This window comes from Equus quagga, chromosome 1 (assembly GCF_021613505.1).
Source record: "Equus quagga isolate Etosha38 chromosome 1, UCLA_HA_Equagga_1.0, whole genome shotgun sequence".
NCBI classification, from domain to species: Eukaryota; Metazoa; Chordata; class Mammalia; order Perissodactyla; family Equidae; genus Equus; species Equus quagga.
In genome coordinates, this window is record NC_060267.1 from 37,482,457 (window position 1) to 37,726,613 (window position 244,157).

At 37.9% G+C, this 244,157-nt stretch overlaps 2 protein-coding genes and 1 long non-coding RNA gene across 16 annotated transcripts; all 3 read left to right on the forward strand.

The window, feature by feature from the left end:
• Positions 1–31,989: 31,989 nt before the first annotated feature.
• ABCC9 (ATP binding cassette subfamily C member 9) lies at positions 31,990–155,578 on the forward strand. 12 transcript variants are annotated; one of them, XM_046679543.1, is made up of 42 exons: positions 31,990–32,161; positions 33,784–33,898; positions 36,502–36,562; positions 37,900–38,061; positions 40,627–40,768; positions 45,408–45,529; positions 52,603–52,769; positions 53,806–54,048; positions 55,950–56,144; positions 58,073–58,225; positions 59,000–59,155; positions 61,092–61,226; positions 63,023–63,185; positions 67,232–67,272; positions 68,197–68,339; positions 75,860–75,968; positions 80,238–80,345; positions 87,839–87,911; positions 88,814–88,919; positions 98,682–98,720; positions 100,135–100,236; positions 101,900–101,984; positions 103,251–103,331; positions 110,764–110,901; positions 111,049–111,174; positions 114,720–114,816; positions 117,439–117,668; positions 118,623–118,771; positions 118,982–119,051; positions 121,074–121,231; positions 124,605–124,697; positions 129,135–129,237; positions 137,695–137,796; positions 138,380–138,500; positions 139,763–139,893; positions 140,637–140,715; positions 142,622–142,730; positions 144,072–144,175; positions 146,394–146,527; positions 148,124–148,186; positions 148,898–149,071; positions 152,889–153,025. In XM_046679543.1, the coding sequence occupies exons 4-41, from the start codon at positions 37,920–37,922 to the stop codon at positions 149,033–149,035; spliced, it is 4,650 nt and encodes a 1,549-aa protein (XP_046535499.1). In that variant the 5' UTR covers positions 31,990–32,161; positions 33,784–33,898; positions 36,502–36,562; positions 37,900–37,919; the 3' UTR covers positions 149,036–149,071; positions 152,889–153,025. The 12 variants fall into 12 exon arrangements, with proteins under 12 accessions (XP_046535499.1, XP_046535492.1, XP_046535482.1 ...); XM_046679536.1 differs by lacking the exon at positions 31,990–32,161 and adding an exon at positions 32,193–32,647; XM_046679526.1 differs by lacking the exon at positions 31,990–32,161 and adding an exon at positions 32,696–33,433.
• Positions 155,579–168,681: 13,103 nt separating this feature from the next.
• Positions 168,682–176,000, forward strand: KCNJ8 (potassium inwardly rectifying channel subfamily J member 8). 3 transcript variants are annotated; one of them, XM_046644621.1, is made up of 4 exons: positions 168,682–168,698; positions 169,014–169,152; positions 169,995–170,439; positions 174,317–176,000. In XM_046644621.1, exons 3-4 carry the CDS (start codon positions 170,066–170,068, stop codon positions 175,215–175,217), a joined length of 1,275 nt encoding a protein of 424 aa, XP_046500577.1. In that variant the 5' UTR covers positions 168,682–168,698; positions 169,014–169,152; positions 169,995–170,065; the 3' UTR covers positions 175,218–176,000. The 3 variants fall into 3 exon arrangements, with proteins under 3 accessions (XP_046500577.1, XP_046500501.1, XP_046500422.1); XM_046644545.1 differs by lacking the exon at positions 168,682–168,698 and adding an exon at positions 168,790–168,812; XM_046644466.1 differs by lacking the exon at positions 168,682–168,698 and having other exon boundaries at positions 168,822–169,152.
• Positions 176,001–210,188: 34,188 nt separating this feature from the next.
• On the forward strand, positions 210,189–222,808 carry LOC124227027 (uncharacterized). The gene is made up of 3 exons (XR_006885426.1): positions 210,189–210,321; positions 210,481–210,681; positions 221,880–222,808. It is a non-coding gene; the product is annotated as an uncharacterized LOC124227027 (long non-coding RNA).
• Positions 222,809–244,157: the final 21,349 nt, after the last annotated feature.

Below are 244,157 nucleotides of genomic sequence, written 5' to 3' on the forward strand. Positions count from 1 at the left end.
ACTCGGCCATGGAGCTGGCCCCAGTTGATAACATTCTCTATGCTACATTCTCCGACTAATCCTGACTGTGAGTTATAGATAGATAGCATATATAGCTCCATTGTCAAAGTCCACCAGACTTTGGTGGACTTTGGGTCGTGATGTGTAAATGGCATTTTGGAATTAGCAATCCCTTTTCTCCTAGAAAGTCTGGCTCTCAAATCAAGACTCTACAGAGTAAAAAAATAAAAAATCTAATTTGGCAATCAAAGCTGACTATGGTGTATGGTTCTTCTGATGCTCCAAAACCTATTGTTTCAAAGGATGGAGAGTCGCAAAGAATTACAGTTCAAACAAAATGAACATAGCTGTACTTGAAGTTTTCCAAACAGTATAGTTGCTATGATAGTAGTGTTTCAAACTTTGCAAATATATTGACATAATAAATTTACATTTTAAAAATTATTTGCATCCTATCTCTGTTATTGTACTAATTGCCATCCTCCATTCAAGAGGTAGAAAAGCACTGCCCTCAAGCCTGAGACGAGACACACTGTATGACAAATAAGCCAATTAAAATGCTTAACAGGATTTGTAAATCTATAGCAGAAGCAAATAATCTTGAAAACAAAGTTTTCATGTGCAACAGCAAGGCTGTTGAGAGAAAAAAGGATAAGTGAATTCTGACTTGTCTGAGCCAGTATAACTTGAAGCAGATTCAAAGAATACAGGATTATGAACCAAAATATAAGATATTACGCCCAGGAAAAGAAATGAGAGCTTGATGACATGAAAGAAAGAAATGGAAATGAAGTAGTAATTAATTGGTTTCTAAGAAAAAATGTTTCCTTACCCACTGTTTGAGTAGGAGAATTGAAATTTCAGACGTGTTTGAAAGTACTGGAGAACATGTGCTAACCGTTTTCTGGATTCTTGAGAGTGGCCGAGGAGGCCACAAGCTTCATAGAGAAGTTCCATGTGTACCAGTGAGCCTTACAGGGAGCTCAGCAATGACCAAGAGGAGGGACCAGGCTGATGGGCCTGAGGGTGGCCTTACAGAGTTACAGTCAGCTCAAGGGATAGACATTACCAATTCTATCCAATACTCAGTTCTCTTCCCCCTGACGTGAAAGAAACGTTTCCCAGTTCTCTTGCAATTAGGTGAAACCAGGTTCCTAATTTGGTCAGTCACATGAGATTGAAAGTGATGTATCAGTTTGGGGCTGAGGTAATTAAAAACTCCAAGGTGATTCTCCAGTCTCTCTCTTCCCTTATCATAGTGACCAAGAAGGCCACTTGGTCTAGATGATACAGCTGTAAGAAGATCAGTGGAACCTCTTCGGCAAGGTCCCTGATGGAGCAGAGCCCTCCAGGAAACCTTGTCGGACCTGCAGCATGTGTTAGAAATAAACTTTTGTATGTTTAATACGGAGATTTGGGGATCGTCTTCCTTCCTTCCTCCCTCCCTCCTTTCCATCCTTCCTTCCCTCGTTCCTTCTTTCTCACTCGCTCTTTCTTTTTTTATTTTTTTATTGTGGCATAGCCTCTCCTGTCCCAACAATGAGTAAGTAGATGAGAATTCTCAACCTCCCAAATGACAGGAAGCTGGAGGACCTCAAGAAGCCTGAGGCTGGGAATGAGGAAGATTTGAGAATGTGGATTTCAGCAATAATTACTGGCTTCATGACGGCAATAAAAAGCCTAGATGTGATCAGAAATACTATAGCAAAGGCCAGGGACCCTCTTCTGACTGCAGAATCATATGTAAGTTCTCTGGAAATTTAAGTTTACTCTAAGGAAAGGGAAGAAAAAGAATGGTAAGAGGGAAAATCTTTTTTTGGAAGATTAGCCCTGAGCTAACATCTGCCGCTAATCCTCCTCTTTTTTGCTGAAGAAGACTAGTTGCTAACATCCATGCCCATCTTCCTCTATTTTATGTGGGATGCTTGCCACAGCATAGCTTGACAAGTGGTGGGTAGGTCCGCACCCAGGATCTGAACTGGCAAACCCTGGGCTGCCGAAATGGAACATGAGAAATTAACTGTACGCCACTGGGCTGGCCCCAAGAAGGAGAATCTTGAGCAACTAAATTTAACTACTGAATCAATCACTTTAAAATCAGAAATAATGACATTACCTTAAATTGGAAAATTCATTTTTTCCTGTCCTCCATAAAATGAGGAGCTCATAATCTAAGTTGAGTAGCCTAAGCAGAATAAAAAATAGTACCACAAACTAACAGAAAGCAGAATTCACTTTGTCGAAAATTGAGCCAATGAGGAGACTTTTTAAAAAACCTGAGAATAAATGTCATAATAATTAGAAAGGAGAGACAACATTGTTTTTATATCTAGATGATAGGATGACTAACTTAAACAAGTCCAAGAATTCAGCAACAAAACTACTAGAACAACACAAAAATCTCAGTAAGTTCTCCAGTTTCCATACAAATAAACAAAACCATTAATTTCCCCAATTTAAAAATCAGAAGTTATAAAATACAACTTTAAGATGTTCTGTTCATATCAGTATATCAGTTACGTATTGCATTTTGTTGCTAACAGAAGTTTGTAAGATGTCTAATTTTTAAATAATAAATGAAATAATTTTCCTATATAAAAATCACAAGCTATAAAATGCAACTTTAAAATATTCCATTTACAGTAGTGTGTCACTTAGGAAATGCATTTTGTTGCTAGTAACAGACTGAAAATAAACATTGCATAAACAAGATAGAGGGGCCGGCCCGGGGGCATAGCGGTTAAGTTCACGTGCTCTGCTCTGGTTGCCTGGGATTCACCAGTTCAGATCCTGGGCATGGACCTACATACCACTTATCAAGCCATGCTGTGGCTGGCATCCCACATATAAAGTAGAAGAAGATGGGCACAGATGTTTGCTCAGGCCCAATCTTCCTCAGCAAAAAGAAGAGGCTTGGTGGTAGATGTTAGCTCAGGGCTAATCTTCCTCCAAAAAAAAAGGGCAAAAAACCACACAACAAGATAGAATTCTCTGTATCTTTCACTAAAAAGAAGTCTAGAGATAGACAGTCCATGGCTGGTATGGTTCTACGACTATCATGCTTCTTATCTCTTTTGGCTTTGTCATCCTTAGAGAATGACTTCTCTATCATCAAGTTTGCCCCATGTTTATAATGGCTGCTGGAGCTCCAGCCACCATATCCGTAGTCCCAACAGCAGGAAGGTGAAGGTCAAACGGTGCATGTACCCTAGTTAAATGTCGCCACTTTAATAAACCTTTCTAGGAGTGTCATCTAACAACTTTCACGTGTGTCTCATTGACCAGAAATTAGCCACAGGCCACACCTAGCTGCAAGGGAAACCAGGAAATGTGGCCCTTTAACTGAGCGCTTTGCCACCTTGAATCAAGCCAATATTCTTTCATTAGAGGAGAAAGTGGAATGGATATTAGTGTGGATAACTAGGAATCTCTGCCATAAATTGTGTTTAAAGCTACATACAAGTTAGAAGTATTGAGGATCTGTTCTTGAGCATATAAAATAAGATTTGAATAACTTAAATTATAGTGAAGTAAAAAAATATCTTTGAATGTAGTTAGAAGGACAATGGTGACCCTGGTTGGGAGAAAGCTAAAGACGGAATGGACTGTTGCCAATGTTCTAGCTTTTGTTTTGGGTGGTAGGTTTGCAAGTGCTTATTTCATTATTAAAAATTACTAGCTAGCTTAGTAAATAGAAGCAGACCATGCATGAGCAAAGAATAGAGTATGTCATCAGCTAAGATTTATTAATCCATCACAAAAAAGAAAGTCCAATTCTGAAATCCTAATTTTTTATATTCAAAAACAACCCTAGGGACCGGCTCAGTGGCACAGAGGTTATGTTTGCACATTCTGCTTTGGTGGCCTGGGGTTCACTGGTTTGGATCCCAAGTGTGGACCTACGCACTGCTTGTCAAGCCACGCCGTGGCAGGCGTCCCACATATAAAGTAGAGGAAGATGGGCACAGATGTTAGCTCAGGGCCAGTCTTCCTCAGCAAAAAGAGGAGGATTGGCAGCAGATGTTAGCTCAGGGCTCATCTTCTGCAAAGAATAAAAAAAGAAAAATGACTCTAAAATGTATATGGAAGAATAAACGGGTGGAAAGCCAAGAAAAAATGGGAAAAGGAGAGTAAAGAAAAAAATGAGCACTGTCGGATTTTTAAAACTCCTAACACATCATTTAACTAAACACTGCTTCTTGGAAGGAAGAACCAGATCCTAGTCATCAACCCATGCTGTCACAGATTCACGAGGGACACTCTGCATATTTTATTGGAATTAAAGCAAAGGGAGTCACTGTTCACCTTTCTACACTAAAGAAAGGTGATTATTGCTGCTCATGACTCTTCCAGGGATTTCAAGTTGCATCTTTATGCTGTGTCATTATCACCTTCTGCTGCAGAGGCTGTTGACTACCTAGCTCAAGATCTAGTCTCTTTCTGCCTTGATCTTATTCAGAATGACTAATGATGTAAATGGGAAGTGTGTAAGTTCTGGGAAATTTTCTTAAAAGACAGCTGGAGTACATCCTTTGGCCTTTCTGCCACTTCCTCCTTCCTGCTGCCTAAAATGCAGAGGTAATGCATTTGTGGGCACAGTGGGTGGGAGAGCTTGGTGTGTCTCTGGGGTCCTTATGACTCCATGGAGCCACTGTATCAGGCCTGGGCTGCGCTCTCTGATCTTCATCAAACACCAGAGCATAAGCTCATACATTTCAGCTTCCATAGTGGGGTCTCTGTTATATGCAACTGAACCCAATCCTAACCGACCCACTTTCCTTTTCTTCGTTATATGCCAACAATTTTAAGAATCCAAAGCCACAGGAAACTAGCAACAGAATGCTAGGCAGAATCCACATTCTGAAGCAGAATCTTGAAATAGTGGTGGAGAAGATTGTTTCTCCTATGCACTGGAAAAGATGAATTCTCTAGGATACACATTCATTATATTTTACTATTATATTCTTGCGAATAGCAAAATCATCTCTTCCAAATCAGTCTCTTCCGTCCTGAAAAAGTGTAAGAGCTCCTTACACTAGCATTCCATAGAGAAAATTTTGTATCTAAAAATATAAAATGGGGCATTAGTAAACCAAAATTCTCCAGGGTTAGATCAATATGATGGCTAAACTTGCAGTCCAGAAGGCGTGTTTGATGAAGAGTATACTGTCTATATAATATCCAGGCACAGAGAAGTATGCCATTTCTAAATGTTTGCACCTCAGCAATATTTTTGAAATTTTGTGTAATTTAATGCAAGAAATAATCTTCTCTGATTCTTTTAGATAGACTGCTAGACTGGAAGATAGAAACCCTCATTACACTGCCTATACATCTTGCCTTATCTTTTTGTATACACTGTCACTAACCTGATGATAAGATTTCCTAACTCTAAACCAGTTACCCATGCAAGCCAGCTGTTCCTGCCAGTGCCAAGCCTTGCTCTCAGGGAGTCTTTGTAAATAGTGAAGGGAAAGCTAAGAATCAGCTATTGCTTCCATAATTTAGAGAGGCATCGAGAGTGTCTTTAAACCTTATCTAAACACTCAGAGAATGACTAGAAAAGAAATTACCAGAGGATTTTGTTCCCTCAGTCGTGTAGGAGACTAAAATGCTTCTTTCTATTTTTTCTTCTCCAACCCCAATATACATGCATTAACGTGATGGGTTAAAACGTTTTAACACACGTGTTCTTAACTTCTCCTTTACCTTCGTCCACTTAAGAGGAACTAACTCTATCTGCTGACTTTCCTCTCCTCTGCATCCTCTAAAGAGCATTCTACCTTTCCTAGATGGTTTTTTCTGAGCTTTTCCTGAGGAATCCGGAAGAAAGTGACAGGAGCAGGACAAATACTATGAAAGATCATGGAATGGAAGAAATGAAGATGGAAGAAAAGAGAAGGGCCATGTATAAACTTCGTGGTGTTTGTGAAGAAAAAGTAAAGGCACTGAGTTATTTTGAGATTACTATTTTGTAGCTGTATTGAGTAATTTTGATCAATAACTCTGAGACTTTAATAAGGGCATAGACTAACCTCTCATAACTCTTAAGAGAAGGTCTCTGTGATTAGACCGATATTTCTCAACTGTTAAAAAACCCATGCTCTTTTTTTTTTTAAAGATTTTATTTTTCCTTTCTCTCTCCAAATCCCCCCAGTACATAGTTGTATATTTTAGTTGTGGGTCCTTCTAGTTGTAGCATGTGGGACACCACCTCAGCATGGCTTGATGAGCAGTGCCATGTCCGCGTCCAGGATCTGAACTGGGGAAACCCTGGGCCACCGAAGCAGAGGCGCAAACTTAATCATTTGGCCACGGTGCTGGGCTCCACCTCAGGCTCTTTCTTGATAAACATAAAAGTCACATGACCACCGTACTTCCAGGGATTCTGGTGTGGTCCCCTAGGGCATAGTTGAAAGCCACTGGGTTATCTACATTTTCCCACCAGCCAAAGCAATCTTGTCAAGCTTTACTCTCTGTAGATTGAATTATATAAGAAATAGAATGCTTTTTCAAGTATTTATCTTATAATATATTGAGAAGTATATGACCCTCCATGCCAAAAAGATGGGTATGTCCCTTACTGTTACTGTTACTTCAAACGGAAAGTCTTGCTCCGAATCTGAAGTGAGAGTTGTATAGATCCTAGCCAACAACCTGAATGTGAAAGAATGAAGTGTGATAAACTTGAGAATGGAGTTGTACAGATTTAGGAGAGCTGGGGAGGAGAGATGAAAAGTACAGAAAAGACTGGAAGCAAATGGCTGATTGTTAGGAAGAGAGTGCAGGAGAACTCTCTTGGGTCTCCTTGGGTAAAGTCAGCTTTGCTGGAAGCCATCACCAACCCTAAAGGATTGTGGGATTCATGGCTGCTCAGTAGCCTTAGCCTGTGACATGCAGACGAATTCTTCCAAAGTCTATGGGCACAACTACTCAACTGTCAGTCATTGCTGACTTGGAAACTGCTAAGTTGCTTCTTTCCAAGTGTATTTGAATCGTGTACCTCATTCTTTGAAAAATGTAAAAATAATTAAAGAATGAATTATTCCATTTTTTCATAGCTGTTAAATAATTCTGTCTTACAATGAAGTGTTTCTAAAAATTTAGGTGCCACTCTAAAAGGCACATCTTCAATTAAAAGATTTAAGGTAGAGACAATCAATAATTTTTCCTATTCTGTGTATTCTTTCAGCAGTTTGGCTCAGAGGGTATTTGTTAGGAGTCAAAACTGCACGCGCTGCAGGAGAGAGGTGATGAATAGGACCCCATCTCTGACTTACGGAAGTACTTTAACGTGTGAACGCTATAGTAATTCTTTCTGCAGTTACCTTTTCTATTGGTTATACTAGCAAAATCCTCACGTTGTCTCAGGAATATTGTCTCCTAACTCAGCACTAGGGGGAGCAGCACCGCAGTAGAAAAGTTCTGAAAATTTGAGCTTCACAATCATTACAGGAATATTGAAAATCAGAAAATTTCAGAAAGAAATGGCTGGGAAGTGGCAGGATGTCTAACAGTCTAGGATGCTGAGCAACTTCTAGAACCCAGACAGGAAATCACCTTCTAGGTGAGGTTAGCAGTGGAAGCTGCTTTGGCTAGCTGAAATCTTTTTGAGGGAAGTTTTTCCGAGATCAGGACTTTTCAAGTCCATACATTAAACAGTATCCAGGAGACCAGGACATATCGCTCTTGAGGACTTTCCTGCCAAATTTTGCTAGTTAGCAAGGATAAGGCAAGAATAAGTGGCTAGAAGAGTTTTTGGCCAAGGGCAATACAATTGTGACCTAGTCTTAATAAGCAGACTCCTGAAAACAAAAGACTTTTAGAATGAATGGTAACTATATAATGCAGAGAACAGCCGTGTTATTTCCTAGTAAGAATGTTTTAAAAGAAATTCAAGAAATTTTGAGTCAAAGGCAAAGAATTATGGGAAAAAATATTGCAATACTGAGAAGAGAAAAATAACTAAAATGTATTAAGTGCCTGTCCTTCTCCTTTGCCTCTGTGTCAGCCATGCTTCATTATGATCCTACTGAGGGAGGTAGCACTGACCACATTTTTCATATCGGAAAACAGACTCAATATAAGCCAAGTATGATACTCATACTCAATTGTTTGATCATCAGACTATAATATCTATATAATAAATATGATCAGAATCAATACAAAATATGGTTAACTTTATTTTAAAATTTAATACAAACACTGAAAGTGTATATTATCTAAGAAAAGCTTGCAATTTTTGGCATGTAACATTAAGTAGGAAAATTAATCCTTCGAAAGTAAGCTATCTTATTACCAAGAGAGAAAGCTCAGTTCACATTGTTCTTGGCTTTTAAAAGTAGCGGTTTTAATGTTAACTCATTTGAGCTGAGTGTATAAATAGGCTGGGTTTATTATCAGAAATCGCTAATACCGTATAAAGTCCCTTTAATTTCTCATGCCAGTTCAGGTGGTGTTGAGGTCACTCTTTTGTTGGTTTCGTAACATGAATGTGTTGATGTTGACATGAGGATGCGATGGACCAACTCAGATCCTTTCCAGTAATCCTATGGCATTACTGACTGATATGTAGGACTTACTCAACTCATAGCTGAGAACAAAAGACACTATGAATTCACCTTTTAAGCACAAAGAATGTCCTCTGTCCCCTACTGCTAAATTATGAGATGCCCCACCAGAAACTTGAGAGGAAAGAGAAAAGTGATCATCTTCTTGAGAGTATAGTTCCTAAAGCAGTTAACTAATTCTCAATCCCTGAATTGTAGGAGGCACTAGACTTGCATATTCTGAAATTTGGGGGGCTCCAAAAATAGGACAATGCCATTGACTTTTCATCTGGAGATTTCTGAAGGCTGGGAGCCCACTGATGAGGAAGTTCACTCAAGTAGGAGACCCGCAGGGCTTGAGAGCATCATAGTGCGCCTGTGAAGGGAGGAGTGAGGGCCAGCCACATCCCTGTTCCTAGAAGGCAGGGAAGCTGGTGATAAGATTCCACCTGAGAGAGCCCAAAGTTGAACAGAGGGACAGGAGCCACTTAGCTTGTTGTCCAGCAGAATGTACACCCAGAAGGGTGTGTGCACCACTGATGAGGGTTTGGGGGAGATGCACACCGGCCAAGAAAACCCCATATCCTACCTACATGGAGACCCTGCATCAGTAGAGACAACGCACATCAGACTGAATCTGATTGAGGACAGAGATGCCCCTTGCATCCCTCTGAAAGCACCTGACTGTGACTTTGTCTTTGGCCAGAAGCTCCAATTCCAGGGGCCAGACCAGAGGATGATAGCAGTGGCAGAAGCTCGCAAGGAGGAACAGGACTGGAGGCAGGCAGAGAAAATCAGAGAAGTAGAGGAGGACATCATGAGCAGGTGACTTAAGACTGCACAGTGCACATTTTCATAAAAAGTTTAGGGACCAAAACTCTGAGGAGGATTGAATTTATGAGGAAGGACTGAATCGGTGTGGAGTAGCGCTTCACAGGCTTGGAGCCATGTTTGAATCCTCGCTACTCTATTTACTGGCTATGTGACCTACAGCAATTAATTGTCCCTGCACCAAGGTTTTTTGAGAAAATTAGATGGGTTAGCACGGTGTCTTAAACATAAGAAACACTCAATACCTGTTAGATATAATGATGAAGATGATGATGACAAATTTACCATCCAGACACAAGTGGGTTCATAAACTTGATCCCAGTTAGGGGAAAATACAGCGTAAGTTTGTACATAACTGAGTTCCAATGCTCGATATACACCTATTTCAGTGTTTATGTTTATATAAAGCATGATATAAAGTTTTTTGTTAATAAAACGAGCCAGCCCTGGTGGCTTAGTGGTTAACATTTGGCACTCTCACCACCATGGACAGGTTTGTTTCTTGGTCAGGGACCGCACACCACCCGTTTGTCATTTGTTGGTTGTCGTATGGTAGTGGCTGCATGTTGCCGTGATGCTGAAAGCTATACCACCAGGATTTCATATACCAGCAGGGTCGCCCATGGTGGACAGGTTTCAGTGGCTTCCAGACTAAGACTAGGAAGAAGGACCTGGCCACCTACTTCTGGAAAGACTGGCCATGAAAACCCTATGAAGAGCGGCAGAGCACTCTCTGATATAGGCTGGAGGGGGAGAGGTTGGCGCCAGAAGACCAGGGAGGGTTCCGCTGTGCTGTTCGTACAGTCACTAGGAGTTGGAATCTTCTCAATGGCACTAACAACAAAAATTAATAAAATGTTCTTTTACCAATTATATAGCTTATGCAGCCATAAAATATTACATGTTAGTTAAAATAAAGTTTGTAAAAATAAATAACTATAACCAAAGAGGTATTATTCAAACAAAAGAGAAACATTCTTTACTTTTTAAACCAAACCTCAAAACATGGATTTAAAATTACCATGCTTTGAAACAAATCACCATCATACACATTATTTTTTGTAAGACGAAATGTTCATTCCTTTGCGTGGCACACAGACTTTAGATCAGGTCCCCACTTGCCTGTCTAACCTCTTATTTTTCTATCATAATATTCATTCTCTTGCCTTTACATGGGGTCTTTTTCCCATTTGAGTTACACACACACGCACACACCCCTTTGCTGTAGGCAAATTATTCTGTTTTGTTTTCCTCAAATATAATTCTCACCCTTTTCTCCTCTGAGACACCTTCCATGAACTCATTCTTCCAGCATTCATTTTTGATTCATTTTAACATTCATTCTTTCAACAAATATTTCCTGAGCACGTAATTGTTTCGGGCATGATTCCATGCCGGCGGAGGACAGTGATGAACAAGACACACAAGGTCCCTCCTCTGAAGAAGTGGCACATTAGTGGGAAGAGACAGAATAAATAGGAAGAGAAAAAGTGAATAGCACTGACATTGAGATCCGTGGTCAGGAAAGACTCCTGAATGATAAAGAGGCCAGCTGCTAGGACATGGACTCCATAGTAGCAGAGACTTCCATCTCTCCTGCTCACTGCTGTATCCCCAGTGCCTAGGACAGTGCCAGGAACATAACTGATCCTCAATAAACACTTTTTTTGGATGTAAACATGAATGCAATAGATACTTTTAGAATGCAAGGGCAGAGTGTTCCAGGCAGAGGAAAGAGCAAGTGCAAAGGTCTTACGGGAGGAAGGAGCTTGGCATGTTTGGGGAACACAAAGAAGGCCAGGGAGCCAGAGGAAGAGCAGTAGGAAGTGGGGTCAGACAAGGAGACAGGACCTTGTGGATCCTGGACTGGAGTGCAATAGGAAGCCATTGAAGGCAGATGGAAACTTGCAAGGACTTTCATCATAAATGGTCATGATGTTTTATAATTTCTTGATCCATCCTATTGGGCTTGTTTTTTTCACTTTGCCATTGTTTTCTGCTCCTATCTTTATTATTTCTTTCACTCTACTTTATTTGGGTTTATTCTTTTATTTCACTTCTTGATTTTGATGCATAGTTTACTCTTTTTTTTTTTTTAAATTTTACTTGTTTTACTAATATACGAACATAGCACTATAAAATTCGTCTAAGTGTTGCTTTAACTTTACCCCATAAATTTTGGTATGCAGTGTTTCCATAACACAGAAACTGTTTCTATCTCAATTCAGATGTCTTCTTTGACAATTTAATTATTAAGGAGTATGTTTTTAAGTCCCAAGTATATGGGCTGTTGGTTATCTCGTTTTTAATTTTGTTATGGTAAGAAAATATGGGTTTGTATGATATAAATTCCATGGCATTTGTTGAGACTTGATTTGTAGCCTAATAAGAGGCAAATTTTGTAAATGTTCCGTATGTGCTTCAAAATAATGTTTTTTTCTAGTTATTAGACGCAAATCTCTATATATGTATATTGCATCAAGTATTTTAACTGTGTTGTTCAAATCACCTATATCTTTAGTAATTTTCTGTTTGTTCTATCACTTATTGAAAAAGCAGTTCAAATGATTATAATCATGAGTGCAGACTTGCCATCTTCTTGTAATTATGTCAGTTTTTGTTTTTATATTATCATAATTCATATATATTATTAGGTGCGTGTACAAAGTCAGAACTGATATATCTCCTTAATGAATTGCTCCTTTTATAAAAATAAAAGTTTCTTCCTCCCACTGAAGTGTCTACTTTATCTGATACCATATTAGCAGGCACCATCATATCACTCTGGTCTTCCACTTCCTATATTTCACTTTATGTCCTTTGTTCTCTCTTTCTTTTGGACAAATCATGTCTTTCCCAAATTTCCTTTACTTCTTCTTTTATTATTGTATGGCAAGAATGTATTCACTTTCTATTCTTTAAGTAGATAAGTCCACAGTGTTCATTTACAACATAGAAAGTGTAAAGATAACCAGTATCTTTACTCTCCTCTCAGACAACATCAAATTGGGACAACGCATCAACTGACCTCCTACGCACTCCACTCATACATCATTCTGAAAATTCGCCTTGCTTTTAAGCCCCCACCTCTCCAAAGTAAGCATTTTTGTTGTGGGGAGGGGAATTTTTAGAGTCAATGCTAGTTTAGGTGGGACCACATATGTTTACCCATTTTCTTTTTTTGTTCCACACTGTTTATTGCATCTCAGACCTTCCTCCTGAGGTCAATTTCTTTCTTTAGTGAAAATCTATTTGTTATATTATAAAATCTCACAGTCACTGTCTGAAAATGTCTTTATTTCCTCTTCCTTCTTCAGTGATATTTTAGTTTAGTTTATGTTGACAGTTATTTTCTACTTTGAAAACATTATATTGCTGTCATCTGGCCTCTGCTGCTATTGATTACACGCTCCTTGTAGTCTCATTATTGTTTCTTTATAGATAATCTGTCTTCCCTGTCTGTTACTTTTAAGATGTTCTCTCTGCTTTTGTGTTGTACAATGTCTCTTTCAGATCACTTACTTTTTAGTTATCCTATATGAGAATTGTGTTGTTTCCTCTCTTTCCTGACTTCTGTAAAATGCTCAGATGTTATTTCTTCAGATCTTGCCTCCACCATTCTCTCTATCCTCTTCTCGGGAAGACCTATGGCAACCTTCTCCTTGTTTCCTTGTATCTCTTAAACTCTCTGTCATACTTTCCATTTTCAGTTCTCTCCGTCTGTGTCCTGGATAATTTATATGTTCTGTCAAGTTGTTTTTCTATTATATGAAGTCTTTAGTAGCACGAATACATCTGTTATTGTTCCTGCAGACTCTGTCTCAGATGGATTTTTTTCCCCTTGTATGTTTTGTAATTTTTTTCCAGAGAGTTTGTCTTTAGAGGTGCTTGTTTATCTTCCTGAGAGAATCCCGTGGGAGTGTGTTGGGTCGCGTCCCTTAGAGCCAGATACTTGAGATGAGGATTCAGTGGTGACGCTTGGTAAGGAAGTGTTCCAGGGAAACTGGCAAGGGAGTGGGGGAAGACAGGACAGAGGAGAGGAGGAATCTGAACAAGGGTGTGACCTAGGGCAAAGTCCCCCAGAGAATGATCTCAGGCTGATCCTGTAGGGGACTCTGGAGTTTAAGTTATGCCACAGAGTTGTTGCAACTGAGACTATGGAACGAAGAAAAGTGTGGGGTGGGAGGATGTGTCCTGGAGGGCAATGTTCTGAAAAAGGAGGCCCAGGAGGTGCTGGATAAGAAAGCACAGCAAAGAGGGATCCCACTCTCCATCCCCCAAAATAGTAAAAATAAATCCAGGGGATCGAGGCAAAGCACAGACACTGACATTATCTACCATGATGTCTTCACAGGGCGATTTTGCATTCGATTCTGCAAGGCACTTAAGAGTATAACTGGCTGAGAACCAATATTTATATTTGCATCTCAGTTTGGGGACTCTCTGATAGTGGTATGTTTCTATTCTGAGAAATGCAGGCCAAAGGAACTGATTTCTTATTTAAGAATTGTTTTCACCCAAAGCAAAAGCCAAGATGAGCTGGTGGGTCAGTTCCCTGGGCTGCTGGGCCATTTATTCCTTCCTAGTTCCTCTTTCCATTAAGAGCACAGCTCCTCCAGGAAAGGCCTTTAAGCAAGGTTTGAGTTTTGAACCCTCATCTCCTGTCCTCTGCAAGGAATAAAATCCAATCCAGGTATTAGCTGATCTAATTATCCCTCCGCATCCCTCCCAAGCCACCTCCTAGGACTGCATACATGTTTGCGTACTAGTCTGGTTAGAGAGTTTAGGCTGCATCTATGAAAGGGCTTTTCTTACTCCTATTTCGGTTTTCTGCTTACTTGATCCTTCAATTTCGGATCTTCTGTCTCTTCTCTCTTGCGGATGGGTTTTATGTGGGAAGAACTTCAAATTCTAACTGAAAGTAAGATTCTTGCCTTCCAGTCTTGGTTTGGACTCCAGTACTCTTGAGTAGACCTTAAACGATCCTTAATTGTTAAGATCGGTGATGGAGGGCTGGCCCCGTGGCCGAGTGGTTAAGTTCGCGCGCTCCGCTGCAGGCGGCCCAGTGTTTCGTCGGTTCGAATCCTGGGCGCGGACATGGCACTGCTCGTCAGACCACGCTGAGGCAGCGTCCCACATGCCACAACTAGAGGAACCCACAACGAAGAATACACAACTATGTACCTGGGGGGCTTTGGGGAGAAAAAGGAAAAAATAAAATCTTTAAAAAAAAAAAAAAAAAAAAGATCGGTGATGGAGAAAAGTTGGAGAGGGGGTATAGAGAATGCTGTGAGAACAAAGGCTTCCAAGGAATTAAAGTGTGGGAAACTTGATATCTTCAAGAAGGATAAACAGGAAGAGCACGTCACCACTATAACCAGAAGAGGAGGTGAATGTATTTGTGTGCCCTCCGGCCTACAGGCGTATTTTATTTCTGTAGCATGAGAAGAAATGGTCAGAAGTTCTCTCTTTTATATTCTTTTTCCTAGAAAATCATATGAGGTTTCTGAGACGGCTGGAGAAACAACTGAAATGCAACTTTCCTCGGTTTTCCTTTTATCCCAAAGAAACTTAAAAATCTCCATATGCTGGATGTATGATAAGAAATGAGACTAAAGTCTGGAATTCTGATTTTTTTCTTTAGTACTTTCCTAGAAGTACTGACACAATACTGCCCCTCCTAACATTGTCTTATAAGGTAACAGCCCAAATAAAGCTGTACAAGAAGAATTTAGGCTTCCAGCAAGGAAAACTTTAAACAAATGATTCACTTTCAAACTGTATGACTGATACTGAGCCCCTCAAACTATAGTTCTAAAGTAGTTGGCATTACTTTGACTTTCTCAAATGCAAGTGGCTGGACTGAAAACATTCTGGGTTGGTGTTAGGGTAACACATAGAAAAATCAAACAGAAGATGCAAGACTGTTTTTGAAGAGTGTTGTATGACGATTCTGCCCAGTTTGGCCAATAGATTTGTAACAATCATGGTCATGTGGGGCCTGTCCTTCTGTCAAGAAGCGTTCTTTAACTCTTTATAAAGACAGAAAAAGGATTTGTTGAGAATAACTATTCACCCTGTAGATGATAGAGGTATTCTGTTTCTTACAGAGATGATGCTATAGAAATGATCAGCTATTCAGTTCCTTTCTGACACTAGTTTCCTGTTCCTTAGGAACTGGAGAAAGCTCTTAAGCAAATGTGGCAGGCATCTCAGCTTGCACGCTAGGATATAAGAACGCCTACATAGGTCTGGAAGACTGGGAGTGGGCTGCGAGACAAGATCTGTTTTACTACCAAGAGAGAACTCTTCCTAAGGTAAGAGAAGTAGAAGCACGGAAGTTTGGTGAAGTCCAATATGTTATTGTTAGAAGGGAGTATGTTCATTTGCATTTGTCATTTAGATTATCAATCAGCCCAGCCATCCTCAGCCTGAGAGCAAGGGAGCTGCAAAATCTCAAAAAGCTGTTGTTCTTACAACCTCCATGAGATATTGAGCTCTCCTGGAAGTAAGGGCATTGGTGACACTGGGATAGAATGTTAGCAATGTTGACAACAGCTGCATTGGCAATATGGGTAATGATCAAATGCTGGTTTCAGGGCCTTCTATCCCCGAATATAAGACATCAGAATCCCTGACTAGCAGTCAGAACCCATGGTCTTGGGCAACTTGGCATCATCAGTGGTGCTTCCAGTAGGGCCATGTCTGGGCAATGATACTATCAATGAGTAACAATGACATAGATGTCACTCTTAAGTGCAGTTAGGCACATTATCTCAGTGCCCTGGACCAGAAGATAAGAAAAATGGTAGGTTCCCCCAGGGCAGTCAACCAAACATTATTAGAAGTTGCGTGAGACACTGGATATGCTTAAGTTTACTTGGGAAGATCTGGGGGTTATCTTTCTTGAGGAGTAAGTAGGATTACAGATAGCTTTTCTTTTTTTTAAGATTTTATTTTTTTCCTTTTTCTCCTCAAATCCCCCCAGTACATAGTTGTATATTCTTCGTTGTGGGTCCTTCTAGTTGTGGCATGTGGGATGCTGCCTCAGCATGGTTTGATGAGCAGTGCCATGTCTGCGCCCAGGATTCGAACCAACGAAACACTGGGCTGCCTGCAGCGGAGCGCGCGAACTTAACCACTCGGCCACGGGGCCAGTCCCCCAGATAGCTTTTTTTTTAATGGCTGTTTTTGCAATTTTGTTCTTAAATCCAAACTACTGTAACTCAGGCAATGTAGGTGACATATGTATAGTCAGAGGAATGATCTCTGTCCTGCTTCCTCTTCCTCGAGTCATCCAAGTTCTGCTGCGCTCCTGTGTATCTGTGACAGACGCTGGATTGTGCTGCTCAAATCCCCCTTCAAAGGGCCCACTGCCCAGCCACGAGGAGTGCATGAGCTCACAGTCTCCAGCAACTGATTCCCTTAGGATCTGCTCCAGCTTTTGAACAGAGGTCAAGTTCTCAGAGTGCCCATCAGCCAATGACTGAGCAAAGTGGTGCCACAAGGTAGTACAAGGGCTTCGCTTTGGACAGTCTTTGCTCCAACAGTCCCCACTGGGCTGGCAGAGTTTTTCTCAGGTCAGTGTCATGGTCTGACAGCTCCCCTTGCCCAATCCTACTTCCTCCTCTTTCCTTTCAAGGTGGTATACTAGTCAATAAACCATTTGTACTCCTAACTCATCTCGGAATCTGCTTTCTAGAGAGGCCAACAGGAAGGGTATCCCACACTCTCTTCATTCAACACAGTTCAGTGTTATGATATTCTCTGCAACACAGTATCCTTCTGCTTCAGGGCCTTCATTCTTAGTTATTTCTTATGCAGACAGTTAAGTTGGTAGGGTTAAAAGAGACCTGATGTTGAATTCAGATTTGCTCTGGGTTTGAATCTCCACTCTGCCTTATACTTAGCAATACGAACTTGATCAAGCTGCTAATTTCTATGAGTTCCTATTTCCTCGTCCTTCTGGTTTGGGCCTGAGCTAGAAACAAATGCCCCACTGGATGAAAACACGGGTGCATACAATTGCTGTGCAAAACAATTAAACATCCTCCTAACAGTTCCAAGGACAGAGGTCCCAGTTCACGCTCACTGTGGACCGCATGGATTTCATTATATTGATTCTCAGCTTTTATTTTCCGTTACCACTAACGTGTAAAATGAATGAAACATCATTTTGTTTCTTCCTATTAAAAAGAAATTCCATGCACTGTAAAATTTGCTGGCACATTTTTTCCCTTTACCCTTGGAATTCCTATTTTTAATCATTTCTCATCTTCTGCCTTTCTTGAAGGAAATCTTTTCTTCCTTAAAGTTTTGTATATTTTCTGATCCTTTGACTATGTTTTGTTGTTGTTATTGTTTTTGTTTCCCAAGGAGGAGAGGTATTAGCTCTTGGTCTTTATAATTAATAGGTCAGTGTTTGGATGTGAATTATGTCCATTGTGTTATTTACTGTATTTCGAAAGAGAGGTTTCACGCCATGTAACTTCCTCTTTGTCTTTTAAAATAACTACTTGAAATATTTTCCCTGGTATTTTTCCATAGAAACAAAAAATTGGGAAAGAGACAGAAAGAGAAGAAGAATTATGGAAAATGTTTTAAACGAAGTTAGTTTTTTTTAAATGCTTTTCACTTTCCTTGCCAAGTTTAAACCCATGAAGTCTTGACTGAATACTAAGTATAGGAAAGCCCCAAACAAATTAAACCTGCTTTAAGCATGGTTTCATATCCCCATATTATATTTTGAGAAGGGATCTTTCCTTACAATCTTACAATTTTATGGTGTTTTACAGTTTACCGAGGGCTTTCCCTTTATCTTATTTTAATCTTGTGTAAAAACACCCAAAGGACTTTTCACAGTCTTCTTTATACAACACTAAGAAGACTGAAACAATGTGTAATAGAATGTTAAATGGAAGTCTTGCTCAAGACCTTAAGACAACGGAGCCCAGAGATTCCAGAAACGGGGTGACAGTGCTCCCCAACTCTCTAGGGAGGTGAGACACTTGAACACATCACAAAACGCAGCTGAACAAACACAAGCGACGGGAGCGCAGTTCTAGTGCTTCTCACGATCACCTCCTGCTCTAGCCTCTCATCGTTTAGAATGAGCAGGCATGATGCAATACTTGTTCACTTGGTCCCTCAAACGGCAGGAGACACAGATTAAGCTCACCAACTGGTCCCCTTAGATCTCTTCACTCAAGACTTGGGGTTGGGAGGGAGCTTCTCACACTCTTCCCTTTGAGGGGACTCTATGTAGAGACTCTTCTCCAAAAGTCCCTCTCAAAAAATCATCTTCTATTCACTAACTCCTGACTCCTGTGGGCAAGGAGGCTTTAAGAATTATCAAACCGGAGGCCAGCCTCACGGTCTAGTGGTTAGGTTCAGTGAGCTCTGATTTGGTGGCCTTGGTTCACGGGGTTGGATCTCAGGAAGGGACCTACACCACTGATCAGCCAGGCTGTGGCAGTCACCCACATACAAAATAGAAGAAGATTGGCACAGATGTTAGCTCAGGGCTAATTTTCTTTGGGAAGAAAAAAAGAAAGAATTATCAAACTGGTTTTGGCCAGCTAGTTTTTGCAAGTTCTACAGGATATTCTCCCTCATTTTGATATCTGGTATCTGTTGGTCTCAGCCAAAACTTCTCTTTTGAGAGCCTATTACAAATTATTTTTTGAAAAGCAGTGGTATCTGCCTACTGCTTGCATAGAGAAATATACGCCACAAGAGCTGGTATTCTATCAAAATCGATCACCCTGGGACCTCCCCGTGGCTAAGTGGTTAAGTTTGCACGCTCCACCTTGGTGGCCCAGGGTTTTGTCGGTTCAGATCCTGGGTGTGAACATGGCACTGCTCATCAGGCCATGCTGAGATGGTGCCCCACACAGCAGAACTGGAAGGAGCAACAAGTAGAATATACAACTATGTACTGGGGGGCTTTGGGGAGAAGGAAAAAAAAAGAGAAGATTGGCAACAGATGTTAGCTCAGGTGCCAATCTTTAAAAAAAAAAAAAAAAAAGCCAATCACCCTGACTCTGAAATTCATCCCTGATATTAAATAAATGGCTTTACATGTCATGAGATCATCACTCAACATTTTTGAGTATCTGCTTAAATATCAATCATTACCATAAAATTCAGCAAACGTTCACTTATGATTTTCTAGATGCCAAACTAGAAAAAATCAAAAATATTGGAAGTAATTTCAAATATGCAGGGGAGAAAAAGAAAAATCACATTCAATAGGAATAACAAAATGGGACTTCATGCAACAGCAGCCCCTGAGGTTTTTTATGCCTTCTGTGACAAAGATCATTGACTGTGCCTTTTTCTTCTTGGGCACACAGCTAGATTGTTTTTCCCATTTCTGCTCACAGATATGCACGACTGGGTGCCGAGTTTTAACACATAAAGGAAGATGTGTCACTTCTGACACGAGGCTTTTAGGGAGCATGTGTGCCTTTTCCACACTCTCTTTTCCCATCACTAGCTGGATGTCTTGCTCCCACTCTCAGACATTCTGATTTAATTTATATAGGGTGCAACCTCAGCGACAGGATTTTTAAAAGCTCTCAGGTGCAACAAAGCTTGGGAACCTCTATCCTAGGGGTTGGCAGAGCCAGCTGAGGTCGTGAGTCACCACATGGAGGAAAGCCATCTATTCTTCAGGAGCACAAGCTTTGAACGATAATATAAATAAGGAATAAGCTTTTGGGGTCTCTTCAACGTAGCAGCTAGCACTGCCTTAGCTAATATACTTAATAAATTTGAAAAATGTGCAAGGAAAAATCATGATGCTGAGGGTTACAGTGGTAGTAATTTGTTCATATGTATTGCTTTTGCAAAGCAATATATATATACTATTATATGTATTAATAGTATGAGAAATGAAGATATTTCTATCACTTAAATCAGTAAATCTATTCTCAGTAATATGTTAAAAGTAATTCAACACAAGAAAGTAGATGAGTACAAAAGATCTATATATAGGCATATACATATTTACATGTACAAAAGAAGAAACAACCTAAATGTTTACCTACTGGCTGGTTTCCTATTGATATTAGATTACATTTTAAGATCTTTATTATGACCTTCCAAGGCCTTGCCTGTTCTGTCTCATCTTACCTCATCCCTCTCACTATACTTCAGACAGTAGCCTTCTACTGGTGCCTCAAAGACATGCAGCTCCTTCTACTGCAGGGCCTTTGCACAGGTTCTGTTGACTTAAAACATGATTATCTTCCCTAACATCTCTTACCTCTCACCTGGCTTACTCCTTCTCATCCTCTAAGTTGCAGCTTAAATGTCATATCCATAGGAAAACTTCCCTCATGAGGTCTGGTCTGGCAATAATACGCTCTCATCACACTCTGTACTTTCCCCTTGTAGAACTTAGCACAATTTAATTTTAAACAGTGTTTCTTATTATGTATTTACTGGTTTTCTTTTTGCTAGACTTAAAGTTTTAGAAAGACAGGGGTGTGTCTACTTTGTTTGAAGCTATTTTCTTCTACCACATATGAGACACATAATAGACAGTCAATAAGTACTTGTTGAAAGAATAAATTAATCCAAATCTTAATACTCTTTGTTTCAAGAAAAAAATGCTCTGTGAGGCTGGTGGAATCAGGAACGTCAATCTGTTGATTTTCAGACTTCATTTTCATCAAGATTTCATGAATGGTACTTTCTCTGGCTTAGGGCAGATAACTTTTTTCCCAAATGAATCATCGAAAAAGGAAATGCACTCTTTAAATGGTTCACATTTGCAAAAGAATAAAAAATTTGTTATTACGTGACTGAGCCAGTGTAATCTTTAGTGCTTATCTGAGTTTATTAAATGTCCTCAGGATCTGTTTCCCAGATTAGCCTCTGTGATCTGCTGTTCCAGGAACAACATCATGGGGTTTTTTTTTTACTCTAACCTTATGTCCTTTTATAGTATTTCCTAAGGAAGTTCATCTGTATTCACATCCTCAATAGGCGCTGTTGAATATTCAGTATGAAATGCGTGTGTATGAGTCTGTATTTCCAGATTTATAAGATGCATAGAAATGGAGATATAGACCTTACTTAGGCTTTTTCTTTTGTGTGAACATTATGAGAATCCTTCATTCCTACAAATCATCTTTGGGGAAACTGCTCTCTGATTTCTATTGCTCGACTCACCTGTCTATAGCATGATTCAGAACAAAGCTCATTCCTTTAAAAACAATATACTTGACTCAAAATGCTATTGGACTCACACCTACAAGCGTCCTCACTGATATGTCTCCAAGAACACAGCTCATTGCTCTTAACCTCTGCGGTTCTCTCCACATGAATCTCTGTAACATCTGTTGCCAATCTTCCTCTCTTTGTTTTTTTCTCCCCAAAGCCCCACTACATAGTTGTATATCTCAGTTGTAAGTCATTCTGGTTCTTCCATGTGGGATGCTGCCACAGCATGGCTTGGTGAGTGGTGTGTAGGTCCATGCCCAGGATACGAACCCGGGATATGAACCTGGGCTGCCAAAGCCAAGTGTGCAAACTTAACCACTCAGCCATGGGGCCAGCCCCTCTGCTCTCATTTTAAAAACACTTAAGGCAGAAGCATATCAAGTTTTCCAAGTTTTCCAAGTTTGCTCTGGGCTAGTGGGAGCAAAGGCATGATTTAAGAGATAGACGACTACTTGTTTGACTAGAGTCCACAGGCCTATTCCTCATTTGTCCTCAGGGTAATCGATGCTTTGTACTTGAAGGGAGAAGAGAAGGAGTAGCCGCCACTAAGCCTACTGCCTTCTAAGCTATCTTGATTTGGGGAGGAGTGTGCTGGCTGGAGCTGGGCACTATGGGGGGGAAATAATGCAAAAGCCACATTGAAGGGGCTGCTATGACTGCAATTACAGAAAGAAAGGGCTGGAGCCATCAATTTCATATCTACTATGTGGCAGACACTATGCTAGATCCACAGTTGGGTGATGCAGAAAAGGAGGTGTTTAGGAGGAGTGTTGAAACAGGGCAGGATTCAGAGAGGAGAAAAATATAAAGTAGATCGTTTGAGTAGCTGGATGAGCAAAAACAAGGAAGTTGAGGTGGTTAGAACAGGGGGTATACTGGAGCTGTAAGTAGTGGAGTTTGGCTGGAATATAAAGGGTCAGTGAGGACGAGGCAAGCTTTGTGAGGACCTGAAATGACAGAGCAAGCCAAGAAAGATGTTCGAGTGTGGTAGTGCTATGATTGGAGCTGCATTTCAGGAAGATTCATATAATATGGATGTGTAAAATGGTTTAGGCAGCAGGAGACCAATTAAGAGGTTGATGCAATAACTAATGGGGCTCTAAGAGAGAAGGGAGGCAGAGGGAAAGGAAAGAGACAGAGGGAAGTCATTGCCAAGCATAACATAAATGATTTAATAACTACATGAGGGTGGGAGGTGAAAAGAGGAGGTGAGCAATGAGTTCAAGCGCACTCCAGGGCTTGAAGTCTGACTTACCAATGCAATTAAAGAGAGAATGGTGAGGTGGGGCTAGTGTCGGAGTGGGGAAAGAGAAGGAATATACTATAGATAGTTAAAATTTTTATTATGCCTGCAGGGCACTCTAATAATAAATATTTTATCTCAGAAGAAAAGTTTGGACTTTACTGAAGTCTTAAAGATATGGAGAAATTTTTCCTGATCAATATCGATATTCTAGGTCTTCCCTATTGCCCTCCAAAATTAGCTCTTATCGTAACCGTGAAGCAAAGACATTGCAGTTGCTTGTTGACTTACCTCTACTCTGCAGTGCTCTCTACAGTCCTCCAGGGCCATAGGGAAAATCCTGATTGTATTCCCAGTACCACTGGGTTGGCAAGAAATGTAATTCTCTTTTAATTAGTTTCTTCACCAACACAAAAGGGATTATTAAATGCTTAGTGGATAGAATAGTAGTGAGGTTGAGTAAGACGCTTCGACTCGTGGCTGGCACATTATAACCGTTCAAATTGCCTGTCATTATTGTTGCTCTTCATGAATAGAGAAGTGAATCCTTGTGCCTTCCAGGCAGGCTTATAACAATAAGGTTTTTCTATTCTCTCCTTCTGGCTTCTTCTCCAGTCAAATTACCTAGATAATCGTGTTATTTCCAAATACTTTCAGTTATTACCTAAGTTATGATGATTGTCTCGGCTTTCTACTTCGCAGAGTCTGGACAAAGAAAGAGCTGAAACCGTCTTCAGAAAGAAGAGAGGCATGAACCAGCTGAGCAATAGAAAGTTGGGATTTGACTGTTTAAATAGTGATTTCATTAGCCATAGCTAACTGAATAAGAAAATAAAGATCAAAATGAAATTAGAATTACTTTAGCCCAAGAGCTATATTTGGCATCATGACTCAGCATCATTACCTATATTTGAAAGCATTTCCAGAGGTTATCCTGGTAAACAATTAGTTGTGAGGCCATTCTACCACCATGTTTCTTAAACCGGGATGCATGCCTTGGACACTTGATACAACAGAGTAATCACAGAACACATTCCTGGCGCAGTGATTTTACTTGAAGATATAGGAAGATATACATTTTTCCATTGAAGACAGCTTGGATATATTATTTAGTCACTCAATAAATATTTATTGCCTTCAGGTAGAATGTCAGATGCCAGGCAATACTAATTTAGAAAATGGATACGGCTTGTTAGTAGTGGTGATGGTAGGGATATAAGGTAATGTGCAAAATTGGTATGAATTGTTAAGTTGAAACATAAGACGATAAGAAATTTTGATCTTCAGGCAGACCTCTTTGGGTTAAATTGCCAGGGCCATGAAGGTATACATTCGCTCCCCTCAAATGCTGGGGGTAACTGAGAAAAAGCTTGGGAGGTAGGCATGGAAAGCTGTAGAAGCATAAGAGAAACATGCCCTGATGTGTTTTACTGAGCAAAAACGCAGTCTAAGGTTCCTACTCTGCCATAACTGTGAGAGGTTGGCAGTCTTTAGTAAATAGATATTGTCTTCATTGAAACTAGTGATCAGTTCCTCCTTGTTTGTGGTCTCTGAACACTGGCAGACCAAGAATGACTTTCTCTTTGTTTTGAGTTGAAGAAGAAAGTTGGAAGTGAGAAATATCCTTTTACCCTTCTGCACCTCCTATACGCTGAAAAAGTTGCCATGTTAGATATACAGAGGAATACGAAGAGCTTTAAAACATCCTTTATTTGATTTTGTAAACTCCATGCGACATTTATGGCGTAGATAAGCATATACACACACAAAATACACATCTGGAGTTTTATATGAATCCAGAAAAGTGTTAAAATTAGGCGTAGTTAAATATTCTCTCTAAGATTCAGGCAAATCAGACATACTATACAACATCAGTGAGATATTACTGCTAGGATTCTTCCTATTAAATTCTTGAAAATTTAACATATTTTAAAACAGACTGATTTTTAATAAAAATAACTAATTATAGAATTCACAAAGGGAAAGCAATGACATGACCTTTAATTAATGTTAATTAATTTAGTATAAGATCTCCAGATGTCTGTGTCGAGGATTACATAGGAAATACTTACAGCTAGCGTATCAAATATTAATAGGTTTCCTTTAAAATATGTAAAGCAGTTTACTTTTTTGAGTCATGTAATTAATACCCTTGAAATGTTTACAATATTAGTCTCATGGGCTATTGTCAGAAATACTCCAAATGTAAATAATGTAATCAATATTATTGCAATACCCAAATTAGCAAGATCTAAATTCATTTATTTTTATTATATATTAGAAGCGAAAGCAGTTTTACTACTTTAAGCTTGAACAAATAAAAATGTATAGTTTCCTTAAGTGTTTCGTTTGACTAATGACAAAAGTATGAATCACCAATTGTGGAGATACTTAGATTTGCCAACAATCACGTCTTTACTAAATTTGAAGAACGTTAGAGCCAGCCCAGTCCCCTTTATTTTACAAATAAAGACTTGAGGTCCCTGTCCCATTCTCTATATGACTTTTAATACTTGATATCATTTACACCATTTTCTTTCCTTCTTTTTTTCTGTTTTACCAAGTCAATATAGAATTTGCACCAAGAAATAAACAGTGTATCTAAATTTACTTGGCCCAATTAAAAGAAGCCAATGCTTATGAAGTAAATATCACTGAGATTTACTGCCAAACCAATGAAAAGTCAGTGTCATAGATATGCTTTAGATAAGAATCCTACTGGACAAGTGGATGCTACTGCTTCCTGATGGCTCTCTGATTGTTCATAGGCATGCACCTGAACTGTGGTGGTCACTACGGCCCGCCTGGAATGGGGAACCCCCAGTCTGAAAGAGCCTTGGACTCCATGGCTTACATGCCATTAGGCCCAGGGAAGGCTACCTAGAGCCATGCAAGGCAGTTCCTTTGTACCAGAGGAGTGTACTTTGACATTCTATTCCTTTCTGCGTCGCTTGGCCTGTAGTAATACCATAGCAAAATAAAGAGTAAAAGACAACTAACTGAAAAACTCAGATTTCATTCAACATATATTCTTTGATTGTCTATCGTTTACCAGATAATGCAATAGATATTGAAGCTACAGAATTGAAGAAGACATAGTCCTAGCTTTCAAAAATTTCAAAACCTCATGGGAAGAGAGATACATAGATAAGCAGAATACAAATGTAGCTTAATAAAATATATAATCACCAGCGATCATGGAGCATAGAGAATATAGTTAAGAAGGCACGTTCAATAGCTGGACGAGGAAGAGAAGAGCATTTAAGACGAGTGGAGCAAAACCATGGGCAAACACCTGGAAGACTCAAAAAAAAAAAAGATTTATTTACGGATAATGGGTGTGCCATGTGCTTAGAGTATAAGGTATCTGGATGATATTAAAAACTATGACTAGGAAAATTACAGAGCAAATGAAAGCATTGAGTTTTTATTGAGTAGGTCATTCTCAAAATTTAATAGTGTTAATAATCACCTAAGATGCTTGTAAAATATATTGATTGCTTGTTGGAGGGCCCCTTCTCCTGATTCAGTAGGTCTGGGCAGAGTTGGGCCCAGGAATCTGCACTTTTCACAAACATGTGAGCAGATTCTGGTGAGGTCATTGGCAGACCGCACTTTGAAGGACTGAGAAGAGGTGACATGACTAGATCTGTGTTTTCAAAGATAAGTGTGGAAATGATGGAAGAAAAGTAGAAGTGGACAGTTCAGCCACAGAAACATGAGTTTGGAGGCGTCAAAATAATCTCAGCAAGAGACAACAAAAGGATGAATTACGGCAGTAGCAGTGGGATGGGGAAGGCAAAGAGAGAAGTCACAGGTGACTTAGGAGGTAAATCTGATAGGCATTCATGATCAATTGAGTGTGTATGTTGGAGAGCTGATTCAGAGGTATCATTGTTTGAGCATAGGGCGAGCGGCAGCATGAACAGAGAGAGGAAATCAGAGGAGCGTGGGGCGGCAGGAACAGTAAGTTCAGTTATAGACACAGTGAGTTGGAGGTGTACTATTGGGACTTCTTTCTCCCATCACAGACAGCAGAGTCACTTTCTGGTTAGCTTAAGCAAAATGAGGAATTCACAGAGATCCTGGGACAATTTAAGGGATTCTAGAAGAGGTATGCCCTTGGCTTAGATTAAGGGACCCAAATACCATCCAGACCCTCTCCCGTGTCTAGTCTTTGTTCTTTTCCCTTCTTTCTTTATTTCTATCAGAGTCAGTCACCTAGGAAGAGACTGAGCTCTCTTTTCTCTCTCTCTTTTCTTTTCAGTTCCAATTTCAAAATATTTGGGAAAGATCCTGACTGGTCTAGCTTTGACTATATAGTCATTACACGTCCAATAAGCTGTGGTTAGGAGTCTGGGATCACAAACTAACATTGCAGCTCCTACAGTAACCAGGTAAATCAATGGAGGCCAGACTTCCTAGGACAAAGATGCTGGGCAGATAATGTAGAATTCACTAAAGGTGCCTGTAGAGCCTTCTCCTTTTAGAGAAGTCAAACTTGAAAGAATAACTAAGGGAATTGTTATTGGCTGAGTGCCTCCTGCATGGTAAACAATTTGCTTGGTATATCTCATTAAGTCATCCCAACAATCCTCAGTGGTAGGCACCACACGACCGTGCCCATTTTCAGCTGAAGAAATTGAGGTCCAGAGAAGTAAGAAAACTTTTCCTGAGGTCATACAGCAGGTAGTGACAAAACTTTTAGGCAAGTCTATACTTTTTAACCATTGCAACCATATTAGTTAAAGCCATGAGGGTGAATAAAACCTCTCCCAGAGGGTGTATAAGGTGATAAAGGAAGAGAGTGTAGAGTGGAACCCACATTTAGGGAGTAAGCAGTGAAAGAGGAGTCATTGAAGGGGACTGAGGAAGGGCAAATTATTAGAGAAGAAAAAGAGTTTGATGTGTTAAAACTAAAGGAAGCAAGCTTTCCAAAAGGAAGACTTGATCAAGAGTTTCAAGGTGGCAGAGAGAAGCCAACAGGAATAAGTCTGCAGCATTTGGCAATTAAGGAACTGCCTGGTGCACTTCCGCTTCCGAAAGAATCTTCTGTTCCCTGTCCCCTTGTGACTGTGATAGCATAGGCCCCCAGCATCTCTCACCTGGACTTTTGTAAGAGGGTCCTGTTTTGCATCCCTGTCTTTATTCTCATCCTCACCAGTCTGTCTTTCATACGACGTATAGACAGATCTTTTACAAGCAAGAAACACAGCATCTCATGCTTGCTTAGAAAATCTGTGAAAAAGCTCCATATTGTTTAGCTTGAAATATATCCCCATCACAAACCAGTCTCTAGCAATCCTTCCAGCTCACTATATTTTTATTTATGCCAAATTAAGCTACTTAAAGTTCAAGTGTGTGAGGTCTTATCGGCTTCTGTGCTTCTGCACATGCTGTTCCTACTGCTTGGGAGACTTTTTAAGGCTTCTTCTTTCCCAACTTTGGCTGGTGATGGAAAGATTCTGTATCATGGCTTCAACTTTAAACTCTATCAAAAATTTGAGGAAGAAATTAATAATCTTATAAAATTCTTTCAGAAAACAGAGGAGGAGGGAATACTTCCAAATTCATTTTATGAGGCCAGCGAAATCCTGATATCAAAACTGAATGAAGACATTGCCAAAACAAACAAACAAAACTCCCCAAACCCTGCCCCATCAGAAAACCCAAAAAGCAAAGAAAGGAAAAGAAAACTATAGACTAATGTATAAGATAGATGCAAAAATTCAAAATAAGATATTAGTAAATTGAATCAAGGAATATATACAAAGGAGATGATATCACAAGGGGAAATTTATCCCTTTTCATTTAATACTCAAAAATCCAACAATTCATTTGGCCTATTAACAGAATAAAGGAGAAAAAGCATATGATCAGCACCATAAATGCGGAAAAAAAATTTGACAAAGTTCAACATCCATTCATGGTAAACTCTTTCAACAAACTGAATAGTGGGAAACGTCTGTGATCTGATAAAAAGGATCTATAAAACACTTATAGACAACATTATAATTAAATGAAGAAAAATTGAATCCTTTTACCACTGAGATTAAGAAAAAACCAATGATACCCACTCTCATTATTTCAACTCAACATCATACAAGATTTGCTAGCCAGTGCAATAAGGCAAGAAAAAAGAAACAGGATACAGATAGGGAAGAAGGAAGTAAAACTTTATTTGTAGATGACATGATCATGAAGGTAGAAAATATTAAGGAATCTGCAAAAACACTACAACTCATAAGTGAATTTAGCAATACCGTAGGATACAAAGTGATTTTGTGTATTCTAGTAATGAAAAATTGGAAAATGATATTGAAAAAATACCATTTATAGTAGCATTGAAATCATAAAATATTTTGGGATAGATTCAATGAACTAGGTACAAGGCATATACACTGAAAAGTTGAACACATATCTGAAAGATAAAAGAAGACCTAGATAAATAGAGAGATGTATCATGTTCATGGCTTGGAAGACACAATATTGTTAAGATGAAAATTTTCCCCAAATTGATTCATAGATTCAATACAACCAAAATCAAAACCTCAGCAGAATTTTGTAGAAATTGTTAAGCTAACTTTAAAATGTATACTGAAATGAAAAGTGCATTGAACAGCTCAAATAATCCTGAAGTTTACCAGGCAGTAAGCTTCTTGACATTGGTCTTGGCAATGATTTTTTGGATTTGACACCAAAAGCAAAAGCAACAAAAACAAAAATAAACAAGTGAGACTACATCAAACTAAAAAGCTTCTGTACAGTAAAGGAAACCATCAACAAAATGAAAAGGCAACCTACCTAAAGGGGATAAAATGTTTGCAAATCATATATCTGATAAGGGGTTAATAGCCAAATTATACAAAGAACTCATACAACTCAATATCCAAAAAAACAAACAATCTGGTTAAAAACTGGGCAGAGGAACTGAATAGACATTTTTCTAAAGAAGACATGCAGATGAACACCAGGTACATGAAAAGGTGCTCAACATCACCAGTTATCAGGAAAACTCAAATAAAAAACACAATGAGATATCACCTCACACCTGTTAGAATTGATATTCTCAAAAAAGACAACAAATAAGTGTTGGTGAGGATGTGAAGAAAGGGGAACCCTCATGCACTGTTTGTGGAAGGTAAATTAGTGCAACCACCATGGAAAACAGGACAGAATTTCCTCCAAAAATTAAAAATAGAACTACATACAATCCAGCAATACCACTTCTGGTATTTATCCAAAGAAAATGAAAACACTAATTCAGAAAGATATATGCAGTCCTATATTCACTGCAGCATTATCTACAACAGCCAAGATATGGAAGCAACCTAAGTGTCCACTGGTAGATGAATGGATAAAGAAGACATAGTATATATACACAATGGAATATTACTCAGCCAGAAGAAAGATTGAGATCCTCCCATTTGCTACAACATGGAGGGATCTAGAGGGTATGATGCTAAGGCAAATAAGGCAGACAGAGAAAGAAGAATACCATGATTTCATCTTATATGTGGAATCTAAAAGAAACAAAACAATGAATAGACAAAACAAAACAGAAGCAGACTCATAGATACAGAGAACAAATTGGTGATGGCCAGAGCCGGGGGGATGCGAGGGGCGGGGAGTGGCGGGAGGGTGAAATAGGTGAAGGGGATAAGAAATACAAATTTGTAGTCATAAAATAAGTCAGTCATGAGGATGTAATATACAGCACAGGGAACGTAGTCAATAATATTGTAATAACTTTGTATGGTGACAGATGGTAACTAGTGTTAAGGTGATCATTTTGTAATGTAAATAAATGTCCAATTACTATGTTTTAGGTCTGCAACTAATACAATATTGTATGTCTTCTATACTTCAATAAAAAAGTAGATAAATAAATAAGGATGGGGGTCTCATGAAGGGAGAGACTCTGGAGGGCTGGCCCATCACCGACCTCTGTGCCAGGCAGGACATGGGGCGTGCTCTAATAAATCTCTGTAGAATGTATGAAAACAATTGCTTTTATTTTCTGTGAAGGCAGCACCACTAACATTTCTTTAAATGACAAATTGAGAAAAAGACTTGTTATATATATGAAACAGGATTAATATCCCTCTCTTATTAAAAGTTCATGCAAATTATAAAAAAATGATGACCCGTAAGATGGACAAGTACGTGATCAAGCTATTCACAAAAGTGGGAATACAAAGATTAATGAACATTAGAAAAAATGCTGAATATTAATAACAAAGAATTGCATGTATCTGTCAAATTACAAGATTAAAAAAAATAAGAATATTCAGTGTTGCTCTGCGTCTCATACAGTTTGGGAGGAGTTAATACAAACTCTCCAGGAAATAATTTGGCATTCTATATCCACAGCCTTAAAAATATTTACTACTTTTGACCCTGTAATTACTTTTCAGAGACTATATCTTAAAAAAGTTATCCGCTACAAAGAAAACTTCATAACAATGTTCATCATAGGGTTAAATATGGTAGTAAAAATTTGGCAACTACATGTGCAGCAATAGGAAAATAGATTTAAAATTATGGTATAGCCACACAACAGAATATTATGCCACCATTTAAATCATTTCTCTAAAGATTTTAAAATACCATTGGAAAATAATTGTTTTAAAAGATACAGCGAGGACACGAATTATCTTGTGATTGCCAACAATGTAAAATACAGATAGAAAAAATAATAACGATAGCATATGCATTAACTTGTATTATCTCATTTACCCTCACATCAAACCTCAGAAGCATATATTTTCTTACTGGTTCCATTGGACCGGTGAGGAAACGAATATACAGATGGATAGAGCTACTGTCTGATCTAATGGGTGGGCTAGCAGGATTTGAAAGTAGGTTGGCTCCCACCTCCATGCTTTTAATCAGTGCTCTATACCGTTTACTTTCGTTAAAATATAACGAAATGTTTTCAGTAGGGTTAGAGGTTTGGGGGCTCAGTGGCCTCTCTTACACTTTTCCATAGCTTCCAATAGTTTCTACAATAAACATGACTTTTAATCATTATAAATGATCTTAATAACAGTAATATTAAAAAAAAAATCCCAAAGTCAACTTGATTTTGTCTAGTCACGGTCAGAGTCTATAACAGGGGATTATCTACACTCCCAACCCCGCCCCCTATTTCCAGTTCTCTCTCCCCAGATGCCCTGGGGAGGCTCTGGTCTCCCTTCCGGCTTGTTCACGGGGTTTCCCCAGGTTCCACCCACAGGACCCGGATCCCCATTCTGGAAGCACGCTCTTTTCTCCCTGCGCCTGCGTCGCAGCAAACAGCTCTAAGGTGCAGTTGCCAAGCTTTCAAAGGCCGCAGGACCTTCCCGGGTGCCTCCCCTCGAGGCCCCGCAGACCCCTAGCTGCTGGGGGTTCAAGCTCCAGTCGCTGGCCGAGGCCGGGCACCCACCCGGGAACGCAGCGACCTTCCCGGGGGAGCGGCGCCCGCGGGACCTCCCCCAGGGCTTGCAGGGCGGGGTGGCCTCTGCCCACAACGTCCATCCGAGAGGCCAGAGGCCGCTGAGCTTTAGGGTTCAAGTGCGAGGACCAGCTCCGGCTGCCAGCGGTCCTGGAGCGGTGCCCCTCGGGGGTCGCGCACGGAGCCTGGGAGGCACCAGCCCGCCTGGCTGACCATCCATTTTCAGATTAGGACCGTTGCTGAAAACAATGGTTATTTCAAGCTGAGAACTAGTCCCTGAGAAAATCGAGTGTTATTTAAAGAGAGATGTCTGGGACAAAATTTACAGCTTGAGTCCTGGGGGAAGTTATTTGTGGGGTGAGTGTTTTTTGAACACTATCTCCTTGTGAATTAATTCTCTCTCTGGTCGCGAGCAAGAGTCGGGGGAACTGTTTGTGTAGCCTTGGGAGCCACAGTGACCCTTTCGGGGGGCTAGGGTAAGGGTCGCCCTTTGGGAGCGCGGCGACTGGTCCAGAGGAGTAACCAAGCTTTCCGGGTCGCTGGGGCAAGCGTTTCACTTGAGCCGGCCTTGCTCATGGGAGACATTCACACGGGGTCCCACAGCCTGGCTGCGGGGTCCTCTGCCTGGAAGGAGCCCTTCATTTCCCAGGTCCGCTCAGGGGGAAAAGGGTGAAATCCCCAAATCCGCTTCCTTTTGTGGTTAATAAAAGGGCGCAGACAGCCTGGGAAAAAAAAATTACAAGTGCAAGCGAGTAGCTTGCGAGTTTCAAAGTTTGCAAACCCGACTCCGGTGAAATCATTGAATCATATGTTGCAAGTTTCAGCGTCTAGTGAAGTTTGGGGGACGCATATTCCTTGTGTTGGTAAAATGTTTGCATCGCGCGCCCCAAGTCTGCTGCTCCAACGCGGAAAGCGGGGCCCAGCGCGGGTGGGGAGGGTCTCCAGTCCGCGACGCCGTGCTCGCTCGGGGCTTCTGCCCAGTTTCCTGCCTCGGAGTCGCCGTGTCCGCCCCAGCCCAGAGCAGTTTGTGCAATTTAGAAACTCGATAGGAGGCAGCAGCTGATCTCCCACCACCCTAAAAATAATCTGCTCCGGCGCCCTGCGTGCTTCGGCCAGGGGAGGAAAACTCTGCCTTCCGAGTAAGTGAGTCCGTGTCTTTTACATAAATATCATTTAAAAAATTTAAGAGTAAGGCTAAGCTGTTGTTTTTGATCTTAACATTTCGGCAACCAAAAGGCGCCCGCGCACTCTCGAAGCGCTTTGCTTTTCCGGTCGCTATTTCTAGGATCCAGGCACCGGGCCCCTGGCCGGAGGAGAGAGGGCGGGGGGATCAGGTTTCCAGCTTTACTTACAAAACTCTGCCGGCTCCCGCTTAAACCATCTGGAGAAAGTGCAAGGAGTTATTACAGGACTTTTTTTCTCTTCGACATTTCCTGTCTTGTTCGTGAAGGAGCTTTCTATCTGCTTAATTTTTGTTACTCTCTACTTTTTAGGAGTTCTGCGTCCCGGTTTGAAATGTACACTTAAGACAGTGTAGGAAGCCGGTGTTTTGAAGGTAGCGCAAGCGCACCAGTAGGGGTGTGAAGCAGCGTCAAACGATTGCCCAAGGTATTTATTTGTTGCTTTATTTGTTCAGTTTGGGATTTTTAAAAAAAACCCATTGAGGGGTCTGTCTAAGGAATCTTATCTGCTGAGTAGTCCCAACATTCCCCTTGGTGTGCGATAGAGCTTCGGCGGGTGAATTCAGATCAGTATTAGATCAGAAGTCTGTGGGCGTTTTTGCTAGGGATTTTTCTACTTGGATCTGTCATATTCATAGATAAATGGGTAGACAGACATCTTTTAGTACATATTTTATGACCCATCGGCTGAATAACTTCAAAAAGTTATTACGTTTGTTTTAATAAGTGATCTGATCCTGAAAATGCCCTAGATAATGATAAAGCCCTAAATAAGTTCTTGAAAATGTCGTGTTTCTGTCTCACCACGTAATTTGGTTGATCTCTGAATAACTGAAGAACGAGTTATTTTGTATGTAGGAATGAGAGCTTTTATATTGCCTTTAGCATGTTTGCTTCAGGTGTTTCCAGCATGTTAAATTCTCTGGGGTTTGTACTCCTTTAGAACTGACACTTTCTGCTGGGTGAACAGGAAAGAGTGTTACTTTTCACTTGCTTTATTGTATATTCATCAACTAAATCCAAATTTTCTAACTCCTGACGGTGTGAAACTTCATGCAATGCATTTCAAAGAATAAGAATGCTGAGGGTAGTATTCCTGCCTTGAAATCATAAGTTTGGTCATCAAGGAGTATTTTCTTTTTATGTTTTCTGCTCTACAGACCATCTCTGTAATCAAAGTTTCACTTTTGATGTTTGTCTTCAAAATCCATACAGTCAAGATCTCCAACCTTATCTGCTGTCATAAACGCTTGAACATCTTTCCGTGGGGTCATGCTTGTGGGGAGAAAAATGTCACGTCTTCCTGTCTGGCCTCTCTTCCCTCTCCCCCATCCTTGATGCTTGGGCCTGTCAGTGCTCAGCTGAACCAAACAGCTCCAGAAAGGGCGGGGCTGAAGGCTGTCACGTGACAGAGTTTAGCCAGCAAGAGCAGCAATTTATACTCTTCCCAAAGTGTTCCTAACTTAACCTGGGTTCTGGGAGGGAAACCCTGAATGACAACTGGAGATTTAAGAGTTAGTTAAAAATCCTGATTGAAGAAAATGCCTTTAGTAAACAATAATTATCAACATATCTACAGGTTTACTCCTTCGCTGTTTTAGTCCATGTAAATTTGTAATATGGGATGGCTGTTAGAAATGTGCACATGCACATGGCATATTGGAAAGGGGGCCTAAGGGACAAGGGGAAAAAGATGGAGGAGGAGGCAGGAAAAAAAAAACAAAAGGAGGGATGTGGTGAGAGGTAGTGAGCAGGTTAGGAACTGGCGGAAATGTGAGGGTAGAGATTACGGTAGAAGGAAGAAATCATTCTAAAGCTTTTACTTTACTAATCAGAAGTATACACTTAGTATGATTATGTCATTGTATGTTTCCCTGTCTGGTAGATCACAACCTTTACATTATACCAATAACTATTGGGATTAGTGTGTATATCAGGAGTGTAGTATGATTTATATAGTCTAAGACCACAGTGACTATTTCTGTCATGTGCACTATTGGATTCCTAGTGTGTAGCACATGGTCAGCATCAATAAGTATTTTTACAGTTAATTACTCAATGGCCTAGAATCCCAGCCATCAGGTACATGGCTGCAAATGTTCTTTGACTTCTTCAGGTTGTTGTTCTTCTGTGATATTTTCTTTCCACAATTACACACATTTATCCAAAGATTACTTAATTGGTAGGTTTCAGGATTCAGACAGGCAATGCTTATAGCTAATGAAGTCTATGTTTTGCAACTTCAGATTATACTTTAGCATCTGGCTCAATGATGATGATTAAATATCAAGGTTTATAAATGTGGCCAATTGGAATATTATAATTTGGATAAAATTATAAAACTAGCTAAAGTAAAAATTATTTTCTGGTTTGTTCTAGGAAAGTTTATACATGTCTTTCAAGTAACAGTCGGCTTTAAGTTTCCTTTTATCATTTCTTCTAAATAAAGGAAACAGTCTTAGAAATTCCACTACTACCTGTTGTTTTTTAGTTTCTGTTCTTTCCAGTTTTACTGAGAAATAATTGCCATACATCACTGTTTAAATTTAAGGTGTACATCATTATGGTTTGACTTACATGTATTGTGAAGTAATTACCACAATAGGTTTAGCTAACATCCATCATCTCATACAGATACAATAGATCATACAAAGTTTCCATTTTACTGTTATTTAAAAAAATCTCAAGTCCTTTTAGTCTTTTTATCCAACTTCAAACCTTAATAGTTGGTAAGGATTTGCCAAGTACGTAACCTCATTTTGAATTTTTTTTAAATGTAACTTTTTTTAAAGATGAGAAAAAGTCTTGAGTAGAAAGCATATCAATGATTTGTCAGAAAAAGGGCTTACCAGAAATAATATGTGGGAGGAATTCTGGATAAGCATTTACAGCCTGTAAACTCCTCGGCTTTCTAAATAGTTGTTCGACTCATGTAATGCTTTACAAAACTTTTGCTTGAAATTTGGTTTCTCCGATAGTTTACCTATTGTTGTCAATCTTTTCTGTGTAACACTCTTTGTTTTTTTCTAGGAAAAAATATTGTTTGTGACCCTTGCTAAATCAATTATCAATGAAAGGGAAGAGAGAAAAGGTACAACTTTAGTTATTCAAACCTTTGCCAACCTTTAATAATCTAACTCAGAATCCAGTGTGGCATAAATATGGAAAAGAAATAACGTCCAGTGAGGTTAAAATCTTAAACTGTTACTTATTTTAGTAAGAACGAATAAGATCTTTTCTTTAAAAAAATAGCTTGGAAGCTACATGATACAGTGGGAAGAACAGAGTTTATAGTCAGACATGTGGGTGTGGATCACCACTGCCCCACTGGTTGGCAAATTACTGAACCTAGTTGAACCTCAGCATCCTACTCTGTAAAATACGAATAACTTCACTAATATTGCATGGTTGTTCTGAAGACTTAAGATAGTGTATGCACAGTGTCCAAATTTAGTAGATATTAAATAAATAGTAGGCGTTACAAAAGAAATTTTCAGAACGCTAAAACTCTTGCTCGGATTTCACAGTAGTACTTTGATGGAGTAGACCCATGCTCCTATACCATCTGTTTCAGCACAGCAATGAAAGGAATTCATTTAAAATGTAAGTCAGAGTGTGTTACTCCTCTGATCAAGACCCCCTGGTGGCTCCATTTCACTCAGAGTAGAAGCCAAAGTCCCAAGAATGGCCAAGAAAGCCAAGGGTGATCTTGTCCTCTGTTTCCTCTCTAAACTCTACTTCTACCCTAATGGAATGCAGATTTCCAATTAAAAGGCGTCCTTTGTTTCAAAGCTCAGTTAGGGTGCATTTCATGTCAGAATATGCTCTGACTACGGGACCTACCTGAGTAGTTTCATTAAATTGTCACATGAGTTATACTTAATTTGTCTTAGTATTCTTCAAAGAAAGGCCAGTTGCTGTTTGCAACCACATTGGTCTCTGTTTATTGGCATTTCCTGCAATTAATGAAATGTTGCAGTAAATTGTGCCCTGCTGAAGTTGTTTGTTAATGCATTTTCAATGAATGAACGTGGGAAAAGATTTGATGTTGCACCATTTTGTCTTTTCAGTCAGTAGTTTCATTTTTTCTCCTCGTTTTTCTTGATATATCACCACTTTTGTTCTGTGAAACCATTTTAGTCCAACAAACACTCCTTTGGGGTACCACTGTTGGTAGATATTAATTTTATATATTTTCCAAATTAAAATGAAATATCTTTCTCTGAAAAAAAAAGATTGAAGGGAAAAACTGGCAATGTTTAAAGCCATTATGAGAAACTCTCAAATGGCTTTGGCATGAAATTTCCTATTTTCTCAACTACAAAAATAAAGGAGATTAATTTTATGATATGATCCCCTCTTTAAGGCTATAATTTATGAAGGGGGATTTAGTAATAAGAGGTTCTGTCTCTTTTATCTCTCTTTTAGAGTAAACCATATAAGAAGAAATGAGCCTTTCATTCTGTGGTAACAACATTTCTTCATATAATATCTATGATGGCGTGTTACAAAACCCCTGCTTTGTGGATGCCCTCAACCTGGTCCCTCATGTCTTTCTGTTGTTTATCACTTTTCCAATATTGTTTATTGGTAAGTAATCTACTGTCCAATATTATATCACCCCATGTTTTATAAAAAATCTTATTAATGGCTGAGATTTGGTATAATGTTGACTTAATTTCTTCAACGTGAAAATTGATATGTAAGTCTGTGAGAAAACAACAAGCAAGTATTTTGTGTTTTCCAATGATTTGTATTCTTGGCATATGATATTCCATAGGTAAAAATAGAATGCCTTCTAGAAATGGCCTTCAAGAAGCAGCAGCGGTTTTTTAAAAAGAGAGAATTATATGAGATGGATCTAAAACATTTGTTTGGCACTTGCTTTGTGCTAGGTGAAGAGAAAGGAAAATGGGTAAAAACACAGTACTTGCCTGGACTATTCACTAGAATTGTCTAGTGAAACAGATTTTTCAAAGTCAAGAGAAATGACTATACCACATTATAAACCCATTTAGAGATACAGGAACAAATTATCGTGGGCATGAATCTGCTAGAACAACTAATTCTTCTTGGGGCTGATGGGGAAGATTGCATAGAGAGTGACATGTCTGGGGACTTGAGGATGTAGAGTGTGCAAATTAAAGTAAGAGTGATGAGTGTGTGTTTCAAGTAGAAAGAGGACATGTGCAAACCATTTGCAAAGGAATTAAAAATATAGTTTTCGCTAGTATTTTACAGTTTACACATACACAAAATCCTATTATTGAGAGCAATTGTGTATAATCTGTATAATTCCCCCAAACAACCAAAATAGATCTTTTAACTTTGGTTAAATTATAAAATACTTTTCATATATAAAAATGACAGAGACTAATATAATAAACACCTGTTGAACTTACCACCACCCATTGTAAGAAATTTAACAGTAAGAATATAAGTGAATCCCTCTGGGTACCATTTCCTGATCTTGTTACTCTTCCCACATCCTACATTCTTATCCATTCAAAACAGATAATTGCTGTTTTCAATTTGATGTTTAATATTCCCATGCATAATTTTGCTCATAAAAGTAAATGAAAAAGCTATCTGACTGATTTTCTTAAGAAAGTTAGCATAATTTAATGATCTGCTTTAAAAGAAGGCTTAAACATAATTTGTATGTTTTATTTCTTCATTTAACAAATATTAATTGAGAGACTACTGTGTGCCTGGCATTCTAACAGTGATCAAAGATTTTCTGTTATATGAGATAGCATATCATGCAAAGGCCAATATAACTTTTGGTACATAGTTATTCATATTAAACAAATGTATAGATATTAAATATATTGGGACCAGAGTGGCCATATATAGAAACACTCGTTGTTTATGTGTTATTATTTATAGGACATTAAGAATGTCTTTTGGCCAAAAGTAGAACGTCTATTTTTTTATGGCAATTCTACAATTAATAATTCATTTTTGACATCTAATTGACTTCTTGAGAGCGATTACTGTGACAGTCCTGTTTGCATCTCTCGCCTCGACAGGCTGACAAAAGGGTATTTGAATCAAATGGAATTGGAGTGAAGGTTGTCAGAGGAAAATGGTGGATAAAAACGCAGAGTGTTCATCTATAACATTGGCTATTTGAGTTAGGGAGAGATCATAAATAGTAAATCTCAAAGAATATCAGGTATAGGGAGAATTATGTTGCAAAAAAGACAGAGCTTGTCTGCAAGAGTTTGCAGCATAAATGCTAGTAGAATATGTTAAACATAACTAATCTTCCAATAGTGAAGTTCATATTGGAACAACTAAGACGTGAATTTTGTTTTCAAATAATGCTTCAGGAATCCCTTTTGTCCGTACAGAAATTCCTTCCTGCAATATTTTAAGCACAAACTCCCATTCATTCTTGAAGTATGTGGGGCTTCTCTATGATCAAAAAAGTAAGAAAAAAAGGTGACAAAAGGACACAAAGTGGGGTCCTTTCCTGGCACACTGTATATGAGTTGGCATTATTCTATCTAGAGTTTTGAGGGGAAACCATCAAAATTTACTGAAATGTAATCTTGAAGTTTTTCTTTAGGGATGAGCTAAAGTTATAATATTCTTGATCCTTCTTAAAAGTTCATCAATGAACAAGACTGTAGCTTTCTTTGAGAAAATATCACCACTGTTGAACAATGCTAATCCAGTCATAAGTTATCATTTTTCTCACATGATATGTATATGATTGAGTTGATTCAACTAAGGAGTCCTATATTTCATCACTAAATACAGCTTTTTTTGTTAGTCTCCCCACAGAGCCCATGTTTTGAAAGATTTTAGACACCAAATTGCTTTTATTAATATCATCCTTAATTTGGTTTCCTTTTGAATGTATCAGAGACCTGTCATTAAGAGCTTTGATTAGCATGAAATAACCACCCCGAGTTGGCGTTATTTTTGAGCAATGAAACAAATATCAATGTGTTAACCTAGGCAGTCTTGCAAAAATTAATTGAAATTGTGATTTTTTTGACATAATGAAAACAGACCAGGATTTCCTTGCTACCCTAGAGAGCACCAAGGTTTTATGAACCCCCCAAAGCATATCACAATGGAAATTATTTCTGTGGTTATGATTGATCCTTTTGTTTATCTCTTTACTTTTTTCTCTTCTTTCAGGGTGGGGGAGTCAAAGCTCAAAAGTGCAAATTCATCACAACACATGGCTTCATTTTCCTGGACATAACCTGAGATGGATTCTCACATTTGCGCTCCTATTTGTGCATGTTTGTGAAATAGCAGAAGGCATTGTTTCAGATTCGTAAGTTATTACGCTACACTGGTGAATATACTGATATGGGTAGTAGTTAAGAGCGTAGTGGGTCAGGCTTAATTTTTTGGTTTTAACTCATTAGAAACAACAGCTATCACCCATTTTATGTGATAATCATGAGTTTTGTCCATATTTTTGTGTTGCTGCATAATTTCTCTGATAACGTAAGTTCAGATTTCTGTGACTTGTGCTCATTCATTTACTTTCTGTTTCTTTGCTCCTTTCATTTATGTAGCCCTTCCAGAAAGTTCTCTCCTTTTAGACACTTCCATGTTTACCTTATCTTTCAAAACAGTTAGAAAGATTGTCTATATTGACATATAGCTCTAACAACTATATATTTACATATAAATATATAATCAATTCTCACATGTTTCAATTTATTTTATAAGAAGCAAAGATAGATGAGGCAGGCATGAAAGAAGTCTGAGAACCAGTGAGGATATAGCTATAAGTGGAGGCAAAGCACAAAATTATTTTAAAATCAGGATTTGTCATCAAACTCCTATTTCAGAAAGAATTTTGTCATTCTTATAAAAGAACTAGTTTATATTAGACAGTTAGGATATAATGAATTCTGTTTATAAACGTGAACATAAAATGGAAAAATATTTTTATCACATAGTAACAGAAAATAAACTCAAGTAATAGTAAAATTTTGATTATGAAATTATGCTAAATATTACACCTTTCGTTGAAGAATTGATATGAAAGGTCTTTAAAGTTTTTAAAAAGAAAGCTCCAAAAATCATTGTCTTCTCATCTCTTAAGAACCTCCCTTGACATCTGTTTATGGTTTTCTGTTGCAATTAACAAGGAATGAAACTTCTAAGCTTTTGTCATGGAGCCAGCTATTCTGTAATGTTTTATGACAGTTCTTTGCATATATTTTCACATCTTAGTTTTTTATAAAGAGAAAAATCATAGACTCTAAGATATGCTACACCTCCACGCATTTAGAAGCCTAATTGGCTATTATTGATAATTGTTTAAAACTCTTTGACATATTTGCATTACGTTGTATTCGCATAGCCAATTCTCGTCTTCATTTTTTCTTCCCTTAACATATAGATTGACCCTACATGTTACTGTGTGTATGTGTAAGGTGGGAGATAGATCGGTTCAATATTTCCTAAAAACTTGATTTCATGAAGGCAAGGATGACTCCTCCTTTCTAGCCTCATGGTTGATGTGTAGATTCAGAGACTTAGAACAGAGGCTGAACTAATAATGATAACATATGCTAATAACATATGGCAGCAACTTGTTTTATAGTGGTCGTGATGCAAGAGGCTCATCCTAAAAACGAGCAGAAAGACACTCTTGACCTTGTGCTACCCCCCCCCATTCTTTAGCTACAGACTTCTTCTCCTTACCTTTTTCTCCAGGCCTCTCAAAAAGTCATCTTTCAGTTACTTTTGATTCCACAGATTTAGTTTGCTTTCTCTCTTGCCTTGTCCTATTCTGGAAACTGCTTCTACAAGAATCCCAAAGAACATTAATGACACCTTAATGGATGCCTTTTCCTCCTTAACATACTTATTACATTAGACACTTCTCTATTCATTCCTTTCTTCCTTCTTTCTTTTTTAACAAAATCTTTATGAACTGTTCTTTACTTAAAATATCACAAATGCTCCTTAGAGTTAGGGAAACAATGCAAAGACTTTCCTGACTGAATGTTTTATTTTTTTAGTAATATAAATATTAAAGCTATTAATTTTTCTTTTGAAACATCCTTATCTGTTTTACACAGGTTTTTGTAAGTGCTCTCTTTTTTATTTCTGTCTAAATAATTTGTGGTTCTGGTTTGGACTCTCTCCTAGATCTAGAAATCATTTTCATTTTGCTCTTTAGTTTAATTGGATTGGTTTATTATTAGAGCCTGTAATTTGTTAAATGAATACTTTTTGGTATTTATTAACATTTTCTTTATAGTCAAATATTTGATTATTGTATAAGTATTTAATGAGTATTAGAAAATAATATATATTCTTTGTAGGAGACAAAATTTTATTGAGTTTATGGATTGGATTACCAAAGGCCTGTGTGGTGATTATTTTTATGCTATTTTATCCATCAAATTCTAAAAGCGCGTATTAAAATCTTCATTATTATTGTGTTTTCATTTAGGTTTTTATTTCTACCATTTTCTCTTTCTTTAAAATTATCCTTTTGTCCTCCATGCTGTATGCTTTTTGATTTTCTTCCTAACTTTCTGACTAAAGATTTTCTGCTATATTGGGGTGTATGTGCTTCTACCAGAACACTGAGGTCTGCGAATCATACTCTAAAAATAATAGAGATTAAAGGAAAAGGTAGGGTTGGGACACCACTTGAAACCTATACAACTCTATAAGTGGAGCACTGACAAAATCATAGCAGTCTTAATAAAAACACTAGTATGGTTAAAAGACACCTTAAATCTCTAATGAAGAAATGTCGCCGTCAATATAAAACCTTACTATTGCTGCTGTCTTTATTAATCTTTTATTATTACCTCCCTTACTGATGTCCTGTCATTCTTTTTCTAACATCTTGAATTAACTACTTGATTTATTTGTTATAACTATTTCTTATTGAATATGTTTAAGGTTATAAACTTTCTTCTGGGTATGGTTTTGACCACCTTTTATAGGCCTTGATCGATAGTGTGCTTATTTTTAAATTTCCTAAATAACAAGAAAGTGATTTTTTTTTTATTCTTTCTTTGGTTCAATAAGAAGAGAGTATTAGAAGCATTTCCTAATTTCTATACTGATGAAATATTTATTTCCTGCTTTTTTTCTCTTTGACCATTTTGTACTTTTTCGGGGAGGTAGGGGGTGGTTTTTAAGCCAGCTCTTATGCTGTTGTAGTACTTTCACATTTTCGTTAGCGTGTCTGTATGAATGACCCCCAATACATCACTGATCGTGTTCTGAATCTCTGCATACAGTTGCATATGAGACAACTCCCTTTGCGCGTTTATTAGACACCTTCAGAATCCACATGGCCCCACTGAAACTTACTAGCTTCCTCTCTCCAATCTGCTCATCCTCTTAAAATCTTCTTTGGTCACCTCATCCGCCCAGGCACTCTGGGAATTATTCTCTACATCCATCACCATCACCCTCCTACCCTAACGCTATTAGAGTCCTGTCCATTTTGACAATTGTTATTTTCCAAATGTATTATTTCCTCCATGTTACTGTTTCCAAAGCTTAGTTCAGATTTTCATCATCTCTCACCTGGCCTATACCCACAGTTTGTGAACTGCTTTCCTACCTTCCATGTCTGTCTTCTCACCTCAAATGCACACACTACCTATGAACTCCATCATCCACCTTGTTACCAGATTGATCTGTCTAAAACCCAAATCTAACTGGACCACTTACCTGTATTCAATTTTCCATAAGATTAGATACCAGCTCCTTACCATGGTATACAAAGCTTTTCATGATACATCTTATTTCAAACTTTCTGTTTAAGAAACATTAAACTAGTTGGAATTTTGAACATGTTACACTGTTTCATGCTTCTATGTATTTGCACACTCTGTTCCCTCTTTTTAAAGTGCTCTTCCACCTCTTTCCTGAGTACCAGATTCCTTTTTTTACATTTCAGTTCCCATTGTCAACCACACCTCTTCTGAAATAATTTCCCCAAAAGTTCCTGTTTCTCCCACTCTCGAACTAGTCACTCAGTTCTCTATACCAACTATTTATGTACCAACATATTTAAGTAATTTGAGAAAAGTTAAATGTTTAACTATGTGGCATTACTAATGCAAATAGAGTTGAGGACTGTCTACCATGCGAATCTGGTCCAGTCATATTTCTGATCCACCTAAAGCGCTCTGTTGCTCTCAGAATGAAGTCTAGTCTCCTTGCAGTCATACTGAATCGCTTGCAATACCCTTAAGCATATCTAGATTCTCTGCCTGGAGCAGTCTTCCTCTCTTCTTCCTCTGGGTGGTAGTTCCTCATTCTTCAGGGCTCAGTTTAGCAGTCCATTCCTTCACAAAGCTTTCTCTATCTCAGACACTGGCCCTATGTGTGCTCTCAGTGCCTTCACCCGTGTTGTAATATCGTATTTTCTATTGCTGTCCTCAACAGACTATAGATTTTGTGATCATGGACACTAAATCTTGTCTTGTTCACTGTTCACTTGTTCCCTGTTGCATCCCAGAATCACATGTCTGGACCAGTAAACATGTGTTCAATGAATTAATGAAAATAGAGAAATCACTGAGAAGCTTAGGAAAGCTATCAAAAGAATAAACATACTTTTCACGTACATTAGAGTACATATTCAGTTGATTATTTTTACTTGCTTTAGGTGTTAAGTTATTTCAGCAGTTCTGCCCTTCAGTATAGGAGTAGTCATGTATTTGTTTTTGTTGTAAGCATTTTGAGGTCTTGTTAGCTGTGTTTACTCAACCCTCCATGTTAGGGTAAATCCTTCCAGTGGAATTATGTCTTCCAATATAGTCTTTCTTTATATATTCTTTTAACATCTACTACTGCATTCTGTATTTTAAACATTTTATTGCTGAGAGAGAGTTTTAATGAAAAAATTGGAAACAAAATGAGAAACGATCTGGAACCATCAGCTTTAGACTCTGATACTCTACCGCTCTCCGTAGACGGCGGGAGTCGCGGCATCTCCACCTGTTCATGCCAGCTGTGATGGGATTTGTGGCCACTACAACATCAATAGTATATTATCATAATATTGAAACATCAAATTTTCCTAAGTTACTTTTAGGTAAGTATGATCAAGTGGTTTTTTTTACCCCCCAAAGAGTGATTTGTTTTTCTTTTTTCTCATAGTATGTGCTATCCCTGTGGGTTGGGAGCGGGAAGCATGGGAAAACCACAATAATTAATTCTTCAGTACTCTCCCAGCAAATGTGGAGAGGAAAATAAGCTAAGTTGCTCTGGGCTGTGAAAACTTCGTTTCCCCAGGACTTTGTTTCTCCAATAAGTGCCCCTCATGGTGTACTGGTGTGTGGGAGGAAGAAAGTGGCAGGGATGTGCTGGCCTTCTGGCTCTCAGAAGCTGTACTCTAAGAATCAGAGCTCTGCAAGGAGCTGCTGCATGGTACTGCCCCACGAACAAGTCATCTCATCTAGTTCCATGTGTTTCTGCCTCTGGCTTAGAGTCTTGAGGCATTTTTCCCAAGGTTCCACCCTTTCATTGATGCCGTGGGAATGTCGCACTCTTCTTAGAATTGCTCCCGAGCTTCAGGGGGCTCCCTGGAGCAGTGTATGCTTCCCAGCATGCTGAAAACCATGTTGTCCTGAGAAGCAGCTGCCCCCAAAGCACAGCCCTTCACATCTGCATCATGCTTAGCATTGTCTTTTCAGCCTCTCTCGCCTCCTTGTCTTGTGGAAATCAGAGGATGTCTAAAATGTCCCTAATTTTATTTTTTCCTTAGGCTGAAATAATATAACTCATCCCAATTAGTTAGATTTAGTGCTTTGTCCCATCCCATCCTTGCATTCCTTGGTGTACACCTTCATAAAGAGAGCTGAGGTGAAGGTATAGAACAGGGATCATGAGAAGCTTCAGGGTCCTGTGAGTCTCTGAAAATTGTAGGTCCAGTTGTGCGTGCTCGTGTGAGTGAATGCGTCCAATTTTCTAAGCTTCATAGATTTTCATGTGATTGTTATATGATGAAACAACATTGACTACTGACACAGAAATTAGGAAAAGTGATAATTAAACCACACAACTATTATTTTATTCGCTTGTCTAGAAGACATTAAAATTTAAAATGGATAGTGGAAAATACTGATTATTTCATGCTATGTTGTGTCACATTATGTGACTGGGCAAAGGCAATCTAACAAAAACAAGTAGACAGGGTTAAAGATTAATTGAAAAGGCTTGTCCAAGTCTAAATTATCTTAATAGAAAACTGTTCAGTACAAAATGGTAGGCAGTTGTTATCACAGAAATCTCTTTGTGAAGATGCCAAAAAAAAGAGTGAAATTTCCAACAGGCAGCAGCAAAAAAAAAAAAAAAAAAAGGCATTGGGAATTTGATACATTAGACATTAGGTTTCTGAAAAACTGGTGATATGTTATAATATGTAATTAAAAAGAAAATATGCATTTTAATAATATTTTGAAAGAAATGATCAAAATCTGGCTGTCATTTTTATGTAGATACAAGGAAGAGGGTACAATTTGATCATATTGCTGGAAGGACTTAGAGAGATGAAAGTCTAACTTTCTCCATATTTTAGGAGAAAAAAACTTGGACCTAGAAGAGTTATGGCTATTTTAAGACCAGAAACTAGGAGTTTTGTCCCAACGTTATACTATGAACATCACCAAACATACAGAAAGTTGAAAGAGTTATGTGAGCACTCATATACCTACCACCTAGATTTGATTGAACTTACGTTTTATTCTGTTTTATCACGTCTACATCGTTCCATCTCTCTATCCATCCGTCAATCTCTCTTATTTTTTGATGGATTTTAGAGTAAGTTGCAGACATTAACGTGCTTCACTCCCTGATTGTTTCAGGGTGTGTATCATTAACTAGAGTTAAATATTTGTTTACGGTTCTTTTTGTGAGATAAAATTTACATTCATGAAGCACAGAAAACGTACTTAGCCAAATGCATACACCTGTATAACCCTATCGTGATAGAGAACATTGCCATCATCCATGCTCGTTTTCCTATGCCCCTCCCAGTCACTCCTCATTTTCATCTCTACAGAGGCAACATCTAGTCTGATTTTTTTCCCACCATAGATTCGATTTGCCTATTCTAGAACTTCACAGAAATTGGATCATACAGGATAAACTCTTCTGTGTTTTAAGACTCAGCATGATTTTTGAGGCTTATCCATAATATAGTATCAATCATTGTTTTGTTCTTGTAGTTCTTGGGTAGTATTCCATTGTGTACATATACCACAGTTGTTCCATTCTCTTGTCAATAGACATCTGGACTGTTTCTAAGTTTTGGCTGTCATGAAAAAAAAAGCTGCTATAGAAAAAAACAGAAACAAAATCAAACAAAAACCTGCTATAAACATTCATGTGCAAGTCTTTTTGTGGATCTGCTTTTATTTCTCTTGGGTAAATGCCTAGGAGTGGAATCGCTGGGTCATAGAGTAGGTAGGTTATTGTTTATATTTGTAAGAAACCACCAGATCTTTTCCCAAAGTGGTTTGTTTTACATACCCACTAACAATGTGTGGGAGTTCCAGTTGTTTCACAGGCTTACAACATTTGATGATCTTGATCTTTCTAATTTAGCATGCTGGTGGGTATGTAGTGATAACACATTGTGGTTTTAATTTGCATTTCCCTGATGACTAATGATGTTGAACACTTTTTGATGAGTTTATTGGCCATTTGTTATCTTTGTGAAGTGATTATTCATATCTTTTGTCCATTTTTTATTGAGTTGCATTTTTATCGTTGTGCTGTAGCAGTACTTTATATATACTAGATACTAGGATGTCATCAGATAGATGTTTTGAGTATATTTTCCTCTCAGACTGTGTCACATATATTCATTTACTCAGCGAGGTCTTTTGATGAGCAGATTTTAATTTTTATGTAGCATAATTTATCATTTTTTCATATATAGTTACTGCTTTCCGTGTTTTGAGAAATCTTTGCCTTCTCTCAAAATATGTTTCCCTCCTATTCTCCTGTTTTCTTTTAGAAGCTTTACAGTTTCAGTTTTTATTTTTAGGACTATGATCCCTTTAAAATTAATTGTGTATATTGTATAAGGTTGGTGTTAAGGTTATTTTTTTTCCCAAATGGATATGGATATGTTCCAGCACATTTGTGGAATAGACTTTCGGTTTCTCATTGGATTGCTTTGGAACCTTTGTAAAAAAATTAAATCAAAAGACTGTTTAAGTGTGATCTATTTCTTGGCTCTATATTTTCTGTTTCTTTGATCTATTTGTGGATTTTTATACCGTTGCCATTCTGTCTCGATTACTGTAGCTTTGGTGCTATTGAAATCATGTATTATAGTCGTACATTTCCTTTGTTTTTCTCCCAAGATTGCTTTGGATATTCTAGTTCTTTGGATTGCCGTATTTAGTTTAGAATCAGGTGATCAATTTCTCCCCCCCCCCCAAAAAAAAATCCTGTGGGATTGTGATAGGGATTGCACTGAAGATATAGAATGCTTTATAGGAGGATTGACAACAGCACTGAATTTCACAATCCAGTCTTCATTGATTTGGGTCTTCTTTCATTTCCCTTGGAAATGTTTACACTTTCCAGTCTATAAGTCTTCCGTATCTTGCTAAATTTGTTACTAGCTTTTTGTTTCACTGCTGCTGTTATAAATGGAATTGCGTTTTAAATTTCATTTTCTAATTGTTTCTGCCATTGTGTAAAATACAATTGATTTTGTACATTGACCTTGTATCTTGCAATCTTGGAAATTCACTTATTACTTCTAATTTTTGCTTTGTAGGTTTCTTAGGATTTCCTGTGTAAGCAAACATACCATCTGAAAGTAGAGACAGTTATACATATATTTATCTTCAGACTTTGTGCTTTCTTTGTCTTGTCATGTTGCATTAGTTAGGACCTCCAGGAAAATACAGAATAGACATACTGAGAGTGAAATCCTTGTCTAGTTCCTGATTTTAGAGAAAACAGTCTTTCACAACTAGTTATAAAGCTAATTATAGGCTTTTCATATAAGACCTTTATCAGGTGAGTAAGTTTTCTTCCATTCAAAGCTTTCTCAGAGTTTTTTTTTTCTTAGCATGAATAGATGTTGAATTTTATTAAAGTTTTTTTTTTTCATCCATTGGGAAAATTTTATTTCTATTGGTGTGCTAAATTACATTGATTTTTTCATATGATAAAGTAACCATGCATTCCTGGGCTAAACCACACATGGTCATGATGTATTATTCATGCTATATATTGCTATATTTTATTTAAGATGTTTTACATCTATGTTGTGAGAGAGATTAGTGTTATTTTTTGGTAATATCTTTGTCAGGTTTTCGTATGCTGGGTTATACTGGCTTCTTAAAATGAATTGGAAAGTATTCTCTATTTTCTGAAAGACTTTGTGTAAGATTAATTTTACTTTACCTTAAATGTTGAATAAAATTCACCAGTGAAGTCATCTGGGCCTGGAGTTTTAATAAGGAAGGATTTTTAATTATAAATTTGTTTCTTTATTGGATATAGACTCTCCAGATTCTCTATTTCTTCTTATGTCAGTTTTGGTAAGTTATGGTTTTTGAGCAACTTTCCACTTCATCTAAATTTTTGATTTATTGTCATAGAGTTGTTTATGCTATTCCCCGATTAGCCTTTTGTAGATATGTAGGATATGTAGGGACCACTCCTCTTTCATTCCTAATAATAGTAGCTTGTGTTCTCCTTCTTTTCTTGAACAGTCTAACTTGGGACTTAGCAGTTTTCTTGACCTCAAAAAATCAATCTTGTTGGCTTTGCTCATTTTCTCAATTATTTGCTTTTTATTTTATTGCCTTTTACTCTTATCTCTCTTGTTTTCATCCTTTTATTTATATTTTTCATTGTCCTTCTTCCCCTAGCTTTTAAGGTAGAAATTTAAGTCATTGATTTTGGACTGTCTTTTTTCCTAAAATAAATATCTAAAGCCGTAATCTTTCCTCTAAGTACTGTTTTAGTTGCAATCCTTAAATTTTTAATGTGTGGTATTCTCATTATAATTTAGTTAAAATATTTTCTAATTTCCCTAGTGATTTCCTCTTTTTTCTTTTTTTTTTTGAGGAAGATTAGCCCTGAGCTAACTGCTACCAATCCTCCTCTTTTTGCTGAGGAAGGCTGGCCCTGAGCTAAGATCCGTGCCCATCTTCCGCTACTTTATATGTGGGATGCCTACCACAGCATGGCTTGTAAAGCGGTGCCATGTCTGCACCCAGGATCCAATCCGGCAAACCCTGGGCCACTGAAGCAGAACATGCGCACTTAACTGCTGTGCCACCGGGCCCCCCCCCCCAGTGATTTCCTCTTTAACAGCGGATCATTAGAAACGTGTTTTTTTCCAAATATATGGAGACTTCTAGATATCTTATTAGGTAGAAAGACCTCCCTTATCTCTGTGCCTGGTGTTCACACCCTGTATAATCCTCTCCCCTTGGGTGTGAGTGGGACCTATGACTTGCTTCTCGCCGATAGAATATGGCAAAGGTGAAGATACCAAATCAACTGAGCCTCTGTTGAGACTGCAGCCCTAGTCAACACCTAAACTGCGGCCTTGGGAGACCCCGAAGCAGAGAAGCCAGTTGACTCATGCCCAGACTCTTGACCCATGGAAACCAGGAGATAATAAATGTGCATTGTTTTAAGCTGTTAAACTTGTCATAATTTGCTAAGCAGCAATAGAAAATCAATACACTTATTTCTCTTGAGTTTTCATTGTGATCAGAGACCATACTCTGTATGATTTCTGTTATTTTAAGTTTATTGCTCCTTGTTTACTGAATGAGTATATATAGTCTGTCCCAGAACCATGTACACTTAACAAGAATGCAGATTCTGAAGATGTTCGGGTGTGTTTTTATAATGTTAGATATTGAGTAGTCTTATAAATATCAAATAGTTCAAAGTGGTTGATAGTGTTTAGATCTTTTAAGTCTTTATTAGGCGCATGTGTATTTTTATTATGTTTTTCTGAAAAAATTGACATTTTATCATTATTAAAGGGTTTTTGAATTTCTAATGATAGTCTTTGTCTTGAAGCCTACCTTATCTGGTACTAATATAGCCACTCCAGGTTTCTTATGCTGTTTTCATTGTATATCTTTTTCCTTCCACTTATTTTCAATCTGATGTTTCTTTATATTTGAGGTGAATCTCTTTAGATAGTATATAATTTTGTCTGGGTTTTTTCCTAAATCCATTCCCACAGTCTCTGTACTTTAAGTTAAAAAGTATATATATGATAAGCTTATATGGCAATGTTCAGTTCTTTTTCACTAAGGAAGTTTTGATCACCCTTAAACTTTCTGGCTTTGATAAGTGTTATCCAAAGTGGATTGTCTTATGCATGTTTTAGATTTCTTCTTTCTCATCCCATATTCATTTGTACCGACCTTTATTCAAAGTTTGAAGTATACTGAGTCCTCGACAACAGATTTCTGGGAAAGTCTCTGCTTCCATTTCATATTTCCCGCAAAATGTTGGCTGTAGTTATGAGATGGTGTTGCTCCCCACCTTTCTGACTTCACCACTTGCAGCCTGGGGTTGCTCTGTAGGATCATTGCTTTTCTCTGTACTCTGTGGACGCACGTGGTGTTTTAAACTGTTTGGGTGAGAAGAGTCACTTACTACTTGAATGCCGATCTGCAAAGCAGAAAACCATGGCTACATGGATTCCAGGGTACAATCATTAGACAGATCCCTGGGAGTTCCAATCCACTTTTCTATTGGGTAGTTTACACAGATACCAACTTGTGAATTCTTCATATAATCAGGGCTTCTTAAGAAACAAGACGAGAAGATAAAGTCGATTTTAAAGTCTACAGAATTACACGTAAGTTCTGAAGAGTGTAGGCTCTTCTTATTTACACATCTCCTTACGTCTGCCCATCTATCACATATGATCAGAGTAGAGGACAGTCATTTTAAAGTCATTACCACAACATCAATTCAAAACTCCAGAAGTGCACTAAAGCATATATGTTTGTTTTCTTAACAAATAAAATTATCTAGAAATAGAATATTTAAAATTGTTTGTTATTAAAAAGCATTATATTTTTATTGAAATTTCAGTGAAGTTTTAAAAAGTATCAGGGAAAGATTGCATCATTTTCTCTTTACTTTTTATTTTTCCAGCTCTATTCCTGTATTGGGTAATGGCCTTTATTACAAAAACCATAAAATTGGTCAAGTACTGGCAGTCCGGTTGGGGAGTATCAGACCTGCGTTTCTGCATCACAGGCATAATGGTCATCTTGAATGGACTCCTGATGGCTGTGGAGATCAATGTCATTCGGGTCAGAGTAAGTGACTAATGATTTTTGTTTAGTTACTGGAACTCAAGACCCCAGTATTAAAGATCACAGTCAGCTAGAAATTATTAGTATGTAAGAGGATGAACAAATGTATATTATCTTTGTATGTATATATCAGGTTGAGTTAATCACTCAATTTCAGAGCATTAATGTTCTAGAAAACTCAGTATGACCCTAGAATCTATTTATTCATTTCCAAATATTGATTGAACGCCTGTTATGTGCCAAACATTTTGCTTACTTCATGTTATAGATAAAATTGTTTTCATCAGGAAGTTCCATCTTCCATGATTGGTGCAAAGCAAACCTGAGTTAATCAAACTATGTATTCTCAGAAATTTTGAACTAAAAAGGAAATAATCTCATCCAGCTTGCTCATTTCACTGGTAAGAAACTTCTGTAGAGGTCACTGTAGCCGTATATCCAAAGTTACATGGTCAAGAGTTGTACTTCGTATTTGATAACAAATGTATTGTACTTTTTCGCCACATGATGCTGTCAGTTATATTGTGTGACATACTAGTGACTGATTTTTCACTGTTCATTTTCTATCAGAGCACTTTGAATTTGCTCTGAAGGGCAAAGATACATGCTACAATGAGTAGTGGAGAACAGTCACTTAACATCAGCCCGACAACACATTAACAGAAAGTGACTCAACAATGGTGTTGATAACAAGTTTTAAAAATCTAAGTAATATAAAAATCTTCATTTAGTTGACTCTATCACAGGATATCACAAAAGATTGATTTTTAGTAAGTAACTTTTAAAGGGATAACTCATTTTTCGGAATTGGCCCCAAGTGGATTAAATGTGAAATTCTGGAATTTAACTAGTTAATCTAGTTAATTAGTTAATCTGGTCACAACAAAAGGGGAAATATTTCAAAGAGGAATGGAAAGAGGTATGAAAATGTAAATTTTGGGTTCCTGAAATGAAAGGTAGAGAAATTTAACATTTCGTTTTTAATATCTGGAAAAAGAATTAGGTTAATTTCTATTCTGTGGAATGTTTCTTTCCATAGAGGTATGTATTCTTCATGAATCCTCAGAAAGTAAAGCCTCCTGAAGACCTCCAGGACCTGGGTGTGAGATTTCTTCAACCGTTTGTGAATTTACTGTCAAAAGCAACGTACTGGTGGATGAACACGCTTATCATATCCGCTCATAAAAAGCCTATTGATCTGAAGGCAATTGGAAAATTACCAATAGCAATGAGGGCAGTAACAAACTATGTGTGCCTGAAAGAGGCATATGAAGAACAAAAGGTAATTTAGTATCTGTTTTTCGTATCCATCATTGTAGTGAATGGGCCTGTTAAGTATAGAGACACTAAGCTTAAATAATGTCTATGGTTAAGGAAGAGCAGATTTTCTCTATCTGTCTTTCCCAATAGTTTTGAGTCATGTTAATTGGGCTGCTGAGGAAACAGAAGAGCCAATGAAATATAGTTTTGTTGTGTTAGTTGCACAGTCAATACACGAAGAGGGCTAGAGAGAACACTGCCTTTTCTCTGGGACCAAGGAGAAAGTAAGAATTCAGTTCAGTGATTATGTGTGTCTAATCTTTGTTTCCATGTATAGCTTTGTTACCATGTAATAGAATATTAATAATTCATGGAAATTTTTATTAAATCTTTTTTAAGTATCTTGCCAATAACTTTATTTAAGGGAAAATATATCATATCCATCAATAACTACCTTTAAGCAACTAAAATCCTTAAATTAATTATTAACTAAAATTTGGACTCTATTTCAAGCTTAGGAAACTAAATTAAATAAAAGGGGGTCATCTACCTACTGAATGTATCATCTTATATATCTACCAAAATTGATTTCTCCTGGTACTTCCTTTGAGTATTTATAATTGCTTTAAAATTTTTAAATATGAGAATCTTTAGATATTTTCAGTTTGTCTTGTTATCATTGTGAATGGTCATGTATGCTATCCACATTAGTAGGTGTATTTTATAAGCAATCATCTACAAATATTCTTGTCATTAAAAATACACGTATTTATAACAACATTGGAAGAGAGCAGGGTATGGTGAATCAGTTAAAGAGTTTTTGGCTGTTCTGAATTGAGATCAACAAAGCATTTATGGTAAATGATGAAAATGACCTCTGTTTTGTGTCAAAAAAAGAGTGTTATGAAATTAATATTGCAGGAAATGGTTACTACAAATGAACCTGAGTCATCTCTCTGGTTTCACCTCTGGGAAAAGTATTGCATAATATTTTTTAAGCTTCTCTGCTGAAGTAGAGATTAACAGTATAGCCTAAGCACAGCTTAAGTTTTCTGAGTGCTCTTTGTAACACAAATTAGCTTGAACTTGGTGTGTTAATATCTTTTATCAATAGACTTTGAAAAATAATCCAGTTATTCATCTAACAGGGAGTTGAATATGAATCACAATTGAACTCGATTGCATTGGACTGGCTTCTTTGCCACAATGAAAGAACTTTCTCCACTTCCTCTCCAAGACCTAATCGTGATGATTGTTCAGACCTTAAAATCTTTTCAACAGATGACTGTAGATGTGTGAAACCATGAATTGGCTTAAGCATATATGCCGCTTTTCATTCTGCGTTCCCTTGAGGAATAATTAGGAAACACAAATCTAACATAGGTTTAAAAACTATTAACTACCGTTCATGGCGATGGGAAATACCTGGAGGAGAAACAATTTGAAGTTGTGATGACCTGTTTTGTTTCACTTGTAGTAATTTGATAGATGACTCTCTTATGATCTAATAACTCCAGAAATCTTGACTAATCTGTCAATAACCTTGATCCTTGTACCTTACTATCGCCTTTTCCTTACAATATTTGGTGATATTTGTAACAGATTTATACTTTCTAAATCAAAAGGGATTAAAATGAATTCGGTCTTAAGAATTTTGGGTCATCCTTTGACAAGTAAAAATAATATGAAGTCTTTGAAACACTGGCCTGGTTACTTTTCATTCTCTCTAGTTCATTAAAATGCTTTCAGTAGCTACTGTTTGCATAGAATGCAAGGATACAGAATTATACATCCTATACTGAAAGGGACTCATTAACATTTATTTATAAACTTTTAAAATAGCAGAAGGAATTTCCATAGTTGCTGAGATTAATTGCTGCTCTAGTCATTTTATTTTGGTTCGTCTGTTCTTTTTCCTTTCAGAAAAAAGTAGCAGATTATCCAAATCGGACTCCATCTATATGGCTAGCAATGTACAGAGCTTTTGGGCGACCAATTCTCCTTAGTAGCACATTTCGTTACCTTGCTGACTTACTGGGTTTTGCTGGACCTCTCTGCATTTCTGGAATAGTTCAGCGTGTGAATGAAACCCAGAATGGGACAAATAACACAACAGGAGTAAGTTTGTGGTGTTTTTGAAGAGAAACATATTATTGGCAGATTTCATTGTAGTTACTTTTTATTAACTCAGTTTTATGAGTAGTTCAAACAGGCTTATTTACAGAGAATTGAGTGTTTTTTTAAAAAAAGAAAACAGTTTTCCTTGTAGAGAAAATTACGTGTTTATGTATTCATTGAATGGATGTGGCCAATAGCATTATTTCTCAGATTCAGAGCCTATGAACATTAATAAACATCTACTGTGTGCCGGAAACTATGCTTGGAAATTTCACATTGATTATTTTATTTGGTCTTTATAGCAATCCTTTAAAGAGTTTCAAGCATGAGTACATGAGAGGTGGCTGAGTCATCTTTTTAGAGGCCTGTGACCGATGATGTTATCACATGATTTTTAATCTATATACGTCTCCTTTTTTATATGATAAACGCTATCACCGTGTTTCCCAGTGAGCAGGGAAAGTCACATTCTGATATTTTTATTAGATATTATGGTACTATTTGGCAGCTACATAGTATAAGATATTTGCTATTATAAATTTTTAATCATATGTTTTCTGCTCTTAAGAAAGTCTGCATCATGAACATCCTAGTTTCTTCCTAAGAGTTGATTTCCCTAGTTTCGTGGGTAGAAACCCTAGTCTAGTTGCATCAGTTTTCCTTTTCTGTGCTCTCAATCCGATTTCCTGTCCTCTTTTCTTTACCTTTTAATTTTAGGTCTTATTTGCCTCAGTGAAGGTTTTTCTGGTTGTCCTAGTTGAAATTTGACTCTCCTTGGCACTCCCCTACCACGCTGTTTACTTCACGTTGGCACCTCCTATGAATGCTATTTATAATGAAGTGTGTTATTCATGGATATGCTTATCTTTCTAAGCTGTGAGCTCCTTCAACAGAATAGCTGTGGACAGTTCATATTTGTTGGCACAGTGCTTAGTCCGGTCCCTTTCCTATGTTAGTGCTCTATTATTATTGGGGTGAAGCAGATATTTTCACCATTAAATGTACTTTTGTGATGTTTTGTCCCCAGTTGCCTAATTACACACAGATATCTAAATTCTACATAGAATTCTGTCATCCTTCTGCCTTACTCATGTTAACCATGTTTTTCTGAGAAGGAACAGAACTCATGCATTTGTATGTATCCCCGTGAAACTAGAGGTAGAGACCAGAAGTAGAATTCAGTGGATCTAAGTCATAAAAAATGAGTGGCCAAATTGACATGATTTGCTTATTCAAGTGGTACCTTTCCCTCGCTTCTAGCAATCAAGTTACCATATGCTATTGTTACAAACAAAAAGCGATCAATTTTGTGTATCCTATGATGACTGCAGTCGTTTTCCTACTAAAACAGTTTTTCATTAGTTGTATTTGTCACTGAAAGTATCATGTGGGCAAAATCAATAGCCAAATTAGGTATTTTATAATTTATAATTTGTTTCATTAATATAAATTAAGATCTGAAACTCAGAAAAAGTCAACTGTGTAGAATTATTTTAAATGAATAAGGCTACAGAAATTGTGTTTTTTCCCGTTGGTCTTGCTGACTGACAATCAGTCAGTTTTGTAGGTTCTGCTTCTAAACTATAGTTGAAACCAACTTCTATCTTCATTTGCTACTTTGCGTTTAGGTAAAGTAGAATAATCTTTGCGGAAAATCTACTCAAATCTTTTCTTAAATTAAATTGTACCCTTTCTACAGTCAGGCATTTCCAGCAATCTTAATGATCAATTTGGGATTTTATGCACTGTATCTGTGGACATTATGAGGAAAAGCCAAAATTGCCTTGCTGTGGCTCACTGCACTACTGTGTTATCAAGACATTGAGTTTTTATATTTAAAAATCATGTAATGCTTAATAAATGCAAACTGTACACCCAATATATGAAAAGTCTGGTCTTAACATATGTCTTTTTTCTTTTGGGACAAGACTTCAGAAACCCTCTCATCAAAGGAATTTCTTGAAAATTCTTATGTTCTAGCAGTTCTTCTCTTCTTGGCTCTCATTCTGCAAAGGACATTTTTACAGGCTTCTTACTATGTAACCATAGAGACTGGCATTAACCTCCGTGGAGCTCTCCTGGTACGTCCAAGCTTTGAACGATCTTTGTTTCTTTTCTTTTTTTTTCTTTTTTGAGGAAGATTAGCCCTGAGCTAGCATCCACTGCCAATCCTCCTCTTTTTGCTGAGGAAGACTGGCTCTGAGCTAAATCTGTGCCCATCTTCCTCTACTTTATGTGTGGGATGCCTGCCACAACATGGCTTGCCAAGCGGGCCATGTCCACATCCAGGATCCGAACCAGTAAACCCTGCTCTGGGCCGCTGGAGTGAACCGTGCACACTTAACCACTGGGCCACTGGGCCAGCCCCTGATCTTTGTTTCTTGAAAATGCCATATACCATCCAGTGACAGGAATGGTAGTGGCTTCAGTCTGGTTTTTCATTCGGTTTTCACTTTGATGTTCTGACATCAACACTTCTAGGATCTACTTAATAAAAGAAACTCAGAGCTAATTAGTAAACCCATTGAATTAAAAATAACTGTTATAATAATGTAGTAAGAAAAATATTTTGAAATCTTGCATTTACTTATCTCTGTTTCCATTTGTTCTAGAGCTTATATTTAAATTTGAATATATCTTTTGATTCTATTGCCAGAAAAAATAAGTTTGTATTTAGCTGACGATTGAAAATAACTATGCTAGAATGAAAATAGTGGTTGACTTAAGAAGATAGCATTCTAGGGTTTCTTTTTCAGAAATGTTTAAAATGCTGTTTTTCCAATAAACACAAATAAGCATAGTGTGAATTATTAAGTTTAGAGCTTTAAGTTCTGTTTTTTTTTTTTTTTTTGCAGGCCATGATATACAATAAAATCCTTAGGCTCTCTACGTCTAATCTATCCATGGGTGAGATGACCCTGGGACAGATCAATAACTTGGTTGCTATTGAGACCAATCAACTTATGTGGTTCTTGTTCCTGTGTCCCAACCTATGGGCTATGCCTGTTCAGGTAGGTCAATATGAGTAAGATTCTCTTTTGCAGAGGAAATAAAACAAAGGAACGGAAGAGATTTAGCTTAGTAAAGGGTAAACTTTCTGAATGTGTGAATGTTATTATACCCTTTGTGTAGACAAGAGACTCAAAAATGCTATGATCTAGGTTAAGAAAGTGGGGTTTGGAATGATACTGCTTGGGTTCACGTCTCTGCTCTACTCCTTGTTTGCACAAGTGCTTAATCCTTCAAAACATTAGTTTCCTTAACTTTAAAATGAAAATGATAATAGTGTCTGCCTCGTAGTTGTTGGAATTGTCAAGATTAAATACATTAATATGTGTAAAGCGTTTAGCACAGTGCCTAGCATTTTGTGGGCACTCAGTAATTGCTAGTTGTTATTATTATTGCGCAAATTCATAAAGTCAAAGAGCCAAGGTTTGACTCCTTTTGTTTTGACAAGCTCTCTCATAACATTTCCAAACTAGAGCAATTGCTTTAATCCATTCCATAGTTTCAATAGCTGGTGTACTATAAAATGTCAAACCTTATAAGATGGTAGGAATGCTGACAAGCTGGAAGAGTAGCTATTTTCTAAGGAAAATAACATTTTAGGAAAGACGGGTTTTTTTTCCCCTCATTGGGTAAAAATGGCGAAAGAAATGTCTCCAGATTTTTCCTCTATGTAATGCTGAATATTTTAAATTATCTTGAGTTTTGCACCCTGTAGATGGAGCTTAAACTGTAGATCTCATCTTGTTCGATGCAGTCTGTCACCTGTGTGCCTGTGTAGCACGTTTATTAAAGTGCATATAATAATAAAGAAGATATGGTCATTTTAAAACTTACTGTTCGCCTTTTCATTTTTTAATGGAAATTCAGTGAAATAAAAGTGTTTATCAAGTGCTTGGCACAAAGTAAAATTTAAAATTTACTTTGTCTTGTTTTATCAAAATGTATGTATACACAGGTGAACTAAGTTGCTTGCCTACAGGGTATAATTTAAAGTGCACCGAAAATTCCAGACTGCTTCTGAATGACTGCATCATGGGCAACCTTAAGGAAATTTTCATTCTGATTGGAATTCCCAAAGAGCCTAATTGGTTAGGCAGTGAGCATGCATCTTCGCTTCCAGAAGGCCACTATTAAGCTGTTGTCATTGGCATATAGGCATGGGTTCAGTGCTTTCACTGCATGGATACAGTTTATTAGTTGACGTTTTGAACCATGATGAGCTGACCTACTGGAGAAAAATTTTTCAGGGAGAGAAGATAGCAGGGTTAAAGCCTGAGTTTTCAAAAGAAGAGAAGAAAGGGTAGAGAAGCGTGGGGAGGCGTAAGTGGTTCAGCCTTGGGTTTGAGAAATAGATTTAACAAGGAAAGTGAAATGAGATGGAGAACCAACTTTGGCTTCTTCACAGTTTTAGTTAAGCCTAGGCTTCTTGTCATTAAGTGACTTCTGGGGTCATTGAGGAGGTGAGGAGCTCAGATCATTCTTTAAGACCACAAACAACCATCCTGTACTCATCATATTATGGTGCTACCCTCTACTTTCCATCGTCCTTGCCTTGAAGTGCTAGTATAATTCCAAGAAAATATGGAATGTCAGATTTATGGTGGGTGAGAAGCTTTTTCAAGAAAAATTTCATGTCCTTTTAAAAATTTGAAGACTACTTTGGAAGGTGAAAAGCATCATAGGGCCACTCTGCAACTTCATGCAATAAATTGGTTTGACACCAGTTGTACAGATCATCGTACTCAAAATAAATTCCTACTACATAGGCTTCTCCAAATAAATCATGGTAAAACCCAACTGTCACAGTTGAGTTGACTTCCAAATAAACTTAATATAATAATTAAGAAATACTACATTTTCACTAAAAAATATTTCCTTTCATTCAGTGGTCCCCACACCCCCATTCATTTTCCCTTTTCCATGTGTTTTCCTTCCTAGATCATAATGGGAGTGATTCTACTCTATAATTTACTTGGATCGAGTGCATTGGTTGGTGCAGCTGTCATTGTGCTCCTGGCGCCAATTCAGTACTTCATCGCTACGAAGTTGGCAGAGGCTCAGAAGAGTACTCTTGTAAGTAACATCTTTTGGAAACCTTATTAGGAAAATCTAGTAATGCTGTTTTCTTTAAAGTATGGGAAATGAATACATACCATTCAGGACTATTTGGAAATCATTATATTTCATTTCATGTCTTAGGTAGCGAAATGTGTACTTTCTGTGTTGCAAAACAAGTTTTAAAAAAGGATCTGAAATCTGAGACTCGATGAGCTTAGACCCACAATGCCAGAACACAGTTCCTGATGTTTTTAATTGCCATGAGGTGATGGGGCTTGCATCTTCTCCTAGATCACTTGCCTAGAGAATACACTTACTTGTCCTTTCAGGCCATTGGGTGTTGATTATTGACATGGGAGAAAGAGATCAAGGAACAAATAAAGAGTCAGGTTTGGTGCTTCTGAAATTGAGTTTCCCTAGGTTTGAATCAAACCATGTGATGATCTATGGAGTTACACTGAAATGTTTCTGTGGCAACTGCCCTGGCTAAACATGTTCATGGTCAACTTGGCAAGCAAGAAAAAGCCCAATTATTGACCCTTTCTGGCTTTAATTTGCCATGAAATCATTTTATTTGAGCAAGAATTGGCTTCTTTTACAGAAATGTTTGCAAATAATAAAACTGTTGACAGCATGTTTAAAAATAAAGTTTGATTAAATATGAGCAAAGCTGTTTGTAAATCAGCCGTGAAATGTAGAGATGCTGCCACTGATGGAATTGTTTCCCAAGTTGGTGTTTCTGCTGGGACAAGCAAGTTGCATGTCACGCACATGGTTTTTATCACTTGTTTTTCTGCTGCTTCTGGTAAGGTTACTCATTATTTCTGTCTGAGCCATCTACCCTCTTTACTCCAGGACGTAACTACGGAAAGGTGTGGAAGAGGGGAACGAATGGAGAGCCGACTATCCTCAAGCATCTGTCTTTCACTTAGCCATTCATACTGTGTTCGTCCACTCACTTAACAATCATTTGATAGGCCTCTAAGACCCTGAAGAAGCAAAAAGATGAATAAAACACAGGCCTTTTGCTATTTTTGCTTCCTCCCAGCTGCCTTTTGCCACTCTACTGCTCCTTTTGATAGTTCACAGGTCATATTGTACCTTACTAGTAATTCTAGTGTAATTGTTGGTTGAGGAAGCTGAAACAGTTGACTAAATTGAGGCTTTTGAATCAGCTACAAATTTCTCTGCAGTTAATTCAAGTTGTTAATAATCTGTGAATCTAATTTACACCTTAACCAAGAGCTTACAAAGAAGTATGTAGCAATCCCTTGAAGTTAAAGATAATGGACTTGGTTTCAATAAGTGTGTTATGAAGATGCGATATGAACACACACAACATTGTACCCTCACAATCCCAAATACGAAGCAAGCTAACTTTTCTTAAGTTCATTGTTTCTCTTCTCTGTGTGATAGTGCTGAGGGGAGAATAAAAAATGATTTAAATAATAGAAGGAGCCATTGGAAGTCTCTTTATCATGTCCCTAAATTTACATCTGTATTATTTGCAGATGTTATTCAAGGAGATCATGTGAAACTTAAGAAACTGCTTTTATTTAAACCAAAGCAACAGAGATATAAAAGTTTTTAGGTGGAAAGAAATTTGAGGCCATCTCATTCAACTCTCTATTTTAAAGTTGGAGGCAGAAGCACAGAGAGTTTAACTGCTTCTCCTGGGACTCTCACAGCCATAGTTAGTGGCAGAGCCAGGCAGCAATCAAGATCTCCTCAACCCCTGTCTATTACATGGTCCCGCCACTCTGATTCACTTGGATGCAACTTCCCTTGTTTTTCATTCCTTTTTCTAATAGGATTATTCCACTGAGAGACTGAAGAAAACAAATGAAATATTGAAAGGCATCAAACTTCTAAAGTTGTATGCTTGGGAGCACATTTTCTGCAAAAGTGTGGAAGAAACAAGAATGAAAGAATTATCCAGCCTCAAAACCTTTGCACTTTATACATCACTCTCCAGTAAGTTGCTATTGCTTGAAGGCCCACCAAAAAAATATATGGTCTATTCAGTTTAGCTTGTGATCATTGAGACATTCTAGTCAACAGAAAAAGCCCACTTATTTTCTACATATGTACTGTATGTACCTATACCCACTAGCCACATGTAGCTATTTAAATTTAAATTAAAGAGCAGAGTTAAGCATAGGCTAAGAGTCGAGTAGACCTGAATTTGATTCTTTACAAGTTGTATGCCTTGCCATGTTACTTTACGTCTGAAATCCTTGGTTTCTTCATCTGTAAAATGGGGTTGGTGATGATAGTAGTAGCTGTCTTTGAAACCCTCTTACCAGTTATGATTGGGATGGATACTGGGTCTTCAGTAAAAATTTGTTTATTTAAATTGATTGGACTGTATTACTGTTGACCTTCTTATCTCCAAAGATCCTTAAAAATTATCTGCAGTTGATTACCTGTCTCTTTGGGAGCTTATGATATTTTATTTTCTTGAAGACTGTGCTTGAAATGCCATTTTTGATAATTAAGGAGCAGAAATGTCAATGTTTCCAAGTGAAAGAAGCCAAACTACATTCACATTAAACTCTCTTGTCTATTATGTTTTCAAGAACTTTTAAATACAGAGCACTTTTATCCTCAACTGTGTTTGTGTGTGTGTGTGTGTGTGTGGTGAGGAAGACAGGCCCTGAGCTAACATCTGTTGCCAATCTTCCTCCTTTTGCTTGAGGAAGACTGTTGCTGAGCTAACATCTGTGCCAATCTTCCTCTATTTTGTATGTAGGATGCGACCACAGCATGGCTGATGAGCAGTGTGTAGGTCCATGCTTGACAGCCAAACCCACGAACCCTGGGCCGCCATAGGAGAGCATGCCAACTTAACCACTACACCACTGGGCCAGCCCCCTCAACTCTAATTTTTAAAAAACAATTGTTACAAGAATATTTTTTTCACAAAGAGTGACACTGAGTACTCTCAAGAATAGTGAGTTTATGTTAGTAAAATTCTTACAAACTTAGCCAAACTACTCCCACTAATATTTGACTGGTTTATGTGTCAGTTTTGCTCATCTCTATTGTTCCCAGGGCTTTTTATAATTTCAAGTTTTGGAGATTTGTGTATTGTTTCCTCTTGAATTCTAAACTACTTTAGTTCTTAGAGATTATAAAGACTTCTTTTGTGAAATAGATTTAGAGAAAATATTTGGTCTTATAACTCATTTATTCTAGCCCTAATGCTTGATGCATTAGAAATGAAATGGGAAGGAGACTTATCTGCCAGCTGAGCGCCCCTACTAATATGGTGTCTAAATGCTAGAAGACGGAATGATGGATAACCACTTGCTTATACAATAATACTCTAAACTGGTGGCCCCTACAATGTATTCCTTTTTGCAGTGCACTGAAATTCTCATGGGGAAGATGGCTGCAGCCAGAAATAATGATGATGATAATAATAATAACAAAAATATATTGAGATACTCAGCCATTTATTGCCATAAGTGGCTTTACATCTATCATCTAATGAGATAATCTTCACAACAGCCCAATGATTTAGATTCTGTTATTAACTTCATTTTGGAAATTATGATGGAGATAGAGAGAGCTTAAGTAACTTGAACTTGCCCCCAGTCATCCAGCTGCTAAATGGCAGATGTGGGTTGTTAACCTAGTCTGTCTGTCTCCAGACATGAGATTTGGGTTGGTTTTTGAAAGTCAGATACAAGAGGAGAGAGGACAAAAGAGGCCATACTAGGGGAGAGAAACAAGAAGTCGTGAAGGTAAAAATGCATAATCATATATTTATGATAGGCAGCAGGAATTCTTGAATCAATGGTGTAAAGTTCCAGTTAGCCCACTTCCAAGTTTTATGATTTGGTTAAGTACAGTGTTCTTGGTGGTTAAGAGCTTGAACTATGCGAGTTGAATAGACCTGACTATAAATCTCAACTTTGCCACTTCATAGTGGCATGACCTTGACCAAGTTATTTGTGTTCTCCAAACCTCAACTTCTTCATCTGTAACATGGGATAGTAATAATATCTACCATGTAAGATTGTAGTAATGACTAAAATAGATAATGAATTCTACAGATGTTGATTGAGTTGTTGCTTGACTCTATCCCGGGCACTGTGTTAAGTGCTTCATACTCATTATCTCATATAAAGCACGTGGCTAAGGGTCTAGTATTCAATAACCTCCCTCTCTCAGTTTCCTCATCAGGAAGCTGGCATGTATTAAGAGTACCTTGGGGAGGCAAATAAGATAATGTATGTATAGTGTTTTGAAAAGCACCTGAAACATAAAAGTGCTCCATCAATGGTATCTGAAAATATTGAAAAGCAAAAACAGGACAAATCCTAGTAGAATTGAAGAGCCATCTCTCCTTTTATGAATCAGTCTTCTTGGCACTTGAGATAATATCTGGGGGGGAAAGAAATTCTGTTAAATAATTGCCAATGGTCCTGTGCTGTCTGTGGATTTAATTCATTGGTAAAAGGCAAAAAGATACTATTTTATTTTTGTCTCTTCACTTTGATAGTTTCATATGGAGAAGTGGTAAGAACAGGAAGCTTTTGACAGAAGTCTCTGGGTTTTAATCCAAGCTCTGTCACTTCCTAGTGTGGAATCTTGCATGCTACTCATCCTTTCTAAGCTATTTCCTCATTATTGGGTGAGGTAGTTGGAGTCATTAAATATGAGAGTGTATGTAAAAGTACTCCCATCATACCACAATAATTGTGAGTTGTTGAGTAGTAGAGAGCAAAGTGGTGTTGAGCACTGTCTGAGGAGCTAGACTGCGTGGGTCTGAATCCCAGCCGTGTGACTTGAGCTTGTCATTTTCATCTCTATAATGGGGTAGGAGGAGTACCTGCTGCCTGTACCTGGTGCAGAGTGCCATACAAAAGGTTTTTAATGAAAGAGCAGTTGTTCTCACTCTTCCTCATCAGAAGGAGATTACTTATTTAAAGACGCAGAATATAAAAATGAATTATAAATAATGATGCGAGGGAAAAGAAAGAAATACACTTAGAAAAAAGGGTGATAATAGCCAGAGAAAGAAGATGAAGACAGAAACGTGGCTCCTCATCTGTGCTGTTATGAAGCTCGGAGCTGTGTTTGGATTCTTGGTACTGTTCAAGAGTTCAGATTTGATAACTAAGCCATGTCAGATCCTGCAAAAACATAAGCTGATGCTGGGTACAGTGGGAAGGATAGTTCATGGGAGCAAGTCATGAGCACTGATGACGATTCTTGGATGGACTGTCTCCTGCGTGTCAAGATAACTAGGTTCTCTCACTCTGCCATTGCCTGGCTCCGTTACCAACCATTCGCTTAATCTTTTAGTCCTCAGTCCCTAAAATTCTATGGTTTATGAAAAATATAGCTACAAGTCATCAACTTGGCTTTTTTAAAACTGTGACTTCCAAATGCTAGTATTTTAGCCTAAAATATGAGTTTTTCTTGTTCCACTTATGCATATCATGCTTATCAAATGATAATGCAATATATTCCTGGAGACACATTTAAACAAGCAGAGGATCCAGGATATGAAGTTATTTTATTAAGCAAAAGGTCTGTAAGTTATTAATATTAATGTCACTGTTGGAAAGAGAACTTGAAGTGATGTCAAATTCTTGTTTTTAGTCTGTAATAACCCAGTTTTCATATATTTAACTTAGTTTAGTGGACAAAACAAAATATAGATTGTAAAAACTCGAAAGAATGCAAAAAAGAATTTAAAAAATTCTAATAATTTGCATCATTAAAGGATTATTTTATCTGAGTTTTGCTGTTTGTAACATTTCACAAAAACAGTAATCTTGCAGTAAAGAGAAACATTTTCTGCTTAAGACTAATGTGTGGGAGCTCATACAACTGCGATAAGGAAATACCAACTGGGAAATGTTTGTGGACTCCAGACAAAATGTTATTTAATGCACTTGGTCCTTTTCTTCAAGGAAAGTTAAAGTAATAATAGATGATTAATTAAAGTTACTGAAAATGTTTCACAGTTCAATGTAACTAATGTATTTGATTTCTTTCCACAGTCTTCATGAACGCAGCAATTCCCATAGCAGCTGTTCTTGCTGTAAGACATTTTTTCTTGCTTTTAGAAATGGAACTAAGACAGTGTTTAGAAATGATCTATGAAAGCAATGTGCGGGTGGTAATATATGTTACCTCACCTCTGCCAGTTTTTCTCTTTGCAGACCCCACTGCAATAGTTCTAATCTGGGTTTTCTTAACTATGGCGCTATGAGCATTTTGGCTCAGTGATTCTTTGTTATAAGAGCCTGTCCCCTGCATTAGGATGTTTAGCAGCATTCCCTGGCTTATTAGATGCCATTAGCACCTCCAGTCATGACAATCAAAAATATCTCCAGACTTGCCAAATGTGCCGTGGGGAGCAAAATTAACAGTAGTCGGGAACTAACTGTTCTAATCTCCGTGACCGGGGTTCCTGGACATTCTTACGGCAAGATGATGCTACATCAACAACCAGAAAATGTTATATAATTGCATTACATTTCAAACTCAAATGACAAACCCCAGAACTAGTATTATATTTAAAATGTAATTAAGTCTCCCTTGGACACTTGTGTTGGCAATTGTAGTAAAAATCCCCAATAGGGACCCTAAAACAATGGAACGTTCTCTTTTTATCTTAGAAAATTTAGTATTTGTTGGAAAGAGCCTGACTGATTGTTAAGAACTCAGAGTTCTCCTCATAGTTATTCCCTCTACTCAGTAATTTGACAGAAGTCAGTTTCCTAATCTGTGAATAGAATCTATTCTGTCCTCACAAGTTTATGCTAGGACGATATGTAAACCATGAAGTACTCTACCAAGACCAAGTATGATTTTTCTTAAGGGGTAATTTGGATGAAGTAATTGTTTTCATAGTTGCGATGGACATATTGGCATAGCAGAATATGTTAGGTTTGTAAAATTGAGTGTAAGCATTTGTGAAACTTTCTCCAGCTTTCTCTAAAGAAATCCTTTCTTTGCACAGACATTTGTGACCCATGCGTATGCTAGCGGGAACAATCTAAAACCTGCAGAGGCCTTTGCTTCACTGTCTCTCTTTCATATCCTCGTCACTCCACTGTTCCTGCTCTCCACGGTGGTCAGATTTGCGGTCAAAGCCATCATAAGGTAGGCACTGGAATGCCTGAAATTCTTTCTTTGATTTTAGAAATAGTATATACTCATGGTAGTAAATTAGAAAAGGTGTAAACAAGAACATTAAAATCACTGCCCAGAGAGAACCATTGTTAAAATTTTGGTATGCTACCTTTAAGTCTTTTATAATTATTCTAAAATGAAAATAATAATTATTATTCTAAAATAAAATTTTTGAATGTATGTAGCTTTTGTCTCCTATTTTGTGTATTGTTTTTATTATTTTCCCCTCATTAAGATCATAATACATAATGTTAATTGGCTGTGTGATAGTCCATTCTTTGGAAGTACTCTGTTATTTAATGATTACATCTTTATTGGACATTTAATGTTTGTACTTTCTACCTCACATAAATAATATAAATAACATTGAGATAAACATCTTTATCTTTAAATTGTCCTCTGATTATTTTCTTAAGTCAGATTTCTAGAAGTGGGGATGCTAGTTCTAATGGTATGCACATTTTTAAGGTCCTCGATGAATATGGCTGTGTTGCTTTCCATTGAAAGAATGGTAGGTCAAAGGTGTGCAAATTTTTAAGATTTTTTAAATGAGTACAACCATAATATTTTCCGGTGAAGCTGTCCTAGTTTATATTTGCACCAACAGTGACAGAGAATTGTTCCCATTAGTTCATATTTACTGTTTTAATTTTCATTTAGTCTGGAAAAAAATTTCAGGCTCATAGTCTCTTTGCAAAACCCCTCAGTGTTTTGTTCATCTTAAATATACTTCCGTAGTGTTTATAACTAGTGCAGACTCTGTCTGAGACTGACAATTCCCCACAATGCACAGCTGTAAAAATAGATGTGATATGCTGGGCCAGCCCCAATGGCTGTAGGGGTTAAAGTTGGGTGTGCTCTGCTTTGGCAGCCTGGGTTCAGTTCCCGGGTGTGGAACCATACCACTTGTCTGTCAGTGGCCATGCTGTGGTGGTCGCTTACATTTAAAAAAAAAAAAAAAAAAAGAGGCAGATTGGCAACAAATGTTAGCTCAGGGCAAATCTTCCTAGGTAAAAAAAAAAAATGTGATATGATAATGACAATTTCCTCACCATCTTTACTTGTATTATATAATAAATATGTTACCAAACTGTATTATACTACACCGTATGTGCCATAGTCTACTGTAGCCTATACTCTATTATAAATAAGACAGTTTTAAAGCAGGATTTTGCTTTTTGCTGTAATATCTTAGAAACCTTATAAAACCTCAGCATGTTTCATAAACAGTCACTATCATATTTATATCTGGCTTTTGAAAGAAATGCCAAGATGTTGCAGCATTGAAGAAAAAGTGAGGCCTTAAGTATACAAAGCATGATGTTGCCATTCATAGTGATATAGAACATCTCTTGTAAAGTCTTTTAAAATGAGATGATTTTTCCAGTACCAATGTAGAAAACAAGTATTCAACATTCAAAGTACCAGAATTTCCAGTTTCAGGCAATAGTTTATATTGGCTAAACAATGGCTGAATACCAAATAACATTAAAATGAGTATGCATTATCTTATTATAAACCAACTTCTGCTTGGTTACAATAGCGTCATAATAAGATTTCAACCCTATTCTGTAAGATATGTCATTAATAACCAATCTGGAGCTGTTAGAGTTTAAAGCTTAGGCCCTCTGGCCTCGTCTGCTCTCCTTTTCTTTTCTTATTGTTCTGCCTTCTGAAACACTTAGACAGATCCCTGACCGATTTTTGTAGCCCCACTTCCAAATTAGGCAGTGCTCTGGAAGGGAAGTTACTTCAAACAATAAAATTGATAAATGGCCAGAGTCTGCTATTTTGGTCCTTATTTTCATTTTCTCCATTTAATAGCTGTCCCTCTCATGGTTGCATTTTTAATTGGAATTTGACTTTGTGCTGCAAGTGGAGATAGAAAGCAGTTGATAACTTATAATAGATAACTCCTCTGAAATCAGGTTACCAAGCATCAAAAGGACTTTACGAGTTGATATGAAAATAAAAAATCTCGAGGTGTCCCCAAGTCCATAGGATACAATCCTACCGTAATAAATCCTAATAAAATTAGGGTGGATAATATCCCCTGTATCTTTCTGCATAGCACTCTCTCTTCTGTATGTCCCAGGGAAAAGGCATTTGCCAGTTTGATAAAGACCAGTCTGTTTTCAGGGCTCAGCTCCAGATTCCCTAAAGCCATAGGCCAAATAGAATCATCTTATAAAAACTTGCTTCTCTAAAATGAGTTTCAGTGGTTCATTTGTGGGTTGTGCAGACATGACTGGTCAACAGGAGAGGCCAGTGCTTTTTCCCACTGTGTGCTGGTTCTGGGAACCCAATTGAGCATTTTCCCGGTGTTGACTGTGCTCGGCATTTTCTTCGGTGCCTGGGGACCCGTGACCAGTCTTTGATGCCAGTTGGCCTACGGCGAGTCGAGCAGCCTGTTTATAACTTTCGTCAGCTGATTTTGAAACCTCCTCTTCCGGACTGTGGAAGTGATAGGTTCTTCACTGCATTCTTAAATGCGTTCAGAAATTTGGTGGGTTAGACTGGGGCGCAGCACACTTTCAAACTTGTGTTCGACGTGCATGGAAGCGACTTGTACACTTCTCTGCTGTAGGAAAATTCCATGCCCTGTAAAATTCTCCGCCACAGGAAAATTCTACGCTTCCTTTTAAAACTGGGTAGCTTGTTAGCCAAAACTGTCTTCATGGTGCTCAATGAGCAGGACCACATGTAGGCAGAATGAAATGGACGAAAGAGGCAGTTACGATTCAGGTTATCTCCTCACAACCCCAGCAGCCCACACAGTTAAAGCTTTCTGGACGTTTTATGATGATGTGTTCCAGTCTGCCTTTGCAAAACAGAGCGAAGAAATGAAGAGAAGTAGGAAAAGTGGCTGTTATCTAAAAGATGAACATAATTGAATAAGAGTGATTTTTCAGATGCTTGCCTCACTTTTCCACTTTGTTTTATTTGTAAGGAAATAATTTCTATGTTTTGCTTTTTGGAGGAGAATTTAAGTGGATATGTTGATGTTTTATAAATAATTTAAGTTTCTGATATTCGATGTGTAATGCAGTATCTAAATCCAAAGATGTTATTGGCTAAGGGAAAAATGTGTAAAATTGATCCCTCACTTAGTTGGAAAATAATTTGGTGTCCTTTCTCTCATGTACCTCCCAAAGGAATGTGTGCTCGGCTAGTCTACTGCGGTTACCTGCGATCAAATACGTTGTTACGATATTTATCATTAAATTTGTGTAGACTTTGACCTGGTCCCTGTTTACAAATGTTTCATAGTTCCCACAAGAAAAACACATAACAGCAACAAAATCAGTTATTCCCGATTAACATAGCACCTGTCCAAAGTACTCAAGTTGTATCCAGATACCCAAAGTGAAACTTGAAAAGTGAAAAAATAACATATGTAGGTAAAACTTTCAATACTTTTATGAATTATCTAAACAAATGAGAATTAGTAAAATGCTGAACTATAAAGGTTGTGGAGGCAGGATAAGAAATTGGTTGGTATCAAAGATGTCTGATTTCAACTCGTAGACTGCTATGGAATAGTCATTGTTCACCCTCACGCTCATTATTTAGTGGCTCTGTAGCTCAGCTTCCTCGCTTGTCAAATAGCTCTGCTTATGGCAGTTGAGAGAATTAGATGAGATAATACAGAAAGAGTGCCCAGCATACTGCCTAAATATTTTAGGTATTTTACAATTCTCCATTTTGCTAATTTAACACCATCTTACTAATCTCCATTCCATGCTTCAGAGAGTGATCTTCTGTGGGTCTACATGCGTTTATTGACGCTTCAGTTACATTGCTAGGCATTAGGGATTGCAAAGATGAAAGGTAGAGTGAAATCAGGAGGGAGTCTGCAGTCTACTTGGAGAGACCAGGACGGAAAACTAATTACAATATGGTGTGTTTTGCTGTTATAGCGCTCTACACAATGCCAGGGGCCCATATCTGAGAATCCTTGAAGCTCTTCGAGAGAGAAGGCAGATAGTCTGGTCAGTGGAAGTTTAAAGCAGATTGTGGCTTCTTCATAGGATATTAAAGAATAACTAGGATTTGGCCAGTTGAAGGAAAAGGGAGAACACGTTCTTTCTGAGGGAACTACATAGGCAAGGGGAAAGGGTGAGTAAGTAGGTGAGAGCTCTTGGTACATTCAGGGGACTAAGAGTAGTTGAGTGTAGCTGGGGAAAGGTTCTGAGGTGGAAAGTGTCAGGGATGAAGCTGGAGAGTAAAATCCTGATCAGCCTGTATGTGATGCTAAGGATGCTAAAAGGCAAAGGGTGCCCTTTCATATGAACAGGTTTGCATTTTTAAAATATAACCCTGGCAGCATGGTGGAAATTACTTCACCCTTGGTCAGGATTCATGCGTTTTCCATAATTGTTTTGCCTCTGTGATTTCTAAAAGGACCCTATATGAACAGGAAATGCTTTTTGTATTACCTATTTATTCATTCACCAGACATTTCTTGAGGAATTACTATGTTAGATTTTTGGCTAGATTCTGAAGATGAAAATCTTTTCTCTTAGAGAGTTCACCATCTAGTGGGAGAGATAGACAGTAACAAAACAATGCCAAAGCGGTTCAGGGGACCCTCAGCCAGAAAGCCTACAGTGATGGGGACAGGGAGGAGAAAGGATGGGCGAGGTTCAGAGGAGGGTTAGTTTTGGGGTGCTCCAATGTTCATTGTAATTGGAGCTCCAAAGTAAGATGTTATAAAGAGAAAGGGAAGTTCTCGTCTTGCCCCAGTCATGCTCAGGGACCATTGCTTCCTGAGGTTTAGTAAAAATGGGGCTCATTAATTCCATAAAAGCTTCAGTAAGATTTGTGTGTGTACTAGAAAAGTGAAATAGAGAACTGAATCAACCAACTTTACTTAAATGTCTGAATCATTGGCTTATTCATTCTTTGATTTATTCAACAAACACTCGTTGAGTAATGTGTTCCAGGAGCTGCTCGACTAAGTTACAGGGGCAAACAAGCCTGACGCCGTACTTTCCTTTGTGTGCAAAGACGTAGCACAAGATTGTTTAAAAGATATTCCTTTTATTGACAGAGCTGTGCTCTTTAAAATCCAGTCTCTTCAAAACATAAGAACAGAATGTCAAAGTCTATAAAAGTAAAGAAGGAATAACTACCGTTTAAGATGATTAATATGACACTTCATAAGGCATTTCTGACACTGTCTTTCAAGTCTGTGTGGTCAAGCTTTGCTGACAAAGACTCAAGAGAGCACACAAACCAAACTCTTCTTTTTTGTTATTGTTGTTCTGAAATTCTTTCTTTAATTGCCGTAAAATATACATAACGTAAAGTTTGCCATTTAAACCATTTTAAGTTGCAGTTCAGTGGCATTAAGTACATTGACGTTGTTGTGCAAATATCACCACAATCTATCTCTAGAGCTTTTTTATCTTCTCAGATTGAAACTGTATACTCAATAAATAATAACTCCTCGTTTACCTCTCCTTGCAGACCCTGGTGACCACCATTGACTTTCTGTCTCTATGAATTTGAGTGTTTTAGGTACCTCATATAAGTGGAATCATACGTATTTTTTTGTGCTCATTTTATTTAGCATAATCTCTTCAAGGTTCGTCCATGTTGTCCATAACTCTGATATATTTAGGTGAGTCAAGAATTCCAGGGGCCGACCCGGCGGCTCAGTGGTTAAGTGTGCACGTTCCACTTCTCGGTGGCCCAGGGTTCGCAGGTTCGGATCCTGGGTGCAGCCATGGCAGCGATTGGCAAAAAGCCATGCTGTGGTAGGCGTCCCACATATAAAGTAGAGGAAGATGGGCATTGATGTTAGCTCAGGGTCAGTCTTCCTCAGCAAAAAGAGGAGGATTGGCAGTAGTTAGCTCAGGGCTAATCTTCCTCAAAAAAAAAAAAAAGAATTCCAGAACCAGGGTGCAGCCGCTATGGAACACAGTATGGCTGCTCCTCAAAAAATTAAGCATGGAATTGCCATATGATACAGCAATTCCACTTCAGGGTATATACCCAAAAGACTTGAATAGATATTTGTGCACCCATGTTCATAGCAGCATTATTCACAATAGCCAAAAAGTTGAAACAACCCAAATATCCATCAGCAGATGAATAAATAAACAAAATGTGACCTATACATACAATGGAATATTATTCGACCAAAGCTTTTCTTAAACAATTATCTCTTTTAGTTTCCTATGAATGCAATTTGGAAGCGAATGTGTAGTTAGACTGCCCCAATGGATTTTATCTCCCTTTACGTTTCCGATGAAAGGAAGCAATTTCTATGGCATATGAGGTTAAAGAGCTTAAAGGATTATGGGCAACAGACTGAATTAAATAGACTTCTCTTCATTTTATTAGTCTGTCACAAAAACAAACTATGCAGACCTATCCGGATGCGCTTCATTTTACTACAAGTTCGAATGAAAAGAAAAAAGAAACCTTCTGTTTCGAGTGTGTATTTTCTAGTTTCATATCAAAGGCGATATTTCCCTGTAGTTGATGCTGCCTGTGCCAAGTTAGTTGGTCCATGTTCTGCATCATAGCATGCTAAAAGGAGCCTTTCTTTTCCTTTGCAACTTCACAGAGTTTTCTTTAGTGTATTCTTTTATTTATAGAAGGATGTTTTCAAATCATGTTATTGTTTTCTTTGATTCTTTTTGCTCCTGGTCCTGTGACACTGGTTTGAGAAAATTAGAATGTGAGGGGTAGGTGGGCCAAGGAGTCTTGTGCCCAACCTAAGGAGACCATGCTGAAGAATGTTTGCAAACCACTGTTCTAGAGCAGGGCTTCTCAAACAGTAATATGCTTATGAAGCATCTCCGGATCTTGGTAAAATGCGTATTTTGATTCAGTAGGTCTTGGGTGGGGCCTGAGGGTCTCTGTTTCTAGTAAGCGCCCAGGTGCTGTTGAGTCCGCATATCTTTGGCTAACACTTTGAGTAACAAGACTCTAGAGGGCCCTCTGCTTCCCAGGTTCGGAAAATATGTGTAATATCTAGTGCTTCAGCAAGACAGCATAGTAGGCATGGACCCTGGATCTGTGTGTTACATGCTGAATGCTTTTTGGCAGGCCACTTAACTTCTCTGTCCCCATTTCCTCTCATTTGTAAAATTAGAATAATAAGGGTACTTCTCTCATTAGTATTATTATTTTTAACCACCCTGTTTCAAGTTCCTCTCCAATTCTACCGTCTTTGACAAGGAGTACAATTGCAAAAGAAATTTGGCTGAATCTGTGGTGACCAATTGTTTCTGGTTTTCATGAGATTTCTGCTTTTAGCACTCAAAAGCTCAGGTCCCAGGAGCCCGTCAGTCCCAGGCAGTTTAGGACGCTTGTTCATCCTAGCTGAATTCCCAGTTGGTCTTGAGAAATGACTCTCAGAGGCGGCTTGCTCAACATGATAATAAGTGGGGAAAAAGCTCGTTTACTTAGGTAGAACTCCATTGGTGGCGGTTTTATTTTTAAGCCTTATTTTGTGTTTGTTTGCTTTTTTGCAGTGTTCAAAAGCTAAATGAGTTTCTGCTGAGTGATGAGATTGGCGAGGACAGCTGGCGAACTGGTGAAAGTTCTCTTCCTTTTGAGTCGTGTAAGAAACACACTGGAGTTGTAAGTGCTTTTCCTTGTTATGGAAGCTCTGAATAAGGGACAGTCCCAGATGGATGGTTTAAAATGGGTCCAATTAGAAGAAATTGTAAGCTTTCAATCTGTATGAAGAAAAATTGCCACCTACTTCCACAACAAAGCTCACAAGTCTAAAATCAATACACAAATGTATAAAGCTTGTCTTTATAAATCACCAAAGAATTCTCTCAAGAGGGACAGTGTGTGTTCAATTCAAAAGGAAATCGAAAGGTTGTTTACCCCAAGCTTTATATAAAAATAATACAAAATAAGCTTACAACTCCTGCACCATATTCTTATAATACCTTTTAGCAATATTACACTTTTTAGTTTGAAAAGTGCTTTTTGATGCATTATAACTTTTGACTCACTTAATGCATTACATTGCATTATCTATTTTTATTTTCTAGAAGAGTATATTGAGCTTGCAGGTTGTTTGGTTTGAATAAAGTATAAGATTAGTATGTGGCGGAACCTGAATTAAAACCTGAGTCTTGTAACTCCTGAACCAGTTTATTTATCCACTACACCAATATTTACTCAGTGTCTACGTAAAGCCTGGAAACACAGTCAGCATTATGTTGTCATGTATTACATGTCACATGACATGTATTGTGTGTCTGCCTGTGTTTCCAGACTTCTTGACTCCCTTGTACTTTGTGCCAAGACCTGAGTCTATAGCTATGAACAAGGCAGACGAGATCCTTCTGGTCACAGAATTTGCTTTCTAGGGGCAGGAGTCAGATGACAAGCAAATAAATAAAATGAGAGAATTTCGCTGTGGGAAGAAAATAAGAGAAGATAATAGACAGTGATTGAGATGCTCAAAGCAGGGTGGCCGTTTCTCAGAAGGCCCCTCTGAAGAGTTGGCATTTGAGCTGAGACCTGAATGGAGAGTAGATACCTCTTCTGCAAAGATCTGAAAAAAGAGCGTTTCAGGCAGAGAACTGGTAGATGCAAAGACCCTGAGGTGGGAATTAATTTGGTGTGTTCAGGGAACCGAGGGGCACTATGGTTGAAGTCTGGTGAAGAAGAGAGAGACAAGACAAGGTAAGAAGCAGCGCTCAGGGTCTTGTTAACCATGGAAGGCATTTGGATTTAATTGACATGCAATAGGAAACCGTTGGAGAGTTTTAAAGCAGGGCCTAATATAATATTGTTTATATTTTGAAAAGATCACTTTGGCTACTGAGTGGGATGAGAGTAGAACAGATGGATCGGTAAAGAGGCCGTTATAATAACAAGAAAGAAAGAATGATGGTTGGAACTAGTTTTTATTGCAGTTACGGTGGAGATTGTGAGGAAGTAATCAAATTCAGTGTACATTTTCTTAGGTTGAACTGATAAAGACTTGCTCGTAGATTGGATAGAGGGGATGAGGGAGAAAGAAGACTTAAGGAGGAATCCTAGGTTATTGGCTTGACTGCTGGGTGGATGGTGGAGCCGTTAACTGAAATGGGAAGCTAAGAAATAAGTAGGTTGGTGTTGAGGTGGAATCAAGAGACATATTTTGCACATGATAATTCTAAGATATTTATTGACATCCAAGAAGAGAAGTCAGCATTGGAGAACTAAATTTAAGAGTCATTAGCCATTAGATAATATTTAAATCAATAGGACTGGATTATACCACTTTCTTGAAAGACGTGTCTGAAAAATTCCGAAGTCTTTAAAATTAATATGTATGTTTCATGACAGTAAAGTAGAAAGATGTTATTCTAAAATGAATCATGTTATGAGTTATTATTAGGTATTCATGTTACTCTTAGAGAAAAATATGAAGACCTTTACCATTTGTGTAACCAAACAAAAATGCACATGCAGTCTCCTGACTGGAATTGATTGAGGCTTGGAAATCTATATTAAATTTTTCTTTACATTGTGTTTAAAGCTGCTAAAAATATCTATGATGAGCACTTGGCTATATTTAAACTTGCTGTTTTCTTCTGCTTTTCTGGAGTTACTTTTCACTCTGTGCTAAGCTATTTTATTGAGCAGGTGTGATTTTGTCTGAGAGGGAACTACCACTCACGCTTATATACGCTGGAGCAACAATGCTTGAAAATGCTTGTTTGCTATTGTGCAGACACAGACACAAAGACAAGAACACATTATAGAGTGTCTACACTTTGAGGCAGCAAGAAAGTCCAGCATTTGATTAGAACCAACATGGTCACACTTTGGATGGTAGGAGGTTACCAGAGAACTTATTAGATCATCTTTCAGAGATGTGGGGAAGAGCAGAGTGAGATGACCTCACGAAAGGGAATGTCGCAGGTCAAGTCTGCAGAGTCAGGGAAATCTGAAGAATCTGAAGTTTGTGTGAGATGAGGGAGAGAAGAAAAATGGAACCGAGAAAAGGTTTTTGGAAGGAAAAAAGAATCCCCTTCAAATGCATCCAATATCTTCAGGGTTATTGAAACCAGACTGGACTTCTGATGTCTTTCAGGATCATTCATCACTGCTGATGGGCCAAACCACAAACGACAAACTTTTTAAAATGGAGTGAAAAAAGCTGTGTGTTTGAAAATAACACTAATGGAAACTCCTTCTCGAGAGCGCTTACGATGCTATGTATTCTGTAAAAGCTTAGAGTTAAGTGGTTTTGGCTGTAGAATCTCCATGGAGAATTAGTGACATTCTAGAGCCAAAGTCTCTTCAAATTACATCTGTGGAACTCCGACTCAAATCTCTGTCAACACATCTCCTCCTCCCACCCTCTCGTTAATTTTGCGAAGAACGTGAAGTCATTCCTTTTGGGTCTCTGGGGGCAATGCTACTATGGAATTGAAGACTCTAGGAGACAGTGAATATATGTATAGGTATAGATGTGTCTTGCGTGGGAGGTACGCTTTGCTTAAAAGATAGTGACTTTCAGTATCTCACGCAATGCTCTTCCAGGGTCATCTGTGAGGACTATGAGAAGAAAAACAGAACTAAAATAAAATTTCATGAACACTCTCTTTTTTTTAAGTTAAATTGCATTAAGTATTTTCTGTGTGACAGAATCACTGCTAGTTCTTCTCAGTGGCTTTTTAGTCTGTGTATTTATTTGCATGTAGCCCAGCAATGTACTGTTTGATAGTTTGATATTCTGTTGGTACACCAGTTGATGGAAGCTGGAAGAACACTGTCTTGCTTGGATTAGATTACTGATTATTCGAGGATATTCCTAATCCCCATAGTAGAACTCAGTGGATTTTTCAAAAAGCTGAACCTGTAATTCCAGGCCAACAAAAAAGAGTTTCGTAATTCTAGAATTCTTTGCTTTTATAGGTGATTTACCAGTTTTAAAGTATATTACTGCTCAGCCTTCATAATGACTGTAAGGTATTTAAGTAAGATAGATAATTATTTATGTTGAAATGCTTGCTCACTAGATTCCTAGGACAAATTTGGAGCTTACGAATTTTTCTAAATTAGAGGTTTACAGAGCTGAATTTTCTTTCTCTCTAGCCATTCATCTCTATCTATGTGAAATTAAACTAAAAATTAGAGAATAACAAATTTCTAGTCTATGACCTAACTTAAGCTCATTTTAAGTATGTGAAGACTGTCCAGCCATAGCTGGCATCCTCTTTATTATGGCTGCTTTACTCCTTTCACTAGGAACAAGGCAGTAACACTTGAGAAAGACTCAATCAGTCTACAATGCTTGTGGATCGCTTTATACATGTGTGGGCAAAAGAAAAAAATCCTAGATCTTTATGCTTTTTCTCACTCCACAGTGAGTCCTTCAGTGATGTGCAGTCTGATCTGATTTATGTGAATGTATCAGGTTCAAAATCCTCATGAATAAGAGGGTGATCAAAAATGTACTGTTGGAACTTTTACAAGCCCAGTGGCCTAACAAGTAGATTCCAGTTTAACCTGAGTTAATCTGCTTGCTTTTTGACCTGACACACAGTTTTCTATTGCCTGGATATATTTGTCCGGATAGCTGGAGAAAGACTATCCAAAACCTAGTTGGGACTCAGCACTTTAACTTCCATCATTTGCAAGTATCGCATCTTTGTATTTTCATTTTTCTTAAAAGCTTTATAGATTAGATTTAAAATGACAGCTTCATGCTTTCTCGTTATCATTTCCTTTTTTCTTCTTTGGAGAAGCCATTGAAATAATTAAAATAATGCATTCACTTAGATCTTTTTCTTGGAATTCAAGTGGAGAAGTAGCAATGTGAGTTAATGTTTGGTAAAACCTCCATCTTTTTTGTAAAATTTCAACTTGTGTTCTTTTCCATTGGGAATGCAGCAGCCGAAAACTATAAACAGGAAGCAGCCTGGAAGATATCACCTGGACAGCTATGAGCAGTCAACACGACGTCTACGTCCTGTAGAGACTGAGGATATTGCAATAAAGGTTATTTCCTGGATCCTTACAATAATAGAAACGTTTATGTTCCTATTTTATGGTGAAGTTCTGCTAAAGTGTCCTAAATCGTGTCTTTAAAGTCTCTTTACAGTGATCACTAATCCTCATAACATTTTCAAAAATATGCTGGAGTTTGTAATTCTCAGTTCCTCCTCACCTCCCAACGACAGTTTTTGCTCCGACAGTATGTTTTAATAACTGGAGCATGAGCCTTTCTTCTGAATCTGCGTTAGAAGCTAGTATCCAACGTATTTCCTCTTACGTTTATCTACCAAGAAAATTGATTTATAGAGAACACCAGTATTATAAATCCAAGTTTTAAGGAAATAAATTAGATAGCAATTGTCTTCAAGCAGGAAAGGCTTAGACCAGCGTTGCGTGTGTTCACCCAGCTTCTCCATACTGCCTTTGATCTCGTTTCAAACTCAGCCTTTTGTACTCTTCCCAGGCAAGTGTGCTTCATAGAACAGGCCACCACAGGAGCACCAGCTAAGGATGGAGAGTTGGGATAAGCCCCAGGGAGGGGTCAGTGGCGTGTGGGGACTGGAACAGATGCCAGCAGCAGCCAAGGGCCTCTGGACATCGGAGCCACGAGAGTCCTGGCAACTAGCCATTAGAAAACTAGCTGCATCGGCTGCTTGGGGCTGTCAGACTCCCTGCACCGCCCAGCCCGGTCAGAGAGTGGGGGAGACTCAATGGGCTGGACAGAAGAGCCAAGAGCGACACTTAATTCTCCTCTCTCCCTATTGCCTGACACAATACCTGTCCCACAATAGGCGCTTGGCAATCGGAGCAAGTGTGTTATTGGATGGAATAAGCTAATGCTAGCCCTGCCTGTGCCATTAGTTTGATGTGTGACTTTTGGGCAAACTGTTTCTCTGAGCCATACCATGGCCCGTCTTGAGGTGGGGATGCCGTTTTAGTGTGGTTGTTTTGAGGATAAAATATGTCACCTGTGAATTTAAAGAGCTATAGTGATTCCTAACCTTGGCTGTCCATTAGAATCACCTAGAAAGCTTTAACACTATGTATGTGAGACCTGGACGTCGGTTTTAGAAATAGTTGTAGTAGTTCCCTAGGCAATTGCAATGTGCAAGTAGGGTGTGAACTACTAGGCTATGAAAAAGTAAGTAACGAGAGACTAGACATGGTCTTCTATGCTACTGATTCTCAAATATGTCCAGATAACAACTAATATATTAGTGACTAAAAAAAAGTCAGTTTTTTAAATTGATATTTTCTATTCATTATAATAGGAATCTAAAAATGTATCTTTTCCGTGTGACTTATTCAATTTATTTTCATTTTGAAAGTAAAAAAGGAAGGTATCGGGGCCAGCCCAGTGGCGTAGTGGTTAAGTTCAGTGCACTCTACTTTGGTGGCCCAGGTTCACGGGTTTGGATCCTGGGCATGGACCTTTACCACTTATCAGCCATGCTGTGGCAGCAACCCATGTACAGAATAGAGGAAGATTGGCCATGGATGTTAGGTCAGGGCAAATCTTCTTCAGCAAAAAAAAAAAGGGGGGGGTGGGAAGGTATCATGATTTTTTCCCCCCAAATTGATCCTTTGTCCACCAAAAAAACCCCACAAAAAACAAGAAACAAAAAAACCCTGCTTATCAATGGCCTAGAATATGCTATGCCTCTGAATGTCCTCTGCAGCTTCAAGCCCAACTTCAAGCACAAATTATTTATTCATGGTGGAAATTCCCAAATTGATAATAACTCATTTATCTTTTTGAAATCTTTTTTTATTGTGAAATACAACATACTTACATAAAAGTACTTAAAACACATATGTACCATTAAAATTAAATGAAGACCTATGCAACCACCACCAAGTAAAGCTAAAACACATATGTACCATTAAAATTAAATGAAGACCTATGCAACCACCACCAAGTAAAGCTCATCACCAGCTCTCTCCAAAGGTCCCCAACAGACGCGTTTGCTGCTCTCTCATATCTCTCCCCCAAAATATAATTGCCACCTTGACTTTTATAGCATCATTTCCTTGATTATCCTTGCTATGTATGACTCCCCAAAGACGTATTTTAGTTTTTTTAAGTGTGTGTGTATGTGTGTGCTTTGTTTCTTCTGCTCAACTTAATGTACGTATAATCCATCCACGTTGCAGTGTGAAGCCATAATTCATTCATTCTCATTGCTGCGTAGTGTTCCATTGTATGCATATACCAGAATTTATTTATCCATTCTACTTTTGGTGGACTTTTAGTTATTTTTCAGTTTGAGGCTGTTGTGAACAGGTGCTGAGTCATAGGGTTGGTACTTCTTCAACTTTCCTAGATAGGTGCAAACTGTTTTCCAAAGTGGTTGTGCCAATTTACACTTCTGTCGTAATGATCAAGAGTTCCAGTTGCTCCACATCTTCACCGGTGCTTCCAATATTTTGCCAAAGTGTGTATGGTGTGTTGAGGGGAGGTACAGTTGTTGTGGTTTTTATTTGCATTTTTCTGACTTCTAATGAAGTTGAGCACCTTTTTATATATATTCACCATTTGGGTTTGGATTTTCTCTCTTGTGAATTGCCCAGGTTATTTGTCCCTCTTGTTTGAAAAACTTCTGGGTACTTCTTCTCTGGCAATTATGTATGGTACAAAATTCTTCTCCCACTCTGTAGCTTGGCTTTTCACTCTATGGTATCAGAAGTTCTTAATTTAATTTTATTATTTTTGGTGAAGAAAATTTTGGTGAAGAACAGATTTGGCAAATATCTGTTGCCAATCTTACTCTTTTTGCTTGAGGAAGATCGTTGCTGAGCTAACATCTGTGCCAATCTTCGTCTATTTTATGTGGGATGCTGCCACAGCGTGGCTTGACAAGCAGTGCTAGATCTGAACCCCAGGCTGCTGAAGCAGAGCGTGTGATCTTAACCACTATGCCATTGGGCCAGTCTGCCAGAACTTCTTAATTTTAATGTAGTCTAGTTTATATAACTTTCCCTTTATGCTTAATGCTTTGCTTTTCATCTCATTTAAGAAAACTTTTCCTACCAGAGGTCATGAAGGTATTTTATATTAGCTCCCAAAATCTTTGAAGCCACACCTTTCACTTTTAGTTCTTTAAGCGACATAGAATTGATTTTTGTGTTTGGTATGAAGCAAGGTTGTGAGTTAGGAGGGGAATCAGTAATAAATAATTTTAGTTGTAAATTCTGCAGTAGTAAATTTAGTGGTAGTAATTGTACTACACTTAGTAGTAAGTCAGTAAGGTTTGATTTAATTGTTTGTATGATATCCAATTGTTCCAGCCATATATATTGATCACTGTCCCCACTGACCTTCAGTGTAGTCTGTCACACATCAGGGGTCTTTATATTTCTGGCTTGATAGCTGGCCTTAATTTGTTTTCATCTGATTTATTTGTCTGACTAATATTCCACTGTTATGATTTTTCTAATTTCCTAATGAACATTGACATCTTTTAGGAAAGATTCTTACGCCTTGTTCTTTTCCTCCTAAAATATCTTAGCTATTCATGGCCCTTTGGGGGAAAGAAGCTTAGGTGCCCTGAGCTTCTATTTCTGAATGTGTACTTTTCCTTATACTTTGACTTGGCATTTCCTTACTCCTTGCTTTAATGAACTTTTTAAAAAACTATACCTTATTCAGCATTTTTACTTATTTCCAGCAGGAGGAAATGGACAATGGTTTGTGTAAGGTCCTGCCTTTAAATGTTTAAAAATTATTTTAATTGAGTTGAAATTCACACAGCATAAAATTAACCATTTTAAAGTGAACAATTCATGGCATTTAGTGCATTCACAATGTTGTGCAACCACCACATCTATCTAGTTGCAAGCCATTTTCATCACCCCGAAAGGAAACCCCCTACCCGTGAAGCATCTCTCCCCATTCTCCCTCCTCTCTTGCCCTTGGCAGCCACCAATCTACTTTCCGTCTCGATGGATTTGCCTATTCTGGATATTTCATATAAATGGAATCAAACAGTAGCTGACTTTCTGTGTCTGTCTGGATGCTGCCTTTACATTTTAGTCCATTCTTTCCTCTTACTCCTGACCCTCACTCCTATTCACCTCATCCCCCAACCCCATTTTGGTACCAGCTCTAATGTGCTCAATAGATGCACTTAAATGTACTCATATTATTGGAAAATATGTAGTGTTGTCATGAGCATCTATGTGCTTTCAATTTACTAAAATGTTTTTATGATAGTTTGCTCCTTCTAAAGGTACCACTGTATTCTGGAGAATGCATCCCTGTCTTTTACTTATCCCCTAGTGATGACTGCTGGGTTTGCCTCCATTTTCCCTCTATCATAACCCAGGCTGTGATGATCATTTTTGTACCTATCCTTTTATGAGCCTTCGCAGAGATTTATATGTTAGCTGATTTTCCAAGATCAAATGGCTATTTAGGGAAGCCAGGATTTTAACTCTGATAGTAGACAAGTGAGACTATTTCGTAAAAGGCAAGAGGGGCTGGCAGTGCAAATTGCAGCAGGAGAAATTAACTTTGGCCCTCCTCCTCCATCCCTCTCAAGTGGACATTGTTCCCTCTTTTACTGCTGTGTAGCACCAAATCATGAGGTGACGCTGCATTCTTCTGCTGCTTTCAGACCTTATCTTTCTCTCCTCTCTCACGCTCTTGTGAAGCTATAGTATTTTCTAGCTTTCTCACATTTATTATCAGAGGACCTCATAATCGCTCCCCACCTCATCGAACATTTGGGTACCTGTATCCTAGTCCATCTTTCTAAATTACTAGCTGCCACACATGGATGTAATTTAAACTTCCAAGTGCACAGCCTACCTAGTGTCCCAGCCCAGAAATCCCTTAATCTACTGTCACTCCATTTCGACAACCTCACTTATGATCACATTTAGCTACCACCTGGGACTGCTGCCTCTGAAATCTTAAACTCTCTTATACCAGTCAGTCACTGACCTCAAATCCTGACCCTTTAGCTCTTTCGGGTATTTACCTTCACTGTCATTGTTTTTTAACCTCATTGAAACCTCCAACAACTTCAGCCGCTTCCTTTTCTCTCAGTCCTTTCACACCTTTCTGTAGCAATCCAACCTCATGCCTTCTGCACTCCTATACACGGGCTGCTGAGTACTATGGAGGAAATGCCACCATGGTGCAAGTTGGCATAGCCACAGATTTGTCATCTCCAACCTCAGCTGACCCTCAGTAGTTCCTGACAGTCCTTCTACATGCATCTCATCAGCATTCTTTCCCGTAACCTACAGTAGCTCTTCAGCTGTCACCACTCTCTTCGCACCTTGTTCTATCTCTCCTTTAGCCTCCTCTTTCTGCAGATAACCTTTACTCCCAATTCACTGAAAATGTAAAGATTGTCGTGTTGGGCCTCTTTCAGTTCTGTGCTGGCCCTCTTCCAAGCCCATCTATGTTTGCAACTCTTTTAGCCCGCTTGTCTACTCTCTCTGAGAGAGAGGGATCCTCAGCCTTTGAGGCTGTGTATTTTCTTTGAACATCATTTGTCATTTAGCCACAGTATCTTAAACTTCTGACCCGGCCAGCTCTATCCATTATTTCCCGCAATGTGTTTCATAGTTTTCTGATCCTGGGCCTCTTCTCATTGTAGATATTTACCCAGAAACGCCTTCATTGAAATTCAGTATATTTTCAAAACTAGCTAAAACACCACCTTTTCCAAAAAGCTTTTATTTTCTTTAACTCGTCTCAAAATGACTTTCTTTCTGAACTGCTGTTGAATGTCTGTGTGTCTGCCCCCTCTATTTGTTACTTAGCCCATCTCTCGTGTATTGCACTTACTTCTGTCCATGATTTATTTACTCGACAGATTGCAAATTCCAAGAGAGCGGGGAGGATGCATTCTACCCTTTTTGTAGCCAACATTAGTCCTAACACAGTGCCTCACATAGAGTGGGTACTCAGCAAATGTTTGTAAAGCGATCAATAATTCAGTCCTTGCTTCCAGGCCACCCTCCTTCCAGGACTAATGTCAGGCATATCTGATGATGGCTATTACTAAATGCCATACCTTATTTTACTAGCCAAAGAAAACCTATATGGAAAGACACAATCTAACCTTTTCAAGCAACCTTTTCATTCTTTAACTTGTTCATTTTAAGGGCTTTTTAGGGATAGAATTAGTTACAATTTAGACATCCCCAATCTATTCTGCAAAATTCCCAAACAATAAGGTGCTTAGAAATTTCATCGTTTGTGGTTTTGCAACACACATTAATATATGAGCAAGGAGTATCCTTATTTTATTTTTCGTCTAAGTTTCCAGGCACCTTCCCTCCCCTTACCTGTTTCTATTCACCCTTCCAACCCTTGGGTTCTGTTATACCTCTTTTTGTTTCCCATTTTTGTAACTGTTAAAACTATCAGGTCCACTTGAAGCCTGTTAAAACAAATGGATTGCTTTGGACGACTCTCAGGTCTTCTCATCTTTGCTGGTTGTTGAGTTTATACCACCAAGCAGTGCTGCCTCATTTCTGTGCTTTATTCCTCCCCCTCCTGCGCTCGTTCCTTTAAGTTCAGTGAATAGAGATACATCCACATAGTTCGGGAAACTCATTCAATACAAAAATCTTCCTCCTGGAATTATGTTAAGTGAAATAAACCAGCGAGAGAAGGATAACCTGTGTATGACTCCACTCATATGAGGAATTTAAAATTATGGACTAAGAACAGTTTAGTGGATGCCAGGGGAAAGGTGGGGTGGGGGTTGGGCACAAATGGTGAAGTGGTGCACCTACAACATGACTGACAAACATTAATGTATAACTGAAATTTCACAAGATTGTAACCTATCATTAACTCAATAAAAAAAAATCTTCCTCCTTAGCTAACGGAGTCATTTTGTTGGAATAATTTGTAGTCATTTCTGTGCTTTCCTTTGCATCACTGGATTCTGGAAGTTGCCTAGCAGTGAGAAAATGATCAACGTAGAGGTTACATTGGAAAATATTTGGGACGGTTACTTTTTAAGAATGCTCACATGTAAATAATCCAGTAATCCCAAATTTTCAGAGAAAATTGTTGTAATTTTTAGCATTCTTCATAATATGACTCAAAGACTCTCCTTTCACTTCCATTCTTTTTTGTTTCATTTATACCTTTAAATATAGTCGTGTGTCGCTTAATGACGAGAATACATTCTGAGAAATGTGTCATGAGGCAATTTTGTCGTTGTGTGAACACCACGGAGTGTACTTACGCAAACTTAGATGGTCTAGCCTGCTACACACCTAGGCTGTATGGCACTAACCTTAGGGGACCACCGTTTTATATGCGGTCTGTTGTTGACCGAAACATCATTATGCGGTGCATGACTGTAGTTACAACTCCAAATTAGAATTTCACCACCAGTGTGTTCTGCCTTGTGTTGAAAATCTTTCAGTGCTTTAAAAAGAAAATTTATTTTAATTGAAATTACTCTCTAACAGTGCATATATACATAATTTTATAATTTAATTTCTGTATTCTTATTTTCTAGGTCACAAACGGATACTTTTCATGGGGGAGTGGTTTAGCTACATTATCCAATATAGATATTCGAATTCCAACAGGTAAGAGTCGTTTTTTACTCAGTTTGTGTAATTGTTAGCTATCACAATCATGGATTTTCTGAGATAATTGAGCCTAACAAAAAGAAAGACTTTTAAAGACAAAACATTGTTTATAATTATTTATTTGCACCATGGATCTCATGAGCCACTGTATCACTGTGGGAATGACTGGAAATGATAAAACTTGCCTTTCTTTACAAAGCGTGGATCTTTAGACAAGTAATTTAATGCCCAAATGAACTGTTACCAGTTTATTTGCTGATTTGTGCCATTTAAATGATGGGATAGTTGATTTCTCATTTTGTTGGAGAAAAAAACTTAAAGAGTATATGAGAAAATAGTGTTCTATCCCTGAAGAAGACTGATGAAATTTTGAAGATGTTTATGGCTCAAATACCCAATAAGTTTTGTTTAAAGTGTCTGGATAATTGAATAGAATATTTTTTGACTTGGCTTGATGGTCAGTTGTCTTCGGATTTTTCCCCTTTTATCTGTAAATCAAAGTAAGAAATTGGAGAAGATGTCTTAATAACAGCCCAAATCACTTTTATCCCAATTATCTGTTTTAGTCAGAACTGCCTTTTTCACTTGAACAAATTCAATAATAACATTAAAACTAATTTAGCTGGTTTGAGCAATTATTTCATTGCTTTCTTTACTAATGTCAGCTATTCTCATAGTTCTAAAAATAATAAATCAAGACCTATGTATTTTAATTTTTCTTTCCTTTTCCAAAAAAACTTACGTATCAGAGAAAGGAGCTGTTGAGAATATCTTATTGCTGGAGAACAGAACTGGGCCATTGCTTGTAGAGCATCAGCCTTTTCTAAATGTGTTTTGATTTGATTTTACTAAGAGCATTCCATCTCATCTTGTTATCATCCTTTGTTTCATTTGTCTAGGCCAGTTAACCATGGTGGTGGGCCAAGTGGGTTGTGGGAAGTCATCTCTTCTCCTTGCCATCCTCGGTGAGATGCAAACTCTGGAAGGAAAAGTTCACTGGAGCAAGTATGTGTATTTGTAATTGATTTCTGTTGCTCTGTCATGCACCTGATGATCTTCCAAAGGAAGAAATTAGACCACTAGATTCCCTTGTTAGGAGTCTGAGGACCCCTTAGAAATAAGCGCAGCTTTTTTTATTATTATTAAATTAGTTGAAACCTTAAATGTCATAAATCAAAAATTATAAAACAGTTTATTACAGTGGTTTAAAATAGTACAAACTAGTATGTTGCTGAGGTAGAAGTATGATTGTGGTTGCAAAGATAGATTTTTAAAGTTAGATGGGTAACAATCAAAGAAATAACAATGCATTCAATAATAAAAAGAAGTTCTGGGAAACTTGCATTATCTATAAAGCTTAAATGCCAACAGAACCTTAATGGTTCAATATTCATAGAAGAAACATCTAATAAGCTTTTTCAAAGTCTTCATAAGGGGCTGAGAAATCAGCCATTTCTCTTCACACCTAACTAAGTTTACTAGACATTTCAAGTGTCTGCTTAGAGATATGGATGAGTCAGACTAGTGTGTTGTGTAACCTAATGACATGAAAAAGGAGGTATCTGGTGTGGTGCTTCTGCTGGGTATTTGGATGGTTGTCTTGAGGTCTTCAAAGTACATTGTGGTATTAAAGTGACCCAGAACCATAATATTATATAATTATGTCATAAAGAGTAAATCGTGTTTATTTAGTTTGACCTACCTAGTAGATTCTCCAGAAGCAGTTTATGAAGAAATTGGCTACAGGTTATCTAAAGAAATGGATTGTAGATCAGTGGTTCTCAGCTAGGTGTGATATTCCCCTCAGGGGACATTAGGCAATGTCTGGAGACATTTTTATTGTCACACTGGGGATTGGGCTGCTACTGATCTGGTTGGTAGAGGCCAGGGATGCTGCTAAACATCCTATAAGACAGAGGGCAGCCCTTCACAGCAAGGAATTACCTGGCTCCAAATGACAGTTGTGCTGAGGTTGGGAAACTGCTCTCCATCTACAGTTCTTTCGTATCATTTTGTGCCTCGCCTCGTGAGTTCCATTGTGGCTCAGTCTGCTGTTTACATATATAGATGTCTCTCAAGAATGAGTATAGATTACTTATGGGCATTTTTAGATTAAATTCTGTTTTAAACTTTAAAAAGAGAAGAAAATGCTTGGATGTGAAATTTGAACTGGGAACAGAACTGTAAATCTTATTTTTGATATCACTGGTGAAAGAAGGAGACTCAGAAATGTTGAGTGTACATTTTACTTCTGTCCGGGAAATCTAACAGATAGTAGACATGAAACTGTTTAGTTCATATCCAGCAGAGAGCTCAAGAAATAGTTGATACCTGCAGTTTGCTTCATGACAAGTTCCTGTTGATCGCTGAGGTCAGGTGCAAGTGGTGTTTGCCCTCCACTATCACCTTCCATCTGGGGTGAGTGTAGGTTTTGAGAAGCAGGTCTTACTGGCTTAAATTATATTATGTGACATGTAGGACCATAATCAGGTTATTTGGGTTTTGTTTTTACCTTGTTTCACTGTCATTAAAACAGGGAGAAAGAATGAGACAGTGACAGAAAAAGCATGAGATTTGATTTTCATACTTCTAAGATGTTCTCTTAATCTAGTCTTCTCCAGTGTTAAGACTCCAGGTTCTAGAGCCAGCCCTGATGGCCTAGTGGTTAAAGTTCAGTACTCTCATAGTTTCGGTGGCCCAGGTTCATTTCCTGGTCGTGGAACCACACTACTCGTCTGTCAGTTGCCATGCTGTGGCAGTGGCTCACATAGAAGAACCAGAAGGACTTACAACTAGAATATACAACCGTGCACTGGGGCTTTGGGGAGGAAAAAAAAGAAAGAGGAATATTGGCAACAGATGTTAGTTCAGGGTGAATCTTTCCCTGCAAAAAAAAAAAGATACTTATTAAAAAAGAAAAAAATATTCCAGGTCCTAGCTCCGCTTGGACCAAATTGACTCCAATATCATCACTGATAATTATTGTCATTTTGTTAATGGGTAAATAAATGATATGGAAATTAGGAAAGTATTATATACAATCTAGTTATTTATTTTCTTGCATTCCTAAGTGGCATATCCTAAGCAAATGTACACCATGTATATCTTACTTCATAAAGGTTGTGAATTATTTTATTCAAAATAACATAGTTTATACAATAAAGCTTTAAAAATAAAGATATCAAGAAAGAAATAAAGTTTAAATAATAATCTTACAAGTTAATAGATAGAAATGCATGTGCTGCAGTCCTGCATATTTATAAAATGTGGGCCACAGATTCCGCTCTGAGCTTCATGGAAGCTGGGCAAAGAGGGAAATAAGATAAAAACATACATTTACCAAGAAGAGGTTAAGATATTTTTTTTGTAGGAAAGAAATCTCTTCCGTGGATCCTAATACAAGGTTGTATCTTGGCGACAGTCCCAACAGGATGAAGATGTGAGAAGGGATTTAAGATAATTCTCAGAATTTATAAAATCCCCATAATTTACAAATCATCTTTTTATGAACACTTGCCTTAATAAATAACAATCCCATCTTTTCATGGGAGACAAGACTAAGATATTCTTAAAAAAAATGCTTGGGTTGGCTCATATACACACACAACTTAAAATCTAAGCCTCTAAGAGATTCGATAAGCTAACACAAGTTCTGTTTTCTTTCAATTACAAGAATTTAATTTTCTTCCATATCTGATAAAACATATTTTCAGATTAGCAATGTTCAGAGGATACTGACCCTCTTTTAATGTTATTTGCGATTACTCTTCATTTCAGAAAAAAGGTGCTGTGCCTTGCCCAATAAGAAAAGGCATAGGAATGTTAACTAGAGCAAAGCTAATTTAGAAATTATCAATATTGATAGGTTGATGATGTGCAAATGCTAAAAAGTACTTTAATTCAGCACACTGAATTGTTTGATATTTTTTAAAGCTCAAAAAAAAAAAAACAGCCTAAAGCAAAACAATAAACTAAATGTTACAGTAAGGCACCAAGTGCCTTGCTGTCCTTCTGTCACCATTGCATGTCTCTCTGGTTGCGTGAATTTTATTTTTAAATGTGTCCTCATAGACTGGCAGGAGCAAAGTCCGATGAAGCGCTCTGCCCTGTTGCAGTGAGAAATATTTGCTTTGGGCAGGAGAGAAGGTACCGCTGCTCATTCAGGGCACACCTACCTGGGTGGAACTTGGTACACAAAGACATTTATAGGTGTTTCCTTGGAAGCTGCTGCCTTTGACCTAGTCTGACTTTGTTGTACCCCAGAAGAGAAGGGTGAAAGAAGGGATGGAGCAACTAATAAATTCTCCAAAATTGTCAGAAGGCCAAGGTTCTCACTCCTGCTTCTGGGTGTGCTTTATCATTCTGGAAAAGCAAATGTTCTGCCCCACTGAAGGTGTCCTTTCCTGTCCTTTCCCATCATGACGAACAGTAATTCCTACTGCTATCTGAAGAGCTAGAACTAAAAGACTTTCTCTGATGGAGGGTCCCAGTGAGGGAGTCCAGAACGTATAATAATTGGGGTAATCATGTGAGACATAGCCATCATTTCTCTTTGGTTTCCTTTTCTTTTCCTTTCCCTCTCTCTAGGCCATCAACCCTCCTACTCTCAGGCCCCATCTGTCCTGATGTTCTGTCTTCTGTCTTGTTGTAATCAACTCTATAACAGTGGGCTTATTATTCTAAACCTGGTGAATCAAAGAGTTACTCCTTTTCAGGTGACTTTGCCAGGCACGAAGGGATAATGGCACATTGAGTCGGCTGTCCTGGATCAGATATAATATAGCATGTTTGTGTCCACATCTAGCTGTCCCTCTTCCAAATATCCTTCATGATTTAAGCTTGCAAAAGTCACCCTTTCCCATTTCGGAAGGTGTATCAACCATGATACTTGGAAGTTGCTAGAATACCAAGTTTAACTTTTACTCTTGAAGGAAAATACGCTCAAATCCTGCACACAGAAATGAAATCTGATGCCATTTTCCGTCTGACCTCTTTGCTTTCTGTGTCGCCTCGGGTGCCGTTTACTACCCCACTGAGTGGCGGAGGATGAGTCTGGACATAGATCTGGCGATTTTCATGGAATCAAATAACATCTGATGTTGGAATTCACAGCTAACTCTATTTATTTATTTATTTTGAAAGAGAAAAAATAACACTCTACGATTGAATTTAATTAAACATATTACTCCATGAGAGGGTTGGGAGGTGGTCTCTAGAAGTTAAGGTTTATAACATTACTCATGGAAAATGAAACAATAGGACAATTTTTTCGTTCATGGAAGATGACTACCTACCAATGGATCTATATCTACCCTTTCTTTCTTCCTCTGAAACTAGTATATGATATTCAACTTTTATTCTTAAGGGAAAATATAAACAAATCCTGCAAGGGGAAGTCTTCAGAAGTGAAGATTCGCTATATGCTGTCTTGCCTTACTCAGGACATTACTACATTAATTAAGCCTTTTTTCGTATAAAAGACTTTAATTTCTTGCTCTCCTCATTCCATTATCCTCCATTTAAAAAAAGGTCTTGCCTACTTAAAGAACTGGAGCATTTCTCTTTTTAAAAGAGGAGTCTACCCACACTTAACCCCTTTATTTTCCTTTCATTCAGAGCATTGCAATCTGGATGAAAAGTTCTCACCCCTGCCTGCCGAAATGCTAAATCATCATAATTTCTTCTCAATCCTTCTTAACATCTCCATAGCTTTTGAAACTTCTCCCCACTGATGACTCCTTGAAACCAACTTGTTTCTTGGTTTTCATGACACTTTCACTTATTCACTTGTTAAAATTATTTATTGCACACCTATTACATGTAAATCATTGTGCTGGTTGTTGGGAATGAATAACTGAACAACGGAAGCCAGGCCTCTGTTCTCATGAAGCTTCCTCTTCGGCAGGGAAGGCCACGAGGAAGTAAGAAAATAATTTCATATTAGTTATTTGGTTAGACTTTTCTATAAGTCAGGAAGAAGAAGTACAGGGTTTTATCAGAACAAGTACTGGGTGACCTGACTGAGTCAAGTCTGTGGGGTCAACAAAGGCTTTTTTAGAGGGACGAATAAATGAATGATACTTGAACTTAAGTTTTAAGGATAAGCCAAAATTGATGAGTCAAAAAGTCAAGAGCTGCAATAGAAGTGGGGATGGAAGGTGGGGAAGAATATTCTAACTCTCCCTCAGTGTTTCTGCAGTCTACTGTAGGGTCCTCTTCCTTACTCAGCCCTTAACTTATGTCTTTGACTTCAGCTAGTCTGTAAGTACTAATGACATACCAATGTACGTTTCTAGACCAGATCTTTCTTCTGATGATGTAACAGCTCCTCCAAAAAGTCTTATACAGGCTGCACATTCAATACATCCAAACTGAACTTACATCCCTTATGTCTCCAGAACCTGCTTCTCCTATATCTTGGTTGGAGTGTGTCCTCACCCCTTAAAATCAGTTGGTGAGTGTCCAAGTCAGAGCTCAAAGAGTCAACCTAGATTCTTCTCTCTCTCTCGCCTGCAAGATCCAACCAGTCACTTATTCAATCACAGTGTACTCACATTTCTATTCTATTTCAATATCCCTGGTTTAAGTACTTATCACTTGCGTGAACTACTCACACTAATAACTTCCTCACTTTTCTTCACACTCTTCCAAGATTTACCTTTTTGACATGAAAATCTAATTACTTCCTTCCTGCTTATAATTTTTTTTATTGACTAGGCAAAGCATACAAGAAATATTCCAAAGACCTTTGCATACTCCATCAGGGCCTTTTATGATTTGGTCCCTGTCTAGCTTTTTAAATGCACATCCTGCCGTTCCACCCACCCTTATCATTGTGCTCCAGTAACACTGTGCAGATAGTTCTCAAATGTATATACTCCCCTGTAATGCCCTGCCCCAGATTGGTGGCTCCATTCTTGTTTCTAGTGTCAATTCAGATGTCATCTGTCTGACAAAGTCTTCTCTTATTCTCCCAGGTGGATTGTAATGTACGTTTTCTTCTGGTCCCTCTGCACTTTGTTCAAATCCCTAATGTGGATTGGTCTCCTCACTGGACTGAGACACCCTTAAGCCAAAGGATATTGTTTTTTTATCTTTATCTGCTTCATATCTTGCCCAGCCCCTGGCTCTTTCCCATTTCCATTTGTAGAAAAACAGGACTTTTGCATCTCTCCCTCTCTCTTTTTAATCTCAACCCACAGCTACCACCCTATCTCCTTCTTTTTGTAAATAAAAAAAGGTCTTCACTCGTTCTCTCCAATTCCTCTTGTTCTCTTCTTGCCTCAGTCCACTGCAGTCTGGTTTCTACTCTGCTGCTCCACTGAAACTATTCTTATCAAATCCATCAGTGGCATCCTAGCTGTTAAATTCATTGGGCACTTTTTGATCATTATTTTACTTGGCATTGTCGATGAAAATAATCCATAACCAATCTATAAATGAAAATTTGGGTGAGTTTATTCTGAGCTGAAATCTGAGGCCCATGGCCCGGGGCCTTTCTTCCTGAAGGAAGAAAGGGCACCGAAGAAGTGGGGTACACAGAGTGGTTATATACCCCCAGAGAGGATGTTTCACATAGGATTGAGATGTCCCTTTTACAGTAGTCGCGAGACTGCTCTGTCGGCACAGCGATTGATGGAAACAGCAGGTAGGTCTTCTGTCTCAGTGAACGCAGCAGGGTGGCAGTCTGTTGTCTCCAGCTGAGTGGTCACAGGTGGGCGCCGCAATCAGTTCCTAGCCTAAGGAAAGATGCTTAATCTTTAAGGAAATGCCAACGTTGGGAGGGGGAGGGAAGTTGCACCTTTATCTCAAGGGCCTTTGTTCTTCCCATAGGAAATGTGTATGCAATGCATGCTCAACGGCCACAGTCAGGACCTTTTGGAAAAAACAAAGTCAGGCCGAATTAGGGTTATACCAAATGGCTTCCTCATATACTGCAATATATCCTATTGCTTGCCATTTTTTTTGGTCATTATTTTACTTGACATTCTGGCCACTTGACATTATGGCTCATGCCTTCCTTCTTCAGAAGATCTTCTTGCTTAGTTTCCAGTAAAACTCACAGCCCAGTTTACTTCTTATCACTTTTGCCTGCTTCTCTTGGTCCCTTCATCAGATTTCTCTTCCTTAGCCATTTGTTAAATAGTGATGTTTTTCAGGGTCTGTCTTTGTCCCCTTCTTTTCTGCCTCTGTGCACACTTGGTGGACAGTCTCATAGCTTCCCATGACTTTGAGATCCTCTATCTGCTCCTGTTCCTTTGTTTGCTTGTGAAACAAACTAGAGTGATTTAAGTAATTTATTGACTTTTCACTAATAAAGGATGGAATTCAAAGTCCTTGGTACCTAAGGCGTACATTATGAAGACAAATCACCCCAAAGTTTTCATTCGTTTATCAAATCTCTCTCTTGAGCTTCAAGTTCTGCTTCCTGGCCATGGCCATTTGGATATCCCTTAGGTACCTCGAACTGAATGCGTCTGCTGCTGAATTCACTATCTTCCCCTGCCACGTGTACTTCCTCATCTCTGTTCCCTGTCCATGGTTCCTTCCTTGATCCTTTATCCCCTCCCATCTTGTCAGTCCCCCACAATCCTAGGTATCTTTGTACGTGTCCACTTCTCTTCATTCATTCCCCATTACCCTAATTCAGGGCACTGCCTTCTTATCTCCCTTACTCGCACGGCTTCTAACGGTCACTGTATCGCCTCCAGCCTTGTTACCTCCAATTCATTTGTTATATTTTGCAGTCAGAGTGATATTTCTAAACCAAACCTATCTCTCTCTCTTGTTTAAAGCCTTTCAGTGGTTTTCTGTTGCTCTGAGGAAAAGTTCAAACTCTGTAAAATGGTTATGAGCCCTTTCATTATCTGCCTGTGTGTACTTTTTAAGTTCACCATGTACTTTTCTTCACTCGCCATTTACACCCACATTTCAGCCATGCTGAGTTTACATCAGTTCCTTGTATGACCAGGATACTTCAAGGTCATTCAAGATGTATTGCATCTGCTCTGAAACACTCTTCAGCTTTTCTTCATCTAGCCACTCTTATTTATCCCTCTGGCATCAACTCTGTTGTTTACTCTGACTTGCCAAAGGTGGCTTGGGTGTCCTTCGTCTCTGCTCTGAAATAACCCTTTACCTCATCTATCATAGTATTTGTTCCCTTGCCACACTCCCATAAGACAGAAAGTAGCATGAAAGAAGGAGTGAGTTTTCTTTGTTTACTGTATCTCTCGTATTTTGGCACTAGGAGTGATCAATAAATATTTTTGAATTGATATTGAATAAATATAGTTGGAATTTAGTTAATAGTAATTGAAAAACTTGATGACTTCCAGTTTAGGCTGACATTTGCAAATGTCTAATGGGCATTTCCACCTGGATGGCCAGGAGGCATATTAATCCATAATTTCTGCCACACACCTGCTCTTCCTCATCTGTTCTGTCTCTTCCTCAGATTAACTAAACCATTGAGGTCATTTATTGGCTTTTTACCACTAAAAAACTAAAATCCAAATTTCTTGGCATCTAAACCTATTGTGTGGAAAATATCACTTGGGAAATTGTGCATTTCATTATTTTTTTATGAGCAACTTAAATCAGGGAATAATCATTATTGGGAAGGAATTTTTAGTCTGAGATTGTTTTGCCTGCCTCTATTAACCATCTCAAGATGTCATTAGCATTGTGCAGTTGTGAAAGTCTTATCATTAGTAACTCTAAGCCAAGCATCAGTAGGTAACGTACTTAGGTAAATTTTCTCCACAAAAGCATATGCGGTTTTCCAACGTCTAATAGGATCTATTTTTGGAGCTCTTGTAGACTTTAATTATGTGTGTGTTTTTAAACTCAAGTCTTTCAGAATGATGGAATTCAACTGAATTACACTGGCGTGCCACATAACGACTTTTCAGTCAACAACAGACTACATACAACATGGTGGTCCCATACAGCTAGTACCATATAGCCTAGGTGTATAGTAGGGTATACTCTCTAGGTTTGTGTAAGTACACTCGGTGATGTTCACACAACAATGAAATTGCCTAAGAATGCATTTCTCAGAACGTATTCCTGTTGTTAAGCGACTCATGGCTGTATTAAAACTTAGAACAATAAAATGACAGGTCCTCAGGTGTTTTTCCCCATAATATAGATTTAACTAAATTCAATTAGTCAGACACTTCTTTTTACATAAATCATATCAATCAATAATTAATTATAAGCAAATGCTGCAGTTTGACTTATTGTGTGTGTCTTTCTTACCATTTCTTTAAGGCCAGGCTGTATCCAAACTTTTCAAGTGGAAAGCCCAAAAAGTATTTCTTCCTTTCATGCCTTAGCATAGCTAGCTAGGAATTTAAATAGAATTCAAATAAATTTGAATTTGAAAGGTAGGGAGGCCAAGGAGATATCAAATTTTTATACAAACTAGGAAACTATTCTAGAGAGATTATCCAAGTTTACACAGGTAGTTGGGGCAGGGTTGGGGCTAGAACCCAGGCCATTGTATGAGCCCAAATTTTGAATGGAAAAGAAGAGCATTATCTACCTTTGGAAACTTACTAGGTAATTGTTTCCCAGCTGATAGAGACATTAAAGAAGACTGTCATTCATCTGGGTTGTCTCTGAAATTAATATCAGAAACCATTTGGGAAATGTAGCTGTTTAATATGTCCAGTGTTAATTTTCTCTCTTACCTGATATGTGCAGACATTCATTCTATATTTATATTTCATAATTAATAAACATTGTTTGCCATACTTGCAGTGTTAATGAATCTGAACCTTCTTTTGAAGCAACCAGAAGGTATTATTTCTATTTTAATCTGCATTTGATAAGAATAACTTCCTCCCTCAGACTTTACTTGATACTCAATCTCTTACTGCTAGTCATTTTATGATGATATACAGTTATTTATTAGAATGTGCTAGCAATAGCAGTGGTTCCCAACATTTGTAGCCTACTAAAAGAATTAATTTGCCAGACAAAATGGCCCATGGTGTCAACTGTTTTCCTCTCTGTGAGTCACACATGTCAAATTGGGCTGAAACTCAAGCTGTTCTTACCAAACATGATTTGGGGTTTCACGAAATAAAAATGCAAGAATTAATAGGTATATTGTTTATGAGTTAAACAGTGATGGGATCTGCCTATAAGCTAGAGATGGAGAGCCAAGTGCTTCATCTATTTTAAAAAACCACTTACAGGACCACGGGGCAGGGGACGCAGACATGCCAGAGGTTGGGAACCACTGCTTTACTGCACATATGGTTATCTAAGTGACTACTAGTATACTATATATTATCCTGTCTTCTAAACTCCTAAGCCGTAATGTTTCAGGATGGTTCCTGAGCATTTCTAACTACTCTTTTTCTTAATCTTACTCTCTTTTAACCTAAATTCCTTAATTAGTACTTACAGACCATGAACTAACTGTGGAAGTATGACTTTTAGGCTGACCCCTTCCCTATCCCAATCCTGTCATCTTCTTTATCTTCAGCTCACATGCATTTTCCTAATTATTGCAAATTAAAGTCTGATGTATAGACATCTGGTAGAATTTGCAAGCCAGAAAAATGGGGGAGGGGAAAGAGGTTATCATTTTTTAAAAACAAACTCTTTCAATGTGCATTGAAATATGTAGTTTTTAAATGTGTAGTTATTTTAATATTGAAATGGACTCCTTAAGAAATTATTATTTGTTTTTAAATATTTATATATTATCTTTTACCTTAAAATACGTTGTGATTAAGCCACAAACACATACTATAATTATAGTATCAAATCATGTCTTTTGTTAAGGTCTGAGTATGAAATTCATAGTTATGTAAAGTGCTTTTATTATAAAATAAAATATCTGTGGCTATTGGAGAGGATGAATTGTTATTAATCTTTTAACTACTTTTAAAATCATGGTCATTTTAGAAAATAAAATTTCAATTAAGAGTTTATACCTTAAAAGACTTCTTTAGCAATAGCAAATCAAATTTTGCGTATTGTGGAACATTTTGATTAAATTCTAATCTCTTTAATTTAGGTGGAATATTTAACCATTAATTAATAAGGGTGGTGGTTGTTAAAATGTATCTTTTAGAAGTATTCCATTTCTCTGTTTCAGGTATTTTATCAACTTTTATTTTCCTTAGTTATACTAAAATACACATACAGCACAGCACCCTTGTATAATTTTGGTGTTTTGTTTCTCTTTTCCATTTTCCAGTAGGAACAGGTATTCTGTGGCTTATGCAGCTCAAAAGCCTTGGCTATTAAATGCTACGGTAGAAGAAAATATTACCTTTGGAAGTCCTTTCAACAAACAAAGGTATTTTTGAATGTATCAAATTTAGAACTACAATGAGCAACTATTTCTAATCCTTATGTTTGGTCCTCAGTTTCTGGAACCTTAACATCTGGGATATACTTTCTTCTCCACTTGCCTTACTTCCATCCCATGGCCGGGCCTTTTGAGTCATCTCTTTTAGGAGAAGCCCCATTGGAAGTTTCAGCCCATCCTAGACACTTATTGAGAGCAATTTATACACCAAACCTAACAGCCGAAATTGAAGCGTGTATGTATGTGAGGAGGGCTGGGGGGGGTGGTGCTGAGGTTATTGGTAAGCAGAAGGAAAAATCCAAATAAGGAGCAGAAGGAGAATTAATTGCGGAAAGAAGAGGGACAATGTGGGATCTGACGGGTCTAGAGCAGCCATAATATGCCGTCTGTCAACCATCTTTTAAATACCCTGGAGCATACAAAGGTATGACGCTTTCGGTAAGCCCCCTCACAAGGGTGGATCATAAGACCCTAAGCTGGGTCTAGCAAGTTAAGGACAATTAGGTCAGGGGAGAGACGTGAGCAAAGGGGAGGGAAGAGAAAAGCAAATAGTGTCAAATTACATGGGATCTTTGGGAGTCTGGAAACAAACCAAACAGACAGGGATTTGTATATGTTGATAGTGGGATACTAAATTGTACAGGAAGGCTGAGATGAGTTAGTGGAGGGCCTCAAAAGCCAATTGGATTTAATTCTGTGCATTCTAGGGAGGCAAATCAAGTTTTAGAAAGCAGAATAACGAAATACATATGATGTTTAATCTGGAAGTGTAATGGCAGATATATGTGGGATGAATCTGAATTAAGAGCAAGGAGACATTTAGAAGTTTCTCGGGATAATTATGCAGGCATGCAGTGTTGGTTGCCTGCCTTTGGGGGGAACTGAAGAATTGGAAAAGAGATGGTTGACAGAAAACCATTCTAGAATAAGAATGGACAAATAAGGGCAGAGAGAAGAAGAGGGAAGAATCAAGAATGACTTGAATATTTTAAGACTAGGTGATTGAGGAAATGAAACCATTGATATTTTTCCCAGCGCTCCAAATGCCCATGCTTCCCTATACTTCCCATCCATCCGATTTCCAGTCCCAGCCTTAGATCAGTTTGAGTACTGTCAGTGCTCCTCATCTTCCAGTTCTCCTCAGTGGAGCATGCATAACAGTCTGCACAGTTACCCACGCACACCTCTACTTCAGGCTGGGTGAGCCTCCTGTTGGCCCTCGTATGCACCATGAACTTGTTCACCTTCAGGTGAACCTTACGCTTCCTTTTCCTCATTTTCTTCCTGGAACATTATGCCTCATCTTTCTGGATACAACTTACAAGTTGCCGTCTCTGCAAAGGTGTCAGTGACTTCTCAGAGTGGTCAATCATTTCTTCCTATGTATTCTAGGAGCACGTTGTACCTACCTATCTATAGCACCTAACAAAATGCATTTTTATTGTATGTTTCTGTATCAGTCTTCTGCCCCACTTACTAGTTTTATAAGAGTGGGAACAAATATCTATTTATCTTTGTATCCACAAAATAATGTAGAGGCTGGTTGTTCAATAAGTGTTTTATTTCAGCTTCTAAGATATTGCACCTGGGACTTAGTTCATGGGCAGTATATTAATAGTGATCCAAAAATTCAAAATTGTTTATCCCAAAGGTACAAAGCTGTCACAGATGCCTGCTCTCTTCAGCCAGATATTGACTTACTACCATTTGGAGACCAGACTGAAATTGGAGAGAGGGTGAGTTATATATAGTTTCCTTAAACAATGAACAAAAATCTAGTAAACTCTTTTGGTTGTGTTTAACCTTTAAGGGAGCATAATGAAATCTGAGAATTTAGAAATTATTTTCCTGGTGACAAGTTCCAGAAACAGGAGCACAGGAGCTCTTTGATGCTACTCTCCCTTAAGTATTTGCTGAGTAACCACCATAGACAACATTTTGCTAGTCACTCAAGAGTTCTCAAGGAGAATAAAGCAGTCCCTGCCTTTGATCAAATGTATTTCTAGCTACTTGGAGTTGACTTTAGATTGATCTGGAAGCTGGGATCGCTTCCGACAACTTCCAGTCTTGTCGACATCTATTTATTCTTGTTAAAAAGTGTTCTTTTTTCTTTATACGTATAAACATTGACGTCATACTATTCCGACCACTGAAAAATATTTATACCTGTATGTAATCTTTATAACAACTTTGGCTAGAATTTTTAACCCTTCTAGGTGTCAAGTACTGGGCGATAGCCTTTATACGCATTGTACCACTTTTGCAGCAAACCTGTTGTGTGGGTGTTATTGTTATCTGCATATTGCAGCTGAGAAAACTAAGGCTGAGAGAGGCTGAAGGACTTGCCTGGTCACGAGTTACTGGTGCAGCTCCAATTAGTCTGAGTCTGTAGTCAGCGCTGTTAATGACTATTCTTTATTGCAGCATAGTATAGTGTTTAAGAGCATGAGCTTAACTTCTCTGAGCCTTGGTTTCTACATGTGTAAAAAAGGACAACAATACCTACCTTTTGGAACTGCTGTGAGAAATAAGAGAAATAAGGCCATTCACACAAGCCTGGCACGTACTGAGTACTCAATAAATACTAATTTTTAAAAAATTTATAATTAGTACTTGATTAGTAAAGAATATTGCTGTATAATTCTGTTGAACATAACTTGTAATTTCAAATTTAAGAGGTATATGTTAAGTAAACTACAGACACAATTCAAGAAACTAGTAACAATTTTGCAATTGCCTGCAGTCTTCAGCACTCACTGAGGGTGCATGTTAATTCTTTCCTGCAGCAGAGCTCCCTATCAGAGTGAAAGAAGAATTAATGTTATCCATCAAGAATTGCCTTAATATAATTCAAGTATTGACCAGTAGACACATTTCATTTTATCTTACCAACGTTGTCACAATTTAATTAATAAATTACCATTAATTTAACATCTTTTTAGAGAAGTTTCTATTTTAAAAGGGATGGAAAAAGTGGATGTTTATGGATATTTCTTCTCTAGGGCATCAACCTGAGTGGAGGTCAGAGGCAAAGAATCTGTGTGGCACGAGCTCTCTATCAAAATACCAACATTGTCTTGTTGGTAAGAATATGGCCTTTCCTTTTATTTCTATTTTCTTTTTCCCTCTGGACAAATGAGTCTTCAAAGACACAAGTCAAGGAACTTAAGGAAAGGTGGTTTAACTTGTGAAATCATAGAAAATTTAGGGGAAACAAATCTTCACAAATCAGATGAGCATGTGAAGTTGAGAGTTGGAGGAATCCAGACTGGTGTCCAAGAGACTGAGGTGTCCTCAATGGTGGCTTATATGAATTTCTTAATCACAAGGATTCTTAATGAAGTGTGGATGGTGCTGGTTCAACTGGACAGGATCATAGATCTTATTTGTATTTGTTGACAAAGAAAGAAGGGTGGGAAAATACACTCTTAGCGGACATGGGGTAAGTGAGCACTGTGCTGCATTCTCGTGGTATGCAGCTTAGGCTGTGGCTAAGATTTTTCTGCGTTATTTCCCCCCTCCCTCCTTCCCTTCCTTTCTTCCTTCCTTCCAGCCTTCCTTCCTCCTTTCCATCCGCCAATATTTAGTGAACATCCTCAGTACCATCTTCTGTACCGGGCAGAGGACACAAAGAAGAAAAAGACATTGCTCCTATCTTTAAGGATCTTATTTATACGAATAATTGCTTGAATGGTTTTACATTTTGCTGTAATTAAACTTTATCACAGTAGCCTTTACACAATATCAAAGGCAAATGAAAACATCTTAATTATGTATCAAGTACATTAGTCATTTTTGAAGCTTTACAGCACCTACAAATGTGCTGTATCAGTGAATATATTTATAAGAAGTTATTTCCAGAATTTATCCATTCAATAATATACTACTTAAACATAGTAATTGAATATAAGAAAGAATATATTAGTAAGAAGTGAATATATGTATATAAAAAAATAATATATTCTTGAAAATGAAGAATTGACCATTCATTGAAGTAGCAATTTGTCAGTTATCGTGCATTCTTTAAAGGAAGTATCTCCTCAAAATGTTAAGATACAAACTGAATCTTGAGGAATGATTCCCAGTCCATCAAACCTAGATTTTTATTAAGTTATATGAAAGGTTACATTTGACTATAATGCCAAGATGCCCCCTAATGATGCCATGTTATATAAGTGATAGCAACCATTTTCAGGGGCTGTCTGTGACCTAGGCTTGATTCTAAATACTTTACACACTAGCTCACTCAGTTCTCACAATAACCCTATTAAGTTTGGCATTGTTGTTATTATTACTACTATTTATAGTTGAGGATACTGAAGCTTTGGGGGATAATTTATCCAAGGTCACACAGCTAGTAATAGTGAAGCAAGGAGACAAACTCGGGTGGTCTGGTTCCAAAGCTTGTGTTCTTAACCACCATGCTCTTCCTTATTAAGAGATTCCTAAAAGTCGCTAAACTCTCACTGTGATGCTTTAAAGGGAATAGCACAGTATTAGTCCGCTACCTTTATTCATAAGAAAATAATAATAAGATAACACTTTTAAAACACTTTGCAGAGACACTTACATTATTTTATTTGATCTTTGCAGCAATCCTCTGTGCTCTCTGACAGGTATCTTTATTATCCCCATTTTACAAATGAAGTGATTGAGTTCGAAAAATTGCCCGGTGCCAGAGATCTACTCTCTTAGCTACATTCAAGTGTACAAACAGTAGTATTAGCTATAGTCATGGAGCTGTACATCACATCCTCGGGACATATTTATCTTACAAGTGAAAATTTGTACCTTTTGACACCTTCATTCATTTTCCCCACCCCCCCACCCCCTACTTCTGGTGACCACCAATCTGTTCTCTGTATCTATGACTTCAGTTTTGTTGTGCTTTGTTTTGATTTGATTCCACATTTGGTGAGATCATACGGTGTTTGTCTTTCCCTGCCTTATTTCACTTAGCATAATGCCCTCAAGGTCTATCCATGTTGCTGCAAAGGGCAGGATTTCTTTCTTTTTATGGCTGAATAATATTCCATTGTGTGTGTGTATATATATATATATATACATATATATATGACATTTTCTTTATCCACTTATCTGCTGATAGACACTTAGGTAGCTTCCATACCTTAGCTATCGTACACAGTGCTGCAATGGACATGGGAGTACGGGTATCTCTTTGAGACAATGATTTTGTTTCTTTTGGATAAATGCCCAGAAGTCAGACGTGGAATTGTTGGATCATATGGTTGTTCTATTTTTAAATTTTTGTGGAAACGCCATACTATTTTCCATAGTGGCTGCACCAGATTACATTCCTATCAACAGTGCACAAGAGTTTTCTTTTCTCCACATTCTCGTGAAGACTGGTTATTTCTTGTAATTTTTGATAATAGCCATTCTCACCGGTGTGAGTTGATATTTCATGGTGGTTTTGATTTGTATTTCCTAGATGATTAGTGATATTCAGGACTTTTTCATGTACCTGTTGGCCATTTGTATGTCTTCTTTGGAAAAATGTCTATTCAAATCATCTGCCCATTTTTTAAATCAAATTTTTTTGCTATTGAGTTGTATGAGTTATTTATTTTGGCTGTTAACTGCTTATCAGATAAATGATTTACAAATATTTTCCCCCATTCCGTAGGTTGCCTTTTCATTTTGTTGTTGAGTTCCTTTGCTGTGTAGAAGCTTTTTAGTTTGATGTAATCTCACTTGTTTATTTTTGCTTTTGTTGCCTTTGCTTTTGATATCAAATCCAAAAGATCATTTCCAAGACCAATGCTAAGGAGCTTATCCACTAAGTTTTCTTCTAGGATTTTTATGTTTTCAGGTTTTACGTTCATGTCTTTAATCCATTTTGAGTTGACTTTTGTGTATGGTGTAAAATAGGAGTCCAGGCTTATCCTTTTGCATGTGGCTGTCCAGTTTTCCCAACACCACTTATTGAAGAGACTGTGCTTTCCACATTGCATATTCTTGGCTCGTTTGTTGTAAATTAGTCAACCATATGTGCATGGATTTATTTCTGGGCTCTCTATTCTGTTCTATTGATCTATATGTCTGTTTTTATGCCACTAAAATAGTGTTTTGATTACAACAACTTTGTAATACAGTTTGAAATCAGGAAGTGTGATGCCTCCAGCGTTGTTCTTCTTTCTCAAGATTGCTTTGGCTATTTGGGTTCCTTTGTGGTTCCATTACAAATTTTAGGATTGTTTTTTCTATTTCTGTGAAAAAAATGCCAGTGGGTTTTCTTTCTTTCTTTGAGGAAGATTAGCCCTGAGCTAGCATCTGTGCCCATCTTTCCTATTTTGTATGTGGGATCCCTGCCACAGCACGGCTGGATAAACTGTGCATAGGTCTGCACCCGGGATCTGAACCAGCAAACCCTAGCCTGCCAAAGCAGAACTCATGAACTTAACCACTATGCCACTGGGCCAGCCACTGCCATTGGAATTTTGATAAGCATTGCACTGAATCTGTAGATTGCTTTGGGTTATGGACATTTTAACTATATTAATTCTTCCAACCCATGAGCATGTAATATTTTTCCAATTATTTGTGTCTTTTTCAGTTTCTTTCACCAATATCTTATAGGTTTTAGTGTAAAGATCTTTCATGTCTTTGGTTAAATTTATTCCTAGGTATTTTATTCTTTTTGATGCAAATTTAAATGGGCTTGTTTTATTAATTTCTATTTCTGATTGTTATTGGTGTATAGAAATGCAACTAATTTTTGTATATTGATTTTGTATTCTAAACTTTACAGAATTTCTCAGTTCTAACCGTTTTTTTGGTATAGCTTTAGATTTTCTTTATATAATATCACGTCATCTGCAAACGAAGATAGTTTTAGTTCTTCCTTACTGATCTGCATGTCTTTTATTTCTTTTTCTTGCCTAATTGCTCTGGCTAGGACTTCTAGTATTATGTTGAATAAAAGTGGTGAGAATGGGCATCCTTGTCTTGCTCCTGATCTTACAGGGAAAGCTTTTAACTTTTCACCATTGAGTATGTTAGCTGTGGGCTTGTCATATATGACCTTTATTGTGTTGAGGTACATTCTCTTTATACCTACTTTATTGAAAGCTTTTATCATGAATTGATGTTGAATTTTGTCATATGCTTTTTCTGCATCAATTGAGATGATCGTATGATTTTTATCCTTCATTTTGTTAATGTGGTATATCACATGGATTGATTTGTGGATGTTGAACCTTGCATCCCCAGAATAAATCCCACTTGATCATGGTGTAAGATCCTTTTAATGTATTGTTGAATTTGGCTTGCTAATATTTTGTTGAGGATTTTTGCATCCATGTTCATCAGGGATATTGGCCTGTAGTTTTTTTTCTCATAGTAATTTCTCTGGTTTTGGTATCAGGGTAATGCTGGCCTTACAAAATGAGTTTGCAAGTGTTCCATTCTCTTCTATTTTTTGGAAGAGTTTGAGAAGGATGGGTATTAATTCTTCTTGAAATGTTTGGTAGAATTCACCAGTGAAGCCATCTGGTCCTGAACTTTTGTTTGTTGGGAGGTTTTTGATTACTGATTCAATCTCCTTACTAGTAATCAATCTGTTTGGATTTTCTGTTTCTTCATGATTCAGTCTTGGTGGGTTGTTTGTTTCTAGGAATTTGTTCATTTCTTCTAGGTTGTCTGGTTTGTTGGTGTATGATTGTTTGTAGTAGTCTCATGACCTTTTGTATTTGTGTGGAATCATTGTAATGTCTTCTCTTTCATTTATAATTTTATTTATTTGAATCCTCTCTTTTTTTCCCTTGGTGAGTCTAACTAAAGGTTTGTCTGTTTTGTTTATCTTTGGAAAAAACCAACTCCTAGTTTCGTTGAACTTTTCTCTTGTCTTTTTAGTCTGTATTTCATTTACTTCCACTCTGATCTTTGTTATTTCCTTCGTTCTACTAATTTTGAGCTTAGTTTTTTCTTCTTTTTCTAATTCTTTGAGGTATAAATTTGAATTGTTTATTTGAGATCTTTCTTTTTTCTTAATGTAGACATTTATTGCTAGAAACTTCTCTAAGAACTTTTGCTGCATCCCATAGTTTTGATACATTGTGTTTCATTTACATTTGTCTCAAGATATTTTTTGATTTCTCTTTTGATTTCTTCTTTGACCCATTGGTTGTTCCATAGCATATTGTCTGATCTCTACATATTTGTGAATTTTCCAATTTTCTTCTTGTGATTGATTTCTAGTTTCATATCATTGTGGTCAGAAAAGATGCCTGATATGATTTCAGTCATCTTAAATTTATTAAGACTTGTATTGTGGTCTAACATATGATCCCTCCTAGAAAATGTTCCATGTGAACTTGAGAAGAATGTGTCCTGCTGCAGTTGGATGAAATGTTATGTACATGTCTGTTAGGTTCATGTGGTCTACCATGAATATTAAGTCCAATGTTACCTTATTACTGATTTTCTGTCTGGATGATCTACCTATTGTTGAAAGTGGAGCATTGAAGATCCCTATGGATTATTCTTTTTGCTATCTATTTCTCCCTTTAGATCTGTTAATACTTGCTTTATATATTTAGACACTCTGATGTTGAATGCATATATATTTATAATTCTATGTCTTCCTGGTGGATTGACCCTTTATCATTATGTATTGATCTTCTTTGTCTCTTGTTACAGTTTTTGACTTAAAGTCTATTTTGTCTGATATAAGTATAGCTATCTCTGAATTTTTCAGTTCAGTTCTTGTATTCTTCAGCTCTATTTCTTTTTGGTACTTCATAATGTTTTCTATCTATTTGTTGAAATTCTCACTTTGTTCATGTATTGCTCTCCTGAACTTGGTGAGCATCTTTAAGACAGTTATTTTGAGCTATTGGGTAAATCACCTATCTCCATTTCGTTAAGATTGACTTCTGGAGATTTATCTTGTTCTTTTGTTTAGAACACATTCCTTTGTTTCTTCATTTTCCTTGATTCTCTGTGTTGATTTTTGCACCTTAGATAAAACAGCCGCCTCTCCCAGTTTTGATAGACCTGTGTAGGAGATGAACCTTATCAATCAGACTGGCCTAGCTCCTGGTTGCCTCTCCAACCTTTGTGATTGTCCAGGTTGCTGTCTTTGTTCTTAGTGGCTCCCAGTAGTTGAATGTGTGCCAAGACCCATCAGTGTTCCAAAGAGAAGGATCACGGTCATCACTTAGATGCAGGCTGATTATAAGCTGGACCCTTAGGCAGTAGCTGGGAAACCCCTAGTTGAACCCCTTCCAGCAAGAAACTGGGAGATGGCCATTTTTGACTGCTCCCTCTGTGCAGAGCCCAAGTTCATAGCCATGCAGATTGCTCTTGCGCCTGTTTAAAAACTACTTCTTTGTTTTCTATGGTACTGGGGGGCTTATAAATGCGAGCTCCATTGGCTGTCAGAGCCAGGTAATTTGGGGGCCTGTCCTTTGGGTGGCAGCTGTAAAAATTGGGGCACTAGATGGGTGGATAAACTCCTTTCAGAGAGGTAATGCTCACTTGGTTTTATTGTTGGAGCAAGCTGGAGAGAGAAGGTGGAGGAAGTGCCCACCAGCTTTTTGGGCTCTGAAGAGGATGAAGATCAGCACCCAGATGTGTGCTAATTAGAAGCTGGACTCTCAGGCAGCAACTTGTAAAGTATACGTCAAATTCCTTCAGGAAGAGACTGGGAGATGGGCATTTTTTGCCTGCTACCTGTGCACTGAGCCCTGGGGCAACAGCAGTGGTAAAGTCTGCTGACAACTGCTTCTTTGTTTGCTGTAGTCTTAGGGACTCAGTGAACAAAAGCCCTGTTGACTTTCAGAGCTAGGTGATTTGGGAGCCAGTCCCTTGGTTGGCAGCCTTAAAAGTTGGGGTGCTAGACATTGGGTCCAAACCCTTTGCCCCTCAGGGAGATGCTGAGAGTTGGGGGTTCCTTCTTGATTGTGTGGTCCTGTGCTGGGGACGCGGTTTATGGTGAGAGTGCGTTTCAGCCTTTCCTACCTATTTTGATGTGGATGTTTTCTCTGTCCCCCAAAGTGTAGGAGTCACTCAACCAGTTTCTGGATTTCTTTCAGAGGGACTTGCGTGTTGTGTAGCTGTACGTTCAATGCTGATAGGCGGGAAATTCAGAGCCTCTTATGTTGCCATCTTGGTCTGGAGTCTAAGCCTATTTTTAGTATCTAAAATTCAACTACCACAATTATCATTTCATTCTTTGTTTTGGTTTATTGTTATGGGTTGTTGAGTAATGTCAGTTTTTGAACTTGAAGATTCTATACATAAGAATTCAAACCACTTCGAATATTGTTATTTACTTTCTAAATTATTTTTAAGGTGAAAAAGAAAATAAAAGTTTCATTTTAATTTAATATCTCTTTTCAACAATTTAAAGTTATTCAGGGTCTGTTTATCATAAATTGGATTTGAGGGATAATTTGCCCTTAGTTATTAGTATATCTACTTTCTAGAGGAATTGAGTTACAATAAAGAGTCTAGAAAATTTTTATCACCTCTCCATTTTGTTGGTTGCAGGATGATCCGTTCTCTGCCCTGGACATTCACTTGAGTGATCACTTGATGCAGGAAGGGATTTTAAAATTTCTCCAAGATGACAAAAGGACACTCGTTCTAGTGACCCACAAATTACAGTATCTAACACATGCTGACTGGGTAAGCATTTAAAAGAACTTTTATTAATTTTTATATTACAGTCATATGCAAAATAGGGACGTTAATAAATGCTTTCTGAGATAAAGGTATTTCATTTGTCCAATTAAGGCTTTTTGTCACAGTTCTGCGAATATGTCCTTTCCTTAGATCATAGCCATGAAAGATGGAACTGTCCTAAGAGAAGGGACTTTGAAGGACATTCAAACAAAAGACGTTGAGCTTTATGAACACTGGAAAACACTTATGAATCGGCAAGATCAAGAATTAGAAAAGGTAATTGCTCATAGTTCAGAAGAGTTCATGGTCCAGGTCAAAAGAGTCAGAAACATACTGTGTAATTACTAAAAATGCTTTTAAAGAAGTATTACCATTTAATGTGTGATAATGGTCCTCATCTGAAATCCAAAATAATTCTATATTTATATTGTTAATGAATAGGCTACTTTGAAATTATCAAATTCTAATGATATCTTTTGGATGAAGTGTTGTGGGGTCTTTAGAGGATTTTTATTTGAATTTGAGCCATATTGCAATTATATATGTGTTTAAAACTTAAACTACTTGCATGGTGTTTCCTCATTGTATCTTATTTTTCCTTATGTATATCTTATTTTTCTTATCTGTAATATGAGAGTATTTTCACTCACCACCTACAAATGGAGGGTCATGGGCAAAACAAAATCCAAGATAGTTTAGAAAGAAGGAAGAGCTGTGAGCTGTGGATAAAGTTGTAAAGCATGTCTGGGATAGGGTTGGGGGTGAAGGAAGGTGGATCAGAAGGAAATAACAAAATTTTATATTTGTATAGTTGTTAAAGTCCACAAAGTCTTTTTTACACTATCTCATTTAATTCCTACAAAATCCCGGAAATAAGCAAAGAAAATACAAGAAATAAGCAAAGAAAATATGATCTCACTTCTACAGATGAGAAAACTGAGGATCAGAGATCCTAAGGAACTTGCATAACTTGCCTAAAGTTCTGCAGCATGTAGAATAAGAAGTCCTACTAACTGGACATGGATATCTATGTATCAATAGACAGAAGAAAAGAAGTCAGACAAACCCTGAGATTCCTTTGGCTTCTGTGGATTTGCCAAAGATCTCAAAAGCAAACCACATAAAAGATAAATGTAACAATCTTTAAGTAGAATACGACGAATCACAGAACTATTGAAATGCGGATATTTGTCAAAAATATTACAAAGTGCAACCAGCAAGTGCCCACTTAGGAATTATACTGCGAGAAGCTTGATTAAGAACTTACTGGGGATGGCTCCAAATGACATTTTTTCAGTGATCTAGATGCCAGGGACAAAAGAACCTGACGTAAGCTTAAGGAGTGGGACCATTTATGGTTTACTTTGGAAAGAAGATCTGGAAGAAAAAAAAAAGAGAGAGCTGTTGGCTTGATCTTTTAGTAATACTGACTGTTAATCAAGCCAGGAAGAAAGTCCATTAAGTTGTATTTAGAAATGAAGTGATCACTTGAGATAGCATGGCTCTGTAATTAAAGACACATTACAGGGTTGTAAATCAGCTGAGGGAGATATGGAGCAAGTTAGGGTGTGGACAGGGAGAATCCAGTTGTGAGGTGGAATGGTGGCCATTAGAAGCCGAGTGAACCATGCACCTGTCCAGAATCCTTACCTTGGATGGAGGGAGGTTACTGAATTCATCTGAAGCCAGAGACAGTCACACCGTGGGGCATGACCACTGGAACACTTTGGGGACGTTTTTGTAGGAACAGCTTCTTGTTTAATTTGTTATATGTCAGGCTCAGGCGTTTTCCTGGAGCACTGGTTCTCAACCAGGGCTAATTTTCCCTTCTAGGGGACATTTGGCAACATCTAGAGACATTTTTGGTTGTCACAACTGGAGGGCAGAGGTGCTAGTGGCATCTCTGAGTAGAAGACAGGGATGCTGCTAAACATCCTACAATGCACAGGACAGCCCTCAAAATAAAGAATTTTCTGGCCCAAAATGTCAATAGTGCCAAGGTTGGAAAAGGCTGACCTAGAACCAGAAGGGATCACGCAAGCAGAGAAGGAAGGTGAAACTAGAGTACCCACAAAACATCCTGTGGCAGGGCTTTAGACAGAACTGTTGGTTTAAAGGTTAAGGGGTAAACAGGAAAGAATATGTTAAAAGGAAAGAAATGAAAGCTACAAGAAGGAGAAGGATTTTAATTTTTTAACTGATTTAAATATTATTAAAAATCCTAACTTGGATTGCATCAAGCATTATCTTCATAATGTTATTAAGCATAATAAGCTAGCATCATTTGGCATTTCCTCCCCAGCTTTCACCTTGACTCAACCCATAGCAGGCGTTCAGTAAATATTTATTGGGTAAATGAAACTAAATTTGTATTTACTTAATCCAAATATCAACACAACTTAAAATATTTAACCTTTCAGCTTAATCTGAGCATTTACTCGTAAAAAAATATGACTTTAAAGATTTTTTTTAAAAAAATCGTTTGCTCACAGAACGTGGAGGGTTGAACAAGAACCAAATCCTTCCATTTGTCAATGTGCAGGTTCATTTCATTCCATTACACTATACACAGAGGCTAGGAATCCTCTTTAGTTCTATGTTTTATCAAATCTCATGTACAAGTATTGGTCTTCATAACCATAGGCAAAATTAAGAGTTAATGTGAAATTGTCTCTGAAAAAGTACTATTCAAGAGACTCTTTCACTTTACTCTTTTTTTAAACAAGAATCTGGAAACAATAGAGACTTCTAGAATAGCAAGTCTAAATCACACGTGTTGTATGAGGCCAAAAGAAAAAAAACAAAAGAACAAGATCACTACCTAGAGACTAATCACCAAAGGTTTATTGGTTTATTGATGTTAGAGTCAAACAATGATTTTAAATTTTTTCTGTATCAGCATATACAGGAAGCCCCCCATTTTCCATAGCTTCCAGAAGTTTGTGGGTCAGTTGTTTGGAACTCAGAATTCATTTCCCTGCAGAAACAGGCATATGGTTAGTTTCCCAGACTGTCCTGCAGAAGCTGATTTAACTCACAATGTAACTGCACTGATACTGCTACTCCAACTCTGAGGCCAAGGGGGCAGGGGTGTTGGAAGAAGAGGAGGTCCAGAAACAAACTGCTTCTCCTTTTCTTGAGCACAGGACAAGTCTGGAGCAACGGTTAAAAATTCGCAAAGTTTGTTTTTGGCACCTTTCTCTTCTCTTTCTGCGTATTTCCCATACTAGGGCTTTCTCCTAAATTGCTAGGCACCTAAGTACTCACCTTTCCCAGTGGCTTCAAAGTTACCTACCTTCCTTCCATTCCTCTCAAAGTCCATTTCTTTCGTGCAGCTCCCTTAGCGAGATGCTAAAGAAACTCATTCTGATTTAATAACTCATAAGAGTAGTGGATGACTGACAGCACTTCAACCAGCCTAAAACTACATGCATTTTTAAAGTAAGGTACTTATTAACGTAAATAAATCTTTAGTTAGGGAAATGACAGGGGGTATCTGAAAGTGACATAAAAATAAAACAAGGAGCAGTGATGAGACTAGAGGAGGTGTCCCCCCACCCCTGGGGTCATCTCCATCACATTGTTACTACTTTTCCTGGCTTCTTACTGCCCTACACCTTTGAGCTCTGAAGCACTGCCTACAAACCTCAGCCATCGCCTCCAAACTGCTCCTATGACAGGAGCTGTGGATCTCTAGGATGAGCAGAACGCTGAGACTGGTAAAGGTACCGAACGCTTGGTACATGGGGGTCGCTGATAGGTAAGTCAAAACCTACCTGTGGCCACGAGCTCCTTGAATGATAGCACAATGTTTACTGCAGGATATGGAAGCCGACCAAACAACTTTAGAGAGGAAAACTCTCCGAAGAGCCATGTATTCAAGGGAGGCTAAAGCCCAACTGGAGGATGAAGACGAAGGTAGATCTTTTTCTTATATCTTAAACACTCAAGCAGGGAATAGGGTTTGAGGGTCCTACCTTGGCAATTGATGTGGGAGTGTGCCAGCGAGGAATGACAAGCCACTTTGCAGGGGGGAGAAAGCCAAATCAAATACATAAGCATTTGATTTCATTTTCAGTATTGGAAAATAAAAAGAAGAGGAGTGAAAGAAAGGTATATGTAATCAGTCAACAGGCATCTGGAGGGGTTTCCCATAGTTTGTTTTAGTATATTTGTGCTGTGTGTGAGAGCGAGCTGGAAGGATGGGTGCTAGTTTGTAAACAGATCTACACCTTTGTTCAGATCAATTGGAAAGGTCTAGTAAAATGACCAAATCAAGTTACTAATAAAATGTCAATCTTTCAAAAATAAACAGTAAATAGGGGCTGGCCTGGTGGCGCAGTGGTTAAATTCGCACATTCCACTTTGGTGGCCCAGGGTTCCCCGGTTCGGATCCTGGGTGTGGACATGGCACTGCTTGGCAAGCCATGTTGTGGTAGGCATCCCACATATAAAGTAGAGGAAGATGGGAATGGATGTTAGCTCAGGGCCAGATTTCCTCAGCAAAAAGAGGAAGATTGGTGGCAGATGTTAGTTCACAGTTGATCTTCCTCAAAAAACAAAAATTAAAAAATAAACAATAAATGGGGAATAGAAAATACTGTTTTGAAATATTTATACTTGAATCATTCTGTGAGTCCTCATGGGGTTTTCATGACAATATAGCAGTGAAAGTCAAGAGAATTAGAAAGCCATTTGTTTCGGGTTTTGGTATCTAGTAAGTTATAGTGGGGAAAAATGATTTACTGGGAATTTGAGGAATGAGATGAAATAATTACATTGCCTTAGCATTTGTTGCCAAGAAGTTTGTAAGATAAATCACACTGAAGTCTGTAGAGTAAACGCATTCTCCTTCTTTTCTCCTATACACTTTTTGCTTAAGATTACATTTCTACAAGCCACTTAATAGAAACAGAGAAAATTATAGTTTCAAGCCATAGGACACCAAAATGTACTACCTTTACATTTCAGATGATAACTATTCAGTGTTTCAACAAATACTCTTTGAGTAAATGAATGAATGAATGACTGGATCATGCACTTCAATTTCTTACATTTAAAAATGTTTTTAAAAAGTCTTTGGTCCTATAAACAGACCTCAGCTTCTAGAATTCAAAATTCATTGTTTCTAATGCACTCTAAAACTGGATTCGTGCCAGTTACTCTCTCCCGTGTTCCAGTGGTGAGTATACCACTTGAGATGCTGACTCTGCCCTGGGCTTGCTGTGTTAATCCATTTTCTCAGGTGCAAGATAAGACAATAATACTTTCCTTATAAAGTAAAATGAGGTAGTGTATATGAAAGAGCCCAGTACAGTACGTATTATCTATCAGGTTGCTGCTCCTGGCCCTATCATTACGTCTGTTCAAGCCACCAGGAAGGGAAGAAGAAAAGTCATTGCACATATTATAGCTACTACTTACCATTGGCCACTTCATCCCATGGACAGATTAGCTACTGGGAAAGTGAAGAAATGTTGTTTTTAGCTTGACAGCCATAGATAAGTTGAAATTTCAACTAATATCAAACAGAGAATGGACACTGGGAAAACAGCTAGCAGTCTACAAATGTCCACCTCTTTGTTCATGGCAGATTTCAAATCTTGTCCTTCTCACATGTTGAACCCATCCTTACCAAAGGAGAGATTATCTGAGACCTGTTCATTTACTGCATTCAGCTCAAATCATAGGATCCTTGGCGATGCTTAGACTTCCCATTATATCCATATTTAGATCTGTGTGGTCTGATGACCTATAAACCAAAGACATGTTTTCTACCCTTCCTCCCCACAACCTACTCAATATACAGCAGTGGAGTACATACAGGATAACTGCCGTGGAAACTGCCTTTGCAAAAGGAAAGGATGGGAAATGCACAACGGCCACTGCACCATAGAAATGATCGAATTTCGCTGGTCAGGAAATGCCAAAATTCCCTGTCCTTGTAATGGAGTTCTTAGGATAGCCATCTTGGAGTTTCCAGATGGTTTATAACATCTGAGAGGAAATCCCTGCCCATTGTCCTTTGTCCTCTGGCTTCTCCCTCTGGAAGGCTTTTCCTTGCTCATGTTCCTCCATGACCACATCTAAAATGGGCCCTAGCAAGCATGGATTACGCCCTCTTGGGCTATGCACAAATTTCAGAGCCTATTTCCTCCGGGTGCAGTTTTACAAATCCAGAAATTTAGAGTTCAAAAAATGATAAATGTTTGCAGGCCAGACATGGTTTTATTGGCGGCATAATTCCTTCCATAACTTGGTAAACTTCTAGTCTATACTTTCAGTCAATTTTGATGTGTAATAAATCAGCAAATTATCTCATCTAGACACAGATTTTGTTTATTTTTTCACTCATTCATTCATTAATTCACTTTTCACTTAGTTTTTATGGTTTTTCTCTGCTAAAAGCATTTAAAATTTCTAAGACTAATACTTGTATTTCTATAAATTCGAAGGAGATTTTTATATGCTTTTTTGTGAGATAATACAAATTCTTTCACCTGTTGCCTGTGTGAGGCATAAATAAGTTTTTGTGTGCAGAGGAAGAGGAGGAAGAAGATGAGGATGATAACATGTCCACTGTAATGAGGCTCAGGACTAAAATGCCGTGGAGAACCTGCTGGCGGTACCTCACTTCTGGAGGATTCTTCTTGCTCTTCCTGATGATTTTCTCTAAGCTTTTGAAGCATTCAGTCATTGTAGCTATAGACTATTGGCTGGCCACATGGACCTCGGAGTACAGTATAAACAATACCGGAAAAGCTGATCAGGTACATGGCTTCTGTTTTTAAATCATCAAGGAAATGTTGAGATTCACAGTGATACCCTTTTATCTAGTTAGATGCTAAATATAGGACTTTTGTAGTATTAGTTAGAATAGGGCCTGAAATAGAATAAACTGTGAAAATGGAATCTATTATTGTCACTTTTATTCTTTAAAGCTTATCATAAGAAATAGCTAAAGATAGTGTTTCGATTTGGATGCAAGGGAGTTGTATACACATGATATATGTGTGTGTGTGTGTGTGTATAACATTCACATGGGACTTTTGTTGTTGTTCTCATGGTTTTTTATTTTAGCTGCTTATTCCAGTGTATTAGCCAGTCATTCTTATTAGGGATAAGAAGAAGAAGCTCGGGCCTGGCTCCGTGGCCGAGTAGGTAAATTCATGCACTCTGCTGCAACGGCCCAGGGTTCGGATCCTGGGCGCGGACATGGCACCGCTCGTCAGGCCACGTTGAGGCGGCGTCCCACATCCCACAACTAGAAGGACCTTCAGCTAAGATATACAACTATGTATGGGGGTGTTGAGGAGATAAAGCAGAAAAAAAAAAAAAAAAAAGGAAGATTGGCAACAGTTGTTAGCTCAGGTGCCAATCTTAAAAAAAAAAAAAAAAGAAGAATGAGCTCTACAATGTAGAAAGCCAAGCATATTTCAAACCTGAAAACAAACTCTAACGCTTCATCTGCCTCAGGCAAACCTTGAAAGAGAGCGAAGGAAGCAAGCAAGGACTTGGCCGTAGGATTATGGTGGGTGGGGATCCTGCCCTGAGTCTCCAAGAACTACACTCCTTCAGCTGTCTAAATTGATGGAATGATGATCAATGATGCAATGCAATGAAGATAATGAAGTTGCAGTACTGTCTGACTTGGATATTTGGTGTTCTAGGAAGAAAAAACTCAGTTGCTAATTTTGTATGTATTTTTTGTTGGTTGCTTTTAGACCTACTACGTGGCTGGATTTAGCATACTTTGTGGAGCAGGTATTTTCCTCTGCCTGGTTACATCTCTCACTGTAGAATGGATGGGTCTCACAGCTGCCAAAAATCTTCATCACAATCTCCTCAATAAGATAATTCTTGGACCGATAAGGTAAAAAAGTAGTTATTTCTTACTCCCGTACACAAATCATAAAAACATGCATTTTAAAATTTAAGTGAAATATGGAATTTTAAAGATTTTAATCAATTCTTGAGCAATTGAGTAGAGACTTCATTTTCATGACTCCAGGATGTCCATTAGCAGTGCTCACATTCCAAATAGTCTAGCATTATCATACATTCCAATCTGTTCATTGCCTAGATTCTTCGATACCACACCCCTGGGACTGATTCTCAATCGCTTTTCAGCTGATACAAATATCATTGATCAGGTGAGTGCCTTGAGTTGCTTCCAAGTTCAAAAACAAATTTCTCAGTGTAAGCTAAATAGCATTTTAAAATAAACTGTGATTCCTGTTAATAATAGAAAATTTCTAAAACTTAAATGAAAGCCTATTTGTATTCATGTCAATATTATGTGCATAAATTATTTCTAGGATAAAATCTTCATGGAAAATTTTAATTCAAAATAATTTATGCACATAGAAGTGGCTACTTAGAGAATCAGCATGAAGTAAAGAGAAATAGCAAAGAATAACATTTAAATTTTTTTTATTACAAAAAGGAATGATTTTGGTCAATGTTGTATCTCCATTCATGATAAAGTTCTTAAAAGTTTAGTGTTGATGCAGAGTGTCTCCCAGAAGTAAAGGATGAAATGCCAAGCCGTCTTAGATGTCCTTTACTTTCACAGGATTGGCTCCTGACTGAGAGAAGCTTTAGATGGTGTGGTATTTTAGGGACTATTCCAAGGATGCCCAGTTTAGTCTTAGATCCTTAGGCCTCTAGAGTTTGTTCTGAAATGAAAGACCTCCAACTCTGAAACTGGATCACTCCAAGCACAGACCCCTCAAAAGGATCAAGAAAAGAATCCATCAAATGCAGCCCTTGCCTTTTCTGATTTTCCAGAGTGGCTTAGGAACACCTAAATTATTCTCACTTTAGAAAAAGAAGGCTTGCTGCATACAGCTGACTAAAAGTATGCCGAAAAATTTTGATGTTTTCGCGGCATTGGTGTCAGGTCATACTGCACCTAAAACACCTCATAAAGAATATGTATTAGAAAAGAAGAGGCAAAACAGTCCTTATTGGGAAGATGATACGATTGCTACCTAGAGAGTCCAAAACAATTCGTTCAGCAGAGTATCTGCATAAGACATATAAGTCAGTAACTTTCTCTACATCAATTAAAAAATTAAGTGAAAAATAAGTTCCATTCATAAGAACAACAAGAACTATGAAAATATAAATAAACTTAGTATGAAGAAAAGAGATCCAATGATCCTGGAAATCATAAGAATCCTGTATATATAGAGAGAATTTCCCTATCAAATACCAAAAAAATACTATAAAATTAAAACATTCTGGTGATCACAGAAAACAAGCAGATCAAAAGAACAAAATGGAGAATTCAAAACCGCCAGCATATATAAAGATTTAGCCGGATAAATATGGTGCCTTGAATGAGTAAGAAAAGGATTATCTTTTTAATAAAGGATGTGGAGAAATTAACTATCTATAAAATATAAAGCAAATACATATAGAATAAAGATGGCCATATAAAAACACAAAACTATAAAATAAAATGCAGAAGAGTAGTTATAGAATTTGAGGTGGGAAAGGTCTAAGACACAAAACTGAGAAACAATAAGGGAAAAGGCCAACAGAAATGACTGTATAAAATTTCAAACTTCTATTGAGCTAAAAGCATCAAAGTCAAATTTAAAATATAATAAGATTAACTGGGAGAAAAACTGACAACATATGTAAAGAAAGAGGATAAACATCCATAATATACATATGAAAATCAATAAGGAAGATAAACCAACCAGAAACACACAAAGGATATGAGTAAGTAATTGCAGAAAATTAATTTAAATATCTTACCATAGAGGAATAGCTAAATATGTTTTTTAATACTATGCAGCCATTAAAAAGAAGTAGATTTGTATATAGTGACGTGAGAAGATTTGCCATCTATCCTGTTCAGTAAAATAAACACGTCGACAAATAAGATTTATAGTATAGTGCCACTTATATAAAAGCCCCAAGATAAATAGGTAGATAACTGCCAAATGATAAGTAGATAGGTAGACAGATGGATAAATATACTAAACTATGGGAAGTGAGTGAAGTTGAAAGAGTGGAGAATTGCTTACAGTGAAAATGTTTATATACTACTTATGTAACTAACTGTATAACTTGATGTAAATATAAAAGGAATATTTTGTTGCATTGTATCCAATGCTTTATTTGAGCTAAAACATTTTCCTTTCAAATTACCTTCCTAACAGCACATCCCTCCAACTTTGGAATCTCTAACTCGCTCAACACTGCTCTGCCTGTCTGCCATTGGCATGATTTCCTATGCTACCCCTGTGTTCCTGGTTGCTCTTGTGCCTCTTGGGGTCGCCTTTTATTTTATCCAGAAATACTTCCGAGTGGCCTCTAAGTAAGTAAAACAGTGTTCTCTTCATCTTCAAAAGCCTATATATGTGATTTACTGTGATCCACACTTACTGTAGTGTTTTTCAAGATAAGCTATGGAATTTGGAGATGCAACCTATGTTTAACAGGATGAAACATATCCTGATACTATGTTTCATTTGCAGATCTATTATAATTTTTTCTGTAATCGGTTGTCTAAGGCTGATATAGCCCCAGACGTATATTAACATGTGGACTGATCTACTGAGTTTTGAGTTTACAGACTATGCCAAATTTTTCATTCCATGATCCTTTTTCTGAACATGACATTGACATAAAACTTACGAAATCAAGCATAGTCCCAAAGGAAAAGTGATTTAATATCATTAGATTTCACAAGTGGGAAAAAATAGTAAAATATTTTCAAACGTGTAAAATACATTCTGTAAAAGAATTAGTAGAAGTCAAAATGGTTAAAGAGGTACATTAGAGTCATGACTATAAAAGTAGATAATATTGTCTATATGTCTGATATCAGTGCTATGATTTTAACAGATTGGAAATTTTCAGATTGGATCATTTAACATGCACTTGAATATCCAGCCAAATAAATAAAAGAAAGCCATGAATTTTAAATTCTTCTGTTAATATAATATGTGTCATTTGCTGAGATGTTGAGGAGTTAAATAGAATGTAGTACCACTTGTTTTGAACTTTCCAGTTTAACTTTGAAGCCCTGCTATAAATAGTATCATAGCATAATTACTTTATTTCAACAAACACTTGTTAAGCATTTACTATGTTGCAAATAATTTTGTGAGCCATGTGGCATATGATGAGATCAACATGACAAGAACCTGTTCTCAAGAAACTTAGTCTCTTGGGAAGATAAAAGATATATAAAGTAACCCTTATATGTGGATTAAGTGCCGGAATAGGAAGGCAGATATTGAGTTTATTCAGTAAACTGAAAATATTTAATAGGACTTGAGTGCAGGGAAGATGAAAAATTGGCGAAGCTAACAAGGAAAGGCAAGATTATAGTTGGGAACCTCTGAATATATCATGTAACATTTCTTAATTTAAAAAATATAATGGTTTCTCCCTCAGGGCTATGAATTAGGGTCCTTCAAATATTAGAGATCTATATGAAATCTAGAGTATTTTTTCTCCCCAGCCTCATTCCCTTTCTTGTAGCAAATTCAGAGCAAAAGGGAGAGGCTAGCCATCAAATTCACTCTTTCATGTCTCCTGGTATCATTGCTGATGCTACTTGCTGAGGGGCGGAAAAGTTCAGTTACTTCTTTTCTCCTGGTTGTTTTCAAATCTATCCTTACCTTCTCACCACTAAGATCAAACCATTGTGTCTTACTTCAATCACATACTCGCTTGGGCCTATTTTTGCCTCTTAGCAATACAGATTGAGGGCCAAGGCTGGGCAAGTATTCCTAGTCCATTATAAATTCGAATGGTGAATTTTGTTCATTCTAAGAGAGAACAATCTGTTAGCATTGATAATGAGTAACCAAAATATGGAGGAGATGATCATTTTTAAAGAATTAACATTGATAATGGATTATAAACCGTTCTTATTTGAAATTCTCTGAAAGTTATCAAATATGACCATATGATACTGAATCTCACAGACGAAAAGACCCTTCTAGATGCTGAGACTCTGCAGGACTCACCCATGTTGAAAAACTCAGGCAACTTAACAAACTATTTTGTAAACACCAGAGGGAGTTAAAGTGGGGGACTAGCAACAGGAAATACCATGACATTTTGAGTATGGAAAATCAAAGATCTCATGTGTGGTTAGCTCTGTAAGTTAAGCGTTTCCTACTTACAAAAATACAAGATCCAGCTGTACCCTCACCTTGGTGGTTTCATAAAATACAGTCCTGTAAACAAAGGTTCCTCCTTCCTAATTTTTTTCCTTTCACTACGGACCTCAATGTAGTGACCACCTGTCGCTTGTGTCAGATTTACAAATAGCCACTTAGGTTTAAAATAGCAGACTTCGCATTCCTTCATATTCACTCTCTTCCTCCCCTTTTCCTTTTCTTCCCCTCATCTGCAGTGGCTAAAGTGAGCAAATCCATTTTAGTAACTCAAAAAAGACTTTGCATTTGTTTGTGGAACCACATAGGCAGCCACGAACGGACTGAGTTCATTGTTGAAGATGATGTAACAGTCTAATCAATTCTGTTGACTCTGGCAGGTGAATGTCAATGCTACTACTCTAGTGCCCTGGACCACAAAGACCTAGAGAAGGGCAGAAGACAAGACTGAAAAGAAAAAAAAGGAATGTTTTGAAACACAATATAACTCTTAGCCTATCTTCTAGAAATGTTAGCTTATGGTTTAAAGAAAAGTTGTCATGAGTGTGCATCTTTAGGAAAACATCAGATTCAGGCGATTACATTCACTGCATTTATTGAACAGCCTATATATATATCTCCTTGGAGGACCTCTGAATAGAAGTTCCATGAAGGCAGGGATTCAATCTCATTGTGGCCAAAGGCAAACTCATTGTCTTTCTCTTTAAATCTCTTTATTCAGTGTAAAAGGCACTGTCATTTTCCAAGTTGGCTAAGCAACAACCAAGTCATATTTGACTCCTATCTTATTCACCGTGCAACAACTAATTGACTGTAGCACTTTAGAAGGCTACTTCCAGGAGACCATCTCACAATCCTTCCCCAATTTTAACTCTCGTTACATCACAGTCATTCAGAACTTAAAAACAATCTCTTATATAGACTACCGTAACTCACTCATTCTCTTTCATCCTTTACACTGTCTCCCAGGTTATGTTGCTCGTGCACAGCTCTGATCATTTTATTTCTAGTCTTCAGTGATTTTTTCCAGTCCACCCAGATTCTCTGCAGTCTAGTCCCACCCATCCTTTATACCGCCTTTTCCCGCTACAACATCTCCAAAGAATTCTGGGCACTAGGCAGATTGAATTTGCCAGCTTCTTTAGTCTTCTGTGTGTGCTCTTCTTGTCCCCTTACCTGGAATGCACTTCTTGTCTGTTTGGTTGAAGCCCTCTTCATGTTTAAGATTTGCCCTAAATTCCACCTGCTCAAAGAAAATAGTACCATCTCCTACATATGAATTAATTACTCGTTCCTCTGTGTTCCCATGCAGTTTACTTCAGCTGTTAACAAAGCTGATATTTTTTGTACAACATATTATATTCAGCATGAACCCATATTCATTAGGTACCCATCTTTCTCTTCCTCTTTAGATTGTAAGCTGTTGAAGTTTTTGTTAATTGGATGCTAAAGGAAACTGGTTGCAATGACAAGTAATAACCTTAATTTAGAATGAACACAGAGATCTTTGAGTCTGAATGCATGTCAAGTTTACTTTTGCACTTCTTTCTGTCCTAGGGACCTCCAGGAACTTGACGATACCACCCAGCTCCCTCTGCTTTGCCACTTCTCAGAAACAGCTGAAGGGCTCACCACCATTCGGGCATTTAGGTGAGTAAACATGTTTTCATTTTGTTGATTAAGCAATTAAATCATCAACAAATATTTACTTACAAATCACTGATAATTGCTATCATTTTTTGGATGGCCACTGTGTGTGTGGCAGTGTTCTAAACTAGAAGTAAGAAAAATGTGGCAATAAATGATCAGAGTTAGAGTTTAATCATCTGAAATTTTAACAAGAATAAAGAAAGACTGAAGCACCATGTTGGAAAAATACTAGCTCTGTGATTTACACAAGGCTCTTAAATTCCCTAGCCTCAGTTTCCTCATCTGTGAAATGGGGAAATCAGTTTTGTTTCTTAGGGTCCTTGGACTAATTGATATGATGCATGTTAAGCATTAGCCACAGTGATTAGCAAATAAGCACTCAATAAATAAGTTAAAATAAATGTGTGAATAATAATAAAAGAAATATTATTATACCGAAATTATTTTAGGATTTAATCAGTTTTCTTCAATGTTGGTAAACAGGGTAATAACCTAAGCTTTTGATTAGGAGTGTTTACCTAACACTTAAAAAATTACCTGCCCTTGTTTTCCCTGATCACATAAACTCAGAAAAGAAGGTGGCATCATTGAATATTTCATTTAATCTAGAAAATTGACATCTTAAATCATTATATCTTTCTGCAACCATAAATGCAAATATGTATTGATTTCAATCAGAGATTGAATATATTATATATGTAAAGTTGAGTCAAAAAGTGGAATATAAAGATACAATCATCCGTAACTTGTATGACAGAATTTCTACATAAATCTACATAGGTTTCATAAGGAAACATTCATACTTTCTGTAGTGGTGTGTTTTCCCATCAGAATGTGCAATGCTTTTTATTGCAGATGGCAAAACTATTTATTGACATTGAATGTGCATTTAAGGCAAAATTTATATTCTAATAGTAGTCATCAATGACCAGTTGTACTCATTGAGTGCACCGTATTAAAGATTACATTTTTCTTCAAGCAAGTCCTTTGAAATTAATTTCTTTGAGTATTGATCATATGCTAGGTACTACTCTTGCTGTGGATATATAAAGACTACAAAGCTATAGCCTTTCATTTCCACCCCAGATGAATATCTCAAAGAAAACAGGTAGGATAATATGGCAGGTGGGGGGCAAGCAATGACTGTCAAAAGCTTGCGTTATTACTCTGTTTTACCAACATTGATTCAGGCAAGCTGGTAGATGGAACAGTAGGAAGTTGATGGGTTGAACATAAAACAGCCTCTATTTTCTCCCTGAAGAACAAGCTGAGGTCATTTTCTAAGAGTGATGAGGACTAGAATCAGGTAAAACATCTTGAAGGAAATGAGGACAGTTTAGAATGAAAGAGAAGCTTGACCAAGAATCCAGCTTTAGATTTTTCATTTACCTTCTTCCCTAGACACACGAACAGAATTTAGCATGACTATCCCTAGTTTTACATCAGGAAAATTCTAGGTTGCTGTAAGAAGAACAAGATATTACGTGTTAACCTTCAAGGCTTGAATTCTGATTGGAAGAAACAAAGGACAAACCAACTTTTATATAAAAGCATCTGCATCATCGTCACCCAGATTTAGCTCTTCCAGGGTTCATTTTCAACATAAATATTAAATATCACAAATATCAGCATTGTTAAACCAAAGGAAGTTTGAAAATGTGGGGAGGATCCCGCTACCACAAATAAAATTCTAGAATCTTTACATTTGGTGCTTGTGGTCAGGAATCAAACATATTTTTTTCCATCCATTTCTTCCCTTTTTTCAGGCTACCCAGAGTCCCCAGAGTCTTCAGCTCTTCTGGAAAGTTACTATTTACTGATTAGGCTGCCTTTCCTCCCCTGCGCTCAGGGTTCGTGGTGTACTCACATGGAGCAGCGAACTCCCTCAAGTAGTTTACCATGAAAGTATCACAGTTAAATTAGACTGAGATTTCTGTGACCTTTCCTATTTTTTTTTTTTTTTTGTCTGACAGAATAAAGGTCTAAGAATGTTCAGAAGATGAGCTGGATGTGGATGAAAAGATACAGACTGAGTGTGTCAAAGTTTCCATTAGGAAAACAGAAAGTTTCTTGCCAAATAGAAACACACAGAAAGAATGTTCGCTGCATTTCCACCCCTCCCCTCTCACTGCTGCTTCAGACTCTTGCCAACTCCATTTACAAACTCTTTAAGAGTGTGTCTGAAACAATATCCCAAAACAAAAGAAAGAGTAGGAAGAGTCCCAGACAAAGCACTTTGTCAAAATGAAGTGTTTGATGTTCATCTCAAATGTAATCCACTGGCTTCGGGCCAGCTGGCCCCACCTCCCATCTCTCCATCACCACTGTCTTCTAGGGAGAGGACCCTGTCTGGAGCCCCTGAACATGTTGAGTTTTCTTGTTTCTGTGCCTTTGCTCATGTTTGTTCTCATTACATCCAGTGCTTTGTCCTCTCTTGTTCACCTGAAAAATTCAGCTCATCCCTTAAAATCTCACACAGACCATCCTCCCAGTCCTCTGTGAATCTTTGCTTAATCTTTCTCTCCCCACCCTCCACGCTATTCCCTACCATCTTGATCCTGTGGTCAGTGGAGATCATCCCCTTTCTTTACGTTCATGTAGCATTTTGTGCATAATGCCATTATAACTAGCTTCTGTGTTGTGCCATCCTTGCCTGTTAATGCCATATTTACCTCCTTCACTAAACAGTGGGCTTCTCAAGAGCAGAAGTCCTGTCTTGTTCATATATATTCTAATGTCTCACTTAGAGGTGGTGCTTGCTAAATGTTTCTGAAGGAGTAGATGAAAAGCTACTTAACATTGCAAGTACAGAATGAATGGCCCTTACATGGATATATGTCTTTACAGTTCGTATCCACTATCTTAGTAAATCCTATGACCCTGTAAACCATCCTACCTTTTAATCATTCACTCTAGTTATCTCTAAAAGGATCATCACGAGGGGAGTCACGCTCCTCGGACTGCTTAGTCCTGCCCCAGTGTGTTGCTGTTCAGTGCAGGTCCTCTTGTGCATGGCATTTGGGTCAAGGCTACATAACTCAAAGTGAAGTAATTATTTGGCTCTGATTGTAGAATCCTTTGATTATTGTAGATCAGATGTTGCTGTCTGATTCAATTATCTGATTTATGTGGTTTGGCATATTGGAATGATCAGATCGATTGGCCAGATATCAAGTATCTGCTTTATATTGGCCTGTATGGATGGCTCCAGGGGCCAAGGGAACACCCCACCCAAGACTTCTTCATTCTTTGATATAAGTGATGGTTTATTGTAAAGTTTTGCAAATTGATTTGAAGATTTTGGGGGACTTATGGCAGTCGTTTATCAAACAGGAATCACCGCTGGGCTGTCAGATGAAATTTGACTGTTGCTTCTAAACATAACGCGTAGACAGGAGGTCTATACAAGGCTAGCCATGGCGCAGAGAACGAATAAACCACATTCCGATTTGGTGTTTCCTCCAGCCTTCAAACCAGTTATTTTAATTATATTATCCAGCTTTCCATTGTTACTGTTATTCAGAGAAAACAGTCGAAAAATGAAAAGAGGCAATTTTATGATTTAGGAAAGCTTTCTCACATTTAGCATGAGTGTCCATGAGAGCATGGCTCACAGGTTCAAATGGATAACGTTTTTATTAGAAGTTTAATTTGCAACACAGATTTTGGTCTGATTATATTGTTCACCAAGAATGACCTTCCTCTGGTCAAGGATAAATATCTCAACTGTACGTGTCATAGAACCCTGTTAGTACAGCAGCCCAGGAGTTACTTTTGTGCAAAGACCATCCTTACAAATAGTTTTGAACTTTGGAGCATAAGATACCTTATTTAACAAGCACATCTGCCATCTCCGAAGACTCCCATCTTCTGCTTCCTGTCACCACAGTTTCCTTCTTTGGTTCCCAAAAACACCAGGCAGAAAGAGTAATTTAAAAGTATATATTTGTCTGCTACAAATGCATAGTTTCCTGTCTCCCCTGGTTTTCATCCAGCACCTGGCACCCAACTCTAACTGTGCCATTTGGAAACGTAAAATAAATGCAATAAAAAGCAGGTAGAACCTATTGCATTTCTGTACAATTTATCCTGGTTTTTGTAAGGCCCTTGCAACATAGGTCATGCCTCGTTTTCATGGCCACAATAATTACATGGAAATTTATGAAATGATCTTTAATAGGACTTTGTCATCAGACAGATTCCTTTTTGCAGCAGGGGTCTGAGAAAGGAAAGAAACACGGGACCACACCATCTCTAAGTCAGGGTGCCGCAGAGCAGTAGCAGCTGGCCTTTATTTTGAAGTAGGAGTCCTTTTACTAGTCATTCATCCCAGCCATTTGTCACTATGTTGAGTAAATAGTGTAGTAGTAAGTGTGGCTGTTTTTTATTATTTCTCCTGTTGTGTGGCTAACATCATAATATTTTTGTTTTCTGCAGGCATGAAACCAGATTTAAGCAACGTATGCTGGAACTGACAGACACAAACAACATTGCCTACTTATTTCTCTCAGCTGCCAACAGATGGCTAGAGGTCAGAACGGTACGTTCATCTCATGATTTCGAAATGGAAGCCCAACAGAAAGGAGGCCTGGTGCAAAGAGGGAGCCAGTTGTAAAAATTAGTCTTCCACTGAGATTCACATTTTCTGGACTTTAAAATAGCTCAGGTTTGTTTATCTTACAGATGAAATTTGTTGTAATGTTTTAGCTAATGGCAACACAAATAGCCCAAACAGCAAAAATTCATTTCATGTTCATTAGTCTCTAGATTACATAAGTTAATGGAATGGCAAATATTTGTATAACTTCGGGTTTTTTTCAAAAGAGCAAATTTGACAAGTAAACAGATTCACTCATTTCCTTCACTGAGCTGGACAGGCCTGGAAGAGACGGTGACTTTTCATGTTTTAAGTCAATTTAGGATCACCTTAGCACAAAATGTAAAAAAACTGCGATTAAGCAACTACTGCTTTCTTCTTTCCCATATGAAGTAGGAGAACCAGCATCAGCTTTGTGATTGGCAGACTTGGTCCAGCAAGTTAATGAATTTATTTGAGTGCCAGTTCCCCATTTATAAAATAGCAGTAAATTTTTTTTCCTCATGGGAGTGTTAGTATTAAAAAGTAATAATATAAATCCTCTAGCTCACTGATTAGCAAATGCACTCAATTTATCTTTTGAATGGATGGATGAATGAATAAATGAATGGAAACGGTACCTGCCCTGGTAAGTGGTTATCAAGCCAGCCAGCTGGAGTAGGAAGTAGGAGACAGATGAGACGCAAGTTCCAGAGGGAAGAGACTATAGTTTGCAGACTGGCCTGCATAATCTGTAGTATGAATAAGCTCATATGGTGGTAATGATGAGTTGACTGTAATCTTTTTTTTTAAAATAATCATCCATTAGTGAAGAGGAAAAGGAGCTTTATCTGTACTATTCTTTTTCTGTGTGTGCGAGGAAGATTGGCCCAGAGCTAACATCTGTTGCCAATCTTCCTATTTATTTTCGCTTGAGGAAGATTGTCGTTGAGATAACATCTTTGCCAATCTTCCTCTACTTTATGTGGGATGCCGCCACAGTATGGCCTGACGAGTGGTGCTAGGTCCACGCCTGGGATCTGAACCCGTGAACCCTGGGCTGCTGAAGCAAAGCACATGAACCCAACGCTACACCACCTGGGCTGACCCTATCTCTACCATTCTTAGACCTCACTTCCACTGATCAAGCATCTCTACTGTCTGCAGGCTTTCATTCAAAACTCAATAGATCGAAGAAGGCAGGTGGAAAAGGAAATTTGATAAGGTTAAAATGAAGGAGCCCAAGTTAAAATCTGAGTTGTTGATGGATGGATACAGATTGATATGGAATCGTGAGCTTTAGTTGTCGTGATTTCTCATGGTTTACAGAGATTCTCTAATACTGTATGAGTTACTATGTAGAAATTATTCGGCAACATAGCACAATTATATTTCACAGATTTCAGATAGAAGCATTGGTTGTTGATAAGAAATTCTTTCTAGGTAGCTGTGGGGGCAGGACAGAATGTCTCCTGAATTACCTACACAATAAAGGCAGGTGAAGTGTTGCTTAGGATTTATAACAAAACCAAAACATTATTCCTAGATCCTATCTGGACCCTAAATCCTTGTTTTAAGCTTCTGTTTGTTTGTTTAAATTTCTGTTTTCTCCAAGGAAAAAACAATCATCTGAATAATAGAATTAATGATAAAGTAGCTTAGTGAAAGAATGTGCCCAAATCACAAGGGAAGAATGTCAGTAGTAGCCTTTGTACTTGATTTTCCTAAACTTGGAGATCAAGTCTGTTTTCAGGGGGCAAGTGCGTTTGCTTTGGGCCTGAGGTGAGTGTCTTACTTGACTTCTGTTTCTGCTCTTTAGCACTTCCTACTGTCAGGTTAATGGACAAGTGTTTAACAGGCATCTTCAAGCAAACCATATGTTCCATTCTTGTAGCCAGAAGACAAGATATTAGACCCTTCAGACTGCCAAGAAAGGGAAGGTCAGGAAAAATTAGAGAGGAACAGCAGCCAGATTCAGAACGGGCCCGTTTACTTGACTCACAACCCACTGCTTTAACCCCCACGTGAAAAGGCAGCTGGACCTACCGGAATATAAAAGAATTCTAGTTCCACCTGTAGCAACCTAAAGAAAATACTAATATCTGCAACAGAAAGGGCAGAATCTGCCATTCTCTCTGTTACTTTATAATACATTTGTTATTATGTCTTTTCTTTGTTTTCTGTTATAATCCTTCTAAGATTTGCTGTCTAGTCTCATACCAGAACTCTCCCTTAAAAACCAGTCCAAAAAATTAAGGCATCTTTTGCTCCTATTTCTGATGGGTAAAGATAAATTTTGATAAGAAACATTGATTTATTGCAAAGTTTCAGGCATAACTGCTGACAGAAGTCAGCGTTCAAAGTCCTTTCTGTATGACTTGTCTCCTTTGTCTGTTGTATTTAGTGTCGATAAGTGTATATGGGTATGCACACACACACACACACACACACTCTCTCTCTCTCTCTCTCTCCTCTAGACAATCCCTGAGATCCAACTTAAAACGAGATTCACTCTCTTTCTGTTCTTATGAGTACACTGAGAGTTTTCTTTAGAACCAGAATATTTAGAATATTAGAATACTAGAATATTTGTTTGAATATAGATGCTATAACCCAAGAGCATAGGCCACAGTGGGAGTGTTGAATAAATAAAAGAGATCACTCCTATTAGGAAATAACCTTTCTCCCAATTGTACACATGTAAATGACCTCATTACTACTGTGCTTCTGTGGACGTGTCTGCATCACCGGAGACACAATTCCAGTTTGAAATAAATGGATCTTGCGTCAGAAATATGAATGTTGAGATACAGGACCTTGGAGACCAGGGTGTGAACTGCTCTCTGAACCCCACAGCTGGACATATTCTGCCTTGTAAGTCATTTTTAAAAAATAGGTAATGAAAACTTCTATTTGGCCCAGTGAAGCTGCATGGATCTTATCCACAGTATCAACACAACCCCCTCTGTTCCCTGTTCTTTGCCATTTTACTTACTAAGTTAACAAAAATGTCTGCTTACAGCAAATATTCTTGGAGTTCCTACAGCAGAAACACAACTAACCTGGTAGAAGGAGAGGTACAACATTGGGCATACATCAGAAGAGGCAAGCAAGATTTTCTGACGCAGATCTGGGGATTTCACCAACTCGAATGCAGCGATTCAGCACCTTACTGGAGAGAAAGAGGAGAAAACTCACCATAGCTTTCTGAGGCTCTTCCCTTTCTCTTCATTCCCAATTCTAACTTTCCCAAGCAATCCCATTGAATTCTATAGATAGAAAATCTCAAGGAGAAGGAAGAGAGGGAAACCAGAGTAAAAACACCTTTTGTTGAATTTGGGAAGATCCTTGAGCCTCATCCAATTTTTGTTTATGATCTGATATTTTTTAAATACGTAGCTCTCTCTTCTTTTCCTGGTCATGGTAAGTCAGAGTTAAGACAATCCCAAGTTATTCTCTTTCTCTGGGTAAACAGTTTTCCCTATGGAAGATTTAGTTCCACCCCCCATATTCATTTCCTATTCATTTTGAATTGGGAAAAAATAAAGGTCACAGCACACTCAAATCAAAAAGGATGAGAGTCTAAAAGAATAAAATAATTTGGTGGGTGGAAAAGTAGCCACACTCTGACCACCCGGGTTGCTCTGGCAGCTGAGGGAAGTGGTTTTCCTCTTAGTGCGGAGTGAAGTGGGCCACAATTGTGTGCAGTGTGGCACTCCACTCTAACCTTTGAACGCTGCTTACGTTCTTTTGTTCAGCACAGCGTTTTCGCTTCATCCCTCTGCACTAAACAATTCCAGTTCTTTGGCATCAGTGTTTCCATTTGCAAAAATTGTGTAACTCTATCTAAAGGCTGTCTTTCCAAGGCTTTGTCTTGCTGTGTGGTGAAAGGATAAAAGAAAATTCACATCAGGAAGCCAAAAAAAGTTTTTTAGAATCAACAGGCTAAAGTGAAAATAGTCTTCAGGATGAACTTGCACGAGAGTCTGTTCTGTGAAACAGCACAGAACTTTTCTGGGTGTTCCTAACTCCGGGATAGACAGGTGTGCACTGATCTTGTAATCTGGAGGCCGTAATATATTCTCCCAGACACTTGGTGGTCCTGTAGATTTGTACTTCCAAGGGCTGTGTGAAGGAAAGAGATTGTGTTGCTATTAACTATTTACAAGTCTGTTTTAAAGAAAATTACAATTTCACTATAATCCCACATATAGATAGATGTCATTGAATTGCTAGAAATCTGACAAGAGGCCTCTGTTTTGACATGAGAATCAAAGGTTTTCCTTCTGGAGAGGAGCATTGAATTTACAAACTCAATGAAACTTATAATTTATCACTCTACAGCTAAAATGGCCTGGGGTGGGCTCTCTTTGAGAGTGTGCAATTCACATACATAGTAGCTCCATTGTCTACGTTGAATCTCTCATTCCATTGTATCCTGTTGACCACAGGTGTGTTTTCATTGAATTGATTGGTTAGAATGTGCAAGGCCTTAGCAATAGAATGAGTGCTGTTAGTGATCCCTAAGTATTTGCTGTGTGTGAGAGCTATTCAGACTATCTGCTTCTCTTTTCTTAATTTATTGCCTTTAAGCCATTTTGTTGTTCACATATTTGAGAGGAAAGGAAAGGTGTGACTGTAAAACCACTTTCTAGTTCATTAAACTTGTTACGTTTAATGGTAAAGGAAGCGGAAAATGGGAGCTAACGTCAGCTCCTACATTATCAATCAGTTTCACATTTCTGTACTCCTGTCCTATCTGTAGGAAACTTATTGGAATTTAGTGATTTTTCTATGAGATTTCTTGATAAACATCATGCACAAAAGTGCTTCCTCTCTTATGCAGATCAAGGTAAGATTCTGATCAAATGCCTGCAGAAAATTTCCGATTCCTTAGCAAAAACAGTTTTGAGTGGTGATAATAATCCAGGAGTGAGCTGAAAAGTATCTAGTTGGTGTAACTAAAAGAAAACATGAATAGCACTTTCTAAAAAACCAAAAAGTGGAAAGAATATTTTTATAATAAATAAAATAACTATGTTATGGATACTAAACTGCAGACATATTGGCCTCTAAGCTCTCACATCTATTTGAAGTTAGTAGATTGTAGATTTTGAAAATGGATTCATCCCTTGAAAAATTTGCTGTAAATGTACCTCAAAAAGCTATGCCTTATTCTGAGATGTCAAAGACATTGTCTCTATACATTATCTTTACATGTCAATTTTGGTATATTTTACTTATTGTACTAATAATTAAAATAATCATGTCTAATGATCATACTGAAAACCTTACAAGTAGTTTTGAAAACATTAAGCATGTGAAGGAGACCCAGGAAATATACATTGTTTATTAATGAGTCTTCTCTCTTCACCTGTTTTTACTTCTCTTGCTGGCTCTATTGCCGGGATAAGGCCTACCTATCTATTACCACTTGAATTCAATAGGAAATAGTTTAAGTTATCATCTAATTGAATCTACCATTTATTTCCGTATAATAGGTGAAGTCGGGGCCCAATATAGGATATAAAAATTCCATGGTAAATTAATTTAACAGAGAGAGAGAGAGAGACAATGAGTGCATAAGGTTTTGCATTTCTTTTGTAATATTTATATTAGGCCTACTGTCTAATTTCCATTTGTTGAGACTTAGCGATTATTTTGTTTTTTTGGTTTGTCTTGTTCTATTCTAGTCCTATCCAGATCTGGTCTTTGTAACATAGAACACAGTGTTTTATGAGTTTTTTCCCCCACAATTAAAATAGTAAAAAAATAATAATTTGGAACTGAATGATGAAGTTCATGGCCTAAAGTGTTTTTCACTTTAGAACAGCAAAGAACCCCTAACACTACGCACAGCAAAGCTTTCTAAGAGACAGTCATATTACAGTCCTAAGTGGGGGATTAAAGATCCTAAAACTTCATGTTGGATTTCTCACCTTATCAGAAATGCATCCTTGTAATATTTTTACATGTTCAGCTCTTAAAGTCTGGAGAAGGGACTAGTGGAGAATGAAATGATTCATAGGAATCCTTAAAAAACTCAGAAGTCTTGACTTAGAAGATATTTGGCTCATAGAAAAACTCAGTGAATGTTTTTATGAAGGGATGAATTTATCCAGTCATTTATTCCATAAAGAATTACTAGACCTTTTCAGTGTATTTAGCATTATTCCTGTGACTGGAGATAACAGTGGTAAAAATTTAGACAAAGACTCTGTCTTCTTGGAACTTAGATTCTAGAGAGAGTAGATAAACAAAGAATATATGAACAAATAAGCAAATAAGATCATTTCAGATAGCTTTAAGTGCTTAGAGGAAAATAAAACGGAACAATGGGATAGGGAACAGCTCCAGAGCTGGAGGTGGGTCCACGAAAGGAAGGCTTATACTTTTAAAAGAATTTATGAATGAATGAATGAATGGATGGATGAATGGATGGATGGATGGATGGATGGATGGATAGATGGATGTGGCTCTTCTTCCTAAAGAGGTCAGCTGGGTGGAAGTGGAGAATAGAAATTAATAAAAAGATGCCGTGCTTCGAGCCCTTAACATGTATGTTGCCCACAGAAATTTCTCAGAAGCGGCATGGCATGTTTCTTTGTATCAAGCCAGGAACATTTTGCTGGAAGTATCCTCTGGTACTAAGTTTCTGGGACTTAACACAGAAAATCTTTACGAGTGTTTTTTGAAAGAGTAATATGGAAATAACGAATTTATAAGATAACTTTGAAAGTACTAACTTTACACAAGAGAGCTGGAAGGAAAAATTCACGTTGCTGTAAATATTTTAGAAGTATTTTGGGAGCACACTGGCATTTATAAAATAAAAAAGAGCAGCCCAGCCTGGTTAGATTCTGCATCCATGTAGCTATTGCTTCAAATAAAGGGAAAAAGAAGCGTCTGACTGGGATCTCACAAGTTGTTAACAAATGGATACAGGGAAGAAGAAGCAATTCAAAGAAGTATTTACTACCCCTGTGGAATTCACTGCCTCAGGGATTAGCTCTGCGTGATTTCTTTCTTTATTCTTTGTAAAGATCATGGGAACGATTGTAGGATCAAATTTTAGTGCCTATTTTAACCTTTGATGTTTATCGTGCCCACAAATTTTTAAGCTTGCTTCAAACATTTGAAAGTCATCTAGGGCTAAAAAGACAGCCTGATACATGGAGGTGTGGAAATCTAACAGGGATGTAACATTTTTATTGCTTTCAAAATCCCTGTGAATTGGGTATCATTTCTATTTTCCAAAGAAGAAACTGAGTCTCAAAGGGGTGAAATGACTTGACTAGCCGGTGATTGGCAAAGCCAGCATTTGAACCCAGATCTCTGGTTCATATCTCTGAGATCAGCGACTGTTCCCCAACAGTTTGATCTTTGGAGCTGTTTTAAAAAGAGGTAGGAATACGCACATGGGGGCTGATTTGAGAAACTTCCATTTGTTGACTTCAGTATGTTAAACACTCCATTATTGCAATTAAAGTCTTATCATCTAGTTACTAGTTGTGTTTTTTTAGAGGGGTCAGAGATGTATCTAGCTAGAAAAGGTCATCACCAGTGAGGTGACACTTCAGATGATTCTAGAAAGTGTTCATGCTTGAAATTCTACCTGCTTCTGGGATGTATGACACCTCAGTATGACAAGTGTTTAAGATTTCTTTTTCAAATGAAAAGACGTAACAATACCTAAGAGTGCTGGGAAATGGGGAAGGAAGCGGGTGTTAGAAAATGGACAGATGTCCCCTATCCCTCCTTTGAGTGTAAAGCTGGCCTTAATGAACTTTTAAAATTTCACAAAAGAGTTTATCATTGAGTCATAGACAATTCAGATACTCTAAGACATGCCCATACTTCTAATTTAGGAGCAATTGTACCCTTAGTCTTATTTCCATGAAATCTGTAGATTTAACGTCCCAGACTCTGAGGTCAGATAGTTGACCACAAGTTCAAATACAAATTCCAACGAATTAATGAGAGGCACATTTCTGCAAGGGCCTGCAAGCACACAAAGGAGCTAATCCCAACCCTGACATGAGCAGGCATGAAATGTAAGGTAGAAAATCAAGTCCCAAAATAATTGCCTCTCTGGCAACGAAATGCAGTAGAAAGGGGGGAAAAGGGGAAGCACCATGTCTGATCCTGGTTGTACCACAAATTACAGCTTAATTTCTGGCAAAGTATTTAACTTCTCTGAACACATATCTACATGGATATAATGAAAGCCTTGCATCGCTCCCATTCCAGCCCTAACTGTGTGAGCTATCATTCTTGTGTATCTTAGTTTCCTCTGAAACTTAACAGAATGCACAAGGAGTGACATGGAGTCTCTTAGTGATCCTCTCTCTAAGTTGATGGGGATCTTTGGTTTAAGAACTTGGGAAAAATCTTTTAACATTTTCTCTTACTCCTTTTTAGGATTATCTGGGAGCTTGCATTGTCCTCACCGCCTCTATTGCATCCATTAGTGGGTCTTCCAATTCTGGATTGGTGGGCTTAGGTCTTTTGTATGCACTTACGGTAGGTATACATGAATTTCTCTCTCTTTTTGTTCAGTGTTGGAGGTACTTCCCGTAGTTATTATCAACTCTTACTCATGGCTGTTAGAGAAGTTTGAAATTCATAACAAAATGCTATCCTGTAAATAATAGTAGATTTAGGTCCAATCCCAGCATTCTGTGATAGCATGGATAGCATGATATTGTGAACTAATTTTTAGAAACGTTTCGAACACTATGGTCAGAGCACCCCCACAGCTGTTTGGGAACCCTGTCCTGAGTGATCGACAATCTATTTGGGGACATTAAAATAATGAATATGAATGAGATAAGTGCAAACAGAGCTACATGCAACTATCTGTTGTGCAGGGAAATCAGGACTTCATAAAACAGTGACATTTGAGGCCCCTTGAAGAAGAGCAGACACCTTCTTTGCCCACTTTGTGCCGTGACATCCTCTCTGGTCTTTGGTATCCTGCAGCACTTATGAATTGTACCACATGATGTATATGAATGGTCCAAGTCGTTCTATCTCCAAATATCCAGTGATTGCAAAAATTACTACTTCATTTGAAATATGTTAATTTTTTTGGCACCTGACACAGATAACCAACTATTTGAATTGGGTTGTGAGGAACTTAGCAGACCTGGAGGTCCAGATGGGAGCAGTGAAGAAAGTAAACAGTTTCTTGACGATGGAGTCTGAGAACTATGAAGGCACCATGGGTATTGTTCTGAATATTATTTTGTTTCACTTATATATTTATTTTATACAAATATCAGTTGTATCTCAGATGCATTGTTACTTTTGTTTTTGTTTTCCACTTCAATATCCAGAGAATCCCCTCTCATCTTGACTTTGCTCGACTAGGTACACCTGAAATGATATGACTCTTTAGGACTGAAAAGTCTTGGATACGGCCAGAGTCCAAATAGATATTATTTAGTAATATTTAAAGAGAATTATAAAAATATTTAGACTTTATTACATTAATTACCAGTCTAAACTATGAACTATTTATTATGTTCTCTTTCTCAAGACCTTATTAACTTAAATGTCAAGAAACTTGGATCTTAAAATACTGACTGAAATTCTCGGCTTTGCTAAAATAAAATTGGCAGGAAATTCAATACTGAGGACAGAATAATACTTCTTAAATGCAAATCTCATGCTTAAAATGCATTCGTTTGCCTAAATCCTTCAATAACTATCCAGGTCTTCAAGAGCAAAATCCAGATAACTTAGCTAAGACCACTAGACCCTTCATTAGTCAACTCTTACCCACCGATACAGTTTCATCTCTCATCTATCCATACACCTTTCACTCTGGTCGTACCAATGTGCTATGCTTTCTTTTTATCTTTATTCTTCTCTCTGTATATATTTGAAACAAATTTCCCCATCCCACGTTGTTTAAGATTTATCTCAGGCACCATCTCTTCTTGAAAATTTCCTGGAACCCTTGGGTTAGCACCATCTGTGCTCCCAGAGTACCTTAAATTGGTCTCCACTATGTGGCTCTCCATGTAGTACCATACACGCTGACTTGTATTCTTCCCCCAGGACACAGCGAGCACCTAAGGCATGTCTTTCATCTCCATATTCCCGACGCCTTGCACAACATCTCTCACATTTTGAGCACTCAAATGTTTGATGACCTACTGACTGAACAAATGAATCAATTCATAGATGAACTATCTTGAATAGAATTGAGTGATGGAATGCTAAAGAGACTTAATGCTGTTTAATGCTCCAAAAACAAACCAAAAAAACTATTTTAAAAGTTCTTAATCTAAAGGCCTTTACTCTGAATGTAATTTTTATGTAAGAAAAAACCCCACAGAATTTTGTTCAGTATTACTTTAAATTTAGAAAAAAATGTATATGTTTGTATGTATAGTATGTAAGTATGTGTGTGTTTCTTTCTACTCCTCCCTCCTTCTCTCTCTCTTTTTCTGTCTTCCTCTATTCCACCCCTACCCCCCAGATCCTTCTCAAGTTCCAGAACATTGGCCACAGGAAGGGGAGATCAAGATTCATGATCTGTGTGTCAGATATGAAAATAATCTGAAACCTGTTCTTAAACACGTCAAGGCTTACATCAAACCTGGTCAAAAGGTATGGAGCTTACTGCCATTTGATTTATTTCATACAAAACCTCTGACGGAACCATTCTGTCACCACCTAAGCTATTGAGACATCCCAGCCAAGTATATTCTCACTGGGCTCACACAATATTCCCTACATTTTACAGGTCAGATTATCTACACGAACGGGAAAAGGGAGAGATAGGATCAGGATCAAATACACGTTCTCTAAGTTTATTGCCATTTATTAGTCTCCCATGAAGATCAGGAAAGTCAACAATACATGTGTTTTTCAAAATTTCTGCCTTCTGGCTCTTAACCATACCAGACATCCCCTTGAGAACTTTTGCATTTGTACTAACTCTAGTCCCCAAATGATTTATTTTCATTACTTTAAGAAGACCGAGTGTACAGAAAAAAATTGACTCATTATACTTTTTATTAAAAAATCATCACTTCTAAGATAAAATGGAATACTTATTAGACCAACAATATACAAAATGCAAAATTTAAGCCACAAAGGAAAAACAACACGACCACATAGAAACGAGAAGAGTTAGAACAGAATCATTGACGATTTAGTGAGGACTCCATCTTCTTATCTTAATAATGATAATTCATAAGGCAGATCTGAGAAGGGAATGATGATTTTAGTGTAACTATTTAAGTAGAATTGCCATTTCACTTTGGTATCTTCTCTAAGTTAAAAATACTTTTGCCCATTTTCTGTCTTTTGTCTGAGTCCTCTTCTCTGAGTGACAGTTGCTTTTTTAGGTGGGCATCTGTGGTCGCACTGGCAGTGGGAAGTCATCCTTATCTCTGGCTTTCTTCAGAATGGTTGATATATTTGATGGTGAGTTACTAACTAAATTTTTTCACTGGCCATGTGATGCTTTACCTTTAAAAAAATGCAACATCAACTTACCTAATCCTGCAGAATTTAAAAGCAAATATTTATAAGGACTTTTTGTCCTACAGTCCACAGTTTGAGGCAGGCATCCCAGATAAACAGTCCAGAAGTAAATAAAGAACATAGAATTGGGGAAGTAAAATTATTAGCCCTACATTCAACTGTGAAGATTGTTGTTAAAGAATTCTAATACTGATAAAATGAAAACAAGGCCATCAATTTTGAATAGCAATAGATGGAGGTGGCATTTCAAGAGGAAGGAAGAGAGAGGAAGATTGTGTTGCTTTCCACAGATGAAAAATTTAGCTTTCCATCAAAGGAAAAAAATGCAAGGAGACAACTAATCTTCATTTTTAATTTTAGTACATGATTCCAACCATCACCGTCTTAATAATGTTGTTTAATAACGCTGAATATTTTGTGAGGAGGCAACCTTTGCTGTAAAGTGCCAAGCACATGTTGACAATATACAAAAATATTTATTCACTCACAAAACTATTAATAATATGATTCATGGAAATAATTTAGTCTTTGCTTTAGAAAAAATATGTCACATTATTTAGTCTATCAAGTGGCCTATAAATAGGCCAGCACATAAGCCATCTTGAATGAAAGGAGATCCAGCAATGTGCTGGACCATCCTTGACCAAAAAAGTGCTTACTGTTATTATCTGGAATGATTATGATGACAATGATAGTACTTTACATTTTTATTGTACTTGAGAGTTTATATTATTTAATTTAATCTACACAACAGCTCTTGAGATAAAGAAGTCACTTTCTAAACAACAAAGTTGAACTGTGGTAATTGCAGTCTCTTTGGGTTTAGATTCAGGAACAGAGTAAACATCTGCCACTGGGTTGTTAGCAGCTTACTCTTTCCATGGCTCATAATAATACACAGATACTTTAAGGATTTTCAGTGGGATTTGCACTGTAAGTCAATTACATGATCTCAAGACAGTTGATGGACACTTTTCATTAAAAAACTGTGGTTATGACAACATATTAGATTAACCTGATGCTTATGAATCCAGAAACATCATTTCAGATCCCATGTGGGCTATCAGTGACTGATTCTCTTTTTTATAGCATTAGGCTATTAAGATTTTAATAGATAATATATTATTCCTGAAAGAAAGTTTAAGCTAATCACCTTGCCTACTCTTGAATCTAAATCCAGCTGGAAAAGGTACTCCAGCTGCCATTTGTCACCTGGCACACTCATCTCATAGGGCAATATTGTCTTTGCACAAAGTGATATGATAAAATAAATCTATCAAGTTGAGAGGAGGACATCAAGATTGCACAAGTCTCTATAAGTCTATGTACAGTGTGGAGAAATTAATTAAAATTTGGTGTCTATATCATAGAATTTACTTTCTTATTTGTAATGCACTATACTGTTCAATCAACACAGGAAAAAGTAAGACAGATAAAAGTCCTTGTCTTCAAGGAGCTTATATTCTAGTTGGTGAAGAGAGACAGTAAAAAGATCAGGAAATAGTATGTAGAGTGTCCTATGAAGGGAAAACAAAGCAGGGAACCAGGATAAAGGAATATTGGAAGGAAGAGGACCCACTAAAGGAAGAAAGTACTTTTGGTTCACATGAACCACATAAACTGAATAAAAACTGGAAATCGCTTTAGGAGAAAATAAATAAGAAAGAGAAAATATCATCAAAATGTATATAATTTTTAGAGAGGTATAATGATGTTTTTAATACTTAAATGGAAAGCTTCATCTTCTGAATGTCAACACTGAACTAGGAAAGTACTTTCAATTTTTACACAAATATTTTTCTTGTGATTTTACTGCATGCCTCTGATTTTTGTTTCTCTTTAACAGGAAAGATAGTCATTGATGGGATAGACATTTCGAAACTACCACTGCACACGCTACGTTCTAGGCTTTCCATCATTCTGCAGGATCCAATATTATTCAGTGGTTCTATTAGGTGGGTGAAGTATCCAGCAGAAACCCGTCTGCCTCAGGATTTACCCTTTGGCTCGTAGGAGAGTCTTGCTCAGAATCGCTTTTCAAGTAGCTGTGAAATGACATTATCGCAAGTACAAGATCAAACATTTTGTCCAACAATTTGGATTGGGGACCCCTAGAGCTGCTGCGTTAACCTGTAGAAGCTAATCCTTTATGTCACTAGGAGCACTTCCCTCTCAGTTTGATTTTACAAAAGTCACTTTTGCCCCTGTGCTTGGGGGCAGTGATTCTTGGCAGACATTTATGAGGTGTTCCACCTAAAGCTAGCCTGCCTGTCTCTTGTGTGTCTGGCCTAGCCTCAGTGGAGACTGACTTTGGTTAATACCTTGATTCCCCCCACCCCTCAGGACTTATCTTTCAGCCAAAACTGCTTTTAAGATGCTGCTACAATCTTCTCCAAGTCTGGTTTGTAGTTTACCACAGGGGGGAAAAAAGAATGGAAGTATCTACTACCTGCTAGGTGCTTTAAATATATTGTTTCATTAAATCCTCAGAGCATTGCTCAAGTATATGTATTATTATCCCCATTTTACAGATGAGGATTTTTGAACCTCAGAGAACCTGTAACTTGCCCAGGTTCATACACTTAGTAAGTGGTGGAACTGTGATTCCAAATAAAGTTTGACGCCCCAGTCCACCATGGCGTCCTCCACCAGAGCATGCCTCCCCTTTCATCCATCCTCCGTTCCCTCTTGCTCCCCTCTTCCATCCACTTAACTACAAAGAAGTATTTGCTACCTCCTTTTACTGATTGCTCCTTGTCTTGAAGAGAAAATGTGTGGAAGATTGCTCAATATTTAATCAAAAGTTCTGGATGTACCAAGTTATTTAGCAATACCATAATAAATTTTCTCTCTGAATATATTTATTATGAATACTACTATTGTGCTCAGTGCAGCACAGCTCGTCTAAAACAGCGTTGTATGTTCCCATGTAGAATTTGTGTATTTCGCATCAGTTCTGTAGGAATATTTTCCTAGACACTATTAGAGTTGTAGTAAACATAATGTGGAAGTGGATGAATCCCAGTAATGAATTTTATCATATCTTATCATGCATATAAGCTTACTAATTATATCATCAAAAACCATTTTTCATGACATGAAGGTCGTTCATTCATTCATCAAGCATGAATTGAATGCCTGCTCTGTCCTAAGCACTATTGTAGATCCTGGCGATACAGCAGTAACCAAAACAGAGAGGACTTAGATTTTAAGAAAAGAAGAGGAATAAGCAAACATGCATAAAAGTTCCTTTATTTTTATTTATTGACTAATTAGCTGATTATTTTCTCCTACAGGTTTAATTTAGATCCAGAGTGCAAATGCACAGATGACAGACTCTGGGAAGCTCTAGAAATTGCTCAGTTGAAGAATATGGTCAAATCTCTACCAGGAGGTCTAGGTATATTTTCTAAATCATACATTTATTTTTTACATATGCAATTAATTCTACATCTCTCTCTCTTCATTTTATGCTGGAATCACCTAATTCTGGTGTTAAATCCCCTTATATTTAAAATAATCTCCTAAAGTCATTAGGACACTTCAAAATCTAGTGATTTTGCGTGAGGTGCAACGGATGAACTGTACAACATTCTGTTGTCTGTGAGCACTCCAAAATATTCCAATTAATACATTTGTCTCTTTAGTCATTTCACCATTGACAGGTACAGTTCACTGTAATCAGAATATTTCCTTGTGGTTGTTCTGTCATGTGATTTACATGTTCACTTACCCTCAGTAAATGCAAAAGAGGACTGAGAGGCTGTTAGGTTCAAAGAATGCTTCGTGCCATTTAGGAGCAGGTGGTTTTTCCACATTGGCAGCCATTTTCTTTGCTGCCAGGAGAGTATATTCTTTTTATTTATATAACCTAATATTTTTGAAGACTATTTTCTGTTACCTTTCTGTACTATCAGTTTTGATCACTTGTGTAGTGGATGAAACATGTACTCAAACAATCAGTGGTATAAATTCAGTCCTAGAGGTAGTACAATTTCTGGTAAATAACTGATGACAGAACAAAAGAACAACATGAATAATGAAAGAACGGCGTGATTAATGAAACAACCTAGAGTTCATGATACAGTCTTTAATTCATAAAAATGAACATCTCTGGTTTCGGACTTTTGCTTCCTTAAAATCTGAACTCATTTAAGAAAGCAATCAGAAAGATAATAGTTGGTTGATATTCTAATTTTAACACATAACATGTAGTTGCCAAATTGACTGTGTTGTTTTGGCATCCAGTTGAAAAAAAAGTCAACCTACAAAATAAAATCATGTTTATTTGTTTAGTTTATTTGGGAAAGAAGACCTACTCAAAAATGATACCTTTTATGATTTTAATTAAGTCTCAAAGAGAAGGCATCTCACAAACAAAATTTGAGACAGCATGTCTTTAAGGACAGTTTTGTTGACCTTGCCAATGTCAGACTGTGGGAGTAATTCCAGAGGTCTGGATGAACTTTCCCGTAATAATTTTTGATGTCTCAGAGCCCAGCAAGTGCTCTTGAGAAATTGATAATGTTTATAGACTTTTCTCCCTTGGTATTTAGAGACATCTCCCCCATAAATAGTTGGAAAGACAGGCAATTACATCATTATAGTCCTCTTCACTAACATGAGAGTTGCATGTACCTGTTTTGAATGGTGGGGGCATTGTGTTTGGGGTTATGGTACAGTGTAAGCAACAGGAGATTGGATTAACACTATGTAATTGAACGTTGTTTATGCTCGTTGTCTTCATAGAGATTACTTCAACTGCTTGATGAAGTTCTAATTCAGGCCAACTCTAGTGAAGAACATTCATCATCTCAAGCATCCTCCTTATTAAAATTTGGAGAAAAAATGCGTAGCCCCCAAGCATGAAAAGTAGTAAGAATTTGATGCAGTGAGAATATAACCAATAGAAATTTCCCCTCATGATGCTACAAAAAAGTATTTGAATGCTAATAAAAGAGATATTTTGGAAACAGAATTCATCTGAAACTCACAATAATAGTTTATGAAATGTACATGGCAACAAAAAAAGGAAGTGATAATGAGGAAACATTTGTTTATCCATAGAACAATGTTTTATTCAGCTACTAAGTCAGATACCGTGGTAAGTGCTGGGGATACAGTGATGAACAAAGACAAACCCAGTCCTTACCCACTTGGAGCTTATAGTCCAGTGGGATGGGTAAGAGAATGGGTATTGAATTTGAAAATATTCTGTTTCCTGTCAAGCTCTACTGCCAATCAGCTATGTGATCTTGGGCAAGCCACTTAATCTATCTGGGCCTTAGATAATTATACTGAGTAATCTCCTTGGATAATTATATTACATAATTAAATAATCTCCAAGGTCTTCCAGTCTTCAAAATGTTTAACCGTATTTTATATCCTACTATAAGGAGGTAATTTACCATCTATTGTCAAAAATAGGATGGCCCAGGATTATCTCCATTTTCCCAAAGTAAAATTCCTCTTCACCTTTCACATATGAAATCCTTGCACCAGTACAAAGTGATATCCAGCTTCCTGTTATAGGGCATAACCTGTTTTTTACTACTTTGCCCAAGGAAAATGGTAGTAGCGTGTCTTTAATGAAATCCTTGCTTCTTCCTCTGATTTAGATGCCGTTGTCACTGAAGGTGGGGAGAATTTCAGCGTTGGACAGAGACAGCTGTTTTGCCTTGCTAGGGCCTTTGTCCGCAAGAGCAGCATTCTTATCATGGATGAAGCGACAGCTTCCATCGACATGGCCACAGTGAGTGCATTATCTAAGCCTTTTAAATTGATGACTTGGAGAAATGTACATGAAAATTACAATTTATTTTTCCTGAGTGTGTTCTGAATCCTCAGTACCATTGAGTGTCATCCCATCCATCTCATTGATCAACTGGTGATAGCATGTTAAGAATTACAATACAGGAGACACAACATCTGCTTTAAAGAAGTTCCTATTGTCCATAAACATAAAATAAATTTGTCATCACTTTTTGATAAATTCTCAAAACAGTGAAATTCCAGGACTCAGTTGATGGGAGTACTGTATTGTAGTCAAGTATTCGATATTATGCCATGGAACTGCTAAAATGAAGGATGCAAATCTCTATTTACTAGAATCTATTGAGAATCAAAACCAATCATTTACTTTATAAATCAATTTGAACAAGAAGGATTCACTAGAATTAGTTTTTCCTACCATTAATAATGGCCTTCTCAATGTGTTCATAGTAACAAGCCAGAAACTTGGCCTTTTGAAAGAAATTATTTAAAAGTATCAAATATGTCCAAGAAGAGTCTCTCTAGAAGGGTGTGATCAAGTGAAGAAAATGTCACATTAAACCACAACCTGTATGAGCTAGCAATTAATTTTGTTCTTATAAAAGTTAACTTGATATTAAAAGTTTGGCATCAGAAAGGACAAAAATAAAAAACAGCCCCAACCTTGATGTTATTTGCTTGCTGTACACTTTATACTGGGTAAAACTACCCAAAAAAGTGAGATAGCTTCAAGATTAAGAGCCAATTGTATATGGAGATGCTAATTTGACATCATTTCTTCCTATTAAGTAAGACTAATCAAAGGGCCTATACAAAGTTATATATCCTTTCAAAGTTAGCATAGTTTAAAACAATAAGATAGTTCCTAATCAAGCCATTTCACTAAGTAAGCATAACTACATCAAAATTAGTATTAATTACTAAGGTTTTACAATATTGGGGATTATTATAAGGATAATACTGCCTCAATAGAGATGAGAGAGAGAATATGAGAATGATTTGATTGGCAAATAAGCAACTTGATTGGAAGGAAAAACTCCTTCACATTAGACCTTCGGTAATCAAGCTTTCCTCTAGGAAAGAGGTTCATCCAGAACATCTTTTAAAAAATAATGATGATAATTTGTGGTGGGAATAAAAATGGTTCCTGCCTGGAATGTTCATTGTGGCGTCAAAATCCAAATTGGGGGCATTTATTTCATTTTTTCCCTTTCTGACCCAAAGGTTAACACCATTTTGGGATTTTATTAGTTTTGAATACATATTGTTTATGGTTTAACTCAAGTGGGCATTTCTATGCCCGTTTGATTTCATTTTCCTGTTTCAGTTCGCTAGCAGTAAATCGATCGGTCATTCTTGCTTGATCACTGAGTTTTATCTGCGTTTTGAAGACACTCACAGAACGCAGCATGAGCAGCTGAGGACTGCTCCCTCTTAGCCCTTCTGCAGCAGACTTAGGCGTGCGAGTTCTCAGAAGGAATTGGGCATGGTGGAGCATTGTTCTTGGGGGCAAATATTGTTGCGAGAGAAAGTAGTCTAGAGAAAACTCAGACTGACTGTATTTGTTTTTTGGCAGGAAAACATTTTGCAGAAAGTGGTAATGACAGCTTTTGCAGACCGCACCGTGGTTACAATAGCTGTAAGTATGGGAGGCGGAATTGATTTACTCCTCTTTGGTTTTTGTTCCAAGATTCAATAGTTTTTTTGAGCAATTAAAATATATTTATGTTGAATTACATACTCTCTGCTAATGTTTCTGTATCTGTGCAAAAAAACAAAACAAAACTCCAAAACAAAATCTTAACTATACTTTGAAAGCCTTTACTTTGTTTCTTTCCAAACTTCTCTACCTACCTCGCCTGGGTTACAATGATAGGAGTCCTAGCTCTAAGGATTCCATCAGGTCATGGGCTGTGCTTTTTCACCAGACACAGATGTAGTTTATATGGGATAATTCTAGTTTCAATAATCTAATGGTCTCTTGAGCAGTTTTGGAAGCAAAATTCTTACATTTGACTGTCAATTCTACTGGTATTTATACTTAATTTCTATGTTTTATTCACTTAACTGTTTTAAAAAAGGAGGCAATGAGATACCTCCAGCCGAGGCAGATACTTTCTCTGACTTTAGATCACACCAGTCAAATTGAAGAATTGCTTAAATCTTTGTAGTTCACGGGACAGCTTCCTTAGAAGAGGCCCTGGTTTTCTCTCTTCTCTCTGCTAATGGATGGATTCTTGTTCACATTTAGGTCTAACGTTGAACAAAAACTACTGTTTAAGTAAATCACCTGGACATTGTTCCTCTTGCTGATTCTCTTCTCTTCTTTCCCTTTTTCTTTTCTCTCCAGCACCGAGTCTCTTCTATTTTGGATGCAGGCCTTGTTTTAGTCCTTTCTGAGGGTATTTTAGTGGAGTGTGATACTGTTCCAAACTTGCTCGCCCACAAGAATGGCCTCTTTTCCACTTTGGTGATGACCAACAAGTAACCGTCATGAGCTACTCTGCCAGTACCCTATCCTCTGGTAGTTATCTTAGTGGCGTCCCCTTAGTAAGGCAAGGCTGAGGCAGGGATTAAAGGGGAGGGATGGGGTGAACTAACTAGAGGGTATTATCACACGAATCAGCTCCACCAGGTGCTTCAGTCCTGTTCAGTACCAAATGGGGCACGTGCATGTATTTGCAAATGTATACACGCAAGAGATACATTTACAAAAACCTGAGGACCAGATTGGCCTCTATGCTAAAGACCAATTTCACTACTCCTTGGGGATATTTTGTAAGTGTCCCTAAAAATACCATACATGTTCCTTACCTGCCCTGAAGATCGCATTGTTTAAATAGTGACTTAGTTTTAACTGTTGACTAATGGGATTTGTGCACGGACTGCTTGCTTATGCTTCCAATTTTGTGAATGATGTATGGGAGAAAGAGCACCCTTTGAAGTGCAGCTTTTTCAGGGTGGCTGGAAATGACTCCCCATCAGGGTCCACCTTCTGTACCCTGGGCCTAAGTAAAGAAAAGGCCTCTTTCTCTCACTTTCCCAGTGAAGTCTGTGGTTCCTTCTGCCTTGGAGGAGAGTCACCTGATTAACTCATTCACACTGAAGTGTGAATGATTGAATGGGTGAGAGAACTGGCTAACTTGAAAAACAGTTCTCTAATATTTTCAAGAACTTTCTCAGTAGAGAAGGTAGGGAGATATTTTGAGGGAGAAAGAACTTTCCGTTGCCCTAAACAGACAGCTCAAGGGGGAAAAAGTAGACCCTTGCCTACTCAAAAGGCTAGTTTTCTCAGTTCTGCATGAAGCATGGAATTGTTGAGTGGTCCCATTTAGTCTACACCTGGAAGATTACTGTAGCATACTTTGTGTTTTTAACCAAAATATTATGTTCTCTTCTCTGGTTTCTGTTCGCCTATATTCACTGAATACTTTTCTTAAACCCCTGCATCTTTCCCCCATTCTTCATTTCGAGAGCACTAATGTGGAGCTGGCCACTAGGAAACCTCGAGTTCTCCCCACTGGATCTATAGAAAGCTGTAGGGGGGATGAATGACTGTGGGACCAGCTCCTCTGAACAGGCTCATAGGAAAGAGAGCGCCACCAGCTTGCAGTAGACCCCTTGTAGAATGATCCTAGTTCTGTTAAGAGTAACTCTTTTTTCCTTTACTGCTAAAAGTTGTTCTGATAATTTTGTTAACTGCCACTGAAAATTATGGAATAACTTAAAGAGAGAATTTTCTCTGGCTTCTAAAAAGAAGCCGTCATGTACCAAAATAGTTCATGGCGTTTATTTATAAAAGCGATTTATTCTTGATTAGATTAATTTCTCTGGAGCATTTTGGAAATTTAAGCAATGCTGTTACAATTGACACTACACTTTCTCAAGCAAAAAATTATTTGGATTAAAGGAATGAATACCAGATATATTTATTTCTATTGAGCAAGATTTTTCAATGTTTTTATTTTTATCTTTTTAAAATAAACATTATTTTAGTATAACAAGACATTGTTTATAATACTCTATTTATGGATGTAGAGGCCAAATTCTTTTTTTTTTTTTTTGAGGAAGATTAGCCATGAGCTGACATCTGCCCCAATCCTCGTCTTTTTGCTAAGGAAGATGGGCCCTGAGCTAACATCCGTGCCCATCTTCCTCTATTTTCTATATGGGACGCCTGCCACAGCATGGCTTACCGAGCAGTGCCATGTCTGCACCCGGGATCCAAACCAGTGAACCCTGGGCTGCTGATGCAGAGCATGTGAACTTAATTGCCACACCACCAGGCCAGCCCCCAAATGCTTTTTTTTAACATCTATCATATGGTTATTTAAGAACTAGTTTTTTTGTAGGGAAAATGCACAGCAGATATTAAACTGTTCATTAAGTTGAAGTTTATTTTTTGCTAACTCAATGGGTGTGCAAGTGGCTCTGGTCCTTTCTCCAAGATAAATAAACATTATCCTTCAAATTTTGATAATTCCTAAATATATATCATTGGTTACCAATATTCAGTGAATGATAGATTTGTCTACAGATGTTGAAAATAGCGGCGCATGTTCTAGGCTGTCATCTTTATCATACTCCATAGACGTGTTTCTTTTCTCCTCTAGTTGTGAGTCTCAAGTATGACTCTTTGCTTTTCTGAGAGCATGATCACTGAGACTAACCCATCTACATGGCCCAGGGCAGAAGATAAGCCTTTGCTTATCTTTAGGCTTCAGGTTGGACCTTGGGTTGTAGGAAAAGGCACTTTGGAAGTCTGTCAGCTAAACAGATGGCATTTCTAGGTTTGACTCTCCCATCTGCTTGCCCATGTTTTGGCCTGCATGGTCCTGGTCCAGTATGGTAGCCCCTAGCCGCATGTGGCTATTGAGCACTTGAAATATGGGTAGTCCAAATTAAGAGGTGTTGTAAGTGTGAAATACACATTGGATGTCAAAAACTTATTACTTATAGAAGTATGTAAAAGACCTCATGAACAATTTTTATAGTGTTTACATGTTGAAATAATATTTTGGATATATTGGGTTAAAATATATTATTAAAATGAATTTTGCTTGTTTACTCATGCTTTTAATATGTGGCTTTAAAAAGTTTAAAGTTACATATCTCACATTTGTGGTTCACATTATATTTCTATTGGAGGGCGGGTATTTTAGCAAGAGTAGTGAAAAGGCCCACTGCACAAACGTTTCCCTTGTAAATCTTAAAAATAAAAAAATACTGGTAGCTAAAATTTATTATTTGCTCATATATATCAGACCAGCTGCTGAATTTTTTTACATGGATTCTCTCATTTGGTCCTCACCACCATTCTCCGAGGCAGGTACTATTACCGTTATTTTACAGAGGTGAAACTTGAGGCATACGAAAGTTAAGTTTGTTGCTCAAGATTGCATAAGTAACAGGTGATGAAACCAAAATATAAGCCCGGTCTAACTTCAGAGTCTACGCTCTTAACATAGCACTCATGATCACAGATGCTCCCTATGAATGGTCCAATGGCAGGGTGGAAACATCTCACACTTTGAAGTTAATAAACCTGGTTTTGATGCTGGTTCTTCCACTTATATCTATGTGATCTCCTTATTTTTGCTTTGTCTGTATGAACCCCAGTGGTTTCCCTTACAAAGTGGAGAGAGATAACACCTACATTTGAGGAATGTTCTGATGATTCACAAGTATGTGTCTGGAGCACTTGATGTATAGTATATGCTCAGTAACTGGTAGCTTTTATTATCAATTACTACCACAAAAGCTTCTCTCCAAAGGGTACTATGCAGAAAGAGAGAACAAGTGAGCGGCAGGGATCGCTAAAGCCTAAGAGATGGCATGGCTAAAGTCCTGAATCATCCATTCTAATACTGCCTTCCAGAATGGACATCCCCCATCTTGCCTCCCCAGAATCGAACCACCTTCCAGGGTTCTTCAGATTGTGTGTTAGCCCACAGAATTAGTTGAGACTCTACACAAGAGATAATTTTAGTCTAGACTAAACTATAACCCAACTGGTTCACGATGGCTCTTCTTATCATTGAATTATTTGACAAACATTTATTAGCCTACTTATACTTCCATGAAAATGATGAAACTACTATATTAGCTACACTCAATTTAATACAGCCCATATAAGACCCAGCCATACTGGCCAGTATTTAAAAGTATGTAAATAAATGATACTCTAAATAAGAAAGAAAAAGAAACGCTGTGTTTCTTGTATCTTCTGGAACCCCAAGACAAAGAGATGTCCCTGAATAACCAGTGAAATATGCATATTCCATTGCTTTGCCTTGTACCCTGAAGTTTGTAACAAATATACGTATTCTTTTCACTCGCAGCATCGGGTTCACACTATTCTGACGGCAGACCTAGTCATTGTGATGAAGCGAGGAAATATTTTAGAATATGACACTCCAGAAAGCCTCTTGGCCCGGGAAGATGGAGTATTTGCATCTTTTGTTCGTGCAGACATGTGAAGAGATTTCTTAAAAGAACACGTGTATTTAAAATAATGTAGTCATAACCTACTTAATGGATCATTGGTTTGACCTTCGTCAAGTGGCATCTTAAACTTTTACACATTTTCTTAAAGCTTATTTGTTACGTTGTGAAACTTCCTAATTAGTAACAATGTCACTTTACCAATGAATATTGTATTTCCTGTTCTGACATTTCCTCTTCCTAGTTTTGTTTTCTAAGATATTACTGCTTACTATGTTCATTAATGATGTTTTTCTAATGAGTAAGCCACTTTAGAATAGCAGATTGCGTTAAAACATCTAAGCGACTTTAAGTGGTAAATCAACAGCTATGTTTTCTCATAATTTTAAGTCTGGCAAATATCTTCTCAGGCATAGAAGTTACATTGAGTATTCAGTATTATTATATTCTTATTTGTAAGGATATATTATCCTTTTTGTTGCTGTCTCCAGATGTTATTTGAAGAGAATAAAAGAAGGACAGGTTTTAGAATCAGTTCCAAAATGAAACAGTCAAATTCATTATCTACTATATGAGAATATTTTCTGTATTCATTAACATTAGTAATACTGATGTTTCCTTTAGCAGTCTCTGTTTTTCATCTAAATTGTATCCTGTCACTAAGAAGTTATGACATTTATAGTAGTTCTGTAAAGTCAAAGTCTTAACTAGAAAGATCATGAAAAGTGTTTGGATATTTGAAAAATTATACTCAAGTTTCCGTTTTTGCCTATCTAGTAAGGAAAGAGGTCTTAAGATATCAAACATAATATGCCTTTCCCAGAGTAATTCAAAGTCATTTCAAAGAGTGATTAGGTTCAGTCCTTCAGTGGCAGGCCAGCTAAAGCTTTCTATGGTTTAATTCATCATTAGATGTGGTTATGATCTTGAGCTCTAAAATGCCACATTATTTAAGATGCACGAGCATAGGCAAGTGGCCTTATTTGCACAGGAGATATATATATCTATCTCAAGTATGTGTTTCTAGTGGAAGAGTGTACTTCTTTTAGACATTTTTGCCCAATGGTGTCACACATGTATCCATTTGCTCTTGTTCTGATTTTAATGTGCATGGAAAAAGTGTATCAAAAATGTTATTCTAATTGTAATGTGCATCTTAACAGTGTATCAAAAATCCATGGTATACTAATGTTATGTTTTGCTTAAATGTAAAATAATAAATTTAAAAATACCAAAGGTTACCTTCACTGTCATGCTATCAGCCAAAGCTTTCTATTGTGATTCTGTACCCATCTCGTATAAATCTCATTGATTTTCTTATGAGGATTCACATGCATAATAAGGTTTTGAAGAATTATGATTGATGGAAAAAGAGAATTTATTCTCCCTCCCTATAGTTCTTGTGTTCAGTTTATTGTATTGTGTGTTCACTCTTGGAAAATCTGTAATACTTGTTTATCCAGAAAATATGACTGGGCCTTTACGTGAATATAGAGCCCTTATGGTTTAACAAAAATAAGTTCTACAAGGATTGACAAAAATGTTCTATGTCATTTAGCTTAAATTGTCACCCTTTATTGTATATATAAAACTTCATTGGGGGAAAAAAATCCTCTTATTGCTTCCTGAAAAGCTAAACAGAACAGAATCAGTAACTACTAACTCGATCTCGAAAATATTTTCTAAAAATTCAACCAGTCTCCTCAAAGTATTGCTAGCATGCACATGTTTTGTAGGGCTGAATTTACATGACACTTGTTACTGAATTACCTCATTCTCACGGAAATGGGGATTTACCCATAGAAAATAGTCCCTTACAATATCTGTAAATTATACTGCTACATAGACAACATCAGCGGAAGCATATTTAATTACACTAAAGTGAAACTCATGTTTACCATTCTTGCACCCAAGAGATCACTGGTTCCCTCATAACTTTTCACCACTTAAGTTGAGTCAGTGTTCAATTGTTTACAAAACTAAATTGACTGAATAAAGTCAGGGATGATTTTTTAAATTGTTTAATCATTTATTATGTTATATGTGTTATCTATTGAATACAAAAATGATTTATTTTGAATAATTTTTTACTAAAGAGGTACATAGCTATAAAAGACCAGCTTAACCAAATCAAATTTATATTTACAAATTTTACATTTAATTAACCAAATCACTTTTATAAATTTTGATTCCTTAATATTTGTTAAAAGCAATAAATGTATAAACTTTACATTAAAATAACAAAGTTACTGATATCATTGAAAGAGAAAAAATATCTCTCTTAAATGATTACATATCCTCTACTTTTATACTTCTACTGTTGATCCATTTAAAAGTCAACTTAGCTCTAGATTAGATACCAGAAGACCATTCTAAGTAAAGGATGCTTGAGATCTGGGACCATGTCTTGTTTGTCTGGCCCACAGTAGGCCCTAATAAGTATAGTTGATTGATCCATTGACAAGTTTCACCACTAGCCATGTGCCTATAACTATGGGTTATTCTCTTCAGTTTGTGTTGTGTTTATTCTACTGTGAAAATATATTGGCTTGGCATTGTATAATAAATTACTCTTTTTGTCTGCTGAGTTAAAGAGAGTGGTTATTCTTTTACTTATGACACAACTGGGTATCAACCGGGACTGATCAATAGATATAAATCAACAGCAGTTGCGAAGACAATAGCTGACTCTGCTTTGACAATTTTGTTTCATATTTGCCGCTGTCATGCACTTCATCAGTTTTATATATGGGCTTCAGGGAAGTTGCCATTAAGTAGAACAGCTATATCAATAAATTTTATTACATCTCTAATTAAATAGCTGGATGTCTGAAGTTTTTCCCGAGTTTATTGACCAGTTCTTATGGTTGTTTTCCAATATATGTTTTATCACCTATTTTGTACTACATTCTTTAGAGTCCTGTGATTTGTAGTACTATGATAATTCCCTTCTTGCCTTATTATCCAAAGTTAAATTCAATCTTCTAATCTTAAGCTTTTAGCATCAGAAACAGTAGCCAAGAGGATGTATCCTGTAATTTAAGTTTAATTTTTCCTTGGGTAACTACACATCATTTGCAACAGCTTCTCTCAAGCCTCAGTAAGATTCACCTAGCTCAGCCTCTCCAGTGGAAGGGCTTATATCTGTATTTGTAGCAAGTGCCTCCAGATAAGATTCATAATCAGCTAAATTTGGGAATCACTGGTCTACCTCAGTCACCATCTCAGTTTCTTTTTATTATGCATAAGATGGAGCCATAAAATCCTGAAGGTGATTTTCACATGCTTCCTATCTTTGCTGACATCACCTTACCCTTGATTGCTAAAAAAAGCCTTTCAGTGTCATTGAATGAACTGCCTTAATCCCATCATAAAGGAAACATAGTTAAATGAACTGAATCTCCATGAGAAGATACAAACAGGGACTCTGAATGCTATTTTCTTTTGTGTTTAATCAGCAATATGTGATCTAAGGGGAATACGTATCACAAAGATGCAAAGCTTTTTGTTCCACCTCTGAATTAGCTGTTGAATGATTTGCACGTTATTCTGCTGCATTTGAATTTGTGTTTCCAAATGTTCATAGTACATAAATGTGACCAGTTTGGGCAGGTTTTGCTGTTGGTGTTTCACAATGTGGAAAGAAGGTAAATTATCTGTGATGATTGTTCCCTTTTCCACCTTCATATTTTTTCTGCAGGTGTTGTCATTATTGCTGACACATGAAGGTTAGTATCTTCATTCTACATATCTACGACATAGGATTTAAATGATTTCTTTTTCTGTGGTCAGTAGCAAATTTTCCTTAGCCATTCATACTATGATCACGAATGCCCTATTTCTAAATTGACAAAGATCAAGGGAACCACACCTGGAGAAATAAGTTAATTGGCCCTAAGAAGAAAGCCTTCTGTAATCTCAGTGTCACCAACCATCACAGACCATCTCCAAGTATACACTACATATTAATGACAAAGAGCTTTGTTTTCAGACCATTATTTTTATCACTTCATCTGCCCACTTCATAAAACAAGCAACTTGTTCATATACAGCAACAGTGCAACTCTGGTTATTGCTGCTTCATTCCCATTTTTCTCTTAGAGAGGGTTACAGTGTGTGCTATTTATATACATTATCAGTTATTGTTAAGTGAAAGATTATTGACCTTTAAAATATCAGGGGCAAGTGGATTTAGGCCAGAGCTTCCATATCTAGGAATTTGCTCTTTGACTCATAGTAGTTGGGGCTTTGTTCCAACACTATTTAAGTAAAGAGCAATTTTTAAAATTTTTAATTTCCTTTTTTCAGACACCCAAAATGTTCATCAATCCTTTTGAATGTAGACAGAAGCAGAATCCTCAACTGTCTGAATCTATTAAAGTGTATGGCTAACTCTCTCTCACAGGTTGCAGCCTGTCCTCCAACCTCCCAGTACATGTGTGTGTCCCCCCACAGACACACACGCATGTGCACATACACTCACATTTTATCTTAACTTGCTGCCTTAAAGAAGAGTAGGGTTGCTATGAATCTTTCCATCACATATTAACACAATGTATAGATAATTCAAATACCAGTGCCTAGAATGGATGGCATAAAGAGAAGTGCACTGGGTTACATTGAGCCAGCTCCTTAGTTCAACAAAAGGATAACGGTTGTCGTGAAACGTCGTGAACTAGGCCTCTATGAAAGGTGGTTATCTCCCTACTAAGGGATGCTGCATGAAAATAAACTTTGGTTATTTCATCTTGATTGATAATTTGTTGACTATCTGCTGTGTGTTCACCTTTGAGTAACAAAGTGTGATTCAAGGAGGTTGAGTAGTACAAAGCTTTGCAGTATATTAGAAATAGTATAAAATCTTCTGAAATAACTATCTTGATTGTATTTATTTTACAGGCAAGGAAACTGAGGTTAGGACTTAAATGAATGGCCCCCAAATCATTGATTTAAAGTCTATCTGACTCCACAGATGGCGCCTTAAACACCACCAGGGGATAGGAATGAAGAGATGTGGGTGGTATTGAAAGGATACATCTGTATTGGAATCTGGAAAAAAGCAGAAGTATCGGGTCTCAGGAAAACTGAGGATGGAGTCAGGTCTAGGAACCTTTTTAGGGACAGTCCACTCTCTCAATTCTCTGTCTCTGTCTCAACTTCTCAGCTCCCTTCTGCCCTTTGGTGCACTCTATCCTTCTGTCCATTTCCTTCTCATCTTGTATGCGGCCTTTATGAACCATGCGGATCTCAGATGAAACCTTCTTCACTTGGGCCCACAACTATCACCACTTCTCAGATTGTCTACTGTAGAGTATCAAGCAAGGAATCTCCTTCGTCCACCTTATCTTTTTATTCTTATATGTGACTGGACAGCTTTGCATTACTTCACTTTGGGCAAGGGATCGAATTCTGATCTAAAAAACTGTGGCCAGATAGTTATGCCAACTGAAAGTAATTTTTTATGCTGAGGAAAACTTAACACAGAGTGGAGAGTGACATGAAAGCAAGAATACAAACCCAAATCACAACCAGTAGTTCCAGAAAAAGAGTGATGAGATTGGGCTGGCTACTGATTATTTTCCTTTGAGGAAAAAAAAAAATTGGAGGAAGGGAGAACCATTTGTAAGTCACATAAGCACTAAAGTGTGCTGGTTGACTAAACCCCTTGGACATTTCTCCCATGTTCCCACACCCTACCTTTGCTCCAGAGAGAGGGAAAGTCCAAAGAAAGATGTAATTTTCTTTCAAACAAGGAAACAAAACAAAATCTCCTGCCATAAGTAGTCACCTCCAAATACTGACATTTTAAGCCCAAGTTTTATTTCCCTGTGGGCATGACTGCATGACACACAGCCTGTGAGACACTTTCTCACAACCACCCATTCAAAACAAGCAGTAACACCCACCTAGAATTACACCACTCCACCCATTTTAGGATCCCCAACACGTACGACTATTATAAGCATACTTTAGATAGAAGCACCAGTTTCTCCAAGTGACTTGTCACTCTCAGACACTTCCAAGTGCCAAGTCCTTGGCCCAGGCCCTGAATTTGCTGTGTCCTTGACAAACTGGGAAAGAGAAGGTAGCAAAAGGTAGTGATTCGGGGTGACAAGATTTCACCTGAAAATAGGAGTTTCTCTTCTTGGTTCCCACTTGACTGAACTTCTAGCATATATGAAATGCAGTAAAATATTATATTGGAAACACAAGGCATCTAGGCGTCTGGCCAAAAATGTAGGGAAAAAATTAGCAAGACTAATATTTCATGGGAAATTCTTGGCTTAAATAATATTTTAATAAAGCTTAGCTCCATGTGCCAATAAAGCACAGAGATGACAAAATGATTTATGATTTAAATATCAAACAATCTCTGTAATGTCTAGTACCATCTTGTAGCAAACCACATGAGAGAAGCAAAATCACAGGGGAACAGAAGAGAGGAGCAATGTGAAATCGATTGAGATATCAGTAGAATGAATGGTGCATAAACCGTCTCATTAAAATTTTGAAGAAATGATAATAATAGCTAACAAATATTGAGCAGGTATGATATAAGCCTTATAAGTATAATTCCATTTAATCTTGACAAAAATTCTATGAGATAAACACTATTATTCCCATTTTGTGATTGAGGTTCAGAGAGGATGACTTGCTCAATGTTCAGTGGAACTGAGATGCAAACAGGCCATCTGACTTCAAGACCCACACTTGTACCCAAGTGCTACACTAGACTGACAAATTAGCCAATCGATTAACTTCTCTTGCAAATAAATGATTTACACGATATGTGATATTTAAGAAAAAATAATTATGAGTATCTCTGTAGAATGTACTGAAAAGGGAACTGGACCAGGAATTAAACATGAGTTCTACTCTTGGCCCTATCACATATTGGATGTATGGTCTTGGATTTATTATTTGAAGTCTGAGTTTCCATTTCCTCATTTGCAAAAAGGAGAACAAAAAGGCATGATAACATTTACTCTGCTGGCCTCACTGAGTTTTTGTGAATCTCAGATTAAATGATGGTGAAAGGATTTTATTATTTGAAAAGCACACTCTGACATGCAATATTAGTACTAGGAACCCAATACGTATACCACTTCTTAATAGTATGATGTGAGATTTTCTTAAAGTCACAAAATAAGCTTTTTCTCTCTCTTAAAAAAATCTGGCATGATTCCAAGTTTACAATGGTGAGATGATATATTCAGGCTGAGATATTATATAAAATGGCTCCGGAACATTGATATCCCTGGGGTTCTGGAAAGGGCAAATGCAAAATCAGTCTGTTGGGGTACCACCTGGATCTTCTGGGAAGAAAAAAATAAAATTAACTCACATTTAAATTAAAACCACAAGAGAAAATGAAGCACCATGGTGAGAATCAAGAGGCATAACAAATTGGAATATTAGCACAAGAATTAGAAATAATAAAACAATCTAAAGAGATTTTTAAATAGTGTGTTTGCCAATAAACATATGAAAATGTGCTCAACATCATTCTTCATCAGGAATGCAAATCAAAGATGCAAATAAAAACAGCTACCTACCCACTAAAATGACTAAGACTACAAAGACTGACAACACCAAGCATTGGTGAAGTTGGAATTCTCATACACTGCTGAAGGGAGTGTCAATGGCACCACCAGTATGGAAAACCGGCAGTATCTACTAAGGCTAACTATGTGCCATACCAGGACTCAACAATTCCATTCCTGGGCATGTATCCAAGAGAAATGAGTGCCTATGTCCACAAAAAGACTGGTACAGAAATGTTCATAGCAGCTTTATTTGTAATAGTCCAAAAAACCAAGAACAGCCCAAATGCCCATCAACCGGAGAATGGATAAATAAATGGGCGCTTGTTCATACAATGAAATACAATTACTGGGATGTAAAACAGTTTGGCCAAAACTCACAGGTACAATGTTGAGTGAAAGAAGGCAGACACTACACAGGACATACTGTATGATTCCATGTACACAAAACTCAAGAACAAGCAAATCAAACTCATCATGAAATAAGTCACAATAGATTTAGCTCTGGCAAAGAGCAATTACAGCCTGGAAAGGAGCAAAAGGAAATCTACGGTGACAGACATGTTTTGTATCTAGATCTGTGATTTGTGTGGTGGTTATTTAATAGTATACACGGGTTTTAAAAAGGTGGGGAAAAGAGAAAACTAATTTCCAATAACCAAATAGAACTTCTAGAAAAGAACAAAAGTTACTAAAATTAAAATTCAATGGACAGATTAAACAGTAACTAAGCTTAAATGATTAAAAAATTCTTTCCAGTGGAAACAGAACTGGCACGTATGTACATAGAACGCAGCACAGAACAAGCTGATAGAAAATATAAGAATGATTAGAAGACATGGAGGATAGAATTATTAGGACTGAAATAGGGGTTCCAGAGGGAAAAAAAGAGTGAAGAGGATTCAAAGAGCCAAGAACTATTCCCAAAATATTCAGACTCAGATGATTTCAAAATTATTGCACTTTCAAGTAGCAAGCCAGTCCCTGTTCTATATAAGCTATTCCAATTCATAGAGAAAGAATATGCATTAATTCTTTTTATAAAGTTTCATAACATTTATCCCAAACCAGGCCAAGATAACACAGAAGGAATAATACAGACCAATCTTGGTTATAAATATTTACGCAAAAATCCTAAGTAAATATTACAAAACAATCCAGCATTATGTTAAAATAATAATTCACCATGACCAAGTGGAATTTACTCAGGAATTTAAAAATAATTCAACATTTTAAAAAATCTAGTGACTTAATTTACCATATCAACTGGCCAAGGAAGAAAAAAAGATCACTTTGGTATATGGTAAAAAGGCCTTTCATGTAATTCACCATCCATCATTGATTAAAAAAAAAAAGAAAAGTAGAAAAAGCACATTACCTTAAAAATTTAAATAATAAATTAATTAAATGCAAATTAAGGAAGTTGTGTCAAAGTTAAATTATTTTAGAAAATACTATGTTTTAAGTGTCATTGTCCTGTGCTAAATCCTTTACATACTCACCTCATTTAATCTGTATAACTCTGAGAGATAGATGTTAGTGTCTCCATTTTACATTAGTAAATTGAGGCTCAGAGTAATTAAGTATGTTGCTCAAAGCCACCAACCAAGCAAATGGCAGAACTTGTAATTGATCCCACATCTTTCTAAAATTCTGTGAACTTAAAAAATCATAGTATATTTCCTATACCTTTCACAATTCCTCAATTTTTTAAAAAAAAAGATTGACTCAAATCCATAATAAATTTCTGTAGGTTTACAGAGAGGAGATCATTTTATTACCCCACTTATTCTAATAATAAGTGAAGTAATTTGACATTTTAAATTAGCAACAAATATCAAATATTTAATTCTAGTATGAACCTGTTTAGAGAAAGGTCCTTGTGAAAGCTTTTCTGGCACAGATAATTTTTTACCTAAAGGAAAATCCAGGTCACTTAATAGCACAAAAAAAAAAAAAAAATCCTGGCAAATGATCACCGGGGCCAATGAGTCTAAATATTACTTTAAAACTTTCAACCCCTATAATCTCTTCTGCAGCTGGCATTTTTTGAAAGGTGGCAATAAGGAGTCACCCTACAGAGAGTTCTGGAAAATGTCAGGTTTCTCTTTCCAAGTACCACATGAGTCACTGATTTTTCAAAACATATTGACGTGAAAGCTGAGCAGTAGATCAGGACATTCTTGGGAAGTGCTCTTAACGTAAGAGCTTCAGAAAAGCCTGTGAGGAGTTCCTATACCAAGATAGATCCCAGGTTCACGAGAACTTGGCTTTCTTTGGCAAGAGAGTATCAAGGCATAATTTCAGGGCCTGGAAAAATGAATAGTGACAGCCACTATTCCTTATGTTCTCTTGGAAAAGTCCCTACCAGCTTTATTTAGTACTAGCATTTTGTACCCTACTGGCTGCAAATAAGGACCACAGGGACTCTCTACTTGATTGAAGAGACCACTTTTTTCTTGGAGACACTATTATAGTGCAACAAGAATGTTGATTACCTGGGTCCTTCTTTTATTACCAGCATCTTGGCTGACTCCCTTTCAGTCCCCAGTGTCTTGATTAAATTTAAGAGTTGAAGAGATGCCAGTACAAGTACTGGTTACTTAGCACTCTGAAGGTTAGTGAGCTCTCAAAAATAATACTCAGTCTATAAAATGATAGCATCATGTTTTCTTTTCTTAGTCTTAGATTAGGAAAGATAGTTAAATAATAGTTAAAGGAATCTGTGGGTCTATACCTCCCCTCTCTTCCCACCTCCACACCAAGCTCTGAGATCTTTTTGACCATCACCAAGCCAAAACCAGCCCTAATAGATTAATAAGAACTGACATTTATGAAGTAACTTATCACTGGCCACTCAGTATCCTAAGCACTTTATATGGATTGTGTCATCTTGCCCCCCATAACAAGTCTATGAGTTTCTTACACCTGAGTGGGCATGAGAATCTCCAGGGGAACTTTTAAATGTGCTTTATTTTATTAGAAGTATTTATAACTTCTCGTTAAAGATACTTTCATTTAGGGGCCAAAGATTTTATATCTTATTCTATCCTTGCTCAATAAAAGCCTGGAGGGGCATAAACAACGTTAACAGGGGTTTCTCATGTAGCTGGACCATGGATTAATAGTCATCCCTTTGGGATATCGTCCAGTGAGAAAAGCATAGGGTTTGGGATCAGACGTTTTGAGTTTGTCATAACTTTCCACCTACTAGGTATTTGATTTGAGGTAAGTCATTTAGCTATACTCTAACAGACTCACGTGTAAATTAAGAAAATAACTTACCATATAGATTCCTCAAGGGTTAGGTCATTGTTTGTCATAGCCTAGTTAAGTGCAGACTCTCAATCTTCATTCCGTGGGTAAATGGAGAGATGGACAGATCAATGAACACACTTCTCACTTTTCCCATCTCATCTCCTGCTCTTCCTCTTCTCCACTGGATATGTAAATCTTGTTTCTATTCTTTAAACTCATCAGGTCACTTTCTTTATCCTTGTTCTTGAGCTGCCCAAACCACTCTTTCCCCAGTTGATCACCTGGCTGATTCTTTTTTCAAATTTCGCCTTCTTAAAAAGGCTTTTTCTGAACTTTACGAAAAATTGCCAATCTCTGGCCCCCATTACTCACAATACTTATCTTGATTTATTTTCCTCATAAATCTTAACACTATTGATAATTATATAATGCATTATTTGTCTTGTTTGCTAACAGCTTCCTCGCCAAGAATACCCTGGAGCAGGGAATATGTTCTGTTTCTGTTCACTGAGATATATATTAAAAGGTAGTGATTATTATTGATGCCCCCTTCTTGACATGCTGATTCACACCAGTGAGCTGGCCTAAGTTTGAGGAGTTGAGCGTGCAAGCTGGATGCTGGCCTTTTCATGATATCCTTGAAGAAAAGAGGTGACCTTATTTAAAGGAGAGTGAGGCTTTTTTGCACATAAATAGATACATATCTCAAAAAGAAATGTTCTCTGAGCTCATTGGAATAGATAAGTAAGAAGAGTTATACTGTCATTCCCATTTGGTGATAACTCCAAAAAAGTGAATTTATAACATGCTGTTTTGATTACTAGTTTATGTAACAGTTTTATTAAGCTGATTCCAAAGCAGTATGTTCCAAAGTGGTTTATATGAGGACACTAATAAAGCAGCATACCAAGAAAATAGACCAACCATTATTTGGGCTGCTAACATGAATCGTTTCCATTGTCATTTTGAAGACTCGCCAAATTCTGACGTCTCATGTGGCTCAGGAAATCCAAGAATTCAAAATTCACAAGTTGAGTCAAAGTGAAGGTCATCAAATGCAAGGACTTCACTCTGATCTCAGGCGTACCTTCAAGGACATCACTGAGTTCTATCTGATATTCTAAGCAGCAGACAATCGGCAAAAGCATCAGCCTGGTACTTCGTCCACTGGTTTTAAGGCACCTAACAAACTTTGTTTCTTAAGAGAATGAGAATCGCAGAAACTTCTTTATCCACAAATAAAATGCTTACAGGATCTGAAAAGAACCTGACAGACATTTTTTTTTACCAGTGAACAGACATCTTTGAATTGCTTCCCAATTGTAAAACTTTCTCTGGTATGCAACAGGAGTCAAACAGGACTCCTGAATAGTCAAGAAGACCATAAGATTTTAAAAGTTAGCTCTGTCCTAAACTGATTCCTGGTGTCCTCTAGGAGTAGCGAATCAATTAGTCTTCACTCCTGAAAGAAGAGTTAGGAAAACTACAGAACAGTTAAGAAAACACGTAACTTTTAGCGGATGACAGCAAAATAGTGATTAAATAAGGAGACCAATAAAATGAGCCTGAAGTAGTAAATGTGTTCTTAAAAACTTCATTGATTTCTGGGGCTGGCCCCGTGGCCGAGTGGTTAAGTTCGCGCGCTCCGCTGCGGGCGGCGCAGTGTTTCGTTGGTTCGAATCCTGGACGCGGACATGGCACTGCTCATCAAACCACGCTGAGGCAGCGTCCCACATGCCACAACTAGAAGGACCCAAACGAAGAATATACAACTATGTACTGGGGCGCTTTGGGGAGAAAAAGGAAAAAAAAATTAAAATAAAAATTAATTGATTTCCTTCACAGATTTCTCAGAGGGGAATTTAAATGTTCACTATTTGGACCATAATATGAGAAGAGGAAGATCAGAAGGGGGAGGAACTAGAGAGCAATCAGTAATAGATATAACCAGCTACTGTGTGTCTAGAGAGACCTTTGGGGGATACAGGTATGTCTCTATTGAGTTCAAAATAAAGTTGTCAACGGAAACATAGCCAGCAAACGCCAAGTTTAAACACGTTTAAGTGTTGCCCACCTGGAGTGGTTAGGGTTGTTGCTGAAGAAGGAAGGAGCAGATAGTGTGAAGGGAGGAGAACACGAGGGTGATGAGAGAAGGGGGACATGACAAGTAAGGGGACCTTTGCAGACAGGAACGGCCATAGACTTCAGAGATCTCCAAACTTCAGATTACCTATATGGGGTCTGAGAAATGGTTGCAAGACAGAAACACTGTGTTGCGAGCCCTATACCTTCTTTCCTTAATTTGGCAAGTATTTATTGAGTACCTACTTCTAGGACTAGGAACAATTCCAGACACTGGGTATGTGGTCATAACAAACAGTGCGCCCTGATAGTTTCCACCAGGTACGGAAAAACTAGTTAAAGGAAAAACACGTAAAGGGTTGGTAAAAAAAAAAAAAAAAAATCAGGAAGGGAATGGAAGGAGAAAAGAAAAAGAAAATCTGTAATATTTTTATAGTACACGTTTCACCTTTTGTCTAAATGACTTCTATTTGTTTTTAGGCATTCTATTGTCAAAAATTTACTTGGTAACTTCTTGTTCTTTGTCATGTGTATTCTTAGTGCGCTTATTTTGAAGCAATCAGTTTAAATTAGTGACTAATAAAAAGTATGGTGTAGCTTGTCATTTCAAAACAGGTCAAAACTTGACTTAAAATTGCATGCTTGGAAGAATATATCTCATTAGAAAAAAAAATGAGTCCTAAATATGGATTATAGCAAAAGAACAGAATTTTCCTAAGATTCAGATATGGATGAACTCAGTTCTGAGTTCTCATTCTAATTTTTCTATTATTTCTGTCACTACAATAAATATCACAGTCACCTCCAACTTCTTCCTCTCCCAGTACTGACTCTGTGTAACATTCCTTTTGAGTATGTTGCCCACTGACATTGCCTATTAGCCCCAGACCTCATTTCCTAATTATTGTAATAATTTCCAGTGTTCCCTTCTGCCAGTCACAGAATTTTGGAGCCTGAAGGGGTTAGAAATGCAACTCTGAAAGCCATCACTGCCTTGGCTTCATGATCAATCTTCCCAAAGCCAGGTTCTTATTATATTGTTCTCTACTCAAAATCTTTCCATGACTTGCCACTTACCTACCGAAGATTGTCCAGACTCCTTTGTTGAGGATTTAAGACTGTCTGCATTTTTTTTCAAGGATTCAATATGTTTTTCAACCTTACCTTTTCCATTCATTGATTCAAAAGTATTTTTGAGCACCTCTGTAATTTGAGCTGTGCTGGAGGCTTATGACAAAAGATTAAGTCACAGCCCCGCCCTCCGTCTCAAGGGGTGTGGGGCTGGGGGTGGGGGGAACAAGTACACGAATAACCCATGTGTTGAGAAGAGTGGTGACAGAGACTATCCAGGGAGCACTGGACTCAGGCAGCCAATCCTGCTATCTTGCTGACCTTGCTTCATCACTGGGGATGAAATTAGTTTCTGTTACTAAAACATGGCCCACTCTTGTCAAGACTCTGTAACTTTGTTCATGATGTTCCCTCTCTGTAGAATGTCTTTTCTCTGTGTTTCTGCATACCCCCAATATATCTGGTCTTTCAAAGACTAATAAAGTGCCAAATAATCCATGAAGTTGTCCTTGGTCTCAGTAGCTCTCATTTGAATGCTCACGGCAATTGAGTTCCATTCCTTGCTCATTCTAATCACATCATTGCTTGTATTAGAGTTTATTGTCGAAATCTTCTCTCTTTACTATAATTGTCTGCCTCTTAGGAAAAGCAACTATGATTTTATATAAAAACCTTAAAAAAAACCCTTCACATAACAGGTGTTCCATAAATGTTCCCCCAGCTAAAATAATAGGGAATAAATTGCACATCAAAATCAATTGTAAAATAGAACAAGCAGGGGATTAACTATACAAATTGATCCCCACACACTTGTAGTAAAACTACCACATACATTACTGTAAAAATAGCAACAGTAGCAAGGAAAGCTACCACTAACAGACTAGGATCCCCAGGCTTGAAGGGGTTAAGCAGATCTATCCACAGGGGGAAAAATTATTCTTTATTTGCCTTCATTAAAGACTAAATGTAGGTCTTTTGGTAATTAAATGAACACATTGTTTATTCTCCATACACTTTCTACCCTGAGTCTTGGAAAATACATGAAATTTCCAAGAATTAAAGTTTCCATTAACACAAGTGCCAAATCAGGAGGCTGGACCTGTGGGAGAAAGTACATTTGTCTTTTCTGGCTCCTTTTCAAAAAGCTATAGAAAGATATTTACTGTATAACCTTTCTTGTGAGCAATTGCTCTGTTTTATCATTCAGGTCATCTAGACAAAATGGAGAAGCTGCAGCATTTCAGAAAGCAACCAATTACTGAGGAATGACCCTTTGAGTTCTAAAGTGTTGACAGCAGTCCCTGTTTGGGGTAAAATTTCTCACTGAAAGAGATTTCGAGTAGTTTTTCTTTCTTCTACTTTTGTGTGTGTGTCGTTGTTTTGGGCACGTGTGTATGTGTGTAATTCCCTGAGAATTAACTTTGGCCAATAAACAGTTACTATGGTGGGTTTCAGAACATCTGCCACCTGTATCATCCCTACCAGATGGCAATTTAATGTAAAATAAGTAAGTGTGCACACAGCTTGAAAGCCTCAGAAGACTATTTTCTAACCTCTCTACCTGGTTTTATTCAATCTGAAGTAGCCCAGTTTATCTACCCAGGTTACAAAATAAAAATAAAAAATAAATTCTCTTTACGTCAGTGAACTTGGACTCAGCAAAGTCGCTCGGAGCAGGAAGCCTTTTACAGACGTGCGTATCACGCGGGCAGCAGGGGGTCCCAGCTACTGGGAAAAGAGCTGCTTCTACAGGTCCCGCCCTCTCAGTGTCGCCCCTCCCTCTGGCCGGCTCCCTAGCACCCCCGGGCGCGCCCTCCTCCCCCACCCCCTCCCGCCAGCATCTCGGCAACTTCGGCGGCCTCCGAGGTCTGGCGCGCGTCAAAGCCCGAACTGGGAGGCTGAGTTGTGGAGCATCCTCTCCCCGCAGCCCCTCCTCCGCCCACGGCAGCGGCCAAGGGTGTAGAGCTTAGCAGGGGGAGGGGAAGATCTACACCCATCCCCCTTCCTCCCGCCCTCCCCGCGATCAGATTCAACTGCACCTTTTATTATTTTAACTCTTCTCCCTAGGACACGCGGCCCCCGGATCTGTCCCTCCGGCATTAGCGATCCCCGCTCCCGCGCGCCGGCATGGGACAGCGAGGGACCTGCCCGCGGTCGGCCGGCGTGTGCGGGGAGGTGCCGCCGCCGCGCCCGCTGCCCCGAGTCTGTAAGTTTCAACGCTCCTCCCGGGGAGGGGGGAGGCTGCCCGCGTCCCCGCAAATGATTTAAAATGCAAAACACGGCAGAGGTTTACTGGGTTGGATGAACTTTTCGGGGCACGCACTTTTAACTCCCTCCGCCGCCCTCAGGCTAGCGTCCGGGTTTTTTCTTGCAACTTGTACGCGTGATCCCTTCGTTGTAAAGAAGTTTCCATTTATAATATTTTCAGTTCCAGTGGGAAGGTTTTTTAATGCAACTCATACTTCTTTCAAGTTTAAAATACTTAATAATTTTCAAGTTACATGGCACATCGCCTATTGTTATTTTGTCAATTTACACTAAACATGTTATTTACACTGCGCAAGAGGCCACGGCCTTTTCTTTGCCTACTTCTTAAAATAACGGAGGAAGAATTTCCCCTTTTTACTTTTAATATTGCTGTATCATGTAAATACTTTGGTAAATAGATCGTGATACCCAGCTGGTCTTAATTTTCGTCATAGACGCCACGCGCTTGTATCCTTACACTAATCGACAGACGCGGTTAATCTCAGAGAATTAACATTGAGCCTGCTGTTTACAGGAAGCCTCCTGGTTTTGTTTAACTAAGGCTATGCCCATATGTGTTCAAAATGATAAGGAAAATCGAAACGGTTCTGATTCAGACCAAATAATTTCTCCGGGATCTCAGAACTCAAGCACAAACAAGATTCGTGTTTAGATTAATAAGATCATCCTTTTAGTTTTGCACGTCACCTCGAACGTATAGACATACCCCCGAATGCAAAGATCGAAGAGGTGTGGAAATGGGGGGGAGGGGAGTTTTTGATCATCGTTTCCCTCGTGCAGGAGGACGGGTATCGAGGAAAGGAGAGGCCGAGGAAGAGACAGGTGGATAGGCTGGCTATGGTGACAGGACGATGTTGGCCAGAAAGAGCATCATCCCCGAGGAGTATGTGCTGGCGCGCATCGCCGCGGAGAACCTGCGCAAACCTCGCATCCGAGACCGCCTCCCGAAAGCCCGCTTCATCGCCAAGAGCGGGGCCTGTAACCTGGCGCACAAGAACATCCGTGAGCAGGGACGATTCCTTCAGGACATCTTCACTACCTTGGTGGACCTGAAATGGCGCCACACGCTGGTCATCTTTACCATGTCCTTCCTCTGCAGCTGGCTGCTCTTCGCCATCATGTGGTGGCTGGTGGCCTTTGCCCATGGGGACATCTATGCTTACATGGAGAAAAGTGGAATGGAGAAAAGTGGTTTGGAGTCCACAGTGTGTGTGACTAATGTCAGGTAAGAATGCAGTGGGATGAGGCAGGGGTTGAAAACAGGAAAAATATTAAACTGCTCTCATCACTCTCATTTTGTTGAAAGTAAAATAAAGAATTTGCTTTAGTACTTTCCGAAACAAAAAAGTTAAAAGACTAACACATTGAAAAAGTTTAAATGCAGCTTTATGGATGAGGAGGCCCGGAAAATGTGGAGCTTCAATCCCTTGGGCTAGCCTTGAAAATATTATACCAGTTATTAAAAAAAAAAGGTTGTGGTTCAAAGAATTCCATATTGTGCCTTACTCAAAACAAAGTACAAATTTAGGTTTCAGTATGAAAAAGCTTCTGTCCGTGGTTCCAGTGTCCACAAGTAAATATCTGATCAACAAAACATTGTGTAAATGCTAGTAATATTTTTCCATGACTTCTCTTACCCATGACATTTTCAAGAATAATAAGAAAAATGGGTAAACACTGGTGAGAGGTGTCCTAGATTAAAAATCCACTAAAAATGACATAAATAAATATTAGCCCTTCTTTATCAAGATTGTCTTAAGTAGCTTGTTGCTTGCATTGGATTCCAAAACTAAAAGTTATGCTAAGACTCAGAACTAGAATAAATTAATTTTTAATGGAAATTGGTCCAAAATTTTCATGAAAGAGATTATGTAGAAGCGTCTTAATGTTGTGGCTTTCTTTCAGAATGGTAATAGAATAGGAACAAGACAATTCTTAGATTGCCTAACTTCACTTCTTTCTCTTATATCATAAGTATTTCAAAGATAAGTAAAGTGAATTTGATTTCACTGATTCTCCGCTCATATTTTTTCACAAGCTAAGAACATTTAGTTGGGGTGATTTGTCTCTTAATTTGGTTCGTTGGAAGATGGAAAGAGATCATTTTTATCAGTTGCAAAAATGTTTACTGAAGCGACACAATAATAATAATAATACTAGAAACTTTTCCAGGACGTTTTCTGAATAACATTCCAAATTCAATAATGCAAAAGCAAAGCAACTGAACAAGCACCATTCTGCCAGGCAATTGTAGACAATGAGACCTTTACTGACCCTGAAATCTTAGGAAACTAGTGTACCACTGCAAGAAGCAGAAACTCAGACTGTGAACTTGTCCATCCTTCCATTTCCTGAGTAATTACTGCAAGGCCTGCATATCAAGGAGGGATGCAGCAATGTGTGCAGGGACCACACGCCACAGATCTCAGCTCATGTTTTGAGAGAAAACTGTATTGAATTGATCCATTGCCTTTACCGTCGAGTAAATATTATTTTCTTGTCTTAAACTTATCGCAAACTTTTATCTCAAAGAAAATACAGGTGAAAAGTGTAGGTGATCATCAGTATACCAGATATAAAGGAAACAATTGAAATACTGTGTTTAACAGGTATTTGTAGGTCAAAAAGCGTTATCTATAATATTTCTCTATAAGAAATTTATGGGCACTGATTTTGGTGAATCATTTTCCTATCAAGACAAGTTTTTAATAAACATGCAGTAGACTCTCATAAAAATAGATAAACGAAAAAGATAAACTTTGAAAATAAATGACAGATTTTATTCACAAGACAAATATATTGGCTTTTCCTATGAAAAAGAAGTCATTAAGTCATTAGGGAATGTATTAAAGATCTATCATCAAAGTGCTATCCTTGCAAGGGTTGTTTTAAAAGAACTTCGCCGAGTGCACTCGTTATCAAAAACTGTTTTGCATATTCCTTCCGCAGATGTTTTCCTGCTGGTGTGAACATTAACCTCACTGTGAGAAATGGTGTTGCAAATACAAGAGAAAAGTTGATTTTATCAGCATGACAATTTTAGCATTTTAAATTGCAGTTATCTAAAAAAACTATTTGACATCTTTTAAGGTTAAAATTTTATTGGTTTTATTTTAATGTTATGGTACTATTTATACTTTAATCTCAACATACAGTTTAATTGTAACAAACCATAAATAATAAAAATTTTTTCACCAAAAATATAGAAACAGGAAAATCTCTATTCTCTCCCAAGGGGGATTTAAAAGATAACCAAGAATATTTCTAATTCTTTGCATTTTCTTTCCTTTCATAAATTCAGTGTCCCACCATATCATCAAAATTGGAAATAACTTATTGTGATAGATACTCCCCATGATGTCCAAGTAACATTTTACCATTCTCATTTTAGAATGGCTCAGTTTTCCTTTTGTGTGGATGACTTTCTAACATGAGTCAGAAAATAAACCCACATATTTCCTCTTCTTATTCAGCCTAACTCCCTCTCTAGCAGAAGAAACAAGCAGCTAAACACGTTCATCTCTTGAGATTGTTTAGCGTGGCAGGTGTCCATAAAAGGCTGAGTCTTGCACCATATAGTGTTTAGAATTAAATTCTTTCATAAAATAAACACTATACAAAGTATGGCACATGAATGGTCTCCCAAGCCATTAAAACAAAACATTTGGGAATATTCATCATTAACCTACTCCCTGAAGTCTGTATTCATTGTTAGAAATCAGTGTTGGGTCCATGCCCCGCCTCTTGGGTCCATTCTTATTCTTTGCCATGTTTTTGGATCACATGGTGTATCTTGTGTATAGCTAGTGCAAAAAGCAATTATTGTGATTTTCCATGAATCTTTTTAGTGACAAAGGGGTGAAAAAGGCACTTTTCACATTCTACTTGAAATCTAATCCAAAGAATCATCTATGCATGCTTGCTTATCCCTCACGGTGTTCCACCAAGTGCCGTGTGTAGACTCAGTGTTCAAATGTTTAAACATTTTGCTCATTCATTGTATGTGGCATTAATAGCTACATAATACTTTGACAGATGGCCTATGCATGGCTTAGATCCTATAATTAGGGAAGTTTGAAATTGGGGTTGGGGGCAAACACGAGCTAACATTGTTTCTATTAAGAAGCCACAGCCATATTGGGTATGTAGTTAAGTGAATAAATTAATGATAAGGATAACCAAATGTGATGCTTCTTAACCACGGGGATAAATCAGAATCACCCGAGAGCTCTTCCAAAGTCTTAACCAGATCGGCCCTGAACCTGCCAAATCAGTGTTCATTCACTGGATGTGGAAGAAACGCGCAATTTGGAAAATCTTGACACTTGTTGACCCCTTCCCTTCACCTCTTTTAGGGCACTAGGCCAGAATTTAGAGGATTCAAGCTCTTAATAATTATGTGATCTTGACACAGTCACTAATCTCTGCCTCAGATTCTTCCTTTAATGACTTCCGTATCCTCTATGTCACTTAGAGAACAAAATGACACAATCAATAAGAACACATTTTTTTCCAAATAGAAAAACGTTCTTTTTTATTAAAAATACTAGCATTTTTGAATGATGTGTTTTGTACCACTTTTTAGCACTATGCTTTCTCTACATAAGGTACACAAGTGTTAACTAATAAATATGATTTTAAAGGTTGTACATAATAGAAAGATCACTCATTACTCAGTACTTTCATATGACTCAAGTCACTTAAACACAGATATGCAATAAATAATAAACATCTGCCCGGTAGCAAGTTTCACAAAAGTAAACTATGCCTACAAATACAGCTGTGTGTATTTATTATTTTAATGCTTTCATATAAGTAGGCCCATCATTACATGTCCTAGAAAACATTAAAAGACATATCCCAGAAGCCTAGAGGTAGATAGAGAATTGTGTCCTAAGTCCAGAGGTGATGCATGCAGGAGAGAGAGAGAGAGAAGCAAGTGCTTCTGTTTATAATCAGATATTTGACAAGTTAAGCTGGCTGGTCTTTCCAAAAGCATTTCATAGCCTTTGGAGGAAGAAAATGAAAGATTCAGCTTGGCATGTTATGTCATTATTCAAAATTTGATCTGATGGCATTGTTTTCTGATCTCATTCGTACAGGTCTTTCACCTCTGCTTTTCTCTTCTCCATTGAAGTGCAAGTGACAATTGGATTTGGAGGGAGAATGATGACAGAAGAATGCCCTCTGGCCATCACAGTTTTGATTCTGCAGAACATTGTGGGTTTGATCATCAATGCAGTGATGTTGGGCTGCATATTCATGAAAACGGCTCAGGCTCACAGAAGGGCAGAAACTTTGATATTCAGCCGCCATGCTGTGATTGCTGTTCGAAATGGCAAGCTGTGCTTCATGTTCCGAGTGGGTGACCTAAGGAAAAGCATGATCATTAGTGCCTCCGTGCGCATCCAGGTGGTCAAGAAAACAACTACACCTGAAGGGGAGGTGGTGCCTATTCACCAGCTGGACATTCCTGTTGATAACCCTATTGAGAGTAATAACATTTTTCTAGTGGCTCCTTTGATCATCTGCCATGTGATTGACAAGCGCAGTCCCTTGTATGATATCTCAGCAAGTGACCTCGCCAACCAAGACCTGGAGGTCATAGTGATTCTGGAAGGAGTGGTCGAAACTACTGGCATTACCACTCAAGCAAGAACCTCCTACATCGCTGAGGAGATCCAATGGGGCCATCGCTTTGTGTCTATTGTAACGGAGGAGGAAGGAGTGTATTCTGTGGATTACTCCAAATTTGGCAACACTGTTAAAGTAGCTGCTCCGAGGTGCAGTGCCCGAGAGCTGGATGAGAAGCCTTCCATCCTTATTCAGACCCTCCAGAAGAGTGAACTGTCCCATCAGAATTCTCTGCGGAAGCGCAATTCCATGAGAAGAAACAATTCCATGAGGAGGAACAACTCTATCCGAAGGAACAACTCATCCCTCATCGTGCCCAAGGTGCAATTTATGACTCCAGAAGGAAATCAGAACACATCGGAATCATGACAGCAAGACAACCCCAGGAAAGACTTTTAGCAAGTGTTGACAGTTTACGCAGGGCTCTATCAGACTGTACCAGAGCTGGAATACAATAATTTGTCCTTCTCTATCTTAACACACTAAATGATATTCATATTCAAACAACAGCACTTTCTGTGTCAGTAAATAGTAACACAAGGTGGAGGATTCGTGGCTTACACTTGTTTCATACATGCAGTATTTGCTGTGATAAGCTTAAATTATGTATAAGAATTAGTTATGCTCTCATTTCTCTCAATTTGAAACACAAGAATTACATTAATAGTAATAGACCTTCAATACAAAAGTTGGCCAAGGAATGATTCTGTGTGAAATGCTTAGTGGGTGAAACCACAGATCTCTCTGTTTCTGTTGTTCACTCTGGAAATGCAAATAGGATGGGGGACAGGAAACAAAATTGTGTTCTTGATGCTTTTTGTATATCAGCCGGTATGTTCCGTGTCCTTTTTTCATGATACTGCTCCTGGTAAGACACCTGAGGCAAAAAACTACTTAGCGTTATCTGCTCCTAAGGAGATTCTGTTCATTGACTTAGTTCTTCACAGTGACCTCCAGGGATTTCCTCGTCCTCCTCATGGCAGACTGTTGGCAGAACTGGGCAAGGAACTTTCGAGAAAAGCTAAGAACATTCCTGTCTCATTTAGGACTGGATTCCCGAAAGTGATACTTACTTCTTTTGGCTTCTCACTTCTTAAGAGCTCCCGCAGGGAAATACTGTATTGACTATTTTATTAAAATATTTTCTTTGTATTCACTGTGGTTTTGTGATTTCTCTTGCACAAAATTATCCTTAGTTGAAGCTCAAGAGAAAAACATTTTTAGAGGCATGTGAAAGAGCTATCATACGATAGCGCTTACCTGTGAGATCTCTCTCTAAGGGCCCCTCTCTTTGAGATCTGTTGTTCCGAGGGAACTACATTTTTTGTTTCATTTTGATTTCATTTCATTGCAAGTTTTAAAATGTTCTCTTGACTTTTCTATCTGAGCCTGATGTATCATGGAAATCCTGTAAGCTTTTTTCTTTGAATCTCCCACCTCCCCTCTTAAAACTACACTTCCTTCCCAGTAAGATCTAAATTCAGGCCTGGCATATATAGATTTAGCGTTATTGGGCAATTGCTAAAGTGAGATTTTCTACCAAAGCTTGATTCAATCACCTTTGGCTCCTGCTTCTTCAAGGATGGGATGAGGGCACAGAAAGAAGTACTAGGGTAATAAACTATGGGTTTATTGTTATAGTTCACATAGGTAAATGTCAGATAGCTCTTGTGTGGCCTTTTACATAGATTTTTGAGTTTGTATTTACTTTACTTCGTTTATGAACATTAAAATAGGCAAGTAATCATGAATATATTCAAATCCTACCTTAAACAAAAGACTCATGATTCTAACCAGACGAAAGGAAATTATTATTTATCATCTTACTGAGTTAATCATTTCTGAAAAATTCTAACCATTCATTTGAACTCTGGACTCATAGCAAACAGGTACTTGAAACTCTACTTGGATACGTAATATGCATTTAAAACTTATTGTGTCTAAAACCAAATGCTTCATTCCAATTAACAAAACCTGCCCCCTCCCGTAGTCTTTCTTCCAATCACTCAGGCTAAAATCTGGGAGTCATACTTGACACCTCTCTTTCATACCTCACATGCCATCCTTTAGCAAAATTGGTTAGGTGTGCCTTCAAAATGTATCCAGAGTATGACCAGTGCTCTCCATACTTTAAGCTGGGTACTCATTACCCAGTATATGGATGCAGCTGTGCCAATTATTAGAATATTGAAACATTTCTCTATAAGTTGCTAAACAAAAATCTATTTTAATAAGACTTAGCCCAACTGTGACTACAAAGGTGGGTATCAGACCTCCTAGCCATTCTGGCATGGATGTGGGTCCCCCAGTTGCACTCCAGGGCGACTGAGCAGACCCAGAGACAGCTACCACACCAGCAATAAGGACACGTACAGTGCCAGCCTGCTGCTCAGTGGCAGCCCAACATTTGTGGAGGTGACACAGGCTGTGGAGCAGGTAATGTCAGGACATGGTGGGGATGAGATGCAGGATTTCTGAGCCTAGCCTTGGTGCCCAGGGGCAAATCTAGCTATGGAGCATGGGCAGTCTCCCCAGCCACCTTCGAACTGCAACCAAATGCTGGGTGCCAAGGACCTAATGACCATCGATTTAGTGGGGAAGTCAATCGACAAGTTTGATGGGGCCCCCTATGTCAAGTTTTGGCCCAGACAGGGACATCATTTAGCTAGTGAGAGCCACATCAAACGAAAGATCACATCAATAATTTCTAAAAATCTGCAGATGTTTGAGAGTATCACAATGATTTGAGAACCGATTTTTGCTAAAATATATTTAACTGGCTAGGCAGTTTTAGGTACTATTACTTTAGTTTTAGAAAATAAGAAGAGTGAGTGTGTATGTATAATTTTGACAGATGTATTGACTATAAATATTATTAGATATTTAGATTCTCCACTTCCACATTAGTCTTCATGGAGTAACCACAATATTCTTTTAAATTTTATTACATCACACCTCTGCTTAACACCTTCCTGTGGCGTTTCATTTTTCTAAAAATGAGAACCAAAATCCTTCCCAAGGCTCAGAAGCCACTACATCGCATTACTTCCACTCTTCCCCTCGATCATTCCCACACTGTCAACACTGCCTTGCTGTTCTTTGAAACAGAGCCATACATATTTTCATATCATGTATTTGCTCTTACCTGGAGCCCTTTCCCAGAAAGCATCATGGGTGTCTCCTGTCATTATTTAGGTCTCTGCTTGAGTGCCATCTCATGAGATAGTATAGTCTAGAGGGTAAGAAAATAGACTCTACAGCCAGACTCTCTTGGTTTAAATTTCAATTTCAACACCTAGCATGTGTGACGTCTTGGCAAAACTAGTTAATTTCTTTGTGCCTCATTTTCTCCATACATAAAATCAGAATGATTAGAGTACTGACCCTGTAAGTTGTTGTAAGGATTAAGTGAGTTAATATGTATAAATGGCTTAAAAGAGTTTAATTCATTCACCCAGGACAAAAGCTTGAAAGGAAGGACTGCCTTGAAATTAATTGGATTCTTAGTAAATAACTAATTCAATGCATTACATTTGTTAACTAGGACAGAGACAAAAGATCTTTACAACATGAATCTGATCTCTTAAAAAGTCTGCAGCAGGGACCTCATAGCTGCCCACTCCCAGTTGCTTTTCCTGATTCTTTGACAACTGCCATTTTTCTGTCATCAAACAGTGTAATGTGTAAAATACTACAATATGTACATACAGAGGCTGTTTTTGATTTCACATGTCTATCATTCATTTATTCATCCGGTAATATATACTGAACATCTACCATGTCTGACATTTGCCATCTGGCAAAAATAGCTAGCTGTGTTTCCCTTCTTTAAGAAGGAGGAGAAATTTACAGGCGGGGTAGGTGCTGATTCTGTTCATAAGTAATCTGAGATCGAAAGTCTCAGGAGAAAAAACTGACTTATGTGCCAGAATTGCAGAAGAGACACTTCCATCTCAAAATCAAAATCAAGACCAACCTCTAGTTACTGAGTAGGCATGGGAAGAGAGCAGAAGATCCAGAGCTGCTGAACATGCAGCTTTGCTGAGAGCTGGAAAATAGAACACTGTTCATCTTAGAACTATCATTTTTTTCCGGCTTTATCTTATCCCAATACCATAGTTTTGTTCTACAATTCCTCATCATTTATCACTTGGCTCAAGACTTTCTTTAAGTAAAAATCCTATTTCCCTGGCCACAGACATTTCCAGATACCCTTGGCCAAGTGTTCTGACACGTGTCTCAGAAACGGCAGCGACTTAAAGAAATGACCTCAGTTCCCAAAGAAAGTCTAAGTTCCAGAGAAGTTGATAGCCACTTAGTGAATACGGGGCAGTGTTTTTCGCCCCTTCATTGGTTGGAATCATTTTTTGTTGTTGTTGTTTAAAGATTTAGCATTTATGGAGCAAGAAGTGTCCTTTTTGACAATAAATTAGTCATAGATAAAGAAGAAAGAATGAAAAGATATCTACATCTCTTGGGGTTCCCACCCCCAAATTTTGTCAGTTTCAGCATGTCAAAAGTAGAGGCGGAACCAAAAGTAGTGTCTCCAAGGACCAGTGCATTAAAATAACCATAACAAATCCTACAGGCTGTTTAAGAGGAAACCCAAGGGCCGTGCTCTTCCCATGATCTTTATGCACAATTCTCATCAATGGTGATGGGAATTTCCCCACAGACCTAGGAAGGAAGTGACTCTAATTACACCCCCTTGATAGTTGACTGCACACACTCAAGTTTAAGTTCATGGAACTCTTAATCAGCCTTTAACTTCAGATCAAAATGTCGCATCAGAGACCAACTTCATTTTAGATTACTTACGTCTTCATTAGTACTCTTTTTCAATTGTTGTCCCAGTTCTCATGAAGATTTTCTTGACTGTACTGTATGACACCCCTCCCCCAACTCTGATACTCTCTGAGGTCATTTAAATGAAACTATTACTTTGCACGATGTTTATTTTAATCACTGGAGAAAACAAAAAATATTAAGGCTGGATTTCCATGTGCTATTGGATTACTTCCGTTTGTACTGACTAAATATTGAAAAAGTGGAGGATAAAATAGTTATCTGTAAAATTGAAGTTAAAATATACTTTTCACTGAAACTGTACGTACTAACAGATTTCTCAACAGGCTTCAAGTATTCACCATTGACTGTTGAAAAGTCCACACTCCTTAAGCACGATAGTCAAGACTCTTTGTGGTTTGATTCCAACACATCTTTCCAGTCTCTTTTCCCAGCTCCCCTCTTCAACATCTTATTCTGTTTCAAGTTCCTTGAATGCTTCGCTCACATTCAGTCTCCCATATGTGTCTGCAGGTCTTGAGGTTGAAAGTCTGTGCCTTCTCTATCTACCAAGACTGTTGCCTTACAAAGCCTTCTCAAATCCTTCACCCAAATTACTCCTTCATCCCCATAATGTGCACCTACCTCTGCTTATTGGTTAGTTCACAATAACTGGTATTATACAACTTTTTGATATCATATACAACTCTCCTCACTAGATTCAAAGTCTTTTCCTAAGCTACTTATCACAGTGCTTGCCTAATGATAGCAGCCATTCTTCCTTTCTTTCATAGCAATAGAGTTGTTCAGCTAGAAATACCATATTCCCCAGCCTCTGCTACACTTAGTTGTGGCCTTGTGCCTAATTTTGGGCCAAAAGCCTATGAATAGAAGTCAAATGGACCACTACCCTTCTTTAATTTTTTAATTTTTTGCTGGGAAAATTCGCCCTGAGCTAACGTCTGTTGCCAATCTTTCTCTCTCTTTTTTTTCTTCCCAAAGCTCCAGTACATAGTTGTATATTCTAGTTGTAAGTCCTTTTAGTTCTTCTATGTGAGCCACCACGATAGCATGGCTACTGACGGATGAGTGGTGTGGTTCTGCACCCAGGGACCAAACCCCAGCCACCAAAGTGGAGCACCGATCTTTAACCACTATGTCATCAGGGTCAGCTCCACTCTTGATTTTAAAAACCCTGAGCTTGTGTTTCTCCATCTTCTTTCCCATCCCATGGACCAGACACATATGTAGTGGAGACCAGCTTTGACCAGGCTGATGACGACAAAATCCACGGAGCAAAAAGAAGGAAATAATCTGAGACACTAAATGGCTTTGTGGAATTGAGCCACACTTGCCTGGACTGTCTACCTAGATAGATACAGGAGAAAGAAAGAAATATCTATTTTATTTTAGTGTTTTTAAAGGTTTTTTTTAACTGTTTGTTTCCTTGTTTTGTGACTATACTACAGCTTAGCCTTTATCCTAATTAATATGATGCCAAGTTAGATCAAATGAAAAGGCAACCCACAGAGCGGCAGGAGATATTTGCCATCCTCACATTCTACAAAAGACTCCTATCTATAACTGATAAAGAACTCTCACAAATCAATAAGAAAAATACAGACAACCAAAGAGAAATAATTGGCAAACATGAAAAAGCACGTCACAAAAGAGAGACCCCAAAATGCCAATACATATATTAAGAGGGGCTCAATTTCACTAGTAATCCAAAAAGGCAAATTAAAGGCACAATGCAATCACATCTTACACCACCAGAATGATTAATCTGAAGAAGATAAAAGCAAGTGTTGGAGAAGATAAGGAGCAACTGGAACTCACATGTACTACTAGTAGGAGGGTATACAGTCGTGTGTCACTCAACAAGGGGGATACATTCTGAGAAATGCATCCTTGCATAATTTAGTCATTGTGCAAGCATCGTAGAGTATACTTACACAAACCTAGATGGCATAGCCTACTACACACTCAGGTTATATGGTATTAATCTTATGAGACTGCCATTGTGTATGCGGTCCATCGTTGACTGAAACGTTGTGATGTGATGCACAATTGTGTTGCCATAACCGCCTTGAAAAACTGTTTGATAGGGTCTTCTAAAACTAAATATAACAAAATCTATAATTCTACTTTGAGTATGTACTCAAAAGGCTTGCATAAGAATGTTTATAGTATCATTATTATTATAGCCCCAAACTGGAAACAACGCAAATGTTCATCTATAATAAGATGGATTTGTAAATTGTAATGTAGTTCTACAATGAAATACTATAGAACAATGAGAATAAATAATTTACAACTACTCTTATTGATAAATATCTCATAAACACACTGTTGAGTAAATGAAAAGAGTTAAAAACAGGCAACACAACTCTGCGGTGTTTACAAGTCAGGACATTATTTATCCTTGAAGGGCAAATTAGTGCCCTGGAAGACAGCATCAGGGGGCTTCTGGGGTCCTGTTAATGTTCTGTTTCTTGAACTGTGTGCTAAGTACTCAGGCGTATTCACCTTGGGAAAATCCACTGGCTGTACACTATAAGCTGTGCACTTGTTTTTATAAGCACAGCTTCTTTCAATAAAATTTAAAAGAATTTAAGCAAACAAAAAGAGTTAAAGAGAAGAATAAAATGAGAGGTAAAAAATGAATCACTTAAAACTAATCAACAGTGATGGAAGTCTGCTTTTCTAATGGTGTGGCAAATGCACTGAATTTTCCTAGGTTGATTGACTATCAAAAGACCTTATAAAATTAACTTGTCATTTAAAATGCATTTATCTCTACTAGTATCGTGGTCTATTCCATCTATAGCTCATGCTGGAGCATGAGTACAATCATTCATTTGACAATTATTTATTTAGCAACTACTCTGTGCCAGGCACTGTGTTAAATTCTCGGAACACAAATTGTAAACCAAGTCATCACAAGGTGTCTACAGCCTAACAGATTAGGCTCAGTTACATTATTGCTATATTATTGCATATATAATATATATTATAATACATTACATGTATAATATGTATACACATAATACATAATGTGTACAATTGCATACATTTCACATATTTAATACATACGTTATAATACTATGTAATGTGTACGTATTATATGTGTTATATATTACATATAGATACATATTATATGTACAATGAGAGCAATTACTTTATATAATATCTATTTCACATAGGGTTATTTCGCAGATTGTGAAAGAATTTGTGTTCAGCACAGTGTCTGGAACATAGTATGTCCCTAATGAATCTTAACCATTATCATTATAATTACTATTATTTTTGCAGCAACAAAAGTAGCATGCTGGTGCTCCCAGACCAGTGTCAACCAAGGGCAGGAAATAAAAAGAATCTCTAGAAGGGAACGCAGTAAAAGACCAATGAGAAGAAAAGAATGGAGGATTTGCTCTAGATCATCCAGAAGGCTCCTAAAATAACCACTGTGACTACACGGGAAGACGATGAAGCTTGGGCCCCATCTTTCACCAAAGACATTGATAACTGCTACGAGGTCATCAGATCCCAGCGTCCCTCTTTCTCTCCAAGTTGTGTGTCTAACTTCACAAACATAAATATCTTAGAATTGACTATTGTAAGGTAAGAAAGGAGACAGAGAGGCTATCAAACCCTTCTTCTCTCATATTAATCTCCTCCTTTACAGGAAAGGTAACAGAGGCACATAGCAGAGGTTAAGCGGCTTAGAATCAGAGAATCATTAGAAACCTGAGTGAGTGTGAGTGTGAAGATTTTTAGCTCAAAATGAGCTATGCCTGTAGCTGGTCCCTTGTCACTTAAATAACGAAACAAAAAATTTTAAATCAGAATTAATCTCCTACAGTCCCATAAGTAAGAAAGCTTTGAATCAGTGGGAAAGAAACCCTGAGGAATCTCTGGAAAATATAAAAAAGATGACATGGACTTGCTGGGAAAACCAATCAGAGCTGAGACATGTTACCCAGATTCACTCAAAAGAAGGAATAGAGTGGCTAGACAAGTGGTTTTGCAACAAAGGTCAGAAAATACCCGAAGGTCAGAGACAGTAGGGGTTAGGAACAGAAGCGGGAGCAGACAGTGATCTGGGGACAGCGTCCAGCTGTGCAGATGTGTGCTGCTCTGCTCACAGACAATGATGGACACTGTAAGTAACTGAGGATCTACTGCCTGAGGTTTCTTGGGAGGTCAATGGGGTTTTGGGTCTGCAGATACCTTGAGCTACCACAACTGATATAGAGAAAAAAAAGGAGGATCCCAGTTGAGTGTAGCATTTGAATTAAACTTTTATTCAATGCCTTTTGAAGTGTTCTAATGTTTGGTCACAATTTATGCTTTAAGATTATGTATGTTGATACACTTCTTGACAGATCACACTTTTGGCATTTTCTGGGGGGCTTAAATCTGAGATAGACATTAAATCTTTTTTTAAAAAATCACCAGGAACATAACTTAACTTACAATATTTCCATTTTAGGTGGAACTAGCATTAGACAGAAAGGATTTCTGGCGTGCCTTTGGTCTTTGCAGTTGAGGGGTATTACTACGGATTTGGGAGCTAGAGTGAGCCGATTTCAAGAAGGGAACGAGGTTGTCCAGGACATCGCAGCAGCTGTGGAAGTGTGCGTCATAATGGAGGCAATGTACAGAGAAATCCGTGTAGAGAGCTTAATTTGGAACGCTGGAATGCAAATATGATAAATGTAACACGCAAAACTTATCAAATGAATACAATTTCTGGCATTTGAATAAAAGATTTTCTGTGTGCTTATTCAAAATAAAATGATTTTGTCCCTGATATGCTTTAGCAAATCTCCATTAAAGCCAATTATATTTCATTGGGGGAAAATGTACCTCTTTTCTCTTTTTAACCTTTTATTAGAGAAAAATTCAAACATACGCAGAAGTGAAAGAATAGTATAATGAACTCCACGTGTTCATTGCCCACCTCAATAATGACTCATGGCCGATATTTTTTCTCTTTTACCTCCCTGTACTTCCCTGCTCCTTCTGATTGTTTTGAAGAACTCCCAGTATTGTATATTTCATCTGTAAATATTTTACAACATATCTAAAAGGTATGGAATCTTTAAAAAAAATTTTCACACCCCAAACAAAATTAGCAACAATCTCTTAATGTCATCAGTATGCTCCAAAAATGATTACTGCCACAGCCAGCATAATGCTTATCCTTTGTAGTAATTAGGAAGACTGAAAGAAAAGAAAAGTCTATTTGTAACTGATAAAACCATAAGGTAGAGACAAGGAAATTAGAATACAAACAGAGTGTGGAATGTCCAGACCACCAAGAGACTACAAGGGGTAAAGACTAGTAAATGCATCCAGTTAAAGTCAAGAACACAAAAAATGAAACAAATATATAAAACAGAGAGTGGAAAACAGCAGGAATAAAATGAATGATATCAATGTAAGAGAGACACCTCTGGAAGCAGGCATTCATGGGATTCTAACAAATCATACTTGAATACAGTTTTGGTATCTTGTTAATTTTTGGTAGGGGGGTCAGACCCTATTTACCCACTGCTGCTTTTTAAATTCAAGTCAAGTTTACATTTTTGTTTGTTTAGAACTATTAGACGCCCATATGCATGGAGCTGCTTATTTTACTGTAAAAGCAAAATGGAAAAAAGTCTTTACATTGATTTTTCCTTAAAGTGATTTACATTATCTGCCTTTTATAACTATTAATTTGTACCATTGAACCTTATAAATTCCTATATCAGTAATTCGTTTTAGAGGCAAAGCCATCCTTTAAGCCCTAAAACCAACAGAACCATGAAATCTCGTGTGAAAACTTCACATGATTTCTTGTGGTATTTCTTGCCTTTTAATTCAATATATCAACTCTCTATATAACTACAGTTGCTTTGGCACACTAATTAGATGTAAAGATGACCATAACAAAACCTCATTGCTAGAGAAAATTGTAGGCTACTGAAGAGATGGTGGAAGGTCTAAAATAACAAGGCAGAACCGGGCAAGGGCCATAAGCAGTGGGCAAACACAAGACTATGTAAAAATCTAAGGGTGGGAATCACGTTTGGATATCAAGACCCAAGAGCTGGAAGCCTTGGAGATGGGTCTTGAATGATGGGCACTATTTCAACAGGCACAGATGGCAAGGAGTACAACCACTGCAGAATAAATGGCATTGATTCATTAATTCATTCAACATGTACAGTCATGTGCCACAGAACAACATTTCAGACAACAGTGGACTGCACATACGACAGTGGTCCCATAAGGTTAGTATCATGTAGCCCAGGGGTGTAGTAGCTATACCATCTAGGTTTGCGTAAGTGCACTCCATGATGTTTACAGTATGACAGAATAGCCTAACAACGCATTTGTCAGAACGTATTCCCATTGTTAAGAGTTGTATAACTGTATTTATTAAGCAAGGAATGACACTGCGTTAATGTTGGGAACACAGCTGTGAGCAGGATCAACAAGGTCCCTGGCCTCATGGAGTTTGTGTTATTGTGAAAGAAGATAAGAAACAAAAAGATAACCGAAAAAAATTTTAAGCCACAAGATAATTTCAGCTAGAGATGAAAACGATGAAAGAAATAAACAGAGTGATGGATTGAGTGAGTGAGGCATGGGCAATCCTTTAAGTGGGAGGATGTAGAAAGACTCTGAAAAAGTGTGATTTCAGTTGAGGCCCGCCGGACAAAAAGTTGCCAGAGGAAAGGCGATGAGAAGTGCTGGGCTTGTTCGGAGGAATAGGATAAAGGTCACGTGCCTGAGGGAAAAAGAGTTTGGAGAGTCAGAGCACAAAAGGCCTCCACTTTGATTCTAGAAGCAATGGGGAGACACTGAAAGGGCTTAAGCAGGGATTATCACTAACTAATTTATATATATATATATATATTTTTTTTTTAAGCTTATTCTGGTAGCTGTGAGTAAAGTGCAAAAGAAAGGGGTTCGCTGGAGAGCAGCAAGAAAGGATATGATGGAGTTTTATGGAAGAAGTAAGTGAGAAGGAGAGAGATGAATTCAGAAGTAGATTAGGGTCATACCATAAAAGGCTTTAAGTGTTGGGATGGGGAGTATGAATTTAATTTAGAAGGAAAGAGAAAGTCTTTGAGCTTTTTAAACAAAGGACATGATCGTGGTTTCACTTTAGAAAAACTATTTCATTAACAATATGTTGGACGGTTCAGAGAAAAGAGAGGCATGAAGATCAAATTGGACGTAATTGTAGTAGTCTGGGCAACAGGTAATGAGGGCTTGGACCAGGATTACAGTAAGATGAGTATAAAAAGGGACAGATGAACATTGTTTGAGAAAAAATCTATGAAATTCAGAAACTGATTTATTGAGGAGGAGGCAAGGGATGACAAGGGATCAAAGACGAGTAAGTGATTTATGTTGGGTTTTTTCATCACTCAAAAAATTCAGGATGAGGAGCTGGCACAGACCTGCGTGTGTGTATGTGTGTTTATGTATGTGTCTGGGAGGCATCTGCATAGACAACTCAGAAGAGATCACAGAAATGGATAGTCCTGTCAGGGGAGAGAAGAGAGAAAATGTTAAGTAGAGCCAGGAAGAAAATTTACTAAACTTCAGAGAGATAGTAAAGAAGATTAAGAAGCATACGAAAGGCAAGAGAAGAACCTGGGAAATGTGACAGAGAAGCCCTAGTGTACGAGAACTCCCAAAGGGTGGGAATGATCAACAGTATTGAAGTGACAAAGTTAGGAAATTAAATCTCTTTGAGTTATTATGACCATTTTCAAATCATATTTTAAGATGATTCAAGATCCTGATTTGACTCTTTTCTGGGCAGTTTTCATCTGCAGCTACACACAGGTACTGAGAAACTGCTGTCAAACATCTGGGAAATTCTGTGTTAAATCAACTGGTTGCATAGTAGTGGACCAAGATAGATAGTTAGTTTTTGGTGTTTCTCAGGTGTTGAAGCATTTTCTCGCAGTTCAGAGCCTAAAATCCCTTTCCGAAGGCTTCTTCCAGTTTCCAGAGCCCCAGACTCGTTCTTGGCTGTAGTCATGTGTTACCCATTTAATGAAGAGTCTAAACGCAGTGAGGGTATATTCATGAAACAGATGAATTTTTCTCCAAGCACTGTCCCATGTGCACTATGTCAAATTTCACTTTCTGCTTCAGTAGAAAATCTCTTAATGAATTCTTGGGCAACCTCCAAAAACTTTGTCTACTTAACAATTCCAATCACATATCAGATGAAAAACATCTACTCTCCTATCCCTGGAAGAGCTTGTGGCCCAGAGGATTGGAAATGAATGGGCAGATGTGGCCCGCTCTTTGCGTCCTCCTCCTCCCCGCTGACCTTGGAGGAGTGGGACATCTCCTCCCTCTTCCTTTTTAACATCATGGATATTGGAGAAACAAGAGGGAATAATAGAGATGGTAGAAAATATCTTATGCAAGTGGTGCCCAAAATGTTTCCAAGTGTTGCTAGTGGCTTCTGCCAATGTCATGGTCTTCACCAATATGATGTGTGTGTATTTTTCTTGGGGTGACTTTAGCTGCACCATTACATTACTGAGCAACCCCCTCAGTGACGGGCTTCCCATAGCCCACCCTTTGGCTGTGGCTTCATTGCCTCTGTATTAGTTGTCTATTGCTGTGTAAAAAAATTACCACAAATGTACTGGCTTTAAAAAAACATATATTTATTATCTCACAGTATCTGAGGTTCAGAAACCTAGGCATGGCTTGGCTAAGTCCTCTGCTTCAAGATCTCTCATGAGGCTCAAACAAGTCTCATCTGAACCCTTGAGTGGGAAAGGATTTGCTTCTGATCTCGTGTGGTTGTGAGCAGGATTCACATCCTTGTGACCTATTGGACTGAGGGCCTCAGTTCCTGTCAGGTTGGCTGGCCGCTACCCTCAGTTCCTTGCCACACGGGCCTCCCAACTTGACTGCATGTTTCATCGAAACATGCAAACTGAGAAGGCAATGGAAAGAGCAAGATGTAAATCACAATCCTAATAACAAAATCCTGGAGGTGACATTCCATCACCTTTGCCATATTCTGTTGGTTACAAGAGAGTCACAGGGTGTGAATACTGGGAAGCTGAGATCCATGGAGGCCATCTTAGACCCACCTGCCAGTCTCCTTTGGGTAAGCCTGGACCACTCCTATCCTTTTGCCATACCCCCATCCCTACTCCTTCACTTGGAGCCTCAGGAAGAACTGAGGGCTTCTTCTGCATCTTACAAATGTCACAGAGAATCTTTGAGGGGTGAAGCATTGCCCCATTTTCCCAGGGACATAATACCACAATCTCTTCACTCAATTGTCACAATCAAGTCCAGCAAGCCTCATACCTTCAGACTTCTCCAAACGACAAGCAGACACTAGACTTCATATTCATATAGGTTTTTCAAATTTTGGGGGACACAAGTAATGCTTTTTCAAAAAGTCGCTCACCAACGCCTTACTGAGAGCATCTGTCAGATCTATAATTTAGTAAACACCATCCAGAAAAGGAGATGCCAGTCATCCTGTTTTGCAGGCAACCGTAAACTTTATGAGTGATTCTCTTGGAACCCTGTCTCATAGAGAACAGGAGGAAAGGCCACAGAACTACCCCTGTAAGCTGATGATACCTGATTTTAGTCATTGTTCCTCTCCCCACTGTCTTCTTACACAGGCACAGAAAGTTCAGGAAGGTTTGAGGCTGTGGTTAATGATGGGAGGCAGGTTCTACCATCTCTTATAAATGCTAGGGATGGGAGGATGAAAAGGTTATAGGGTTCCCATCACTCAATACCACATGGGGGTATGTAGTACTCTTTGACCCCAGAGTTGGGGCCCAGTTGCCAGTTCTGGGAAAAGAGAAAGTCCCGCTAAGCATCTTCTTACACATGCAAGGCTGAGAAGAACTTTAGGGGGGCATTTCCTAAAGCCTGCCCCACACGACCAACCTTTAGTCCAGGACCTTTGTAGCTGATCCAAGTACTGGTTCCATTTCATCTGCATCCTACTACGGCGTACCTATCTTTGGTTCATCCTACTATGGTATGCCCATCTTTAGTTCACATTTTTTAAAAAGTTGCCACTGCCCTTTGTCTTAGCAAGATTTAGGCTTTACAGTCTCAGTCACTCCCTCTCTATCCCATGTCTATTCATTCCCCAAAGCCAGGCAATCTCATCCACTTCCAGAGCCTCAATTACTTAATGATGCTGGAATCTGAGCCTGGATCACATCTTCATTTTTATATCCTTATATTTCAGTGCCTGCTAGCCGGGCAGGCATAGGAGAGCTGAGTCTCCTTAGGAATGCTGAGTTATTTCTCATCTTCCAGAGAAGAATAAAGAATTGTAGTTCCATAGAACGTTAAGATTAAAAGGAAACTCTGAGGTTATGTAAGGCAACTCTCCTTGTTTTGTAGATGAGCATCCTAAAGGTCAAGTTGTTTAGGAGAGGGTCAGACCAATTTGCCTGGCTCCTAGTATGCTGTCTTTCCCACTGTATAATATAGTTGTTTGGGAAAAAAAGCAGAAATATTAAAATCACACCATATTTATCACAATTACATGTCACGTACATGATTTAAATCCCGCCACATATATAATGCGATTTTAACTGTGAGTTGCAAATGTTTTTTAAACTTGTCTGAAAGGCTGTCCTAATTGTGCATATTATAAATGAATTGTGCTGCTTTGTTTTATGAGCATTGAAATTAGACCACTTACACAATGCTTGCAGAAAGTACTTGCTTTTCCTGTTACAGTGTTTAGTGACCCATGTTGGGGGTGAGAGGGCAGCTGAGTCTTCCAGAATCTGGGAAAAGGAGCATTTCTATTGCATCTGCCAAAAGGGAGACTCCATTTTAGTTAATAAGAAGTTTGCATTAATTCAACATTTGGATGAGGTCCAAAGTCAGTTGCAGTAAATCTCGATAACTACTGTTCATTTCAAGCCAGAACCAGGCAGTTTGTTTATTTTAAACGCTTGCTGGATGGCTTTCTCCCCTGGGAAAATGACCTTGTTTTCATCTCAGGCCCAAGGGAAACTTCTTACACTGTGGAATCTTATTCTAGAACGTGTCTGGAAAGATGAAAGTTACAGCCTCTACTCAGCTCGCATCATATCACTCACTTCATTAATAAAGTTTTTGTATTTTTTTAAATAAAAGTAGAAAGATGGGGAAATTTTAACCCTTTCGCTCCCCTCCTCCACCCCTGCCTCAGTCCGAAATCACAGCTGAGAACAGCCAGATGCCACCCACATTCCTGCATTTCCTTTCCTTTCGGGGCCCCAGAGGCGACAGAGGTAACAATCCCTGTAAAGTGACAGGAAACTCAGGTGATTCTATGGCCCCTGAGTGGCCGCGAAGTAATGTGAGAGGTAAGCTTACTGCAAACAGCATGCGTACCTGGGATGGGCAGAAGGAAGGTTGGATTGATCTTATGTAAATATGGAACCTGTTGTCACTCTAGAGCAGCCTTCTTCTTTTTTTTCTTTTCGTTTTTTTTAGGAAGATTAGCCTTGAGCTAACGTCTGTTGTCAATCCTCCTCTTTTTCACTGAGGAAGACTGGCCCTGAGCTAACATCCGTGTCCATCTTCCTCTAGTTTATATGTGGGACGCCTGCCACAGCGTGGCTTGACAAGCAGTGCGTAGGTCTACACCCGGGATCTGAACTGACGAACTCCAGGCCTCTGAAGCAGAACATGCAAACTTAACCGTTTTGCCACCGGCCTGGCCCCAGCCTTCTTCTTCTTTATCTCCCTCCTCAACACACTAACAACTAAGCAGGCATTTGTAATGCATGCCTTTGGTTGGGAACCAGGCCTTTCTTGCACACACTTCTAACCTGTAAATACCGCTTGGGTGAAACCACCTTATGCTATCTCAGTCATTAACGCAATTCTCTGCATTAGTTAATTTTTTGCCTTTTTCTTAGACGTGGAGCTGAGATAAGAAAAGTGCGGAAAAAAAAAAAAGAGCTTCATAGCTTCATAGCTGGAGGGAAACACCATCGCGACAATTTTGGAGCATCTGGCTTCGCCTCCTTAAAAGGCATAGGAGGAGGGTTATAAAAACACGGATGCAAGTCAGGATCTCACCATCCCTAGAAATCCTTGCTTCTGGAGAGTGGGGAAGGGGTAGGGAAAGGCAAGATGAGAAAAGAAAGAGGAAGAAGGGTGAATAACAAAAACACTGAAAACAAAATTAGACTAGGTCACTCTCACTACTAGGGCACCACACCAGGCCATCGACTTCACACATTGTAAAGAGTCACTCCATTTCTGAAGCCAGCCTTGCACTGCCAGTCTCTGCAAATACAGTCGTGTCCTCTATCTGAGGTCAAGCAAAAATCATTTTGACCAAGACGCTTACCAAAGACACATTAAGACCTCAACAGCTTGTCTGGAACGTGATGAGAACAGGCTTCATAGAGAAAATCTCAAGATGACTCAGTGTGGGTGTCGAGGGAAGCAGCCTAGGTTGGAGAGCTGCAATCTGTGCAGGACAGAATCTGTCAGAGGTGCCAGGCCAGCCCTGCTGCTTCTACTGGTGTCAGTCATAGGGCAAAAGCAGAAAAGGGAGAACGGAGAATTACAGGCAATCCCATAAAACCCTATGCCAAGATTCGTAGACTAACCTCTCTAATCACTCTTCAGACATCCTAGATGCAAACTCTAAACAAAAGCAAACAGCCCAGATCTAAATAGGAAAAGGATCTTCAAGTGCTCCATTCTCTTAGAAAATTTATACAAGACATTCTGACTGGAATAATAATCAGGAGGAAAAAGACAAGAACAAGTCCCATCTTCTCATGATCAAAAAGAAAAAGGAAGTGGTTTACCCGTACAAAAAGTACACCTCTCCAACTACATTGGGGTGGGCTGAAAGGGAGGTGGTACTTTCTTTGTAGAACAGATTTTTAAAAGCACGGATTGTCCTAGTTCATGTTCTATATCCGCAGTCTTCAGTGTTTAATATGTTAAGACATGATAAAAAACAGTATGCTATAAAAATAGCTTCTTTAGTGGGATACCCAAATTCTTTCAGGGTCTGGGCAAGTCAGTGAATGCCCTGTCATTTGCCAACTGATAGCTGAGACACCAAGCATGTTTTGGCAAGGACCTACCCAGGAATCTGTCACTTAAGCCATGATTGTATCTACTTATAAAGTAATAGTAGAAGACAACAGACTTGGTTTCAAATTTCACACAAACTCAATAAAAAAGTTTGCATTTAAGCAATTATTTAAAAACATATTTTATAGTTGTAACTTTAATGCAAGAGAAGTTTTGCCAAATGGGTAGAAAGTCTAGCTTGACATAGAAGATATTGACTAGAATCTTCACTTGTAGTTTACAATATGTAAAGAGAACAGATAAATGTACTGGGAAGGTACTATGCTAAGACACTACTACTAATACAGGTGTAAGTTTCCCAGAGATAGAAAAAGAGCAGGAAGCAATGAGACTATCATGGTAGTGTATTCAACTTTAAGAAAAATAACTTATAAAAACAGAGATTTACAAAACTAATAAATTGAGAGTGGTCATTCACTTTACAAAGACAATTCCGTTCAGTGACATTACCAAGATGGTACCCTAGGAAGCTCCAGACTCTCCTTCCTTCACAGAGCTACCAAGTTAACAACAATATACAGATTCAAATACTTCTGAGAGAACTCTACAGACTAGTTGAGAAGCTACAGCATCCAGGCCAATGTAAAACCAAGAAGGGAATGCAGAAAAATGGGTAGAAAATTTTGCAGGTTTTGCACATCAGTCCATGCCCCTCCCCTTATGTAGCACAATGCTAGTGCAGCACAACTGGGAGGAAACACCCCTATTGGGGCTTCTCCCTCTGGACAGAAACCAGAGTAGATCATGCATCTAATGTTCTAGCTTGTCTGAAGGCTGCCTGAGGGACTGATTTCTGTCTCTCCTGACTCCAAGTGCTGATCAGATTGATGGCATAATTTGGAAGCTGCTGAAAACAGACTAGCACCCTGGCACATTACAATTGTATTTCCACATACAAACACCAAAAGGAGAAAGAGATTAGAAAATGTTTGAGAGCGCCTGGAACCTTTAGCCAGGCTGTTGGTAGAGGTCTTTTCCTGCAGGAAGCCAGTATGCAAAGATTAGGAGAGGTGGTTGTTTTTCCAAATGCCCAAATCTCAGTGAAAGATTAAGAGGCACACAAAAAAACAGGGAAACATGGCTCAATCAGTGGGAAAAAATAAAACTCTATAAACTAACTCCAAAGAAATGTAGATCTATGAGCTGACAAAGAATTTAAAATAACTATCAAAACATGTTCAATGAGCTAAAAGAGAATGCAGATGTACAATCAAAAGAATTCAGGAAAATAATGTATGAACAAAATGAGAACATCAACAAAGATGTAGAAACTATTAAAAAGTAACAAACAGAAATTCTGGAGCTGAAAAATACAGCAGCTGGAGTGAAAAATTCCCTAGAGAGCGTCAACATCAAACTTACTAGGGAGAAGAAAGAATCAGTGAATTTGAAGACAAGTCATCTGAAATAATCAAGTCAGGAGCAAAAAGAAGAAAAAAATGAAGAAAAGTGAAGAGAACTTACAGGACTTATGTATCAAACAGACCAATATATGAATTATGAGAACCCAAGAAGGATAAGAAAGAGAGAGAGGGGCAGAGAGCTTATTTGAAGAAATAATGGCCCAAAGCTTCCCAAGTCTAAGGAAAGAAAGGACATACAAATTCTAGAAGCTCAAAAAACTCCAAAGAGGATAAAGACAAAGAGAACCACCTGAGTCACATAATCAAACTGCCTAATGTCAAAATCAAACAGAGAATCTTGAAAGCAACAAGACACAAGGAATTGTCAGATACAAGGAAGGGTCCATGAGATTATTAGAGATTTATCAGCAGAAATCCTGCATGCCAGAGTGAGTGGGATGATATATTCAAAGTGCTGAATGAAAAAAACTGTCAACCAGAAAAACTGTATTTCAGAAATAAAGCAGAAAATAAGACTTTCCCAGATAAACAAAAGCTGTAAGAATTTCTTATTACTAGACCTGCTGTATAAAATTGCTAAAGGAAGTCTTTCAAGTTGAAAGAAAAGGATGATAACAACGTGAAGCCATATGAAAATACAAAATTTTCTGGTAAAAGTAAATACATGGACAAATATAGGAACCTGTGTTTTGGTAATTTTGGTGCATAGAATTTAAATGACAAAAACAAAAAATAACTATAAACATAAAAGATTAACTATGTTAATGAGTATACAATATATAAATATGTAATTTGTGACATTGATAACATTAAGTCAAGGAGTGGAGCTATAAAGGAGTAGAGTTTTTGTATACAATTGAAGTTAATTTGTTATCAATTTAAAATATGCTAAAACTTTTGAAATGTTTTATGTAATTGAAACGGCAACTAGAAAGAAAATATCTATAGAGTATACAAAAAAGGAAATGAGAATGAAACTAAAGTATGTCACTAGAAAAAAATAAAACACAAAGGAAGGTAGTAAGGGAAGAAAGAAGGGACAAAAAAAGCTACAAGACATACAGACAACAAAATGGCAATAGTAAGTCCCCACCTATAAGTAATTAGTTTAAATATAAATTATTGTAAATATAAAGTCAATATATTTTTAATATGCTATACTTTATATGTTTAAATATAAATCAGAAGGCATAAATTGACTGAATGGATAAATCAACAGGATCCAATTACAGGCTATTTATAAGATACTCAAGATCTAAGGACACACATAGGCTGAAAGTAAAAGGATGGAAAAAGTATTGCACACAAATGGTAAACAAAAGAGAGAAGGGGTGGCCATACTAATATCAGACAAAATAGACTTTATGTAAAACTGTTATAAAAGATAAGGAAGGACATGATATAATAATAAAAGGGTCAATTCGCCAAGAAGATATAATAATTATAAATATTTATCCCTCAAATCTCAGAGCTCCTAAATATATGAAACAAACTATGATGGAATTAAATGGAGAAATAGACAACAACATAATAATTGTAGGAGACTTAAATGTCCTACTTTCAATAATGCATAGAACAACCAGACAGAAGATCAATAAGGTAAGAGAGGAATTGAACAACACCATAGACCAATTGGACCTAACATGTATATGCAGAACACTCCCTCCAACAGCCATAGAACACACACATTCTTCTCAAGTGCACAGGGAGCATTCTCCAGTATAGATATATGAGGTCACAAAACAAGTCTTAAATTCGAGATTGTAATCATACAAAGTGTTTTTTGTGATCACAATGAAATGAAACCATAAACCCAATAGCAGAAGGAAAACTGAAAAATCTACAAATATGTGGAAATTAAACAGCACATTCTTAAAAAACCAATAGGTCGAAAAATAAACCAAAGGGAAATTAGAAATACCATGAGACAATGAAAATAAAATATACCATAACTTATGACATGCAGCAAAAGCAGTGGTAAGAAAGAAGTTCATAGCTGTAAATGTGTACATTAAAAATCAAGAAAGATCTTGGCCAGCCCGGTGGCATAGTGGTTAAGTTTGCTTGCCCTACTTCAGTGATCCAGGGCTCACCAGCTTGGATCCAGGGCATGGATGTAGCACAGCTTATCAGGCCATGTTGTGGCAGGCATCTCACGTATAAAATGGAGGAAGATGGGCACAGATGTTAGTTTAGGGGCAATCTTCCTTAGCAAAAGGAGGAGCATTAGCAGTGGATGTTAGCTCAGGGCCAATCTTCCTCAAAAAAAAAAACAAAAAAAAAACAAAAAACAAAAAACCAAGAAAGATCTGAAATCTACAACCTAACTTTACACCTCAAAAACTAGAGAAAGAACATACTACATCCAAAGCTGGCAGGAGGAAGGAAATAATAAATATTAAAGCAGAGATAAATGAAATAAAGAATAGAAAAACAATAGAAATAATCAATGAAACTAATCAAACTTTTTTGAATAGATCTACAAAATTGACAAACCCACAGCTAGATTAACTAAGAAAAAACAAGAAAAGACTCAATAATTAAAATCAGAAACAAGCGAGAGGACATTACAACCAATGCCACTGAAATAAAAAGAATTATGAGAGAATACTATGCACAAGTGCACACCAACAAATTGGATAACCAGAAGAAACAGAAAGATTCCTAGAAGCACACATCCTACCAAGACTGAATGAATAAGAAACAGAAAATCTGAATAGACCAATAACTAGTAAGATTGAATCAGTAATCAAAAACCTTCCAACAAAGAAAGTCCCTGGACCAGATGGCTTCACTGGAGAATATTTAAAGAATTAACACTAATCTTTTTCAAACTCTTCCAACAAATTAAAGAAAAGGGAACACTTCCAAATTTATTCTATGAGGCCAGCATTACTCTGATACCAAAGCCAAACAGACACCATAAGAAAACTACAGACCAATATTCTTAATGAATATTGATGTAGAACCCCTCAAAAAAATACTAGAAAATGAAATTCAACAACACATTAAAAGAATTATAAACCATGAACAAGTGGGATTTATTCCTGGAATTCAAGGATGGTTCAACACATGAAAATCAATCAGTGTAATACACCACATTAACAGAATGGAGGACAAAACGACATGACCATCTCAACTGAGGCAGAAAATGCATTTGGCAAGATTCAGCACTCTTTTCCTCTAAGATCAGGAAAAAGGTAAGGATGCTGGCTCGCACTACTTCTGTTAAACCTAGTATTGGAAGTTCTAAACAGAGCAAGTAGGCAAAAATAAATAAATAAAAGATATTCAAACTGGAAAGAAGTAAAATAATCTCTGTTCTCAGATGATATGATCTTGTATGTAGAAAATCCTAAAGATTCCATAAAAAAACTGTTAGAACTAATAAAGTCATCTAAGCTGCAGGATACAAAATCAACAGCACAAAAATCAGTTGCGTTTCTACACACAATCCAAAAAGGAAATTAAGAAAACATTTTCATTTACATCAAAAGAACAAAATACTTAGGGATAAACCTAACCAAGGAATTGAAATACTTCTACATTGAAAACTACAAAATATTGCTAAAAGAAATCAAAGAAGACAAAAATAAATGGAAAGTAATCTCATGTTCATGGATTGGAAGAATCAATACTGTTAAAATGTACATACTACTCAAAGCAATCTACAGATTCAATGCAATTTCTATTAAAATTCCAATGTCATTCTTTTACTGAAATAGAGAAAATAATCCTAAAATTCATATGGAAGCACAAGACCCCAAATAGCCAAAGCAATTTTAGGCAAGAAGAACAAAGCTGGAGGCATCACACTTCCTGATATCAAACTATGTTACAAAGCTACCTTAATCAAAATAGTATGGTACTGGCATAAAGAGAGACATATAGACCAATGGAATAGAATAGTGGGCCCAGAAATAAACCCTTATTTATATAGTGAAATGGTTTTGACAAGGATGCCAAGACCATTCAATGAAGAAAGGACAGACACTTCAACAAATGGTGTCGGGAAACTAGACATCCACAGGCCAAAGAATGAAGCTAGACTCTTATCTTGCACTATATACAAAAACTAACTCAAAATGATTGAAAGACCTAAATGTAAGTCCAAAGACTATAAAACTCCTAGAAGAAAACATAGGGGAAAAACGTCATGATCTTGGATTTGGTAATATTTTCTTGGGTATGATGCCAAAAGCACAGGCAATAAAAGCAAAAATAGACTAATGGGACTACATCAAATCTAAAAACTTTTGTGTATCAAAGGACACAATCAACAGAGTGAAAAGGCAACCTAAGAAATGGGAGAAAATATTTGCCAATCATATATCTGATAAGCGGTGAGTATCCAGAATATATAAGGAATTCTTACAAATCAACAACAACAAAAAAAATAAAATAATCTGATTAAAAAATGAGCAAAGGACTTAAATAAACTTTTCTCCAGAGATGATATACGAATGGCCAACAAATATATTAAAAGATTCTCAACATCTCTAATCACTACAGAAATGCAAATCAAAACCACGAGATACTTCCTCATACCCATTAGGACGGCTACTATCAAAAAAACAAAATAAGTGGGGCTGGCCCTGTGGCGGAGTGGTTAAGTTCACGAGCTCGGCTGCAGGCGGCCCAGTGTTTCGTTGGTTCAAATCCTGGGCGCGGACATGGCACTGCTCATCAGGCCACGCTGAGGCAGCATCCCACATGCCACAACTAGAAGGACCCACAACGAAGAATATACAACTATGTACTGGGGGGCTTTGGGGAAAAAAATAAAATCTTTAAAAAAAACAAAAAAACAAAATAAGTGTTGATGAGGGGATGTGAGAAAATTGGAACCCTCTGCACTGTTGGTGGGATTGTAAAATTATGAAACCACTACGGAAAACAATGTGGAAGTTCCTAAAAACTTAAAAATAGAACTACCATATGATCCAGCCATCCCAGTCTGGCTATGTATTTAAAAGAACTGAAAGCACGGTTTGAAGAAATATCTCCACACTCATGTTTATAACAGTACTATTCACAATAGCTGAGAGACAGAAGTAATGCAAATGTCCACCAACAGATGGATGGATAAACGAAATGTGGTGTATACACACAATTGGATATTATTTGGCCTTAAAAAGGAAGGAAATTCTGTCACATGCTACAACATGGATGAACGTTGAAGACGTCATGCTAAGTGAAATAAGCCAGTCACAAAAAAACAAATACTGTGTGATTCCATTTATACGAGGTAGCTAAAGTAATCAAATTCATAGAAATAGAAAGCATAATAGTGGTTACCAGCATTGAGGAGAGGAGAAAAAAGGGATTTGTTGTTCAGTGGGTATAGACTTTCAGTTTTGCAAGACGAAAAAGTCCTGGGGATCAGTTTCACAATAATGTCATTATACCTGACACTACTGAACTGTACACTTAAAAAAGGTTAAGATGGTAATTTTTACATTATGTGTTTTTTACCACAAGAAAAGACAATGCCATGAAATTAACTAGGTAGAATTTAAAACGTATTTGATTTACTTTCTTCTCTTTGTAGACATTCCCAGAACTTTCTCCCTGTGTCTCTATACTATAATGACGATAATAGTTCTAACCGCATTCATGATACAATTAGCAATTAATAGAGCCAAGATACATTTGAACCTAGATTTGCATAACCTCAAATCTTTCTGCATTTTACTATGCAAAACTAATTTTTTTTCTTTGCAGCTTAGTTTTGTTTGGTTTTTCTAATACACAGTGCAAGTGAAAAAGAGCAGCATAGTTAGGAGAATGTCAATCTGAGAGAATCCTCGAAAGGTTTGTGTTTTTTCCTAAGGAGAAGGAAAAGGAAGGAAAGTATGTCACACTTTTATTCCATAGATGACCAGGGAGAAGTCCTGTGAGGAAGCGACAGGTGGAGGCAAGAAAAGCAAGAAAGGCAATCAAGGGGAAAAAAATAGAAGGTAACGAGGAAATCAGTCTAATAGTCCTCATTCTCTAGCTCCTCACTAGCACCCAAAACTCATTATTATCTGGTTTCCTGAAGACTCTCACCTCTCCGTTATCTTCCTTCCAGGACACTCTGTGCCAGGATACTGGAGCTCCCATCATGGCTTGTGGCTTAAGGAATCTTTATTTGTCTGTCTGGCAGTTGGGAAGGGTGGGACAAGTTGCTCAAGTCTCAGCAGAGAGAGAAGAATGTGGCAGGTGTTCAAAGTATAAAGTCTAAACACATATTCTCAAACAAACACTATTATTCTTAGAAATTAAATTCCATAGCATTGAAAATACTGTCTCATATTTCAGGTAATTTATGGGCTGTGGAAGATTTCTGTCCTGCCCAGATCCCTGAGAGAGGGCACCCATCCCCCATCTGCTGCCAAGAGCTCCCTGATGAGAGCTCGCCAGGACACACTTCTCCCTGAATTGCCGTGGTCTAACAGGAACTCCTTTGTATGGAAATGCCTGGAAAGTTATAACCTCCCTCTTTAAGGATAGCCTGTGGCCAAAGATCTACTAATTCAGGGGTACTCAAGCCAGCCCCTTACCTCAATTTGGGACAATACTGCGGCACGTTTTAAACTCTAGAGCTTTCCCTGGGATAGGTGAGGCCAGACTTTAGTTGAAGCCCATCTTTGCTTGGCTTTTCCCCCATCCTATCCTGCTCCCCTCAGTTTTTCACAGCTTTTTTCTTCTGAGAGAACTCCCCCAATAAACAACCTGCAAAAGAATCCCAGGATCTGCCTCTGCTTTTAGGGAACTTAACCCAAAACATGGGGAAAATCGATTTTTTATGAACAGCCTGAGAACCTAATTAGCATATACATTTTTATAGAAAAATGCATTTCAAATTCAATTAACCATTGCAAATACATTTTTTGAAATAAGCTTGTCTATACACCTAAGACTAACTATATATTAAAATGCGTATTTTTTCCAGATTGTTCTATAAAATATACCAGGCACATATGCAGAGAAATAAGTAAAATCTTCTGCTTCTGAGTAATCACAGACTAAATAATTCAGAACTACCCTCTTGCTGAGGACAATAGAGAATTTGGCAAAGCATTTTTTAAAATTCTGCTTGAAAGCATCAGAGAGTTAATAAAGTAGTAAAGAATTATGAGGCAAGATAATTTTTGGAAAAATGGAGGCTTAGGAAGGTGAGCTAGAATTTAGGGCCACTTTTCTCCTGGAAGAATTCACCAATTCTAAACAGGCGATGACAAAATGATGACATACCAGGAGGTGAGATAACATGAATAAACCGGCAGAAACAACAGACAATAGAAATAGACCCACAAAAGCTCCATATAATAGAGTTATCAGAGAGGTGCTTTAAAACAGCAACACTCATTAGGCTCAACGAAATGACAAGATTAAAAATTTCAGCAATGAATTAGCAGATTAGAACTCAGTGGGTAACACAATGAAAGGGTACAGCAACAGGGGATAAAGAGTGAGGAGAGAATTACTGAATTGAAAGAGAGCTCAGAAAATGAAAATCCATAAATCTATAGTGAAGCACCAAGAGACAAATGGGTGGAAAACCTAAAAGAGAAGGTAAACTACACAGACGATGGAGTAAGAGTCTGACAAGTAACAATACTTGTATTTGGTGTCCCAGAGAGAGAGGAAAAAGAAAATAGTCGAAAGCAATATTTGAAGAGATAATGGCTGAAAGCACCTCAAAACTAAGAAAACCACAGATTCCAGAATCCCTTACAAATTCAAGCAGAGAAGCAATTAATCAACTTTCTAAGGACAAACTTGTAAAATGTAAACATACTTTTTGAAATATTATCTGTAAAACTGAAATAATATCACTTCACAAGATTGTTGCAGGATCAACTGTGGTGACATATAAGGACACTATATAGAAATTAATTGTAATCTCAAGTGTTTAATTTTAATGATAATTCTAAACTCTTTTATTTACTCAGAGCTAAAAATCCTGTAAAACACTTTATTTTATACAACAATCAGTCTTGAAAATTTAGGGTTAAAAAACCCTATAATTAATAGAATTGATTCATATAACAAACACTTGTTACAATATAGGTTATAATTTATTAATTATTCTCTCTCTTAGCCTTTATAGTTTTTGAGTGTAATATTTATCAATCTTAAGAAGTTGCTGGAATAATTTGAAATTACTAGAGCCAACTGGGTTTTTTTTGGCATCAAGGAAGGAATGTGGAAGAAAACCAGCAAACCAAACCTACAACTGAAATTCAATAGTCCCTAAATGACTGTGGTGTGGGATTGATATTCGTTTATATCCTTGTGAAGATAAAGATCACGAAAGTTCCGAGGGTTTTGTGATGCTCAAATAGTATTTTAAAAAAATCCATATCCAATTTTAAAAACCGCTATTAGATAATTACTAAAAGTTTATGATGCCAGGAAGTTGGGAAAGCAGAAAACTTGAAACTAGCTCATAAACATTTTAATGACCTAATAAGAGTTATTTTCACCTACAGCTATTGATCAAGCTCCAGAAGAGAAGAGAGTTTTCAGCCAAGTTTACTATCCTCACATGACCTATCTTGGCTGTTTATCTTTTCTGCCCTCTGCTGAAGTTCAAATCAAGACTTTCATGTTAAAATAGGAGGATAATTTACTAAGTGAACTGAAGGAACTGGCTTCCAGAGCCAAATGAGCAAGGAAGCATCACAAACATTTTGTTTTTTTCTGGGATGTTTACTTCCCAAACCATAAATATACGTATTTCAATCAGAGATTCTTCAACCAACAGAAAATAGTCTGCCCATAATTCCATTGTCAAAGCAGCTTCCATTCAGTTCAGTAGGATATAGTTTTCTTTTTACATCGGATTTCACGACAATGTTTTCATTTGGGGTCAAGTTTCCAAAATGAAGTACAACCACCCAGAAAATATATAATTACAACTATGGAAAGTTAACAATAAATCTTAGCATGAGTCAAATAAATTTTGAATTAATTTGTTTACTAAATATGTATTCAGGGATCAACTACAGAAAGACAAGGACCAGAGGTAAAAAGATAAAGAGATACAGAGCTAACTTGAAGGAGGTTATACTGCCAAGGTGGGCATCCATGCAATCCACAATTATAGAATTGTCAATAACTACTAAGATGTACAAAGTTTGCGTAAGATATATTGTATTTCTAAGCATTCTTGGAGAAACTGGGAAAGGCTTCAGAGTGGTATGCCAAAGAGTTGGGAGAGAGGAAGGCATCAAAAGAAAAGGGACAGGCATTCTAGTCTGTAACAGTAGGTTGTGCAAGTGAATTACAACATGAAAAAACACCACGTGTCCTAGAAATTCCAGTATTCAATGTTGCTGAAGCATAAAAAACAACAAGGGAGAAGTAGGAAATGAGATTATTTAGATAGACAGGGACTAGATAATGAAGGAGTTGAGATTTAAATAGACCAGCTGTCTTCAAAAGAAACCTATGGATCCTCAAACCCTTATAAGGTCCAAGGGGAGACCCACTAGATGGGGCTCCATGCCAGCCCTCTTCTAGTAAACCGATACCATTTTATCCATTTTACATATTGGGGATTCAGGCAACACTTTATTGAAAATCACTGCTATAAGTAATGGGAGCTACGTAGGAATATTATCCAGGTTTTCTCAAGAATTGAATTAATTAGACTGTATTTCACAAAGTCAGTTTCAAATTGTTTCAATATATTCCTATTTTGAAAGCCACATCATCAATTTTAAAAAGACAAGGAAAAATGAAAGTAAAACAGAGGCAAGAACCTAGAAGATGATTGAGGGCACCAGCCGAATTCTAATCAAAAGTATTTTGTTGTGTCGGATCACCTTTAAGTGGTTGGCAACATACTTTACACGGCACGCATAATCTCTTACAGTTGCCATGTCTTGTTTGACAATCACAGATATAAATGATAGCTGTGTTTTAATGAATACTTCATCTTATAATTCTTAAATATACTTCAGTATATAGGAGGAGTAAAGCAGTAATTAGTAACAGAGTTTCCTGCCTTTGGAAGGAAGAATGAATAATTCTGAATTCCCAAGATTGCATAAAACTGATTGGTGTGACCTTTAATGAAACTAAATTCTTGTTTAAATAACAGAAAATCCATTATGTGGGGGTAGCCCAGGCATTAATTATTAAACAGAATCAATAGGGAGAAATAGCAACTGCTTATCCTCAGATTTCTATACTATAAAGACTCTATTTGTTAAAACCTAGTTGGTGTGAAAATGATTCTCAAAATCCTCCAAACTAAAGTTTTTTCTAAAATATTCTTTGTTATAAAATATGGTTCCCAGAATGGTTCACACTTGGTTATTTTGGGAAGCCGTGATTTTTTTTTTAATCTACACATAAACCTCAAAGTTTATTCTGCTATTATTGATGAAAATATGAAAACAAGAACAACTGAACCACATGGAAGACTGTCCAGACAAGAATGTTAAGAGTTATGACTGAAATAATTTATTATTTGCTGAGAGCCAACAGTACGCTTAACATTAGGCAAGGCATCCAGAGAATAGGATCCCAGCCATTGGACTCACAATTTAAGCCAGATACACAAACAATCAAATCATAAATCACAACAGCTAAGAAAATGGTGTGAATTTCACAGGCGTGAATTTCAGTGTTGATTTACTTTCTTAGCAACAAAAAATTGAAAGATACCAGAAATAATTATCATAAACATTGTCAATGCATGTTATTAATCCAGTCCCAGAATTAGCCACCTGACTAAATTTTAAAAGCAAATTTTTGACATATAGCAATCATGAGAATGCATATTTTTAGCAGCAGCATTTATTTTTATTGCATGATGTTATGAAAAGCAAATTATGCTTAGTGTCCCTAACTTCTTTGTGTGCATACATTTACTAATTTCCACTTTTCTTTCTTTCTTACCTTCATAATCACTGGCCTTGTTTGATAAATAGAAATAGTAAGCCAGTGGGATTAATTTTTCTCTGCTTTTTTTTCCTCATAGGGTAAATTTTTTTTTTAATGAGGATAATTGGCATTGAGCTAACATCTGTTGCCAGTCTTCCTCTTTTTGCTTCAGGAAGATGGTCCCTGAGCTAACATCCGTGCCAATCTTGCTCCATTTTATATGTGGGATGCTGCCACAGCATGGCTTGATGAGCAGTGGGTAGGTCCTCGCCAGGGATCCCAATCAGCAAACCCTTGGCCACTGAAGTGGAGAACACGAATGTAACCACTACGCCACCAGGCTGGTCTTAGGGTAAATTTTTGGTGGTGGTTTTTTGTTTTTTGTTTTTTTTTTTTCAGGAAGACTAGCCCTGAGCTAACATCCGTGCCCATCTTCCTCTACTTTATATGTGGGATGCCTGCCACAGCATGGCTTGCCACGCGGTGTGTAGGTCTGCACCCAGGATCCAAACTGGGGAACCCCGGGCCAATGAAGCAGAATGTGTGAACCTAACCACTGTGCCACCAGGCTGGCCCCAGGGTAAATTTTTATAGGCGATCACATAGATATAAATTCATCCTGACTCAAGAAACCAGAAAACCAAGAATCTCAAATATTTTTCTTGTTGTCATCTTCCCAAAGAGTGCTGAAAGTCTTGATAAATAGTCAAGCTTTGGGCTGGCCCCGTGGCCGAGTGGTTAAGTTCGCGCGCTCCACTGCAGGAGGCCCAGTGTTTCATTGGTTCGAATCCTGGGCGCAGACATGACACTGCTCATCAAACCACGCTGAGGCAGCATCCCACATGCCGCAACTAGAAGGACCCACAACAAAGAATATACAACTATGTACTGGGGGGGCTTTGGGGAGAAAAAGGAAAAAATAAAATCTTTAAAAAAAAAAATAGTCAAGCTTTGAGATTAGAAACCTACACGAGGGTACAATTCACAAATTTTCTGTCTTTACCCTGCTGTGGAAATTAGGTGGTATCGGCTTTGACTAACATATAACATCTCTGGATCTTTGTTTCTTCACCTGTAAAATGGAGGTAAAGCATAGAGTTGTCATGAGAACTAAATTAGTTAATATATTAAAATGCAAAAAACAGGGGACCTTAGTAAGCACTCAATAACAGTGAGCAAGTATTATTACTATTCAACACCATATTTATACAAATAATATAATAATTATCATTTCCACATGTCCAAGTTTATCATGCTGGAAAAATAGACCTAACAGATGACATACTTTAGAATTATCTACAATGAAATGCCAAGGAAAGGAAGGTGTTTTGTTTACGTTTTCTGAGAAATCAAGTATGAGAATTAGGGGGCACTCCATGAGAGGCAATTCTTTCACTTAGGAGCCTCAACACAAAGGGCATAGCTGCTGAGCAGGAGTGGATGCAGATTTTGTGGGTCTTGAAGGTTATACAGTTTGAGGTCCTCTTTAAGGTAATATGTACATACATTTAATACAAAATTAAGTACCGTGATTTTAATGGGATCCATGTACGTGAAGCTCAGAGAAACTTAAACTTCATTAGCTTCATGGTGGATCTACCCCTGCTGGTGAGATAAGGAGAACTTCAGATCCCACCAATAGCAGAGGGTGGAAATGAGAAATAAGGGTTAATGTTAGCGCTTTGAAAGTGAGTTGTGGAAACTAATTAACATGAAATCTCGTTTATGTATGTAACTGCAGGAACCAAGAAGGCCTATCCGTATGTCCAGAGAGTGTGACATGGCATGTACACAGTTAGAATAAGGTCCTCTTAAGACCATATTCTGTAAAATGTGCTGCTTGCCTGGTTCTGGTCACCAAAGGACCCAGCATCAAGACGAGGGTCAAAGTAAGGTGTGCATAGTCCAGATACACAGAATAGTCCCTGCACAGCCTGTTTAACACCAGAGTTTGTGTGGATTACAGAGGGATTTGTTTGGAGTGTATTTATTTCACTCAACAAATACTTGTTGGGAATTTACCATGTGCCAGCTACTCTTCTAGGTAAGGGGGATGCAACAGCAAGAGAATCAATTAAAAAAAAAACAGGGCAAGCAAAAACCCTTTTGATGCTTACCTTCTATTTAAGGACCGCAGAAAATAAACACGACTAATAAGTAAATCTCATGGCATATTTGAAGGTCGGTCGTGCGTGCTATAGAACATAAACTAAGGAAGGGGGAGGGGAAGGCTGGGGAGCACAGAGGTGTGAGTTTAAAGATTTAGGCCAGGAGAGGCCTCACTGTGATTGTGATATTTGAATAAGAACTTAAAAGAGGAAAGACTGAAAGTAGCAAGCCATGAGGATATCTGAGGAACAGGCATTCCAGAAAGAAGGAACAGCAAGTTCAAATTGCCTAGACCTGTGCCTGGCACACAGCTGCTGTTCAACCACATGTATTCAGTAAAAAGGAAAAAGTGGGTTGGGCTAATCAAGATGAGTTTTAGGGGGTGACGTGGGGAGGAAAGCCAGTTTTTTTCCTTTTTGGCAATGGGGCCCTCAACAAAGAACAGAAGAGCAGGGGCCTCTGTTGTGGAGGTTATGTGGCTCTGCAGCACCGGGTGTCACCGTGGTCACTCCAGGCCACTGTAGCATTTCCTTAGGATGGATCCCCTGAGCCCTTGGTCCTGTCCTGCCCACTCAGCATGGCTTTGACTTTGTCCTCTTCAGAACCAAACTCGTGGCCTCAGCAATGGACTCCATTACTTCCCCTGCTCCCAGCAGCTCTACGATCCCTGGGCTCTGATGTGGTACATCCCTACCAGTTGCTTAGTTTCCGTCTCAGCTCCAGGCACCTCAACTCACATCACTTCACATGGCTAGTTCTACAGAATCCACAGCAATGGCACCACCATTTTATAATGGCGATTGGCACAAATCAGTCAGTCTACACTTCCAGGACAAATAGAGCACTTCTTTTTTCATAATATCAAGCAAAATCATCAAGCAGATTCTATAGTCAACTAAGTGAGTTGAATCAGAACGGGCAAGTTGTTTCTAACTACCTAAACACTCACCTTCCATATTTCACAAGGAAGAGAACATAGAAAAATCCACCAGCTTACTTCATGCACATTGCAATAGTGCACTAAACGTCTTCTACTTAAATCTCCTGAGTTACAGTTCATTTTCATTGGCTCCCATAAACACTCAAGTCTGTAAAATTTAGTAGTGCGAACAGTGCCAGGCTAAAAGTAGACTGGAAAGAATTTGCTTATATATACAACTATAATAATTTGAGAGACTGTAACGAGCTACGGGCCAGCCTATCATTTATTCCCGCGTCCCACCGCGATCCTTTCCTGCAGCCATCCTGGAAACACCCATCCTTTCCCTGTCCTGAGACAGTTCCCAGCAACTAAAACTCTAAATCTCTAATTTATCGAGCACTCACTACATGTGAGGCCCTGAAGGAAGGGTGCCACATACAGGGCCTCATTTAAAATCAAGAATACCCTGAAAAAGAAGGTAATAATATTATCCTTATTTTACAATTATTAAGATTTAAGCTCCGATAAGGCATATAACTTGTTCAAGGTCATACAGCTTATTAGTGCCTAAACCAGGATTAAACCATAGAGCTATAGGATGCTAGAGCTTGAAGTTTTAACTATATTCTCCACATCGCCAAGTGTTAATCCCACTGGGAGAGCAGGATGAGGCAGGAGGCGAGTAGTATCGGTCTGAAAGTAATAAATGGCTTCCCAAGATCCCCCCCGGACAGACGTTGTTCTTGGTCTTCCTTTCCCCTTGGGAATGGAAGCCTGATTTTGTTTGGGATGGGAATGTACCCAGCTTAATATTTTTTCATCTTTCCTTGCAGCTAGAGCTGGCCACATGACACATGGCCAATGACATGTAAATTAAATTCTGCTAGGCAGTTCTGGAAAAGGTTGTAGTTGCAACCTTTTCCAGAAGGACACAAGGGACAAGCTTGACCAGAATCTTCCCTCCTCCTTTCCTCCTGCCCCAAATGTGAACAAGAAGCTGGCAGAACTTGCAGCTGCCCTCTTAAAACCAGAAGGGAAAATCGAAAACAAAACAAAACCCGAGAAGATCTTGGCAATGAAATCGAATGACTGAACCCACATCAGACCACCTACTTCCAGGCAAGTTGTTATGAAAGGAAAGTAAGTCCTTCTTTATTGACACTGTTCTTGGCTGGGTGCTGTTCCTTGTAGATAGACGCTGAATCTTGTAGATGGACACAGCCATCAGAGCCCAGCTCATCCCGGCTCAGTGCTTCTCCATCTGGTCTACCCTTCTATCCCAAACACTCACCATCAGCCAAAGATTTAAATGTTGCACAAATTATAGAATCGAGGTTCAGCTAGGTACTTTAAGGTCAGCTATTTCCTTACTCCATATGAATATGATGTTTTTCCCTTCTGTGATGTGTGCGTTCTCTTTTGTTTCCTGTGTGTATGTTTGTTTCCTTCACTAAATTTTATATTCCATCCAGGATATGGTAGTGCTCTGCATATACTGGGTATTGATAAATACTTGTTAAATAAAATACAATAAATCAAAGGGTAACTTGCACACTGAGGGATGTTTTTAGTGGGTTTTTCTGTCTCTTTGATATCCAATACTTGCTTTCAGGCTGATGGTATATTTCTTTAAACAGTAAAAGTACACATATGATTTATATCAAATATTAGTCAGTACTATCAAGTGGCAGACTAACATTAAAAATCAGGTAATGATCTCCAATCCATGTCTACCTTCCCCCAATTCTCACATAACTAACTAAATCAAGGAATATACTATGACTTAGTTTTTATGTAAGTTTCTATTAAAGAAAGACCAAGCCTTAATGCAATATTTTCAGGATGGCTAGGGTAGAGGGCTCAATGTAGTCTAGTGAACAGAGATATTCTTTCCCAAAATTACTGGAGCTGTCTTGCTGAAACCGTCCACCAGCCCCTGTCCTTGTGACATCCATAAAGAAATGAAATCACCTGAAAATTAAAGCGGTCATCAGAGATGTGTTGTATTATAACTTAAAGCCATGGTACTCAAAGTGTGGTCCACATAGCAGCAGCATCAGTGTCATCAGGGAACTTGTTATGAATTACAATTCTCAGACCCCAGAAATCTGTGTTTTACAAACCCTCTAGGTGATGGTGATAATGCTAAAGTTTGAGAACCACTACTTTTTACTGGATTAACAGTGATAGAAGGAAATAAATAAAGTGAACTGAGAAAAATCTAGAAGGAGAAAGCGATAAGAAATGAGGAGGAAGAAGGGTGAAGAAGGTAAGAATGATGGATAAATGGCTGTGGGACACTGTTTCATAATTATCTCCCACACCACGTTAACACGATTTTCTGTAAAATCTATAAAAGATATGACAAGTTTGTTATGAGTGAATTTCTTAAGCAATTGATGTGATTGAATTTTGTGTGTTTGTGTAGAAACTGGTGAAGGAACTGGGTTCTGTGTACAGATTGACATCGGGGGGGAAGAGAAATTGCACAACCAGAAGGAACAGAGAAGGTCCCCCTGGCATCTGAATGGCATGTGGAATTTCCCTAAAGAAGTTCTCCTTGATGACATGTGACACAGAATCTAAGTTTGCTGTAAATACGGATCTTCTTCCGTCCCGACACCCCTGCGTAAGTGCACCCCCACCTTATACACATAAACACACAGGCCTTCCTAGATTTAGGAAAATACTCATATTGCTTCAGCACTTCTGTAATTGGACACTTTTATCAACTTCACTCCTTGCTGTCAGGTCTTGATGTAACATCCTGATATTGTTTTTCTCCATCAGAGTCAAGGCTCTTCCTGGAAGTAGATTTCCTGTTATCTTTAGGGAATCTTGGAGGGAAAATATCCTTTTAAAAGCAGTTGCTGAAATCTTCTTCAAAAGTTTTGTCATTCCTTTGGAATTTTAAACTTCTACTTACATTAATTTTCACTCTTGCATTGATCTGTGATTCTCATCATCGAACCTGTGAGTTCCTTAATTTTAGGGACTCAGTATTATTCACCTTTGTGTTCCCAATGACCAGTAACAGTGCCTGACGCACAATAAATGTTTGATGAATAAATTAATGGTGTTATCAATAGACATTAATCTTTTCCAGGCCTCAGCTTCTCTCCCTCGAGTCCTGTGCTAGACACCTTCCCTTTGCTCCTGGCATCCACTCTCCACCGGCTCCACTTCCTTGCACTTGGACTTCTTATTAGGTTCGGCCAATGGAGAGCTATGACTGGAGACTGGAGGGAAAGAGGAGAATAAGGTCAGAGTGTATTCCCCTGCTGCCTCCTTCCCTGTGGGGTCACCGCGAATTAGCTGTGTCCCTTGACTTAAGATGACTGCTTCTTTCAAGGAGGCCTTCTGCACACTCTTCTTCCCCGTTCTACTAACTGCTTCTTCCCCTCCTTCCTTTGTGATAAAGAACGGTACTCGTTCTGCTGACCCTAGCCAGATTGACTGCACTATTCTTTGTGGTTCCTCTACATCCTGCCTACACCCATGTAAATATTAAACAATCCCCAAATTATCCTAATCTGAATGTGCCATCTCTTTACTGTTGGAACACTGACTCACAAAACTACCAAATACAAAAATATTGGAAAACCTTAATATCTTTAACTGTTCACCAGCAACTGGGTTGTTCTCAATACGTGTTGCTTTCGCATAAATAACCTATTTTAAAGATTTCATAAGTATAATATTTTACATTACATATTGCATATAAACTTACGCCCTCCCTAGTCTCCTGTCCAGGCGGTGCAGAGGGGCACTGAGCCAATCAGTGTCTGTAGAATGTTCTAGTAGAGCCAGGTCTCCCACAAATAACTTCATGCAAGGATTTCAGAGAATGTGCAAATATGCATGTAAAATATCTTCCTTTTGGTTTTTATATGCATAATACAATTTCTCCCAAAGGTATCATATCTTTGATTTATTATTTTTGCTTTTTGATTTGTTGGGATATTTACATTTTAAACTTTTCAGCAACAAAACCACTTGTGGAACTTTGAAAAATATACTTTGAAATCTGTATTTTTTAAAAGCCCATCAGATGGTTTTGATTGGAACCCAGGGGGGACCCCTAGTATATGTTATAGTGTCATAGGGTTAGTATTGAGTAGTTTTACCTGTTTGACTTTTTAATAACCTTTTGTAAATGTCGTACCACAGCCCGAGATTATAGATGACCCACATGCTTGTCTTTGCATCCAAGGGAAGTGGTGAAGGGAATAACCCTGGTATCAGAGGCCCTGGCTTGTACGTCTCCACTACCACTGAGAACAAGTTGTTAATTTCCCTACACCTTGCTATTCTCACTTGTAAAACAGAAAGGTTGAAGAAAATGGTCTCTAGAGTCCTCTCCAAATCAGTAGTTTTTTATCCTGGTGTCATTAGAAAAAAGGGAATACGTTTCTTTTCAAAACTCAGTCTTCATAGCTACATATAACTGTATATAACCCCAAATGATTTGAAGCCCTATATACATTATTTTCCAAGTAAGAAAAATTCAACTGTGCCTCTCCACAAATTCTCTACATTCTTCCTGCCTATAATTTCTGTTTTATTCACTGTTATTACTACATCTAATTTAGGTCATTTCATATAATTATTGGAACAACCCCTTCTCCAAATCTCAACTTGCAGCACTCCCTTCATCATGCTCTCTTTATGTAGAATGAACTCAACTGCCCACAGCACCTTCCACAGACGGTGTCTTACTTGCTTAATGATACCCAGATACACTCCTTAAATCTTAAAGTGCTTCACCGAGTCTCTCCACCCTGCGTCCCTTCTTTTGTGAATTTTTTTTAGAGAATTTTTTTTTTAAGATTTTGTTTTTTTCCTTTTTCTCCCCAAAGCCCCTGGTACGTAGTTGTATATTCTTAGTTGTGGGTCCTTCTAGTTGTAGCATGTGAGACGCCACCTCAGCGTGGCTTGATGAGCGGTACCATGTCCGCGCCCAAGATTCAAACCGATGAAACACTGGGCCGCCTGCAGCGGAACGCGTGAACTTAACCACTGGGCCACGGGGCCGGCCCCCCTTCTTTTGTGATTTAAATCTCTGGAAGATCTTTCTCAGTCCCTTCGATCTCAGTCCTCTTGAACAACTTTACATAGCTTATTTTGAACTTCTATGCCAAATATATATCCAAAAACACACCCAAGTTTAGCCCCTTTTACCGTGGCTACTGCTTCCTCCATAAAGCCTCCTTGGGCTAGAAGACCAAGTAACTCCTCAATGTCACCTTCAATGACAGTATGACCTCAGCAACTTCCCCCTCACTTGCACTTATTCATTCAACAAACATTTGTTGAGCACCTACTCAGTGGCAATACTCTGTCCATTACCCACAAATGCTTTATGTCCTTTCACACATGCATATTAAATCTGTGTCTATTTTGTCACCATTCGTTACTCAAATGAATAGACACCTGCTTGTGTCTGCGTGCATCAGCACAACCCCGGAAGTGGAAGGATCACATCCGCTCACTTTAGTACAGTCATAGGGCCGAACTGCTTGCTTCTTGAGGCATTCAGGCTTTCAGAACCCTGCTGACACAGGCCCAGGCACTAGTGAACATTGTGGTATGCTGCTCAGATCCTCTTGCCACGGTGAAGGACTTATTACCCCTGCTGCTCAGAGCACAGCCTGCAGACAGCCCCTAGCTTCAGGCTCCTTCAAATACCACTCCAGCTAAAGAGATTCATGTTGTCCAAGTCAGGTTCTCTTTGAGGATGGCCTACATCCAAAGACTGTTCGGCACAGGACTAGAAAGGCCCATCTCTCTCCTCTCAGCTCGGGGTAGCTGTGAAGTAGACTTCGAACTCCCCATAGGCTTGGCTGAGCCTTTTGCCGAAACCGCCTTGAAGCTTGACCTTCTCCTCCCCCGAGGCCTGCTTCATTCCCTTCTCTTTCACAGGTGTTGATCCTAGGAGAATTCTGTAAAATGCCTCCTGCAGGCTGGTCTCTGTCTTAGAGTTTGTTTCTTTGGGACCTCAACCTGCAACACACAGAATAGATTAGAAAAGGTTTCCACAACTAGATGAGAAGGAATATAGAGGCAGAGCCCACCTACAGCAGACAAGATCTCAGTTTTCCACTTTCATTTTAGCTTTTTGATAAAAGAAATCTTGAGCTGGTCCAATGGTGTGGTGGTTAAGTTCAGGGCACTCCACTTCGGTGGCTCAGGATGGTGGATTTGCATCTCAGGCGCAGACCTACACTGCTCATCAAGCCATGCTGTGGCAGTGAGCCACGTAAAAATAGAGGAAGGTTGGCACAGATGTTAGCTCAGGGCCAATTTTCCTCACCAAAAAAAAAAAGAAAGAAAGAAAGAAAGAAAGAAAAGAAAGCATAAAAAAAAGAAAAAAGAAACTGGATGCAGAGACCATGCATTAAATAAAGTGAGAAAACTGATTCAGCAAAGTGCCTGTTCTTTTCTAGTCATGGTAAATTCTATAATGCTTAGCTTTAGTGAGGAAGAATAAACATTTATTGAGCAACTATTAAGTTCTAGGCATTTTAGCCACATTATTTCATTCAGTCTTTACAGTTACTCCGAAAAGGCTGACACGCACAAAGAATTAAGGTAACTTGCCAAATATCACACCATTAATAATTGAGTTAGAAACAATAGGACTTGGAATACTGCAAAGGACAAAAGGATGCAAGTTTTTAGCTCTTAAAAAAAAGAGGCAAAAATTTCAGTTAAATTTCTCCTTTCTGCATGACTCTTTAATATAAGATTTTTACAAGATTTATACTCTCCGATTAAAGAGGAGACCATCTTGCTGAGTTTGCCTTTCGAAGCCATGCTGGAAGTTCCTACCAACCCTTGGTAGAGGTAGAGGAAAAGTGACCCTGCTTGCTCTTTATTATTTATACCCTCGACAGAACAATACCTTCCCAATCAAGCCTTGTCACTTTCTGATGATGGCGTTCCATTAATCTCCCAAGAAAACACCAGTACTGGCGCACATCAAGTAACTTTGTAAAATATAAGGTTCTGGTAATTTAAGAATAAAAGAAGGCACTAAACCTCACTTTTCCCCAGGTCCACATATCACTTCTCAGGCTTGTTTTTTTCCAAAGACCACCCCCAAAGAAGCTATTTAAGCTCCTGGGAGGGCCTGCTGAATTTATGGCCCAGAGAAACGTGTTAAGTATTAGCCAATTGTGCCAAGAGACTGCTAAACTGGATTTTGTTAACTGAACCTGAAATTTTCTGGGCCTTTTACAAGACCTGCAAATTTCAAACTGAATTTATACGTGTTTATAATAGCCTGAAAAATCAAAGTGAAAGGGACCAAAGAGACCTTTGGAGTGAAAGTCTCTTTCTCATGTAGACAGTTTAATTGCTCAGTGTGAAATAACACAATGCCATTAAAGATCCTTCTGGAGGGCCTGGTCTACCCATACAGTGGTGAATTTCCTTCCAGTATTGCAATATGTTGCCATTGGCTCCTCACCACTGGAAAGCTGCTTTTGGAATTCTGCAAAACTGGCTCTCTCTGATTGCTCTTGAGCAAAGACCACATTCAGCAAATTTTAAGCAGGGACAATAGGTCATTGGCTCATGCAAAAAAATACCATTTCCCTAGATAGGTCTCTATCCTAGTGGTGTTTGCGTCTTAAATAACTTCGAGTCCTTATGGAGCAATCTGTCTTGTCAATTTTTTTCAACTTCCTGCCAGGCTCTGTATCAGAGGAAATTCAATATTTGTCTTTGCAGTCTTTGTGTCCTAAGTAAACAAAGTGTCCAAAAAATTGTCAAAAATCATGAAATACCAATTTTTCTAATAGTAGGAATTTTTGTATTTTTTCACACTTTACTATTAATTCTTCTAATAGTAACATTGACTTGTAAAACAGTAAGTGGTCCTGATTCATGTGGCTATAAATGATGAAAAGCGGTAGTGACCATTTATTAAACACATACTAACCCTCACTGTGGGCCAGGTACTAATTGATGCGATTGGCACATGGCTTATCTCAACAGCTCTAAAAGGAGAGTCAGACAGGTTAAGTAAAAAGCAGTACAACTAGAACTCAGCCTGACTCATTCCACACTGTGCTTTTAACCATTGAACAGTCTCTCCAGAGTGAAGCTAGAAGACAAATGATGACCTCTTTTTTCACTCCCTTCTCCAGAAATACTGTTTACAACCCTCTCACAAGGCAAGAGAAGATGAGGAGCTTGATAAAGTCATATTTTATCATACAATGACTTTGAGAGAAAAGCAATGAATATGCCTTCAGCCTGGCAAAATTCCTGTGCACAGTTCTTGTGCTTGTTGTCTTATGATCTTATTTGATAGATAGATAAATAAACAAATAGATAAACACACATATGTATATATTACAAATTATATATGACATGTATATAAATTATATATGAAACATATATGAAAAAGTACACACAAAATTCTATAACAAAGGAACATAAGCATTTATGGAGAAGTTACAACAAGGTTTTCAATGGAGGACTTTGTATTTATTGAGGGAACTTTGCCAAGACATTTGTATTCTGTCAACAGTTGAAAGGTATGATTTTGACTCCATTTTGCAAATGAGGCTGAGGATAAAGTTAAGTGTCTCACACGAGGCCACATGGATATTAAAGCTAATCATCTAAACTAAAGCACCCCCTCAAATTCTCACACTGTCAACTTTCTTATCGTAACAACTTCACCGTTTCCAGCTGATTTCCAACAGCTGTTTTTGTTATTGTCCTCGATGTTGTTTTCATTTCCTGCTCTCCATTTACATAGAGATATTTTCAGAATAAATCTGCCTTTCAGCCAAGATCAATTTGTCCTACTTTAATTCTCACCAAATGATATAACATAGGGTTGACTCTACTGCAGTAATTGCCAAACTTTGCTGCCATTGAAATCACCCAGGAATCTGGAAAGACAGACTCATGTTGCGTTGCTGTCCCCAGATATTAGGATTTATTTGGTATGGGATGTGATCTGGGAATCCAGGTGTTTCAAAGCTCTCCCAGGTGATTCTAATGTGCAGCAAAATTTGGGAACTTTGTTCTATGATTCTTTTAGTCTTCTCGAGGGCTGAATCTCCAAAACTCCCAGCTTGTGCCATGGACTATATTATTCATTCTCTCTTTTTATTCCAGTTGTCTATGGACCCTCAGAGCCCTCCCCTCATTCCTTGAAGATTATTATATTATTATATTAGCAATGGTCACTCCAAAGCAATTACTGCCATAATTCTTGGTGATTTCCATATCCAGGTAGACAATGTTTCCAATATCTTGTCCTTTCAGATTCTTGCCTCCTTCCTTGTATTGTGGTTGTCCTTAACACTGCCTTAGTCACTTCTGACACAACCATACCCTCCATATGTTTTACCAATAACTTTATCATTCCCCAAGCTCAATTTCAAGTGCACCTCTCTCCAACCATTACATCCTATCTTTCAAGATCATTTACTTCTGTCCTCAACTCTAACAATCCCTCAGCTGTGTTTGGATCTGTCTTTGGATCTCCAATTATTCTACCACCTTTTCACCACCCCTTACCATCCTCATTTTCTCACCTCCTTCTTATCCAGCTTAGATCCTAGAATTCATCAGTATCATTATTCCCTTATACACACAGTCTCTCACTGCCTTCCCCTCCATAGTAGTCCTTTGGCAAAATGCCAAACCTGGCTAAACATCAGTCTGTATCTAGTTTTCATATGCACCAAAGTAGGCAAACAGATCCAAAAAAAAGCATTCAAACTTGCTGACTGGGCTCACTTTAAAATGATGACTATTATCTTCAGATAGGCCCTTTGTGCTGCCAGGCCATACTACTCATTTCCCTAATTCATTTACTCATCCATCTTCTGAGCTCCTCTGAGCTGATGACCTAGATTCTTATTCTGTGGAAAACTATGAGACAAGTTGGGAGATAACATCCACATGGGTCTACCACAAAACCTACCACACCATCTCTTTGTTTGCTCATTTACTTGACCTTCCCTTCTGTTCTGTGGATGAACCTTCTGTGCTCTTATGCGAGACCACGTCTCCCCCTACACGCTGAATTTCACCCCTCTCACTTACTTAAGGACCTCATTCAGACAATGTTCCTCTTTCTTTTTTTTAGATCATTTCTGTTAGCATGCAAACATACTGTAAGAGTCCTTATTTAAAGAAAAAAAATGCTCCCTTGACCCCATATCTCCCTCAGCAACTGCCTCATTTCTCTGGTTGACTTTACTAAAAAACTTCTCACTCTCTCCGTTTGCCCCAGTTACATTATTTCCCCGAATATCCTATTTTTCTCTTGAACCCAGTCTAAGTGGGCTATTGTCCCTACACTGAAACAGCTTTTTACATCATCCCAAATGACCTCCAGATCTCCAAATCCGAAGGTCAAGTCTTAGTCCTCATCTTGACCTCAGCAGGTTAGAGACAGTGAATCACTTCTTCCCTCTTCAACCAACTTCTTCACTTGGCTTCCAGGACACCACATTCTTTTGGTTCCCTTCCTATTTTTCCAGTTGTATCATCTCAGTCTCTTTACTGGTTTTTCTTCATCATCCTACATGTGAAATTTTGAAATCCTTGGATTTCTACACTTTTTTTTCCTCTTTCTACACTTATTCCCAGGTCTTCTCAATCAGTCTCATGGTTTATGATCTTTATGCCAAAAGCATTCCCAGTCTTCAGTCCATGCTCCCTGAACTCATCTCAGATATCTAGCTGCCTACTCAACATGATCACTTGGATGCTAATAGCCATCTCAGAATGTTTGTGTTCAAAAACAAATTCTTGGCAACTGTGGCCATATGTCCACGAAGCCCACTTTGCTGTACCTGGACTTTTGAGGGGAAGGGACAGAAGAAGCAGATGTGTTAGGTTAAAATGAAAGAGAAGAAGATGAGGCAGAGATGGAAGTAAAGTGTTTTGAAACTGATTAGAATCCATGGAGTGAGATATGAGTTAATGGTCAGCTACTGCTCTGGGAATTGCTTCTGATGTCTTCACCTATTGAAAGAAGTTTTTGTTGTTGTTGTTGTTTCTTTTTGGTAAGGAAGATTGGCCCTGAGCTAACATCTGTTGCCAATCTTCCTCTATTTTGTTTGTGGGATACCACCACAGCATGGCTTGATGGATGGTGCACAGGTCTGTGCCCAGGATCTGAACCCATGAACTCTGGGCTGCAGAAGTGGAGCATGGGAACTTAACCACTATGCCACCAGACCGGCCCCAAAAGAAGTTCTATATTTTCTCTTTTTTGGTAAATCTTTATTCTTGGTTTATTAAGCTAAAACAAAAGGTATGAGAAGATATAGATAAATAAATAACTCTTGATTCCTTCCAATACAACTCACTATTCCTCTAGTGTGTCCCATCTCAGTAAATTGCACAGTATTTCTTTCAGTTGCTTGGAAAAGAAACCTTAGAGTCATTCTTGGCTGTCTTTCTCTCTCACACATTGCATCCAGTCCATCAGCAAATCCTGTTGACTACTCTTTAAATATGTACCTTAAATCCAACTACTTATTACTTCCTCTGCCACCACCACCCTGGTCTAAGCCAGCACTGTCACTCACCTGGACCGTTGCAATTAGCCTTCTAAATGAGCTTGCTGCTTCCACCCCATTCCCCTCCAGTTTAATCTCCACCTGCAGCTGGAGGTTTCCTTTTGAAATATAACACATATTAGGGGCTGGCCCCATGGCCGAGTGGTTAAGTTTGTGCTCTCCGCTGCAAGCGGGGCCCAGTGTTTCATTGGTTCGAATCCTGGGCGCGGACATGGCACTGCTCATCAAGCCACACTGAGGCAGCGTCCCACATACCACAACTAGAAGAACCTACAAGGAAGAATGTACAACTATGTACCGGGGGGCTTTGGGGAGAAAAAGGAAAAAATAAAATCTTAAATATATCTATATATATATAAGACATATTATGTCACTCGTCAGCTCTGTGTCTCCCAGTAATTCAGTCTCCCTTAGAGTAGAAGCAACATCACCACGTGGATTGACAAGGCCCCCCATCGACTGCCCTTCACTATCTCTGCCAGTCTTTTTACTGATCTCCCCCTGGCTCGGTACATTCTCGCCTCACTGGCCTCTTTGCTATTCCTCAAATAGGCCAAACATACTCCAGTTCATTCGCTCTTCCTGTTCTTTGTTTGGATTCTTTTCTCCCAAATCTGCAAGGCTTTCTTCCTCACTTTCTTCAGGTCCACTCAGATATGACCTTCTCAGATAGCACTTCCCTGATCACTCTATATGAAAATTCATCCTGCTTTTTTAAAAATCACTTACTGCTACCAACACATTATACAGAAGTCAACCGATATTTCTGTAAAGGGCTGGATAATAAATATTTTAGGCTTTGAGAGGCAAAGGTCTCATCTCTGCCACAACTACTTAACTCTGCCATTGTAGTGCAGAAGCAGCCACAGATAACATGCAATAGAATGCAGGGCTGTTCTAACAAAACCATACTTATACAAATAGACGGTTGGCCAGATTTGGTCTGTGAGCCTTGGTTTGTCAATACCTGCCTTATATAGTACCTTCTTCTTTCCTAAACTTACCCTCTACACTGTAGACTCCTTGTTGGTAAAGATTTCTCTGTTTAATAGTAGCTGGTCAATTAACATTTTAAAGTAAATATTGCATGTTGAAATAGAAATAAATCTGTTTCTCTTTTTGTAATTTTTGCATACCTTTCTGTGATTTTCTGCCATGGGTTGATCGGTACAAAATGATAATATTTTCACCATTCAAGAGGTAATTGTGCATGTTTGGGTAAAATTTTTAGTATTGTTGTAAAAAGAAAAATCCAGCTAGCAGTCATTGGTAGATTTTCTTTATAAAAATATAAAATCAGTCCTTTGCATGTTTTGTGGTTAGGCACATTACTATTATTGTTTGGCATCTTTGTGTTGTGTTTTCTTAAAAAATAAAAATTGAATTGAATCTGAATCAAATTGGATAATAATCTACCTTTAATGTTTTAAAATAAAGTAGAATTAAATATTTGTGATGGCAATCCATTTCTCTGAGGGAAGTTGCCTTCCTTTTAAATAGGAAAATGGTCTTAATTCTAGTTTCACAAAACACAGAAGATGCACGTGAGCTCAGGCTCTCAAATATACATCGTGCCTGGAATCCATATGAATCCTTACATAGATGTTTCCAGTGGAAGCCTACTCCAAATACCATCAGAATCCCACTGCCATCAAATTCTAAAGCTGTCAGCCCAAAAATAGAGGAAAAGCATATGATTCTGAGCAATCTATCCTACTGGCATATTTCTATGGCCACTGTTTGACGGTGGTGATTGCTTCCAAAGATATGTTCAGACGAAAGCATCAGTGTCTATAATTTACTCAAATTTAATTTTTCACTAGCATAAAAATTTTCAATTTTACAGCCTGTCTTGAAACTAAAGCAAAAAGTTTGCTTCTTGAAGTTATTTGATCTTATCTCCTATACGTCCCTGAATTATGTCTTAAAATCATCCTCCTGGTGTTCCTAATAAAAGCTGTTAGAGAAGACGTCAAGATTTCTTATTTTCCTAATTGTCGTAGAAAACACAGGAAGTTTTCAAAGACTGTGAGATTCCACAACACAAAATGCTTCTGTGCTCAATGCCTCTCAGGCATCCACAGCTGCCATCAGTTAGATATTTTTGATTTGCTACTAGATCATTATTTTGGTAAGAGTAGAAAGTAGGAATTAAGAAAAATCTTCCTTCTTAATAATAGGCAATCTTTTCTCCAAAATTGCTAATCAAAAGCCAAATAAATACCTAGAATTATCCAAACTAATTGAATTTCTTTCTCATCTCAAGATGCTGTTCTTCACAGACGGTTCTGGAAAAGAAGGCTACTCTTCTTGCAATTGCTCGGAACATAAAAATTCTCTATCTAGGCCTTGAATTATCACCTTTTCCTTTTCTGAAAACAAAAGTGCACTCAGTGCGCAATGCATATCTCTAAAGGAAAATAAATGAATTTCATTCAGATGTTTGTGAAACCAAACACGGACGCTGTCATCTGAGAAGCAGAATTTATGGGAAAAAAAGAGAAAAGATGGTTCTGGGATAGTTCAAATCCCAAAGGAAGAGAAAAACACATAACACTTAGCAAGAATTCCCACCAGAAATGAGGACACATGCATTTGAGACAACGAAAAACTGAATGGAACCCAAAAACAATAGACAGATAAGGAGGTTTAGATGAGTGAAAACTATTTTTTCTTGTTTATATTACAGTGTTATAACCAGATTTTAGGGCAATTTGCCAGTGATAAATTTTTAAGCCTCCTTCAAATATGACTTGTTTAAGATATTGACTTCAGTATTCTAATAAACATTGGCTTAATAGGGGTCACCAGTGTGCTAAAAAATTCTCACGATTAAAATACTTGCTCAAGATTTATAGATGAGAGAAAATGCTCATCAGCATTCTGCACAAAGGTAGCAGGCAAGGAAAATAAGAGCGTGAGAGCTACTTCAGAAAGTCTCTTCTGAAACGTCCCTGTGAGTTAGTCACACCAGTTGAACACTGGCTTGCACTCTTGGACTAGGATGCAGCCAACAGTTATCTTCCCGCATGGGAGGAATGTTAGTCTGACTTGAAAGAAAGAACATACTGAACGTTATAAAGTTTTGTTGGTGCATCTCAAATAATCTTAAGGCTTAGTGCAATTCTACGTAAAATCCCAAACAGATATTTTTAACTAGGCAGATAATTCTAAACTTCTGTAAGCTGAAATGAGCAAGAAAAACTAATAAGTTTTTGTAAAGAACAAAAGAGTAACATGAGGAATTTATCTTACCAGACGTTAAAATTTACTAGGAAGCTATGATAATCAAAACTGTGGAGCTAGAACAAGAATGAATAGATCAATGAAATATAAATAAAGAACCTAAGAATACATATAGTTATATAAAAAATTAATGTATGATACATGAGATTAGTAAGAAAATATGTAATGTGTAATAAATAAATATGTAATAAATGTGTAAATAAATAAATATGTAATATGCAAAAAATATGTAATAAATAAAAAAGTATATGATAAGTAGGAAAAAAGATTGTTCAATAAATGGTTCTGGGAAATTGATCAATTATTTGAGAGAAAAAGCAAGTAACTCCGAGTGCGTTATAATGTTAAAGATTAAAAATTCAAAGCAGAAAAATCAAAGCTGGGAGAAAATGTGACTAAATATTTTCAATGGTTTATATGGAAAAACTCACAAAGAAAAAATTATTCAATTAGATTATTTTCAAGTACTATCAAGAAATATCATTACCAAACTTAAAAGGAAAACACTAAAATGGAAAAATAAATGTGAATCCAACAAATATGCATTCGGATAATGTTCTTGATAGCTAATGAGTTCTTATGAATGTGAGAGCAACAGACTACATACTAATTTAAAATTAGGGAAGAATCAACAATGGGCGGTTCACAAAAGAAACAATTTAAATGTCTATTAAACATACGAAATCAATAATCTCCCTAACAAGCAAAGAATATAATTAAAAATAATAAGAAAAACTTTGCCTATAAATTTTTTTTTTTAAGTGAATGCATACTCAATGACAATACCCAGAGCTACAAAAATGGAGCAAAAGAGCTCCATAGATCTATCCATGGATAGATTATTGGAATCATAAATTAGTAAAAATTTTCTCGAAAAAAGATATACAGATATTTATCAAAACATTTTTAAAAAATAAAATCAAAACTGAAACAACTTAAATGTCTAATAATAAATAAATAGTTGAATAAATGATAGCAAGATTGAGCATTTGGATAATATTTCGTAACAGAAAATTCATGATAGCATGATGCAAATAGCAAAACTGCATATGACATGATCCCAGTTTGTTCACACACACACACATTCACACACATTTTCACAGGGAAAAAAAATCAGAAAAATAGATAAATACGTTACTCACAATTTTTTGGTCATTCCAGATTTGCTCTATTATCTTGTATTTCCCAGTATATCCAAAAAGGGGCTGTATTGCTATTTTTGGAAATTGTTATTTAAAGTAAGATCTGTTGGCAGCCACCAGGCGTACGTCTGGACTTCAGAAGAATTATATGAGATCGTTCCTGTCCTCAGGGAGCTTATAGTTTCACACCACACAAGCTCATAAATAAAATTCAAATATTTACGACAGGGTGTGTTCAAATGTCAAAACAGGGAATCATTTGTATTTTGGAATTCAAAGGCTTTGTGGATTGCAGGAGTCAAGGAAAGCTGCCAGGGCTGGGGCTCGGAGGAAGATAAGAATTGTCTAATGAGCAAAGATGTGACAAAGACTTGAGAAGAAATAGGGCAGGACATGGCACATCCAAGAGACAATGACAATAAGTGCTTGGCAATATATCCTGTATTGTCTACCCTGTCAATGGTTATTTTACAGTTGTAAGGCATCTGGAAAACCAACATAAATATACTACTAATATATCAAACAGAGCATTTGAAAACTTTCACTTTCTACCAGAGATTCTATAATAGCCTGTCTCTTTAAGAGGCAAACTCATCTTAAAAATTGACAAATGAGTTATTTAAATGTACAAGCATTCTAAAATTCTTTCACAATTATAGATAGGCAACAAGTTTGGTGCTGTGACTACATCTAAATTCCTTAGAGACAAATGGTTCTATCTACTGCTAAAAAGTGGCCGTGGTGAGCGAGACTCGTATATGTGCTGTGCAAGGAAGACGGAACTTTCCCATGACCTAAAGAGACTCTGCAAAATGACCACAGATGGTTTATACCAAAAAAGCCGGAAAAATTATATGAAGTCCTGTGAAAAATATTAGTTTGGAAAAAAATAAGAGGAAAGAAATAAATAGAAGTCACCAGCAACCTCCAAATTGAAGGAGGTCTCTGAATCAGCCTCTGAGATTTTAACATATGGACTTTCTAAATCACAGAGGTCTGGGGAGAAGATGAGAACCAAAATGAGTTCCAAATCCCTGAGTTTTATTATCCCATTGTTATGCACTAGAGAGATTTATGAGAGCCTCTCCCATAAATGTTTTGAGTGTACTAAAGAAATGGCTTGTTCTCACTGGACCTTTTTATAAAGAAGAAGTGCAGTGTGCCAGGAAGAGTACTGAGTGACTGGTTGGTGACCAGAACTCTAGCTACCCTGGTAATCAACTTAGGGAAATGGCATCTCATACTTAGCCTCACGGGGTTTTCGCTTTCATTATCTGCACCACGAAGACAGTGTTTGAAAGTGGAATAACTCCATCAGCTTGCTGCTCAGGAGCACCCTTCAGAATGGTCAAAAATGGGAGATTCCAGCTGAATTCATAAAAGTCTGAATAGTGCAGAATACCCTATAGACCACGAGAGAAAAGCTTGATGGTGTCTGGGGTCCCAGATTCTACTGAACTGGAAACCTCTAGGCCTGCCCCCTTCATTTTATAATAATACCTGATATTGATTGAATGCAATCTAACGTCGGGCTGGAGGTAAACAGTACTTTATTTATAAGGTAAATAATAATTTGAGGTAAATGATATCTCTATGAGATACATAATATTTTACAGATGAAAAAATTCAAGGCATAAGAGAAATTAAGTCACTTGTCAGAGATGAGACAGCTAAGTGGCAGAGCTGGGAGTCGAATGCAGGACTGGCCATCCGAGCACCACGCTCTTAAGCAGTTTGCCCTACTTTCTCCAGTGGAAAGGAGATAGGACCAAGGAGCTGGGGCCAAGAATGGTGAAGTACTTTCCAAGTAAGGGCTTGGAAAGATCTGTCTAATACCATAAAAATAAAAAATAAGTACACTGAATTGCTCATCAGAAAGATGGTATGGAAATTGAAACACACTCAAATAACTTCTTAGAAAAATCCACATTTTAACGTTATTTTAAAATTTCACTGAGATGTTTTGAATTATTGGCGCAATCTCAACCTATCAGCATTTGCTACTTTTATGTTAAATGTTGACATGGACGCAATAACATAATTTTTGTCATGCATCATTAATGAAAAAACATGAAATGATAGTTTTGTGTAGAGGAAGATTTTAAGAGGTAGTGATCATAGGAGCACATTCTGGAGTTAGCTGGGCTGAGCTGAATCCCGGTCCCAAGACTTACTGGCTATGGGACGTGTTGTCTTAGTCACTGCTGTATCCTGAATGCCTAGCAAAGGGTCTGACACTTAATAAACCGATAATAAAAGTTTATTGAAGTTTTAGCACTTAATTCATTTTTCCAGAAAATGAGGACTTGCTCTCTCTCTCTCTTCCTCCTGCCCTTCTCCCCCTCTCTCACTCTCTCGCTCCCACACACACAAACACAATCAAGACTTTTTTAGAGCATGGTGCAACATACCATTTCTGCTCTTTCTCTCTCCCTTTCTTGGCATTTTTCAAGAATAGTTGCTTCTCCTAGGACAGTGACATTTGTAAAACAACAATATTAAAGCTATGCTATGAGTATTTTACCCACAGATTCTATGGGCACATATAAGAAATTCGTATTTCAAACTCTAAAATAGCCAGTTTGTCTACTTCGATCACATTAAATGACGTATTTCACTCCATTTTGTGCCCCATGGACCTGTCTGATTAGAATGTCTTTGGCTAGCATTTATTTTTCTGAAAGAAGGAAAAGAAATTGAGGAACTATTTGGATGGTATCTCAGATGACCTAAGAAACACAAAGGTCCTTAAACAGGCTTTGATATCTGCTCCTCTGTGCACTGGCAACATTCAGTAAAAATAAAAAATCATACAAGAAGAGACTAAATATCCCAAAGCGTCCATAACTGCCAAAATGCATAACTAATATAATGTCCTAAATAATACGGAAGACAGGAAATGCATAAAGTTCTATTTAGTCCAACACGAATTATCCTTAAGGCTTTTGACTGCCTACTTTAAATTGGTATTTTCTTTTGATTGTAAGTCCAGTTATAATTAGACTATTCAATTCTCCTCCAACAAAACAGACTAAGAGACTTTGGTTAACATCCTAACTTTATTACTAGCAAGCTGGACGAGTTAGCACAAATAATTTGATCTTCCTCAGCTTTACTTTCCTCGTGTTTTACTGAAACAGTTGGAATACATAATTCCTAAAGGCCTTTTTAGTTCTAAAACACTATGAATTATCAGGTTAATAACAAAAATGAGATCTAGAAGACAAACTGTGTTATAAATACTCATTTAATACTTTAATTTGTTTCTTCAATAATAATGGTCAATATTTATTGAGCCAAGCACTTTTCTAACACTTCATACGTATAAACACTTTTATTCCTTCCAACATCCCCATGAGATAAGGACTATCATCGTCCCAGTTTTATAAATGAAAAAGAAAAGCACAGTGAACACAGAGCTGGTGGTCAAGCAATGTGGCTGAGATTCAAACCCAGGCCATGTGGCTCAGACCCTGTGTGTTGAAGCACTCTGCAATTCTGCTGGTGCAAATGTCAAAACACTCATCCTGATCCAGAGGGGGAAAGACTCCACCCCTGGCTCTCACAGCAGTTGGTAATGATTCCATGAAGGCAGAATGTCATGTCTTCTTAGAAATGCTTTTTCTGGTAGAGAAAAGTCTTTTGAAGGTTAAAGTTGATGTCACCCCCCTAGAGAACTCTGTATATATCCCTGGCTCCTCCTGCCTTTTAAATATTTTCTCTAGTTTTTAAATTACACAGTCTGGTTGCTGGGATTTAAAAATGATGCTGATACATCAATATTTTGCTCTTTGTGTCAAGATGTGTAGAAATGAATGCTATCCTATAAAAATATCAGCAGCAGATGATTTAAAAATATGAGTATTGGTTCCTTAGACTATCATAAAATATGGAATAGATGAAGGAGAAAAATTTTGCAAATGGTTACTTAGGTAAGCCTGTAAGTGTTGCATGAATGTGTATGCATGTATGTATAAATATGCGTTACTAAAGAGAGTAGAAGCCAGGTAAAGTGATGGTCTATTATCAGCAATTCCTAAAGAAACAAAAAGATCAATAAGGTTAGTAAGGTTTTAGGTACCTATGTATGTTGGTAAGCTTGTATGTGCTTAATAAGACAAGTTCATCAAGTCGAATTCAATCAAATCAAAAACATATGGTGGGGGCGGGCCCCGTGGCTGAGTGGTTAAGTTCGCTCGCTCCGCTTTCGGCAGCCCAGGGTTTCCCTGGTTCCAATCCTGGGTGCCGACACGGCACCACTCATTAGGTCACGTTGAGACGGCATCCCACATGCCACAACTAGAAGGACCCACAACTGAAAATATACAACTATGTATTGGGGGAATTGGAGGAGAAAAAGCAGGGGGAAGAAAAAGAAGATTGGCAACAGTTGTTAGCTCAGGTGCCAATCTTTAAAAAAAAAAAAAACATATGATGAACTTACTATGTGACAGCAGACATGAGCTTCTGCCATTTTGACACAGGACCAGAGTTATATGAAAGGACAGGAATGATGGCACATCTCTGGGGAAAACTCCATATGGAAATTACAAAGCTGCCTAACCGCTCTTTACCATCTGCACTGTGGGCAATAACCGCTGCTGACGCGTGGAAGCCATGAATGACAGAAGAAAGGAAACTCCAGCTGGTGATGAGAGGGGTTATGTGCCTCCATCCCAGGGCTCCCAAAAGGGGGAAAAAAGCCCACATTTTCTACTGAGAAAAACGTGTAAAAGGCTCACAATCAACCAAATAACTTAGGAAACATAAACCATGGTCATATTGTTCATAACGCAAAAGTGATGATTATAGAGATTAAGATAAAAAAGAAAACCTTACCAACACGAAGACCAAATAATATACTTTCTCTCTTGATATTTTAGTAACACAATAGCTATCATTATCTTAACGCATGTGTACAACATGCACAGTTGTGTATTCAATAACTACAATAAATGTTTTAAAATAATTTCCTATCAATTATTATTTGTCATATGCTTTCACTCTCCTGGGTTATTTCCTTATGCTTCACATTCTAAAAGGGTAAGAGAAAATACCAGAGGGCTCAAGACCTCATATTGTATGATTCCACTTACATAATGTACAAAAAGACAAAATTAATCTGCATTATTAGAGGTCAGAATGGGGCTTAGAAGGGTGGCTAATAATGGAAGGGAGCATAGAAGAATTCTATGGGTAAGAATTATTAGGTAATTCTACCCTAAGCTTCAGGGTTCTTGTGATGTTCTGTTTCTTGATCTAGTTGCTGATTACTGGATGAGTTGAATTCATCAAGCTGTCACAATAAATAAACATTCGGTATATATGCTATTCCTTAAAAGTTTTTAAAAAATTAATTACATTCTTATGCACTAGCCACTTTTAGAAAATATAATTCTGAAAAGATGTTTTTTACATCTATTAGATTGGCTAATTACAAAAAAAAAATTGACCATACCAAGTGGTGATGAAGATGTGGACAACATGGAACTTGTACATTGTAGCTGGGAACACAAAATACTACAGTTTGGCAACTTTTTATAAGTCATACACATATTATGACCCAGTAATCTCACTCCTAAGTGTTTACACTAGGGAAATAAAAACTTATGCTTAGACAAAAAACTGGACACAAATGTTTATAGCAGCATTATTTATAATCACCCCAAAGTGGAAGTAACCAAAATATCCTCAAGGGGTAAATGCATAAACAAACTGTAGTACATCTATACAGTGGGATACTCCAGTAATAAAAAGGAACAAACTATCTGGGCTGGCCTGGTGGTGTAGTGGTTAAGTTTGCATGCTCCACTTCAGTGGCCCAAGGTTTGTGGGTTCGGAGCCTGGGCATGGACCTACACACCACTTGTCAAGCCATGCTGTGGTGGTGTCCCACATACAAAATAGAGGAAGATTGGCACAGATGTTAGCTCAACACCAATCTTCCTCACCAAAAAAAAAAAAGGAGAAAACTATTGATACACACAACACAGATAAATCCCAAATGTATCATGCTAAGTGAAAGATGCCAATCTCAAAAGGTTACTACCATGATTGCATTTATACGACATTCTGGAAAAGACAAAATATAGGGATGGAGAACAGGTCAGTTAAGGTGTTAGGAGTAGGGGCACAGTCTGACTACTAAGGGGTAACATGAGGGAAGTTTTTTGGGTGATGGATTTGGTTCTGTATCACGATTGTGGTCATGGTTACACAAACCTATGCATATGTTAAAATTCATATAACTATGTACCAAAGAAAAATAAAATTTACTGCATAAATTAAAACATAAAAATTAGAAAAAAAATCCTTACTAATTACAACAAAATATCCAGTGTCCAGGAATAAATCTAACAAAAGTAAAGCAAGCCCATTGGAGAAAAAAAAATAAAACCTTATTGAAAGACAAGGAGTGTCTAATTAATGGAAAGATACACAAAATGTTTCAGAAGACTCAACATGATAAAGATGTCAGGTGTCACCAAATTTATCTAAAAAATTGATACCTTTCTAACAAAAATACCAGTAGGTTCTTTTTTTTTTTTTGAGTTATTTGACAAGATGGTTCTAAAATTTCTATAGCAAAGAAATGGGCCAAAAATAGCCAACTGACCTTTGAATAAGATGAACAGGGTGAATGGACTCATTCTACCTGAAAACAAAACTTACTGTAAAACCGTGGTAACTGAGACTGAATCCGGATGGCCCCTGCTTTACAGTGGTTTGACGTAATGATTTTTTGACTTTATGATGGTATGAAAACAAAATGCATTCAGTAGAAATAGTACTTCAAATTTTAAATTTCGATCTTTTCTCAGACTAGTGCTATGCGGTAGGATGCTCTCTCATGAACCATTCTGTACCTATACAGCCACTCTGTTTGTCACTTTCAGTAAAGTATTCAATAAATTACATGAGATATTCAACACTTTATTATAAAATAGGCTTTACGTTAGATGATTTTGCCCAACTGTAGGCTAACCTAAGTGTTCTGAGAACATTTAAGGTGGGTTAGGCTAAGCTGTGATGTTAGGTAGGTTAGGTATATTAAATGCATTTTAGACATGATATTTTCAACTTATGAGGGATTTATCAGGACGTAACCCCATCATAAGTCCAGGAAGATCTGTATTGGTGCAGTGCTAAATAAAGAAGCCAAGGGAACCATATAGTAAGTCCCAAATAGATCTCATATATGTAAACTTGAATTATGAGAGAATGGGATTGTGTATCAGAGGAGAAAGTGTAGATATTCCATAAATAGTGTAAAAGCAATAAATTTGGAACATTATTAGTCATGATAGACTAAGGACCTGTAATAGACAAAACTACTTTGTATAAAAACAACAAATTTAAAGGAGTTAGACTAGTAGACTTCAGGACTTATTTAAAGCCACAATAATCAGAGAGTGTTGTGTTGGTGTTAAGACAGACAAATAGATCAATGGAATAAAATAGAGAGTCCAGAAATACATGCACACACATATGTGATGAATTGATTTTTGACAAAGCTACAAAGGCAATTTAGTGGAGAAGGGTCAGTCTTCTATATAAAGCATGCAGGGACAATTGGATATCCATATGCAAAGAAAGAAATGAGCTTCTATCCATATTTTTGCATCATATGCAAAAATTAACTCAAAATGGATCATAGACCTAAATGTAAAACATAAAATTATAAATATTAAAAAAAAAAGTAGGAGAAAACTTTTGTGGCCTTGAATTGGGCAATAGCTTATAATATATGACACCAAATGCACAACACATAGAACAAATTCATACATTGGACTTCATCAAAATTAAAAACTTCCTTTCTCCAAAAGATCCTTTTAATAGAATGAAAAGACAAGCTACAGACTAAGAGAAAATATTTGTAAATCACATAAAAGACTCATATCCAGATGTTAACCATTCTCAAAGTTCAATAATAAAAATATACATAACCCAATTACAAATATGAACAAAATATTTGAAAAGATACTTTGCCAAATAAGATATACAGATGGCGCATAAAAAGATGCTTAACATTACTGTCTACTAGGGATGTAGAGATTAAAACCACAATGGGGTACAAAAACACCTCTATTAAAATGTCTAAAATTTTGAAAACTGACCATGTCAAGTGTTGGAAAGGATATGGAGCAACCGGAATTCTCATATATTGCTGCTGTGTATGTAAAATGACACAGCTGCTTTGGAAAAAAGCTTAACTTTTTTTTATTAAGTTAAATACACATCTATCCTATGATCAAGGCATTCCACTCCTGGCTATTTACCCAAGAGAAGTGAAAGCATATGTCCAGACAAAAATATATAAACAAATGTTCATTGCATCTTTATGTATAATAGCCAAGAATTGGAAACAACCCAAATGTGCAGCAAGAGTTGATTGGATGAATAAATTGTGGTAAATACAAGCAATTGAGTACTATTTGGCCATAAAATGGAATGAAGTATTGTTATACAGCATAACACAGATAAATCTCAAAATAATTTTGCTAAGTGAAACAAGCCAAACAAAAAAGAATGCATACTGTATAATTCCATTTATAAAAAAGCCTAGAAAATACAAACTAATCTACCATAACAGAAAGCAGATTAGTGCTTGCACGGGAAGAGGAGACAGGTTGGGACAAGATTGAAAGGATGGATTACAAAAGGGCATAGGGAATTTAAGGGGTGATGAATATGCTCATTATCTTAATTTTGTTTAAGGTTTCCCATGTATGCATATGTCAAAATTTATCAAATTGTACGCTATATTAGTTTTCTATTGCTATATAGCAAATTATCACAAACCTAGTGGCTTAAAACAACACAAATTTAATATCTCACCATTTCCATGGGTCAAGAATCCACGTATGGGTTAAAAGGGTCAGGATCTTACTTAGACTGAAACTGAGGTGTCAGCCAGGGCTGTGATCTCATCTGAGATTCAGGGTCTCAGAACTCAGTGTCATGTGGTTGTAGGACTAAGGTCCCCATTTTCTTGCTGGCCGTCATCCAAGGGTTCTCTTAGCTCCTAGAGACTGCCCTCAAGTTGTAGCCGGGTGTCTCTTTCACAACATGGAAGCTTACTTCATCAAAGCAAGCAGGAGAATCTCCCTCCAGTCTGCTCTGATGGAGTCTTATACAAGACAAACCAATCAGGGGAGTGATGATCCCATTGTATTCACAGGTCCTGCCCATGCTCAAAGAAGAGTGTCTTAATCAGCTAGGCTACCGTTACAAAATACCATAGACTCAGCGGCTTAAACCACAGAAACCTGTTTTGCTCATAGTTCTGGAGGCTGGGAAGTCTGACATCAAGATACTCACTGCTTTGGTTCTGTGTGGGAGCTCTCTTCCTGGCTTTCAGGTGGCAGTTTCTTGCCATGTCCTCACTTGTCCTTTCCTCTCTCTTTTCCTCTTCTTAAAGGCCGCTAATCCCACCGTGAATCCCTCAACTTTATGACCTAACCTAATCTTAACAAGCCAGCCCTGGTGGTCTAGTGGTTAAGATCTGGCACTCTCACCGCTGAGGCCTGGGTTTATTTCTGTGTTGGGAACCACATCACCTGTCTGTTGGATGTCACACGGTGGTGGCTGTGTGCTGCTGTGATGCTGAAAACTATGCCAACTGTATTTCAAATACTAGCAGGGTCATCTATGGTGAGCATGTTTCTGTGAAGCTTTCAGACTAGACAGACTGGGAAGAATGACCTGGCCATCCACCCTCGAAGAATAGCAGTGGTACATCTAAACAATGAGCATCAATGATATAGCACTGGAGAATGAGAGAGCATTGGAAAAATGACCGGACGAGGATCCACTCCACTGTACACAGGGTTGCTGAGAGTGGGAATTACCTCCATGGCACCAACAAAAATCCTAATTACTCCCAAAAGCCCCATTTCCAGATACCATCACATTAGGGGTTAGAACTTCAATGCATCAATTTTGTGGGGACACATTCAGTCCATAACGGAGGGGATTATACAGTGTGTGCACACCAAGGACTGGAAATCTTGGAAGCCATCAGAGAGTTCTGCCTACTGTATAACCTTTAAACATGTGCAGTTTATTTTATGAAAACATCAACGTGAAAGAAGAGGAAATGAAGGGCCAGCCTGGTGGCATAGTGATTAAGTTTGCATGCTCTGCTTCAGTGGCCGGGGATCACAGGTTCAGATCCAAGGCACATACCTAGCACGACTCATCAGGCCACACTGTGGTGGCATCTCACATACAAAAACAGAGGAAGATTGGCACAGATGTTAGCTCAGGGACAATCTTCCTCAGGCAAAAAGAGGAAGATTGGCAATAGATGTTAGCTCAGGGACAATCTTCCTCAGCAAAAAGAGGAGGATTGTCAGCAGATGTGAGCTCAGGGCTAACCTTCAAAAAAAATAAATAAATAAAATAAAGATTGGTGGTTGCCAAAGGTGGGGGGCAGGGAAAAGGATGAAGGAGGTGGAAAGGCACAAACTTCCAGTTATAAAATAAATAAGTCCTGGGGATGTGATGCACAGCGTGGTGACTATAGTTAATAATACTGTATTGTATATTTGAAAGCTGCTAAGAGAGTAGATCTTAAAAGTTCTCATCACAAGACAAAAAAATTATAACTGTACGTGGTGATGAATGCTAACTAGCCTTAGTGCGGTGATCATTTCACAATATGCACATATATGAATCATTTGTTGTACACCTGAAATTCATATAATGTTCTATGTCAATTAGATCTCAATAAAAAAGAAATAAATCGAAATAAAAGTAAATAAATCCATTTTATAAGTTAGGGGATGGTCTAAGTTGCTATAACCAAACGATCCCAAAATACAATAGCTTAAACAAGAGAGAAGGTTCTTTATTTTTCTTGGTGATAGTGGAGGTAGGCAGCCCAGCACTATTCTGGTGGCTCTGCCACCTCCGAGCATCTGGTTTCTGCTTCTAGGTCCAAGGATGTTGCTCCATTTTTCCTCAACTTATAGCCTGGAGGAAAGGAGGAGAGGACCAGAGGAGGGCATGGACGTTTCTTTTAAGGACACGTTCTAGAATAGCATTTCTGAACCTTGACACTGTTGATGTTTTGGGCCAGATAATTCTTTTTTGTGGGGGACTGTTTTGTGCGCTGTAGGGTGTTTACCAGTATCCTTGGCGTCTACCCACTAGGTACCAGTACCAAACCCCTAGTTGTGACAACCAGAAATTTCTGGGGGTTAGGAGGCAGAATCACTAACCTAGAAAAAGACATGTTACTTCTGGTGTTATCTATTGCCTAGAACTTAGTTATATGGTCATAAAAAGCTGTGTAACAATTACCCATCTAAAACTTGAGAGCTCTATTATAAAGAGAGAGAGAATGAATGTTTGGGGACAACTTGTAGTCTTAGCATCCATTTCAGGCACATGGACTGCCAAATTACTAAGTCCCACCTCATGTCTGATGTACTTGCCTGGGATGCACAATTGGGCTAGCTGTGGAGGGAATGGACTAGGGGCGGTCACCAGTAGGAAGAATTTCTGGGGTCCTTGGCCAGAGTTCCAAAGAAAGGAAAGTTATAATGCATGGTTTAGAAAAGAAAAATGAGAGAAGGCTGGTTACTGTTCTGAGGGAATCTAAGATGGAAAAATCCAGTTTCCCAACTACGGCCCTGCCCTTGGAGTGAAGAATTAGACCAGTTTTACCCAAGAGTTTTTAAAAAGCCAAATCACAAGAAGCTGGTCTGGCTTCTCTTTGAACCTCCTGAAATACTGAAAAAGAAACCCACAAAAAAAATCCCACACACGCATACACACACACACACACCCCTCTACACATCAATTTTAGATGGAAATATATCCTTATGATCTTATAAACTATTTAACATGTATATATACATGGATGCACATATGAGTATATGTGTATATATGTGTATATGCATTTAAGCATATGTGTGTATACACTCATATATATATTTCCTCCCTTTTTTACACCCCTTCCCACAAGAGGTCTTCTGACTACGTGGTCCTGACAAAACAATCACGAGTCAGTTGTACGTAATTTCCTGGGAAGGGTGGATATTCAGGTTTCTTTCTACTAAGCCCAGTTATCTCCTCACATGAAGTGACAATCGGGCTTTGCATCCCTCAGTGACAACACTGTCTCAGCTCCCCAGCTCCTGTGCAGAAATTCTTGAGGAGGAAAAAATATCTACCCACCTCCCTAAAACAGTATTCTTCAGACTTTGGGCCGTCCAAATCCAAATTTAGGAGAAAAAATGACTAACTCTGCAAAGACAAAGTTCAACCAATACATGCAATTCATATTACTAAATAAAACGCTTAGGGCCTCGATTGGAAGGCCCTCCATTTTGGTTCCTTCATTGGATTTCAGAGCTTCTGTAAGAATAATGGAGAGGTGATCAATCACCCTACATCTGCATTAGGAAACTGCTGGGTGAAAAGGAAGCTTTGCCCCAAGGCAAATTCCTTCATCACCACTAGAAGATAAAAAATACTCACTACTCCGCAAGTGGAAAGTTTTCCAGCTTCATCCCTTTAAGGTCTAGAAGCTATTAAGCACTTAACATTTTAGAATAAGGCAACCCAAGGCTTTCATTGAGCAAACACAATTTAGTCACACAGGTTTGCCAAGCTGCCATGTGGTTTTTGACTTCCTAATACCTCAGATGTCCCCAAGCAAATTTTTAAAACACAAGTTATTCTTTCAAAATGCCAAGATTCCATGGGAACATTATCCTCTATTTCAAAAATAAAGTTTCAAGCTATTCAAAAATAAAGTATCAATCAGTCGGTGCCGAAACTGTAGGAAAGACTGTCGCTCCTGCCTTTAGAAATCTGTACCATTCCAGAATGTGGGGACTGTGAAACCAGATTCCAGCTCACAGGAATATGTGAGGGTTTGGAGCTCTTTAGAGGAGGCAGATATTGGAGGCCGCTGTAAGACAGAGGCTTGTAGACCAACTTCTGTATGAAAGTACGCTCGTAAGTCCCTCTGACCCTCTAAGAGAACAAAACTTTTCGAAGCACTGACCTGTTCGTTAACTTATTTAATCTTCACTAAAATTATTCTAATTCGTAGCATTGTTTCTTGTTCAATTAAGGAAAGAAACTGAATTTCTTTAGTCCTATCTGCTTCTATTTCTCTCCCTTCCATTTCACCAATTCGGTCCAGTTCTGAGAACGCACCGAGCAGGTGGAGACCCACGGAGGTGTTTTAAAATGCTGTGATAGACATAAGAACGAAAAATTCTTTTCCCCATGAGATTGCTATTGGGAAAATTCCAAAGCAAAGGGAGACGTGGAAGTGAATGTTTATAGAGTGAACTTCTGGGAGCAACAAATGTGGAGGACAGAACTTTGCCTCTTTGCAATTCAAACTAGGATCAGCCTACTTTATCCTGGGGGCAGACTGAGAGAAAGAGAGCTCTCCTTTGCTGAGTATCGCATGCACGGCTGCACTTTGCAGGCTTTATCTCAGTGAATCCCCATGTGGACATGTTATCCTCATCTTCTGTACGAGGATAAAAAACACACCCACATCCTTGTATCTGGTACACGAAAGCACATAAATCAAACCCAGGCCTATGGATTATAGTTTTAAAGATAATTGTATCTCACTGATAAATCCTGTGTTCCTGGTCTGTAGCCACATCCTCGGTAGCTGAGGAAGCCCTGAAAATTACCCTTCTCTGCTGCAGCTAAACTCATATCAACTAATCACTCCAAGCTATTGAAAAGGGTCCAGATAAACCTCACTAACTAAAAATATAATGGGCGAAAACCCTCATCCATTTCAAGCTATTTTTCCCGTCTCTTGAATTTTTGAGTGTGAATGTTTGGTTTAAAAACAGCCTCATCAAGCCAAGTTTAAAGAAGTAGGTCCAAGCAGCCTTTTGGTTCAGCTCAATTATAGGAGGGTGGTTGTTTTTTTTTTTCCCCCCAACCTTTAGAAGATTTTCAAAGCTATTTTTAAGAAGTGGGGGAAAAAAAGTTACACGAGAAATTCTGCTTCCCAAGCTGAAACATGTGCATGTGAATCTAGGATAGTTGAACATGAAAATTATTCTTGGGAAAATATCTGAGAAAGAAAAGATGCCATATTAAGGCCAACTGAGTAAGGAAGGTGATGATTAAGTGGGATAGAGAGTAATGTAAGGTCCCACTTCATCTCTGGATAAACTCATTGTCTCATCCTCAATGGAGTTATGCCTAGGATGGGCTGGGGTTGCTTACGACAGGTGATTCTTGAAGTCACATAAACACAACCTCTACCACAACCCCTAAAGACCGCTCTCTCTCCCTCCCTCTCTCCTTCTTTCTCTCTCTCTCTCTCACACACACACACACAGTTTTAAATACACATTTTTTGTATACCATCCAAGATAGTCTATTATTATTTACTAGAGGCATTTATTACTTAAGGGCACTCCAACGCCCACACAAGATCATCTTATTTCCTGTGCTTGCTTCAATGCACATTTTTCCACACTTTTTTACACGAGGGAACCATCACTCTAGCATGCTGACTTGTCGTAGGAATTTTTAGCCATCACCTTTAACTTAGAGCCACTGATTCATTTCTAGAATAACATTAAGCAGAAAAATGAGGAGAAGGAGGGGGAAGAGGAAGAGAGAGAGGGAGAAATGGGGAGGAGAGAAATGAATAAATGGGTTATTGCTGCCATCTGGTGGCAAAGATGCAAAAATACAAAAGATACATTCTGACAGATCAAAAGAGAATTAGTTTGAGAAACCCATGGTTTTATAAAATGTCAGTGTTTAATTTCAAAATGATTACCGGATGTTTTATGTTACTTATTTGACCCAGACCAGTAGGAATTTGAGCTGTTCTAATTCACATTTTTTCCCTCAATATCCAGGAAGATAAAGGCGTTCTGAGTTTTCAGGCCCAAGGACTGTAGAAAAGTTTTAATGATCATTGCATCTATCTCACCTCCCATGGTATGCTGGCCCTCAAACTCTTAATTCAGAAGAACTAAAAAGCTGAAAGATTTGCTGTATATGGATGTAGCTTTCAAAGAAGACATCTCAACAACTGTTTGCATCTACCAGGTTCTTACAGTGTATTTCTTAGGAAGTTATCAATGTGATAAAATCAGGCGAAATGCAGGATACCATTGCTTTAACAGTGCAGACTCACAAGGGGATTCCAAAGTCACTCCTTCCTATTTAAACATCCTCTTATACCAAAGCTTCAGTCATGCGCCAAACAACATGGTCTCCCATTACATGACGTGCTCCACTCTGTACAGGAATTCAAACTTTCATTATCCACATGCACAATTTGTTTATTTCTGCCTCCAAGCCTTCATACTTTCTTTCCTTTCCACCTGTTTTCCTTCCATTATCTCCTAGGCAACTATTTGGGTCCTGGCTGAACTTCCAAACTGAACACCGTGAAGATGTGTCAAAGACTATCTACACGTGGCTCTGATCATCACAATCACCCTTTTGCTTTTGATGTGCCAGGCACTGTTTTAAGCATTTCCTACATATGCTATATTTCTGAAGCCTCAGAAAAACTCGAGGAATTATTATCCCTGTTTAAGAGTTGACAGATCTTGGCTCAGAGCAGTAAATAATTTACCAAACTCTACACAGGGAGTGAGTAGAAAAACGAGGTTCTGAAGAAAGCTCAGTCTAATTTAAAGATTAAACTTGTTCCTTCCTTCGTAATCACTCTATCAGCTCTTTAGCGTGCACACACGTGCACCCACACACGCACACAAATGTGCATGCACGCACACACAGCTTTGTATAACTGATACAATTACACATTTACATTTAATAATAATAAAAGGACATATATATTCTTACATCACTTTCCTACGCAATTGGATCCATTTCCCTGAATGGGCCATGAGTGATTTGAAGTTAGAAATAATACCTGGCATGTCCTTTTGGCAACTCCAGAGAGCCCACATTAACGAGCGGAATGATTTCTCAATTTAAGAGTGTGGCTTCTTAAGTCAGACTACATTCTACCACATACCAGCTGCACGGTGTTGAAAAAGGTGCTTGACATTAGACCCTTAGTTTTGTGACTTGGAAACGCTGATAAGGCCTTTTGAAAAGTGGGTGAAATATCCGTGAGAAGAGCTTAACTAGTATCATGGCTGTTGCATGTTTGTCACTCAGTAAAGGTTAGCTTTTATTATTTCTGTCCTTTCTACACACTGGATGTCCAATTCAGGTTGTTAGCTAACTGTTTTCAGTGATATAGTCATGCTTTCATGAAAGGAAGAGAAAAGAGCTCTTATTTATCCTCAAAATACAATACTGGATGATTCTGAATGCCAACTCTAGAATAACAGGACAAGGCTGTTTATAATGGGCTGTAATTCATGTGAGAGCTGGATAGAGCATCTTTAGATATTGGAACAAGCAGAGGGCACCATACTCCTGGATTTTGTAACCTGGCAGTGACCATATGGAAAGTCTTAAATGTGAAAATGGCGGCTCTGTCAGTTTTCTCCCAGAGGTCGGCCAAGGACTGTCATACTCCTGTCCATCTCCAGTAAATCCCAGTAACTAATTCAGCTCCTCTCAGTTTTGGCTTTTTCTATAACTTTTCCCTAACAGACAAACTCAGAGGGGAATTGCAACACAAAAACCATTAAACCATGTAAATCCCAGAAATTAAATCCAGATTAGACTTTATACTTTCTGCTCTCTAGTTATTTTTTATTTTAAGGATTGGCACCTGAGCTAACAACTGTTGCCAATCTCTCTCTTTTTTTTTTCTGCTTTATCTCCCCAAATATCCCCTGGTACATAGTTGTATATCTTAGTTGTAGGTCCTTCTAACTGTGGTGTGTGGGATGCTGCCTCAACGTGGCCTGGTGAGCAGTGCCATGTCCTCACCCAGGATCCGAACCAGCCAAACCCTGGGCTGTCGCCCCGGAGTGCGTGAACTTAACCACTGGGCCATGGAGCCGGCCCCCTATGCTCTCTAGTTTTTGTGAGGGAATTAAAACAGCAATCACTGAGAGAATTTTTATATTTCTGGAAAAATAATTTAAAATGCCATTTTTAAGGAAAAGAGCAATTATTTCTCATCCTAGGAAATGACAAGAATTTTCCCAAATTACTGGTTAAAGGGTGGTAGTTTTATAAAAGTTGTATGGGGTGTGTGTGTGTGTGTGTGTGTGTGTGTGTATTCAAAGGTACTATCATTTCTTAAACCACTGCCCCACTGCCATGGGTACTGAGTCCCTAAGAACCCCAGTTCTGCCATGACCATAGAAAGGTTACCCACCTCAGGGACTACCCACTGAGATTAGAAAAAGTATATAAAATCCTTTAACCTTTAATCCAGCAATCCTGCTGCTAGGAATAAATCCCCAAGATACACTAGTAAAAACAAAAAACACATTTGCTCAAGATTATTCACTGCAGCATTATTTATAACATCAAAAGACTAGAAACAACTCAAATGTCTACCACAAAAAAGACTGCTTGGTTAAATAATATATCTTTACACAATGGAGTATTCTACAGAGTAAAAACAGGAGTGAGAAATATTTCTATGCATTTCTATGGATTATGCAGGATATGTTAGTGAGAAAGAACAATCAGAGTAGAGAAAAAGTTGTATAGTGTGCTGTCATTTATTAAACTACAGGATACGCATACATATGTGTGTGTACATATATACACATATATTAAAAAATCAGTAGAAGGATAAGCCATAAAAATTCTTAAATACTTATCAATAGGCTAACAGGGAATACAGAATGCAAGGAAGAAGCGTAGAAGCTAATCTTCTGTAAATATAGCTTATTTTATAAATTTGACTTGTGAACCATGTGAATAATTTAAATATTTTATACATACATAAAATATTTCCATATTAGGTATATGAATATGTACAAGTAACTTTCAAAGACAGTAAGTTTTCTGCACATCCTGGTCTAAGGACAAAAAAAACCTTTGAAAGAAACACTTTACCTGTTTCAACAATTTATATTGTTGGTAGTAGTGTTGATATTGTCATTCTGAGACTGTTGAGTGTGTCACACAGGATAAAGTAAATGAATAAGTACATTTGTATCACTGATAAGTAGGAATTTCAGCATGGAAGAAAGGAAATACAATGTTAAGTTTAGTGAAAGGAAATTAAAGTCTGTCTCCTTGAATATTCATTGAAAGTATCAGTGTGAACTCATGATGAATTTGATCTTTAAGAAAGATTTGAAGGATTCCCTAACTCTGTCTTCTGAAAAGACCTAGAAATAGTGACCAGCCCAGTAGTAAGAGTAGCCTTACTGCCCAGATCGTGGTCTCTAAATATTATTTTCCACTCAATGGAACACGGGCTTCCTAGAGAAATGGCTGAATCCAGATCTGGAGTAAGAAATTTGATTTGCAAAGGACTCAGGGGTCAACTTGAAAAGCCTCCCACTGTCCCAAAGCGAGACAATTAGAGCATCGATAAGAATAATAAATGGAATTACATAAAATATATATTGGTTGTTAGTGCCATTGAGTCGATTCTGACTCCTGGCGACCCTGTGTGCAGCAGGCTGGAACCCTGCCTGGTTTTTCACACCGTCCTCTCACCTTCTGGTGCTCTATCAGACAATGTCCCACTGCTATTCACAGGCTTTTAATGGCCAGTTTTTTCTCAGAAGTGGGTGGCCAGGTCCTTCTTCCTAGTCTGTCTTAGTCTGGAAGCTCTGCTGAAACCTGTCCACCATGGGTGACTCTGCTGGTATTTGAAATACCAATGGCACAGCTTTCAGCATCACAGCAACGTGCAGCCACCACAGCATGACAACCGACAGATGAGTGGTGTGGTTCCCTGACTGGGAAATAAATCTGGGACACGGCGGCGAGGACACAAAATCTTAACCACTAGACCACGAGGGCTGACTAAAATATGTACAGTCCACGGTTTATAATGTTCAAGCAAGCCAACAAACTCATTGCCCATCTTTGGAGAATGATAGAGAGCAAAGTCAGTTTGAAAAATAGTAAATAAAGGGAAAGAATTAAGCTTTATCCTGCACTTTCTATATAAATTATACTTCAGAGTCACTAAGTGGTTAATGTGGCTAGGGTTCTCTATATAGAAATAGTCCAGCTAATAAACAAAGGGGGCCTGGCCCCATGGCCAAGTGGTTAAAGTGCCACGTGCTCTGCTTCAGCAGCCTGGGTTCATGGGTTGGGATCACAGGCACGGACCTACCCCACTCACTAGCCATGCTGTGGAGGTGTCCCACATACAAAATAGAGGAAGATTGGGACAGACGTTAGCTCAGGGCTGATCTTCCTCAAGCAAAAAAAGAGGAGGATTGGCAGTGGATGTTAGCTCAGGGCAAATCTGCCTCAACAACAAAAAAGGAATGGTAGAATAGTGATATTCTACCAACAGCGATACTCTATCAGAAAGAGTAATATCACTCTTTTTCAAACTCCAATGAGTGAATGGATTTAGACAATGATTATTAGGAACTTCTAAAATCACAAAAAGAGAGCCAATGAGGTGACAGGTGCCTCTTGAAATAAGTGCAAAAAATCTATCAAGTACTCTTGCCTGAAAAATTAAACCCAAATCTCAACTCTAAATCTAACTGCCAATTTACTTAAAATACAGAAATACATAAAATGATACCTTAGAGATGCATTCAGCACCATCTATTTTCTTCAACAAATAAATTATAAGAGAGGGGGAGAAAGTGCTGGAGAGAGGCCCTACAGAGTAAAAAAGATTTGAGAGACGTATTGTCCAATTGCATTGTATGACTCTTATTTAGAACTTGATTTAAAACAAAAATGAACTTGAGATAAATTGAGACAGTGGGGAAACTGTGAACACTGACGGAATGCTGGCTGATGTTAAGGAATAATTGTTCATATTTTAGGTGTGCTAATGATATTGTGGTTGTGTTAAGAAGAGTTCCTAGCTTTCAATGATACTGAAATATTTACATAAAAGTGTCTGGATATTGCTATAAAACGATCTGATGTGTTGGAGAAGAATAAGAAGGGGGATAGAGAAAAAGGTTTGAGCATGAATTGGTAATTGTTTGGAAGTAGCATTGAGTATATGGGAGATAGGAATATAATTCTCTCTGGTTTCGTATACATTTGAAATTTTCCAAAATAAGAAATAAAAATAAAATCTGAATTCTTTCCATTAG

Bases quoted from the DNA above. Each gene is read 5' to 3' on its own strand.
- KCNJ8 (XM_046644621.1), top strand. From the start codon at position 170,066: ATGTTGGCCAGAAAGAGCATCATCCCCGAGGAGTATGTGCTGGCGCGC. The intron at 170,440-174,316 runs GTAAGAATGCAG...TCATTCGTACAG, and splicing joins GTGTGTGTGACTAATGTCAG to GTCTTTCACCTCTGCTTTTC.
- ABCC9 (XM_046679543.1), top strand. From the start codon at position 37,920: ATGAGCCTTTCATTCTGTGGTAACAACATTTCTTCATATAATATCTAT. The intron at 61,227-63,022 runs GTAAGTAACATC...TTTTTCTAATAG, and splicing joins AGGCTCAGAAGAGTACTCTT to GATTATTCCACTGAGAGACT. The intron at 114,817-117,438 runs GTAGATCTTTTT...TTTTGTGTGCAG, and splicing joins ACTGGAGGATGAAGACGAAG to AGGAAGAGGAGGAAGAAGAT.